At 42.3% G+C, this 235,461-nt stretch overlaps 2 protein-coding genes across 5 annotated transcripts; one reads left to right on the plus strand and one right to left on the minus strand.

Moving 5' to 3' along the window:
* Positions 1-2,033: 2,033 nt before the first annotated feature.
* Positions 2,034-4,041, plus strand: LOC122407673 (secretory phospholipase A2 receptor-like). Its single transcript, XM_043414030.1, has 3 exons — positions 2,034-2,267; positions 2,888-3,106; positions 3,256-4,041. The coding sequence occupies exons 1-3, from the start codon at positions 2,078-2,080 to the stop codon at positions 3,546-3,548; spliced, it is 702 nt and encodes a 233-aa protein (XP_043269965.1). The 5' UTR covers positions 2,034-2,077; the 3' UTR covers positions 3,549-4,041.
* Positions 4,042-66,385: 62,344 nt separating this feature from the next.
* tio (tiptop) lies at positions 66,386-230,729 on the minus strand. 4 transcript variants are annotated; one of them, XM_043414166.1, is made up of 5 exons: positions 230,518-230,729; positions 171,524-171,565; positions 113,625-113,761; positions 74,206-74,449; positions 66,386-72,042 (listed from the first exon to the last, which is right to left on the minus strand). In XM_043414166.1, the coding sequence occupies exons 3-5, from the start codon at positions 113,689-113,691 to the stop codon at positions 68,280-68,282; spliced, it is 4,074 nt and encodes a 1,357-aa protein (XP_043270101.1). In that variant the 5' UTR covers positions 113,692-113,761; positions 171,524-171,565; positions 230,518-230,729; the 3' UTR covers positions 66,386-68,279. The 4 variants fall into 4 exon arrangements, with proteins under 4 accessions (XP_043270101.1, XP_043270100.1, XP_043270102.1 ...); XM_043414165.1 differs by lacking the exons at positions 171,524-171,565; positions 230,518-230,729 and adding an exon at positions 154,011-155,067; XM_043414167.1 differs by lacking the exons at positions 171,524-171,565; positions 230,518-230,729 and adding an exon at positions 96,371-96,423 and having other exon boundaries at positions 113,625-113,658.
* Positions 230,730-235,461: the final 4,732 nt, after the last annotated feature.

Here is a 235,461-nt window from a genome sequence, read left to right on the forward strand (position 1 = left end):
ATACTTTGAACTGTCAACATGACTAAAAGTAAGCAGTAGTTGGAGCTTGCAACTTACGGCGAAGAATGTACTTACGGTCACTTCACCTATCTTTATAATTATTTTCTGAAATAGCGGTATTTATCAATGTGGATGGTACGCTGGTCTTGTGCACCGTGAATACCTTACTGTTGCATAAAAAATACGCAAGTCAGCTGGAGTCAAACTCAACGTGGCTTTACCTACTTCCTTCATCAGATGGCGTTTGCAACTGGCATGCAACATCAGTATCAACAGTCTTTCTTGGAATCCCAAGGTGAGTTCTCTCGTGTGTTGCAAACTTATGTACGTATGAGTAAGAGGATATGAAATAAATCGAAGGAGGGAAATCTCACGTGATATAAAGCGATTATTTTACGTTATTTACTTTATGATTTGGGTGCGTTGGAAGTTCTGGAAGAGAGCAGGGATTGAGAGTGGATGGGCAATGGAAAAGAGGAGGTAAAGGAGGAAGGCGGGGTTAGGGCCAAGTGTGGCCAGGCTCGCGGCCGTATTGATCTTATCCCTGACATGAGAAATGCCCGCAGGTTTAATAAACTCCCGGGACTTATGAAGCACGTCAGGGTGATTCACGGTCGCCTCATTGAGTCGTATTTATACAACCGCGGCTGATAGATTTATGGAGGACAGCACAGCGTGCTGTCCCCTGTTCGTATACCAGGCTCGCCCTTAGCGGGAGTAGTCCGATGTTTTTCACCTCTTCTCTCCTTCTACCTCTTTGCACATCCCTCCAGCAACTCCTTCAGCCCGCCTTTTTCCTATTCTTCTCGTCCTCACATGTCTATACAGTCATCACAAGGCTGTATCTCAACATTTTTGTCTCTTCCTCCCTCCTCCCGATTTAGCCCTTGTACGTTCCCGATTCGTTATTTCTTATACTCTTTCTTTATGGCCTTTGATTTTCTTTTTAGCAATCATACCGATGCATCCCATTCCCCTCTGCGCCGCCTCGGATGCAAACGGGTATGCGGACCTGCAGTATTTTACATGCGGCTTTGTTTGAAGGTTACTTTTGTGTCAACTGTGGACACCGGTCTCTTGGAAGACGAAGGCTGAAACTGAAGAACCAAGATCTTTAAAGTTGATTGGGTTTCAATAAACGGTTATGATTTTTATCAACTTTTTTATTTTTTATTTTTTATTTTTGTCAAGTTTTGTTCCTCGTGAGCATTTACCCTCATTTTTTGGTTAAAGAATCTTTGGATTTGTATGCGTTGACGATACGTTTGTGTCAAATGATGTGTAACATAATTTTGTAATCAAGAAGAGCTGCGAATTTTTCGATCCGATAATAAATGAGATCCATTGTTCCCTCAAAATGAAAAATGCAGAGAATGTGGGTCGTGTATTAACACGATAAATTGACAGATCATTGTAAGAGCTACGAACTTTCCATGGAGTGTTCCATTTCAAGTTGATTAGTAAGTGTTTTCTTAGTGACTTTCCTTTTTCATCATTCTTTTTGACAATTTCTTTCTCTCGTTGTCCATAATCATTTGATATTTTTGAATCATCGTCGTGAAGATTTTTTCATTTTCTGGTCTCGTCAATTTTTGATTAAACGATGTCGTACGGATGTCAAAAAATTATGAAGTTTCTTTCGGCTAATGAGATTCGAATCGATCCTGTATCTTGATGTCAATTCAATCTCGTTCCCATAACTATCTCATCAAAATTCTACGACAAATTTAGTTTGACTGGGAATATTGGACCGAAATATCATAAATTTTAAAATCTGTTCATGAAGAATCAAATGCAAATGAACGTTTTTTAATTCATTGGAATTTAAGTTGATCGTTCATCCATTAGAACAAACTGGATTTGAGATACAAATGCATTTCAGTATAAACCGCCCCATGTGCGTTGTCTCTAAATATACAAGTAGCCAAGCGTGTTATATTTATCATTATAACAATGATTTCATTGTATTCCGTAATGTCGAGATCATATATAAATGCATGGAAATTTCTCACACGCTCATTCGAACGTAGAATTCTCTGTTGAAATTAACATTATTGACATTGATAACTAAGAATAAATGCACGTTTCGTTTTGCATTCAAAGTATTGCCTTATCGAACATGTTCAATATTTTTATTGCCTTTGTACTTTTGGGGATAAAAATTCACGTCGTTTCGTGCAAACCCGCAGGGAATGATTTGATTGATAAATCCGTGTCGTGTTTACCGTTGATGCCAGCATTGGAAAGCAATGATACCAAAACGCAGAGTGAGTAAAAATTGTCGAGTACCTCGATTTTTGAATGAATTTTTAATTTCAAGGCGACGAGTGCTGAATTTTATTTATTTGATCGCCGTTACAATTGTATTATTTATCAATATGAGATCGTACGTTTTTGGGAATTTTCTCCATCCGTCTCACTCATCGAGTGCATGCGGAACGATTCTTGAAACTCTAATTTTGTGAAGTAAACTTTTTCCGTTTATTCTTTCTATCCAACTATTCAACTATCACTTCAGGCTACATTTTTTTCTAATGTATTACAATACACAAATAAAGTGTTTTTTCCTAAAAAATAAAACATAGCGGGGTGAGTCAGTCATCATTGGTAGGAAGCTAATAATTATTAAAATTGTCAACTATAATTCTGATTGCGTGAGGATGAGGAAAATAACCATGAAAATTTAGTCTCACCGATGATCGTGGGAGAAAGTAATTTGCTGAAGTTTGATAAAATCGAAGCCTTGCAATGATCATTGAGTACATATTGATACTTTGCTCAATAAAATTTTTAATTCGAGTGTCAGAAACTGGGTGATTTTGGAAATAAACATTTGGCCGATTTGAATTGAATTCATGTCTTCAAAATGGTCGATTTTTCACTTTAGACATGCATATGGGTGGTGACAATCACTTCCACGCTGCGCATCAGACATTCTATTTGATCGGACATTCGGTGTGTAAGAACTCGATGGAGTTAAACAGTCCGGAAGGATCCTGTGCCTGTGGAGAGGGGCGATCTATGCGGCCGCACGTTGTGTCGTTAAAACTTCATCTTCAGACGGTAACGTGGAATCAGGCAAGAAAAATTTGCATCGAGGAAGGAGGTGGGTTTTAGCAGAAATTCCATTATGTTAGTGGTCGTGAAAGTCGTTGAAAAAACATCTAAGAAATTCAGAAATTCTTAAAAATTTATGGCTCAAAGTTTGAACAAAAAGATCATCGATTGTGATTTTAATCGAATTTCCATTCTAAGGACACCTGGCGATAATCAGAACGGACGAAGAGGAGAAAATAGTACTGCAGATGATGACCGATAAATCGGTCGATACTGCGTGGCTAGGACTGCACGATGTATTTGAAAATGGCGTTTGGATTTCCATCTTCGATGAGCCTGTCGACCATATCGGTTGGTCCAAGTGGTCCACCAGATTTTCTCCCAACCCATCGTCTGACCATTGCGCAACCATCTTGAGAACTGATGGTGCCATGACCGATCATGATTGTGCATCGAGAATCCCCTTCGTCTGCAAAGCTTCAATTACGTAGAAGATCCCAGCTAATTTATAGTGGAAGTTATAAAAATCGCAGTTAAAACGTAACTTTTACTTTTTATATGATTTTATCCTGGTTAATTATGGGTGCCAATTGTATTAATTTTTATTCATACTTCACTGAGAATTATCGATCATAAATGAATATGGATCTGACGATCAAACGAATGGTAGTATCGGTAAGGAATCAGTAAGAGAGAATCAGAGGGGGGTGATGTCGGGGGCTAGGAAGAAGCTTGAAAGGTCGCAATAAAAATAGACTAACCCAAAACGTTCAGAATCTTCACCCGAGTTAATTCGTGATAAATATCAGATCAAAATTGCTCAATAAAAATGGACGTAGCGATGTGCCACGTCGTAACAAAAATTCTGGGGTAAAGTTGACCCCATGATGGAAATGTTTGAGGACTATACGCAATATGAAAAAACTGCACAAAATAAGATACAGAAAAATAATCATATTTGTGAGTTCGGGGAAAGATGTGACCGAGATCTCTTCGTGACAGAGACACGAGGCAAATAAAATAGAGATACAGAGCAATGGAGGTTGATAGCGCTTAGGAGATTGCGAAAAATAGGGAGGGCAGGAGCGAAAGGGGCGTCACATTGAGCAGCAACTCACCTCGAATGTCCAGAAATGCTGCAGCATATCGAAGGGAAACGGATACGGAAAAGAGCGAGAGGAAAGAACACAGCAGCCTTATAAAGTAGCCCGACTACGATTTAATCCGAAATTTATTTCCTCCATTAGTAAGGGCTTGTCTCGACGGCCAAGCGTGAGTGAGAGGCTGACGGCGACAGTCTTCTCTCGTGGGAGCGTCGGAATGCAAGCCGCCACGTTACCATCACCAATGCTGGAGAGTCCGCGAGCTGCGCGTTGCTGACTCGGTTGGATCGGTGCATCTCTCTGCACACTCCGCAACGACAACCGGAGAGAAAGAGATGCGAGAGATCGAGTCATGGAGGACGACAAAGATCCCGCACACCAGTAGATTATGACTCCTATATCGCCATCTTTATTATATCCGAACGGGCCTGGGTATCTGGGCTCGCGTGGTCGCCTTTGACAGGCGCATCTGTTCCTTTTTTTTATCTCGAATGTCCTCTTACTCTTCTCGCTCCCCTCCTTCCCCTCTCCGATGCCCCGCTCTATACGATATATAGCGATCCATAGTTGTCTCTCTTTCTGCACTCTCTGCCTTACGCGATCTTCTCAACTTATTTTTCTCTCGATACTCATACTTATTCCACCTTATTTCCTTGCCCGCTAAATTTTTTTCATATCAGCCTATAATGCCAGGATTTCAGAATTTTTTCGCACAAGATACTCCCCGACTAAAAAAAAAGAACCACGTTCTTCGTAAACACTGTAATAATTCATAATTATGTGATGACAAGTGCTTTAGATGTGCTTGTTAATTATTTCGGAGAATACGAGAGCACGGAATTCAACAACTTTTCGGTAACCACGACGATTCGAGTCTCGGAAAGTACCCGACATCGATGCCACGACGACGAAGAAATCTGTTCGTTGACAAAAGTGTTCTGTAACCACGGACATTTTTTTTATTTCCTGAATTCTGAGGTCTGTAGCTGGTGCTAATCAATTGGGGGAGACAAAAAACCAGGGTAAACTAGGTCCGTAGTAGGTTCATAGTAGGAAAAATTATGCTCATTACATCGATAGAAAGCGATGCTCAACCATGATCACTTCGCACACGGATTAGATTGATACGCGTTACTAGATAAAGGAGTGATAATGAAAAAAGGAAAAAAGGTACGTTGACTCTTACGAAAGGAGCAGTGCAAAAGGTAAGGAGAAGAGCAGCAGCACGCACTGTGGTCCGTCGTGTAAGGATGAGAGATGAGAGCGCATTACGTAGGTCGTAGACTGAGGCGCTGCGTAAGATACGCATCGCATCGCCTCGTTCACGGACAAATTGGTCTCTTCTCCTCGTCCTTTTTCCTCCTTGCTTTTCTTGCTTCCTCCTCCGCTTGTTCGGGCTCGGTAGTTTCGTTCGAACGCCTTCCTCCGAAGGGAGAAGAGCTCCACGAGAAGTTTACGTGGCACGTTACACTCGAGAGTAGGGGTTTGATGTCTTAGTCACTCGAAAGCAGATCTTCCTCACTGAGTCAAGCATGCATTCTTCCCAGTCTAAACTTTTGTCCTTACGTTTCGGTTGGAACCTTTGAGGAAGCGGAATAAAGCGGAATTGGGTCACTGAGACCAAAACTCACTGCAGAAATATCCATTGTTCGAGATCAAACACCCTCTGCTTGCTTCATGACGCCTTTGCTCTGTATTTGATGATCGAATGGCTGCATCCACCGGGGGGGGAATGAACCAGTAAAATCCGAAGTCACCGTGGCAGATAAACGCAAAATGGAATAAGGTTTGATACACTCGAATGCTTATTCTGATCGGATACGTCTTTTGCTAAGGTTTCGAATCAACGAAACGATTTATTGCTAACGAGATTTCTCTAAGCATCGGAAACGTGGTGCTCCTATTGGAAAAGCAAGCTAACAGCTGCTCTTCGTTTCACTGCGATGCGCACTCATTCATTCCCTTGAGCAACCCTGTCATTTGAAACGATACAGAAGCGTTACCGCTCGAGTCAAGTGACAGTTCGATATCCCAAGTTGCAGCGTAGAAGTTTCAGGAGAGTGCATTACGACGACTTAACGATCCACAGTTCGTTAACTGCAGGTACAGTGATACGTTGTTTCTGTTGAAGCTCTCATCCAAAGAAGCATGCACATTCGTTTTCACCTGCACGCGTTACGTATCAATGTATGTGCACAAATGTACACACGTAACTCTGTAACACATACAGGTATTAGCACACTAGCCATAAATCAGATTCTCGTGAGATAGCCGGTGCTAGCTGTTTCTCTCCGTTGAATTTTATCGGGCGTACCACTACCACGTGCTAATTAAACTGACGTGAAATAATCGCGCTCGTTTCACGATTGATCGTTGATCGGCTACGTTCCCCGAGTTCCTCTTTTCCCTTTTCACATCCTCTACCTCCTTCTTTTTTCTTTCCAATTCCTACGCCACCTTCAGTTATGCAATTCTCTATTCATGATGGAAATTTCTCCTCCCTTCATTCCTGGTCACGCCTTCTGGATTTATAATTCTTTTTGTGATTTCAAGATCGCAATGGAGTCTCGTGATCCAATCATGAATTTCAACACTTTCGGAACGAGTTTCAGATGTCATTTGAGCAACTTTACCGGAGTTCTGTCGTTACGTTCGTTGACCTCTTGTCATCGACGGCACGATTAAAAGAATTCTTATTTCATTGTTTGCAGTTCCTCCCAAGCACATCCTGAGCTATACGAATGTGCAAGAATGGAAATTACTGATAATTCGATGCATTCATAACCTATCATTCAAAGTGTCAATCTGGCATGATGATCGTCCAAATGTGAACTCACTCACTCAGCCCCTTTGGAGAACACTTTCATAAACAAACTTTTTTATCGGCGAAGATTTTTTTATCAACGACTTTTAAAATATATGGACACTTCCATCTTCGTACTATATTACATTCTTGAGGATGGAGATAATTGCATACACCTGGTAGGATGGATGTATGTCGGGCGGAACCACGCTATCTCACGTCCCTTCGCAGTTGTTTCACGCCTACCAGGATCCAAAGACCCTCAACTTATACTCTATTGTCTATGGGTCGTATGGTTATCGACCGGACTGGCCTGAGAGTCACTATAGATCTTCGAGGGATGGCCTGAAGTGCAAAGCTCGATCATAAGGAGCGATTCGATAACAGTTTTTTAACCCGTATGTATACGAGAGTGCCTTTTCTACTTGATTTGTAATGACAGTTTAATGATAACTATTCTCTGACTGTTTTATCCTTATATAATTACCAGATCAAACGCGTCTGGTATAGCATTAAGGTTCTTGTTGAAAAATGTTTGAGGTGGATAAAAATTTTTTTTATATTTGTTGATGAATATCTCCTGAATGTACTGTTTCAAGGAAAACCGAGATTACCGAAATCATTTTGGAGAAATTAAATGTCGAAGTTGAGTAAAAATTTCATACCATTGCATCGGTTGAATGGGACGAAGTCGTTACCTTCACACTTTTTTGTTTACATCAATCTTATTAATGAAGAAATTCATTTGAAAAACGACTGTTCGGACGAGGACGATATATAGAATAATTTTACTGAAAAGAACAGATAGTTTATTGATTTAAAAGACAAGAAATCTGCATCGAATCCAACAGCTGAGTACGAGGAAATCACGCAACGTTTTATTTCAACGAAATTTTCAATTACCGAGAATAAATTTTCCATAAACCGTAAACGATTAAAATGAACGTATTTCTGAATAATAAGTAATATTATCATTCACACACTTGAAAATTTTCGTTCATCTGAACGAATAGTAATCATTCAGTATCTATAAGGTGGCATTGCTAAAGTCACTCAATGTATTAGCATAGGAGCTTCACCTCTGACCCCACCCTCTAAAAAGATTCAGCAACATCCTTAAATGTGTATCGAAGTTCAGCATTGTTGATTCTTCACAGGAAATGAATTGACTAATTTCTTGTTGTTCTGACCGTCGGTACCTGGAAAGTACTTTCGTGGTTGGTCTTCCAATCGGTATATTTATTTGAAAAACTAAGCATCAACACTCTTGCTGTTAACCGAACTTCCGATATGACCCGTGACAGTTTAAGCAGTTACGAGTACCGTGTCATCAAGTTATCAGCATAACATCGAGTGGTCGAGAAGCGAGAAGCCGGGAACGAAAATTCGGGTGAAATAGAAAAAAAACCACAAAGACCATCTCATTCTGCTCTTCTACCATCGAGGAGCTAGTATTTATAGCTCCATTAAGGTCGAGCTAAATCATCGGCCAACCGCTGCAACTTTGTGTTGTATATCTACCGTAAGCCGGCCGAAAAGGGAGCAAGGGGGGGGGTGCCTAGAAACTGAATAAGTGGGAAGAGTACTGACCGATCCAATACTTTCATAAGGATCGCTCGAACCTTTGGGGTAATATTTTGTACCTACATCGAACGACCAGGGAAGCACACCATCCCTCTGACCACTTTGACGTTGCTGTATTTCAAGTTACTTTGATAGCGGATTGAATAAAAAACAATGGAAAACGTTACCCTACTGCGAGGCTCAAAACAAAAGAGAATAAAGTGATAAGACCTTGAATATTTCATTTACCGTGCATTATAGATGTTTTGATCAACTGGATATTTTTGATCACTCGAATAGAATTTCATCACTGATACGAAGCGTCCTATAAAAGTATTTTCCCTCATGATTTACAGTTATCGGAGTAACAAAACAAAAAACATGCCACCACGCATGCTTGGGTCACTCAACAATTTTTTGTTCATTATCAACTTAATCATTAATATTTCAAAAAAATCAATGCTCTGGTAAGAAGAAGAAATTGAAATGAAAGTATGGAAAAATATGTGACTTTAAAATGCTAACATGAGTCTGTAATTTTCTTGCAGTCAAAGAAATCTCGAGTGGTATAATATCAACAGGAATGAATCATGAAAAAGGAAAATGCAGATAAAGCAGGATATTCTTGACGTACATTCGAAAAAAAGAATGAGAACCATTAAGGAAATAGTTACCATCGAAGCTTTCAGCGTCGTCGAGAGTTCTAGAGATAAGAGAAAGGCTAATGAACGCTGACGCCCTGACACGATGCTGTCCGCTGACTGCCATCACCTCTATCGCGCGTCCACACAGGTCCAGTCACGAGTTTCGAAAAATCGTTGACGTGTATACACGTCGACTCGTAGCTGCTGCTCCGCAGTCGTCTCAGTTCGTGAATTTTACACATGCTGGTTCCTCGCTGCGATGACAGTCCACGAGTTGGTGACTGCACACGGAGATCCTATTTCATCCACTTGCGTCTGTGAATGAATGCAGCATCGTGGTCCATCACCAGCAGTTTGTGTGTATCTGTTTATTCGCGTATGTCCTTAAGATCCATGCAGGATCCACGTATAGGGTGTCTTGGGACAAATACTCATCAACGTTAACAGAAATTTGGGATTTGCTGGGACAGCAAGTCGTCCAATGTCCAAACCACTGACAAAGTCGTTCCTTCATTTTTCTTGCCTGGTCATTGATGGCTACATTAATGTTCTCAGTGTTTTTCGTAACATCAAAATTCAGTATTTGACTCATTGAAATCCCAATTCAATACAATGCTCATTTTGCTTTTGAAATACATTCGTGCCTTCCCTGCCATCCTATAACAGTGTCCCTCGCTCCCTCTAACTTGTTCTTTTCACTATCAAGAGACGCGGTAGCAGCTCGACGCAAGTATCAAAAGCCAGAACCGAGTATGCCGGTTTTATGACGTCACATCAATTCCAAATTGCTCCAACGAAAATTTTTTTTATTACATCTCTACATTCGTGATGATGTTTGACGGGTCACCCTATACATCCACAGTGGTTAGATAGTAGAAACAGGTATATATGTAACACGCGAACATGTGTTGATCGGCAGAGAGGTCCGGGTATGCGCGTCGCAGAGGAGACGCGCGTCGAGTGAGTTTAGCCGATGTACCTTGGAGTAAATGTAGGTCGTAATGTATGCCGCTGACACGGCCGCCCTGCTCGATGCCATCGCCAACACTAAACAACCTGATGGACCGCGATATCCTGCCACCGGCGTGTCACCGGGACGAATCCTCATCCTTTCGTTTCCACATCCACCAGCTCCCAATCCTCGCGCTCACCCCACATCTTCCTTTTCTCGTTTCGTTCTTCTCTCACCAATACGTGCACCTAATGGACCAAAATGGCATTTTTGCGTTTTCAATTCTTACAATCCAAGGCCCATGTATACTCTGGACTGTTATCCTATATCATTGAAATTTATGAAGCTTGTTGCTGCTCCGAGAGTCCAATTACTGGAAGACGTATTAATTTCATGAGGCATTAGAGAATCATCTGCTCTTGATAGCTTGCATTATACCCTTAAGATACTCGATCTTCGTCGTTAATCTTTCCTGTTATGTCATGGGAAACGTCTGATTATTTTGTGGTTTAATTCGAATTGCACTGTGACAACTGAAAGTGTTTTTTCAACTTCTATTTAATCCAAAATAACAGTGGCACTACTACAAACTAGAAGTTTTTGGCTATTTCAGAATCGTTCCAAAGCATCATTCACGAAAACTTAATTAAAATTCTTTTAGTGTTTTGTCGAAAAAGCAACGAGTTTGAAAATTTGCTTTCCCTCGTTTTACACACTTCCGTGTCACTGCAATTGAGTGCGATGTTTTCTTCTGGCTAATAACCCTGGATTACTTGTTCTATTATGACAGGGCGAACCAAATATTTTAATTTTATCGTTCGAAGATAATTTGCACTCAAATTTCTAACAATAATCCGAAATTTTGTTCGAAGACACAAACCTTGATAGCAAACAATGCGTTTTTCATGTTTCCACGATTGAAAAGCCATGAATGTGATTTTGTCTGATATAGTTATGAAAACTTTAAGTATGTTTGAAACCCATTGTGCGAGGAATTAAATTGCTATGCTTTGTTGCTGGGAATAATTTTTTCATCACAGAGAATTTTTTTTGGACTGCTAGTATGATGTCCCTGTAGATTAGGACTACTTTGTATATGACCCATAACTTATAAGGTACACATAGTCCTATCAAGCATGTTTATGATTGTCCGTGAATATCCACAGTTCGATTTCGCAGGTCTCGAAACCAGTTATACGAAAAATATGGAAAAATAACACGATCACTGGCAATCCGGTACTTAATAATCGTGATATCGAAACATTTTTTATTCGCTTATATATATTTTATTTCTTGGAACTTTTTACAGGAGTCCGTTTGACGTAGTCCACTTTGTGTATATTTATAAACGCATATTTATCGTAGAGCATATCGAGCACTTACAAAAGCAAAGGAATATAGGCTACGATATTGAAAGAATCCCTTTTCTCTCCTGCTTATGCGCACAGCCTTTAGCCGCAACGTGTCTCTTCGATCCAAGAATCCCAACATTTACAAATGTTCAGTGTATGCGCATCCAGAGATCGTAACATAAAAATCTTATTTTATTCAAGCACGTTGACTCGTCCACGAGTATTTATCGTTGGGCATTCCCCGCCGGACGTAAGTATGTTGGTTTGTCCGCCATGTCTCTCGCCCCGTTAATAATGTCCTTAATCCCAAGGCTCGGGGATTTCTTCGGAGAGCGTGCGAGCGAGCTTTTTTGCATACCATGGACGCGCACATTCTCAACAACTGTCTCGGACACGTTGAACCGTACTCTCAATCGAACTGTATTTATATCACTGATTTTCGCACCACTATCCAAACTTCAATATTATTGGAACCTTTCGCCTTTATTTTTAATTCACTCAAGCTAATTTTCCCCCATACTTTCGCATGAATCATCGTATTATTTGTATTGAAATAATCAGTCCACAGTATCTTCATTTTTATTTTAACATTATCGGTAACACTGAAGCATCAAATTTATTTAGAAATCGAACATTGTTTGAATGAATAATCATACGATTGAAGAACATTCCAGTACACGTTTCAAACATTTCGAGATATTTTAAGGCTCTTGTCAATTCCGCAGAATTGAATTTAATTCGAAAAAGTCGATGAGATTATCGAGAATATTCATAAAGTAAAAAGTTCAAAGGTCGAATGTTTTTTCGTTGTTATGACACTCTCTCCTCTCCGTATTTGCATTCAATGAGAAATGAAGGTGAGGAACTTGAATCGTAATGGAGTTCGCGGCTGAAAGAAAGGATCGAAAGAACCAAGGAGGCATTGGAGGACAAAGGTATCCAAAGGTTTCGAGTGGTTTTATGCGTGAAGGGGGTGTAGTAATGAGTGTTGCTACACGCTACGGGGCTACATGCCTAAATTTATACAAATTAATTAAAAGCGAGTGTAACGATGCTGGACGCTCTAATTACCCGATTCTCCAGTATGACAAGAGTACCCTCATCGGCATCTACAAAGGGGCACCAGAGGTTGGAAATCTGAGCGGCGGCGAAGGTGTCGGAGTTATGCCCCTTGTCCCTTCCTCCCACTTTTGTCCGTATTCCCATCGCCTTTCTCCGATTCTCGGAGGCCGAACGACCCCTATAGCTATCTAGTAACCCGAAGGATCTTCACCCTTCCGCGTATTAGCGTTCAAACCCTGCGTGTTCTTTGTCGGTGGTTCTTCTCAGCTCTGCTTTTCTCAGTTTCCTTGTACCAAAGTCTTTCTGTTACGTGGATGCTGTACTTTCGTTGCCGGCTGCATAGAGCAGCGCTCAATACAGTTTCTCGAGATTCTGCTGCTGCCAGCGTTGTCGAAAGAAGAGAGAGGGAGAGAGAGAAGGAGGGTCGTCGAAAAAAACGAGAACACCAGAGAGTCAGAGACAGAGAGAGAGGCAAAGGGCGGGGGGGGGGGGGAGATACAAAGAGATTGAGGAACGAAGATAGACGGCTACAGAAAACACGGGAACGACTAGAAGGGGCTTACCATGAGTGAATGAGAGAAGGAAAGAGTGAGAACGTCGAAGAATAGGTGCCGGAGGGAGACGCAGACAGAAAGATAGGCAGACAAACAGAGAAGGAGGACTTTCAGGTTACCACCAAGACAACCTGAGCTAAACAGCCATCTAAATGCATCCGAGGTGGCGCTCACTGCCATTACCGCTGATGGACGCTTATTGACGCACGCCCTGCCAGCGAAGCCCGAGCGCCAAAGCTGTGGAAGAGCCAAAGCTAGATTTTCTCCCTCTGTCCTCTGGCCTTCTATGTGTAACCCTCCTCAGACGATTCGAGACCCCCGACTCCCCCCTTTCGCCCCGTCTTAACCCCACACCGAGCTTCAACATTTTATCAGTCTGCGTCAACCCCTCTCGTACTCCCCCACCTACCGCCCTCGAACCCTCTAGAGCCACTGAGAAACAACGTCGACGCGCGCGAAAAGCGAATCGAGGAAACGTCCTTGTTTCGTCCTTATCCTCGAGCTTCTACAATTCCCCTACCAACTTGAACAAACGCTTCTCCTAAAAATGAATCAGACGTACTTTCTCAACAACTTGATGCTGCAACTTGCTTAACTTGACACTTTGTGCTTTCGAATTATGAAAATTTCATTAAATCCTACTATATTCCCATAAACATTTGTAGTTGTGATGGCAAATTTTTTTACAATTGCAAGCTGCTTGATCATCATTTAGATTATGACATTGCTCCGGAAATAAATCAAACCAGGTGGGTTTCAAAGTTTTAGCCCAGCTTTTTGAAGCCCTTTGGAATTTTGTTTCTTCGAAATACTGCAAAATACTTGAGCGCGAACAATGAAATATTGTTTTCAGGATCCGAAACCTGTTCGCTCGCTACCGTTTTATCAAACCATTTTCACATGTGTTTCGTTACCGATAATTTGCTACGACGACTGCAGCAGTCCAATAATGTGATTATACCGCCAAAGCTTTTCTATCTCAGGGAACAGTCGAATCAGGAGTTGATTGCTAGTACTGCCATTTCACGTGGCAGAGGACAAGTATGAGTTCCCATTTTCGAATGACCAAAGCCGTTATCCGGGGGCGGGGACGCGAGGGGTTCCTTCCAGCTTGCTTTTTCTAGCCCCCATTTTCTCGTTTTTTCTCCGTCTCCGTTACTCCTTGCTTCTCTAATTCTCCCGTTCCGTTATCCATCTCTTTCCGTCTTTTCTCTTTTGATTTTCTATCCTTGACTCCGTTGGAGCGCCTTCAACGCGCCAGGATTATCACGTTATTTATGCGGCAATAATAACGAGTTAGTGTATGCGCGGGATGTGCTTTATATCCTTGCAAGCCATTAGGGTTAATATAGCAGGGGTGTCTCGTCTTCGTCGCTCTTCAATGTTTTATCATATCTTTTTCTCTCTCTATCATTCTCTCCCCTCGCCTATCACGTTTTCCCTCGTTTTCTCCTGTCTCTTCCAACCTCTCACATCCGTTCAGTATCATTCTCTCTCTCTCTCTCTCTCTCTCTCTCTCTCTCTCTCTCTCTCTTGCCTCTAACTACACTCCCTCTATTTTCCGTCTCCTGTTTTAGATACCGTGGTGTTCAGGGACTGAAAATTCACCGAGTACGACTATCCAACTGCACAATGTATTAAGACAAATGGCTAGTACCGGCCGGTCATCTCGAAATAGCATCAACTATTTCTCTAGCTGGTGTCAACTATCCAAGCAAGGATTAGCAAAGGGGCATATCACGATGAAAGGCGGCTCAGAAATCATTAGAATCTCGAGGCAATGACCAGTCTCCGAGTCATTCACTCTCCAAGTACGTACTTCAAGCTTCTAATGTCTTTTGAGTGAGTCCGACTGTGTTCCTCGGTGCTGGAATGTTGTCTATGAAATGGGTAAAAATTAACAGCGTCGCATATTTGAGAATTTTTTCCTCAATTGGAATGATATGGAGCATCAATGGGTAACGAAAGAAACAATATTTTAGTTCAGTGTCACGGGATGCCAAAGAGATAAAGGAATCTTCAATGTGTCACATTCCGGAAAGATTTCAAGTGAATTAAGTTAATATCGATGTGAATCTGCGGGAAAAATAAAACGAAAAAGGGAAAGTATAAACAAGTAGAAATAATTCACAGCATCCGGATATGTTGCGATTCCAATAAAACTTTGTTAAAAAGTGACGGTATCAGCGATTGCGATAGACGAAAATAATTAACGTGTGAGGTTAGAATAATAAGAAAGCGGGGAAACAACGAACGAGAATGACAAATGACAAAGATGGCAACGCAGAGATAGAGAATAATAGAAAAGACGATTTTTCGTGCTATATGCACACGGAGGGGAAACGATTCTATACAAACGTGTTCCATACGTGGTTGATTTTGTACGTAAGCCCGGGTGAGTAAACGAGGACGGGTAAAACGAGTGGCAGGGAAAAGAGAGATGGGAAAATGAGAGTAAGAAAGAAAAAGTACAAGATTTCCGTCTCTGTTTCTCGTGGGGATGGAATAACGTTGGAAAACGAGAACGCCGCGGAGCATTCTGCTCGAGAGCTATGCCCGCTTGCGAGCTCTGCTGTTGTTCGATTCGGGCCGCGCGGCCGACGAGAATACGAACGGCCGAATTATGAAAATGACTGTGTGACGCGGCACCCACCCTTACCTAGAAGAGATAGCTTCGAGCAATAAACATACCCCCTTTCCCCTTTCCGAGCACAAGCGCCCTCATTCCGCCCCCGCCGCCGCCTCCTTCCTCGATCTCTCACTCTTTCTCCCTTCATTCTGGATGCTGTGCGTCCCCGCTGCCGCTCTTTCATCCTTCTTCTCCTCTCCTTCTCCCGCCTCCTTTTTCCACTTCTCCTCGTTCCTTCTCCTCTTTGCCATCAACCCGGGGATAAGGACTGGGCAAATCGTGATGTGCGCGACCATTCGAGAATACGGCAAGGTTGGATACATTCTGTCGCGTACTTCTTTCTTCTCGTGTCAGCTTCCACTTGGATCTCTCCACCTTTTATTTTTCCCGGCTACCGCGCATCGCAGCCTCTCGATTCGGTAACCCGATTTTTTCTTTCTGTATATACTTTTGTCCACACTATTTTTATTTGAGCGTGCGTTATCAGTCTCCGATTTATTGCTGAAATATTTTCGTTTCGTTGAAAATTTTTAAGCCGGCATGTTTTCATGGGCGTTGATCTATATTCATGAAGCTTGTGACTTGCCATTTACAATTTACGCTTTTGAATCTCTTTTCTCAATCATTCGCGTTTTTCCAACGGTGAATTCGCTTTCATCATTGGAATCGCGCGCTTGATCGTCACTGAAAACTCGGTCTTTGTTGACTTTTTAAAAGACCGTTGATGAGGTGCCTGGCATAAGCGCCTCTCGCGGCTGCACTTAAGTTTATTCCCATTACCAGCGGAGAACTTGGGTAGATTCCGATTGCATCAACTGCGGGTCTCCGGTCTTGCTCCGTCCTCCCGCCAAGACGATGCGATGAGACCAAAGCCACGGATTGCACATTGCAAACGTTTCGAAATTTCGATTTTGCAAAGCGCACAACTGATCGCTTCAAAGCATTTCGGTTGTGCCAAAAATGGAATAAATAAACTCAAATTTCTTGATTCAGACTCGTGGTATTTTGACTAAGGTGGATTCGGGTTGTTGCGAAATTTAGAACTTCTGAGATCTCGTTATCAGGGTTGCCCATCAGAATCATCAAATCAGATCACATTATCGCATTGACAATTAAAATCGACAAGAATTTTCGATCACAAAATGGAGTGAAAGCACAAATGACAAAGTTTGTCAAACATTATAAGCTTCCGGAAGAGGAAACTTCATAAATACGTCGAATCGGGGATGCAGCTTAAAAATGGACCAATTTTTTTGACTATTCGTTATCACTTAACAATAATTAACACATAATTTGCATGGGATATCATTTCGTATGATAAAAAATGTGAAAAAAAATTAGTGCAGTTTTGAGCTGCAGCCACGATTCAACATACTTACCGAAAACTTCAATGTTAGCAATTTCCTTTTCGGAAACTCGGAATAATATTGTACATTGTTCCACAAACGTGTGTTTTTACATGCTCGGAAGACGAAGCAATTGTTGTTATTGGATTATTCCAGAAGTTATTGAAGTAATTTCTGTAAACCGCAGAGTTAACTTGTGAGCACGAACGTGCTGTAAAGGTAATAGAGTGAATCAGCCAGCCCCGAATTAACCAGCATTTGTATTCATAAAAAATGTCCACTCTGAACTGGCCAGCTTCATTATAAAACGAAAAAAAGAAAATAAACATATTTATGAATGCGTATATTTGGAAAAATGTTTGTACGTAAAGATTTGAATTGGGAACGTTGTGCATTCGCATCGTAAAATCTCTCTCTATAGATCGATGCTGTTATATATAAATGTATGCATTTGCATAGATATATTCAGTATCTGGCTATAGAATGACGTGCACCTGACGCGATCATGACGTATTTCCTGTGGATTACAAGGGACAAGCTATTCTCGTTCGGTGATGCGTGTGAGAATGTGAGTGAGAGCGAGTAACCACGGAGGGCCATTCGTCAACCCTTTGGGTCGCGTCTGTCCGTCAGTCAATCGTGTCACGCATCAATCGGTATTGACTGGCCTCGCTGCAGCCCATTTTCGTCGTGTCTCAGTCGTTCAATGTCCATCGCTCCATCCATCGATCTCTCTCGTTTGTCAACCAGTCGGTTTCTCTCGCGCTTTCCCTGCTCGAAAGCATAATCAGTCTGTAGTATTGCTCGCGCAAACACCAGCAATCATCGATCCTCACGTTATTACGCTCAGCTTGCTGAATTTCCACCCACCACGCGATAAATGGGCATGGACCGCTGCGTATTTTTTCACTGGAAAATGCTAAAGACCTCATGGATGTGACCCATGAAAAAAACGACTGCAGCGATATTTCAATTCCATTTTCTATCTACCAAACATATCTGAAAATGGTAGACACTTGGATTCCGAAGAGTTATCGAAAGTATGAAAATCAGAAAAAATCGAAAAGTACAATTAGCACGTTCTTTGGCTCCGAATTATGATATAAAATATCGTTTTCAAGCATTTTAATAATTCACCAGTCGCGAAAGCGGCTCGATACCAACAATCATATGTGGCTCACTTCTATCGCTTGTTATAATTAATTGACTGAGCTTATACAAAGCAAATTATTGAAACATCAAAATTTCATGAAAATATGAAAATAACCGAAAAATCATAGCACGAGATTTTTCCTTTTTTCACGATAATTTGTTCATCCACGGTTGAAGCGATTCTCTCCGAATTCTTCGTGCGAACGTAGATGAAAGGACAATTGTGCTCAAACATATGAAGTAGATTTTCATAATATATATTAGCGATTGTTTCTCTCAATTGAATTATCAAGTGAACATTATTATTATTGTTGTTATGATAACTGATTATAACAAAGGACATCGGTGAATTGGGCAGAATAAAATAGTTGAATATGGAAAACGCTTTTGGGTATTAATTACCCATGTATCGAGTGTATATGGGGAGTGGAAAGTGGTGGGAGGAAAATGTGCGATAGAGGGCAAACGCATTTGAGTAGAATCGGTTTTGATACGGTTGGAAGTCGATTGTAGAGAAATTTCCGGTCGGACGAAACCTCGATGGCGCCGTACGTATACGTATATTTGAACTAATGCCTATATGCATACGTATGGAGCACAAAAGTGGTCGAAACTCTCGAGGCACCGTAGCTATAATTACAATCGATACGTCGACCCATCGAATCGTACGTAGCCGTCGCTACAAATGAATGATCATGCTGCGGTTAACTGGCATCTGTTCCCAACGTGCTCCGTACTCTATCCGCGCGGTGTACGAAAATCCCCTACACGGATCGGATCCTTCAGCCTCCCCCTGGGTCCCTTTTCCCCGGTTCATACGTGATCCAGTGGTCCCGGGGTTGCTCACGCCTAGCCCAGCTCGCGAGCGATGCAGAAAACGTAAATCTTTTTTCCAGCCAAAACTTGATGGACAGCGTTCATACGCTAATTGCTGATTTTTCCTTTTTTCATTTTTTACTCTTTTCACTTTGTTTTTTTGTTTTTTGTTTTTTTTTTACTTTTCGAGAACGATAGAACGAGCAACGAATTCAACAGGTGTCGCGGTGGGTCGAGGCAAACTTTTATTTGTGCTCGAGAGAAAGTGGAGCCGGTTGGAGTGAGGATAAAACAGACAAGGGAGGAAATACAGTGTAGTGGAGGAAAAAAAACGCAAGCGCGAAGGAGAGAGGGTGGAAAAATTGTTGAGTGAGGGGAAGAGGCGCAGAATAGCCGAGAGAGGAAACTCGCGGAGTTGAGCAACAGCGACTAGCGGTGGAGCGGGTCTATTAGTTTGCCCCGAAAAAACACGACCCCACGACCGTCCACTTTCAACCCTCTCTCTCCCCCTCTATTTACCTGTATATCTATGTGTGTATGTACACACCCGTGTATTGCCCTCGGTATACACGATCGCGTCCCGTTCGTTTGTATGGTCGATTTTTTTCTACACGCTGTTTCTCTTTCTTTTTTACATTGGCTTTTTTCGTTTGCTTGTTCGACTGGCTCATCTGGACACGCCGACGGACGTAATTGCTGCGCCGAAGCGTTTAATCGGAGTTGCTCGATTTCGGTCTCTGTACATAGCTTTTTTGTTTTTTAGCTTTACCGTTGCAACCACACGTTTCTACTGATATGATGGCGTTTAATATCGGACGAGCAGGGAAATATGAATTCTCGACTGTAAAGATATCATATTGTTGGCGTTCGATGACGATGTAATTGATCTATCGCAAATTATTGCCACGGCTATCATCTTTTTTATTTCTTTTTCGTTCGATCAAGTGCGGTTACCATCGATAATGGATTATGAGAAACGTCAAAAATTTGTATCGATTGCAAAAAATAAAAGGAAATTTGTAAAATACTTACCAGATATTCAGATGTTCCCGAGATATCAACGTGCTTCCGAAAGCCCACATTATTTTTCGAATGTGTCTGACAGAGCGAGACAATGCTTTGCTCTCCTCGTTTATTTATGACGCTGAAATTTTACTGATTAGTATCGCGTGAACTGCACTAATGCCTTGTATCGTAATTTATCGATTTAAGCGGGAGCTTTTACTCTGTCTCATGCTTTCCCGCTCGGTGCGTGCCGCTCGATTGAACCAACCGGCAGTGCCATGACTATTCCAGTACACCTCCGAATATATGCCATAAAATCCGAGTGAAAAATACCTGAAAGATATATTTAACGAGAGTAGTTCCGATTAATCAACCCTCGAAATCAAGGCAATTTGGTACTGTAGTACTCGTGTAATTTAACTTTGCTGAATGGAACAATAAAAACGTCAGTTTCATGTTTCAAGCCGTCAGGCGTTTCTACGGTACAGCTCAACGTTTCGAGTTAATATCCTTTGAATCGTTGATTGAGAAGCTTAACGGGTAAAAATGACTTTGATTTCAATAATAATTTGTTTACTGGAGGAAAACTTTATCGCAATTTTGATGGAATACAATGGGTTCACTAAATTATGACGAAACAAGCACCGAAGAAACTTGTACATTGCGCTGTCATGTTTGAATTTTTTATTCCGTTCACCTTTCTGAGAAGTAATTTTCCCAAGACTGAACTCCTCCGTTGTGGAAATTCCTGTAACGAATAGCGAGTAACGAGGAGGCGAGAGAGGAAATAATGAAGAGTGTACAGTTTTCTAAATTGTACACGTCCCAATAAATTTATTTTTATAAAAAATTTCAATTCTACTTCGTGCAATTGAAAAGCTAATTTGTTGTACTTATAGTAACAGGAATGATTTAAAGGCACTTGGTTCTTTTCCATCCCCTCGTGTTTTTATTCTCATCGAAATTCCCATGCAGGGAGAACTCACGAGATCTCATAGATTTAGATGAGGATAAAAAGAAAGGGTTGTGTAAACGTTCCTGGAGCTGGGAGCGTCTTCAGGGGGCGGGATGAAAATGATCAAAGTTTTGCACGATCCTCGACAGTTTCTCTTACGACCGTTCGGCTGAGTTGGAATTCTGACTGAACTTGAGTCAAGTGAATCTACCGGCGGACCAGTGGGCTGAGGCTAAAATCCTGCCTTACAGCCGCTGGGATAGCGAAGACTCAAGTTCACGACTGACTCGTATAAACTCACCACGATACATTCGGTGTTCGTTCCTAAAACGCATGAGAACGCAGCAGCGTCGTTGGAAGCCCCGAGATAAAGTTAACTTCGTGCCTTTGGGTTAGGCTTCGAGCCAGTAATGGACCAAGTGGAATAAGGGAAGGAGCAGCACACGCAGCGAATGGGTATGTGTCGTTTATATAGGTTATACCTGTATTTGGTGTAAGTAGCGAACATAGTACGGATGTTGGGTTAGCACGTCGCTCGTCTCGCGCATGAAGCAGTAGAGAAGAGACAACGTTGGTGCGGTGGGCTGTAGTAGTGGAATAGTAAAGTGCCGGTGGGCGAGTATCGTGCACACGGTTGTACCAGTGCTTCTTCTGCTTCTTCTTCTTCTTCTTCTGCTTCTTCACAGTCAGGTTTAGTATAGGATCATAGAAGTTGCGAGGGTGAATACCGTATTAGAGGATAGTATAGATGTGGGTAGCTTTGTAGCGGAGGAGTAGTGTAAGGGTGAAACGAGAGAAGAGGACCGGGTCGTCGAGCCACCAGCGAGCCGAGAGATTGGATCCCGGAAATGAGACAAACTGATGGAACCCCGAGCTGATACGAATGGGGATGAAAATGCGTGCAACGGAGGAGGATCGCGCGTTCGGCTAGTCTCATCTCTTCAGGATAGCCAACGTTATCTCATGGCGTATCTCTGCTCGTACCTACTCTTCCATACTTCGCGTTCTTCTTTTATTCTTCTTCCAGCTTCTCCTCTCCTCTGTATCCCTCCTACTGTAACGATCCCTCTACATATCCTCCTTGTCTATGGTGCACCACGTCAAGTCGTTCAGACTATCGTCCGTTCCTCTTTGTCTCCTCTTCGTATCCGGACTGCCAACTTCCTCCGCCCCCTCCTTCCGCGCTTCTTCTCATCCGGAAATTCTTTCCGAGAAATTATGACTTTGACCTGAGAGCCCTGATGTTACATGAGTCTGAACTAATTTCGATTGCTCCAGCAGCGGAGAAAAAAAAACTGATGATATGCTATTACGAGCACGCTTCGTAATTTCAACGGCACATTGTCAAATTGGATAATATAACTATACACGAAATGTAATCTTATTTGCATAAGATATTCCCTTGCTCCCGGATAATTCAGAATGTCACATATTTTCTCTTTTTCCTAAACGTATATGTTGATCTCTTGTTAAACGCCCACAACCCTCATCGTAAAACACTTTAGATTCTCCACTGTACCTAGAGGGATTTCATTAAGATCTTGTATCTTGTATATACCTGACATACCGCGCCCCATAACACTACAACAGTCAGGAGTTATTCCTTGGAAACTGGACAGGGTTTTACTTGAGTAGTATTGTACCAGTGTTACACGAGGAACGAGCAAAGTTGTAGCCTTGTATGTGTACGCGAACATTTTCCTTAATAGGTGTGACCATAGCCTGGAAGCATCGGAAACTTATTGCCTTGGCCTGTACCGAATTTGGAAAGCTTCCAATTCAGAAAATGATTGTTCTAGAAACCAGGTGGAAGCAAAGACATAGGAAGCATGGGAAGAGAGGGATGATAGCGTTACCAATTTGATGCAGCAAACTTCCTTAATATTTTGCTACTAAAAGTGATAAAACCGCTTCCTTGTAACATTTATGTTCGAAATTTCGTGAGATTTTCACACTTTTACATCGTTCTCTCGAAAAATGTACAATTATTTAATTCCACATGATGCGTTAAATTTTATTTATTTTTTTTTCGAAGAATCACTGAAGCGTGCGATGGGTCCTCGAATATAAAAGAAGCTTCCAAAACACCGTGAACTCGACTCTGCAAATATGGTGAAGTCATAAAACAAATGATCACTGCTGAAAAAATCGATGAGCTATGAAATTTACTTGAAAAATAAAAGAAAGTCACATACGAGGCTTGCCTCTGCCGAAAAGTAAAATTCAACTAGTGACACGAAGGTCCAAGGGTTCCAAAGGACACCGAGGTCAGACAATGAAGTGCATGAGTCTACGAGAGTACGTATGATGGATTTGGCCTCGTCTTTTCGTCCCGGGGCGACGATCCGTCAACCCTTTCAGAGTTGACGGGTCAGCCGCGTGCAGTTTCCTCATCGGTATGAGAAGCGAGTTCGTTTATACTTGGATACACAGGAGCCACGACTCCTTCGTATGCAATCTCTATGGGACGTGAGCTTCATGCGAGGAAAAGTACATGGCCACAAAACTGGCCACGCAGCGATGGATTAGTATCATTGTATACGTGGGGTTACGGGCCACCCACGGTAATTCGGAGTCTTCCATATCCGTCAAAGCGGAGCTTGATATTAGCAAACTTATGATTTAGCAGAAAATATATGATGAGAGTTCATAAACGTAGCTGAGTGTACTTTGATGAGTTAAAACGACCGAATGACTTCAGGTGTGGAACGAAGTAATGAAAACTTTATGATAGCTCATTCATTGATTTTGTGCTGATAGGAAGATACATTTTTCATGCAGTAGAGTTGCTAGCACGAATGTAATTTTGGGACGCGCGTATGAGATTTCTGCTTTCTACTCGAGAGCTCCTGGCAGAACATCAAATCTATCACTGGACTCGACACGGGTGGAGCTTAGGGCCCACATCGCACACAACCAGCAGGCAGCATCCCCTAGAGACGGATAAATACTTATTTAACCCGCTTATGCATAGAGCATCCGCCATGCTAGCGATATGAACCGTAAATCTGTCGGAGAAAGCAATGCTGCTAATTATATACACGGCGGCGATGGGAGAGCGTGGGTAGGGGTGGAACGAAAGCTCGGCGATCATCAGATCCGAAAGTGGAATTGAGGATGTTATTTAAAACGAGGCTACACTAAAAGAAAAAACGTGTAGAATGTAATTTGTTGCAGTCAATTAATAGGATAACAGCTTTGCAGCGAGTCGTCAGTCGGAGAACGAGTAAAACTTCCGTGCCTTATTTTCTGCCTCTTCCTTTGCTCCTACTGTTTTTGCCACGCTCGTTGGCTCAAAAGACTCACAGATTTATCGCCAACGAGAGGAGGGAAAATGTCGACCTAAGCTCATACGTACGTTGGCATTTTGCATAGCCCCTAGCCATTTGCTCCTGTTACTAGCACCATTGTATTCGCAACGTCTCGAGTGAGAGAAACCGAGTCACATCACAAGGTAGTATGCACGAGACAGAACGATCTTTCCTCTCTTAGAAGTGAGCGTCAGAGTAAGTCGTTGCGGGGGATGAAGAAATTGTATCGGTATGTGTGAAAAAGCGCGTGTATCAAGTGTTGAGTGGTGTGAACGCTCGTGTGTGTGTGTGTGCGTGTGCGCGTATGTATACAGGAGGAAGGAAGAGAGTGAAAGAAACAAGTGAGCAGGAGGGTGGAAACTAAGGGGTATATCGGAAGAGGTGGTACAGTGCTGATGCACGATGGCCGAGACCGAGTGAAGCTCCGTTCGTTGTAAGGGTGGGGATACAGCTATAAGCAGCGACAGTACTTCCACAGTTGCACCGCGAATACTCTCACACGAGAGTAGAAGCAGAAGTAGCAGTACCAGCAGCAACATAGGAAAGAGAACGAAGCTATAAATTCCATCCCTCTCCGTCCACGCTCCTCTCGTCGTGCTATATTGCTGATTTATAAATATGACTGTAGCGAAGTATAATAATACGTACGAACCCACCGAGCCACGACGAGGCTGCTGCCCCTTCTTCCTTCTCGCCCCACCATGTTCTCAGTTATACTGCTTTACCTTCTCTCCTTCCTCACAATCTTCTTCTCTCTCTCTCTCTCTCTCTCGCTCTCTTCCTTCTTCTGCAGCTCGCACTCACTGATGGTGGAAGTAGTAGTCTAAGTCGTAGTAATAATCGTTGTAGTAGTATTAGTGATAGCCGTTAGTAGTACCTAGTCATACAGTCCTTCTCGAGTACCCCCCAGTCACACTATTGCTCCAAGTAGCATTCTAAGTCCCACCACTAGTACCAGTGCTAGTGATAGCCGTTAGTAGTCCCTAGTCATATCGTCCTCATCCACATGCACCTATGTTCCATTGCATCGATCTTAGTCTCTATCTCGAACCACTGGAATTCCCACTCCTGTATTAAATATCCACATATGTGATATTACATTTCCTTGTACAGAGGTCCTAGCTTTTCCCTGGACTGAAAGCTTCCACGTCCACGTTACGATTTGACAGAATCCTGTGCGGATTTCGTCTCCGTTGTGAATATCTACTACCTCGAACTCCGTAATAATCTGGAATAAGATCTTCTCGATATTGGAATAGCTTTCTGCACGTATAAAATGGCCTGGATGTGGTACTTCAATGTAAAATGCACGAATTTTAATTATGAACGATGCCATCCAATGTTGGGGATGCACGCTGCTCGCATGTGACTCTACATGCACACGCTTCGGTTGTTAGAAACTCAAAATGATTGGGGCATGGACTGGTTGGAATAACAGTTAAGGTAGGTAAATTCCCTCACAGGCTGCCTTTGTCATTAGCATTGTTCTATGATTCAGATGATCATTCCAAAATTATTTGTACGAGAGGACGTGCAGGAACTGATTTTGTAGCTATATACTAGAAATATGACGCAATGAATGTCATCACGGTGGATAAAATGCTGTTTCTCGAAATTTTGAAAACAATTGGAATTCGTAAGCTTATTTCATACCTTTGGCTTCGAATACGGGGTGGAATGGGAGAATTTTGGAATTTAACTGTGGCGTCCATGTTCCGTATGAATCGTTTCTCAAAAGGGATGCTACTATGCTGAAAAATAACCGTTCTCAACGATGGTGAAAGACGTGCGGGGGTGAAAAGCAGGGGATCTTTCGTTGGTATCGTCGGTGTCACCATAGACGCTGTAGAAAGGATGCAGACATGGAAAGGAAGCAAAAACTAGACTAGCAGCCGGCAACTTGCACTCATTCCCTTTCCAACAGTACCCCCCCGACTACGGGAACGGGCATAACGTCACTTGCAGAGCATAATCAGGATTTAACGCGAGCGACCGAGAGTATTCTAGAGTCTCAGTTGTCGTAGCGCGTAGTCGTCGGAGTCGTTTCAGGGACGAGAGCTCAGCCCCCTTCCAGCATTGTAGGGTGGTTCGAAACGGGCAGGAAAGAGAGGGTGGTTGCTTCGCCGGAAGTAGAAACTGTACCTCCCTCTCCACCAGAAGTATAATGCTCGTGCTCGACTGCATACGCGACCGGGTGCGACGCCAGGCGTTATTAAGGCGCGACAAGAACTCTTGCGTGATGAGTGCGACGCCACCCCAGAAGATACTCCCCAACCTTACCTCCCTCCCTCCTCACCCAAGCCGCCATCTCAACCAATTCCTCGAGCTCTCTGCCACCTCGCACGAAACTCCTCTCATCCCGCTATCCAGCCTCACGGACTTTCCGTGATTTATGCACCAACAACATCTACCAAGCTAGCAGCATCCCTGAAGTCGAGCCGCTGAATGATTTCGGGTCGACAATCCACCCTCGCTTGCGTTCTTCTCATCTCAACGATTTTCTCGTTTCCTCCGAGCAATCCAACCAACGTGATATCCGCGTCCGTTTAAATTCACCCAAGTTTATGGGCAGTTCATGATACTTTGCAGATCAAAAACTCGTGATAGTGCAGAATATTTTGGTCCCGTGATCCATGACTGTGCTGAAGAGTATACAGAAAGTTCCGGTTCAGAATCTTATGAGGGTTAAATCAACTAAAGCAGAATTTCAACTCTTGAAATCGCTCATTTGTTGCATCGTATCAAGTTGCGCGATTGAGACCTTTTTCAGATATGCAACTCGTAATATTGAGTCGTTAAATCCTCAAAAGAACGAATCGTTACCAGTTGTTACGCACAATATTTTTTTATCCGCGTCCAAAACCAGATTTCTCCATCTACTCATCCCCCCAAGACCAGTCCATGCTGTTGTCAAGCTTCGAATAGATTTTATGATTTATACTTCTTTTCCCCGCGGTTCCACAATCGTGTATTTGAATGGCCGTTGATAGTGGAAAGAAAGTTCGAACACCGAAGGAACCAGGGTGGTGGTGGTCGGTTGTAGTAACGCGTGAAAATTACGGTTGATTTGTCCACACGATGGATCACCAGTAACAAGGCGTAAATCAAGCGTACGACATTATTTATTAGCAGCAGCTGACAAGTAGACGTTGCTGCACACGTATATACGTCTACAGTTGTACTTATAAATTAATCCTGTACGAAACGAAGGCAGGGTGTGAGAGCACAGCTACCCCCTGGACTCTAGGACATTTACCAAGCGCGCCCTACTACCTCGCGAATTTGCTCTTTCACGCTTCAGCATCCGTCGCATTCAGCCACGCTTTTCTTCACCATTCCCGTCACCCTGACTCTATCTCTATCTTTCTTTTTTTTTTTTTTTATTTGAGCCTTCGATTCCTCTTCTTATTTCTTCGTTGTCGAGCCTTTCCCCCGTTTTGGCACGAATAGAAGATCCATCTATTGTCAGCTGTGTGGTGCGTGCTGTAGGTGTACCGTGTCGCACTGTGTGTACATAAAACACACAACTCGAACCCCTCGATCCTTTTCTTGTGTAACAAGACACATGCAAAGACAAGGAAGTCCATGGACACGCGTTATACTCGACACACCTATAAGACCAGCTCGTAACATGAGTTCGTCCTTCTACGCCCGTGTACTTCCCTCAGCATGCACTGGTATTCATCTCTCTCCATCTTTTTTTATCTCGCTCTCTCTCTCTCTCTTTCTCTCCCTCTTTCTCCCGCTGTCGCCAATAAGTCAAAGTTATACCCGGCAGAGAAAAATGCCAGGCGTTTCCTAGAGCAGAGAAAGGCCGGCTTTCTCGGCGTGATTTGTGGCGACCGCTTGCTCAACTCTCCACGGCAATGAGTTGGTCAGTCGTAAATATCGAGCGACAGAGTTGATCGTCTGACGGACCAACGGATGCGACCCAGGTATACAGCGAACCAACCAGCGCGTACTGACACAAAAAATATATAAGCTTCAATGGATGAGGGCAAAACTAAATTCTCGATCAACATTTTTATGAGCCTTGATTATCTTATCTGAAATATTTTAAAACCCGTTCCATTTGCAGGTACATCAAGTCTCAAAGTTTCAAAACTCTCCGATTACAATTTATTCTACACACTTTATTGTTGTTGTTACCATCCATTTCAGAATGGATTACCATTTTTGTCGTTCTGCTAGCCGCATGGAGATTTGAGATACAATCAAATTCTTAGGTTTCAATGACCCAATTCTCCAAACAAAGGCAGATAACATTTTCCGTCTCTCTGACTGTGAGTTACCGAATGATAGGAAGTTCATTATTTGGTTGTTATTCTGGAAAAAAATCGGATTCTAGAGATTTTCCAACGATCATTTCGTCACTGATGAGATTGTCAATTCGTTTAACAATACAAAATATTTTTTTCGTTTGTTGAGTCAAGAATATTGTTATCGACACACACGAACTTAAAAACAACTTTTTCAAGTTCATTTTATGTTTGTGCATGAGACAAACGGCAGTTAGAGACCCATTAATGAGTTAATGGGGCGGCAAGTCGTAAATATTTTACTGGACGCGAAGACGTGGTCTCACGTGAGTGAGAGCAGTGAGGTATTGAAAGGCAGATAGAGAAAAGCGAGGGAGAGAGGACAGTAAAGGGAAAGAAGGAGGGAAGAAGAGAGCGCAAGTTGAGAAGGACGGCAAAGAAGGTTCAACATGAATAGACCGAGTGCGTACCTTGACGAATTGTCTTCTGGTGGATTATGGCTAACCGAATATTATGACGACGTCTACAACTTGGCCTATTACTGCTAATTGTTAGGTGGCATCTAAAGGGCGACTTCCTCGTCAAGAAGTTTGATTTGGAGCTGCCATTAGCTCGTAAATAAACTCAAGAATTCTCTCGATTCTCAGGGAGATGAAACTGACTGCCTACTTGATTTACGAACAAAAGATGGAGAGCATGCCAACCTTGCTAATCATGTTTCTATGACTAGAATTTCTGGGAGCATTCTCTGGTCCTTTAGATGTAAAAAAGACCATTGATTCTCATATTCCACCCTACAGTAAGCAGAAAAAACGATGATTAAGTATTCTGACCTATTTGTCAATCCTCACGATGAGAACTGCAACCGACAACCTTGTGCGTTTCAATGTACAAGCAAATCTTGAGATTTTCTCAAGATATATGTTTATCGACATTTGTGTAAGCAGTGCTTTATCAATATCAAAGTTATTGTAGAGTGTTCGTTTTGAGCTTGTGCACAAAATATGTCTCTCGACATCAATGCCTCATGGAAGGTACTGAATTGCTCAAACTTGCTGAGCTGTCACATACTCATCGACTATGAGTCTACACGGATATTTACCGAATGTTCGATAATAAAGTTTGACGAGTTTATAGCAAAGGTTAGATGGAAAAAAGAAGGAAATTTCATCGAGCTAGAGAGAGAGTGAAGGGAGTAGAGGGTGGAAGGGAAAAAGAGAGGGTTGAAGCCCGATCAAATCCACGTTTCTCAACGTGCATTCACCACATTCAACAATGGAAGAGAGTGAGGAAGACAGAAGTCGTTGCCATAATATAGAAAGGAAGAGAGGGGAAGAGAACGCTGCGCCAAAGAGTACGAGAAGAGAGCTCCACCCCTCCCTAAATCACTCACTCTTTAATAATAGACAGATCCCATTATAATGCCCAAGATTTATACCAGCAGCACCCTCCCTTTCTTTTTAACGATGAATTTCGTGTGCTTCTCTTTTTCCTCTGACCTTCCCTTCCCTCCCACCGGCGTTCCATCATCGTATCCACGTGCACTCGTCGTCTCTTCAAACGTCGTTCGTGCCGTACCTAAATTAACAGACTCACTAACGAGTTCTCTAAAAACAAGACTGGTAAAGAGTTTTGCAGTCGATGAGACTAGACTTGATGAAACATTTAGACGTTTGGCCGTCGATGATGATAGTCGCGCATAAGTTTTAAGAGTAACTTCAAGTTGGAGTAAGTAAACGCGCGTTCCTGTCGGCACATCGGCACATTATGTCCATTTTCGGTTTCTTTTTTTCTATCCAAAAAGTGCAGCACCCAAACTCATCGGGCAACGTCGCGATTGTCCATTTCTCAGCCAATATTGTACTCTTACCGACTTTGAAACGACAGTTTTATTACGTTACGAATTACGTCACGATAAATTTGCCGGCAGTTGCATACTTTTGAGATTCTTTATACACCCGTGAACTCTTTCTCAAGCTCTTACAATCGAACATTCCCACACAGATGCGTGTGCATGTGCAATAATACATGGAGCCTCGAGGGGACCTGACCTATAAATATTGTCGAAATGTCTCAAATGAATCTGAAGCTTTCTCAGGTAAAGCACAAAAAGGAGAGCGGTGAGTGATGGCCTGATAGCCGCCAGAAAGGTGACCCTCTATTTATTGCCGAATTAAACCGTGTCACCATTAATTTGCATACCGTTGTTGGGCCACTAGCGTAACGTACCGAACGCGTTCCCCGATGCTTCGGCGCTTGAGGCACGCACCGCAAGAACATTCGTGGACGCAGGATCCTCTCATACATACACGCACCAACAGAAGCCTCTTGTCGCTGCATCGCGTCATATACGAGTTCGCGGATGGAACGGGAGAGTCCAGAGTTTGCGCACGCTCTGAGCAAACGCTTAAACGTTTCGTGTCAACCGAGGGCCGACGAAATCTCATGGCTTTTTGGCTCTCCCAACTGATTCTGACACTCCATAGATCTTTCGTCTGAACAATTTGCGAATAAGAACCTTAACGTATCGTTCGAGTAACTGGAATCGTTTAAAATTGTTCCCAAACAGTATTTTTTAAATAATTTAGATCAGAATAATAATATGGAAAAGAATACACGAAATGTTCATATCAAGATTGGAAAATCAAGGTCCGAAAAGTTTTAATTAAAAGAATATAAAACACAGAGTCGCTCAAAACGTTTAAACGTCATCCAAATAACTGTGCCGCTCATAAATCTTATTCATTCGCGACTTGATAGAATCTCCAACAGCTCGAATGAAAATGAAATGCATATAGTGACAGGTTAATTTGCTATTACGAGCTTCCTTTCCAATGAGAAGTCGAGTTCAGAGAAGGGGGTAGAGCTTCAACTATGCAGAAGATTTTAAAAAATGTTACCTTTTGTCCATGTTGTCCTGTCCCTAACGACGCGGATTCGAGATTTAATCTGAAATCTTTTGTTGTCTGACATATCCGGAGGACCGTTGTACTGTATGGTAAACAGTATGCCTCGGTGCGATACATACGTCATTCCATATCTCTGAGCACATTATCCACTAACTCCCTGTCTCAAGAGTGCAGTGCATTCTAATATTATTAACGGTGCCTTACAATGTTAACAAACTCCAGCGAATCACTATACATATTTATTTATAACTGTTATTTCCACACAGCAAATCAGTAAAATCAAATTTTTCGTCATCCCTAGCTAACGATGATTCATTTTTTGCTACTGGAAGGGGGAAAAAAGAGGCAAATATAAAAGATAAACATCTCAGAATCTACTCATTACTCTTGTCTTATTCATCGCGGAAAGAAAATATTCCCAAGCTATGCTCCTTGCATAGTTATAATTCATTCTGTACACAAGTATAATTCACATAGATATAATTCATATGGTATAATCGGTTCATCTTACCTGTCTGGAGATCCCCAACGCCGCGTAACTCACGCATACATTAAATCTGCGCTCTTTCAACTTCTGGCCCCTCCCCCTATGCCATTGATTTTCGCCACATTTCACATGAAGAAATAGTATTAAGAATTTTGAGGTGACACGAGGCCGAGAATCGTTGACTTTACGATGCTCCACAAACTTTTTCCGAGTCCATAAAAAGCCTACGAATGTATACACTTGTTATTGTCACATTCAGCAACTTTCGTCTCGAGACGATCTCGAAAAGTTTTAAAAGCAGGTTCAACAGCTTTGAGAATAAACTAAACCGTCCGGCAGTGCGTTACGAAACTTAATATCTTTTGCAATAGCAAAAATGAGAGTTTTAGTTTCCTGATAATTAACATATCGCACTTTACATTTTTCTCAGCGCCCAGCGTCTCGAAGTGCGTAGCAGAAGGAATATTTGACTCGAAAGAATGCAACTCCTCCTCCGACGAAAATCGCATGATAAACTTGTAAATATGAAAAGAAGCCTTCGAAGATTAGAGTTGAAAAAGCTGGCTCGAGCAAGCAGCGAGTGAACGGTTGTTATTTCTGTCACTTGAGAGTGCATGAACGAGCTTGGAGCGAGCGTAAAGATGAATTCGAATGATCGAAAAGCAGGCAGCGTTGTGTGTGCGTAAATCACTCAGTTCGTTGTGAGCGAGCGTGCGAGGCGCAAGAACGCGTTATCTCTCGCTCGCGTACACAGGCCCCGGGGGTGCGCCAAGAGCGAAGAGGGGGGTGCACGGGGTAGAGCGGACCAAGGAGGGTGTGTTGCGAACATGAAACGATTTCCTACGGAGCCAGCAGCAAGAAGTAGAAGCAGAAGCACCGAGTAGCACGTCGTCCGGGCTCCATCGAGCGACGACGATCCACGCCATAAATTAGCAATTATTTAATTTTCGTTGGGCCACGGTCCTTAGACGGCTCTAAATCAGTCTCCGTGCAAAAAGCATAGATAACTATGACGCATGGCGCTTGGGAAAAGAGACAGGGGTGCGCGCTCGCTGGATTGGGTGGCCCCGCGATGAAACGGATGGCGGAGGGCAAGGGCTCCAGCAACGAAGTCGGTTTGAAGTGTCGGAAATAGAGGGGCGGGAGTTGGACAAAAAGGTAAGAGTGAGAAACAGAAAGCTGAAGAAATTCTTCCTGCTGGAGAGGGGCTCCATGAACAAACCGGCATATACTGCACACGTTATTCATCCTATCATGCCATCAGAAATCCTTCGCAGTATACATTTCAGCAGATTCTTGTGGACGAAGTCATTTATTATTCTCAAATCGTTCGTTATCTTCGGTTATACGCTTAAAATGTACGTTAGTCGTTTTCCATTTGGAAAATATCGATTGCTTGAATCCTCTGTATTCGAATTCACCTGAAAATTGCACTCGCTCTAAATATCTTTAACTTTCGAACAACTACCAACGATCTTTCAATGTGAGAGATTGATTTCGTGGACGTTTTACACTTTCTTTGGATCATGAGAAATTTTGTTGGTTCCAATGAATCAAATGCTGTGACCAAGTGGCCTCTAATTGATCATCAACGTTCCTTCCGCACCAGACGTTCACCTTTCGTTTGCGTAGTTCTCCAAACCAAGCAATGTTCCCAACTAATCCATCCTTCGGTCTAATTATTTCAAATCTTTCTCCGAGCGTGTGTGTGTGTGTGTGTGTGTTCGATAACGTATCACCATAGAGTAACATTACATCTGGAAGAGCTTAATAACCGTGCTATAGTTATAAACGATGGAAATATAGGTGCAAGGGAAAATATGTGTACGCGTCATGTATTTTCATGCATGAGGGATGTGCACGTGTATAGAAATGTGGAGGACGTGGACACGGGACGAGAGAAACGAGAGTGGAGCAGCGGGTCTGAGCTGGCAGCAACAGCAGAAGCAGCACAGGCAGTTCAGCTCTCGGGGAACGAACGAAGCAACGAACGAACGAACGAGCACACGAAGAGCGAGCCGGGCACAATGGCAACTAGTTTTAATTACAAAGTAAGGTGAAGCGATCAATCATAATGATGTACGTGAGGCAGGCGCGGCCCCTGCGGTGTGGGTAGTCAGGAACGGTGGAGTGAGCGCCCGGGAAAGGGGTGCAGCGGCAAGAGGGGGTACTGACGGCGGCCACGGTGGCGGCAGAGACCGTAGGGGTAGCGGGGCATTCTCGTACACTTTGCGTATAATTTACTGGCACTGGATATACCTGAAGTTATGCTATACCGAATTACACCGTGCCTCGCACTCTTCTCCTCTATCTCACTTCCTTGCCATCCGTATACCCGTCTTCCTCTCTCTATCCTTTCCTCCACATCCCGCATTCTCAGGCAGCTACTGTGTGTCTCGTACTTGCGTAACCTTCTCCCTCGTACCATACACATTATATGCAGGCTGTAAATTGTTTAGGCTGTCCTATTCGCAAATTGCAAAGTTCGAATCCTCGTTACCGTTTCCCTTATTCTATTATGCTTGAATCGTGTATTCCTCTTAGTCCATTGATCATCTTCAAACATCCGAGGTTGCAGCTGAAGCCACAAACCAATCAAATATTTTCAATTCAACTGTATTTTATGGGGATTTGAGAATCGGAATAATCGGCATAGATAATCCGCGCGCATGCATCGTTCGCTTTGCTGGGTGTACGGTCAAAAGGTCCTGGGACAAAATATCACGTACCAAAATATCCTGAAGAAAAACATCCTCCAAGAAAATATTCTTGGGTCAAAATTTCCTAAAGGCATAATATTCTCGATTTGAAAATATCCTACACTAGTAAGGCTGAATGTCTTGGATATTTTTATCTTCATTGATCAAGAAAATCATTATTATCATTATCAACAAAATTTTTTGGAACCTGCTGTTTGAATGTGGATGTGTATTTTTGTTTTTTTACGTGCTTGCCTAGCATAAATTATTGAAAACAATAAAAAAAGAAATAATCATTAAACAAAATTATAAAGAATATTGTGTCTCAGGATATTTTGACCGGGATATTTTAACCGGAATATTTTGTCCCGAAAACTATTGTCGAGTAACCGCCTTGTCGATATCATCGTATAAAGCGGAACGAATGCGAAAGAAACTTGAAGCAAAGAACGATGGACAGTGGATTGAAACCTTGCATAACAAAAGTTGTAATTTTTTTAACCTTTTTCAACTTCCACGGACGTTTCAACGCCCCACAAGATACAGTTCTGAAGGAAAAAGCAGTGCGTCTAGCATTAACATAGATAACATCCCAATGCGAAGGGGAGGAAAAAGATACAGCGAGGAGTTGAGTCTCGAGCACCGAAGAAGAGAAGTAAAAAATAACACGATAAAAACAAGGTAGCGGTCCAGTGTGAGCTTCAAAGCTGCGCGAAAATTGCTCCTCGCGTCCACTAATCATGCGAAATAATTACGTTTTGTTTTAGCGGGACGGCCTGCGAGACCGCGCGGTTGCTGTGTAGTGGATATGAGGCCTCTGACGGACACCGGCTCGGCACGCGAGCTATTGGCGAGATGACTGCTACCTCCATCTCATCGAAATCTTCTCATGGTGCGCCTGCTCGCGTATGAAGCTCTCAATGATCATTCTTAATTCGTTTACGCGTTGCATGCGTGCCGCTGCTTCCAACAACGTATGCACGACAGGCGTGCATGCCCGGCGCTGCTGCAGAACGAAGGAACAAGCATTGAGAGAACTAAATTCAGAGAAGGCCCGAGTGACGAATAAAAAGTGAAAGAGAAAATGAGGAGATGCGGGACTGTCACGAGTTTATTTAACAAATTTTTATGAAAATTTAACTTTTTTAATGTAAAAATGGAATCACTTTGTATGAATTAAATATTCAATGCTAATTTGCAACGGAATTTTTGTTTTATACAAAATGCATGCTTATAAATCATTGGGGAAAATTGAGGGGAATTATTGGTTATTGAAAGATAATTTGGAAAGGAAAAAAACATGTTTTTCTTCAGTAAAAGCATCGTAGAAAGATCTCTTCAATATTTCACTCGAATAATTAAAACTGTCAAAAACGTTTAGAGAACAACCAGTAACAATGAATTAACGAAAGACAAATTCAATTTGCTCGAAATTTTAATTAATGTTTGATAGGTACACCTTTTAAGTGCCTCTACACACGCAGAAGCAGAAATGACGTTGACGGAGAAAAGCGATAGTGGAATATTCACCGGTGTAAGCTTGAGTAATTCGCGAAGATAAAGCGTAAAGGGAGGAGCCAAGGCGAGACAAGTTTAAAAAGAGAATCGCTCGAGTTCTTACAGAGCAGGAACCGCATCAGGAGCAACCGAGCGTGCTTTTTTCTGTGCCGAGCTCCATCAACGCCCGTCACGCCGACTCAAAATACCGGACCTCCTTCGCAATATTCATGACGTAAAACGGAACCCCGTGCAGCTCGTACACCTGAGAATTCATCATTTTCTTTCTTTCTCTGTCTCTCTCTCTCCCTCTCGCTCGCATATGCACACGCATACGAACGCAGATGCCTCATTTCTAAGCCCTCGCTCGCTTTTTTGTAACTCGATTACTGCTTCTGCTCTGCTTCTCTTTTCCACTGCCGACTTCTTACACTTCTTTTGTCTCATTCTTTCATTTTTCCCGCTCTTCTTATGACAAGGATACTTTTATCACGGTACCGTCAAGTAACATCCACAATTGCTCATTTACCGCCACAATTGTTCATTCTTGACAGCGAAGAAATTCACAAATTTCCTACATCCATAAACCAAATCAGTCCACATAATACGTCAAATTTCTGTTTAGTATTATCGCGGGTAAAATATTTTTTCCTCAAAAACCTCGTTTCGAGTCATTGAAATACTTTGAATTTAAAAAATTTCCCAGTAATCTGAACGTTTCTGGATTTTTGTTGTACGATATGGAATTATCTGAGGCATTCTTTAATGCCATTAAGCATAGCCTTTTAGGATTGGTTTCAAATTCGAGGCGGAACTTGTGATTTACCAAGTTCGTTAACTGGTTTAAATAAACGCAGACACGATCATATAAGCTTTTAGATAAAGTTTATAGACGCCAATAAAGAAATATGTAACTCAGAGATAAATTTTCGTTGCAGCATCCGAACTACAGCACAAAATTTGACGGAGTCAGATCAGAGCCAGAGCTCATGCGTCTAATAGAATCAGCCGCGTTATTATTTCGTTGAGCATGCAGCACGCAAGCCGAATTTGTTTCTCGCTACGCTTTCTCAACGATCGAATGGATGGCGCCGTACAGCGGATTGTACTGCGAGAATTTTCCAATTTCCTTTGCCTTTTCTCATTATTCCTCCTCGTTTTCTGTACTCTCATACCGATCTTTGTGCATAGGCAAATTTTCGCTAAGAAATCACTTTTTTCAGTTCGTTCGTGCAGATTCATATGTACGATCATCCGATATTAAATAATGATATTCCGTATCATTATTTTTCCATCGCCATTTCATCGATTCTGTGAACTTGTGAGAAAAAAAATATGATTAAGAACGACGACGAATGATGATGGAAAAAATTAAATCATTAGACTCGATACAATTGTGTATTAAAATCGTCGATTGAGTGTTATAAAAAAAAGACTCATTCTCGATTGCATCACATACAAATAAATATCAATACGAAGAAGCCTCTTAAAATCAAACGTTGCAGAAGGACAACGTTTTCGAGGCGATGCAAATAAAAGTATCGATGCTGGCGAAGCTCGATGCAAATACACACCCACTCCCCAATATTTCCTATTTCAGTACATTTCCTCCATTCATTGGAAAAGTTGATTCGCTTATTATATTATCGATAAGAACGTTGGAATGGACAATGGTAAATCTTGGACGGTGAAAAAAGAGTGTTCACGAGGATGAAACTGTAATTTAGTTGTCTTGGTGAATCGATGTGAACTGGAATAGAATGTTAAGGATATAGCTCATCCGGGGCGTATAATTATGCAAGGTGGATGAAGTGACCGTAAGTTTCTCGTCAGGGAAGAAATTCTTCGTTCGCTAATTAATCTCTCGTTAACGAAATCAAGTGGAAACAATTCGAGTGCACTCTCATACCGAGTGTGAACTAAAGAAAAACGTGCGACGTTTTTAAACGAAAAAGGTTATTTAGAGACGTAATACAAATTCGCGACTTATCGCGGTACCCTCTTCGGTGTCCAGGGATGATTCTAGCATTTCGCTTGTCGTGGCGCACACGGTACGAGCCACCTCGAGCAGCGCAAGCAGACCTTTTATATCCTGCTCGAGGGTGAGGCCTTCCGAAGCGATTAATTAAATTCACCAGTAATCAAATATGTCACTCAGCCGTCCACTTTTAATTAAAGTTCGGAAATTATCAATTTGCTTCATCATATTCTAGAGCTTTAGTTCAGTGTTGACTAGCCTTGGTGGAATACGGCCAAACGGATTTCGACGTATTTACAGTGGTACTCTTGGTCTTACGTGGCTCAGATACCAGTACAGAAATATCTCGTTACAATTACTCTCGCTCACTCGTGTCGCTCGGTGTGCCCTCTTATGGTAACTAATTTCTCACCTTAAATGAAATCTCTTCGTTCATCTCACAGAGAATCTACCAAAAATTCAATATTTCCCTCCAAACCAAAAAATTTAAGTTTCGAACTATACTTTCGACCTTCAATGACCCCAAAATCTCAGTACAAAATCAAACGCGTACAGAACATCTCATAAGAAGCCTTTTCAAATTATGAATTGTTGATATTTCCAGTTACAAGGTCGTTCACACCCCCACAAGAAATATTTTTCCTAGCTCTTTCCAGGATGTATCCTGTAGCAATTCCTACCTCCAGCATTTGACGTATCTCACCTCCAATACACATCCATCCAATTTGTACAGTACGTAGGTTTATCGAAGCAATAACTGAAAAAGGCAAACTGGCTTTTATCATAGCGAACGATCAGTGGAGATTCGCTTTCCATAGTATTTCCCTAAAACGTGAAAATCCTCAAAATCTTCGACAGATCAGATGCAAAGGCATATAGATCAATATAGTGAAAGATATTTGAGCTTTGCGAAGACATCCGAGTTGGTCCAGCGGATGGACATGCACCGCTCAAGCCCGATATCCACCAATCCACGTATTTTCCTTCCCGTTCTCGATTTCTGTTCGTCTCCAAAGCTCACTATCCCGCTTCCTTTTCTCTTTCAGCAAAGCTTGTATCGTCCTTTCACATTCCTGAGGGGGCAGTAGGCACGTAGCTAGGTGTATTATATACGAGGGTGAAACAGTAGATCCGACTACCTGGGCGAGCCATGACTCCCACGGGGCAGATCAACTACCCCGTTCTTCCCTCACTCCTTATCTCCTCCTGCCTCTTCTCTACTCTTTCTCTGACTTGATCCCATGCAGCAAAGGGTAGACTCCTATCTTACATAGAACCTCACTCTCAACGCCAATACTAATAATCCATTTTTCGCCGATTCCTTTATCCCTCGCCATATTTTTCTCACTCGCCAGATTTCGAGTGTGATGTAGGTAACGGTCACGTATCGGCATCGTCCTACGGAACTCATAAATTCCCCGTTCCCGTTTCCACCTTGAAGAAGACCATCGCCAGTCGACCGAATTGGCCGCCCAGTCTGGCCAACGGGTGCACGCCCATACCATCATTTTTTCTTATTAATATCGCACTGCGACTATTAAAAGAGGCAAATCACGAAAAATCTTCGATCGCCTTATCTTCGGTGGAATGTAGCGAGATTGCAACTATCTCGAGAGTTCATCGTCAGAACTGGGCCCAACCTTGGCCACGTTTCATCAACCTTCGGGAAAAAAATCCAATCGAATGATCGAGTGAAATACGAAAACTATCGAGATTCTGACTTAATCTAATGGACGAATGATCAATCATTCGCGGTTATATTGGCCCATGAATAAACTCTCTTGCCAATCGATCCATTGGTTTTTCAACTGATTCCAAAAAAGTGAGTACAAACATTTTTAAAATCGCGATGTCTTTAAAGTAACCCTGCAACATGATTACTCTTTTGCATTATTTTCATGGAAGTTGAAGATTATTAATTCAAAATGATTATTTTCGTTTTTCTTGTATGAAATAAAATCATCAACTCAAATGGAATGTGGTAAACATAAAAATAGTTTTTACTCCACAAGTTTCTCCAAAAACTTTCATCATTTCTTACCTCTCACAATAGTGTACAGAATGCCCGATGAACAATTGTAATAACGCACAATGAATTGACAAGTCTATCGAGGTTTCGGCGTCGATTTTCATCGATAGTAAGAAGCATGTCAAATTTTTCTGGGCACGAAAATCCATCGGTCGACTGTTCGTAGACTTTTGTCTCCGTCGTCCTTATCAAAGTTCTTTCCATAGTTTTTCTCACTCTCCATATTTGGGAGGTTTCTCTGCTCGATTATATCTTACGAAAACCTCGCTCCATGCGCATCCGGGTGTGTTATGGTTCGAGGCATCGCGTATCGTCGATGGTAGTCGTTGCCGTTGTGGAGTGCGAACGGACTGGTATAGGAATAAGGCAAAAAGAGGTCGGGAAGGGGGTCAAAAGGAGGATGGCGGGTGGCTGGTAACGTACCTTATGAGTTCCCAACTGTGCGGGCACCTCTTCTATTTCTCGCAATGATTTTGTCGCAATCGGCAACGTCTCACGTCCCGCCCCGCCTATCTAGTAGGGTTCTGGTAATATTGGGTGAACGGCGGGGCTACACACAGCGCGTGCGACTTCAACTGCAAAAGTCGGAGCACAGTGATTGTTAGGAAAGTGGAGGCGTACGGCTCCAAGAGACGACGGAACGACCGACACTTTTGTCAATACAGAAGGAACGTCAGTCGTTGAAGGAGCGAGGGAGAAGGGGCGCGCGAGAAACGGAGAATGAGAATCCAAAGTGTGTGTGTATGTGTGTGTGTGTAAGAGAAAGGGAGTGAAAGAGTGAGAGGGAGATAAACGCAACGAATGCCTGCCCTGAAGAAAACCAGTGAGAAGGAGATAGAAATAAAAAGAGATAAAGGGAATCGACGCGCCGGAACGCCGCCGTCGGGGAGCGCCGTACTATAAAGACCACTCGTGTCATTTCGCAATGACGAAACTTTGTCCTGAATTCTCTATTTCTCTTGCTTCTCCGGTCCGTTCTGCTCTGGTGTTTTCTGAAACGAAGAGACGCTGAAAACGTGGCTGCTTTCTTCTCGGCTACATATACAAACATGTATATATGTACCTTAATATATGTGTACATACACGAAAGTGTATATATGTTTACATGGAAGCATACGGAATCCCAGTTCTGACGAGGTAGCATAGGGAGTTTGTTAGTTGAAACAGCGGGATAGCTCCAATGCCACGACTACACCATGCTACGACGACGAAGCTCACGAAATTCCGTCCACTTGCCATACTATCATTCCTACCAGGAGGGAAGCCTGTCCTGTACCCCTCTTGCCTATTTTCATCCGTCCATGCTTCTCATTCGTTCCACGCTTTTATTTTGCCTTTATTTCTTTCATCCCTTCACTTCTAGCTCTGCTTCTCTTTATTACTTGTTCTCCTGCAGATGTCTCGTAGTATTCTTACCGTTTTTTTCTTTCCTAGGGTACATTGCATATATTAGTCTGACATATGAAATCGTCATGAGCTTAGCCGTGTCAAATGGTGCCCGATGCAGCATAAACGATCGCAGCCAAGAATGCATTCGCAAAGTGTTTGGCGAAAAAACTCTCGAAAGTTATTACAAAATAAAAACACTGAGTTGTTCATTGTAATTGGAATTGAGCTTCGCACTCGAACTCGACAAAACGAACGTTGTTGCAGCGATTGCTACAGCAACAGAAAGTGGGTCGTTCGATTGATCTCTTCAAATACGTTGCAGTAAGCTACTTCCTTAATTAATCAATTGAAGTAATCAAGGTCGCAGAAAAGTAATCCCCAATCAATCAGCATCTCGGATGCATACTTCGGAGGGTTTTTATCTCAGTTTTCATTCGGATACCTTCATCGACGTTCCGACGCGATCTCGCCAAGGTAACTTCGGTCGTCAATATCAAAGGTTGCAGGTGTGTTCATAGTCGTATCTTGATTTACTTACGCATTTCAGCAACATGATTCTCACAAAGTCTTATCGAGTGTCAGATCGCAGATCAACAAACTTGGCTATTCGAAGCGGAATCATCTCGATACAACGGTTCACTTGACAAGGTCTGCAGGAGAATTTCACCAGAAGGAACTTTGAGTATTCCACCAGTTAAAAGCATGCAATACAATGCGAAAGCTAAAACTCTCTCGTCAGATCTCAGATGGATCCATCGGAAAGCGAACTACCAATACATCGACCGACGAGCGTCATCTACTGGTCCTCCAATCTCTGGCTTCGTAATACACCTTTCAACATCAGGCCACTTGTTCCGTTGGTTCGCAGCCGAGCGACGATTAGCTCCATGACGATTGATAATAACTCTGTCTCTGCCTTTTTCTTTGCTCTCGTCCGACTTCTTTCATGCTCACACTCCTACTATTTATATCGTGCCTTTGCGTTCTCCATCTCTCTCCAATTATATTGTTCTCGGGGGTGGTGTTTTCTGGTGGAATTCCGAATCCATCATGTGACGATTGGCTTCATTATTCTTTACTGATTCCTGCACTCCTCCATTTTTCCTTCGTCTCTTGAAGAAGTCAACGATCTAATTGCTCAACTCTGATACGACGTAATCTCCATACATCGCGGAATTAAATTAGCGCCGCTGTAATTATATAGTGCGAAAATACATAAATCGTGCGTAGCTTTTGCAAATGTTAACAGAAATGAAAGAGACTCAAGACTTCGTTGGATCTTCGCAAGCTGTTGCATCAAACGAGAAGTTTATTCCCCTACAAGTAAACTTAGCGAACGTGAGAATTCCTGGAATGTCACAGCTCATCTCCGGAATCACACAGACAAAACTTTTCGAGAGTCGAGGGTAAGAGAGCGCAGAAGATGCATTGCAATGCGCTGTGTCGTACGTGGTGTAACAGTGAGATCATACCGAAAAGGCTTTGCGACGAGTATGAAGACAGAAGGATACCGGACATTTCCGGCATTTCAAGACGAAGATATAATCCCGCTGGTACGCCCACGTGTGAGATCAGATGAAGATCTTTGCGCATTCGGTTGCTCCTTGGACACGAGTGACGTATAATTTCTGACGCGACTACAAAGTTCTTGGCTGCGATGTACCCTCGCGAAAGAGAGATAGAGAGAGAGAAAGAATTAAACGAAAGAGGATGACGACGGTTACCACGAACGACCTCTTCATACTTGCTGGCCTGTTTTCTTTTACGCAATGTGTTGGCACAACTCTCTGCAAGTTGTTCGTCCGCATACTGATTACATTACGGCATAAGCAGACCAGTATGCATAAGTGCGTACAATGGACGCATAAACGACAAACTGATGGGCCACCCTGTCGGACCATCATTTTTTAGCCATCACATTTGAAGCAACTACGTTGGGAGAATTGTATACAATTAATGCCATTCAATGACGATGCTGATTATTGTGATACACAATTTTCAATTTGACACTGAAATTGATGAATTTTTGTCACAATTCTTTGATGATTTGAAAAATGAATAATTCATCTCGAACTGTAGTTTGAAATTTACGTCGAATCTACAGAAGTTTGAACAGATGGCTTGCTCGAAAAAATCGCAAAGTACTTGTGCAAACGTCAAGTTAAGGCATTTCGTTTTTACTGAAATTGAACTGTGTGCCCTCGATTTTTTTGTCATTAGGATCTGAATGAATTGGTACCCAAGCGGACTCTTCTCGCGGACAAGAATTTCCCGTAGTGTCCTCGCGGAAGACGTTCCTCCATGCAGTGTCCTCGGTGCATCATGAGAACGAACGTAGCCCGGTAGTTGCGTGAAAGGAGTATAGATTTTAAAGTCGCGACGAGTTTGCGATAGTTTGGTACATCGACGGTAGCAGAGGGAGATTGAAACGGCAGAGAGTATAGAAAGAAGAGAGCAAGACGGGAGACTGGCAAACGCAATGACGGCGAAGAAAGATGGGTAAGCGATCGGTACGGTCAGCCTGCACAAGATGGGAGAAAAAAAATAAAATCGAAAATTCAAAAGGGAAAATAAAGGAGGCAACTCCAGCGTAGTATGTTGGCCTTTCGCACGGTCGTTCGGACGAAGTTGGAGGATAAATGTACGAAGGCAAGGAATAAACGGCGCTGAAGGAGAGGAACCATTGCGATATGCGGCAGTATCGAAGGAAAGAGAAAGGAGTTCAGGGAGCGAGAAGGAGGGACGTACGTGTACTACAAAAAGAGAAATAACAATTGGAAAGTACGGGGGGCGGGATGGGGGGGGGGGGGGGAGGAGGTATATGCAGAAGGACCCATGCGCGGTCGCATTTGATATGGACCGAAGATAGCTGGTAACGTACGCGCGCGCGGATTCCCTGTCATCCAGCTATAGGCCGTAGTACCTGAATACTCAGCCACTTTAAGGGACTCCAGCATGAATACACGACCCTATATGCTTATACCTGTACACATAGTACAAGCCTATATAGGCCCACTTACACCACTCTGAAGTTTAAGACGGGCACGCGGGTTAAGAGGCTCGAGGGCTGATGTATATACGGTCGGTTGGATAAACTATGGTATATTCCTGGGAGTACGCTATGCACGCGTCTCTTTTGCACCGGTACGGTCCCGCTCCGGTGGCTGCTGGCCGATTCTTCCTCGTACACGTTTGCCTCTTTTACGTCGGATATCTGGAGAGAAAGAGAGAAGGAAGGGGACTTGTCTAATCCCTGAATAAGAGGGAGCCAGATATTCACCGAAAGATGGGAGCATGGAAAAGGAGAAAAAAATAAAAAGTAAAACATATTGAGAGGCGAAAAAGTAACTGAGGAAGGAAAAGGAGCAGGAGAAGAGGAAGAAGACAAGGATCCACGCACGGGATATCATTTATATGGGCGCAGGACCGAGTTATACCAAAGCAACGTACAGACCCCGATGAAAATGGAAGTTGCAAGAAGGTGCTGAAGAGGAAGAGGCATGCAGGGATCCGACGAAGGATGAGGCACGCAGGGCGCGGTGGCATCAACAGGAGCGATATTCCAAGCGGGTGGTGTGCTTGCCGCTGCTCATCGGACTCGTACCGATGCACCGGTGCTGGAACCATCAGGTTCCAGCAGCTCTTACTTTTACCATATCTCTCCCTCTCTCTCTCTTTTTATTTCTTTCTTTGTCTCTCTTTCTACGCTCCCGGTCACGACTCCTGAGCTCCTGTATTTGAATACAATGCATTATATTGTCCGCGTCATATCATATATCTCCTCGCTAAATAAACGCCGTCTCAATATTTAGACTCCGGAGACGGCCGGTAACAGCACTAGCAACAGCACAACCAACAGGAGCAATGGATGCGAGAACTGCGATACTGAGAATCCTCCCGTCCATTCGCAATAAATGTGTGACAATACGAATTTCAGCATACAAGATAGATAAAACTCCGAAAAAATAAAGAAACAACTAAGTAGAGGGAGACCAAGCTTCACTATGATCACCCATAAATTTACTGTATGCGACTTTGGAATTCTAGATGCTCTTGTTGATCCAGTAAGTACAAATATGAAATAAATCCGCTAATAGAGTAGGGAAACAAGTACTGCTAATATTTAAGAGCCATCGGGCTTACGTGACCAACTTAACATCAATTGTGGCGCCTCCCATGGTAAAGTATATCTGTATGTAGTAAATACGATCGTTGTCACATGTCAGACGCCTCGCATGTATTCTACCGCATTTCTCCGTGAGTTTTCATTCAAATCGCGACAAATAAATTTCGTAATGGATAGTAAATTGGCGTGAATCCGGCTCTGGTCTCTTCAGTTGTGACGATCGCGTATACAATTTGTGATGAAATAATCTTTGTTACCGGCGTAAAAGGTATCGCGGAGTACGCAGACTACTTCGTATTTTCATTTATTCATTGCGCTGGTGAGAAAAATCTGGTGTCCGAAAATGGACCAATGCCGGGGATTCGGCTAATAAAATCACGTTTTTCTATATTTTTTATATTCGCCTAATCGTCATATTTGCGAATGATATATTTTTTTTTTAATTCAAAATAAGACACGTACAGACAATTCTCAAGGTCCAACCGATTAACGAGAAAGTCCATAACTTCCTGTAAAACAGTTGGATAATGCAGAATAACGAATGCTCACATTTGTTTTCTGACAATTGCTTTTTTTCGTCACGTACCATGGTTCACGTATGACGTTAAACCCTAATATATGTTGATGAAATCACGTGATTTGAGTAACGTGATACATCGAAAGGGACAAGAGAAGGGAGCCTGATCAAAATTCAACGGTCACTAGCGTTCTGAGCATCACACAGGTGATCAAACAGTTGGTGTTATACGCAGGATACTACGCTATATTACGGCTGCTGATGCAGAGTGTATCGCTATGAGTTTATGATCTCATCGATCGATTGATTTATGACGGCAATTATAGCATACTTGTTAGAGATGGAGCGAAAGAGACAGAAGACGAGAGAGAGAGAACTGAAGACACACGGCTTTACTCGTGGAATGAATTATCGATGTTAATCTGGGGAAAACCAATGAGATGAGTGGTGGCGGATGAATCAGAAATAGTAGGCGAAAAGCAACATTGTGAGTCGGTACTTTCCATAATCATAAAAATTCGTAGTATTTTTAAAAAGAGCATCGACAGTCCTCAGCTTTCTACTCACAATTATTGTGCCTATTTTTATGTTATCATAAATTATTTCATCGTGTTCGTTGACATCCGGGAATCGAAATGTCAAACTTTCAGATAAGCAATCGTTGTTAACATCTTCCGTTCGTAACTTTTTCTCACAGATTTTTTAACCAGATCGTTCTAGTTCAGAATTTTGGATGTCTCATTTTTATATTTTCATGTCAATAAGTACAAAATTTGTGGCAAAAACAATTTGAGGAAAGTTTCACGCAATAGACTTGAAAATTAATTTCTTTTTAAATGAAAAAAAAAAAAATCATTTCGTATCAAACCATCATCGAGCATTATTATATGTTATCTTAATTAAGAGTGAATTCGTGAACCATCATTCGAATTCATGAGAAATACTTCGACCCATACCTTTTCCATGTACCAGGCATTCTGCATGTTCTGACCTAGGCACGCCCTAAACTATGTGCTTTGAATAAAGACAAGAACCAGTTTAGGCTGTCACGTTTCGGACACGGAAATCTGTTTAGCATAATTGAACTTCGTGGCGCGACCCGGCGTGACACTCGCCGTCATAACACGCAACATTACGGTCCATGGGTTCTTAAATCATAGGCGTTTCTGGAAACGTCTTTCTCCTGCGCACATGTCTAATCGGGTAATGCTAGTCTTGATATAACTTTCCGAGCAGGGTGTTACTCTAATCTCCACCGTCTCGTTGCATTAATTCTAATTAACGTTAGCTCTCGTAAGTGAGTTAAGCGAAATGAAGAAGACATACCTGCACTTAAACTATCATTCTAATCATCTAACATTTCCGCATGTTTGCCAAATTTTCTCAGTCGGATGATTATTTTTTCCAACATCAATGGAGCTGGGTGCTGCTGCTTGGAGAAGCTTCTGCATCTCGGTGAGAATCGAATTATTTTACTAGTCAATCATTGATCGCAAAGTGAATTTTTTTTGGCCAGAAGTCCGCTGAATTATATGATGCAATATTTGTTCGGTTTTTTCTTCGAAAAATATGAAAATGATGGATTTTTCCATCTTTTTTGTGCACTTGTCCATCGGGAATCAATGCTTTTATCGATATTACGATTCCAGTGGAAAATGTGTACGTTCTATTATTTCACAATGACAAGATATAACCAAAATTTAAATTCTTTGATTACGAATTCTTCTTTGAATGAAAAACGGAGGTAAAAAATTCAGGTTCTCGTTTTTTTTTCATATTTTAGATTCACTTTACAGCTAACAGATTTTTGGAACGCAAATTTTCTTTTCACAGATATTTCGCTGCAAAATGATAGCGATGCTTCGATTTTATTTGACGAGGTGCACAGACGTGGAATGGACAGAGTATACACGAAATGGAATTCAATCGAGCTTCTTAAACTTTTATCGATGACGCAGTTTTGGAAGAAGTTTTGATATTTCAAAAATAATATTGTCTTTTCTCGTATTTGACTGTTTATTTTTGCTTCATAAGCTTCTGGATTTTTTGATTCCACTGATACTGCTCCAGCTCGTCCAGAAATCGACAATGTCTGTGACCATAAGAGTTCCCTTCCACAAACATACGTCGAGTGCAAAGTACGTTTTACCTCGAGCACGAGACACGAACTTTCCCGGTGCACACAAGTAACTGCGCGAAAGTATTGGTTTCCGAGCTGGCTCCGCTCCAATAGACGTTCTCTCCGCCGTCACCGGCCATTTCTTCTCCCACACTCTTACGAGCTTCCTCCAGTCCCGGAACGCTTTGTTACCCTTTTCCCCTGGAATTTCTGTTGCACTTTTGTCTCATCTTCACCCTCCGATGGACTCACCTGACTACTCAATTACATTGATCAATTGTTTACCATTCACCGACGTCCTGCCGTGCATTCACTTCTTCGAGCTCAAATTCATAAGCGATAAATAATATCTTCACCTTTCACATTTTTTTTTTGGCAATAATCTCAAACTACTCGGAAAATATACGCAAAACGCTGAAACATTTCGATCTCTATTTTATCATTTCTATTCAAGTATGGCATTCATTTTTAACCCTGTTTCTATGTACCATTCATGAAAGTCAATCCGCTGTATATAGTTGTGGTTACTAATCAAGTTTAAAAAGAGTTCTATTTGGAACAAAAGAGAAACTAAAAATTGGGGAAAGCCAGATATTTCTATGACCCATTTTCCATGTCAAAATTGACAAGAATCGATTTATTTCTGAAGTTAAAATCGACACGCGGTTCTCAGGAACTCAGAATTAAAATGTAAAATATCGAGCCTGGATAACGAGAGAACAAAAGTTTGAGTTTTAGCGCTTGGACTTTTTCCACTATACGGCAATTTATGCAGCACATCTTTGATAAAGTGTACCAACGAAAGCAACTCTAGCCGAGTAAGCCAAAGGCTGCGGGCTCGTGAAAAGCGCTGAAAAGTGTGAGATCAAGTACCATCGTGGCAATCTCCAAGGACAATTTCGAATCTGTATTAAACTGAGAAATATACATTCCAATTACTATGTCATCCATTGACTCATCCACAAAGGAAATTAAGAGGTATTCTGTGGCGGAAGAAAACAAACAAAAAACGGAGGATAATCCCGATGTCGGTGGCGTTAAGGCCGAGAAGTATCCACCGGGTGTTGAGAAGTGGTCCGACAATCAGCGCAATGAAATCCTCTAGGTTTGAGCTTCCGATTGGTATATTTAAGATGGAGGATCAACAAAGAGCGTCAGGCAGGTCTCGTTTCAAAATATACTGGCCGAGAAGTACCCAAGTACGTATCTGCAAGTCATCAGAGCCGGGAGTTTCTGGTAGAGAGTATTCCGGTACTTCGGAAGTGTTTGTGAGGGTGGAAAGCGTTGAATGCCCAAAGGGAGACGAGTGATATGACGAAATGAGAAGAAGAAAGAGATGAAGAGCGAGAGAGAGAGAGAGAGAGAGGGAGTGAGAAGGCGAAAAACAAAGCGAGAAGAATTCCCGCGCCGAAAGGAGCGAAATATTTACATTGCTAATGCACCGCTACAGTCTAACTTCTAATTAAACAAATTCGCGCAACTTAACCAACATTGACAAGAGATCTCTCGGTATGCGTGCACGTGCTACTTATACTTCTCGTTGAATCGGTATTAGTGTGCAGCTTCATTTGTACTGACGATCATGGCGCGTTTGTGATTGTATTGAGACATGAGTTTACTAACATCGTCGACGGTGTTAGTAGAGTTACTGCACCGGTAAGGTTGTCTCTGGCAATAACGACTGTTCTCTGTAGTAGTGTTACTCAATGTGGCGATCTTCGCGAATTTTAAGGTGCCGATGATGGTAGTGGTGTCCAGTCTCTCCGTCTCTCTCCCTCTCGTCCTCTTAGTGTGGCACGAGGAGACGGTTTGCCGTTCAACGGGAAGAAGAGGAAAAGAAGTAGGAAGCAAAGTTTTCTCGACTTGCCTGGATGGGATGGGTTTCCCTTTGCGGAGGGGTCGCTCGTTAGCGCTCTTACCACGAGTTGCCGCCTAAAGCGCAGGAGCCTCTGGCTCCCTGTTTCATCGGAAAGAGAGGCAATGAATATTTATAAGTGCGAAATAGTAGCCGAGACGCTACTCTCGCAGCACTCGACTCATAGGCGCGTGGGAGTGAGAAATTTCGTTCAATCGTTTCTTCTCACTTGCCTTAAATCCCTACTCTTAGTACGCTTGATAGGTCACCGATGTCAATTCTCGGGGTTTTTTAACGCTTCGTATAAATGCTAGTTATGCTTCCTCATGGATGCTGCGGGAACCTCCGTATTTTAGTAATTTCATCTCGCCTGTCAGCCACGGACTTGTCGCTAACAGTTTTCAAGATCTTCGGAGCCGAAAACAGAGGAAAATTTTACGGTGACCCTTGGAAAATATCACACAAATCTTCGTCATTTTTTTCTCACCCTTTTGTTTTCGTCTCGCATAGAACAAACCTGTGTCACGAAAACATGAGAAAATTCCACAACGACCCTTTTCAACGTTCATTCACCCCTTTGTTTTTTCTCGGGTGAAAAATCTCTTGTGGGTAGGAAAATTTCGCAGAATTTTCCGATACACGAATTATCACTTCACCCAATTCGACCCTGTTTTCCTCGATAAACCAGTGTGTAAACCCCACCTCAGGATTCTTCAAAGATGGCCTTACTTACGATGTATCATTTGATGGTTGAACGAGTGTGCAGCCTTGGCACGCGAATAGTAATAAACGCACGTGGACTGGTGTAGTGTCAGAATAGAAATTCCCCGTGTTCGGTGTTCCGTCACTACAAGAAAATTCGCGGAAAATGGCAAGCGCGTGGTATACACTCGGAGCTACTTTGGACACCATTGTATGCGCATTGCTAGAGTCATGTTGGCATTTTAATGTTCCATTGCGAATTTCACACCGATCTAAAATTCTATTTGTAGCACTTTCGTCGAAGCTTTCTGCTTTATGATGTCGTCGTAACGTGTAGCTTAATCGTTAAAAACGGGTTGCATCATTTCAGTGGATTGACACGAACATTTCGATACATCCAATAATAGTATGAAGCAGACACACGAAAAAATTACTTTTCACAACTGTCATGCGTTGTAACAGTAAATATGGCGCGATGAAGAAACAGTATTTTTGTCGCCAAGTAACCTCCATTCCCGTAAGTAAATGTAGGCGCGACGTAGATTATGTCGGAGAAATTTTCGTGTATAAGAAGCGAGAATGCACGAAATGTGTCTCTTGTTGTTCGCGCCCTTTCTTGACTATCTCCAGGACCAGGTTTCCGGTACCCTAATCTTGTCGAGGTTATACAACGATAAAAATCCTCGAGATTTCATGTTACACCTGCGCAAAGAACGTGACGAGCTCGGTCTTTCGATAAGAGTGTCAACTTGTCTCTCGCTGCTTTGGGAAGAATTCATTCCTTTGTACGCTAGAGATTAAATATGAATCAGCGACTGATGAGCAACCAGGAATAATACTGAAATCCCGGTTTTTTGCTACGTCGTATTCCCCACATGGAACTTGTATTTTGTTATTTCAACTTGCATGCTATTAAGAAGTCTCTTCAATTCTTATTTCACGAATGCTTTTTCATTGGTCTTTTGTTAGAGACTATTCGAGTGAAATAAATTTCTATGCTTTCATGGGGGATTGAAGGCTTGTGATGAGCGATCATGATCGACGCAATTTGAAATTTGTTCGAAACTTAAATACTGTAGAATAACACAATGGATTTCTCATTGAAAGAGAATCTTTTGTGATAGGAAATTTGAATAGAGTAAGGAAGTTGCAAAACAGGCGAAAGATTCATGCACACAAAATCTACAAGATCTTTCATTCGGTGGAAAATTTGAATCGCAATTACGAATGTGCTGCTGAGATATCACTGGGATGTGTAAATTTGCGAAAAAAACCGAGCTGTTTTGCCAGGTTGGAGTGATGTGTTTATAAGCGGCTTGAAAGCGCTAAAGTTTCGCAGCTCGTGGTGTAAGTGAGCGTATGGATTCGGGCAGCGCATCGCGCTCCACCAGGCAAGCGGCACTTTGTGAGCTCGTAAAACAGCACAAGGCCCTGTAAATCTGAGGACGAGTGTGGCCTTCTTGACAGATTCTCTTGCCTCTTTGCGCTCCTCGCCGTCTCCTTTTCGCGCTTTGCCACCCTCTCACTCACACCTTTTTCTCAGCTTTACCATCTCTGCTCCCTCTCTCGTGTACACGAGTACCTGCTCGAGTACATGCCCGGGATCTCGTCCAAACCTTGTAGAACCTTAATCCCGACTACATCCGTTGTTATGCCCGTAAGTGACTAGCATAATCAAGCGAAAGCTTCGAGCGTTTGGCACTTGCTTGCCTTCTTAAAATTTAACTCTTCAACTTGACTGTCATAACTACACGGTCTTAAACTAGTTCTGGTGGTACTCGAAATTAAAATCGATTAACTAATGTGATTTTTCTACCTAATTTTAACAAGAAGATATTTCATCAATTTTCGTTTCTTGCTCAAACTGTAGCAGCAACGTCTTCATTCATGTTTGGAGGCTCATTTATCATCTACGTAAGTGTTCATTGAAAAGTTCGAAAAACGCATAACATAAAATCGATTACCGGAATGGAAGGTCCAATGAAAAACAATTTGTATCTGAATTTCAGCGATGGTCATTTGATCATGCAAGCTCAATCGACAAACTGAAGACTGTCTCTTTTCGCAGCTACTAATAAAATGAAGCATTATAGGGATAAGTGGATCCGCAGTGCCTAAATTAGGAGTATCGATGAATCAGACATCGACCTAGCTCAAAATCACGGGTCTTAAGATTATGCTTGGAAGAAGTACTTCTTCCGTAATCAGAATCTAATCTGGCAGCAAAGTTACCAAACTAGTTCAGTAAGAGTTAACGACGGACCTACGTATGCGCAAGCCAAATAAAGTCTAAGTAGAATTTCATGTGATCGGCTGATAGTTTAAGTAGAGAAAAGATAAACGTGCATCAGATAAATATATATACATATAACTGAGTAGGGTTTGCAGGTGATAGTATATTTAAGTATCCAGTGGATGGAGGGGCGGGAGAGAGGAAAAACGAGGGAGAAAGAGAGAAAGAAGAGAGCAGCGCTTTACCGGTCCCTTGGCTATGGTGAGAGCAGTTTGTGTATGCGGATTGGTAGAAATAAAGCAATGCGGATTGAAAACACGAAAGGGTTCGGCGGGCGCTATAGAGCATGCTGGCTCGGATGCATGCGTCGGTGCGCCATAACTTATTCTTCATCCTTCCTAGCCAATATATTTCTTATTTCGCATCTCTTATTCGTTCTTTCCTTCTCCTCTTACCTTCGTCTATCTGTCTCCTCCACCTCTTCCTCTTCCCTTCTATATCCTCCTATCGGCCGTTTCTCGAAGGACCTAATTCAATGGAAACACACGGAATAAGTAATGAAGAGGGAGAGAGTGTACCAGAATAAGGGATTCCAGAGTGTAGTACGTGCACTGCAACGTCTCTCGAAATGCTGTCCTCCCATAAACATTGGTATTTTATTTCCACGTGGATCCACTCGTCCTCTTTTCCCTCTACTACTTCGTCGCTTCTCTCTCACTTCCTCCTCTTTCTCTCCTCTTATTCGCAACCTTCTTCTCTCTCTCTCTGTCTCTCTTTCTTCAGATGCCTCTTTATTTTCCTGTTCAACCCAAAGAGCGCTGGAGCAATATCTCATAGTTGGATGAAGTTCGATGATTTAGTCCCGTCGTTTCGCTATATCTGCTTTCGCTCCTCGTCACGGTTCTCCCAAATCGCTCTGCGCTTCAGCTCTGTGTTCGCTTTAATGTTGTTTTCCTCTCATTTTAATGATTCCAGATATCCTTTTATTAATTTCATATAAAAATGCTCGCATTCCATCTTACTAAAATATTATATGACGAATTCTTTTGTTTCAAGCTTTCACAACTCTGATATCGATCAGACATCTGACAACGACGCAAGTTTCATTCCAGAAACGATGCACTTCTCTCAAGCAATCTCATGTTGTTTATTAAAAACGGTTAAAAACCACTCGAAATCGTCGAAAAACAATTTGTACCACTTGAATGGAGGTTTATAATGGCGGCAAGATTCGAGATCAAGCATCAATGCGGTACGTAATATCAAGGTAATGTGCTCATTCGTACGATCGCAAAACAAATCGTGCACACCGCGACAAGAAGACGACGACGACAACGACGACGACGACGACAGAAGAGAGCGAGTCTCTAAGGTCTGAGGACCGTGGACTTTGTAAAACGCGAAGATGGGTCAAGGGTTAAATGGGCACGTATATAGAGACTCGATTTTTCTTTTATTCGTTTTAGTGTCTTTCTTGAACACGATCGGTCCTAGGTATAAGATGGTAGTACAGAGTAGTTACATGTAATTGAAGACAACCTCGATACGCTTGGTAGGACCACTGGAGTTTCCTCACGAAGTGCAGACACGCTCGCGAGCCAGCTGCATACGTTACCAAACCGATATATGTTTCATAATATGTTGCTAATAAATTATTACTTAAATATGAACAGATCTACGGGCGCGCATTCAAATACGGAATGATATACTCGAGCACAGCTCGATTATAACGGTACGCCCCGATAACAGGAATATCAAGCATATAGACAATTAATGTTGTATTATATTTCGCAACGGTAGCTCCACGGAACAATGCTCGATTACTTGGTGAATGTGAAAGGATTTATTAACCAGCGTCTAGCCTTCCGAAAAATCAGAGCGAAGAAATCATTCTTGTGATTGTAATTCACAAACGGTTCTGGAATTCGAAATTTCATCGATACACGGATTAAGATATTTGAGTTGTGAGTACAATTTTACATGAATAATGACATGTTTTGCAGCTCCTCGAAAACTGCAGTCGAAGAAATTAGAATATTTTGATATCTCGTTAGATTTGTTAATTCGAACGTTTTCATTTCCTGAAACAAACTGCCGGTTGGAGATTTTAACAAAAATTTGAAAAAAGTGTTTCCTGTCCACACGTTCGATCGATGTGTGGCAATCTTGTATCCACACGCACGAAAGAGATGAACACAAATATTTGACGAGCTACTGGCGGATGTTCGTGGGCTCTTTTTTCTCAATAAATTTATCGCTTCCGCTGACAGCTTCTTTTTTCAAAATGCAAAAAACATTTCGTCTCGAGTCTTTCCAAACTTTGATTTCACATTCCCGTTGTGATTGATACGTTACTATTACGCCTCGAGTTATTCGGAACTGGAAGTCTCTCACGTTTGCTTCCTCTCTCACTCTCACACTCGCTCTTTCTTTTTTCTTTTTTCCTTCTAAAAATCCAGCAGCATTCATTGCTACACCCATGAATATCTTCGTGTTTCTTTCTATCATCACCGCACCGAGAGTTGCTTACGTTAACGTGCTTTATGATGTTATGCTAACCCCGGACGTGTTTCTTTTGACTGGTAAAGAAATCTCGACAGCAGCAGCAGCAGTTGAAACTTTCCGCTTGCTACGGTGAGCGACCCGTTCTGTGCCTCTGTCATCACAAACATTAATTTGTGCTTTTTACTAAATTCTCGAAGTTCTTCTGAAAAAATTGTCAACAATGGAGCAACATTTCTGTTTCTATCTTTTTATATAATAAATTTATATAACTCGTTGGATGTGGCAATTTGAATTTAATCAACCCGATGGTATGCGATCCGAAAAGAATCGATGTCCGTACAATTAGGCCTTAAATTCGTGCGACTCCCCTGCTCGTAGTACTCACCAAATCGATCGGATTAATTTCATAAAAAAGGCAGTCATTTTATCTTGACCGAACAGTTTTGAAAGCATGTTTTTGTACTGCAGTGTCAAGTAAAAAACAAACATCACTTCCCAGGTGTTTCTGTTACGAGGAAGATCATAGTGTCCAGTTTATAATAATCCACGATCAGAAGAGACATCAATGATTATAATTTCCTACAGACGCAACAGTGACGACAGCTTCATAATGATTCTGAATATCGAAGCTCTTACATGGTGTCGATTATCTTGTGCATTACCTGCACAAGATTTCCCAATTATTTTGGATCGTACATTCTTCATGTGATACTTTCGATAAATTTTGAAGAATAAAATTAACTTCAGATTGCTCGCATTTTCATCAGTTTATCTCTCCGAAATATTTATTTCCATGTTTTCCTGAAGTTTCATTTATTTTTTCTTTTTCGCTTTGTATCTGAAGAATGAAATGGTATATCGGAAGCGATGATTTATACTCGTAATTTTATGCATTCTGCATCATATCGATTTGTATTTGTGATTAGCTACTATTCTCTCTGGTACATGCCTCCTCGATAGAGATCTGAAAGAAGACGTGGCACGTAGGTATAAAAAGAAAAAAGTATGTATATGTGAACACAGGACGAAGGAATCTATGTAGAGACGACACATATCTCACTCACTTTACGGATAATCATCTGCAGTTTCTTTCTCGGTTGTGTATTTTTTAGCCAGTTCTCAAGAACATTGCTCGATATCAGTGTAGGGATATCGGATTCAATGGTGTGCGCTAATCTCAAGCTTACGAACACTTGCGAATGTACGTCTGAGCATAACGTGTGTTCGTATTATAGTTGGAGTACGACGTACGTATTTATGTGTATTTTCCGGGGGCGGGAGCAATTCTCGATACTTTACGCGGCCTGCCAACGCGTGTGTATATACGGGTTACGAGATTAAACTGGAACTGGAAAGAAGAAAATATTCCTCGGGAAGATCTTCATTTATCGTGTTGTAGAAACGCTCGTTACAGATGCAGGATCACGCTTCTCGAATGGAAGGACGAGAGATGTCACAGGATCAACAACGCGACCGACTCAGTCTGGTATGAACACCCACCATTCTCCTCCACGGATATTCGTATTTCTCGCTCTTCATTATGTTGCATATACAGCAACAACTTTTCAGTGTTGTACGTTTGTATTATATCGGACTACATCTCCCACGCGTTCGCAATGACCAACCGATATCTTTATCATCGCCATATATTTATTCCTTTTTTACCCCTACGCTTCGCGCGATCTACTCCCATCAAAATATTGTCTTACCCAATTAAGCTCCCAGACTTGTCTACCACTTTGCTTCATTTTTATACGCAATCGACCTAAGATCTTATACCCCCTTGCTGAGATAAGGAAAAACAATAGCTGCATTGGAATAATTAATTTTTGACATTACGAAGAACATTTATCTCCATTCGGTATCTTTCTATCTTTTCATTTTATTAGTTCGAGAAAAAAAAATTATTCGGAATAGATGATATTTATAAAATAAAATGAAATTGTTATAATTTGATATAAATTATATTCCGATTTTTTTATTTTTTATAACAACATTAAATTTATCGAAAAATTTTAAATTTACGGATTGTGGTAACAACCAGACCGAAGATAATCGATTTCTAGCTCTCGCTGTTGCCACTTTCAAACAGAATGGTCCCCATGTTTTTATGTGATTTGATTTGATTGCTATGAGAAATTCATTTTTTTAATGATCATTGGAAGAAAGTTGAGAAAGTCATGAAAAATTGAAATATCGAAACAACCATTTGCATTCGATATCGTGGTCACTGTGTTTCACAATCATAATTTTGCCACCGTGTATTCTGTCGATCAGCGTCGGTAGCCCAACGCGTGATTTTCTGCTAGTCTCTACTCTCATTTCTCGTCATAATCGTTGATCAAGCTTCGATGTCATCAAGGGACCGAGATATTTTTTTTCTACCGAGTTTTGCGCATGATCCTCGTTCACCGCAGATTGGATAAAGTACGATCACACGTTCCAAACAAGCAAAGTAGCAGCAAGCAAGGAGTTGGTTATCGGTAGCCATGACTGCCACAAATCTTGTCCTATCTGGTTGGATCTTCAGGTTTTTGGTGACTCTCTAATACCTTTCGAGAGTCTCGGAGACATTTTCTCAGCCGCTCTCTACCTTCCTGATCTTAGGATGGTGGAGAACCGAGCAGAGCTCTGGATTTCACGTGGCCTGTGAGTCGCATTGTCCGACGTACCCTCGGAAACGTAACTCACGTAGCCGAAGAAGAAGAAGAAGAAGAAGAAGAAGAAGAAGAAGAAGGCACCGGATCTCGTTGTGTCCAAGGGAGTAGGCGAACGAGGCTCCCAGGTCGTTTAGTGTTGAGCCACCCCGCAGAAGCAAAGGGATATCTGTATGTTAGTGTGCGTAAGACAGAGAGAAAGAGGCGGCGGCCAGCATCCCTCGGATAGATAGTAACTATGGATCCCATAGCTCTTTCCTGGCGCACATAAAGAACACAAACTCTCGAGCGTATCCAAGATGGACTACGCTTACGCGAACGCGGATTGTGCGATCTAGTCCGGTCCGAATGAACGAGAAAAGCACACAGGAGAAAAGCAATGTTCGAGCGCTGTAGCAACTGCACACGGTGTGGAAGGAACCCCTCGGAAGAAGACTAAAAGGACATTCTGTACTTCGTATAGTACGAGGAAATGAAAAGAGCGAGGTAGGGGGATGAAGCAGAAAGACAAACAAAAAAGAGTTCAACTTCACGTTCACGCGGCTTTCAGTAGAAAGAGTAAAAAACTGTCGAATTAGAGAAGGGGAAGAGATTTGTGTCTGGGTGGGTTCATCGAGGGTCCGAGGTCCTCGAAGAAATGCGTTTTTCGACGGCTCTCCGATCGGTGACGTCAATGCTAACTTTCAATAAGTACTCCAGCACGTCCTCTGCATTCAAACCGTTAGTTCGAATCTTCACGACCGAATTGATTCCATCGTTATAAGATGAATAGCCCAATTTTGTGATCTCTTTGCAAATGCGGATTTGACGTCTCTGTAAATTATTACTCAACGACTGGTATTCGATCTGATGTTTTAAGATTCGTTGACGTCCTCGAATTTTGTTACATCCAATTATTACGGTACTTTAGGCATTTTTAGAAAACGAGCAAAGGAAAAAATGGCCCGAAGACTGGTGAAGTTTTCGCGTTTATAAACCTACTCACTATTCAAGCGACTCGAGATTTTGCTCACGATTATATGATCCCGGCTATTTTTCGCTCCTTTTTTACTTCTCCCATGCCCACTTTAAATATCCAAGATGTCAAGAGAAATAACGATACTCCATCTGGCTGAGAAAAGAATTTATCGTCCACCGCAAGGAACGGGGGCTTGAATAGGCTGATTCCGTAACAACTAACTCGTTCCACGGAGGTGGTCGAAGAATCTTCCCCCAGTGCCCTTTCTCAACTTTTTCTCACTTTCTCGTTTCGAGTCAGTGCACCGCGAGGGTATCAACGAGTTTAAATATCGGAATTAGAGGTGCGCTTCGAGAGATAAGAGGAAAAAGGACAGACCGCTTCTTCCTCTTCTTGTTCTTCTTATTCTCAGGTCCATCTGAGAATCGGTATCTCCCCTGGTCTTCTCTCCTCTCTTCGCCCGCCCTCCTGTTTCCGTCTCATTCGTATTTTATTTTGTCCGCTTCGCTCCATAAGATCGCATTCTTTACGACCCATTAGACGAATTCATTACCAGCCCCCAGGCAATAGGTATAGGTGAGGTTCTGCCAAGATCCTGTCCACCTCTCTTTCACTCTCCCTCGTAATCGAATCTCCAATTTATCTCTCTCTCACTCTTTCTCGGGTCCTTTACCATTCCATGCTGCTCGATCTCTTCTCCGGTCGTCCTCCAACCAGTACACTCAACTTATCTCTCATTTGCCTCACATCCTCTTAAATATCATATCCTTGATTTGTACTTCTATCGAATTTCAGTACCAATGTTTATTTATTCCTTCACAACTCAACATGCACCTGTTTCTGGTCTAGAGTGGCTCTTTGTCCAAGTATTGAATTCTACACAACCGTTCTAGACGGACTATATAATATCAAACAGAATCAATGAATTGATAAATTCAGAAACTCTTTAAATGTCTCGAAAATAGAGAGGAGACTGAAGCACTTTCGAAAGGTTTTATGCTTTTTTCAAGTTCAGGAAAGTTATTTAACTTGTTGATGTCATAAAATTTGCTCATTCGACGTCAATAACGTTTATGTTAAATCAGGTTTCGGGCAACAAGAAAAAAGTTTCAACTGCCTAAGAGAAATTCACTTTACGAAAAACGTAGTAGCTAATCGAATGCCAAGGCTTTACTCATTATTGTGATCAGGTTTTATTTTCGATGATGAAACTTCTTGTGGTTGAGAAACGTAGCTTGTAATACTGCATCGGATACAAATGTAACGTTCCATGTTTTTTAGGGTGGCTGTAGCGAGCTTATCAAAATAATTAAAATGGTTCTTGAGTACTCGAATTTAGTGAGAGATATAGTAGGAGATAATGAAAAGGTCGATTCGTATTTGCTATCTTACGGACCGAGGCTTCGTAATCTGCGTCTATCCTAGGAGGCAGCTTCTCTTTCAGCCCGTATCCATCCCTTTTCTGCCCTTCACCCTCTTTCCACGCCATTCTTTTTTCTTTATCCGCAGCATCCAACGGATATCCATAGCCTCCGCGACGACATAAATTCGCTCTACAGCCATTTTCTTAGAGGAATGATTCTTCTGGACCGTTCGCCTCATTCTTTGCCTCTTTCTTCTGGACTGATCTGTAATACCGAACGTAATCGCGATTACTTCCACTTCGAATTACAGAGATCAGAAACTGCCAAGAATTTTGTTGAGATTTTTTTCTTTATTTTTGAGATGGCACATTGATTGGTTGATTGCCATTTGCCACGAGCAATCTGATTATCACAGACAGGTGGGAAATTCCGAAACAAAGAAAAATCAAATGAACCATGTCGTAAAGCAAAAGTGAAATACGATGATCGTGAAAGGAGGGAAAGGCAAAAGGTAAAATAATGTTCTGCCAGCTTTCGAAGCTCGAGTTTCTATCAATTCATTAGTGCATTAGGGTAAAATAAGAGAATTATATTTAAAAATCGAGCCTTATACATGATGCAAGTGCTGGCTGTCTTCTGTAAAGAGAAAGAGCAGCGACCGGTTTTCCCTGCTACGAATATCCTATGCCATGTTCTTATTACTTCTCTCTTGACTACCACTCTTACTTTTTCTTCCTCTTCTTCTTTTGCAATTGCCCTTTACCCCATACGCTACTGCATCAAGCTCTGCACTACCAGTTCTTGAGATTTCTGCTGCATATTTCTTATGCAGACTCAGTAATGTGGATATTCAGACAAGAAAAAGCATTACTTGTGATCATTATCAATTGGTATAGTAGATTTTCGAAATTTTACAAATTTGAAAACAGCATTTAGTGAAAATTTTCGATACTTGTGTATCAAGCTAAACAAATTATGAAAAAAAAAAATTCAACGGTTAATGAAACTCGAATGTAATTTGCACTAAGTCATAAAAAAATCAAACAATAATAAATAATAGAATTTGCTGAGCCATATATTGAAGATAATCGGAATTTGAAAAGAGTGAGACGCTTCGCGAATTTTTAACACACTAGCAACAATACGGGTGCTACGCGCCCATTTTAATTCTGACAACTCAATGATCCATGGCAACGAATATAGGCTTCACATTTCGATACATTGAAATGTCTTTTTTAGAGAAGGAAAATAGAAATGTTTGAATATCAATTATCTGCATTTAGGTACGCATGCGTTTTTATAGAACTCGAGTTAAAGTAGATCATGCCCGAAGGATCGTATTTTATGGGTGTCTAAATTCGCTCGATTTTTATTTCCTAGTTAAAGATATTATCACTCAAAATTAATGTTAGAGTTATTAAGGAGTTTCGGTACAAAAGTCTAAATATTAAGAAATTGATCAAATTTGGTGATAATATTCTTCAACATCAAGTGCGAAAACACAAATTTTTTCAAAATTTTCTTCTACTTATTTATCGAGTAATTATGCATTAAAGCAGATTTCTTATGCCCGGAATGTATACCTATATATATGGAAACGCTATGCTTATACACGTCAACTTTAGTGATCAATTACTCGATAACTGTGTAGAAGAAAAATCTTAAAAAATTTGTATTGTCAAATTTGGCACTAAAGCATATGTTCACCAAATTTTATAAAATTCTGAATTTTTTGAAATTTTTTATGCTTTTAGCATGGTTTAGCATGGCAACATTGTATCGCCTGTACCGAAACTCCTTAATTCGAAATTTTAAATAAATTTTTTCAACTTATCTCTTGGCGAATGAAATTACAAGCCATTAATTAATCGGAGATCCAACACTGACCGAACCCGAAATTTCATTCGTCCCTGGCAAAAATACTATAGTTTTTTATGAAAAAAATCGCATTAGAGAGCGCAAAGGGAAAAAATGAAGGAGAATAGATAACGAAAAAAGTATTGATTAAAAGACAAAAGGCTATGACAGGAATGGCCCAAGCCATGAAGAAACAAAATGCTGAAATAAGCAAATTTGAGGTTATGAGAGTGCTCACCACCAATTTCATTCAATCTTCAACGTAATATATCTGTATTACTGGAAAGGCAATAATTTCGAATTGCTTCCCAGACCTTCACTATAGACGTCATTGTTATTGTATACTTTTTCATGAACTTTGTAAGAAGCGTTCATTCGTTATACGAAAAGATAAACGATTTTTTACGCATAGTTTCTATAACCCTGTGTATTTTTCTTCATATTTAAACACGTTTATGTAAATAATCAATAAGACAAACCATTTAAAATTTGATATGTGTGTCAATAAACTACCCATTTAAACTCTGAGTAAATTTCAAGACTTTCTTAAGAAAATCGTTTCGTTTCGTGCGTGAACTAGCTTAAAAACACTGAATTGGTCATTTATTCTTGGATATCATCAAATTTACACAAATACATCCACGTATCTCTACTTCTAAGCTCACTTTAAGTTTGGAACTACATTATTTACGGAACTTCTTGTAAAGTGGATTCAAAATAATTCGATGGACCTGCAACTTATTTGAGTTTTGTGCTATTATCACTTTTCTAAGTAGATCGAGCGAATCGTTCTTAAATCAAAGGTTACACATGTTTTATAACACTCTTTCCGTCGGCGAATCTCTCGAATAAGACTAGGCCATTTTGTCTGATACAAAAAAGTGACAACATTGCCGCGACCCGAATGGAAAACAAATTACTTTGAAATGATAGCAATAAAAATTTGTTCATCCTTCAGCCGTAACTATAACTACAATGTCGTTGAACGTTGACGTTCAGACGAGCGACGGATCGAAACTATCAATCCTCTTATAACGGCTGAGCCTTTATGGGGAATTAAGAAATTCTCGCAATTAAAATTATCAAGAGAATCATCGTCTCGCGTTGAATTATAGGCATGTTGAAAACTAAATATTTGAACAGTGTGGCTTGAAGGGTAAACCGACAGATAGGCCCGTAAAATAAGCCGCATAACGATCGTGTTATACGCGTTATTTACGAAATGTTGTCTTCAGCGAGTCAACCTTATCTCCTTATTACTACGGCCTTCATTAAAATTTATTATTCTTTCTGTAATCAATTTGGCAAATGATAATCATCGAATTTTAGAGAAAGCTCAGTCGCAGATTCGTAGTAAGCGTAAGAATTTGATTTTTCATGTTCGTGAAGGCAGAATTGAGCTATTTTTGTACCTCCTTAACACTCGTCATTTATAACTTTTTTGTCTTTTGGTACTAGCAAAGATCCAAAGAATTGAGCATATTACCGATTCGGGTCAACGTATCATCGTTTTTTTCCTACATTTTTATTGAAAAATATAAAAAATTCATAACCTCATGAGCTTCCATGTGTTATCTATTGATGAAAATAAGAAAAAAAATAGAGTATTTATAACCCTGAATTAAATTGAAGATTGAAGTCTTTTTTGACCCTTTATAATTACGTTACTACTTGAAAAACTACGAGAATCGTTGCTTCACAAGAACGGACATATATGCACGAAAAAAATTTCGAAGTTACGTCTTATTGACACGAAGCTTCGAATGATTTTTTTTCCAATTGTCGATAATTTTATGTGACTAATTGGTTGGTGCGATCTCGAGAAGGATCTTCTTGAGAGGGTTTTTATTTTTCATATGAATTGAAGCGCGATTAAGAACTGCAATTCCAACTCACCGTGCGCATGATTATGACATGTGACATATCCCACGATGCATATTCGATCGGATTAATGTCTACCAGTTAGCGAATTGACGTCCGCGTTCTTCTAATCCTGCAGGAGTTCGAATAAACGAGAAAAAAAATGCAAAGAGAGAAACTCGAGAGTGTGAAAAGGTGAAAAAAGACAGGCCAGAGGATACAGGATCGATCGGGGAAACAGTTGAGAGTAAAAGTATTAAAAACAAATCATTTTCAGCATAGTTTATAACATATATATTTATTTGAGCTTTAATTGCATTTTAAAATACAACCGAAATAATTAAATAATGACAATTCTGGTAAAATGGTTTCAAGAGTTTCGCGTATACATGATGCATATCTTTGTGGTTGCTTTTCCCGCGTACACGTGTACTATGTATTTCACCCCAACTTCATACTTTTTTCTTTTTGTTTGTTTGTTTTGTTTCTCGTAATTGCTCCAACACGCTAGTTTATATTTTGAAATATCCGTCTCGCATTTTTAGTGTTTCAATGATCGTGTGGAATAGATGGTTTCTTTGTTCTCTTTATAAGTATAGATTTTAATTCAGCCGTTCACCTCGTTTGTGCTCGGATAATGAGTAGAGACTCTATCGAGTCTCTCTTGATAGCTTCCACATAGATTCACACTCGTTCATCACCCTCTCAGCAGTCGTATATAATTACAATAATAATATTAATATTATTATTATTATATTGATAAATATTTTTTAAAGTCCGCGATGGAAGAATTAGAGTTTACAAGAAATACGTATACAAGTGTGTGTCGTGTTTTTTTTTTTATTCATTATTATTATTATTTTTTTTTCCATTTTTCTTTTCATTTTTTTCCTTTTCAATCTTTTGTTTTATTATAATTAATTTTATTTTTGTTTTTCTTTAATTATTTTAATTCTTCATCTATCATCCCCCTCGTTCACATTTTTGGGGGCTGTACGTTGCCGCTACCCCATCAGTCGGCCTTGATCATCCAGTCTATCACACATACGTTATTCCAACGCTCCATCACATTCATGCATTAACTCTCCTGCGTGCGCTCTCTCACTCTTTCATAGTCAATTATACGATCAATATCATGCACTTGCGCCCATTTTCGCACAATATCACTGTACCTTTCTTCCTGCCATTCGTATTTAATAATAATCGTCATCATCATCATCATCATCATCGTCATCATCATCATCATCATCGTCGTCATCATCATCATCATCATCATCATCATCATCATCATCATCATCATCATCATCATCATCATCATCATCATCATCATCATCATCATCATCATCTTCATCATAATCGTCATCATTGTCATAATCATAATAATAGCAATAATAATATTAATAATAATAATCATTATTATTATACTTGTAATAATATTTTCAATTAATATACACAATTATTCGCGACATTCCGAATGATAATGACAATATTTTACACGTTAATGACGCGTGCGGCTCGCTCGAATACGAGCGAGTATAATAAATATGTTTGAACAAATAAAAATGTACAATGGTCTATCCACGCCCGATGACATTATGCCGTCTCTGTCTGTGTTGCCAAATGTACGTGTCTTGTATAAGTGTGTGCGTGAGTGTGGGTGGGTGCGTGCGCGCGTGTATTTTGTGTGTTTGTGTGTGTGTGTGTGTGTGTGTGTGTGTGTGTGTGTGTGTGTGTGTGTACGTGCAAGGATTTAATTTGTGTGTAGCAAAGGGCAAATGATTGCCCGCGTTAACGCCGTTTCATCAAAATATACATCGAACGGCGATGGCCATGAGCGCTTACGAATTTTAGTATTTTCTCTCGCTCTCTCTCTCTCTCTCTTTTTCTCGTCTTGTTGCATCTGGACTATGGGCTGATTTTGCGCTCTTGTGTCGCTGAAAACACGGTAATGAACCTCGTGGCATTTTGCACACGATGCGACTATTATCTTTTCAATTTTTAGCTTTTTTGTTCGCCACGTGATAAAAACTTCATTGCTCTCTACTCTTTACTCTCTTTCACATTATAGTTTTCTTTTTTTCTTAATTTTATGTTTTTGTTTTCACCGGGTTATGTTTTTTTTCTTCTTCTTCTTTCATCGCTAATAGTTCACTCTTTCCGCGTAAGTATTAACAACGAGAGATGCCTATACAATTTTCACCCTTCTAGAATAGCTTACATTCTGAGCCCTATTAATGAGACCTAGTCCTTAAAATCTAAAGGCATACATACCGAGGGTCGAAATTTCACAACAGGTTTTCTTTCTTGTGTCTTATGGTAGTGTGTGTACGTGTATGTGTGTTTGTGTTTTGTTCGCTCGTTCATTTAAATTTTGTATCTTCTTTCTTTCTTTTCTTTCCTTTTTTTTCTGCTTCATTTTCTTTTCGTTTTTACATCTTTCTCTTTCACCAGTTTGCCCAGTCCTTTCTACTTCGCGCTCTGTCTCTGCAGACATCCTGTCGACGTTAAATCCTTAAGTATTTATAATAACATCACAAACTTGGCCGCTTGCCGAGCCAACATGTGACTCAGCATTATCGGCGAGATATGGTGGCATCACAATTAATCAACACTTGTGTTTCTTTTTTTGTTTCTTCGTATTTTTGTTTTGTTTTGTTTTGTTTTTGCTTTTCTTTTCTTTTACCAGCTTGACGCACCCACCTATACGCACACGAGCGCACATACATTTGCGCACATATTCCCTGAATCGCGGGAATGCGTGCGTTTCTCATCTGTTCAAGTCGACCTCGCCCTAAATTTTGATTATTATACAGAGCTACTGTATACGTTAAGTATCGCGGATGTCGTTTCTGTGTGGGGTTGGTAGTAAAAAAATGGATGGAAAAAAGAGAAAAAAGTCATCTGCTACAATCCGTTCTCCCGCAGTAGTCTGACATTGAAAATGTCCCTCTCGAGTAGAAGAACAGAGTAGGTACGCATTAGGCGCGAGGAACTTGGACACGTGCTCGCTTAATCTGCTACAGTTTGTAAAGAAAGTTTATTCATTTATTTAATAGTATCAGTTCTATTACCAGCGAGCGGATTTTTCGGATAATGACAACACCGTTTGATCCATCCTTTATTGCACGGGTATCAGATTTAAAAAATCTCAAACTTTTCATCTCCAAAGTTAGTTGAAATAGCGTTAAGCTTGCTGGTAAAAAAAAAATTTTACAGAATAGATAACACTATCCGAAATAATTGTCTGTTTGTCACGCAATCCACGTTCGAACAACAAAAAACAATAATGATTTTTTGCATTGAAATTTAAGCGATATTTTTCAACAAGCTTTGTTAAAAATCAAGCATTCACTTGACAGTGAGATACGAGGACTATTTTTCACCATCGATACCAAGTTCCTCGTGTAGTAATGAAAATCTACGAAGTGTCCTGGAGCCAGAGGTAACGCAACAAAATAGGATATATACAAGCAAGGAATGACGGTCCGAAGAGAGAATTAATTTCCACTTAGATTACAAAATCATCGTTAAATAATGATGGGGTCGGTTCATAATGAAAGATTATTCATTCGGAAGAGATTTGCGCTGATACGAAAAAAACAATTCAGGCTCCTTTTTTTCCTAGAATCTCTTGGGAAAACCAAAGTATTTTATTAACGTAATATTCGGCGCTTCTAAATGCCAAAAATGTTTGAATTTATTTACGAAACGTCGACGCAAACATTATGGAGAATGAGTTGTTTACGAAGGATGATACTTCTGAAATTGCCGAATGACGAGATCATCGTTGTCGTCCATACCCCTCGACTTTTTAAGACTGTCGTTAAAGTTATCTGTAGTAGTAATCATAATAGCAATAATAACCTAACTAATGACCGCGTCATTGTTCTTGTTTATTTGTTTGTCGCATTAACAGTCGCGTCGTAGTATAGATACACTTATGTACAAATGGCACCGCTACTTACGGGGCTCGGACTATACGTACTTGCTAGACAATTGCTTGGCCAGCTCCGTATACTTGAGAAATTTTGAATGAGGACTCTCTTCGAGCGGTGAGGCGGACGGCTGCGATGGACTTCCGTTAGCCTGGGGCACGGGTGGGGATTTGTTGCGTTGTGAGCTTGGTGGCGATGTCGAACTACGGCTTGGCCCACCACCGGATGATTGTTGAGATACTGTTGAAGTAGCCGCGGCGGCCGCTGCCGTTCTACTGATCGTCACAGGGTCCGGAATAACACCGTCTTTTACGAAATGCATTTTAGACAAATGATGCCTATACGCACCTTTCGATATGAAAGGCGTGTCACAAAAAGCACACTTCATTATCGAATCCGCCGTAACGACTGCGTCGTTACAAGCCCAACTGAAGGCTAATATCGCACCGGGCGTTGGCCCAGGTCCTGGACCCGAAGTTCCGGATCCACTACTACTCCCAGTGCCGATGTTTGGTGCATTAGCAGAAGCGGATCTGGAGCCGCCACTGGAGTTGCCCGAACTACCGCGAGTCTCTGTTTTGTCACAAAGCTTTTGGAGGGCAGCCAATGGGTGACTACTCGTTTTGCGACCGTGAGAATCGGTTACTCCACCGGAGCCACCTCCGCCACCCGATAAACTGTCAAACATGGAAGACAGGGCCCCGAGACTACTGGACGCTTTCGTGTCCGGTGTACCCCTCGGCGTCACCGAACGATCACTGCTAGCTGGACTGCTCGTACTGTTTCTGCACGGACTTCGAGCAATTTGTTCAACTTGACTTGCTGGCCTAGGTGTAGGTGGATTCACATGAGGCGATAAAACTTCCCGACCTTCTTCTGTACTTTCGTGCAGACTGCTCCGACGATGATTCGTAGCTCCGTAATTTATTGGCTCCTCGTCGTCTCTGGATTCGTCTACAACTTCGTTCTTTACAAGCACTTCCCTAGGTGATGTGGCTTGTGGTGCAGGTTCTTCTTCGTTCGCCGGTGGAGCCTCGGAATCTTCATCTCGTGGTTCTTTCTTTACAATTACGGATTCCTCGTCACCGGAATCTGGATCGCAGGGAGTCTGCTGTCGACTGGGTGGTGCCACGATCTGTTTATCCGGAGTAGCTCGATGCCGATGTGAGTGGGATCCCGACAACCTGTCATGACTCATAGAAAGATCCATCCGCCTCTCAGGTGTCATTGCATCCGTTCGGTTGCTCCCTCGTTCCGATATAGAACTGGACTCACTACCACTCCTTTCTCGCCTCGCTGCCGCACTCGTAGAATTATAATGTTGTTGTTGGTGTTGTTGATACGATCTCAAGAGATTCATTGTTTGTGCGTCGACAAGTGGTTTCGTATAATCAACGCTCTCGTCGATGCCTAATCGTTTGAGGATGCTCGAGCCCATCGGCGCTCCCGGCTGAGAGTGATGGAGACCCGGTGTTCCATGACGAACTCTAGAGTCGAAGCTTTTTTCGATGAGTTTCTCGATAGCATTTAGTACGGATGGCGATGAAGTACCGCCCGTTCCCTCGTTGGCACTAGGTGTAGGAGTCTCCTTCCCAGGGGTTGTCGCGTCACTCGCCGAGGATGGAGATCGATGGTGTCTCGATGAAACCGAAGACGTATCCTCGTTCACACTCTTACGACCGCTTTCACTGGGTGGTAGCACTTGCGGCATGTGATTCGACATTAGAGCGCTCTTCAAAAAATTTCTTTGATTAACACCGATAGTCCCAGCTCCGATACATTGCCGAATATGTTCAACGAAAATGGTCGTTTCGATTTTCTCACCGCACTTCTCGCAGGTTATCCTACCAGCGTGTTTGCCCAAACTGTACGATAAACCCGAATTGGCATCACCGTTCTTGAACTCATTTTGAGCGCGTTCAAGTTCCAATAACTTTCTAACAGGCAGTGACTTTTTTCTCTTTTCACGCGTTTGTCTACGACGTCCTCCACTTTCTGAGATCGATCGTATGATGTGCTCTTTGTAGTGCGAATTTTTCACCATATGATTACTCAGCTCTTTAAGGGAACTGAAAGCTTGATCGCAAACCTTGCATGTCAGTACGGCGCTGACATGACTACTCGTGGCTCCGCCACCTAGACCAGGGCCACCCGTGCTTCCGCCATGTTGTCCACCGCCACTTCCTGGTGGTAAGCTCCCGGCTCCTCCTCCGCTTCCTCCACCACTCCCTCCTCCCCCACCTCCACCGCCGCCACCACCACCTCCACCTCCAACACCTGCTCCGCCGCCACTTCCACCCGATCCACCTTTGCTTTCGTCTGACGATTTCCATGAAATTATTTGCTCTTGTGATATAATATTTGTGTAATGCTGAGTCTGCTGCATATGTGACGTCATTTCAGCAAGGGATCGGAAGCTCTGACCGCACCACATGCATTTCAGGATTTGTCTCGTTTGTTCGGCCCCTTTGCCTAACCAAACGTCCTGACCACGTACTAATTTTCTCGGTAACGGCATGGTCTCTTTGATCAAAAGATTCAACTCTGATGGACTCTGCTTGCTACTCGGTGTTGCATTATTATTGCTGGCTCCAGCTAAGCTCTGCGATTGATGTTGATGTTGATGCTGATGTTGATGTTGGTGTTGATTTTGAGATTGTGGTATCGTTGGCATCGATGCTTGCTGGGAATGTAGACCCGACGAGGGTGGCGGAACGGGCATGTTAACACCGCAATGTTTTGCTTCTTTCATGTGCGTCGTCATTGCTGCCAATGTCGGGAAACTTTGCTTGCACCAGACGCACTTTAGGACATCTTTGGCCTGATCAGCACCTTTGTTCAGCCAATGCGATTGCCAAGCACTGTGCCTGCTTCCTGATGTTCCAGTTGGATTGCTACCGATCGAACTGTTACCAGATCCTCCGGATGATGATCTGTACATTTCTTCACCACCCAGTTTACTCAGTTCACTCATTTTTTCTAAAGCCTTTGTGGCTTCACTCGGCTGATATGGCTTATCGAGTGCAGCGGGAGGTTTCATCTTACCGTTCCATAACTGATGCGTATCCACTACAGCGGACGTACTCTTAGGCGAGAGTTGTTGCTGACTAGTAGCTGCCGCTACTGCGGCAGCGAAGTACGGAAAGTGGGAGGCCACAACTGGTGACGTCCACGGCGAAACAACTGGTCGTCCAAAAGAAGTTGGAGTAGATGGAGACTCGTGGTGAGCCGTAGGCGTTGACGCAGCCAGCCTCGAAGATTTTCGCGGTGGCGGAGGCGGTGAATCTTCAACACTCGGACGCTTTCTACTGGAAACCGACAAATCGAGAGGGCCGTTGTTTGTTTCCGTTGACGACGATGGGGTTGGTGGCTTGGTCAGATTCAATATGTGCTGATCATCTTCCTCTTCGACTGGGGACGATTTTCTCGTGCTAAAATCTAAAACAGCTGGAAGCGGTGTAGCTGCAGGAGAAATCTCGCCGCCACTCGCTGGCGATACTAAAAGTCCTGCCGTTGCAGCGGGTGGCGAACACGAAGATGATACCAGTGGTGATGCCGAACCGTGCGATAATGGTGAGTGACCGAGGAGCAGGCGCTGATGAGTCTGCTGTATGTATGCCGCCATTACAGCTGCAGAGTGTGGCGGCAAAAGTGGATGCGGTCCAAGGGGTAAGGGCACGATGCTGTTTGGACTAACAGGACTCGTACTGCGCCGATTAATAACAGGAGGTGGCGGACTTCCAACAGCTGGACCGGACGATTCTCGCGAATCGCGAGATGGACATCGAGGGCTCATTGGATCCCTGTAACATAAATTTCAACATTTTTTCTATACGTTTCCTAAAAACTCACAATATTATATTCAATATTTCGACAACACACATTTCGTATAATATTCAGTCAATAGTACAGGGAGCTATCCAAACTGTGCCTTAACATCGCTGAGTTATTAGTCTATAAAAACAGATCCTTCTCTCAGAACTACCTGTCTTCAGAGCTGTCATTCGAACTAGGAATACTTGATAATATCAATCAATCATCCTTTCGTTCAAAATATTTTCATGGATTATAATACCCACATGGAAATTTCTACCTGATCGATATTTCGGGTATCTTTGTTGCTCAAAACATGGGTGCTTCTTCATTATCTATTAATCAGATAACTTCCGTTACAATAATCCATAAGACTTAAGGACATTTCTTTATCATTCGATGTGAATCAGACTCTATTTTCAGTTAAAGAAGTCACTTGATCATTTGCACGGACAGATGTTAACCTAGGTTGTCTGAACATGTTTGTCATCCCGAAACTTCCAAACTAAATACATTTTGCAATAATATTATAAATGTAAAATTAATTTGAAAAAAAACGTAATTTTAGCATAGATTTAACAATGATAGATTCCAGAAGATTTCACGGTTACCAATCAACCAGGGATGGAAAACAATGAAATACGTGAAAAAGGGTATTCCAGTGAAAATAGATTTCATCTTAATTCACAGTAATTTATGGAATGAGTGAATGTCCGTGTCAGGTAACTTCCAGTTTGCGAAAATCGCCACTGTCAGAGTCAACACACACTTCCCCTAGGGTCACGTGTACGATAACATGGTAGCAGTCTGTACTCCATACATTGATTTCTCGTAATGTAATTGTGAAATGAATTCACTAACATCGTTTCTCATAATCCATTGCGATGCACATTAATTATCATGCAAATGTGTATTTAAATATGTACCTTTGAAAGTTCGATTGACATGGGAGCCGATCAGATGATACGAACAAGTATTAACCATGTACTGAGAAACCACGTGGTTTCTCACCGTGTGAGAGCAGCCCGAAACGCCTCGCGGTTCGAATGAAAAGTTCGAAGTAAACAAAAATACATGTGTTGATAGGTAAGCAAATGACGAAGTGCACACGCGCGGTATTAGGAGTTCGTAATGCACAGAGGGAGCGTAGAAAGTCCCAAGCCTGTCGACGGCCGACTGGTAACTGACTCTTCTGACTGAATGCCGAATGCGTCGAGCGAGATGAAAGGGGACCACCGCTACGCATGCAGGGGAAATTTTTGGAGATGCGGAAGTGGGGCGGGAGAGAGGGTGTACAGACGCAGAGAAGGGTGGGGAGGCCCGAGGACCAGAAGGAAATACAGCACGCGCCTATCTCTATTAGTCGAGCATGACGCCAGCAGTGGTCGGGCAAAAGGTAGAATAGAGCTCGAACGACTGCATACAGTGAAGTAGCGTGAAGAACTATCACCGAATCCTTGTTGGTGTATCTGATCTATGTGTCTGGATCGTTGGATATAACAAAGCTACACGTTTTAATATCGGTCGGTTATCGTTATAATTCTTGGTTATATGTTTCTGTGTGTTGAAGCCGCGGCAAAAAGTACCGCGCACCAATGCGGATGATAAAAGACCAGATTGCGCACACACCTTGGTGTACTCGGGGAGAAAATCATGCTGAGCCAAGATTTGTTGATTATCAAACAACGGAAGAGTTATCTACCCTGATAGCTCATTTCTCTCTCTTTCTCTCTCTCTCTCTCTCTCTCTCTCTCTCTCTGTGTGTGTGCTCACGAAATAGACGTCGGCAAGTTCAAAAGTATGAGAAAAAATATTGCACGGAAAGCTCAAGCCATACGCTCAAGATTGGGTGCTCAGATTATTTAGTGACGACCGTAATATGACTTCGGAGCAAATCTTACGGTAGCTGGATTGGGCTATTAATTTATGGTATCGCGTCATGGAAAATGTTTGAAACGTACTACGCATTAGCGATTTTTTTATCTGCAATAAATTAATTGTGTTGTTCGACAGCGATAATATAGTCTAATAGTCTAATCGGATAGCTTGCACCTGTCAGGCGAAAATTACGAGCATTTTATAAAATTATTTCAATGGATTATCCCGAGCAAAGATTTACTGAATGAGGTACACATGGCGGCTGCTATTTTTACCTGTCAGGAGGTCCTGTATCTCTGAGAGTTGCAGGATTTAAGGTTGACGTTGCTGATGGTGGTGGTGTGACTGGGGAAGCATCCTCATCCTCATCGTCGATACAGTCAATTTCCTCTTCATCTTCTTTGACCGTTCGTGGACAACCTCTTTCACTCGGGCTGATTGGGCCATCCTCATCTACACAATCTTCTTCATCGGCTTGCAATTCTGTACCAGGACCCGTACCCTCCACACCGTCTTCTCCTGTAACACAATGAGCAGAGAAAAATTTCATCAGTTGCACGTTAGTGTTTGACGGTGAATTTTTCAACTGCGATGATTCTAAAGTATCGACAATGTCACTTTTGTTCATGCAAATTTCGTCGATAACTCTTAAATCGGTTTCTATTCGAATTCTAATAACGAAGGAGGAAATTTAAGGCTCCTCTACAAGAACCCTTTCTCCTCTTTTCTATCTCGCTCTTTCACTCAATCGGCCATTCTCTTGCAATCAGAAATGACGGGAGAAACAGCTGCTCGTGAGAGGATGGGTTTGCAACTTGGATATAGGCATTGGTATATTACGCAGCAGAATGAGAAGTACCACCGACGATATAAAGGTACAGATGGGCTACAATAACAATGCTCCTATCGGTTCATTTATCAGCCTTTCGTGGCGTCGTCGACCTCGTGCCATCGTCGTACACACTGATGACAGCATCTTCGCGATGCAGCTATAACGCGTTCGTACTACACCACGCCAAGACACTAGATGCTCCGTCTTTTATGGGCTAAAGAAGGACAAGAGTGTCCGGGTAGAGCCCTATTGTCAACCCGTAGCAAGCTCTTCCGTCATCGACATCATGAGTTTTAATCGAAATGTTTGTATTTCACCGAACGGAAAACTAGAAATGTAAGCTCGTGTGAGCACGAGCCGATGTTGTGATATTTTTGGCTACCTGTCACATTAACTAAAGGACTAAAGGATATTGCCAAAATTTGTACTTTCATGAAACATTCAAGATGAATTAATATTTGAAAAAACTTGAAAAAATGTTTGGATTGAAAAATTATTGTTCATTGAAATTTTACAGGCAGTGATCATGATTATGGTGATGTCATGTTTTTTTAAATTGAAATTACAGAAATTAAAAGCAATTTTGCCAAAAAAGATGCATTTTAATTGTATCATTACTTCTAAGAGAAGAAAACAGTGTGGCGAAACTGGCACATAACAGTCTCAAATTTTCAAGAAGTTTCCAAAGTTTATTCTATGAGGAAGGAAGATGGAAGAGAACGAAGTTTAGAGGAACTTGGTACACTCGGTGAAATTTAGAGGAAGCAATTCGCAACATTCTACACGAAAGCCCATCCCACGGTTGACTGTGCGCAATCTAATATATTTCATACCGTTGACATTTTTTTCATAGTCCAATTCGTGTAAGACAGTTCTACTCCGTTTTACAATTGTGATGTAAAAGAATATCATCAACGGTTTTTATTAACGTTCTACGTACGTTTTTTTTCTACTTCTCCTTCTTCCCCTCTTTCTTTCTCTCCCTCTGAAAAAAATTGAGCAGACAAAACACTTTTCAAGTTAAAAAATTCATGAGTTTTATGAGTTTAACTTTGTTCAGATTTGAGAATCCCTACTCACTGATAGGTATTGAATTTATAATTTCAAGGATTTGTCGATCGGGCAAAATTGAATGCGTGAATATTTCAGGATACATCCAAAAAAGTCCCTCATCCACAGACGGAATCTGATCGTGGCGTTGAGCATGGAGGCCTTTGGGATCGTGGATTTGAGGCAAGATAATGTCGAGAGCTCCCTCGTATTTCTCCCCCCTCCCTTTCTCTATTTCCGTCTCTGTCCGTCTTCTTCTCACTCTTGTAAAACAGATCACTAAATCTTCTAGTGGTTTTTCTTCTGCTAGTCGCAGGCTTGACGTGGGTCCGTGAGAGGACTTATTTACGAGTGACTGTCGAAATCGACGCCACGCACGATGGAGGAGCAGGACATGTGCTGAATTCGAATAAGGGTCTTGGCGCGTGGGGACTCTGGCGAATACGAATGCACGCACAAGCAGAGTTATTTTGAAAGTGCAACGTAAAGACAAAACTCGGCATGGTTCAGAGAAATAAATAGGATAAAAGAATAAATATCCACGATAAGAAATCTTTTCTTCGTGTAATAAATATTGAAATGTGAAAATCGCGTTCAGCCATGATCAAGTAAATCATTAGAAAATATGAAATCTAACGCATAAATGAGATGTTGCAGGCTTTGCCAGATTCACGTGGCACGTTCATCTTCTTTGCACATTTGCATACAGAATTCTTGAAATGCTTACTGACTCCTATAACCACCATGTTAGTAGCACATTGAATCTTGCCTCGAGCCATAAAAGAAATATCATTCACTAGCATTGTGAAAGATATACGAAAGTTGGGGAGTTACCAGTGGGGTCTTGAAAGAGGGTTTGGTCAATCCTGGTGGTTGGTGGAAGGTGAACATGATACATTCACAAGGGCACTGAGCATCAGGGGGCGGAAGGCACCCACCCAAGGTGGGGATATCGATGAACCGTCCTACCTACCTTTGCAAACTGACCAACCAAACGGTCGTTTGTTTGCGATCTCGGAAGCTTATGTAGAAGCACCAGGGAGAGGCAAGAACAAAAGTAGAAGGAGCAAGAGCAGAAGGTGAGGGAGCGCGAGCACGATCAAGTAGAAACAGAAGGAAGAGAAAGGAGATCGCACATTGATCCGTTGGAGCATCGGCAACTAATTACGCAGATTTATGTCCCCATTGTCCATTGTCTCAGAGCGCGCGAGGAGCAGCAGCAGGACCCAAAAAAACAGTCGACGGGGGGCAGCGAGCTCCCTGCACCAAAGAGACATGGGCTGAGAAAGATGCAGAGAAACTGAAAACGACAACGACGAGATCCTCCTCGACGCATGGGGGGGAAGAAACAAAAAGTGAGGCTGTATGGGTTCATGGTGGTATCCACGTGCTAGAGGCTGAAGGAGGGAAACAGGATGGCAGATAAGTGCGAAGGAGGATGGAGAGGAAGGACATCGTATGAGAAGTACGAGTGCTGGTCAACGTTTGATATTTGATGGCGCAACAAAAAAACAAGAAAATTTAGGAAAAAAACGTTAGAAAAATTGAAAGCGATTCGAAAGGAAGTCGTGATCAAAAGTAGAAGATTTGATCAAAGTTCGAACATTTTCTTTGAAAAGTCACTGAACTTTATGACAGAAAAAAAACATAAGAACGAGGCCTCAGGGAATCGCACAGGCAGAAGTGGCCCCGCCTCTTTTGGATATAAAGTACATATTTGATCTTTTATTCCTTCATCTCAATCTCGTGATACGATCATATTTGGAGGAAAAATTTACTACCATTCACATTGTTTTTTTTTCTTCTTATTTCCTCGCTGTTTGACTGATAGACACTTCTTCGGTTCAACTTTTCAGTTTTATAAGAATGTTAAGGAAAAATGATGAACGTCGTCATAATCAACGGATGAACATCCGTGAACTGCTCATTGACGGCATGAACTTGACGAAGAGTTTTTTTTTTTTTACAAGTAATCCAACACGACCAAACAGCCAGTTCCGATTAATTCTGATGAAAATCCACGCTTTTACGAGGATCTCGTTCCCCGGAGCTCATAGCCAAGGTCAACCAGAGTTCGACGTTCTTCGCATAAAAGCTCGACTTGCGGTAGCAGGTAGAGGCGCACCGTATCTTGTACCACGGAGAGCTCCAGCATCTTACAAGGAGCAGCGAACGATGCAAAATACTCGCACGACCTGCGCGAACGACGTCGTGGCCCTATTGGCAGACCGCTAACAAGGCAAATACGGGTCGAGCCTGCTTCTCAGCAAGCGATGAGCGGTACCCTCTGCTAGAGATACGCGCGCCAGGTACGCGACGTGAGCAAAAAAGTGTGGTGTATCCGACTCTCTGCGAGAGTGGGACGCCGATGGAACGGGCGTCGAGAATCCTCTCTCTGACACTCGAGGAGATCCTGCCGCGCGATATCCGTTCTCATGCTCTCCATGTCCTCAGGCTTACTCTGCTTTTGTACTGATCCACCGAAAAAGAGGGGAATGGCTAACACGACATATTTGTTGGAAAATACGTTGGAAGGGCGTACGCGGTCAGAGCATTGAAGATTCTTGTTTAATAACAATTATCATATTGAACAATTTGTACTGTGCAATGAAAAGGTCACGGAATTTGCTCAGATCATAGTGGGCGACATGTGATTTTGAAAAATTTGCATGATCCCGAATGAGCTCAGTCGTCTGTGTAACTGTGGACGTCTTCTTTCGAACGCGTAAAGCAAGTCGCGATCACGAGTATTAAAGCGAAAGGAGCGTGGCACTTCTCAGGAAACTGATAATATCGAGTTGATAAGGGCTCTGAGGGAGAAAGAATATATGAAGAAACAACTGATTGTAAAGGATGAAAAATTTGTCAGATAACGGTGTGTATTGGAAAAGTTGTTAAGTCATTCTGTCAAAGAAGATAAAGGAGGAAAATGTAATGGTTAAGAGCGTCAAAACTCTTGGGACTTGCTTCGAGATATCAACTACAGAAAGTTATTGTTGCAGCAATGAAAGCGTATACGTTATAACAAACCGGATGGTGGAGAAACCGAAAGAATGGTGAGGTGAGGGTTGAACGGATCAAAAGATGAAACATAAAAAGAGAAAAGACGCAGGCAGATGAGAGATGAGATGAATTTCTTGAATTTCTGATACGAATAGAGGGAACTCTGCTGGAAAGTCGGAGTATGGGTATGCTGGTCGAGGATGCGATATGTATAAGCATCGCCTCTGCCTATCGAGTAGCGAAAAGCGAGAAGAAAGCAGCTTAAGCTAGAAAGCTCGAGAGGGACAGAAAGAGAAAGAGAAAGAGGTACGAATGAAATCCAGGATGAGACAGTAGACGAGAAGAAGAGACGGACGGATGGACGGGCAGCCCAGACAGACAGCCGCAGTGGCGGCAGCAGTGGGCACGGACGGACGTATACCGCAGTAGAAGCAGCGGGTAGAAGGAGTGAAGAATGAGGAGAAAGGCTGAGGGAAGAGACTTCGCATTGTGATTCTCTCGCGGTCTGCCAGAGAGTGACTGACGGGTGAATCCGTTCATCTCTTCAGCGGTGGAGCTGCTTCAGCCTCTCGTCTCTTGCAGGAGACGTGGACGTGGACGCGGATGTAGATGCGGACGGGAAACCGACGAGCGAAACGTTGAGGAGTGAGTAACATCAAAGGAACGTGTGTTCTCGATGTTGATTAAGTTGAATTGACTTGTTCTCTTCCATGTTTATTTATTCAATTATCCTGCCGTGGAATGGCCGTGTCATGTGATCGCGCAAAGTGTAAGAAACATTAAAAGAAAGCGATAATAAATGCAATATGTTATTCCAATGTCTCAAGAAACTACGGGTTCCCCGAATGGGTTGATCTCGATGATTCGGTGTTGCACAGTACAGTGGCCTTTTGGGGTAGGCAGTCACAATCTTCTGGTCAGTTTTTCTCCTTCACATCGGTTTCTCCAAGGAATTCAAACTTGTGACTCCATTAACAAACTTTAGTGGAAGTAACTTAAAGGCAAAGAAAAAAAACGATGCGGCAAGGGTCTTGACAAACGAAGACCGAGTAGTGGCGAACATTCACAAAGACGTGTCTCGGCCAATCGTATCTATATAATATGCTACCACTGAGTGATTGACTGATGAAGTGATCCTAAGTCAACACTTACTCCGTCTGTCGGCTAAGTCTGGTGTCTCTCTCCATCATTCCATTTCGATCTCCTTTCACATCACTTCTACTTACTAAAATCATCAACTGTGCCACGAAACCATGGTATTCGAAGTCATTACTTTTTCAATTAACGTTAATTGTCTGCATGGATAGAATTGCTGAAAAAATAATATCCAACAATAATGAATCGACGAAACAGCAGCAGAATGCACCTGTATTATAATTTGTATTCCAGTTCTTATCCGATGGAACGAAAGAAAATAAATGAACTGCAGTTTCACGGCTCTAACAATTCACTGCTTTCGACATATTTCCATGTGTCGTTCATCATTTGTTTCAGTGTTTTAAAAACACCGAGTCTCCTTTCGTGCTTTGAGTTTCGACATGATCGACTTGCCTTGAAAAAAGGTCGTCAATTAGTCTCGGGTTAAGTGAATGTCAAAGTTGCAAAGTATCATACGTTAGTCGAAGACAAAAAATACCCTCTGAAAGTATAGTCACGAACAGGAGTCTTCTTCTGTGTAAAGGTAATTCAGTGACACGCGAAAGAGATCCAAGTCTGGAGGAGGTTGGCGCATGAGTTTCGCTATAGTCACTGGAAGCCCTGCGAAAAGTGTAGTCGTGGGACGATGCAGCTGGCGCGAGGATATACTAGAGTAGTCGACCGGACTTCAGGCCGGAGGAGCTTCGTCGAGGTGTGCAGCAGCAGCAGCAGCAGCAGGAAAGGATAAAAGGGAAGGATGGAACGAAGTGAATAGTGGGAGCGGACTGACGTGGTAGTAGACGCGCGATGGAACGTCAGGGCTCGACGGGATGAGTGATGGACGAGAGACCGGTGCTGAGACAAAGAGCGAAGAAGTGAGAAACGCGCTAGAGTGATTGAAACACCAAAGAGTGGTATTAACAGTTAAGGAATGGAAGACACGAGGAATGACATTTGAAACGCGAGTTCGTCATCATTAGACACATTTTACCTGAATTTTTTCATTTTGGCATTTTTCATTTATCTTAGTCGTTACCACACCGTCCTTTTTTTGACTTGTTAATTAATTCAAGAAAACTGGAGTATTCAAGTTTTCTCCATTTCCGTTCCGTACACTCGGATTGATGCGGATTTATTCGAAAAGTTGTTTCCGAAGTTTCGATGAAGCCTGAAAGCTTTGCATATTATCCCCAAAAGACTGAGCCCGCTTTATTGAAAACCGCGAAGTACAAAATCTCGGATTATTTTACGGATCTGTCTCTTGAGTATATGAAGAAGAGTTCTGAACCGGTCGTGGTGGAGTACATTGATATATCTGGTGGATATGTTGTACAGAGTCACGAGGGATAATATGCGAAGAAGTAGAAGTAAGTCCAGTGACGGGATGATGGATGAACGGAATGTCCATCCATCCGTCCGTCCTGTTGACTGTTGGCCAAGGCACGCAGCAAGGGACAGTGATGATCGATGCATGGTCCTTAGGAAGGCAAAATCTGCGAACTCGTTTTCGTCATGGCCGGTGTAGCCCCAAGGTACTTGATAAGTTCGCTACGACTGCCACCGGACGAACTCCTACCTCAATCATCGCGGTTAAACGTTGTCGCGGAGCCTCGAAAGTAGTATAACCGTAGGTTACAAAAATTGCAGCACAAGGAACGAAAGAGAAATGCGATCGATGTTCATAACTCCGAGATAACGTTGAGCCCCCGTGATCTTCCAACATTTAAAAGTTTTTGAAAAAACTCATCAAATTCATCAAGTTTCCTCATGAAAGCCGATTCGGTGCGAGGGAGGTTTGCCTTAAAAACTTGATCACTCCCGAGTTCGAGCAAGTTTCGATTTCCGACCAAGATCGTCGGTCTGCCCTGGTCACTGTTGCTTCAACGGCCACCAGCTTCTTTCTCTCAACGGTCAATTCCGTTTGTATTTCACATCTCTCAGATGAGCAACAAGAAAGAGAATAAGAAAGAGAAAGGGTGTGAAAGACAAGGAGGGAGGGGGTGGGTTTGAAGAGGTGACGGGGAGAACGCCTTCATCGCGATGTCCGTCACTCCTCTACGTTCTTTTTCACTTGTGTCTTCACTCTCAGAGGTTCGCTCTTTCTTCTACACCACCCGACAGCGTTACAGCCGAGCGTGAGAGCGAGCACGAAAGAGGGATCTCTTCTGCGTTTCTCTCCTTCTTGCACTTTCCGTCATGCTGTCTTTCCGTGTGTCAGTCGCGCTACCGACTGTCGTAGTTGGTGCCGTGACAACAATAATTGTCAGCGAAGTAACGTCTCTCCACGTCGCGAACGTCTGAGTGAAACGATCGAAAAATATATATATATATATATATATATTTAATCGTATATTGTTTATGTACAAATATATCTGTATAGATGAGGTATGCAGAGGTGAGAGAGTTGGAAGTTTGCGGGAACCAATGTGCACACTACGCCACTAGAGCAAAAAGATAGAGAGCGAGAGAGAGAGAGGACGTAAAAGAGAACGAAGGCTGGGTGAAGAGAAAGAGCGAGAGTGAGAAATCTATTTATAGTACGGCAACAAATACGAAGCAGCTGGCGGTGATCCGCGGCAGGTTATCGTCAAGTTTACATGAGCCACCGACACTTCGAGTTGAAGGCTTGGAAGCGTGAAACCGAACGAGGGACGAGCGAGGAGAGGACGAGCGCGCGATAGTGGGATGAAAACAGGCGATGAGACACTGCGAGGGACAAAAAGATGTGGAGAAACTCAATTCTTCGCCTCACAAGGGAGCTTTTATCCGATCGGTCTTTCATTTCTAGTAAGTTTCGATTGGCGCGAGCGTAGCCAAACTCGATTCGATGTTGTAGACACTTGGAGGAGGTCCACTCGCCTCGCACAGTTTACCATCCGATACCATGGTCGATTGGAAGATAACGCATACAGGAACTACGTGAGAAAAGGATGTTGAGAATGATATGGTGATTACAATTGCAACAGTAATAGTGAAAAATAGTGACAGCAAGTTCTAGAGACTTCTTCATCCAGGCTCAAATGAAGATTCCAGTTTGATTGAGCATATATTTGATTCCTGGATTTTCGCATCCGTATACATTGATGCCCCTACTCGAATGCAGATTCCCACTGACAGTTATACTGGCAGATTCAAATAATCTCACTATGATTTTTACTATCTGATCGAATACTCATAAATAACATGGATGTAGGACATCTAAATCGATAGGTCGATGATATGGATAAGGCTCAACTGGCAGTAAAACGTTTCATATCAGAGCCAGAGATGAGTTATTAAAATTGTCAAAATCTGCATATTCTTGACGGGATTACAAGAAGCTCGGATAACGTATGACGCGAGAGATTGCTAAATTTGACTGTCTACAGGACGTTCGCGGCAATATTAATCTAGTCCCATCGTCAAATATGCAAGATCGTTAAATCACTCTGGATGTGGCTATGGCTATTTATGTGTCACATCATTCTGCCCCAGCTTCCAGGACGGCTGGTCCTTTAATGGAGGATTTCAAGTGTTATACAGGATTCTTCATCATAATTCAAGCATCGATATAGCATTTTAATACCAATAATTTCTCTTCGAGATAAAACCTTCTGTGAATTCGAGGAAATAAATATTTCAGGTTAAAACAGCCTGAGGTATTTTTGTCACTTTCATGGACCTTTAAACTTTAGTCGGAGACAAAATATTGGAATAGTCATCGATGACTTGCAAAATTCAAATGACGCGACGAGATCGATTTAACTTTGGTTCGAATACGAAAAGTAATATCACACTTTTCATTGCATTATGTTTCGATTGGTAAATGACTGCACAGCGTTAAGTAGCGACCGAGCCATCTCAAAGATCACGCTGATTTCTTGCCGAGGAGTGCGTTTATAAAAGCGACTCACTCCGTGGTTGCCACCGAAAATAGTATGTGCTGATGCCGATGAAGAGCAAGAAACGAATAGAGAGCCCCCGCGCGAATGAGCGAGTGAGGACCGACTCACCGATCCGTTCTAATAAATATTGTGTCAACATAAATAAGCACAGAGTGGCACGCAGCTACACATCGGAGCATATATGTATATCGCGGCAGTAGTTGGGGCAAAGGGGTGCGGGAAGAGGCGAAGTGGCCCGTCGTCCGGATGATGGACGGTTGATGTACAGAAGGACAGGTGCTGCGTTCGTTTAGTTCTTCCCTTACTTTGCTCACTCCTATATACTCTCGTCTCATCTCTCAAGCTCGGCGTCACTCTCCACTCGACTCAACGACGCCGATGGCGTCGCTGAACGACTGTTCTGTACGACTCATCCTTCCTTAACGTCCATTACGTACACATTCATTCATTTCATACTCGACTCATTTCGATTTCAATTCCCATACGTATTATTTTATTGATTCGAGTACAGAAAACCAATAAACTTGTACTTGCACAAATATTCGTTATATCGACGTTGCGATAATGACTTGAGCGATTGGGTAACTTACTCAAATTTCATATCTCGTCAATCGATTAAACAACCTTTCAAACTTTTCTCATTTTTCCTCCGTTTAATCTTCACTTTGTGAAAGGTTTCTCCGGACCCATATAATTTTTAATCAACTTATGTATTGTTAGCTTTTCACACATGAACGAAAAAATGGAAACTTGGCTGATTACTTTCATAATTGAATTTCTTCCCTGTTTACTCTTCAATAATTTACAATGATCTTTAAATGGTTCGTCGAATGAATGCTGGGCAATGTGTATCGTGCAAGAAAATCCTTGAGGCTTGCTGCAAGGCGATGTTTATGATACTAGTCACTAAAAATGACTTGGTTATTATCCATATGTAATATACGATCTTCCTTTATCGAAAGATCTCTAAATCTTCAGGTAGTTAGTTAGTTGTGTCTGTCGGCACAACTAACAGTTTTTTTTCATTGATCTTCTTTGCTCCGGTCTTGAATGATCTGGTTAGAAAATAGCGATGACTGGATCGACGCATCATTAAATTTGACTTGAGTCGGACGATATTTATTATTCTTCAATAATTATCTCAATCGTCGTTACTCAACAGTGATGAATATTCAGTCACGAATTTGCCAGTGAAAAACTCTTCTATATTTATCTTTAATTTCCTTGCTCATTTTTATCACATAATCGTTTCGGCTGATTTACTTTTCCTTTTATTTTCCAATCATCGCACAGTGAGCAGTAGATAAGGAAAAGAGAAGTTGGGCGGGTGATGAGACTCGAGAGGATGTCGTTCCAACCCGGAAGCACGATGCGGCTGCCGTGCCTGAGCGGTGACGGGCAATTACCACGCTTGATTAATATCGCTGCCAATTTGATAAATATTGCAACGGGCGTACCCGGTCTAACCCCACGTAGACGTGTCGTGGCTGTTCGCTCTCTGCCACATCATCCTTCGCTTCGGTGCATCGGGATAATTACTTGAAATACTCATCAGTCGAGGACTTACATGACGAGTAGAGCTCTACAATATTATTAATTGAAGGTGCATTCTTCGACTTCTGCAGTTTATTATTTTCTTTCTTTCTTTATTTCTTCTTTTTTGTCGATATGTGTGCGGTCGTCGGAGTAAAAGTTCACAATGGAGGGAACGAGTCGACAAAAAATCACAGAGTGTATTTGCAAATTAACAAGCAGAAACCCAACAAACACATTCGAAGGAAACAAATTATTTTCTAAAGTATCAGGATCATGGTCGTATGAAAACAGCCCATTATTTTCACATCAAAATTTCTCGAATGGTTTCCCCGAAAGACAGATTCCCAGATCCCTGATCTTCATATAAGCAAGTAGCATTCATACGAGTATAGTGGTCCAAATACCAGCGAGCTGCTGGCATGTCCAAATAGACGTACCACAGCAAAATCCGATGGCGCGTAAAAACAGAGCAATATCCATGAACGGGAACAACAGCGCGGATCTTTTTCGCCGTGAAGATTGGAAGTGGATCGGCGTAGGTCGGTAAATTGTAGCGAAAAAATTGAAGCGATGAAGAATCTGGTCGAAAGCATTCGAAGCTGAGTTGATGGAACGTGGAAGAGTGGTGGACGAATCGAATGAGAGAGTCAAAGCAAGGAGATGAGAGCGATACGGAGGCTGTAAGGGAGTAAGTGGGAAGGAGAAGGAGATTGGAGGGAGGGAGAGTCCGGTAGTCAGTCAGTCCACAGTTGCTCGAAGCAGGAGAAGGCGAGCGTTCTCGAGGAAGTGAGACAGAGAAAGCAGAGTTCCGTACGAACGAAGGTGGCAGAGGGGAATCAGGCTAAGGGAGCGAGAGAAAGAGAGAGCGAGAGAGTCGGAGGGGGGGGGGGGGGGGTGAAAGAGGAGAGAGGGATCCGACACCGACGTTCGAACAGATTTATGCGACACACATGCGGCAAGGCGTATAACTCACTCACTCGCCCATAATATCCTCCCCTTGGAGTCGCCCGTTCCTATATCTTTTCTCTCGCTCAAGCTTTCGCTCTTTTACTATCTCCCTCACCCTTGGTCTCTCGGGCGTCCCCCCGCGTCCTTCCCCTCGTAGCCATTGCCTCCTGTGAGTGCGAGTCTGGCAGCAACGAGAGTCGCTACGGGATGAGAGACAGAGCCCCCAATACCACGTCGCCGATCCGACAGCGGTCCTGCTTCGAGGTATACACTCTATGATACATATATTTATGTTTATCTGTGTTTGTCCGTGTAAATTTATGTGTGTGTGTGTGTGTGCGTACACACACACGGTCATGATATTTATTACGTATCGGGATTATGTTCCAGCAGAAGCAGCACACAGTGCATGATAGTACCCTTGCACATTGACTCAGACTACAGTTCCCACTGGACCCAACCACTGTACCAAGACATATCAGACTTGCGAGTATAATCGAGGTTATATATGAGTATATAGCTTTATAGACGCGTGACGAGATTCATCAATATTATGCAGCATATCGAGGACACGGATTACTAACGACAAAGAGAGAGGTGTTTTCACAATTTACTGCACCGAGGCGCTATTTCTTCTGGTTTTTCATTCGTTTCTGTATTAAGAGCATTATAGCTCGGCACAAATTGATGATTTAGATTATGTATGGCAACGTACGAAAGTCCATTTTCGGCCTACGATATTGGAAATTTAATCGAAGGGGATTATAAATGAACGCAGAATCGTGTACTTCTTTTTGGAAGCATGTGGTAGCTGTTCGTGTTTGTATAAAACGACCTCGAGTCCCAAAAAAGGGCTTCGTCGGTATAAATCAGTGGGTGACTTTGACCGGGGAAAAACAGGAAAGAGATGAAGATAAATATGAATTTTTGGAAATGTTGTCGTTACGAATAATTTTTTCATCAATTTTTCAAACGAATGTGCTTATAAATAGACGTTAAAAAAATAGTGATTCGAGCTACGAATTCGTTTGGCAAATATTTTTGATGAATAGTTAAAACGACCACAAATCAAGTAACTACGTCGTTCCGATGATCGATGCGACCTAAAAATATAGCAGGTCGAGCACACGCCGAAAAAGATTTTCTGTACATATCGCTTGCTCGAAAATAGTTGAGTGAAAATTCGCTCCACGGGGCACCACCACCACTTCAATGTCGCACTGGCACATGAGCTTTCTCTCGTTAAAAGTACAAAGAGGGCAAAGACAGAGGAGAGTCAAGCGAAGCTCGCGATCGAAGTATGATGGCGTTGGCAATCTTCAACCCTCATAAGTATGGAAGCACACGTACGAGTGAGCATTGTTGCGGTATTTGGTTGCACACGAATGAAATAAGTGAAGGGGATAGAAAATACTCGCGTTGCCCCTACAGGGCAAACACCCCACCCGGAGCCCCGGTAGTCGTACGGGGCATTATATCGTGAGCACAAAAGTAATTTATAGTTACAATAATTTATTGGGTACCATGGGGTTTATATACTTGCCTGACGTGTGGCCATCCGTCACCGTCCATGACGTCACCTCCCTCCACATAATGACTGGCTACGTCTCTGCCTTCCCGCGTATACACGCTTCCACCCCCTTCTTTCTCTGTTCCCAACTCGTCTCATTCTTCCGTTTCAGCTCTGTTCGTAAAACGGGCCTCGTTCCTTTACTTGCCATCTCGTGCGCCATTTACAAAATATACTTTACAAGAGTACCCCCTCCCTCCGCCCTCTCCTTCCCTCACCCTTAGTTCCTTTAGTTCCCTCTTTATTACAAACATATTTATACCGAACCTAATGCACTTTCTCGCTCGTAGTCTCGCACGCTTTAAAATACGAGCAGCTCTTCGAGACCGTGACGATATAATACGAGACATGAAAACCAAGAGAGTCCGCGAAAGAGGAAAAATTTCATTGAACCTCAGCATTGATTTTGGAAGATATACGCCAATGTTCGTACATTATTCCAGCCTACATTTGTGTCGTTTCTTCTCGAGGACGAGGTTCATTCCTTCGTGTCGAAATTGATGAACTAGTCGGTTGCGCCAAGCAATCACAGCCGTTCGTACTTCTTTTTAACGAGGAAACACAAGTGAAAGTAAAAGTTTATGCTCGCAGGAGGTGGATGCGAATATTACGAAAAGGTAGGCAATGGAAGAATGGGTGACCGAAATGTCTATATCACACTGCGTAGCAGGAGGAAAGTAGTGAATCAGTTGTGGGACGCCGTGAGGGGTAGATTGTGGGAAAGTAGTGTTTGTCAAATGGACACTGAGTCGAACGATACGAGGGAGTCGGTCTGTGTGCGACACATCGACTACCTTTTCGACTGTTGGGATGTGTTTCACTGTGGATACGTATCGCCCGGTAGAATTCTCCGGTAGAAACATAGAGATTCGAACGCGAACGTTGGACCGCGCGCTACCCCTTCAGACACTTTTAGCTCCCTCACATTTGTTCTCTATCTCGAGTTCTATGGCTCCTGCTTCTGCCACCCCATTCCACGGGTCGTCAACGTCAGAACGCCAACGACGACTGTCGAGAGCGCAGAGGCTTGTCTGATGGCCAGGGTAGAGATGACGAATAGAAGAAGAAAGCTACAGCCGTCAGTCACACTCCTTTGGCTTATCCGGTCCACTTCTCCGTCCCCGCGAAAGACGCTGAAGAAGCGAGAAGGTGAAAGGAACGCGCTGGCTGGCGGGCTTTCAGGATGAGTGAAGGAGAATAAAAAATGAAAATAGAATGGCGAAGCTTGAATGTAGGGAAGTGAACGAATCTTGATACGTGAAAGAGACTATTAAGTTTCATTTTTGAACACGTTATTACTGAAACAGAACGTGAACGGTTAATTTGAATTGACACTGTCGGACAAAATCCATACTGTGATTAGCTTTATTAATGGGATTTAAAAATATCATTTTCGAGCGAAAGCCTGCCAGGAGTTCTGATTCCTTGGATGAAAATAAGTCTTGCGAACGACTTCATCGAAAAGAAAGTCAATTAATTTCCTGCTTCTGTGAGAAGAAAAAATTCGCAGCTCTTTTTACGTCTCTTATCCATGAAGATTGTTTTTTAAAATCCCGGAAAAAGCATGCTTTTTTTAGCCACTGCTAAGTGAGCAGAAATGTTCTACCTGTAACTACAGAAGCAAGTTCACCCCGTCCAGGTCCATGCTCTCTTCCCGTTGGCCGCTCGGCCAACTCAAACTGAATTCGCTTTGGCTGGGATCGCTGAACACCGGAGGAGACCGTACAGAAAAGGGTGTGCGCGCAATGGTTGCACGGGTGATAGAAAAGGGAGGAGAAGGAGCAAGAGGAAGCAGGTTATGGCACTGCTGCTTCAACGGGGGTGAACAGAAGAGCAAGAGCGGAGGTCTTGGCGACAGCCGTCAATCGATTGTCAACCGGGTCAGCCGACCAACCTAACCCGAAGCAACATGTCTCCCGCCCTCTTCGCAATCCCCGCAGCACCTTGGTCCATCGCTAGCGTCTCGGCCACGATTCAGTTTTCTTCATCGATCGGGGCATATCTGCGCTCTCTCTTCTCCCCTCTCTCCGAATCGTTCACCAATTTCATATTTCTCATTATTTTCATACGAAATTATCACGTCGCATGGTAATTAACGTGAGGACTGATTTTCTCATTATCTTTATTGTAATGAATCTTCGTGCACATGACACAAAAACGACCTTTGGATTTGGAGCACTTGATGTACAGCAGTCGTCAAATAAAAGAATTTCTAGTGCTGTTATGAGAAGACACGTGAATTCGGAACTGCTGAGTGGAGAAAGCGACATCGAAGATATACGAAACTTGATTAAAGCAGCTTGATACGGATTTGCGAGTAAAACAACTTTTCACATTGAAGCGAAACTCTCTTTATCTGCCGGCTATTAGGGTCACCATCCGGGACATCCACCATATTTTATCTCTTATTCAGCTGGGTTATTGTCGCTGAAATTCGAATTCTTGTGCTACGAATTCGCATTCGTTTGTTCTCTTCGTCCTGGACACTTGACATCAGCAATTCTAACAACCGTAGGATTAAAGTCCTATTAACATTATGAGTTCTTTCCAACTTGGGATTTTGGCTTATTTTATTTTGTGTTGTTAAAGCATCGTCAATCTTTATTCAATTTTAAATTTCATTGCATTTACCAATCGATCAAATCTCTGCTTAGGTTTATTTATTTATATTTATAGGTCATGGTTACTGCTTGTTCTTGTGAATGGCTCCTGCCTCATTTTAACCAACCTCGAAAATTTGATAACGAAGTTAATGATTAGGGCAAATCACTCTGACGAAAACTGGCTACGCTTCGGTATACTAAGAAATACAAGCTCCGATTATCGACATACAGGGCATGAATCGAAATTTGTTTACAAATAAAATGAAATTTGAAAAAATTAGAAGAGAAAATGATTTTTCAAGGAATAAAGTGTATTTGACAATCCCAAAAAAGCTGGTTCAAGCTGAAAGATAGTGAAATTATAAAACTACAATCCTATGTAAAGACACGATAGAGGCAGAAAGTACTTTTTCAATTATAACAGTGGAAGTGAATGTTTTTGATTGAGATGATCGATCAAACGTTGCAAGTGCTTGATTGAAATTTCTTCTCCAAGGCTTAGAAGGAGGCTTGACGAGGAGCCAGTTCGAGCAGGACCCTCTTCACCCTTTTACAATTTTGCTTACTCCGATTGAAAATGGGAAAGCGGAAAATCGGAATCGAAGTATCGGTTGAGAAGGACTGAATGACAGGGGTGTAGAAAGTAGTAAAGTTAGATCGTGGCTTCTAATGAGTACCGGACGTTGGGTGACGAGGCATCTCCTGGAGTGACAGCTCCACTCGAACCACCATGACCTTTTGCCCGACCTTATTCTCGCCGTTCTTATATACACGTATATTAAATCCCTTTCCACATCTTTTCCATCCCTGCCACAGCAAAGTTGGGATAGAAGTGGACTTTGTCGTTTCTACCGAAGCTTGAATTTGCCGGAAAGGAAGAGAATGACGAAAGCACGGACATTGGTATTGGCAGCGGTATACACAAGCGGTACGTATGTAGTTCTACGTGTACTGACTACGCTGCGTGCTATATTTATGTGTACACTCGAATCGGGAGAGATTCCGAAAAGGGGAAGTAGCTCGGACGTGAACGAAAGCAAGGAAAACAAGAAAGCGGAGAAAGAGAAAGAGAAAGAGAGAGAGAGAGAGAGAGAGAGAGAGAGAGAGAGAGAGAGAGAGAGCGAGGAAGAACAGTGGTGTAGTATTGGTGGCCTATTCCACCGTCCGTACTTCCACCGTACCGAAGCTTTTCTCTCCACCCGCTGTCCTCCTCCTCTTTACCGCGTGGAGCCCAGCATGCCTGCCGATATCAAGACTGCCGTCCGACAGATCAATGCCGTGAGCAGTGACGACGTCTGGGCGTCCACCGCCAACGTCTACTCGGACAGACGCGTAGATATCGTAGGGCGCACCGACTGTGCGCGAGCGCCCAACTTTTCACCCTTCTTCCTCACTCTGCCGCAAAAGCTCGGTCATTTCGACGGAGGACTACCCTCCGTCTCCCTGCCCATATCCCTGTCTACCTCTGATCAGTTCCTCCGGGTATTTTCTCGGAGAAAAAATCGAGCAAGTTCTTTTCTTTAAATTTTCGTTGTTTCACGGAGCTTTCTCAGGGAATTTTCCATTCTATTATTTGCCTCTTTTTTTATGGCTATTGATTTTTCGCGGAATTCATAAAGTTTTGGGACAAGGAATGAAAACTATTGAGCCTCACTTCTGTCTTTGGTAATTTCGTATAAAAATTAATATTTATAAAAATGAGGACAGTAATAACGTCAGCTTTGAATGCAGTTAGTAATAAATTGAACGTTTTAATTGAGTTACCCGATCGATACTCTCGGGGGATAACGTAGCGTAGAGATAATTTGGAAAACAGTTAGATTCGAATAACGTTTGTAAGCAGACTCGAGTTGAGCGCGACGTACGAAATAAACACGGAGATGGCACGTGTGTACGAAAAGGTGTGTTGACGAAAAACAGGGATCGAAATTCAGAAAGTGCGAGATTATGGACTCAATGTTTAAGCAGCGCATTTGAAACTTTGTGTAAATTTGTTGGGTGGCTAGCTGACACGGAGGCATTGGCATGACCGCGTACGGGAGAGACGGAAATATGAACGCGACCGAAGAAAAGTCACCCCTAACTCCTCATTGCATATTCAGCGATCCATGCCAAGATTGTGTTTCGAAGTACGAAGAGAAAACGGTTCGGTTCACAAGAAGCGTTTCCATACGTCGCGCAGAAACGTCCGATACAAAGGTTGTTTCCGTTGGTGTGCCGGACTGTTGGCATTCACTTGTCAAACCGAACTGCCTCAATACTCGGTCCTGCGTCGTCCCATTTTTTTTTCCTTTTGCCTGTGTATTCTTGGAGAAAAGAAAGCCCGCGAGACAAGGGGAACAGTTGCTCGTCTCCTCGCACACTAGGCGAAGCTTTTGCATAGACTCGTCTTATACAGCGAGAGGATATCGCGTCTCGTGTGTTTTATTGGTTTCCCCGTTGAACTGGTGTAGCACGCAAATCCGTAGCAGGCCGACGAGGTGGCTAACATCGGCAAGAGAGAACGAGAGGGAAAGCTTTGTGTCAGGGGGTTGTCCTGGCGTGCAAATACTCTCCTGGCTACAGTTTAAGTATAGAGGCTCTACACGGAGGACAAGACTCGTCTTTCCCAATGGCGAACAGAGGAATACTGGTTGGCGTGTGATGTCGTGACGTCGAGTTATTCGCACTCAGATCCTCTGCGAGAAACCGAGAATTCGTCCACAACCTCTCCGACCCTCTTTCACCCTGCTTTTGCATTCATCCAGGTTCCCTTCTGTTCTATGCCATCCCGCTCGAGAGAACGAGAACATATAGGTAACTCGCCACATCCAGTGCGCGCATTCCAAGCGTTTTCCACGCTCTGCTGTCCACTGACGGCTGCTTCAAATGATAGTGGACCCCGATAAAACTAACCCTCGCTTTCCCTCGCCTCTCACTCTCAAGCGTTTTACTTCGTAGCTCGCCTTCAAGTGACACTCGTTATTTCTTCGGCTGAGCCGTATTTCATCAACGCATTTCGTCTTGCCGATAGTTTCCAACTCTCGACGGAATTTATTCACGCGATATACGCGCGAGGATACGAGTTGCACTGCTAACCAAAAATCCAGGCCGCACGTTACAGCCTCGTAAATTTTCAATCGAACTTACAATTCATAAGAACGCCGTTTGGTTACCCTGAGCTACAGACTATCGATTCAAATTTACTCAGTTTATCAGATAACTCGCTGTCGTCCGTAGCTCGATTTTCAATTTCGCCTTAACAAGAGAAACGACTGGTATAATGTGACAAAAGAAGTTTCGATTCAAAGTAAAATCACACAATACTCTTCAAATTAATTTGATGACAGGCGTCAGATAAGAGAAAAAGAATCGGGGAAAAGCAAAGCAGAAATTGCTGACTTTGTTTTCGACATCTTTCACTGGCATTTTGTCGCGTGTGATCTCTGTATTAAGCTTTCCCAAGGCTATGCGTCCAGCATGATCGATACAAACTCAGTGAAGCATATCCAAAGGAGTTACAATCTTTGGCAATCCCAAGGTGCTTATTGCGGTTAATTTGTCCACATGCATCAGCCTGAATACAAAGTAGTCGAGCCCGTGCAGGATATGCGCTGAGGGATGAAGGAAGTAAGGGGCCGGGAAGGTTGACTGAGGATTGGAAGACCGGCGATACGAAACTGAACGAAGGGTGGGGCCGAACGGAAGGGTGCTTTAGCTGCATCTGTGGTTGCTGGACGTTGTGCTGTGTGACGAGGAGATCGAGTGAACGAGCTCATTCGTTCGCGAACGATAGACGAAGACATAGTACGAGAGGTAAAGAACGAGAGAGGAAAAGCGAGAGAGAGAGAGAGAGTCAGTAGAGAGCGAGATGTGAGCTGTTTCATCTGTCACCTGCAGACGCCGCCTTCCTTTCCGTCATCGTCCCTCTCACCCGGGTCTCCCTACCTCTGGCCATGTCCCACCAGCGTCTCTCGAATCCCCTCAACCACCGTGGCTGCAGTCACAGCCACCCTCTCCTTTAATAATAACAACAATAGAGAGCGAGGACTAGCGCTGGGCGAACGGTCTAGTCGCTCATCGTCGTAGCAGCGGCATGTGCTCGGTGGGAGGGGGCCCCGGGCGAGCGGTGAAAAGGGGACAGCATTGCGGGCTAAGTTCGAGGTATCTCGGGTTGTTGCGAGGAAAGGGGTCGTTCTCGAGGAGAAACGGACGACGGCGACGACGACAACGAAGCAGGAGGACACAGAAGGAGGTGAGGAGGTAAACGGTGTATGGGTCACAAGACGGCCGTGTCACGTCCGCTGCTTCCAAGCCTCAACCCACCCCCGACAGGTCCACCCCGCGTGTCAAGGCTCCCTCCGCACCCTTCATTTTCTTCTCTACGTTTTCCTCTACCTCCTTCCGTACGTCCTCTCCACTACCGTCCCTGGATCTCCCCAAGCTTCAAGTCCATCCACACCTCGCTCCACTCTCTGCCTCTTTCTCGGGTGCTCGCCTTTTACTCTGGACTCTTACTCGTGACGCCCGTTGTTCGTTCCTACGGACGCATATACGTGTATAGAAACATGCAGGACGGACCGTCCGTCGACTGTCCTGTCGCTCTCGAGCGCTTCACCCAGCCTTTATTACACGTCATCCGGCTCAACTTCATCAGCGAGATGTCACGCTACATCTACAACCAGCAGCATTAACATACCCGTGGCTAACATAGCTCACGTATTGTTGTACCGCGCTGAGATACCTCGAGGAAGGCTCGCGAGTATAGCCCATCCCGTGAACCGTAACTATGCTAATGCTTTCCAAAGAATCTGGACACGACCCTGACCCTCCTTCCGAGTTCGTTCTCCCACGATAATAACACTTTCTTCAACGTCAGACTCCGTCACGATAAACACACCGTAATCAATAAGTGCCGAAGCTCCCCAGGCAAATAATAATGTCGAATAAACTTGTTTTTCATGAAATTTTTCCAATAGGTTTCCTGCCCGGCAAACAAGACTTTTTCGTCACAGATAAAACACACGAGGGGTGTTTGACGCATTTGCCAAAGCGATCTCTCGTATTAATGGTCACCAGCGTACTTCTTCGCCCGGAGCGTGCGTGGATTTAATGTATGTTTGAATTATTATTTTCCTTTTTTTTTCAATAATTTACGTGCTCCGACCAGTGCTCTCCCTGTTTCTGCCACCGGTCATCGACAATGCAAAGTGAATTATTTTTTGTTCATCGTGATTCTCATAATTTCAACAAGGCCTCTCCCTCTCTCTCTTTTTCCCACACCCCACGCCCCTCCACTCCTCATCAGCGTATTTTATACACATCACTTCTACCCTCCCCACCGCTCAATACAATACACACACACGGCGCTACAACGAGACGAACACACGTAGCCACTGCCGCCGCCGTCGCCGCCGCCGCCGCTGGGAAACGCTCGCGCGTAATTAGATTTGATTTCATAACTTCGCCGTGACCCGGCGCGCGAGAACAAACCGAACGAGAGATGCATTAACCGCCCCGAGCGAACGGTTATGTTTGCATTTTCATATACGCACACATAACATAACGGTTGACCGGAGTACCGAGAGCTCCTGTGAGACTCGATGTACATATATACTCAAGCCCCGTGTGTGACGAGCGGGGTGCTGATGCTCAGAGGATACAGTTTTATCGTGTAGCTAATAATCAACGTTAACGAGTGTACGTCATCAATTATCAACGCGTCTCCATAATGAACCGTGACATACGTGTGTAATGCTGCTGCTACCGATGAGAAGAAAAATATTGTCACGCGACGAATTATCATCGATTCAATACTTTCTTTCTCATTCATCCATTAATGCATTATCGTACGCGTCAATGATTTTTGTTCATTTTTACGATGGGATGCTCACTCACCCGCAGCAGTTATTATTCTAAATCCTCGAAAATTCACTTGCATCGATGCTTACCTGGAACAGATAAAAAAAAACGAATTTGTTAATATGATTTTTCAACGTTAGGTCAATTCTTATTATTCACATTGTACTTATAATTAATGAGGCACTATAGCTAATGTTTATGTGGCACAAACTTTGTACTGCATCCGTACAATGTCGACGAATTCATTGGCTCATTATCGCTTGGCCTGGCGAACTGCTCTTTCTATGGCAATGGAAAGGGCGGTCATGCTAATAAATAGTAATGAATATCGCATCTCGTTCGTAAACGTGGATGCGACCAGGAGAATTAGAAATGAAGCAACGACGGAGTAGCAAAAAGGAATGGAATTTCGAATGGAGTAGAATTCGTCTATCAACAGCACTGCACCAAATCATCATTGATTATTCAGACTTGACTGAGCTTTTCATCAGTTCTCAGTTCACGATTAAATCCTAGAATACAAGGAGAGTAAAGCTCAGTACGTATTAATGACCAAGCGTTTATCTTCGATCGCTGAAACACAACTTTGGAGAATAATTCTGTCACCTGGTAATGTTCAAATGCTTTGAGCAATGTGGAATCAAAAAGGGATTCCCATCGCCTTTAGTCAAATTCTCCCATTAGTCGTGATACGACAGTTTCATCAAACCAGCAAACACAGTTGGAATGATTTTCACTATTTCATAGTAAGAGTTACGAATTTGTGGTAAATTTAGATAGAAATCAAGGAAATGGGTCTGTTTGCTAGAAATTGAAAATTCCATCGAATATTATCCTGAAAAAAAAACTCTGAAAAGTTTATTTGAAAAAGAATAAAAACATCGAATTTTATCGATGAGGCAGTAAAGAGGGATTACTCGGTGCTTGGATGATTGATGAATTGTCTATGAGTATTTTATGTATCGACGCATAAAATGACAGAAAAACCGAGAGATTAAAGTAATTCCAATATGCGCTTTGCATATCACAGAAACGAGAAGCAGCCTTTGTTACGAAACTTCATGTATATTCATATGTATTTGGGGACACTTTCATTATATCGTGATGTTCATCTCACTGGATCTAGCCAACCTCCCGAAGCATTATTTTTTAATTCCAAACGTAATCCAATTGAATACAATAATTGCATTATTAATTGATTGACGATTGAGCTCGAACATGGCATTGCCCAGGGTCACGCGCTCGCCGATGTGTTCACCAGTGCGTTTGTATGTGACAAATTTATTTCCACTTTTATTAGAATTCAACTTTGATCGTGTATTGAATATAGGACGATTTTTAAAACGAATTTTCTCTATGCACGTTTGAGGACACAGGCTTTTGACTACTTTTGATGAACAGATGAAAATGCTAATTTTATTTAGTCGTTAGTGTTCTTACACGTCCATTAATCGCAGCACAGCTCAAGTGGATGAACGTTTTGACTGCAAAGGGCGTTTGAAAATCTTGTGTGGTGCTTTTTTTCACATTAAATAACCACCGAAAGAAAAACTCTTCATTTTTCTTTGACTCTGCTGTCGAAGCACACTTGATCGTTAGCAAAAGCAGCGTTCGCTTTGGCTCTACCTTCCTATCCGTCACTTTACGTCGACGGTGCTAGTGACATCAAACGTCTCGTCGCCCCGAAACTCAAAGACGCCACCGACTATGCGCGAAAATTGTGCTACGCAGTTGTACAAGGGTTCGGAGTGAGTGGGCTCAACGCAACGCTCCCGTTAGTTAACTAATCAGTTTTCTCCCTTGGAACACCATGGAATTAGTCTCGAGACCTTTACCCAACTTGTAGGAATGAGACGAACACACGCCGAGGGGAAGAGACGAAGAGGAAGAGAAATGGGGGAACTCTGAGCGAAGGGGGTGAGACTGTAAGTGTGATCCTAATTCGGTGACGAATCGAAAACCATGTTTCAACTCACGGTTATTATTCATTTTCAGTAAACGACTGTAAAAATATTTTTTGTTATAAAAAATCGTTTGGGATGAACGAAATCACACGAATATGAAATATCCGAGTTTAATCATGTTCGGCATGCAATCGTCCTTTTAAAAGTTCGTATATGAAATTTCGAGTTTTATCAAAAAATTGTTTATTCCCGGCTTCCGATAAAATCACATTAGATTCACCGAGCCATGAAGGAAAAAGAAATAAAATAAATTGATTAATGAATGCTTGAAATAACATACATCAGTGAATTATTAATGTTAGGCGGAACGACGAAAAAAGTTCAATGAGGAGGACGAAATAAGCGAAGGATAAAACCGGAAATTTCGTTTCAACTTTTTACTCTTGTTCACCTTGAATCTTGCTACTGGAGAATATCGTTCGTATACGTCGTTACCTGGACGGTACTCCCGTCAAGATAGCAGTCTCATCGAAACTTGTAAGGTTGATCAACACTGACTAAACGAGTCGCATGGTTTCGTGTCGTGAACACATCACAATTTAAGTAGCACCGCAACGAAGCTGGAAAGTGGTTGAATTCGAAGCATAGTGCGATTGGGCCGTGGGCTCTTTGATCAAGTTCGTTTGTGTGTGTGTCATTTGTTCGTTTCTCGGTGCTGGACGAAAAGCCATCTAAAAAAGCGGAAATTGCATGATAGAAAGGAGTATGGACGAAGACAGGTTTGTCACGAGAACACGCAGCACTTTTTTGCTCCGGTAAGAAGTGTGCAGCAAAAGACTTGAAAATCTACCACGACTGATGACGCGCCGTCGTTGTCGTCATCGTCGCAAAGAGTTCCGTAGAGAAGTAAACGGACAAGAGAAAATACGAGAGCAAGAGAGAGAGAGAGAGAGGAAGCGAGCCAGAGACGAGGAGAGCGAAGGAGAGCGAGAAGAGGGCGTTGGCGGTATACCGGCCAGAGTAACTCGGAAAGTGTCAGAACGATAATCTGACGCCGGCAATGTGATGGACAGGACAGACAGTCCACTCAAGCTTTGCCTGTTCACGACGTCTTCTCCCGGCTCCACATTCGTTCTTCGTCTTTCGCTACTCTTTCGCGCGCTTATACACGTCTGTTAAGTTATTGGTCTTCGAAATAATAGCCAAAAACGAAGTCTTCGCTTGCGAGTGGAAAAAAGGTGAGACAAGAAATCAGCTCGACTTTGAACGCCTTATTTCTAATTTAAATCGAAATGGCTGTTTTTTTATAGCTACGGAAATTCATGCACGATCGGAACATCGATAAAACGAGATTCGCAGCTTTGAATCAGCGCCCTATCGATTCGATAACGAATGTAACGAAGTAAGAAATGCCATTGAAAAAGGAATAAAATCACTAATTACGTCGAGCCTCGTAGCACTCGTACGTTTTATAACAGAATCTTTATTACAACGATGCATCAAAAAGGTAAAAAAATGTGCTTAATCCGCTCAGAGTTTGTAAGTGACAAATTAATTGATGGCTCAAGCCATTGCCGCAACGTGCACACAGGCTTACGGAGCCTCGGGGAATAGTAAGCCACACGCAGTAATAATAAGATAGAGCCAGGTAATTCCAACTGATCGTAGGGATCGTTGCCAGTCCTCGAGTGATGTTAGCACGAATGCGATCTCGCACATTCGCAGACAAATATTCCTGCCGGGTAGAACGATGCAGCCGATGCTCGCTTTGAGGAAATAGGCTCGAGCGTCCGTATAAATGCTGCAGCCTTGCTCACGTGAAGATGGAACATTGGACGAATGCAGCCAAGTTGCACGAGTCGTATTAGTGCGAGGAGAACTGCATCTCGTTTGAGAGCGTGCGCGCGAATATAAGGCGGCGGATTTGCCCGACGCCACAAGATCCCCGCGCTCTGTCTCGTCAGGATGATCGTTCAACACATTTGCACCGATGCTCGCTCGCGCTCGGCCACTGTGTGCACTACAAACCCGACCTTGCAGTTTGTACGTTTCCCACTTTGCGAGCTTCGTCGTCATTCCTTTTGCCTTCGGTGCATCGACCATTACGCCTCTTCATTTCGTTACACCACCTTAAGCTTCTTTAACACGTGAGTGCGTTCTCAACCGAAAACTTTATTCCATCCAGAGCTCGAATACTTAGCAAGTGAACAATACTCTTGATATTGCAGTCATCGAGAAGATGCCGAATTAAGGAGGTTCGATCACGAAATAAAAATAGTTAGAATTGGCTGAAAAAAATTGTTATGTTCACGAATAATCACTAAAGACTTGTGCAAAATTTCAGATGTTTTGACCTCGTGGTTTTTCAGTAATAAATTGTCGATATTTCACTGTTACGCGCTTACGTCAATCGCAATACGATCACTCATATTTCACGAAAATGGAATGAAAAAGTAATAAGATCTTCGTGCAAAATTTAGCATAGGAAGAATGCACTTTTAAAAATGATTTGATGCTAGATTTATCTCCCCTCACCTCACAATTATTAGGGAATTAATTAAAACTCTCGACCAAATTCGAAACGATTCTTACATTTTCATATCGCAAGAAATGTGGCAACGCCGCACGAGCATTTGAATTAGCGGTGTGTCCATGTGCGAGCACGAAACTCGGTTGAAGCCGACGTGAACCGAGTTAACCCGAATATGACCAAAATCCCTCAATTTCTCGCACATTACTCAAGATGTGGAGGATATACGCGGCTGATACAGACAGTGCTGGCAACATCAGAATTAACCCCTTAACATCAATTTGTAATAATAATTGTGCTGACACATTATTAATCATCGAGCGAAAAATAATCATGCACGTATTCTACGAATGCAGCTTTCAGTGACAAAAAATTTATGACCGAAAAGTACTAAAAAATAAAACTTGAAGAATTTGTAAATATTAATATTGTGTCCACTTTTATTTCGTCGAAATAACAATATTCATTAGATTCAATTTTTGTTATACTCTGCGCTCACTTATTTTCGGATGCTTTTGGACTCGGTTTGGTTTGACAAACGTTTTTTATCGAGGATCCAATTCATTCGGGGTTCCACGATTTCAACGGTTATCGAGGATTCTTGACACGCATTTATTTGGCCGTAAACACGAAAACGAGGAGTTGCCCGTTGCGTTTGGTGGAAGTGAAAAAATGTAGGGCCTTTTCCCTTCTAGCTCTTTATCCTCTCTCGTTGTACAGACAGCAACTAATATCTCGTTCTTTTGTTGCGTTTCGCGGCAATCCAGTGCCTCGCGGAGCGTCGAGCAAGCTCGCAACAAATTTCGGGCTGATTATTCGGGGCGGCTGGAGCGACGAAGCCAGCGGTGGAGTGACGCGTTGCTCTTGCAGGATTAAAATTCTGGGCTGTTGCGACTCGAGTCGGAGAGTGAAAAACCCGGCCGAGGAAAATACGAACGAGCGACGGGGTTGTGATGGGGTAGAGAACAACCCGAATCGGGCGCACGCGACACGGCAGCAAAAGACGCGTCACCCCGAGGGCCGGTTAGGGATGTCTCGGCACAAATCCTTTCGCATGCTTCTCTCTCCCTCTTTCTCGCTTTTTTCCCTACCGTTTCAACTCCTTCGCCGCTACGACCACGCTATCACGTTGCTCCTATTAGTCTCTTTTTAGCTTGACTGCGACAATGCGTGAGTCGACGAGTTTCTCGATTGTTTTGTTTAGAAAAATATCCACGCGTTGGCCCACAGACGAATATACAAAAGAAAATGTTCTCTGCCAACCGGAGTTTGCTTACAATATGCTATTTCGACCCTATGGTTTCCTAAAGCTGTGCGTTCACTCGGCGCAAATATCATACAATTTTAGTTTGGAAGTAAATATTTTAGTGGACGTTAGTTGCATTATTTATCGAGGTTGGGAATTGATAATTTCTTCGACTTCTTGGAACCGATTACCTCTACGGATTCGAACGTTTAAATACAATATTAAAATAATTGCTCCGGGTATTTAGTGATACAAAATTGAATTCGTGACGCTTTATTGAAAAAGAGTGCACTGTGAAAGCTGAAGAAATCATTACTAAATCTTACGGAGCATTAACAATTTTAAACCGAGAGCATTTAATGGAATTTTCTCATTGGCAGATGCGCGTACATTCAATCGGCCATATAAATATTTAATGCCATCGAACGGTTCGCCATGCTCGCGCAGACGTAATTAATCCATATGTTCTAATAAATCTGATCAGCATGACGTTAAATAAGCACGCAGATAGAACGTGTGGGTTTACAGGAATATCATCAGACGAAAAGGATTGTTGCCCTCGACGTGGTAATAACGATAAAAATTCATGCCCTCGGTTTATGGAGCCCCATAAAAATGCGAAAGGCTGAGAACTCGACGACATCGCTGAACAGCGGACCAAATCGAGCTGGGTGGTGATACTTCTGTACCTCGCTCGGGCCCTGAATGGGTAAGCAAACGTTATCCAGAGCGAAAATCCTGACTGGTGTAGGGATCTTTGAAAAATTGCCAATTCAGATCAAATTTCAGTCGGTGGAGTAAAAAAAAAAAAAAAAAGAAAACAAACAAATAAATAAATAAACAGAAATACCAAACTTGCTCCATTAGGTTGATCGTTATTACGAGAATAAATACCACGTTGGACACTCGCCACGACCGACCGGGTGCACATGATTGTGCCTCGCTGCCGCAGCATCTTTTTCTCCCTCTTTCTTTCTCCCTTATTACGAAGTTTACGAATCCATATAAATTCCTGTAATTACCCTTCTTCACGAATTCCATTCTCTTACCATTTGCTGGTGGTTAATTAAGCATTCCATGCCAACTCAACGATCGGCTGACCCACGGTCCATTTGATTTCACCGATTATTTTTTATTTCACGAACCACCATTTCACTTCCTCTTTTCTTGGCAAACGTCAGAGTTATTGCACGTCGCTGATAATTTATGAACAAACGATTCATTGATTTCGATGAAAAATTCATCAGTTACGGACTCTTTGATTTTTCCTTTTCTACCACATTTTAGATAAATCCAACTGATAAGAAATAATTTATATTCACATGGCCTTTTTCTCCAATCTTTCAAAGTTGCCCAAGCGATTGAAGAAAAAAGTATGAAAATCCGCGAGGATGAGGATAAGACGTTGATCGAGTTGACATGGCATATACTTGACATATAAAGTTGTCACATTGGCCAAAGACCAAAGGGTTCTCTCGGCTGTTACTACCGTTTAGGAAGTGTATCGTGAGCTCACAGAAGCATAAAAATTCAAAAGCCGTCCAAAAGAATGCGAGAAAGACAGCGAATAAGAAGCAGAGAAATGATAAGAGAGAGTGGAAAAGCTGCACACGGGCTCCATTGGGAATTGCTTGCGTCGGATGAGAGGAGGAGAGAAGCGACGAGAGTCGGCTGTTAGCGCGTTTTACGGCAACATTAAGTTCCTCTTAAATGACGCAGGCAAAGTGCTCACCGGGATGCTAGCCGCACAGTATACCAGAGCTGTTGCATCTACTCCGAGTCCACGACTTCCCTTACCTGTGGACTTATACCATCAACCATAAAACTGCTCAGCAATAGCTATATTCACTCTTCACATCATCAGAAAAGGCTTCTTTCCAACTCCCTTTCCGTGTCCTCTTTCATCACCTTCTTTACCTTTCCTCGCTAATTCAAAATTATCGCAGTTCCTCGATGTTTCAACGCACTTCCTTTCGAAGTTCTAAGAGCCTGAGATACATCGTTCCGATATGATTGACTCGAAGAAGTCTTGACGAAATATAATCTTTGGAGCACAAAAGTCATTGAATGAGCGTAACAAAACGCGTTGCTCCTCCACCTTATCATCCTGGAACAAATGACGTGTCTATCGATAAAGAAAAGGCTAACAATCCCAACTCTATTCAACTCGACGATGGACTTATCCAATCTCGTTTCAAAAGACAAAGTGATTTTAAAACGTAGAGCAAAGATACCCCGCAAATAGTCCGAGTGAAAAATTGATACTCGATTTGTCTGTACGGAGCTCTCGACTCTGCTCACTTTGTTTTTCTCGATTCAATCGAAGTTGTGTTTCCAATTTTTCTGGATCGTCATGGTCACTGCACCTTGCTATATAACAATAGCATCCTACAGCACGAAAATGAGGTTAACTTCCGCACTTACACGTCCGGAGCGTCAGCACTCTTGACAGAAACGCCAGATCAATTTTGGGACGTATTTAAAGAAAGGACGTGTGTCTTTGAATAATTAAGATGAAAGTAAAACGATCCCTCGTTGACTAACGTAGAAGAAGCTTGCATGAAATCGAAGAGAGCTGAATTATTTGCGCAGAGTTGGTCGAACAAATTGAAATATCTTGAGCACAGACTAACCTGATTTGCAATGCACACCGATTGTTAAAAAAATTGTAGAACGTCTCGTCGCAGGATCATATGAAAAAAATGAGTCTGGAAGTCGTGTGAAAATGGAAATTTCCATTGACCGAAATTTTGCAGAAATATGATGTCATTGATGATACATATCGTCGATTTCAAAATTTTGATTAGCAGATTGACGTGATGATAATGAAGACACGATTCGGTGAAAATACGCCAGCGCACCAGTGTAGCTAACGCAATGACAAAAAAGAAAGAGAAACGCCAGAGGAGAGATAAATATAGATAACCGGAGGATTTGTATACGAAGAAAAAGTGTGGACTAGGAAAGCATGGCTGAAGATAAAAAGAAAGGAGGAGAAGAAAGGGAGATGGACAGAGAGATAGAAAAGTAAGTCCACATGCACATGGAGCGAGTTTAAAGCTTACCGCGGCCACAGCGACCGCCGCCAGCAGAGATCGTGTGCCATCGGATTTTTCGTATTGACAGATATTTAAATGAATATTCCTCGGGCCGTTAGGAATCCTCTTTGAAATCAAAGCTACGGTAGGCAAAAAGCCGGAATGGAGGAGACGATTGAGAGGGTGGAAAAAAAGAAAAGGTCGAGCGGGGGAACGAGCGTCCGAGTGAAGGAACAGAGGGGGCGGTGAAGGCGATGAACGTACGGAACGGTAAAGTAGATGAAAAAAGACGGAGAGAGATGAGATAGGAAAAAAGTAAAGGAGGGGAGGCGAATTAATTTAAGCTGAGTCGAATAGAAGAGGCACAAGAGTTTCACCGATATTCCATGTGGCAGCAGTATCAGATCCGGATTGTGGAAGAGCACGCGAATACATATTTCACTTGTCATGTCAGTTCGGGAGCACGTGGATTTGACTCATCGGACAACCGGTGAGACACTTACACACACTCATCCAAACAGAATGTACGTGCGGGGATGAGCGGTTTCAGAAATTCTCGTCGTAGTCTTTCGACGACCTTGTTGTCATAGACCCTTGGATATGCCGAGTGCCCCTTTCACATTTACGAGTTTTATTCGTGTGCGAAAAGACATTGTCAGATTAATGGTTACGTATCAAGGCTCGCCCACGCGCCAATTTACAGTTCGTTGGAAAAGGTAAAAATAGGATCTTCGTTGGGAATTGATGGACCAGAGCTGCCCAATAACTTTCAAGTTCAAACGTGCTGGAGCAACCTCTGCTATGTAACGAACAACGATCATCACCGAAAATCAGTTGCACACATTTTATCAGACATTTTTTCTGATCTAACTCGACGTCTCACAATTACCACCACGAATCTGAGCATTATTTTATCTTAATTGCCCGTAACGTTGCTATACATTTTGATAAATTCATTCATTTCATTGCTGTACTGAGATTTTCCAAATATCAGGCTCCTCTTACAAATCTAGATAAATAAGTGGTGGAGTATTATTGGAACACGGAGAAAACGGACTCGTTTTTTATAGTATATTATTTTTCAAGAATTTTCAAAGTATTTAGACACCGATTACATTTTTTGAATTTTCCAATTTTTCGTCCCTTGATTTCTAAGCAGCTCTATGACGATAGCAAAAAGTGATGCACGTGAGAACTATATTTCGTTTCGTTTTCGAGTGTTATTCATCATGCCAGACTAGCACTTACTGATAAGTGGAAATGTATTGTAAATCACAAATTTTGACTGTCAGCATAGTAAATTCTATGATAAATATACGAATATACATCGAATATACGTGTGACATTTTACCATACATATAATTTTTTTTCAGGGTTGCCTGAGCAATATAAACATTTGAAGTGACTGAAAACATTTTTTACGATGCTTATATAGAACAAGACTCTTGAGTCTTTTGAATAAAAAGTGTGGATATTGATCGTTTTACTATGGTGGATAGAACAATTGTTGTTACTGCTCTTCGAATTAATGCTGCAATCATCCAGTACATATATGCAGTCCCCGAGATACTATGTTCCTAGTACTTTCCCCTAGGAATATTCGGCCTCGTTTTCTCCGTGTATTTTGTTAAAACTCGATTTTTACGAATGCCTGATCCCATCGAATTGTCCGGGATGCGAGTGCAGACGATAGATAAATCTGCTTAATTACTCGATCTAATAAATTAATGATTCCGTCAACATGAGTCTCCCTTTGAAGTTTTATTGCCATAAAACGATTGCGAATGTTTATGAAACAGGAACACTTGAATATTTTTTTCTTTCTTTCTGGCGTTTTTTATTTTGCCCCAACTTTTCAACGCGTTTTTCGTTCTCTTTACGGCACCTCTATATAACAGTATCTAATGTCTCGATCAGCAGCGAGCCCGCTATAATTTCCACAGTATCGCGCGCGCGTAGCAGTATTGTATATTGTTAGTACCGACTATGAGCGATTCAACTCAGCGAAACGTTCGTATAATACAATCTCAGAATTCTAGCTTATACCTCACGATTCAACTATAAATAGTAGCTTTCGCGCGGAGTTTAAAACCCATATACATATACAGTTCTTGACGTGGTTCTCGGTTGAGCTCCGTCGCTCGAACGCTGCTAAGTCGCGTATATAGTTTCCATGACAGCTGCACCTGCTGCGTGACACGACCTGAGCGAACGCAGCAGAGAAACTCGTCGTCGTCGTCGTCGTCGTCGTCGTTACAGTGCTCAGGGACTACGGGCACTGCAATGACGCTTTTTTCCTTATTGTTAGTTACGAGTGGCAGGAGACTCATAAGCTTAACGTCTTTCGATTTATACAACAGTGAGGAGAAACAGAGGGGGAGAAAAAGCCAGGAGACCAAGTGAAACGGATGAAAAAATGGTATGCAGAATCTCAAAGCCTGCGCTCTCTTTCATTTTATAAAATACAACGAGAACATATTTCATTTCGAAAAAGTAAACGTGTATATCTGAATTATCGACTTGATTGGGAACGCTGATTCGTCATCGAGTGAAAAAAATGTTGACAAAACTATACATCGATTCAGGTACGAAATTCTTATCCGATTTCTGTCAACATAAATTCTGAATGACTAATGCACGAGGCAGTTTCGAATTCTGTAAGATTTTTAATATAAATATCAAAATCATACATTCGCTAATTCCTGTTCAGGCGGTTAAACCAATGAATAAAAGTTTTTCTCAAGGCCCTCGCTCGAGCTGAAAATCGTTGGAATGTTTATAGTCAGTAATGAACATGTGCGTATGTGATATGTATAAATCAAAGATATTGTTAATTTGATGAATTGGAAATGGAGTCAGGAGGTTTCGAAACCAGTGGAACGTTTCCCTCTGGGTTTAGTTGGGTATATAACACTCGATCCTCCGTCGTCGTGTACGTTGGCCAATCTATTCCGCCCGCGTCCATTAATGTTTCCTGCACTCCACGCACAGCGCGGTGAGACGCGTGCAGTATGCTTGCATTTGCAGGTTTGACATACGCAACCTGTTGGATAGTGTGTATTTATAGTTGCTTTCATAGATGTGTAGTAAGCATCTATGTGTCGCAACGTCATATTCGATTCTACATACAAGCTTATGTATGCTCTATTATTGTATCGCTCGACAGATTCGCGTAGTTATACGTGCTATCAGATAAGTCGAGTGATCGCTTGTAATTTCATAGTTCGTGAATTGCAGCGTGAATATTAACAGCTATGACGGATGGAAAAGCTTAATTGTGATTAGCACATTTTTATTTGCTTTTATCCAATAACTTTTTCTCGCTCGAATATTAACGAGTTATTGGAAAATTTATCGTTTTTTTTTGTTCGATTTACCATTTACCGTAAGCTATCCAGGAATTAATATTCAATCGATAAATATTAAGGGATCGTAAAATTGAATATCTCACAAGAGCGAAGTGAGTTTGAGAGTCCGTAAGTCGCGAGAGTCGGAGATTACTGTAAGCATAAGTAGACGAAATATTATGCATGTTGATATTCCGAGAACTTGAACGCGCACCTTTTTCTCAACGGATTCAGCGAAATTCACCTGATTTAAACGACTCGAGGGAACGAAGTGTCGTGTTAATTTAAAAATTGGAAAAATCACAGAATTTCGAAGAAAATAATCGTTCATAGAGGATTTAATCAAACGAGCCAGAGTCCAAGAAATTTTACAACGCAGCAATGAGATCCGGGCACAAACGCTTGGTGGAAACTTAGTGAGACGAGAATGCGGGTGGCACATTTAGAGATATTAGCGTGGTCCACTTCTTAGACGGTGGACTCTGTGGGCCGAGCAGTAATTTATCCTGCGCAATAATATACCAGCGGCAACAGAGTAGGAATGATTGATTTAGAGTGAGCCAGTATTCGTTGGAATGTACCACATTTTAGAAGTGATTTGTTCGTGTTGTTAGAGACCTGGCAGGAAAGGGTGAACGATCATAGCGTTTCGTAGCGTCCTGTACTCGTTTAATTAATATAAGAATGAAAAAGGGCTAAGTTTCGCCGACGTTTCTGGTAGCCAAAGTGTAATAAAGTGTGGATCAAAATGCAGTCGCATTTGAGTGATATTTTATGACATTGCTTACCGAAAATGGATACTTGCTCACGTGCTCCGGAGCCGTAACGCAAATATACGCGTAATTCGTCAATCGAGAGCCCTGGAGAATGCGGAAAAACAGATGCGAAAGGCCTAGAGAGCGAGCAGAGCCACATGTCCGCGTGATTGATGGAAGTTGGCGAAAAGTACGAAAAACGAAGAGAAAAAGGAGGCATCGGTGTGGATGCAGGGAGAGAAAATGAAGCTGGATGCCACGAGGCGAGTCGCGCGACTGATTAGTCGATTCTTAGGGGCACTGCCAGGTACATAGATACGTATAACCGTTCGTGTTTAACCATGAACACGTAGGAGACTGCGGGACTGCGGCCTGGCGTTAAATCACTTTGAAAGAGCCCCACGCGGTTTCGCCAATGGTAACTGGTGTACCAAAGCTAAACCTCCGACAACGAGGATTGCAAAGAGCGAAACACGAACCACCACTGTAGCGCTCCATGACTGGACAGCTTTCCAGAGCTCGTGTGTGCCCAACGTGACCCACCTTTTTATTCTCTTTCCCTTTCTTTATCGGTCTCCGGAGAGTGTGCTCCGAACTCTATGTGTGAGATTGCATCGATTGCACCGATTCCTGCCTAGTTATATCGCTCTAGATGCACACACATTCAATGGAAACAAATATTTTTTATCTTTACGTGCGTATAATGCCGCTGCATAACATCATCGTAGATTATACTTAAATACTCTGTGTCGCGTTAGGTCGGGAGAGAGATACCGTTAAATCGACGACACCCCGCAGCGACGCAACTTCCCAAATCACCCATTAATTGCGTTACATTTGGTTGTTACAGTTGTGCAAAAACTCCTTGCGATTTTGGTGCAGCAGTCATCGCATTTCACGCGAGCTCTCTTCCTCAATATATCACACACTGTTAATGATCTCAACGCCACCATTTGGCAGCATCAATTATTTTATTTCATCGTCCGTGTGAAGAGGCTTCGGATAGGGCCAATACAGGGATGGGCGACCACTTGACCGGTTCGCACATCAGTCGCTCACCAGAAAGCAGTTTTTCTGAGTTCCTGGAGGCTCCGAACTCCGGAAAATTTGGTCGTCCGCACTAACTGAGCCTCCACAGGTTCCCGAGGCCCTTGCACAAATGCCACGCAAGAAAAGATCACGGAACGAGGAAGTGAACGAAAAGCGAGCTTAGGGCGATGGGAAGATGATATGAAAGCCCAAAAATGTATCCATGTGTTAAAATGAACTCCTTTCGGTTCAAGAAAATGTATGATCTCTGAAAAGCAATAGGAATTTCATTAGGATTCAGTGATTAGGAGGAAAAATATTATGATAATTGATACGGAGCAAGACTAATCTCACACGAGAAGACAATTTTCATGAGACTCGCGTGTGAGGCGATGATGTACAGTGTCTTGCTCCAGTTTGAGAATTTGAGATTTGATTGATTGATGAGCCATAACTTATAGAATTAAGATAATCGATATGATCGTTTTCGAGGATGAACTTCATTGAATTAGAGAAGAAACATGAGTGAGAAATCGAACCGAGCGTAGAGATTATCACACATAAATGCAATATGATTATTCCAATAAAAGTGTAAATTATAAAGAAACGTTAAGTTTTAGTAGATTACCAGACGAAATCTCGATTAATTGTCATTCAAGTGCAGGAAAAAATGTACTCGACTAATTCATCTCCATCACTCGTTCTTTTGATCACACAAATGTAAATTTCGCCACGTTAAGAAATCTTCTTGTTCTTTGGCAATTCAAGTACAATTTTAACCCTAATAACTCACACTTCTTTAGGAATATTTTTCAGCAAGCGTCACAGAGCAACACAATGCGTTCCAACAACAGGAAAATAGCACGGGCACCATACGACATTGTGTTGTACAGTGTTGCACAATATTCTGCAGTGTCGCTTGCTGGAAAACGTTAAAACTACACAAAACAAATGGGGTCGTCCAGACCCCAAGTGAGTGATTAGGGTTAAGGGTGAACGATGTAATTATAACACAAAATATCGATATTTGATTGAATATTGCCATGACATAAAATTTACATCTTTTTTTCACCGTTCGTCGGAGAAAAACTGTCTCCAAGTAAACAAACGTCTTTTTTTCGTTTTTTCATTTTTTCTCTTTTATATCTATATTCATCTGTATACCCAAACTAGTCAAAGACAGTGTGATCATTTTTACTGTCAAACACCAATCGACAATATTAATACTCGATTCAAAAAATGAACAATTTATCAAATAACCGTGAAAAAATGTCTTTTCCAATCCTTCTAAGAAATAGACAGCCGCGATAATCTTCTGAAACATCGATATTCCTTACACACGTGTTCATCATTACGAAAGTACAAATTGCCTAGACGAGGCGATAGCGAGGTTGGAAAAATCTTGATATTAAGTTACAGGGTTTATTATTCTAGCGTGCTTGTATAGTGGAAGCGAGCGATGATCGTCACCCTGAGTGCGTTACCGAGATCGCTTCGTTCTTCTTCTATACATACTGCAATGTCGTAAATTACCGATTTACGACTCGTCGCTTGGGCGAGCGCACGCTTGTGCTCCTAAAGCATAGCCAAAGCGTTGTATTCCGGTGTTGACGATAATAGGCGAATGAGTTGCCGTTTGCGGACGTGACGATATCGCACCGCTATCGACTCGAGGCTCCACTTTTCTCTGGCTTTGGATAAATTAAACAATTCAAAGCGTGAAAGGGGAGAATCATGATGATCGAGAAACGAATGATTGAACATGAGCGAACGAGGACAAAGCGAGGAAGGACAACAAAAATTGGCCGTTTTCATCTCCTGGAAAAATACGTTCATAAAACTTCCCATACTTTTTGGTGTATTCGACGATAAAAATATTTTTTATTCAGCTTAGTTCAACGACTGTATATCGAATGGTCGACGAATCATTTGAAGCCAAAGCATTTCACCAGAATCATCATTCCAGATGTTTTTAATCATAAATTGTCAAACGCGCGTATCTTACGAATTTTAACACACACGCGAAGAGAAAAAGTGACATGAGAGTGTGTGCGTCGTACTGACGCCTCGTCAACGTCACCTTACTCGTTATGGTTTCTTAGTTTTGTCAGAATCGATACGGAACGGTCGGTACTGGGAGCCGTACAGTGGAGCAGTCACAGAGTGGAATAGTACGTGCAAATCGGCATGCGGAGAACTGTCGGAACGGGGAATGACACGCGAGACGTAAACGTCGCGCGGTTCGCGAGCCGTCACTCAGTCACCCTCGACCCAGTCCAGCTGTGGAGCTGCATATAACTACCCACTCACACATCCACCCGCTTTTTCTCCCTTTCCTCCAATCTGACGTGCAAATACACATATACACAAATGGCCACAGTCGCATTACAGGTGAGTTTCAACGAGGCTGCATTACTCATCTCCAACTACGACGTACACGGTTTGTTAGTATTACACTATTATTGTCCCCGTGGATGCTAGTTTCTCAGAGTATATTCATTGTCCCGGGTGCCGTTCTGAGCACTATAGGAAAATGTGAACACGTCCAAAGTGTCTCCGATAAAATATCAGATGACATTCAATCACCATTACTATTTCGCATACAAAAAGTATTTGTTTTCACACAGGTGTGTTGTTAGATTCATTTTTTACGAGAATCGAGCCAGAATCGTATGTTGGAATTTGTGAAGGAATAAACAGATGCGTCTGGAGCTTTAACAGTGAGAACAAAAATTTTCGAAAACAATTGGAAACGCTATCGCTCCTGTAAAGACTCTCTGGCAGGGACTCGTCATAACATAAATGTACTTGTCTCAGAGTCGCTGCCGCGACTCTAGACCAACGAAAGATTGTTTCCCTACACTTTTCGAAAGGCAACCCCAAATGTTGATTTACAACCATATTGTAATCGATGCCGATGATCGTCATCCAGGTTCGGATCAGTTCCGAAGGAGCTACCGTAACGTACGTTTCGGTTGTCATCTATTTGGATTTCCCGAAGATCTTTTGTTTGTTTGGGTTTGGCCTGAAAGGGTTCAATGCACAGACGTTTGTTTTCTAGCCGTTCAGGTAGTTTGCCACAGTCTGCTCGGTCTGCTAGCTGTGTAAGGTTCTAAAATCTGAGCATGAGCGCATGAGCATTTCCGTTGAAAACCTCTACTCGTATACTAGACGCAAATGTGTGTCATATACGGGAGGGAAACGCCAGTACACACATGTGCAAAATGAATGACAGCCATCAACAGGCGAGGGTGCAGAGACTCGTAAACTCGTGGACGCGTGGTGACGTCGGTCAAACCGAAATGAAATTTGTCCAGCTCTCCTCTGGTCACTGTATTTCTAACAATGGCGTTTGGCATTGCTGTTGTAACATTGACGCGAACACTGCGAAATTCGAAGAGTCCGTGCGCAGGGCTTGATATTATTTAAATGCATATTTACCGGTAACGTTATCACCGCGTTGCTGGGGCCAACGAAACGACGGCCTTGGCTGCTGCTTACTTCGCATATCTTCTTCTATCCCGGTGCAGCTTCTCAGCCGCTTCTTCCGTTTCGAACGATTGGAGACCACTACTCACCTGGAAGCATACACAAAGAGATTCACATTTTAGTTCAAGACGAGCTACTGCAGTCGTTGATCAGAATGACACGAGAATCTTTCGGATCCAGTTCGATCCGAGTAACGCTGACGCGAGAAGATATGCGAGAACGTCAAAATTTGCGGGTTCGTAAAAAATTTCGGAGATTTCGAATTCTTCGTCTTTCCTACGATAAAATTAAAACCTCCCATGTCATGAATGTCGATGATGTCGCTGGGAGCACGTCGCATACGAAAAAAATGTGAAAAAATCCCAATCCTGTGTCATTTTCATATTGCTTCGATGGCCAATCCTCGAGCTGCTGCCGAATCTGATGAAATTTTTTAAAATTAAAACGAATCACCCATGAAGCGGGATGAAGGAGAAGAGCGTCGGGATAAAACTGTCATTTCCATCATGAGCCGGTGATACAGCAAACGGTAAACCCCGCGGCCTCGTATTTTCAACGTCACTCCCATTTTTGTCGAAGCATGGTTGCATTTTCGCTCTTTCTACGCCGCCCTCTACCCTTGGCGTTCGCTTGCGAGCACCGACTCGACTCTCTTTTCTCTCTATACATGTATACTGGAGCTGAACTGCTCACTCAGCTTCTGCGGAGAGAAATACTGCTAGAGAAAACGAGAAATTTTCAGCAAAGAGCGAGCGAGTGAGAGGCAGGGAGAGGTAGAGTTGAACGAAAGAGTGAGAAACGAAGTGGAGAACCGTACGCGGACCATCGTAACCAGCCGTATATCTTTCGGGCGTACGCCCTCGAAAGCGGCCGCCTTTGTTTCAGATATTTATGAGGCGTTTTAATTCGCGCGCTGCGTCACCCGTGGGGGTGCCGAAGAGGCGACACTAGAGGAAGGGGTCGCGCAGAGCTTCGTGGTCGGTTACGGTAGTGCGCGGAGGGCTCGCGGGAGGAAATAATAGGCATAAGGGTGCCCCGATAAAATGTTACCCCCGCTTCCAGACGCGGCCCATAAGTGCAAACAAACTCGCGGTCGTATATTTCGTCTCAATGGCTTTGCGCAAAGGGCACGGCGTATATATATGGGCTATTTCGTCTCGACTCGCGCGTATTTTCCCTCCGAGCTGTCCGATATTTTTTTCCCAAGTTCTTCATAAACCGTTCATGAGAATTTTCGCAAATGATCGATCCTGTGGGTAAATCAGTCGAGGAAAAGCGATTCAACGATGATCTTCTATGCACTGGTTATGAGATCGAGGAATATTTTCTTAGACTTTTCGCCATGCGAGACGTCGAAAACGGTTTCCCAATATTTGGCCTCTTCAGCTGAATCATATCAAAACGTTGATTTACTGACGTACACCTATGAGTGTCTTACCAAAATAGGCAGAGAGTTCATGCATATTATAACACAGTCTTAGACAAAGTTAAACTGGTTGTAGAGTTAGCTAGGAGGTGAGTAAACGAAACAGGGTCAGAAGGTCATACGTGTTTCGTGAGCCCCCAATAAGGAGAGCTAAGGCAGTTGAATAGTTAATCCACACGATAATTTCTGTGAGGAGAGAACTGTCGCAGAAGATCAACTGCCAGCACTCTAATGGTCCAAAAGCGTTACAGCATGCTTTGGAAAATCTTATAATATAAGCCAAAAGCTGCAAAGCCCTTATCTAATGGGTAACTATTCCGAAATCTCGAATTGTAATATTTTTGAAAAAAGCGTGTCTATCACTGGTACTTTTTCTTCGAATTTTTTTATCAACGTGAGCACGAGGTTCACACATAGTCACGCCACCGAGGACTCAGGGTGGACGCGCCGCCTTTGTCACCATAAATTTGTCAAGCTATGGTGCTCGGGGGGGAACCCTCTTTTTGCCTGAACCTGGAAAGCCCAGCATTGCCCCTCGGTTCCCTTACACCATTTGCCTCGAACGTATATACAATAGCACCACAAATATGTAGCAGCCGTAACGCCGTATGGGATGTGCTGCTCCGCACACATTTTGTACACCATTGGTCGCTTCTTTACGTGTACGTACGCGAGGTCTTGGCGGGTAGGGAGTTTTAACAGTAACAGTACGTCAACCTGACAGCTCTTCTACTCCCCGGAGCTTCAGTGCGTCATCTTTTCCAACTCCCACGCCTCCTTCTCAGTAGAGTTTTGCTTTCTTATGGCTACCACCGTCTTGCTTCCTTTCTCTCTTAACACACATGCATTATACAGGCTAACTTATACGAGCACACGCATGGTAACGTACACACGTGCATTCATACGAGTTCGCAATGGCTAGCTCTCTTTCGCTTTCTCTTCATTGTTCTTCTTCGTCCGTCTTTCTCTCGACGAGGCATACCTCCCGCGCTCTTGGCGCCGCGTCTCTTTCCTCTTCCTCCTACTCCTCATCCTCTCATCCTCCCCCGCCTCGTCGCTCCATCCTGAGTATATCGCTATACTGCATCTTCGTCTCACCGCTCTCGACTCCCCTTCTCCGGCATCGCTGCTTCCCCTTTCGCCCCGTGTTCAACTTCGTCCATCTTTCTCGCACTCTCCTTAACAGCCTTCACTCTCTAAAAGCCTTGGTGTGATCTATGGCGGGACGTTGCATCACTCGAGGAACAGATGCAGGGCTCGTATATTACCCGGAGCATATCTATAGCAAGGAGACAGGGATGGAAGGGCGACGGAGCAACGGTAAGGGAACTGAGACGAGCACAGGATCGCGCCGACGTTGTGCCCCGGGTACATGCGGCAAGTGCTTACTGCGACGCGGTCGAGTATTGGTGCGAGGCTTTGGTGGTGAACGTTTGCGTCATTCTCGCTAACTCGTCTCCACTCCCTCCTTTGCCTCTTCTCGTTTTCTCTTGCTGCTTTCTCGTCGCATCGAATGCGAGGGAGCGAGAACGAAAGAACCCCCGAAGCAAAGAGCACCGAGAGTCCGGTCAAAAGAATGGCGAACGACACAAATCACTCGGGCCCTTTGTGATCCAACCGGGTCCTCCGATTCCTCCCCTTCCGTCAGAAAGGAAAATTCACTTTTCTTTTTTATCCTTTTCTCTTCTTCTCCATCTCCTACATCGATATACTCCGCTGTGAGCTGATTCAGGATTCTATACTTTGAAGAAATTGCGTGTACCGGACATCCAGCTTATTTATAGGGTTGCATGGTACTCGAACCTGGTAGTCAATCACTATTTCTATGCCTGACAACCCTCAACACAGACTCGCTCGATCGGGAGTGTGCTCGCAACGAATCTGATTCACGAACTTACTCACCTTGTCAAATATTACCCCTTCATGTAACTGCGAGCAAGAAAATGAACATTCTAATCGAAAAATGTAGCTCCGGTTGCTCAGTTACAAAAGAATCTTCTCGTGTCGTTGATTGAGGATTGAAAAATATCAGAATATTCTCCGTGGACACATTCAACAGCTCGTTAATCAGCGACGATATTTATAATTGAATATTCACCACTGAAGCAACTAATTTATTACGATTATTCTTTCCCGCTACTCCTAGGGACTTGATCCAACGTGTCAAATTTGTTTCATTAATCATTGCCTTCGAACTCCATCGCAGGTCATGAAAAATTATCAGATTCGGTATAATTACCGTACGAATTAATTTGAAGCAACGAAACTTGGCGTTGCTCAAAATTCGGGAGTGGCGAAGCTGAAAATCAACCTGCGATGTAAACTTTCGCTTATCGAGACTAGTGTGCACGATGCAATTGAGAAAATAGGGTAGAATGAAGCGTTTACTCGCAGGAAACACTAACCAGCTGTCTCGACAACGTAACCGACTCTACGGTGCATTGAAGCAGGATAGAGGTTGGGCCAAGAGAAGGGCATAGAATTAGAAGAAGAGAGACAGAGGAGGTAGGCAGGACAGGATATAGAACGGGGAAGGGAGGAGAGAGAAAGCAGAGCTCTTGGAACAAGCTCGACCGTCGGGTAGACGCTTCCAGAATCCCATAAATCAGGTCAGGGTTGGCGACGGGGGTGGCGTTGGTGGTTCTACGGCAGCGCTTGCTTCGCTCGTAGAGAAAGCAAGAGAAAGCGAGAACGGAGGGCGATGTTGGGGGCTGCGGATGCCAGGACTGCTGCTATAGGTAAAGGTCGACACAAAACAATTCTACGGCGACGATCATGGTGAGTCTGCAGATACGCAATACAATATCTACGTGCAGGAGAGCAATAACTTCTGATTTCTCCTTTCACGTTTAATGCAACATTCACTATAATTATCTTTTTAGAATGATGAATAAATCAATGCCACTGGTATTCAATCAACACTGCTCATTCATCAGCATTCTCATACCTGCTTTCTAACGACGCTCCGATGTTTTTAGGCCTCATACATGAAGCACTCACTGTTCTATAGAACCTGTTTTACAGTAAATAATGCTGGATTTAGCGATAAAAAAAATTGGGAATATAAAAATATGTAAACTCGATGTCACACTGCGTTTCGAACGAGAACGACAAAAATAAAACCATCGAAACGAGTTTATTCGTGATACACGCAGTGCGTTATTTAGCTGATAAATGTATCATCGAGCCCCACATTCTCTTAATCCAACGGAAAGATTTGCGTATATATTCATCGATACAGCATCGAAAGACCAACTTTAAAAAAATAAAAAAATATCGTCCCACAGCTGGCAAGCTGATTGATGGATGCGGCTCATGAAAATCACGAAGGACTGGCTCTTGGATATGAGTAAGGGCTATTGGAGTCTATTTCGAGGCTGTGAGGCGATCCGGTCGAGCGGAGATGGCTTGACGGATCAATGACGAGTCGCCGGAAAAGAAAACGGGAGATTCGAGTATAAGGAGACAAAAAAGAAACACGATCGAAATGAACCTATACTTCAGGAGACAGACTGGCAAAGGGAAAAAGAAAGAGCGAGCGAGAGAGGCAAAAAATAAAGAAGACGCTTGCGGAGAGTGTGAAAAAGCGACAGAGTAAAACCTGGATGCGAGGAGTGGATGGCACTCGATTGATTCATTGGACGCGCGTGCCCGGCTTCAAATCACCAGAATAGATACGCGGCGCGTCGGTATGCCGGCTCTCCATGGCTAATCCATCGTGCGTCTTTATTGCTGAGGGACATTTATAAAACGGTGAGACGAAATAGGTGCACGCCATCACCACCACCACCGCCACACTACACCACAACGTTAGTCTCCGATTATAAATCGCGTGGAGATATACGTATACGGTCTGGCGACTTCAGCGCGAAGGCAGACAAGAAATCAACGCTTTCATAGCATCAGGCATCATAAGCAACAGCAGAAGTAGTGACGAGCATGGCATCTGGGACAGAAGAAAAAAAGAGATAACAACCACAAGATTTTTAACACCTCAGGAGAATCTTTGTTTCGCTGGTTTTACTGTTATACTATAGAAATGTATTTAGGGATTTCTCAAATGTCTAGAAATAATATGGAGGGAATATATTCGAAAGTGGATACCTGCGCAAGTCCGTACGATGCTACAAGTTTCATATTTTGTCGTATTTGAAATTAGATCACAAAATCTTGTTCATGATACATTATAAAATGTATCACTTTCGATTGAGCAGCAATCGCGGTGGCATATTTTTTCGTCTCATCTTTTCGAAACTTATTTAAAGGGACATTAACCTGCCATGGAATTACTAAATCACAGATCTCGAATGTTCAATGGTGACACTACTAACGACGAAGAGCTGGCGCACTATAGTGAACTTTTGATGCACTTACATAGACAGTACTTCTGCAACAGAAGCTAGAAAACAACATGGATGTTATTCAACAGTAATTACATTCTTTCGTTTCTACTAGGTGATAGGATAACGACCCTACCATTCCTTTCGTTCACTCTTATTACAAATTTTCTCAGCCTTTTTCATCTCAAAGTAGTCTTTTGCCTCTCGTTCGCTCACCCTTTATTCGAAACGGTAGAAGAGTAAGTGAGAGAGAGAAAGAGAGGGGCCAGACAACGTAGTTTATTTTGCTACGGTTATACGGCAAGTGTATGTAGTCTTTGTAGTCCATGTACGGATAAACGAGACAGAGAGGAAGAGAAAGAGGGACAGGAATAGCGAGGAAGGAGAATAGTGGTATATACGAGAATTGGTGGGTCGCAAAGGGGTAGATTAGTGTACGTATGTCTGTATGTACATATATGTAAGAGAAAGGGAGTAACGCTCGATAGGTCGTGCCATTTCGCAGGCGAAGGTGTAGCGAAGATAAGGTGCTCGTTGCGTTGAAGCGTCCCTCGGCGGCCGTCCTGACGCCTCTGCCCTTCGCTCCGTTCATCTCCACTTTCGCTCGTCCAACTCCCCTCGTAACAACCAACGAGTTTTCCACCTTCTCTTCTCCATCCTTTACCCCATCGCGCCCTCCCCGTATACCATATCCCATACAACACTCGCTACGTACATGGCTACCATCGTCCACTGCCTCATCCCTGCTAAGAGAAACTCCTATCTTTCTCCCAACTGTGCACACGCTCCAACAGCAAACCCATAGCAACCTCTCACTCTACCAGTGGGAATCATCTACTCTTTACTATTTCGTCTTTTCTCTTCCATCGCTCTTTCTCACTTCACTCGTGTGTAATATCACGCTTGGACTTCTTCCATTCGTCGTTATAGAGACTTCGCTGTAGTTCTCGGCGCTCGCATAGGCTTTTCCATTTTTTTCTCTTAATGGCTCGCACACCGTATTCATACAGTGTGTCTCTGAATTGCGATCGACTGTCTCTGGAACGCCGTATCAAAATCTGAGTCCGGAAATACTCGGCTAATTCTTCCTTCAGGAATTTACGATAACAAAATTTACAAAATGTATGAATAGAGTATGAACAATATTTCTGATATTTCAAATAATAATTTAATATAACTCGTGTTCAGATTTATTTACTATTGAATATTTTATATAACGTATCAACCAAAGGGCTGTGAGAGCAGACGAAAAAAGTGTGTGGAGGGAGACAGAGAAAGCAGCGGGTTTAGATTCAGCTAGGGGTGGCCTAGCAAATCTGTTTCCTTTATTCGTACTCTTTCCCTCCCTTCACTGAAATTCTCCCTTCTGTGTGGATTTAACGTACACTTAGCCCTGAGGGAAACTCTTAGAATACCACTATCTCAAGTAATTGGGAAGTACAACAACCCTATGACATTCTGAGGTTAATATATTCTGTCTCGATCCCTAATCACTGAATAAGGATGCTCATAGTCGTTGAGCTTTTGTCAAACTGTGGATATAAACGACTATCATTGCCAAATGACACTGTTTAGTTCTTCGCAAAAAGGCGAGTCATTTTCTTCCTCGCAATATTCACGAACAACCAAATAATCCATTGATGTTGCTTCTAAAAAAAACTACAAAATCCAATCTTGGTTAACCTTCTTTGTGGAGAATGTTTTTTCTTTACGGTTGAAGTGACTGGTGCGTCTTTACAAATAGAACAAACTGTAAGTGGTTCGCTCTCTAAATACTTTGTTGTTGGATGCTGTAATGGCAGATCATTATCAATAAATATTTTCTCGTTCGACGGCTTACCTTAATAAACGATCGATCGTTGAAGGATCACGAGATTGCCTCGAATACTTTGAAAATGATTGTGCTTCCGTGAGATTGTATAGACAACTGTCTCCCTTTCTCCTTCCTTCTCATATTACAGTGGCGAGTGTAAAAAAACTGTGAGAGCAGCCGTTATCCTCGGACGATCGATCTATACCTGCCAATAAAGTCGCCAATAATAACACGCCGATCTATATATCATACTCATGTTAATTCGACCTCGTTTTTTTCCTACTTTTCCAGCGACTAAACTATCGCTTTTCTTCTTCATCAATCGAAAATTCTCCGTTGCTTATCACGAGAAGGCAACTAAGATGTTCTGGATGTTGTGGACATGCGGTCGCTCAGTTCTCACTCCATCTTCTCCCTTCTTCTGGATCGCCCTAATCATCGTAGATGCCTGGGGATAAGCTAGTTGTATAGGTCGTTTTATTAAACCTTAAATCGCCTTCTGCTCATGCATTTCCAGTTTCTTAACGGCTCTAGCGAAGATGAGAAGAGAAGTGGACTTTGCCATAGGTAAGGGCTATCCCGCGTAAAAACTAATCGTTTTCGATTTCGACGAGATTCAATCAATTTTATGATATTTCCTATTTTCGTTCGCATCGTTTTCTCAGCAGATTGTAAGTGGGCATTAGTTGTACGATTCCGCAATTATGAATATTGGGAACCATAATTCCTGCATGTGCTTGCTTCTACAATCGCGTCCGAGGGAGAGAAGGCTTCTGTTGGAACCCAGGCTGCTATACTCCGGCGTTTTTTGCAACGCCCCAATATCCATTGGAATCAAACAAAAAAAGTATTCAGAAATGCGATCACAGTCGCAATATGGACGAAATGGACTAGCTGTGCGACTCCAAAGTCCTCCATATACGAGACTCCGTGTCCACCGCGCTTCCATTTGTGTAAGGTATCCTATTACACGACGATTATTCGGCTGACTACATCGTCCAGCGAATCTGAGGGTAGGAAAGAAAGAGAGAGAGAGAAGTGGCAAAGGAATATAGCAAATGGAGAATCGAGTCAAAGGTATGACCCAAGATCCGCTCGCCATGTGATGGAAAAAAGATGAAAAAGTGGAAAGGATGAAGAGATTGTGAGAGAGAAAAGAGTGAGATGGTCCGAGACGCAAGACGACGTGTACTTTTATCGGGAATGGAAAATAGAACGAGTCGGGAGAAAATATAAGAGGAAGTTGAGAGATAGAGAATGCGATGGGGAGGAGAGGACAGTGAGAGGAGGGGAAAGAAAGGGTGCAAAGAAGGAAGAGTCGAGAATGGTGATGGCGAAGGCGGGTGGACAGGACGACTGAGGCGTACTAGACGAGGCGAAGCATGAGTGAGGAGAGAGAGATAGAGAGACGGGCATAAAGAGAGAGTAGAAAAGAAGACGAGAGAGAAGGACTGTGTTCGAGAGAGGTAAGTAGGTATAAAGGAGCGTGACTGGACGTGAGTTCAATACGCGGCGCGGTCCTCGAGACCAGCTGTCACTAACATCGCCGCAATTCGAAACTGACCACGACAGGGAACCTCGCTGGCCACCAATGCCTGGTTATACACCTAGAGGGAAAGAAGAGGGAAGCTAGGGTGGACCTGAAGGACTGTCCTATCCTTTGCCTTCCTTCCTCCGCAACTCACTTTGCTTGACTGCGTGCCTGTGGACCACAACGGCGGAAACTTATACCCACCTTCCGATTGATCCGTCTTGGCCACTTACCATACGCCAAGAGCGACGAATTACTTGGGATGCTGCCGTTTTCAATGCTTCTGGACACCAGCTTTCCCTCTATTTTGCTCTCACTCATGCTCCTCTTATCAACTCTCCGTGCCATACCTAACCCCCTTTTTCCACCTACGTTTCACCAGAATATTCCACCTTTCCTCCCGGCGGATTTCGCTCCGCTCTTTCTCCTCTCTCCCTAGTACTGTGAACAGCTTCGTTCCATCAAAATCGCTCTTCACGAGCAACTTAACGCTGGTCCGCTCACTTTTTCCGACTCGCTCGATCATGTTTATAAACATTAGTCAAAATTTGGTGTATCGACATGTGTTTTCTCGAACAACGATGATGTGTGCCTTTTAACCGTAACGAAATGTAACGTCCCATCCGCAACGGACGTTTATTATGGACGGATCGTCCAACAGTCATTTCAAGTCCTGGCAATGGAGAGACAGCGGTCTCGGATGAGTCGCAAGGACAGTGCATCATCGAACCGATGAGCGGCATGATCGCCCGGAACGTGAGCGATTTAATAAGTTTCGAAAAGGAGCGAGTGAGATAAACAGAGGAATAGAGGAAGAGAAAAAAATGAAGAGAGTGGAAGCAAAGAGAAATCAGAAGGGCAACGTCATCGCCGGATCATCAATGTCCAGCCGAAAGGAATGCACCACCATCAAACGCGTCGGCAGATTCGGTATGAGATCATTGCTATACATGAATGTTGTACGGCACAAGAGCGAAGCTCAAAATTGCGGTGTAGTTAAGAGACGTTCGAGTCCTAATAGCATTAGTCCGGTTTGGCTCTGTTCCATATTTTCTTTACAAACTCATTTTCGCTTTATACTCGTAGCTAAAGAACAATGATCATATTTTATCGAGAATCCATGCGACATTATTCACTTGCGAAATAAACCAATAGTTGAAAGCTCTGAGAGGGACTCGAAATATCGTTGCGTCTAGAAGCCTTATGGATAATGAACAATGAAAAACGAAGAACGATGATGGCTGCGCCCGAGTCTAGAGAGGAACGAGTGAAACAGGGAAAAGAAGGAAGCATCGAGGCTGTAGAGACGACGGAAAAAGAAAGGCATAAAGGAAACATACACACAATGAGGAAAAATTGTGGAACCAAGAAACCAAACAGAAAAATGCCCCTGTGAGAGTTGAAGCTGCGGGCAAAGAGCATTGCAGTCTGGTCACTCCTTTCCTACGTGGAGAAAAGAGCAAGGGAGTGTATAGCAGTTGTGAAGAGAAGAAGCCCCGCGCTGGTGCGCAGGTGATTGATGGAACGTCAGTCATGGTACAGCCATCAATCTACCCCCCTGTTCGGCTACGCCATACCTTTATTATTTATTATTCCTGTCGCACCCCCTCCCAGCTTCTTCCTCATCGCTGCTGCACTTTCGCTCTTCCGTTTGTCTTTCTCTTTTCCGATCCTGTACTACGTTAACGTTGATGACGTCGACGCCGGAATAGCCGGAGTGACAGACGGCGGGTTGGCGATATTTTTTTAATGCTCTTAGCCGTTTCGAGGCGTCCGAGAAACATAAGCGCTGGAATTGAGAAACAGCGATCCGGTGACGAGGCAACGGAATCTACGTCTCGAAGTAATACGTGCCGATGTTTTTTTTCGTCGTAGCCGCCTCGAGAGTCAATAAAATCGATGATTATATTTCAAGACTTCCGGCTCGTAATCAGAAAATCGATGATTTATTATTTAACGGAAGAGAACGAGTGGATCTGGATACACTCGTTTCCATCGGACTTATTTCACCGAAAACAGCTTCTCGTCTGGACAATTTTCTTCTACGCATCGCGATTGCTAACCGTGGAACTTTTTCTGCTCATCTACTCATGCTACGACACAAACTTTGAGCAGAATTTTTGTATCTTCAGTTTCTCTCCGAATATCGACGATGAGCCAGGTCCAGAAAAGAGTTTTCTTAGGTTTGTGGGTGCTCTAGAAGCGTCGCTTATACGAATCGCGGAAATGCTCATGCAGAAATGCTCGCCGGGTCGACGTGATTTCTACACGCACTAATAGGCGTTTCACTTTTGTTGTGAGCCATGAAGCACAATGCTTAGTATATAAGAACGCACACAAGCATGAACATTTCTATTGGCCGTATGAGATGGGAGTCCGCGAAGTCAAAGGGAACGCGGCATCGCCACGCTGCGCCGTCTGCTGTTCTGGTCTCCTCTCTCTTGCTGCGTCACGAAACAAATACGGTCAGCCAATCATCGGAAGGACGGATGAACGGACGAGAGAATGACGGGGACGAGATCTGACTGGCGCGACCGCCAGCAGGATGACTCGCCTCGATCTGTCAATCTTATTCGACTCTCACCACCCGGACCTGAACCCCAACACACATAATACACTATAAAAACTTCGCTAAGGCTTCAAACTCAGCTCTCCGAGATCATCGTGAGTCGAAGGTCTGGGACCCTATTTCTCATTATTACCGATAAGGCATTTTGCCGCCTTAAAAAAAAATGAAGAAGAAAACAAATTGTATTTTTATTGTATTCATCATAAAACGTAACAATGAAACGAATTACCGTTCCGATCGATAATCGATACGAAACCAATTGTTGTTTCCGTACAATAATACTATTTCGACATTCATCGTTCTAGTATCCGCTGATAATTAATTATGCCTATGGCATGTATAGGATTCATCATATTTGCATAACTTCTCATTTGTGGGATTCATATTTTAGCCTTATCATCATTCCTGGTAAGAAACATGGAGAATAATGTTACGTTAAAAATAAAACTTAAGGCTCAAAGCGCTCGAATTCTGCTTTCTTGTGATTGACTTTAAGAGCATGGATCAGTCGACTAACCTCACTTGGAATTTTCGAAATCGAAATATTTTGATACTCATTAAAAAAAGATTCGATCAAACTGTGTCAAAGGATTTCGATTTCGAAATTTGCTGCTATCTCTCGCACTCACGGTTGGACATAACGGCTGATCCATCCTCTTAATACCAACGTCAACTGAATTAGTATAATTTATAAAATAGGAAGTAACCTAATACGATGAAATAAAATTTCACGGTCGTCAATGTTTCTATCAGAAAAATGCGAATTTTTCAATATTCAATATGAAAGGAACTCACACATCGTTCAAGAGGCGCGTGGAAGATGGTGAAAAGAGAACGGTCAAGAGAGATTGCGCGAGGAATAAGAGGTGCACATCAGGCAAGAAGGTCGGAAAAGTCGGTGGCTTAGGCGTTTTAAGTTTCAGCATGTGGGTATTCGAGAAGACACCGTGGAACTCGATCTCTCGAGCCGGACGCAGCAAATACCTCCACAGCACCTGAGCCTCTTAGACACTTTTTTATGAAAGATAAACAGGTCGAATGCCCGCGTGCTGTGAAGATCACAGCTATGGGTAACGAAAAATTGAGAGGCGGGATTGGTCGACGGTGCCCGACCGATCGGGCGTCTTTCAGACCGCTTTACAGAATCGCTCTTTGCGGTAGATCATTCGATATCTTTATGAAGTTAATTTCTTTTTATAGTTAATAACATCGTTTTATAGGAACCAATATAACATTTTAACTCAATATTTACCGCTCGAAGTGGCTGCCCCTTAATCAGCTGTGACAAAAGGAATGTAATTCTACGCTAATCCCAGGACTTTCGAACACAATTGTTGAATAAATTTCTTAAAGTTTCGAAAGCTCGTCAATTTTTTGTCCCAATGACAACGTAGCTACAACGAAGAAATTATTCCATAGTTTCTAACAGACTCCAAGTTATCAAAGCTTCTCCAATTTAATTCAATCACTGGTAAAAAGGGAAAAGAAAAAGTACGGTGTACCTGCGAAGAAATCATCACAAGTATCTGTGCACTGAATGCTTCACTTTCAATGTCAAACGCTAGGAGAGATTCGAGTTTACTTGAGGTAGGTCTGGCGGGGCTCGAGTCTTAATGGGCATATATATCTATACCTTATAAGAGCCGAGAGGGCGTGGAACAGCGTGCCGGAACTACGGAGACTCTGTTCATTCACATGCTGGTAAACTGTGGGTCCGGTGACTGCAACTTGTAGGAGTGGGAGAAGCGTACATAGTAAAAGTATAATGTGAACGTCAGTGAGGCTTGCGTGGAGAGAAAGGGTTGAGTAGAAGGTGGTCGAATTGTGATAAACTTAAATAAAATGAATCTGAAAGATTCATGAATTGTTTAAAATTAATAGAAACGTAAAATAAAAGTAAAAATTTTGACCTTTCGAGATGTAAAAAGTGACTGGCTCGTAGCCGCTACTTTTCAGTGAGAGGCTAAAACGGGATAGGATGATAACATTCATTTTGTCAGAAACTCGAAAAACCTCACTCGTGTGACGAGAATCGAACATTCCATCGACAGGTCATTCAAGTGACGAATGCTAAACTGACAGTGAGAGAATTTTTTCGAAAGACTCCAATCTCCTCATCAAGCCAGTTTTTATCTCGTGATTTGGAGGTAAAAACCCATCGAAAATTCGACACCTGTTGGATGCAGGATTGACGAATAGTCGAATTCGCCGTTCGGAAATCCAACTTTGAAAAGTTTCATAATTTCATCAGGTGATGAAAGAACAGAAATTTGGAAATAGAAACTTTGCCATGCAAAAAGTTCGAAAAACAATACGAAAGATAATAAGAAAGGGACACGACTTGTGAGTCCAATACCCAAAGAAAATCTTTCGTCACAAGTGTCCTGCAAAAAAATTAGACGAAGTATTCGAATTTTCTCAGAGCAAAGATCTCCTCGGGGTTTAGTTATTTTTTTATCATTCTTAAAAAATCGTATTTCCTTATTTTCCGGCTGTGCTGTGAAATATTTTTATTATCAAACATTTTATCTTTGATGGGAGATGGTTTTCTGAAATTAAAAATTTTCTCACAATATTTCCGGCTGTCCGAATGGAGATGAATATATCCGTTCGTTTTCGAATTTAATTACATCACTGTTTATTTATCCTAATAAATATTGAGAAAAACGTGTGTTGTTGTAACCTTGGAGAGAAGAGAGAGGAAAAAGATGTTTTATGTGACGATTTTGAGATTCGAAAGTCGAATTAGAAATAGAAATCTGACGGTTGTAATGCCTCTGTATTGAATAAAAGGTCAGATTAAATTCAATGAATTTGCGTCAATCTCGAAAAACACTGAATCACAGTTGGCAATATTTCTATCCGAATATAAATAGCCACGTAATAGAGATGACAGATAACAAATCATTTTGATAGATGATTTCATTTATCACTATTTTATAGTGGCCAGAAAAAATGGCCCACTGAAAAACGAACATTCCGTATCTATAACGAATTTCATGGACTTGAAGAGGCATCGATATTTTTTCGTTCTATTTTCTAATTATTTGAAAAATAAATGGTTTCAATATGTGAACCCGTGAATTTGACATTTGAGTGAAGGCCGTTATCGTTATCACCTCTTGTTAATTCGTTCCCGTAATCTCATTGCTTATCGCTCATGTCTCGTCATCGTCAGAGCCTAAAGCGTCACTATCAATCTCTATAGTTTGACAGTTCACAAATAAATATTCCCGCAATTATTGCTGTCGTAGTCCGATCAGTCATTCTCCAAATCGATATAAATTCAAATCACCTGTAGTTATCCTCCGAATTATATTATTTTTTGCTGTCGTCCATCTCCTCTGATCTTTGTTAATCAATAACTGTTATTGGATACCAAACACTCGTTAATCTATTGAATATGAACCTTTCAGTCGTTCCAGTTTGAACGAAGCAAAGAAATTTGTAAACGCAAAAAGAGAAACTGCACGAAGTGCAATTTACTTTAGTTCTTTAAACATTCTTATTTTTTAATCAATCAAAAATCGGTGCTTCGTTTGCGTAGTTTAAACAAGAGCTAAAATCGATGACACAATCCCAAAAAAAAAGAAATAAAATTGAAAAATTCAAGAAAATAATAATAGCCGAAGAAAGACATGGAACTCTGCCCTCTTTCCAAAACAAAAATCATTTAGCAACTATTATCGTGTCCTCGACTTTACAAACTATCAAAATATGAGATACGAGAGCGTATAGCATTGAAAATCAATTTGTTTTATCAAACCCCACACCTCGATCAAACAGAAGTCTTATCAGTGCGGAGAGAAAGAAGATTTTGAGTGAGCACCACAACCGCAGTGGAGAGACTCTATCGACTTTAAGTTATTGTTAATTCGCCCGTTCGATGAAAAAGTAAGCACTGATTTCTGTTTATTTATTGACATCGCGAGAATTCTCCGGGCAGTTATGCGTGCATTCAACATCGAGGGGCACACGTTACGTCAAACTTTGATGGTCAAACCTTCGGTAAAACGATCACGTGCAAAATGAATGTGCGAAAATGATAGAAGTGGAGCAACCAATTAGTGAATATATTATTGAACATTGTGCAACTCCAAACTTACGATTTATATTCGTAATTTGTGTAAATTGTGATAATTTTCTGTCCATTTATTAACGACTCTCTGAATTATTGTTTCCCTATAATTTTCCACTGATTTTTTTCATCGTTCATGCGCTCTCTTCCCAACAGTTTTATGTGATTCGATGGCATAAAGTATGAGACGGAACATTACTGTCAATCGGGTGAGAAAAGTTAGTAAATGCAATCTCGAAAGCACCCGCTCCGGTATCACGTATCAATGTGACTGGCTCGACAACTGCGGTCATTAAGTGCACTTTAAGCGTAGCCATTAACGACACACGAGTCGAGGAAATAGTCTGCGAGGAGCGAGCACAAGTCTCGTTCATTGAAAATTGTGGCTCTTGGAGAGTCTTGATATTAATAATAATAAATACTGCTCGCGCGCTTTCGGATTGACTCGGTAGGTCGATTGCATCGTTGCAATCTGTAATCAGGATGCTGCACGAAGGTACAGCGATATAGGAGAATGCCTACGTGTGTCCTACCTTTTTTGTAATCATCGATAAACGGAAGAACTGCGTCGACATGTCACACGAAGACGTACATTGCCGTCAGAAAGTTTGCAAACGCGGCGTTAACAAAAATTTGATCTCTTATTTCGACAACTCTTGACTCGTGTTGTTTCGGTCATGATCTGGTCGGTTAAATGAATCGCGAAATCTGATAATAAAAATAAGTCGGGCTCTAATATTCGAGGAAGCAATAAAGCAGTTTTCACGAGAGTTCGTTCCACCGAATATCTGCGATTTTCAAAACTGTAGTAACTAGACTTGTTAATTGAAGGAGTAAATCGATTCGATTCGTAAAAGTGGTTTCTTAATGAAAAGTTGGTTAGTTAATTTTGTAATCAATAAATTATACTCATATTACGTCTTAATGCAAAGTAGAATTGAATGGAATTCCGTGTTATTTATGAGGAAAAATGAAAATGTTTCTAAACTTTCTGACGTTACTGTATATAGAGAGCTTGGCTTTTCATCGTTCTCTCTACGTATAATATACGATGACGTTTTTATTAACGAGAAATATGCCTCCGGGAAAGACACATCGTTGACCTGCCAACATGTAAGTCTCGACGGTCCGCTCCTCACTCGCAATGAACGCCGATTTCTCGATGCCTCCTCGGATTTACATGATTTTTTAATTGTCATTATCGAAAGCATTGTTATTATCATTTTTATCGAGCTGCAGTTGGAGACGTTATAGAAACCTGTTTTGCTTTGCTCTCTCGCTCTCTTCCACTTCCTCTCTTATCACTGACACTATTAATTTTTTCCGAACTCCATTCAATTGTGATTCGTGATTGTGCAACTCGCATGCAGAGAGAACAATTCTAACGCAAATAATTTTTTCATCGCCCATTAATTTTTTCAACAAAAATCAATAAAATTGTTGTGAAAATACAAAGAAAAATTCATTCGATCGAGCATCAACGAGCAAAAAATTGAAACGTCAATCGTGAGAGGGTAAAAACATCGGCTGAAATAAATTGGAACGTGATTCGTTCATATTCAAAACGCATATAGCATGGAAAGAGAGCTCGAAATCATGAGATTTGATAAAAAAAAAACGGACAATAAGAGATTGAAGACAACGAGTAACCCTAATAATACACGTGCAAGTGGACGTCACAGATAGAAGATATCAAAACTCGGATCGCGAATCGAATCTGGTCCTGAGAGTTTCTATCGCCGTCTGAGCATCAATTGCAGGTATAGAGAGAGGGGCTATATGATTCAGGAGCTCGAGAGAATTCACCGCGTAAACGATCCGCGAGACACGCTGCGAATAGATTGCATACCGCAGTTGTGCATCCGTTCGGAAAGATTGAAAAATCAGATAATCTCGTACGACATAACCCGGAAGCCGATGATTAAAGCGAGATGCGATTTGAATATTACCTTTTATTTTGTTTGTTTATTCGTTTTATAAGGATACTCGTACCTGTGAATCGCGGATAAACAAACAAAAAGTAATAATAAATTATCGAGAATTCTAAGGTCAGAAACGTCCCGTTGTTGTTGATTAGCAACAGAGTTTATAAGTGCACACAGCAGAGACTGCGCTTAGCAGGGAGATAGTGCTCGAGAGTGATGCCGGTGCGTTCAGTGACCGTGAAAAAGGGAAATGCCTTGCCGAATAAATATAATCGATGTCAAGCAGATACGCGTAACGGTACATCTTTCTTTCCTCACCCCATTTATGTATCTATGCAAATATATAAAATTTATAAATAGACGGATTAATATATATCTTCAAATCATACGGAATATGTTCTCCGTCGAAGGTGATATTCTGCTCATGAACGCGTTCGCAGCTCGATTCGCTACTGTGAATTTACTGAGCCTTTCGGATACGGTTAAATTACAAGGTCTCGTACGTATCTAATCATCACTCCGCGATTATATACAGTACGCGGAAGCCTCGCAATTGGAATACCACGTGTGCCCTCTATCCTCGCCTCCGTAACCTTTTTCCATCTCTATCACTCCCAATCAATGCGCGCACCTCGAAACAAAATGGGGGCAAAAAGCGATTTACGTTTATTACACATAATGCATAAACATGCGATAAAAACCTTCAGCTCTTAATAGTCTGCTGCAATGACAGTTATTAGTCACTGTATACTAAAAAAATTACTGTAGAAGTGTTCGTGATTCATGGTGTTTGGTGGGAAACTCAATGTGGTTCCAGCAAACTGTGAGCAAAACGATAGTCATGCGGTAGGATCCATTGGTTATAAACTATAAAATTGGATATCAGAAAACTTGGTCAGAAGGTACTGAAACTTTTGGCATAGACTGACAATGAAGCGATCCGAAATGTGAGTCGAGCCCACCGGGTGGATAATTTCTACGCTAAAGATCGTTGGTTGAAGCGAAACCACTCGAATTGACAGTGCTCAATACGGAGGTCGATGATTGGCGAATAATTATTGCTCTGCGTTAAGTCTTGAGAGACTCGGCGACGGAGGCAATCACACGACGGTCATCGGAATCGACTCACTCTCCAGTAATGGCCCGCAATATTTTTCCGGACTCTTCTCCCAAGCCTTGAAAACTCGAGTGAATTACTTGAAAGAATTTTCTCGATGCGCGCCAGTAGCTGTTTGGAGTGGTGTAGAAAAAATGAGATCATGCGAATCGATCTAAGAAACAAGAAAGAACTGAGAAGCTCAAATGGATAGGAAGAGTTGAGAGGCGAAAGAAGAGAGAAGAAATATCGAGCGAGATGGCGAACTCGCGAGAGCCGTGAGAGACGTCATCCGATCGATCGTCGTCCACGCTGCCATCAATCAACGCGATGTCAAGAATAATCGATGGACGTGACAATTCGAGTTGAGTCCAGCGCGCTCCTCAGAACAAGTTAGCGTGTAGACACCCGCACACTCCTTCATGAACGTATACAAACATGTTACGTGCCGAGAGAAAGAGAGAACGAGAGAGAGAGAGAGGACGGCATAGCATTATAGTAGACGGGCAAACCGGAGCAAATGCCCGAGTTACCGATCAATCAAGTTTCTCTCGATCTCTGTCCCTCTTTCTGGCGAACATTGCGAACCGCGCGTCTTCGAACGAGCGCGTAATAGACTGGACAACGGATAGATGATATACGATGATATACAGTCTGATACAGTTTCTATAGGCAAGCTTTAAACTTCAAAAATACATACACACGTAGACTCTCAACGGTAACATTCTGTGTCAAGAATATCTGGCAACGACACCTCTTATTATTACTACCCGTCGAATGTACATTTTCCATCATCTTCACGTGTATATCAAGTAATCATTCATTTTACGATATTTTCCTCTGAGAGTCGGAAGTTTTTCTCACCGCGTCGAACTAAGTAAATGGTTTCTACGAATAATATTCGTTATTCCATTACGTGAATTCCTTTCAAAATGATAATGAAGCAGTGGGGTGATGAATCGAACAATAAATTATAAAACGACTCCGCGTTTACAGCATTTTTTAAAAGTTTCAGAAATTAATCGTAAAATTATAATTTTACAATTTTTTGACTATTTTCCTCCTACAGATACTTGCTCTGGAATTTCAAATCACGATAAAGATTAGTAAACGTCGAGCCAGATGTTTTTCACAAAAAATACATCGATAAAACTTTTCATTCATGGAAGCAACTGGACGCGAAGAAACTACGCATGAAATCGTTTGGGGTTCCAAATCTAATCTGATGCTTTGAAATTTCGAAAGATTCCAATCGGTGAGATATTATTCCGTAATTTCTATCAAATATTTTCCTTCGTTTTTCCTGGGCTCATTAGCTCAGTTCTCGGAATCAAAGATACCAGTTGACAGCTGCGGTTATCAACGGGACATCAATCACTAACGGCTTTTCTATCGAGTTTAAATAAACAAAAGTGTGTACAAGACGGGGGAAAAATAGCAGGTAAAGAGCCGGATTTCCGGTGTGACGATTGAAAAATCTGACATTCGAAATGGGCTTAGGAAAGGACTGTTAAGCGTATGGGTCCGTGTGTGTACTTAATATCCGATCGTTCCGCGGCCTCGTAACCACCGAAGGCGCGTACACGTCCCACGTGCCCCAGCGGTATTTAAGCCGTGATTCACCCGCTTACACACCGGGTAACTCAGGCTAAAGCGCTGGTGCGGGAGCACGCGCGTAGCAATTCTCGGCCCAACGCACGTGTGTGGGCGGTACACCGAGCCCGTCGCGGCTATAGCCGCGCGGAAAGTACCCAGAGTTGCTCCGTTTTCACCGGTTCGCATTAATGCATCGCAAAACTTACTCCGAAGTACTTTTGCATACACGGAAACGGTTGCGAGCTTCGAGTATGCATGTACCCACGTGGACTCTGCACATTAGACAAGCTCTGCAGCCTTTCAACTCTCTTTCCCGGAGTCTTCATCCGCGATCCTTTTCATCACAAAGTCTTATTCGGATTCGTCACTTTCTATAGTGGAAACAACTAATCATTCGTTTCTGCGAATTTTTATGACGCATTTCGTTGGCTTTATTTATCGAAATTGAATGAAAAAAGTACTGCGATTCGTTGGAGAAACCCAATTTTTTCGAATCTCCGTTGATGAGACGATTCTAAAAAAAAAAATTTTGTCGTTCCTAAAGTATATTTCATGATTTTCTGGTTAATTGTGCATAAAAGCGAAGAAAAAAAACTCTTATTTAATATAAAGTTTGCTTTTGTGATGGTTATACTAATAATCCTGATTTTCATGTTTTCATTTAATTCATTTTAATACGTTTAAAAATACCCCCCGATAAAAATGGGGTTCTGTGAGCTTCGAACAACGTTATCAAATTAAAGGCCAATACAATGAAAATAAAAGACTACAATTTTGGGGTTCATTGAGAGAAAGTATTTATATATGAACATGAAAGAAAAAGTATGTGCATTTTAAAATCATTTTCCACGTTTCGTAATTAATTTGATAGTTTAAATGACAAAATAATATACATTTATCTTTGTATAGTTTCATTGTAAAATAAAAATTGAAATCACTGATTTTCAACAAAATATCGTTCAAACGTTCTCCTGGATAAAAACTTTTTCATGCCACGTAATTTTTTTTCGTTCAAATATATGATCCAATCTACCAAAATCTCATGCTTAAATAAAGTCAATATTAAATTTTGTCTTGACCCGTGTTAATGCTTGCAGGAAATTCGGCTCGTAGCAAAAACTCCTCTTCGAAGCTGCTTCCAGCGCGAAGGGACTGCTCCATTCATTAAAAGCAAGCCCAAACAAATGAATTTCTTTGGTAACACGCTCCGTGAAGTTAGCGACGTTAGTGTCCAAATATTCGCTGCTCGGATATGCGCCACGTGAGAAGGGTCTGTAGTTTCAGTCGCAAAGCAGCAGCGACATTAGGTATGGTAGTTCTGACTTGATCTTAGTCCTCCGAGCTTCTCCTTAGAATGTGGTACGTCACCGTGTGAGTGATCTATGAGAGCGGTTGCATTCATGGTCTGGTTGTATCTGCAATAGCTATACATGCCCGGCTTTGGAGACTGTATGTGCGCGGAGATATACATACAAATGTACAGATGTACAGCGCCACGCCTACGTATACATGTATGTCGGAAAACGTGTTCATGCTGACGTAATGCGCACGATTATTACTCACTGTTATCGCCCGGCTCGTATACAATCCGTAGGTGCACTGTACCCGACGCTTTCTGAGTAACCGATCCGCGACGACGAATCGTCCCCTGTTTTCCCAACAACCTCGTGGGTACAGAAACCACGAGAATTGAGAGGGGCTAGTCGTTGCTCGGCGACCCGGCGGCTTACGTCGCCACGAATGGATCAAAAGCTTACTCGGTCAGAGCATAAAAATTGAGTGGCATTCGGTCGATCGAATATGTTTAAATAACGTTTGAATGACTGCTGGTTTTCTTGATTCCATGCTATTGGCCCCCCCCCCCCCCCCCCCCACCCAGACGCGACATTCGATCCAGACGTTTTCGGGTCAGAGGCGAAAAGACAATTCCGAAATATTTTATATTAATCCCTCTTGATATAGTTATTTCGAGAACCAGGACGAGTTCACGTATAATCCGCTGCTGGAGCTATATCGGAACACAGTCGACTGCGGTACTACGTTTAAACACGTTCCGTGCCGATTGGAAGTCACGGACTCTCGGAGTGATTCACACCTGCTGCCCAGCGCGCGTAGACCGCACACTTTGTCTTGTGAATCGACGCTTGACCGCGGATATTTACGCGTGAACAGGAGCCGGCGATGATGCGATGACGTTCGTAGATATCGATCTGTCAGTTCTCCACATGCCTGAACACTCTTTCGAAACGAAAAATCCTAACAGACCTAAATACAAATGAAAACTTCTATCTTTCGCTAGAGGCCTTTTATCGCGATGGAGAACCTGATTCGGATCACCCTTTCGGAAGAATCCGATGAAATTCGTCGCATTCGATTATCCATTTAGCAACTTTTCGAGTTACTCGACAACTCTAATGGAAAAGGCTCATATTATTTTTTGTTTTTCTTGTAAACCTCTCGTCGTAGGGACACTCGGGAAAAACTGTAAATAATATTACCACTCAGCGACTCGAACGTGTTTGAATTGAAATAATAATAATAATAATAATTCAAAGACGATGTCTGATTGTACCGATCAACTTCGAGCGTCACGAGCCGGTTAGAAGTTGACGAATGACAGAGAGACAACGGAATGAAATTAATGGTTTTGAGATATCACGTTGACTTTTATATATGAAACGTCAATCCGTACAAATGCAATGTTTTTCGGTGATGAGATTCTTCGAAAATACGTCACTGACAGGAAGATCAATCTCTTGAGGATGCCCAGGCTATTACAAAAAAAATGTTATAGAAAATATCGAACGAAGGACTCGAGAATTCTTGAACATTCGACGTGAGAATAAAAACAGAGAAATGTAAAAAAAAATTCTCCAATTTCATTTCCAGCCTGAAATTATATTTTCATTGTATGAACTTTATTTGCTAAAACCGATTATGAACACACTGTTGAAAATGATTCGAGTGAATAGCCGCTCCAACTCCATTCTCAATTGGAGCATGACGAAACAACGATTTGAAATGTAACGAAATAAACGTGTCTCAATCGATCTTAATCTCGATCTTTATTTGCAGATTTCTCTAATAGATTGCAGACAAACTGATAATTTTACTATTAACCGTTACTAAAACGACCATAAAGCAACCGTTAATCCTAACACATTTATATTTTATCCAACATCTGCGCGGTGAAAGAACATTTTAAGTTTGCAAAGTTTCAAAATTTACTCAGTGTCTGTTTTAAATATTTATCACAAATAATTGTTTATACTACATCTATTGTCATTGCCGAAAGATTTTGTGCTTCTGATAGCTAACGAGATTTTCCGTTTTCGTATCTTCCCGATCCTCGTGCACTTCGAATCGTGTTTTATAAAAAGCGATAAGCATGCCCGAAGCTTTCGAGTCTTAAGGGTAAACGTTGTCCATAAATCGTAATAAATCACTCGCTGAAAATATACTGATATGAAGCGAGTGTACTGAAGATGAAAAATGTTCAGTTTGTTAAAAATTTCAAACACATTCGTGTGTTCCTATGGATAAAATAAAACAGCAGTTTGCTTTGGAAAAACAGAAAAACTAATTATCGGTTAACGATGTACCAGTGCAAATTGCAATCCTTTCGCATAACACACCCATGGATACGCGATCTTTATGATAGCACGATAGCTGCAGTTCAAACGAATATGAAAAGCTCCGATGCTAACGAAGTATTCGTGATACCCGAGCACGAGGCATTTCATTTAAAATCGGCCTAACCGGCGAGCTTTTAAAAATTCATTTGTTAGCTGGTCACACTTTTGTGAAGCATCAATTCCCATATTTCGTTTTAGAGTGCAGATTAAATAGTTTTCAGAATATTTTTTCTCAATGAGTGTCGAAGATAGTAAATGCTGCAGTCGAAATGCGATACACCAAAATTCTTCAACGATCCTTTTAACAACGAGACTCAAAGCATTCGATAATCCCCATACGTGCATTGAACAAAACGTACTCAAATATTCCATAAATATTAAGAATAAATTCGATTTTCATAAAAAAATTAGTATAAAGTTAAGTTTTGTTGCTCCTGAGCGAACCAAAGTGAATCAAATCAGATAAGTCAATTTGCAGTGAAAATCCCCATACGTATAAAAGTATATGTAGCCTCATAGGAAGATAAGGCAATGAGGTCCAACAGCAGCAGCAGCATCAACAGCAGAAAATTACCGGATGGCCAGAGAACTCAACTGCTCCGGGTCATAACTCACCGTTAATTAATTAATAAGTCCTGTTCGTTAACTCGGTTTCTCTCAGAGCACACATGTGCTCGTATATATGCGGGCTGATATCTCTTGGAAGCAAGCACCACTCACACGATCATCTCATTGGGAGATGTAAGTCGGGAGGAACGGGATGCATCGAGCATGAGAAGAGGTAGCGCAAACGCGTAATCTCGTATTGCTAATCTCGTTTCGTGGCTAGTGATGTGCCAAGTTGTGGATGAAAATCTCCTAGGACTCTCAGTCCCCTGCTGCCGCTGTACGATCTCAAGCACTCCCAATCAGAAGGGCGTATCATAGGCGACGTGGGCAAGAAAATTGCAGGGGTCAGCTCCTTTTATTCGATAGGGGTGAACGTGTGTGGAGGGGTGTGCCTTCGGGAACGAGGTGTGCATCGTTGTTCATCTTCAGGTGAGATCTCCTGAAATACCTTACACACTTAAGGCTGCCATTGAATCGATACCTTTCCACTTTACCATGTCTGTTTACTTTTTTCTCTCTCGTGTGGTGAAGATTATAAATAATGGTAATAAACATTGACGGAAATCGTACTCTTGCAGGAAATCTCGATATTTTCGATTGAAGGAAAATCGACATCGTCGTTTTTTTTATGCGAGGAGGAAAATTTACCGAACAAGAATTCGCGGTTCGCAAACTCGTTGGATTTCATTGGCAATGCACTTTTTTATGGAACATTGTTTTCGAAATAGCGTTTTAGAACATCGAATATAAGGAAGGCGACCATTCGAATCAACGATGATTCGAATAACGTCGTACTTTCCATCTATTCTTATTCTTCTTATTAGTGTTTCACGGTCATGTATTTTATCTATTATTTTGTCATATGACTTTCCTCAAAGTCGCATATTCTCTCTGGCACGACGGTGTTTTTGTTACTCTGAACCTGTCTGGTCCGAAGCGGCTTAACTCCGGGTGAGAAAAAAGGTTGAAACTTCGCAATGAACTTTACAAGCATCGGAGCCTGACTCACGCAGCTACTTCGCCGTGAGATTGGACAGCAGAGAGAATTATGAAGTGGATTTGCGGTAATTCAAGCTCACGTGTACTCAGGACGGGGACATTTGCTTATGAATTCATAGATTATAAAGTATACGTTAACTTGCGCGTTTGCACTCGGGCTCATTGACCGCAACTTCCCGTGCTCGTTTGTTCCGACAGAACATGAGCGACTGTTTGGTCACAAAGCTGCGACTGGTTTTCCTCTCACCTAGTCATTCTCTCCTTTTTTTCGGTCTTTTCGTTTTTTTTTAAATTCATATTTATTTATTTTTTTTTTTTTTTCAATTCGTTTACTATCCGAATGGTGTCGTGTGACGTTAACGATCAAACGCACATTCAATTTGAGTGAGTCAAACTGAGAAGTTTAGAGGTTGAAACTCCAGGAAAATTTTCAACGTCTCATGCGGAGTCGCGAGGATACTCACGCTTCGACACCTTCAACTTCCTTCATTCCCTTTATTTAAAAGCCGTTGATTAATGTAGTACGCGAATCCCAAGTGAAGGAAACCCGTAGACGTTGGAATTTTTATTACGAATTTTACGGCCGCAGCCTTCTCGTAAATTACAAACGACTTTTAGCACCAATTTGTAAATATACACGTTAAAACTCTTCGCATTCTTAGATTGCAGATGAAATAACTTGAGCGATCTATTACCATTATTTGCAGGAAAAAAGAATCGACGTCAATTCGACCAATTAACGATAATAATGTGACTCGAATGACACAGAACAATCATATGTTTTTTCGACTTTTTATATCGAGATGTTTTTTCGCATGAAACCATCGCAAGTGCTTTTCACTGTTGCAGTGAATAACGAGCGGGTATTTCACTCGCACTTGCTTAATAATGCCGCAGAAATTTCGCGGGCTATTTTTTATTAATTCAATAATTTCGACAATTTTCTATCAATTATTTCGAATGCGTTTTTTTTTCCACTCAATAGCAAATACGGAGAGATAAGAATTGACGCTGAACAGACGGCATGCAGTTTGGAAGAGGAAAAATCGTGTTCCCCGTCATCGCACAAAAATTTTGATTAGCGAGCTCCTTTCCCATCGCACTCTACGCGCTAAACAAACTTTTTTCCAATTTTTTTTTTATCTGCAAATAAGAATGTCAGATTGCTTACCGTACGAACGATTTTCATTCGATTTTTGTTCTCCTTGCACAAAACGATCGGGAACCGAATTGATTTGATTTGATAAAATGTTTCCGATTCGAATACGTTTCGCACACGTTTCCCAGCCGACACCAAGGGCCAATAAAAAGACAGAAAACCTACCACGATTATAAGTATTTCAAGAGAATTTTGGTTTGATTCGAACTCGTAAATTTGTTGACAAGCAAAAAATAATCGTCAAATTTCCTAGTAGCGTGCATCGACGCTCATTAAAAAATGATCGGCTGAAAAAGTTGCGTCGAATATTTTCTCAAGGTTAAGAATATTTCGGTTGCATTTTGTGTCACCTCGCGAATTATATTCGTGACGATCCGGTATATGCGTGTAGGACATTATTATCGCGTTCGAATTTTTTTGCGCAAAGCCCCCGAAGCGTGACACGCAAAGCCAATGATTCACCGCGGTCTATACACACACGAGATAGCCGCGTACATGCAGGGCTCTTGTCATGTACACGCATTTAATTGGTGGAGTGTGCTGCTCGTCAGATCAAAACCAAATGTCACATCATTTCATCGGTGTATACATATAGGAGGCGCAAAAAGATACGAAATTACGTGTGTGTGTGTGTGTGTGCCTGTGGGGACACGGATGCGATCTAATATTGTATTGTGCGTGAATAAATGTGAGCGTGAGTCTGTCCCTCACTGTGGAATGATTCCTCCCCGGTTGGTATTAAAAGAACGCTGTGCGATGTGCAAGGCACGCGCGACAGTCGAATTGTCAGCTATGATCGATGTGGCGCCTCGCGCGTCGAGGCCTCAATCGTCCGCGCGGAATAATAACGACCGAGAGGAGCAGAGAGCGATGACGCTTTGCCTGAAATTAATCGAGTGCTTCGGCCATCAGTTCGTTTGCTAGCTATAACGGGGAATAAGCAGTCGCCACTCGGCCCCGAATCGACAATTATTATATTTCCAGCGTAGCGAGCCACCCTTTTTCCTCTTTTTACTTCCTCCATCGATTTATTGTTTCAATACGAATCTGATGAAGCATATTGCTGCGTACCTGACACACCCCCTCGAAGCCTTGTTCGTTCGATTCGCGGGATTCGCTCGACGCAACACCCTCGAATTTGACATTTTCACTACGACGCTCAGAATCTATTACTAGTTTCGCAATTTTCAACGCAGATCGACGGATTGATCGTTTGCAATTGATTCTCCATTCGCGTTTCATCAATTTTTTTCACTTTTGGTTAAAAGCCTGTGATGCAGCTCTCTCGTTCCATTGTTCTGTGCTGTGATTAACACGGAATTCTTCGAGTTTCGAGCAACCTCGTAATCACCAGACATAGTTTCATGCCGAAAGTCAGCTAAGGATGAATTTTCAAAGCGATTATCAACACCTAAAAAACCCAAAACTCAGCTCAGTGAAATAAATACATGCCCGAGGAAAAGTAAAGAACGAAAGGTTTGTTCGTGACACCAAAAACCTAACAAAACAATGATTTTTCCGAATGAGAGAAAGGGCGATCAGTATATTTGCAAAATGATATGAGCCCCAATGAAATTAAAGCTAATTTCGACCGCGTTTTTGCCTTTTTCAAATGAATAAAGAATGTTTGTGATCGGTGAAAATCCTCAAAGCGTTGCACCGGGTTTGAAACGAAGAAAAAAAAAAAAAAAAAAATACACGATAAAAGAGAAAGTAAAACAGGGTAATGGACATCGAATTAGATTTGGTTATGACGTCGAGGGTGCGAAGATAAATTATCAGCATCATAGTCTCTTGTTTCCCTCGTTATCGATAATTAAAAAATTGTCAAAAGCACTTTGCAAGGCCAGTTATATCGTCCCATCCCTCGTTGGTTTGTGGGAATCGAATCCGGTATGCCGCTTACCCTCGGGGCTTATTTTCGGTGTGCAGTATGCAATCGACCGCGAGCGGGGTGCAGTCAGGTCGCATCGCTGCCCCGTGGGGACGATGCAAGAGCAAGGAACCTACAGGAAGGAGGCAACGTTGGCATTGCCTGCAAATTGTGGTGCGAAGGGACAAAGTCCTCGAAATACATTACAGTTTGAAAGAGCGACGGAATTCCTGAAGCTTACATTATTCTCCGTTACAATCATTTAAGCAAATATTATTTCACGGTCAATACACTCAACACTAACATTCTTTCGATTCATAAGAAATTCATATTTGATGCGCTTTTTTTATGCTCATTACACGACGGCACCGATTATCATTGAGCACAATAAATATGAAATTTTCCTTCCGGTTTGATACAATTTCAAAAGTTCATGTAACATCGAATACCATAAAATTGCACGAAATTCTTCAACATGGCGATTTACCGTCATCATAAATCTTTGATTACGAGTAACGTGAACTTTGAAAAAAAAAACGATGTTCCCAGTATCCATATTATTTTTCAGATATCCTTCAAATGTCGTTAAAAACGTTCACGACACCAAGAGAAATTGGAGAGGGCGGGGGGGGGGGGGGGGGGTCGAGGGCTCACGAACGATCATTATACACCCAGTGAATTATTACTTTGTGAATATTAATTGATTTTGAGAATACAATTTTCTGTTTGAACGATCAAAAACCATTTGATGCCCCTTTCAGGTGTGCGGTGAACAAAAGCCCGAGGTCCTGTGCGAGCGAACGATGATCCTCCACGACTGTCGTACCCCTCGAATCATTAATATATGTATATTTTCCTATTTGCGTTTGCTTTCTCGCTCGGTGGTATCGGCCTCTCTGACCACAAGGAAAAAGCAGCAGGCTACGTGCTCGAACGTACTACACCGGAGGGTATCGACTGAACATGTATCCAGGCAGAACCACAAGCAGCGCGGCGGGCACGCTAACGCGTCTATGTTGCATTTGCATCGATGATTCTCCTGTTTTCGAATCACTGACTCGACATTAGGTCATCCTCGGACCAATGATGCCTGTATATATAAATTTATCCACGTATTTACGTACATATCCCGTGGATATTCGGAGATCCGTACACGCGCGTATCCACCTGACACTCACCACCAAAATGGATTACGCGAAATACTCTTGCCACCGATGTACTTTCCAATTAACGCATCGCTGATTATAATATACTTGCTTATAAGCGAAGCACACCTTCAATTTTCAAACGAGAAATATATACAACGCACCAATTATTAATCAACGGTGTAGAAATTCCAAGTGCACACTTAATGAAACGATTTCGATTTAAGCAATCCGGAGAAAAAACACGGCTTGGGGGCAACTTGAAGTTCCGGAGTGGACGCCCATTTTCCCCATATTGGGTGGGGATAAAATGTTACGATGACTAAAATTTCTAACAGCTAAAATCTTGAGTTTATAAACTTCGAATTATAACTTCGAATGCTGATTTACATCGAAAATAAAATGTAACAATCGCCCATAAAACGACGACTAAAATATCGGTCTCGAAAATTCGATTATTATCACTCTTTCGATTCATAAATTACTACAGTCAACAATACCGTGAATATTCACGATTTCGAAAATATAATAGCGAAAGATCAAATATTGCTGAGGTTGAAATACTGAAACACCAAAAAGTCGACCGATCAAAATAAAGAATTGGAGCGGAGCTCCAAATACACGCGTCTCACTCACTCGCTTACTCAGACTGGTGATGTCCAATTTCAAAAATCACCATTTTCACTTTCGTCTTTTGGAGATATCGCTATATTCTGTTTATTCGAGTTTTATAGGTTCGAAAAATTCGCTTTCCACTTTTTGCTACTCCACATTTTGGTCTATTTATAAAACAACTACTCTCCATTTTGAATTCGAAAATATGAACTTTTGACGTTCCTATATGGTCTGTTAAAATAGCATTCGAAATGCAAATTCGAAATATATATTTTCGAGTAAATACGAACTCCAAGAAGGAGTATTCGGTTAAACAGATAATCGATCTGTTAATAATAATACTATACATATACGATAATAAACAGAGAATAATAGTCGATCAGAAATAAGAATTTCGGACTACCCATTTTTCTCCAATCTGATATTCCAACTTATAAAATTTCGAAATACCGAGCGTTCTCCAATTCGGTTATTTGACATATTGAATCCTACCCAAATTTATCAAATTCTCTCCACCGACCGCCCCCCCCCCCTCGAATAATGCAACGGTCAGCGACTCTCGTTTCGAGTGCGTTAAACTATTTCTCCAGCCAAAGCAACGAATTTGATTGGATACTTGAAGATAACTGTCATTGAATTCCGGTTATAAAGAAATTGACGAAATGAACACATCGAGCGGCACAGTTTAATGTCAGCCCGCAGTAGAGTGTCGAGGGTAGAACGGATATATCTGTCGATGGTCCTTTGTGCAATATTATATTTAAAATCTATTACAGGCGTATGTGTTTAAGCGCCAGCACACGGAGGAGGCTGGGAGCGAAGGTGCGCGTGTGCGTGTGTGTTCGTTTGTGCGTGCGAGTACGAATACTTTGATTCCGAAACGTTATAAATCGATATCGGTGCGGTGCAGAGCGAGTGGTTGAATAATAAAATAGTGAAACACACGCCCATTGATAATTCAAAGCGCACGATAACTTTTCCTGCTCATCCGTCGAGTGGCGGGTGCTCTATCGGTGCGTGAAATGGAAATCGAGCGAAATGAATTCGAGTTCATCCATACGCGAGTACAAGTATATCTATAATGTTTGAGAGGAAGAGGTAAACGCGCGAGAGGGTGGCGATGTTGAAACGGTGAATTCGAAGGGGGTAAGCGGCTTGCACGGTGCGGACGCGAAGGGGATAAAAAGAGAGAATCACTGCAGGCGGGAGCAGGCTCGCGGAGCGAGGCCCAGAAAAACGCCGGAGGCCCGCAAATTAGCGCTCTACCAAACTGTTAATACTTTCTTTTTTTCATCACAAATAGGCGTTTATGATTCAATTTTTTTCCTCCTACATTTGCGGCGTTTTATCGCACCGGCACTTCTGCTTAAAACACATTTACGGATGTTTGCGCACGTGCGTTTATGCCTACGCTCTATTGCGCTGTTTCTGCTGTGTATCGAATAATGTTTTAATGAACTCTTTAACGAGAAAACCGGGCGAGTAACATGCCATCGGGACGCTCCTATAATCAAACCGAGGAGCACCCTCGATTCTGTTTCACACGATTCTCACTCATTTTTATTCACAATTGATATTTCGATCCACTATTCGAATAATGAGCCCTGAATTTTATAGACGTTTCGATGGAAAGTAGGGAAATTGGGGTAACTCCGACCGCTCAAGGGAAATTGATTAATAACCAACCACATAATGAAACTAAAGAATAAATTTTCTATCTATTTTATTTCTTGATGTATTGTTTACGATTTCCGAAGTAAATTTTAACAAATGGATGAAAAAATTGCTAGACTGCATTAAAAATTGCTACATATATCGCAAACATATTTTCGACTCGTTTTTTCGCTTGTGCAATTTTGTGAGTCCACATTTCACACACGATTCACATAATCCAGTCTTCGGATGGTGAATTTTCATATTTTTCTAAACGAAAATAACTTTTTTGTTTTCACATTACTGAAATTTGGAAAAAATCAATCGACATGAGCAGAACGTCGGGAATTCCCCCAAACAAGCCCTTCAAAATTACTCCAAACTGCGAAATTTCATAAATTAATTAATGATTAAAAAACAGTAGGGAAACTCCAAATTTGAACTGCGTCAATGATTCTTATACGGAATAAGAATATTAAATTAATTTTTTTCATAATATTGAAAGCGTTTATCCCGTATAGTCGCATCAATTTAATGTATAGGCAAAAATTAGATCAAAATGTACGAAATTTTATGATCGGCCTTACCTCAAAGAAAATAAATCGCTTCACGCCTCGAACGATGTTCAAGAGCGTAAAGTGTGGGTTACGGAATATAAAAATATTGCGGCACCCGCGTATTTATCCTGCGTCCGGAATTACCCCAGGACGAAAAATTTTTCAACGAATTGGAAAAATTTTAAACTACTTCAGAATAGCTCCGTAAAATTTTTTCAATATATATCTTGCTCATTATTCTTTATAATTTCTCAACGTATTCAAAAGTTTTTTGAAAAATACTCAACCCGTTGTTTTTTCAAACGGCGAGTGAACAATGCTCTGCTAACGCGAATGATCTCTTATCTTGTGCAGACGCGCGTGAAACGAGAATGATATTAACGAAATAGAGAAAATGAAAAATTGATAAATGGAGCTGCCAATGGGGCTCCGTGAATTGGAAAAAATGAAAAATCTGTCTGACGTGTGAATGAGAAGACGCGTGATGAAACACATGTCGTCGTATTATCATGATTAATTTAGTGATAAATAGATACGCATCGTAGCAGAGTTAATATCCATCGATCGCTGTGTACACACGAATGTATGAATTTGCACGAGTGTTTGCCGTATTTGCTGGTTTGGTGTAGTTGCGTAAGTGAAAAAACATGTGACGGTGGTTTGGATCGATCGGGTTCAGGCAACAGCTGTGATTGTCACATTATGACAATTGGATGGAGTTCCCCCGAAGACATTCGAGCAGCCAGATACTCGATAACCGGGAACAAGGAGCGGACAAAATTTGCGAGCACAAAGTGTTCCCAATTGGAGGGCGAATGAAAAATTGTGAAAAAAGGAGAACGTAATTGTAGAAATCGAGATAAACAAAAGGGATGAGCTGGACCACACGAATTCCGATGAACACTTTTCCGCCTATTTTGGCCCGCGCTGTACTTATTGGAACAACAAGCCTTTGAAGGGGATTCTGACGCGTCGAAATTTCATTTTCCATCGTCTGTTTATACTGGCCAGTATAAAAAAGCCCTCGGAGCGGTTGGAAAAATAATTCGCGTAATTCGTTCTACCGTATAATGACACGCGACAACACGGACCAAGAGGCTTATTGAGGAGCTGCTGGGGAAGGAGGCGGCTGGGAGAAAAGGGTGGACACGAAACGAAATGAGAGGGAGGAAGGTTCGAAGGAATGAGGGCTGATGACGGGTACAGCGTTCCTATGTACCTTGCCTCAAGGCACCGATATCGATTTTCATACATAATTAAATACCAGGAGGCACATGCAAAGCATCACAAAGAGAGCTTACTTCAGCTTTGATCTGCTGACAGACGGTAACCGTCAACGGGGAAACTTCAATAGATTGGTGCCTGCTGTACACACACGATCAAGCAAAAGAACGAGTAGTTAGCTCGCGTAGTTTTTTATTCCTCTCTCTCTTTCTCCCCACCTTTTCCCTGTGTTCATCTTTCTCTTCAGTTTTCCCTCTTCCAATGCTCTCGAAGAGAAGATTATGCGCACTTTTCGACGCCGTGCCATTTAGCGGTTCTGTTGAGCAACATATTCCGCGTTTGAATTCGAATCGATACACACGAGCCAGACCCAAATATCGTATAGTTGGAACTCGGCGATTAAGACTCGCTCCACTTCAACGGGAGCGCGACTTCAAACTTAGTTTTCGACACAACTCTAAATGTATAAACGCTTTGACAAATTGGAGTTCGACCTTGATACTGCTACGTTGAAACTCCGCTCCCCCAATCAACTTTGCATCAAACTTTTTTCCGCTGGAATTTTAAGGATCAAATGGCATCGATCCCACTCGGAATGTGCGTTTGAAGTGAAAAAAAAATATGAGAAAGCAGATGGCGGATCAATCTCACACGAAAATCGATAGAGCGAATATACACTCACATGTGCGCGCACAATGGGGCGCACACATTCGAATACTCGGATGAAAATAATTTCTCTAATCGGCAATATATTCCACAGCGACGTTCGCCTACGTCAAGCCATTTATCAATCACCCACTCGAAATGGTACGTTACCGGGACGCGCGTCAACGTGAGCATTTCGAACCCTACATTTTTATGGAGTACCCGCCACGATGAGAAACGCGGTATGCCCAACTCGTGCGAATCTTGCTTCTTCGAAAGGCCAAAAGAACGTGGAAACATAAAAAGCCAATGAATAAAGGAACAGCCACGATGTAACTGCGCTAACCCTCCCATCGGAACGATGCTCACTCGAAAAGTGTATTCTTCTCTTCGATAAAAGCGTCAAATTTACTTTGTCACCCTTTTTTTCTGGATTTTTCGTCTCCATATATTTATTATCACAATAATGGTACATTGAGAAAAAAAATTGTTGATTCAATAGCAATTGAGATTATTGGAAGAACTTTCTTCGTTTAACTACAACGTTTTTGGAAAGAATGAATTTGCAGATTGATCTAAAACTATTTTATTCGTTTAATCATTTTCAACCTTGTGATGATCATACATTGACACCCCGTAATGCCACATTTCGTTGTTGCAATAACACTTTTTTTCTCAGTCGTAACGATAGATTTTTCGGGCTCCTACTCATCGAATTGAGTACTTGAAACTGTGCTTGTGGATAAATCTCTGACAGAGTGACCACAATCTTCAAAGCTTAATAAACATGATTGCGGTAATGGCGTGAGGGACCATGAATAAAGGACGCCTGCGGAGTATGAATTCGAATTTTAATAAAAACAAATAGAAAATTGAATTTGGAGGGAATTTAACTGACGGATTAAAAAATATCGGCTCGCATGATTCTGATGGAGAGTGAAAAATGATTTTATCGCATCGCCAAACGTAAGACACTTGAGTTCGCTTAAAAATGATATTCAAGTTTATTCATGATTTTAACAAACGTCGAGTTTTGTGGGAAAAGCGCTTTCAATCTTACTACATAAAATTGTGTGATCACACTCGGTTGAATCGTTCCCACGTTTCGAACCGCAAGGACATTTAACTATTGTAAAAATGAAAAGCTTCGCCGATGCTTTGATAAGTTTTATTGCCCTTCGAGTCAATGATTAAGCCGCGTGACTTCAAAAGTGTCACCGTGTAGACATACGTGTAAAAATATTTTTAAAAAACGTGGAAAGAAATGAGTACGACCGAAGCAATACTTATTTATCGAGCTCGAAGGGAATTAAACGGAACAGAACGTACCGAGGGCGTAATACCAAGACTGAACTAGATTGAGAGCATAAAGACGCCTTTTGTACGTCACCGAGCATCGTCATTCACTCTCGTGTGTCTGGTACTTTATATTGACAGAGTGTGGACTCCGCGAGTATAAAACTCATCTGTATTTGCGAGTGTGTCAATTCGGCCCGATCTCGCCAGGAACTAAATTTAGAAAGCCAAGATTGAGTCGTGACAAAACATAATTCAACGTTTTCTTCTAACTTTTATCGTAACCGTGAATTATTTAGATTACGTGAAAGCAACTTTTTTCTTTCCGTTATCGCTTATTGCCATCGATGACGATCGATAGATTTTGGCCCTCTTTATTTAAATTACGATAAGGGAGATCCGTTCACGTCAAATTTATTTTTTGATAAGCAACCACAAAATTCGTCGAGCCCAAAAAAAACCATCGAATGAAGAACGTTTTGAAAAATTTTGAAAGATCGTTGACCCTGAATAAGGAAAAAAAATTCCCACGTTTTTTTTCTGAATCCAGAATGAAAACTGAAGACGAATATCGAATTTACAAAAGCATGTTAACGTGAAAACGAGCTTGGGAACATTGGTTAATGGAAATATTCACAGAAATTTCGATGTACTTTCGTACATTATGGGAATCAAATGTGTGCATTTTATTGCTCCATAATTTTAACGATGGGGAAATAATCAGATATTATTTCGCGAATATAATACTTAATGGATTATTACAGATGTATATATTAGTTCGAGAACCGCCAACGCTTTGAATTCATTCCCCGTAATCAAGATGCGGGTATCAAACGAATCGTGACTCATTAAAACGAACACTGCGGAAAGAGAGAGTGATGCTGTCTCATCTTTGATCACGGAAGAGAAGGACCAAGCAAGCTCTTTCTCATTTTCTCTCTTACTATGCGAGCCTTTTGCGCGTTCCCTGAGGTTTCTTCTATCAAAAGTCCTTGGAATACTTGTCAAGAATTTTGGACGTTGATTATATGAATAGTGGAAAAAACTGCAGCTCTAAAATTTCTCATTAATAAATGAAACGAGCGTAAAATGTCATTTATGAGGAAAGGACGACGCTGTGAAAAATCTGAGTCGATTAAAATTTTTACTTCGTGGTGATCGAAATGAATGGTGCCAAAACTGGAAGAAACGAATCAAGTCGTAAAAGACTTGAGATATTTACTGTTCGAAGAAAGTTCGAAGAATCTCGTGGATTTCGTTTGTTATACTTTCCATAGAAATGTCGAACAAAATATAAAAAGAAAATGCTTTCCCCGTAGAATCGTTTGTCATACACAAACGAAAGAATGACGAAATGATTGCTCGCATAATTTTATGAAGGCTTCGAGCAGGTTATCAAGCATTTTACGGGAATGATTGTCGTAAACGTTTATCATTCAACTCGCTTAATCGTTTTTCCATGTTTGTTCGCTCTATTTACGCCCGTGGTCTTGAGAAAGAACTGTCAATATCCTGTCGCCGTCTAATAGATCGTTCGTAACTCACTTGCTTTGTCTGAGTTGATGTCATCCATCGTAATATAGCTGTGATTTATATAGTACGTTTGTGAATATATTAATGTAGAAAAACCTTTTTCTCCTCTCATCGACGTCGGGAGTGGAACGTAAATAAATTTCAAGCTACTTTTTTCGGACGAGAGCACATTTTTATGAAAAAATAAAAGAAAAATAATAAATAAGTCAATTAAAAACAGTCGCCCGAATATTTGGGCGATTCATCAATGTTTCCCGGTTATTCGTATTTTAGGGTTTGTCCTCGGAAGATATAATTTGGAATAAACGTTATTTATGAAGCCATAAGTTAGTGAGAATATCTTTTTGATTCGACTGCCCAAAACCTCATGGATTCTGTGCACAGGTATGATTAATAAGGCGATGGAATCACACCCAGGTTTATGGATTCCATCGATTCTATTTCCGTGCGAGAATATTTTTCTCGTAAGAACAAAGTATCATCTTCAACGTTCGAGGGGGGGGGGGGGAATTAATTGAGATGATTTTTCAAACCACTTTTTCGTCGTTGACGTCTCATCGTCGCAGATTTCTGGAAATTCGTTATATTCGTCACTATTTCGCCCCGTCAATTGATGAAGAAAAAACTAAGTTCGTTTTATTTATGATGATGATCAAAGAATAATTTTGTTGTTTCGGACGATTCTTATTTTCAATTATACAAAAATAGCGTCGTTCTGGGTAAAAATGCATGTCAGTGCAGTAGAATCCACGTGAATAGAAAATGACTTATTATTTATTTCGAATACTCCATTAATTCTTGCACTTTTTCTGACGCGACAGAGTTTTGTCATATTTACGATTCATCAAAATCGTTTCCTCGTACGAATATAGATACATTGCACAACGTATTTCTCACCAAATAACAGGTGCAGTATGCGCATATACGGTGCGTGTGTCTGAGGTTATATATAGCATAACGAACCCACCGAGATGAATGGAGAACACGACGCGTTTAATCGGTATTGACATTTCAACTTGTTGTACACGCTCGAAACCTGATCCGGTTATGTTTTCACGGAAAAAAAGAGTCGCCAATGTTTTCTAATCAATTTTTGTCCACACTCATTAGTCAATTTGTCAAAGAAAGTCCTGCTGCTTTGTGAAATTGAATCTCCAAAACATTCCGAACTTTTACTCCAAATCTGTTCGCACTCCTTAATTTGCACATGACTACGAATAATTGTGTTTTTTTTTTTTTTTTTAATTTTATTTTTGTGACATTTTTGGGCTCAAAATCCAAACGGTAGTTTCCCTACAATTTCTTCCCTCCAAATATCTTTATCGTTGACTCAAATATTCCTTTTTCGTATCCAACATTCATTTCCGAGGTGAAACTTTAGGTTTTTTTTTCTGATTCAACGTTCGGTTCAAACTCCCTCGAAGCAACGCGAACAGTTGCATTTCTTCGCTTTTTTTTTCGTTCGACTAAAAACGTGGACACTTTGCGTGTGAAGTTTTTCTCAGCAGATATTATTTTTCGTTAATTCGAATATAACTTATTTTTATTCAACACTCGTTTTAGAATATAAACGCGTAGATGATCCTGTAGGTACTGCAGCACGTGCCCTATTCAGGAATCCACCACCTGCTGTGTACACAGGCACTTCTGTTTACATAAGCCACGCGCGTCTTACGATCCGTTCGTCAGTCACGTCAATAAAAAAAAAACGCAGCAAATATACGAAAAAACTATTCGATAAAAATGACTAATGCAGTTGCTTACACGCAATAATTTCGGGTCTTTTGGAGAAAGTTGACGTTGTGGGTAAACAAATGAAATGGAAACGCTCGTCTACGAATAGCCGGTGGTGAATAATTGTTCACGGGTTTTTCGTTTTAATGCGTGATTCGTCTGCGGTTCAATGCCATTTTCAGCGTTTTATTATTTATTTTCGTCGTGCTCGCGTTGATTTGATGTAAAAAAACGATTTTTATCCTAATTCGTCACTGACACTTGTGCGCGGATGAAAAAGAAAAATGGCCAAGCATTTTGATAAATTTATATCTGTTGAAATGAGTTTCACTTCCTCCTCAAATCTGAAGGCACAAACGTATTCGCGATGACGAAAATGAATTTGTAAAATGGCAAACGTAATTCGAAAAATTTTCGTGCGAGGTTTCTTTCGACGAAAAATCGACGTTGTTGAATTGAAGTCTGAGTGAAACGGCGTTGACGCGACAGCCCGAAAAAAAATTCACTTCCCAGCGGATTTCATATTTCGGAATGATTTTTCAGGGGTCGTTGTTTCGAAAATAAATCTTTGCCACGGAATTATTTCAGTAGCAAATGGTGAATCGGCTTTTCTAGAAACCACATTTCGAAGTTTGTTTCTCCGGTTAGTCCATCAGTCAAAATAAATCCACGCGCGAATGCCACATTGTATAAAATACTCATAATTTTCCCGGAATTTCATGATTACGAGAGGCTCATAAATTTTCTTAAAAATCTTGTTTTTTTTTCACGAGCGGCACAAGCGTCGTTTAGATCGAATTTTCGAAATTTCCAGAAAATCGTCAGACTTCATACAAATCTGCGTTCCTAATCCTAACTCCGAGATCCCAGAACCGAAAAAAAATGACTCGCGCAGCTTGTTTCGTAAGTGAAAAAACTTTTGGTCACACCGCGAAACAAGGAACGCCTGGCAATTCATTCATCACGCGCGGCGAGGCGCTCGGTCTAGGTATTCTACGCGTTAGTACGCTCGTACACCGCGCGCACAGTCCGTATTCATTCACCCTTTTCGCAGGCTCGATTCGAGCCCGTGATACGACATAATCCGGATTATTCCATTCCGCGTAGCGCTCGATCTCGAGCGAGGAAAAATATGATCCGGTAAAATTGGAAGGTACTACGACCACAAATTTTGTTCACTCGTGGATATATATTTTCCTTCGCAGTATTTAGCCAGCTCTGATATTCGACGAGAGCGCATCAAGGGGCTGCAGAGATGGGAGGAGGCGTGAAAAAAAAATCACTCACCACGACGGTAGTGGTTCCAAAACAGCTTTATCCGTCAAACGTGAGTCGAAGAAAAGCCTCGTTCGTCGATCATACAAGAAGAAAGTTGTTTGCTCCGTAGCGTTGTTATTAAGTAGTGCGTCCGGATATTGAAAGCAGATTCGATTAAAAAGTGGTTTAAATCGAGGAAGAAAAACGCGTTCCCTCCTTGCCCGAATCATATCATCACAACTCACAGGGCACGAATATAAAAGCGGCCCGAAACGTCACGAACATACGAGCGTTTTCACGGTCGTAAACAAGCGAGGGTAAAAACCGGTATGTCGAAATGATTCTGTAAACGGAGCACAAAATGATAAAACGAAAACCAGGCTCGATGTTCACTCGAGTCTGCACACTTTTCGTAGTCGACGTAAACGAAAAACCAGAAAACAGAGATAATAAAAACCTCGAGGATTTAGCACCGAATCACCGAGAACGTCAATCTCCGGGATTTCATCGTTCTCGTAGCACACGAATAATTATCAACATCCCATTATTCGGAGGTCATTTAAATTTCATCATCGGTGGGGTATGACACTTTTAAAAGCAGCATCCGATCCCCGATAATCAGCGTTCAATTCGGCAAATCAATACGCCGACTATCGAACCAAACGAATTATCTCCAGCACAAGGAGGAGCCTAGAACCATGGGATTTTCACAGATCTTCACGGAGGCATGAAAAACCATAACTTTGCGTCGAGCACATAAGACGGGGGGACGCTTGATCGGGACAAATAACACACGACCGGGAGGCTTACGATTCTCTTCAGGAGCAATAAAGTTTCCGGAGTTTCACAGCTTCGAAGACGTGTTCACATTAATTAAAAATCGGTAAGTTGATTATAATTAGCAAAAGAGCTCGCGCGATCGAGGGTTAAAACACCATTTTTCAACAATATCAAACCATTTGTTTATTCGTTTATTCCGATCGTATGTAGCGATCGAAGGTGGGGGAGAACGGTGGGGAAACGAAGAATGGAAAAAAATCGGGCGTACGTGTAGCGTTTATTGGGAGTCGCGAGAACAGAGACCGAAACGTACACCCTACCACATCGGCAGCACGTGGCGCACTGACGGCTCCGCGCTCTCTCTTATCCCCACCACCGTCGACTACTTCTCCCTCCCAAGTTTCCCCTCCGCTGAGCGGCGACGGCGGCAACGGCGGCGGCGATACATCGCTGCTGACCATCGCTACCCCTCATCCCCCTTCGGCTTTGCTGGCCCTGACCTATCCCCACTCCGACAAGGGGCGCTCTCCGATCTCCCACCATTTTCCCATTCCACCCACGCCCCCATCCCACCATCATCTACCTCCCTCTATTGCTGCTTCTGCTTTTGCTGCTGCTGCTGCTGCTGCTGCTGCTGCTGCTCGAGTTCCAAACGACTCTTCTCCCTCTTCTTCCTCTTTCCCTTTACCTTCCTCGTCTTCTTCTTCTTCGGCTTGTCTCCTCGTCCTCCCTCGCTCAGTCGCTCGCTCACTCGTGCGATAAAGAACGAGAGCGAAAGAGGTATAATATACAGACGGAGATGGTTGAAAAGACAGAGGGTCAGGGAGGGAAAGAGAAAGAGAGAGTGATTCGGGCCACGCCGAAAAGAGAGATGAAAAGCAGAAGAGAAGCTCTTTCCGTGTATTTATCGCTCACCCGCGCGACTACCCTGGATACAGATACAGCTATACGGAGCTTCCACGTTATTTTTCCTCTCACTCTCTCTCTCTCTCTCTCTCTCTCTTCCTCTCCCACATCCTCCTCCCCTTGAATCCCCGCACTGCCGAATCTTTCATTCTTTTTTATTTCGCTTCGTTTTTCATTTGTTTATGTGTGTTTCGCTAAGTTTGACGGACGAATCACAACGTCCGGTTTGCTCCGAACGCGTTAATTGCCAGTCGGTATATCATATTCAAACTCGGAGATTAATGTCTTCGGTGCATAATCTACGCTACGTGGTGAACACGCATATTTATCGTCGAACGTAATGTAATCAAATTTACAGACGAGTGTATACGTATTCCCATTTCCACCGATCTTTCATTACGCCAACGTTTTTTTTTCTCCCTCATTCTCGATCCTGCCTCAAATTCTTTACGCGTCGTTTATTTTCTCTCCGAGTTCTGAACGACTCTCCACGCCTCATGCTCCATGAGAAAAAAATACTCCAAAATCAATGATTCTCTCTCGGCTAACTGTCTCGCTGTTCAAACTTGTTCAGAAAACTTTCAATCGTTTAAACGTCTCCGTTGTATCTGGCCGTGAGAACGCTCTCAATAAACACTGATTCACTTTCATTCTTGCCATAAAATAATTTTCAAAATTCCTCGCAGTTCCAATCATTATCGGAAATTTTTAAACCCTCCAGTCCTCCAGTCTCACGAGCAGTTTTTCTCGGCAACAACATTGTGGAAGAGAAAAAACTCATTGAAGTTCACTGCCCGATTTGGCATTTTTAAATCGAGAGCCCAAAGTTCTGATGCTCAGTGAACGCGTAACCGAATATTTTCCCAGCAGTACTCGTGCTTCCTGGAGCCGCTTAGTTCGGATCGATTGCCCTCAACCTTGGTCGAGTCTCCTTGATAAGACGCGCTCGTGATTTTGATCGAATCACGAGCGCACCAACACGCATAAATTCGAAGCAAAAAAGGGAGCCAGCCGATATTGCAACATCTTTTGGTACGCGGGTTGGTGCAGCGGAATGCACAGGTGCGTGCGTTGCGTGCCGTGATCGAGGCGAGGAGAACGAGTATAGGCGCGGACCCGGTGAACTCGGCGGGGGGCAGGCCGCGGCCCGGGGGAGGGGGTAGCACAGCAAGAGCGCCCGTAAAAAGGGGCGAGTGAGAGGGGTGTAAGGAGTAGAGAAAAGTAGTAAAGCACGAAGTAGTAAAGCCCGCGGTTCAGTCAGTAGCCGGCGCCCGAGGAGCCACGTTGGAAAAGCACTCGTGAGCTGCACGTGCATTATCACTGCTTCTCGTGCTTCTATACACACGGTTACGTGCCTTTGTGTGTATATGTATGTATACACTTGACAACTTTTTCATCGGCTCTCGGGATTCTGGTTTCCTCGGCGTAACGTGTGGGACAACAGTGGATAAAACGACAAGGATGGGAAAAGCTCTCGTCGGTCTTCCACGATTTACGATGTGGGAGCAGCTTCGATTCTCGATTTTTCTGGTTCTTGCACAACCTCCGGACGAGCGGGATCAACTGTTACTTGATTCGAACATCATTTGATGCATCTCTCGAGATTTTTTGCATTCGATTTTGTTTTCAAGCTCACCCAACAGGCCGTCGAGGTGTTTCAGTGCGGCTTTGGTAAGTTTAAACGTTACCGGAGTCTTCATGGAGGCGTTCCTATGCTTTTTCCTCGCGTATTAGCGATCGTAGGAACCGCTGTGCGGAGTCAACGCACGCGGAAGCACTGTTAATCGTCGACGAAAGCAACACGTAAGATTTCCTTCAGCACCAGAGCGAAAATGGTCACGTTATTTCGACGAATTTTTCCAATTTGTTATTAGTATTTGTTCAGAGGTGATAGTGAGATCGGATAATCAAAAAATCGTACAAAAAGTTAAGACGCGAGGCTCCCAGAGAAGTGTAAGCCCGGCACTTCCCGACTTCCAAAGCCCAAAGATATATAGTATTTGTACGACGGCTCGAAAGTCCGTGAGAGTTCGTGCCCTCGAGTTGAGTCGAGGGCGAAAAGTGAGGGTCCTTCGTGAATATAATCGATGACGCAACTAAACACACACACATACATAAAAGAGGGATCAGAAGGGCGATCGGGCATGAGGATGTGAAAACTCGTCGAGGCGCAGACGACGACGACGGGGGGGGGGGGGGGGGGACGGTGCAAAGATGGGAAGACCGAATGAGAAACAAAGACAAATAACGACCAAGAACCCGGGGGATGTTACTACTTACCCCTTCTGTGTTTCTCTCTCTCTCTTTCTCTTAACTCGAGCTTCGAGAGCATTAAGAGTTTGGTAATAAATCTCGTTGAAAAAACACAGACACACGGAGGAGCTTGCTTGCGCTTTTACTGAAGCTCCTCGTTCTGGGCGCGCTGTGCTTCTTGCTGTATGGCTCGTTATGCGACTCTGACAGTCTCTACAGTCGCCGCGCCTCTAATATATACATTTGTATGTGTACCTATATGTGGCCATATACATTTTTTTAATGCGCGCGTCTTCACGTCTATCTCCCGCTTCAGAGGTTCGTACATCTGGGATCACGCACTCCGGGTCATTCGTCCCTGTGTGCTTTACTTCACTGCATGTCTCATGGCGCGTAGTCGGTATATCTAACTCTGAGCTTGCTCTCTCGCTCGGTGGTGATATGCCACTTTTATTTCTTCTATCGGCAAGTTTCTGTGTTCTTTTATGCGGATATTTCTCTGCACCAGTTTTGATCTGCTCGATTTTCGCTAGGTTCTGAATGACCTTAAGCTTCTTCTTGGTACGAGGTCCCAATTGAACGCAAACCCTTGGAGGTGTTCGCTGGAATAATGATTTTCGAGCGGCATGCAATATTGAATGAATGAGAATTGACTCGGGCGAGTTAATTCTTCACATATTCTTAGCTGTTAAGTTGGAAGGGGGAGTTGGAAGGTGAATCCGAATGGGGATCCTCGGCCAGCCCATTCCTTGCAACATCATCGGAGGTTGAACATTCGGCTCGACTTGATTTAGGTTTAATTAAAACTTGAGTTCCAATTAAGTTTGAATTCGAATGTGATCCGTGAAACAGAGATTTATTTGGAACGGTTGATTCTTGGCGGGCAGTGGGACGATCGTTGATTCGAATGAAAATTGACCGGTTAGCTTCTCGAGCAAGAGAAACATGGCGCTCGCTGGTACTCAATGCCATTACGAATCTCTCTTGACAAATATATGTATACATATTCTCACGTAAGAACGATAGAAGCGAAGAAGCGACGAGCAAAGTATATGGCCTTTCCGTCTCCCATGCCCTGCTGACGAGAGGAAGAGAAGTAGACACACAACGAGAGAGGAAGGAGGAGGGCCGAGGGGGGAGGGCGAAGAGCCGTGGTAACGGCAGCACCAAGGATCTCGAGGATCGAAATTTATCGGCCGTTACACGGGTAGAGAAGTTGGAGGGAGAGAGAGAGAGAGAGAGAGGGAGAGAATCGAGAGCCAGCAAAACTGGCTCTGGGGTGGCAAGAGGGCGGAGAGGCGAGAGAGTCTTCAATCTCGCGGATCGAAATTTATCGAGCGTTCATGGGACGAGCGCAATTTTCGGCGTGACGACGTTCATCCCGGTTCCTGCAAGATCGGCGCGCCCAACGGAGAAGAGGGAGAACATTCGGCGAGATACCTCCGTGAGTTTCCGTCGAAAAAATACGAGAGAAGAGAAAAGAGTGAGGGAGGGAGAAGAAAGAGGATGAGGTGGAAGGCGAGGGCGAGGAAGGAAGAAGGAGAGAGAGTGGTCGCTTCTCGGAGGTTGAACGAAGCGAGGGTTACACATTGAAGTTGGTACTGCGTTTTCCCAGGACGAACGAGCTCGCGGGCGGCTGCGAGGAAAAAGGTCTGTAGATGTATACACAGGGCTCGTACGTCCTTCCTCGGCCCTCGATCCCGTGTGGTTTTCTACGGAACAGCCACGTTTTCGATCCTCCACGTGATGGTGATGGTGGTGGGGCGGTGGTGCTCGTGGTGGCAGCGGAAAAGCTTATATACGTGTACCGACTATGTGTATACTTTAATGCTCGTAACGCTGGAGGGGAAGTCGGCGCGAATGGCGAGCTGAGAGAGAGAAAGAGAGAGAGAGAGAGAGTGAGAGTGAACGGCGCGAGAAGGTTTTCGAGCAACGACGATGGTTACGTTCCACGGATCAGGGAGCTCGATAGCGTGCCGAAGTCGTGGCGTACGGCAATAAATCCATTTTTCGTGAAGGGTCGGTGAGGGGTGAGAGCGAGCAGGGTCTGATTAGCAGCCTGACTCGGCCATACAGGATGACAGCTCGGTGAGTTATAATATTGCCCATCCATCTATTTATCTACTCTCTACTCCCTTCTCCCATATAAGTCTATGTAGATGTGTGGAAATTTCTATGTGTTCAAATGTGTCCGCGCATGTGTGTGTGTGTGTGTGTGTGTGTGTGTGTGTGTGTCTTTCTCTCGTCTCGCCCATTCGCTCGTCTTTTCGGCAGCACTCTCATACGCCCTATATATCTCTTTCCCAGGGAGTCGTTCCCATCTCTCTCGCCTCGAATATCGGTAACGGACGCCAGGCAAAGAAGAAACGGAGAAAGGAAAACGCGACTTTCCTCGTAAAAACAGCCGATAAATATAAATTAGTTCATCCGATATCCTCAAGCGTTGTTATTGCCCTCTATGTTTATATATATATATATATATATATATAAACTGTATGATGACATTATACGACGACGAAACGACGCCTAACTATATAATGCACGAAATGAAAACGATGAATCACGCTACAATGACACTCGTGCGCCTGTATTAATATAAAAAATTTTTATATCCATGTACAAATCAACCAGATATATGTACGCGACCGTAAAATCATCTCACGTTTTATACGAGAAATAATACAAAAATGTTACAATTACGGGAGAATGTCCGCTCGCCAGACACCCCGGATCAATAATATGTCCGACTTGATGACAGATTTTGTTGCCACGATTCTGACTTTGGACCTTTCCGATGAAAGTGACACCGAAGCTCTCGTTATAACGAGGATATATTTATTCTGCAATTGTTAAATAAAAAACGAAAATTTCGTTGCTGAAACAGTTTCCTCCTACAGGCCATCGGTAGAATGATGAATCCAAAATTCTTTATGCCCTTAAACTTATTCCAAAAGTCGGAAGCAAAGACATTCGAATTGCCTGGTTTTTGCAACGTAAATATAATGGTGAAGCACGTAGCGAACGTTTGATTCGGACAGATATACGGAATCCTATGGCTGGCAGCCAGCGATGAACTATGCGTATAAGCACGCGTTACTATGTCAAAACAGGAACCCCGGTTTTGGTGCTTGAAAAACTGAAGGAATTATTCGAGTCTTCATATTTCGCGATAAATGTAATCGATATAAAAACCGTGAATAACGCGCAGATCGAGTCGCAGATAAGGAGGCTTCGTCGAAGTGTATGTTTTACAGAAAATAAAAATATATAAATAACCGTCAGGAAATATCATTCGTATACCGGATTCCCCTAATTGTCTGTCCTCTTATCGAGCCCGTAGATCTCCTGTCTAGGAACCCGATGGCACAGCCTCGTAACGAACCGATCTGATATAATCTTCTAAAAATAACATGACAATATAACGTGCAAACGATGTGGGAAATGGTCTTTTGGGTTGCAGCTGTCCATGCATAAAAGAGGGTGTGCGAGGAGAGGCTTAATTGTCAATCGAGCAGGAGCAACATACGTTCAAATCACTCGTCCATTCATTTCGTCACTCACTGACTCATTAGCTCACCCCGGTATTTACCCGATTGTCCTTAACGTGCTCGCGCACTCAGCGTTTTCGACTTTTGGCTATCGCACTGTAACGAGACACGAGGGTGGGGGCGACTCGATCTTTTATCGAGATAAGCTAACGTCCGGATTTGTATCACTCACTAATTCATTGGTACGACATTTACTCAAGGTCCATTTATACTTATTGTATTCTTACACTCGTCCACGAACATGTTATCACAGAGTCATTAACCTGTTCCTTTTTAGCACGTTCATTTATGTTCTCATTTGGGCGATTAACCAAGCGACTGTCGCAATGAATTTATTCCGAAACGGCACCGCGGCGGTTACATTTTTTCCATAACGCTTAGACAAATATACGCTCGGGTTCCAAGAGTAATCCCATTAACAAGCCAACGGAATACTCACTATTGCAGCAGGCAGCCTGGCACTCTGATGCATGGATCATAAAACTTGATTTTGAAAAAGAAACGGTTCGATGCGAATGCAAGGAACTCACAAACGGTCCAAAGCCTCGTAAGTTAAGCCACGGTAACGATCGCGTCTGAGCAATAAATCGAGAAAATAATAATGAGAATGGTAGTTTCTAACGAAGCATATCGACGCGAATATCTAATGCGCTTGACGTATCCGAGTGGCGTATGTCCGGAGGGTTGTCGATCATCGCCGGGATCTGATGGTGCGGAGCGCCTCGCCGTTTGAACTGTACGTTGGTAGGTGGAAATGATTTGCACCGGTTCAACGATGTACCCGGAAGCGTCCTACATTTAGGTTAGGTATGAGAAGTGCAGTATGTGTTCTCGCATGGCTAGTTTATTTCATCGTCTCGTTTCATGTGAAGAGAAACGCGCAAACGGAGCGTAATAATACACGAGTTGTGTACGTACACTGAGCACACACGTGTACGGGCGCGACTTAAATTATATTACTACGATATAAACATAGAGATCGACACGTACATGCGCTACGTATATACGCGTGTGTGTATATGTTAGGATGAGTTAAGAGAAACGGAGGGAGGAAAGACATATAGAAGAGAAACACGAGACAAATAAAAAAGTGCAAACGAAGAAAAGAGCGAGAGGGTGTGAGGCCAGGAGAGGATCGGATGAAATAAATGAAGCTCATTCAATATTACATTAAGGTGACCCCTCGCAAATCTTCGCTTGAAAGCCGAGCGAGAAAGACGGCGCGGGACACCTCTCTATACATTTTGAACTGCGGGGAAAGATGCATCCCGAACTTTCGACGGGAACCAGTTCATATATCTGAAGTATAGTCGCCATAAATAAGCGAGCTGTCCGTTCGCTCTGTTCGCCGTCGGGCTGCTGCAATCCCTCCCTTTGCCCCCTCCCGCCCCCTGTCCCCTTTTCCTTTGCGATTCCCTTCTATCCTTTCCTCCACCTTCCTCCTCCGCCCTGAATTTCCTATACCCATAATATCGGACCCGTGCGAAACTCCCGCCGCCGCCGCCGTCGCGACTCGCGCGGCCATTTTTACCTATACAGCTCCATATTTATATCTCTATATTCATTTTTACTCGCGGTTACGCGTGCGCTTATAGAGCACATGCGAATATGAGAAAGAAGAACGGAATCGAGAAATTTCGTGTTTTTCACGCCGCCCCAACGAGCAACGACGATTCCTGCGCTTTGTCGTTTCGTCAATGAGATTGCGATGGAAAACGCGCAAAACCAATAAGACGACGCGGACACTGAGAGAAAAATCGACGAGCGGAAGTCAGCTACGTTCGAAGATCTTTCTTTCCTCGGATTTTGTCGTCCGTAATAAAACTTTTGTATTGCACCTCGAATCGCGCGATGGTACATCGGAAGCAATCGATTCTGATTTCTTTCAGAGTTTGTTAAACACGCCGTTGCGATCGCTCTAATTACTTCCTCCGTGTATCCGAATCTTCGGCTCGTTCGATTCAGCCTTGGAACGAAATGATCTCTTGCCTATATAAAAAGACAGTTTTCACGTAAAGAATCAATTGATTTATCGAAAAGTAGCGTTCTCTCAGTGCGAATATCATGGGAAATCTCTTTGGTTACCGAGTAATCTCATATCTAAGAGCGAGTGAAATAATAAAAAGTTAACAAGTTTTGTCACAGATCCGAGGGAAAATGGGAGACTGCATACGAGAAAGAGTCAGTATCGATCGGCAGTATCTGTTTGATATACTGCGTCCTTAATGCATATTTCAAGACGTACTCATACAGTTTTTATCATAATCATTATTATTATATTTATCCCTCCCCCCTTCCTCCCCCCCTCGCCCATCGTACATGCATGCAAGAGATACACGATGAAGGCTGTAAATTGTAAATAGTATGGAAAAGTGTGTGATAGTTGTGAAATACAGAGCAGCCATAAAATATCGAGGATCTTGCAGGTTAATCCGACCAACCGGAAATGATTGAGTATTAACGGCGTGCCGGTGAAGCAAAGAGAAGGTAAGAGAGGCTGCGCGCAAGAGAGCGTAGATCAAGCGAGCCAATCAGTGATTTATTGTCAAAAAATCAGGCTCGTCAGACACAAACACTCGCTTTCTCGACAACTATATAGATCTATGCACGCCGGAATGAACGAAAGATGCGAGAAAGAATACGAGGCAGAAGGAACTGGAGAAGAAGAAGAATGAGAGAGGAGTAGTAATGCTCGTTTGACGTTATCGAAAATTCTGAATCGACGGAAGACGCCCCTCGACGAGAGGCGAGAAAAGATGCTGCTTGTATGTCGAATGCGGTAAGAGAATAAGTGCATGTGCAACATTGCTAAGGGAACTCTCAAAGCCACGCCTAGACATCGCCTTTCGTCTCAATATCAGATCCAGACCGGACGGAAGAGACGAAAAATATGAATAATAAGCTTACACTCACACGCTCTACCTACGCGCATTTATTAATATATTGTATCGATTCTCGTATATATAAACCGCTTCATATACCAAACCAATCTCGCTGTGATCCTTATCCTTTTTAAGCTCGTTTTATTCATTTATTGTATTGATAAGTGACACGAAAAATCACCGAAGCCGGATAGCGTGAATTACTTCGCAATAAATCGAACTATCGCGCCAAATGACGGCCTCCGACATAAAAATTAATGAATCAACGTTTTTTTTCGCTTTCAAGACCGAGCGTAGCGAACTCAATCGCGAATGAAGCACATTGAAATTTTGAGATATTCGATTTCAATGAGATTCGTTCAAACTTTTCGTCGAACTTGTCTCACAAATATCAAAAAAGCTAATTTTCTCAGAGTTTTTTTATTTATTTGTTTTTTTCAATGAATCCTGAAGTGGAAAAAAGATTAGTTGTGTGACCCGAGGCTCCGAGCCACTTTCTTTACAGTTTCAAAATTCATAAAATTTACAATAACGATTCCGTCGATTTCTTATCCTTGATCGAATATTAAGCGCATTGTTCAACGAGCAAGTTGCCATGTTCCAGAAATTCCCAATATCGAGTTATCATTTCGCCTGAAATTTCGTTCGTCCGAGTACGAAAAGTCCCATGCATTGTTCCACATTGAGAATCAACAGAGAGTGAGAAACGGTACAAATCTAATCTCGGCGCACGCAGGCAATCCAAGGTGTCAGACTTCGAGACCAACTTCATGCAGGATTCCCTGTAATCCTATTATTAAGTCGACGAGAGAATCGATCCTTTGTTGATATGCATGCAGCGCGGTAAATAACGTTTCCACAAATAATCCAGAAGGAGGTTTCCAGTGATGAGATTAACACTTGGCTCTTATCTGCCTTCGCACTTTGCCTCAAGAGAGAAAGCTTCATCAATTTTCTTACGAAAAAAAAAAAAAAATTTCAAAGAAAAGCAGTCCACTGTAAATTTCACAGTTATCATTGGCAAAAAAGACCCCCAAATCGATCAATTTCAACTGAAACGATTAAAGACCTCTGGGCTATCCTAGCACAGAGACGCACAGACGACAAGAGCGTTTATTGTGACGAGACTGTGCAGACGCATTTGCATTACCAGGTTTATCTTAGAATGGATGGAATCCAGGAAAGTTGTCGACGAAATGTCAATTGTTGGACCGTATATGCAGCAACAACCCTACCTCGCCTGCCCAATGCAATATCTCTCAGAGATTTCATTTCACCTTTGTTATTGTCAGTCTTTGTTCTCGCGGTATTCTGCCGTGGCGACGATGATTGCCATGTCAGGTCCGTTGCCTCGATTACAACAATGATCCCTGAGACTCATCGTCGATTCTCGCGCTCTTCCCGACAACAGAGTACGCAATAACAATTTAAAAAAAAACGACAAAGAATGGAAAAAAAAAAATATCGATCCTCTGCGACTGTGATCGATATGAAGGAAGAGAAAGAGTCATTGAAGCAGGGGAACTTCATAATGTATACGTATATAATATGCACGTATATAAAAGATCGAGGAGAGCAGTCTCGATTCGATCACTCGAATAACGATTTATAGAGAAGCATCGTGACGAAGCATTCCCCCTTTATTCTGCATTATGTTGCGCCGGGAAATCACCTTCTCGCTCAATCGACACCTTGTTCTATGTCTCATCAACGTAAAAACATTCAAACGATTACAAAAAGAAAAGAGAAAAAAATCACGTCATCGCAGTGTACGTGAGAAATAGAACGGAGATCTTATTACCCAACGCACAATCCTATTCAGCGCTATAATTACTTCGGTAACTAAATTTATCAAGAAAAATCAGAGTTTCATTTTCCAATTTACACCGCGATGAAATTTTTTCGTTCGATTTTATTGCAAACGATGTTTTCATCTGTTTCCCAAATTTTTACGGTTGTCACAGCAGAACGTCGAATCTGTGAGTATACAAGCGAAATATCGGTAAAGAAAAATAAAATGCTGCCCAACCGTTTTTGAGTCAACGATTATAAATGGAGACTGAGGAACAATTCAATTTACACTTGGAATTGATGAAGAGAATATAGTTTTTGAAATAAAAGATCGACGCATCGATGGAGCATCTAAATCGATCACTTATTTCTCACGCAATAATCCGAGTTAGCAATGAAATTTTCGCAATCCCGTCACTTCTCATTGTTCCAACAGAGGAGATAATATAATAAATCGGACGATAGCAATAGCCTGGAAGGATGGTGTATAGATGTGTGAGGACCTTATCCGAGCGAGCGCCACGGAGATTTTATACGCGTCTACTCGTCATAACTTGTTACACTATCTTCTCCGGAGGTAAGGAAGATGAGAAAGAGACAGAGAGGAGGAGAGGAGAAGCTGGGAGAGAGATGAAGAGAGAAAAGAAGTCTCACTCCGCTCGATCTACGCGGTCCTACACTACTCGCCCACGCGAACTCCTGGTGCTCGTGCAGCGCCAAGAGTGTCTCTCGTCTTATCGCACCAAGCGAAACTTCGTAAATCGATGTGAGAATTCGATTTCACGGCCAGCTGGGCTCAGCTCGCTGAGCAAAGCGCTCAATATACACTTCCAATACTGCATATATGCTGCTGTTAAATCTATATACCCCTTGTAAATATGTTCCCTCGATCTCCCGATCCGAGATTGAGATCGTGCAAGAAGTGGGGTACTTGACTCCTCTATAGGTCGCAGTCCCCGGCCCATTCCTCGTTATATATAACGCCACATACGACCTTAATATTATTTGACGAACCAGATCGCGCTCATTCATTTCGCTTCGAAGATCGAATCCTGGGGATCCTGTCAGAGTTCTCTGGGCTGAAGTTAAGTTGTCAAGTCCCCTGAGTCGAGAGTCGCATACATTATTTTCTTTGAGTCTACTCTTTCAACGATCTTAAATCCTGCTGAATCTGGGAGAAATTTCACCGGTGAGAAGTTCGATTTCAGACAAAATTATTAAGGGCTAACAACAGTGCAAACGTTGGAATTTTAGGTGTTTTTTGTTTCTTTCATAAATAAAAATTGGTTGGATGGATTTATATGAAACCTTGTACAGAAGTTTTACATACTCAGAGGTAGTGGAAAATTTTTTTTTTAATTTCTTTAGTGGTATATTTTCGTACAATGGTGTGTTGAAAATGGCACGCTTTGAGTCGGCGTTGACGGCAAAACGGAAAGAGTTTTTTTATCCCAGTGACTTAATTCAAATTATATTTTGTAGGGAAAACGTATGTTTTCAGCATGACGAAGCCATTTTTTGATTACTTTTTTTTCTATAAACAATTTTCTACTGAGATATCCACAAAAATTGTGATTTTTTTCTTCAAATAGACGCCATTTCTTTTCTAAACAATATTTTGAAAATCCCCTACACGTCATGCGACAGCTAATAGCATATACTTTAAGAATCTTTTTGCTTTTTTGTTCTGAGGTATACGATTTTTGAGATTTGCTGTCAAAACGCCGATTCGAGGGGTGCCATATTCAACACACTATTGTACGAATAAAAACCGTGAAAAAAATTTTTCAAAAATTTTCTCCAGTACTTTTAAGTATGCAAAAGATGTGTACAAGATTTTATTTAAATCCATCCGCAACCGATTTTCATTTGTAAAATAAACAAAAAACACCTAAAATTCCAACGTTTAAACTGTTCATAGCCCTTAAGCACAAACATAATCAGGACACGTGTCACGTTGCACATTTTATTTCAGAAGCCTACAATCCATCAGTTCTCGACGAACTTCAATATGCTTGAAAATATAAAAATTTAACCATAAAAATCGATAAAAAAAGGACTCGATAATCTACACAGCAAAAAATGAAGATTTAAATTATTTAACATTATTCGAAAAATAATAATTTAAATTCATCCTCATCGGATGAGAGAAAGAAGGAAAAAGCTGCAAATTTTGTCTCAGTAATACAGAACCGTCAGGCTGTAAGAAAGTTTTTAAAAAATCAAACTTTTTCGTGCCATGGCAATCGGATTGGCGCAAGTGATAGTTCGACTTCCTCGAAAAGCTACCTGCACGTGCCGTAACTAAACGCCATAACTATACTAGTCACGCTCAGACGATGCGCGATGTTTCCTCCCGGTGCGCTCGTTCGTCTTGGGGAGCTATTGAATAAGCGACAATTTGTATGACGTTTGAAGGTATGGGTTCAAGCGCATTGTGCCGCGGAGGCCTGAGCACACCGAAGCAGGGATGCTGGCGCTCGAGAGATCCATCCCTCTCGTTTCTCCTCATACCCTTAACGCAAGAAAGATTTCCACAAGCACGCTCGAAGTCCCGTACTAATACCGAGCTGGGCAGAGGTCAAAATGCGGTGGGAGGAGGGCGCAAGAGAGAGAGAGAGAGAAAGAGTAAAAAGCAAAGGAAATATAAGCACTCGCGGAGGATCACGGATCGCGAGTCGTAACGTAGGGCTGAAGCAAAGGTCGCTCCGTGCAGTTGCTATTGCACTGTGTATGTACAGATTCCGTGTAACTCACGACTGCGAGTACCAACGACGTGCGGAAAGCAAGCAAGATCAAAAGGGCGGAAAGCATCGGATTCGTAATTTGGTCTTTTAAGGTCTCGAGTCCTTCTGTTTTCTAGCAACCGTGAACGCGTCTATGTGAATAGTGTAGCGACACACAGAAGTTTCCGAACGTTATTAAGAGTAGGAAGCGCCCCTGTGACAAATGGCGTGACTTCATTGTACTCGGAGAGACCCCCGGGCCGACACAGTCCTGCCGTAAATCTGCGAGAACCTCTCGCGCCCGCTGCCCACCGATGACCGACAGGAATCTCAGCGACTTGTCTTGGTGCACTCAAACTCTCGCTGAGAATCACGCCTGGACCGTTCGAGTGTGGAAGAAAAAAGCGGATAATAAAAAAAGCAGGAACGTTCAAGCGGGACGAAACTGCGAATAAAATCAACGCGAACGACACACCGAGCCGAAATACACACATATATTTACACATGTAGATACGAAACCCGAGAACGTGATGAGACCCAGAACTCTCGATTGTGTACCCGCATTTGTTCCGCATGATTTTGTTTTCCTCTTTAACAGCCCACAAAACAAAACGTGTTTCAGACACCAGGTATGGCAACTCAATCCACCCCCGTCCTTGTTTTTGCACAACGATAAATAATCGAGATAATCAATTCAATTTGAATGTTCGCATCAATTGCAAAAGGAGAGAATATAGGAAAACGATCCTCTGCAGAATGCCAATGAAGTGAAATTTTTGAACAGTATTTAATGGAGTCTTTATTTCATTCGCTGTTACCATTTTTTTACTTGCCTTCCCATTTCTAAGAAATTTTTCGATTCAAGTTGAGAAATCGTAGAATTTTGAAATTTCTCCAAGCGCGTGAAAAATATTGTTTCGATCTCACGACCGATCGACGTTTAGTTCGACGATAATAAAAAATTTCAATCGATTCTGAAAGTTTTCAAATAAAATGAATTTCGTAAATGGACGACCGCATGCAGTTTACGGTAATTATTATCGCAATTTTGAGTCGGAAGAAAACTGGTCGCTTTTTTTCGACTTTATTCTCATATTTGGGTTAAACACGCAGTTAAATGTCATCATCCGTCATGACTACGAAAGCAGCGACATATGCGTTATCATTAGGGGAAACGATGGTAATACTAAAGTCTATCATAAGAAATTTACGAGCGTTTTGGTCAACGGGAAGCATCGATTGGTTGAGCATTTCTTACTCATTAATTCTTCGTCATGTTTCCGAAAGAATCTGTCATCGTTCGATCAGCCCGAATAACCGATGATTGCAAATCTTCGAGTAACAAAAAGCAGTGAGACTAATAAAAGATCGACGGTTTTGAGCCCAAGGAAAAGTGTCATCGAGGAAGGAAAAGTAGCGCACAGTATTGACGTGAAAAAAAGAATAAAGTGAGATCGTGATATGGAGAAACGAAGAGAAATACGAACACACGCTCACAATACACAGCGAGGTCCGGGTACAGCGATCAACGGCGAGCGGTACGTCAATCTGGTTTGAGGCCCGAGCCATGGATCGAGGGGGCCCCCAAGATGGCCGCCTGGGATCGTATACGGGCCCCCGGTTCGCCTGCATCAGCGACATTTAGCATAAATCACTCCCGCTTCGCTCCGCTCCATTCCACTCCCGAGAACTCTCCTTTCGTCTTTCGCCCGTTTGGCTCGCTCTGAGCTCGCGCGCGAATCCCTCCACACTGCAGAACGCGATCGAGACTGACCCAACAAATATACCAGTGCACTTGATTTTTTTCGCCTCTTTGCTCGCCTTTCAACCAGCAATGCACTCTGTGACCATAGCTTACTCGTCTCTGTTTTCTTCTCTATCTATCCCTACCCTCGACTCTCTTTTCTCATTCCTCGCCTGCTCCTCTCACTCCATCTCCCTTTCCTTACGGCGACTCAAATGTCTGCAAAGCTGAAAGTCCACCTTTCATTGGTTACACCGATGATCCTTCGATGATAGACCAGTCAAACTTTATTGCATGCCATTCGTCTTTACAACCGTACTCCAAGCTTTTAATACTCTTCAACTTTTTGCACCAACATTTTTATCTCACTTTTATGCAAATTCATTCGGAGCAGCCGAAAAGTGGGGAAGATCCAGCACAAACTGGTCGATAGATTGTTTCGGATCGATAACGATTGAGCATAAATATCATACCGTTGCGTTTACCACTGAACCCTTCTCTTCAGAATTTCATCCAACAGCTCAAACTTTTCAGATTTCGGAAGAAATTTCTTATGGATTAAAATATTTCGAATATTCGCCAAACGTAAGAAGCGCTCTGGTACTTGAAACGAACACGAATATGGAGTCGTTGTTGCACTGAGAAAAAAAAAGTCATTGGAACAACGAAATGTGGTATTACCAATGAAATATACGATCAACACAAGGTTAAACACATGATTAAACGAATAAAACAGTTTAAATCAAACTGCAGATTCATTCTCTCCGAAAATATTGCAATTAAATGAAGAAAATTCTTCCGCAATAACATCAATTACTATAGAACCAACAATTTTTTTCTCAGCGTGTCGAGTCAGCTCTTGTCCTCGGTACCATGAGTGCAAAGCATGTTTAAGTTATTTAATAATACTTACGACACGTGGATTCGTAACGATGTTTTCTCGGTAGTCCTATTCCTGTAACACATCAATTTTTAAATATCATTTGTAAAGTTTGATAATTATATTGATGTTAATAAAGCTATAATTAAAATTTTATCGTTATTTCCAATTGTAAGGAAATGAGGTAAATATTACAAGTCTGTTCTCTAAATGCTTACATATGTTTAGAACGTATTCGCTGTACGTAGGATTAGTATTCAACTTGGAGGTCATTTAAAAAATGTATAAAAATAAATTTCGACAGTATTTTTGATTCCATGGCATTGTTTGGTCGTTAATTTATTCAAATGACAAAGATTGATAGTTGGTATCATTGAGAAATAAAATTTAACGGGATTTTGGATTCCGGTGTCATGGGAACAGCAAAAAAAGATGGAAAATACGTAAACGTATTCGAGGTTTGTCAAAGGAGAATAACAACATCGGGGGGGCTTTTCGTCTCTTCAGTTTCAGGTCCAGTATGGTGCTTCTCCAGAGAGGGGAGGGGAATTTACACACATATACACAGAGATGAGAGGAAGAAGTGTAGGGACGCTATAAGCGCACACGGTCGTCGTTTATGGTTCTCCGAGCGAGTTTCTTTTTTTCTTTCATTATTCCCTCCTTCTCTCCCTCGAAACGTCACCGTCGATATTTATGGCGAGCCTCAGGAACCGAGGGGTTCGACGCGTTTCACAGAGACTCACAAGCTGCTGTGTTGCTGTGACTCCGTTCTCGGTGTGGACCGCGAATGTAACTCTGTCAGCGTCATGCTCGTTCCTCGAACGGGAACTGAGAAGCTGAGAGAGAAGAGTCGCTCAAAAAAATGTTGCAACGAGAGATGTCAAGAGGATTGCTCCTTGGCCAGCCGCTCTCAGGCAGACGATGAAGAAAGCGTGGAAAATGCTGATGGACGAATGACACTTCGCGTTATATCCCGCGCAAAATTCATACGCCAAAATTTATTTTATTTCAGAGCGAGACGATCCGAGTGATGCGAGTTACGTGCAGCCTGTTATTAAAACTAAATTTATATCCACTTCTTGAGAAAGTCATCAAGTTCTAAAACTGTTTGAAGTTGGCTGTAACACAATTTCATCACGTATCCCAGAGTTTGTCTGACTAAACCCAGCTCGACGAGTAATCCGAATAATTCGATCCTTCATTTATGCGAGAAATATTTTCATCCCCCCTCATCACCTACGAACGAATATCGTTAAAACCTCGACTTTCGAGTCATCATTGAGGAACAGCTGATCGCAATATCGACAACATATAAAAAATCTGAAAGCCAGTGAATTTTTAACTCGGAAAATATGACGATACCATTAGATTTTTATTCCCAAAATAACTCGATCTCACGGGAATGATTTTCTCATTGAAAATCCCAAAAATAGAAAATCGGATAATCTTTGGCATCGACTGTACCTCGGGGACGTGGTTTAATTGCGAAAAATGAGGAGCGATCGTTAAGAGATTGCTGGAAGAAGTGTCGCCTCTCGCACGAAGCAGGAACACATCGGGCTATGACGACAGAAAGACCCAGTAAGAAGAAGAGGCGAAAACGAGAAAGGAAAACGAAGCAAAAGAGCAAGAAGACTCAACAGTGAGCCAATGCATGTATGTAAACCGCCCACGCGATACGTCGACCTCACTACCGGTTCCTATGCAGCTGCGTTCACACCAATGATCTCGAGGCGGCGCGTTATATCTGATACGCAATTACACCGGTGGTTAGCAACGTCACGAGACACCTGGCCCTTGAGGAGCATCGCTCAGTAACGGAAGAACGTACCGCAGCAATATCAAAACTATCTCAGAAGTAACGTGACGTCAAAACGTGCGAGCAGTGTCCACCTTGCTGCACGGTGAAGGACGCTACACGCTGCGATACTTTGTGCCCTTCGTTCTTCGGTTCTGCGGTGTTTACTGTACGACTCGAATGTGCAAACGTTGCCCGCATTTTGTTACACAAAAGATTATCGATCGACGCTTTATTCCGAACCACGCACAAGAGCTGCTGCTACTGCTGTTGCATTTAATTTTTAACTCCCAAATTGGCAAGCTGATACCTTCGGCTGTCCGAATCGAAGGACTCAAAACGATCGGCGATCGAAACGTATTCATTAATTACTTCGACGTCCCTCGAGACAAAAGACACGAATGATCAGCCTGCGCCCGCCAATTATTTCATGTTAATTTTTTTTAACAAGCTATACGTCGAAATGTAATCTTATCTTCGGGTACATGAATTTCATGAAGTTGATTAAACTAATTGGATTCGTGCGGAGCTGACGGGATTAGCTGATAAATATTTTCTCCCACAACCGGTTCATTTCTTGACGAAATAATGCACTGTCGAAATATTTGACGTCACGATTCTACGAGCTTTCAAAAGCACGCAACGTTTTTTTGATGAAATCGATGGAAAACTTTGTGGTTTTTTTCGAAACCGGGTCATCGGACTCGGGAATATATTCTCATGTCCAAGAATATATTGCGGTTGGAAAGTCGAGATGAAAACTTAAAACAACGACCTTGCACCACCAGCATTCCCACTGGCACGAAGGGACCGCGGAGAAAGAAACGAAAAAAATCATTCGAGAATTTAATTTAATTGTCTATAAAAAAGAGAAGTCGCGTGGCGAAGTAACACCGCGACAAGGAAGCGAAGGGTTCGGAACGCTCGTAAAAAACCACCCAACGAGAGTTCGTCCGCTCGTTCTCGATTCTCTTTCGGTCTATATATCCCGCAACAGTTATGCTCCGCTTGGCCGCGACTGGCGTGGCACCTCACGGTGAAAATACCTTTCGAACCCGTAACCTGAAAATTCATAATCAATGAGGAACAAGTGCTACCGTCGCCTGCGAGAATGGCCCGTTCCCCCCTGAAGTTTAATTGCTTCATTAGAAGCACCATATTTCAGCTATTAGTCCAAGAATTCGCTAAGAAGGTATGAATGGAATTAATCAAATCGGAAAAGAAAATTATGAGAAAAAAATGAAAAACCCGGCACGTGATGAATCCCGTCATTTTTCAGGTACGTTTGTTTTTCAAATTCATCGAATTCCCTCGAATTCAACATGAAAAAATTAGCAGATTAATTCTCAATTGTTCGCGAAAATGAAAATTCATGAATCGAGTAAATTTGAAGAAAAATTCAACAATCGTCCAATGATCGAATTAATATTTTAGTCTCGAACTCTCGTAGTCCAATCATCTGGAATAGTACAATTTTGAAATGAGCCAGTTACCACATGCTTTCGGCAGGTTTTTACTTCGTGGAAGCTTCTGATGGAAAAACATTTGAGCAAACTATTCGACCGAGCAAGATTTCCAACGATCGATTGCAGTTTAAACGAGTGAAGATTTTGAGACGAAAGAAAACTCTTGCTCTCTCTCTCTCTCTCTCTCTCTCTCTCTCTCTCTCTCTCTCTCTCTCTCTCTCTCTCTCTCTCTCTCTCTCTCTCTCTCTCTCTCTCTCTCTCTCTCTCTCTCTCTCTCTCTCTCACCAAGCATAATCCAATAAAAATAATGCATTTATTAATGAATGTGAGAGTAAAATATGGACGTCAGACTTAATTGGATTACGATCGAAATTTCAAATCTTCAATCGTACAAAAGTACATGTTACTATTTTCGTGATTCTTTATCGAATGTAGGTGATTACTGGAGTGAAGAAAATTGAAGATTTTCTGCTGAATTATCGTGATTGAATTTTATCGACGGTTTTTAGGTCACAAAAATATTTCAAAAAGTATAATAAGTGATTGTAAATGATACGGGTGAGAGGTGAAGAAGCGAGATTCGCGATAGTTTAATACATTTGGTATGGATCGAGAGCGTGAGCCAAGGCTGCACTCCGAGGAGGTCCAAGACCGAGAGAGATTTATCGTTGCCCTCTCATAATAGGGCACGATAGTCTGGCGATGTTGTTTCGTTGCTCGTCGTTTGGTGGCGGCGTCGTCACGTCGTGGGAGGGTTGCATACTTCGAGGGTTAATATTTTGCAAGAAATTTTATTTCGCATCGTAACACACTCGACGACAAAACCGAGAATGGGGAAAGGGTACTTGAAAGCTTTCGACGTTGAGCGAGAAAATTCTCACGTTTTTTCGTCAGAAACAGACGAGAAGATTTTCGGTGGTGATTAAATATATGGATCACGCAAAATCGTGACAAAACGAAATTGGTTTGACCCAGCAACGATCGAGGGGAATAAAATAAAATGAGAATGAGCATATCGCCCGGATACCTCGAGTTACGGAGAAAGTGTCGTAAAGCTTTGGCCACGGAAAACGGTGCGGCGTATTACACGCAGTGGGGAAAATGTCATAAATGATTTTACGACGCGAATAAACCGTGTCGAAAGTGAGAGCCCATTATTCGCGTTTTGTTCTGTGACCTCAGACTTTTTATTCGCGTCCATCCTCCGCATTTACCACCATTAAAAATACTTTTTTTTACCTCATGAACAAAACAATATAGTTTACTGCCTTGTAAAGACTTGTCAACGCCATGAATAACTGTCAGAGATCACCAAATGTAACTCAACTTGTATCTATCGTTGTTCTTACTCAGGCCAAAGAATACATACGCTGTATAAAGTCGAACGAATTATTTCATAATTGGGTCAAGGCGAACGACGTCGAATGACCTACAAAAAGCGATTCGTACTTATTTCACTTGTCATAATTGTACAATCATTTCTCGTGTTCGTTGATGCCTGTTGGCTTTTATGTTATTGGAGATAAAAAGCAGGTATTATTATTCAATGTAACGATGAAATATTCGTCATTCGTTGTACCAGAATTGTTAAAAAATTTCCAAAATTTTCCAATCACTTTAATAATTATAAATAATGTAATAATCGAAATTATGGTGGAATGAAAATCGAACTATTGGGATTGACTTATCGTTGGTACACTACTTTGTCAAAAAAGACGCGACTTTGTCGTAAGGAAACGGAGGAGAATCACCTCCACTCGAAGCTTCATCACGAGTGAGTGCTTAGCAATATTTTAAGAGGAATGAAGGAGAAAGGAAAAAAGAAGCTGAGCAATTGGTGTTGCGTGCACTTTGGTAAGGAGCAACTGATCAGACGAGTCTCATAAAGTTGCGGATGCGGAGAGTCGGTGCGTCGGCGTGGAGGGCATCCGTGGAGTTTTTGATCTCCTCGAGTTTTGCTGGTTATATGATATCATAAAGGGAATAACGTGAGAGCAAAAGAGAGCTGGGAGAGCGTTGCCTCGTGAAACGAAAGGACGAACGGACCGATCAGGTTTGGGCAGCTGTCTGCAACCACGTCACTCAGGTTCACCGTCGGGTTTCGCGAGAGAGGAATGAATGCCTTTCATTATGAGTCTTATCTCGAGCCCGATCTCTCCAACCCTTTTATTTTTCCCTCTATTTTTCTCTCGGGCGATCTCTCCCACTCTGCACCTTAATTCTTCCTCTTTTTCTTCGTCTTCACCCCTCTCCTCTTCTTCTTCTCGATCTTTACCGAGTCTGTCTTTCTTAGTAAGGCAACCCCTCACTTCTGGAAATCTCTTTCCCTTTCGTCTCCTGTCCGCAGTGCCTCATCATCGTCATCATCATTACCCTCCTCGTCTCTGATCCCTTTGCGCCTCACGATATCTTACTTCCTCTACGAAATAGCCTGCAGTTCCTCCATTTTTCCATTTCCCATTCACCAGACTCGACGTTCCATAAAAATAAGAACAAAGAAAACCTCCCATAAAAGCAGCATGCTCCCAAATTTAGTCGCCTGGCACATTGAGCGGCCAATATGACCATGAGAACCGCCACCTGAAGCGATACACTTTATTGCGAACATGCAGTAGCCCCATGGACCAACAGAACTTTAAGACGCCGAGCAGTATTTCAACGAGTCTTAGGCTTTTGGCAGTTAAGCCGTAACACCAGCACGAGAATGAGCCGACCGCGGTACATGGATGAAGCGACCATCGATAGCGGCAATTTAAACATCGGGGGGCGGAACGCAAACCCAAACTCCGATAATCCTGCAGCACGTGTACTATACTATACTGTTATACGCCAGTGGAGCTCGCGAAGACGGTAACAAATTTCCATCTCCGTGTCGTCCGTTCCACTCAAACGCGATATATTTCAGGTATTAAGTAAAACTTTGTTGACATCGTACAAAATGTATCTTCATATTTGGGCAGCTTTGTCCCATTTCAGTGGCCTACCAACAGTTCAACTGATTCTGAACTCTGGATAAAAAGTCAATGTGCTAGCGTTAACATCCTTGAGCCATAGCAAGAAGAGAATCAGACAAAAGAACCCTCACTATTGACGACTACAGAAAATAACTTGACAGGCCAGCATTCTCCGCGGTCACAGCTCATCAAAGCAATCGACTGCTCTCGCCGTAATTAGGAAATCTCTGTCCCACACTCCAACCACCACTCCGTAATTCTTAACTGGAAAAACTCACCTCCAAATTGGGGGTGATAGCCTCGCGCGAAGCAACCTCTGGCAGCTTGTTAATGTTGGTTAATGGCAAAACGATGAGCATGTCTGCAAAGTGACATCTCTAGCGACACTCCGAAATATATTGTATGCACCTATGGGTGGGATAAAAGCGGCGACGGGGTTGGCGACCTCGATCGAATCGAGTGAATCTACCACGCTCGATCCAAGAGAGAGATTACGCTTGTACCGGTACGTGTTAACGCCGCGTATCCTATACACCGCGCTGCCCCCTTCTCTTCGTCAATTCTGTATACACCGGCTCCGAGTGCGTAATATATACCACGTTTGTGCGTCTCTCTATATGTATATTCGATGCGGAGGTAAATATATGTATGCATTCGAGGTATAATGCGGTCTGTATACATATGAACGGATTTATGTGAAAAGGACCCCATCGTGTGCGATGTACGCGAATGCATTCCTCGAGTTGTCCGAAGGAGAAAATGAGAGAATGAAGGAAGAGGAGGGAGACAAGTGATCTGTGAAAGAGGAGTTTTCGCTCACTGTATCACTGATTATAATCAATTTCACATTAACTCGCCGATAAATAAATATAAATTTTCATTTGTTTTTTTTCCCGTCATTTCGCAGTGTCAGTATATCGGAATAAAGAAAGTTCCTTATCGCGTTTGAGATAATATAGCGTGACGGAAACGAAATATATTATTATGCGTACTCTATGTTAAATAAGTACGCAGATGTTTCAACATTTTCTATCTTACTGCATTTGATTATCAACGTTTCAGGCTCTAATCTCATCCGAAACCATAAACGCTCCATTCTCGTGTGCGTTATTTCAAAGTTAATTGAATTTCTCGAATCATTATCGTGTTTTTTCATTGTTGATGGTTATTGCGACAGTTTCTTCGCGACAATCGACCACGATGTTCCATTATTCAGATTCAAATAAACGATTCCTATTGGAAACTCACGACGAAGCATTCGCACTTGAAGCTCGTGCATGCGCGAGTCTTGCCAGTCGAATCTGACGAGTATCAACATCGAGTTAAGCACCAAGAACTGAACTAATAGTTTCGGCGAAAAATAGGTTGCAACACGATCGGAGAATCGGATCTCCCCTACTTCGAAGACGATCCTCGAATGAAATCTTCTCTCGGTTTCTACATCGACATTGAGAGACAAATGAGCATACATAATATTAACATTAGAGCCGCCGTCATTATTGGGAAAATAAATCTCACTCGTACAAGAAGATCAATAAATAAGAGAACGGTATAATTTTGTTGTTTGTTCGCGAGCATGAAGCGAGTCAGTGAATTTTTTTTATGCCGGGCAAAAAGTACCGGTTAAAAGTTGAAATACTTAATCAGCGTGGACGTTTATATTTCGCAGGCGATACAGCTTAATCTGTATCGTTCTCTCATATATGATTGTGCGTGTGTACAGATGTGTCGGGAATTGCATACTATACGTAATGACGCTCGTACTCTACAATATACAGCAACTGGGCGTACCTGTGTATAGCTCCCAGCAGCATTGTACCAGCATGATACGCGAGGCGAGAGTTCGCTTACTGGATATAATGGCAGCCTATCGGTTGTTCCCGACAAAATTGATAGCGCAACCGACGAAAGGGTAATTCGTGATGTTACCATGGCTATATCAGCTCTCGGGTGTAACAGAAATACACAGCCCTATTATCCAGCTCCCTTAGCCCAGATTGCATCCTGCCTCAAATCGCGGTGATAACGAAAGACAAATTTTATGCTACTTGGATGTTTTTCTTCGGGCTTAAAAAGTACGAATTTTCAGATATTTACTCAGGAAGCATTTGTAGTACGTGAGCAAATGGAATATCGATGGGAATAATGTGCTTTCGTTGACAAAGTAGGGAGCACGTTCGAAGCGTACAACCATGACAATGAACGGTATTCGAAGGACCGAAAATGATGGTGAATTTGACCTGTTTCCTGTGGAATAATGCTACGGATGGGGAACATTCGAAAATGTCTATGTTCCCGGATTGAACGTGCGAGTACAAATGGGAATTATCTTTGTGCAGATTATACCGGAGATGTTCATGAGGCTCTTCTTTTTATTTTCGTTAATTCTACGGAATTTTCAAGAGCAGCGAAAAATACTAAAGATTCGATCTACTTGCTGGTCCCCCATCAAAATGTTCCTACTTTGATTCGATGATTCTGAAAGCCTTAACGAAACAGTATTTACGAGCGACATCGCGATCGAGCTCAATCATAATTCGCTATCGAATGATCTAGTTGCATTATATTCGTGACAGAGAATACATATCTGGGTCGTGGTAGTATGCAATACGACAGCACACTCCAAGACATTGGGAGCAATTGCTTTTGATCCATCCGTCAAGCTGAACATTGAGGGAATTACGGCCAATTCACCGCTAGGCCATTCGATTCACATCGAACGCACGTAGGACCTGGAACTACACTGCTAACTATACCTCAGCATGGTAAATAGTGTAAACGTATACTTGTTACTGTTTCAAACCTCGTTTATATACGTGTCCGATGCGTCTGTCGCTAAATAATTGACGCGTCGATGTTCAACGTCCAACGTGCTTAGATGCAGCGCGAGATCGTTATAAATATAAGCTGCCAACAGCTTCGGTCGTACGTCATTCAATGTGGATTCATGGGCTCATTAATGCTCCTCAGTAACTTTTACTGATTCGTTGAAAGCATAAGAATCCTTTAAAAAACTTGATTGAACTCCGAGCAGAATCTAATTTTTTTAGCGGTTCCAATGTTCGAGCACTTCTAACTGGAGAACTAGTGTCAAAAATCCTGAGTTTTTTGTAAAGCTCCAAAAAAGTAGGGTTCGAATATTTTTTAGGGTGAAAAATTGAAACGAATCGAACGAGCACTCGGTGCAACTGGAATCGTTGATAGGCAAATTGCCTCGCAAATTGCTGCAGTCGTATTGGTGAAGTGTCGGAATGCTAGAACAATGTCCGATTTTCAAACTGTTCTATTTTGAGAATATTTTCACCCAAGAATATCCTGAAGAACGAAATTTTTTCGTTTCTCAATTTCTGTAAAAATACATCAAGAAAGTACTTTACTACGAACATTTTTTTGACGACAAACAGAAAATTCGAAATTTTTTTATTTGTGAGAAAAAATGATTAGTGGCCGAAGGGCGAGGGAAGTTTTAACTGAAAACAACATCTGGGCTGCTTACTCATTAATTCTCATTGCTCGAGTCCATAGCAACAAATTGATAGCACTGTAATTTACCTCTTGTACATTATAAAAGCGCAAGAGAGAGGGAGAGCGAGTGAGAGAGAAGCGAGTCTATGAGTTGAATGGCTCGAGTGTGTAAACGAGTATCGAGATATCGCATGGACGAGTGATCCTTCATCCTCCGGGAAACTCGAGATCGTCTCGAATCCTTGTTCTCTTTCCCTCGTTTTCTCCCTCGCCCCTCTCTCTCTCTCTCTCTCTCAACCCCTTTCTCAGGTTAGCTGTATCCCGCGGGATTCCGCGCGATCACATAGGTCGTGCCTGTGCTCTCTGTTATGTGTGCTTGCGACGCCTCTCCGCGATGCTTTAACGTCTGCCTGCTGGCGCCTCGTGACTCTCGTCCTCCATTGGCAAGGTTTTCCATATCGATGCTGTAAATATTTCTCTGGAGAGCTTTAGTCTCTATTCCTCCTCTCTATACCCGAGGGATTTTAAAAGCCGGATAACACAACTCTTCCCACTCCGCTGTATGTACGTCCTATGCAATATACATGTACGTAGTTTTGCTGTTGTATAACGCTAAGGTGTAACAAGTATCGAATGCTTACACTTTACCCTCGTACCTGCATTATACTGTACGGTTTGTAGTATCCTCGCTACCGAGGATTTGAAGAATAGCTAATATAAAACGGGAAGATTTTCCACGTACCGTGAAGAAAATCACAAAATGTCGAAGCACTTGTTTTGAATTTCGATTGATGTTCGAACGATAAAGGTTCAAATCGAAGTCGTAACAGGCCAGAAGGAAAAAATGTTATTTCGAAAAGGCGACGATCGCACCGAGCACCCCATCAAAGCGGTTATCAAGTTCCTTTGTGGCTCAATGATCGAAAAAAATAAATAAATTAGTTTGATGTCTAGTTTTTGCACCACCCGGACCACCGTATCGAAGCTGTACAGTTTACAAAATACTGAACGATTAAGCACGTGGACGTTATACACTTTTTCTCCCTGCAGGGACCAACGTGTCCAAAAACTTAATGAGTACAAAGAGGAACAGAGAATTCGTGGTTTAGTACAAAGATTGAGTGTAAGGTTTCCCATAGAGACGATGGTAGACGAATGGTGTTGGTACATTATTCGGCCTCTTAGTGGTGGTTGATAGAGAAAAAAGTCAGTTGAGCCAAGAGTCTCGAGAGTAAGATAGATGAGAAGGTGGAGGCGAAAGAGGGAGAGAGAGGGAAGGAGAAAGCAACGCCGAGTGACGGCCGTGTGGCACGCATCTTGAGGAACTGCCCCTTCCGTTTATCGTCGGCTGTCGCGTTTTATCCGGCAGTTATTTCATGCCTAATAGGATGTAATATTATACAAAGAGTCACGTCCACTTGAATTCGCGGGCTTTAACGGTGACTGAGCACGATATCGCGAGCCAGACCGATCAGCTACGAAACCACCCCGGTATACAACGCGCACTTTCCTCCTTCTACCTCCATTGGCTCTCCTCACTTCGCGAGGCTGTTATAACGCTCGTGGGTATCGAAACTAGAAGGAGAGAAAGAGAGAGTAGCGTCAAGGATTCTCCGTAAACGCTAATGTAACGACGAACGAAGTTAATCTTTTCAGGGGAACGATTTCATTATATGTTCTGTTATCAAAATTTACCAAAACCCCGAAATAATTCATTTTTGGATGCCACCGGCAAGGGCGGAGGAGAATTGAACAACGCAATTTTTGAATATTTTTACAAATATCAATAATAACAATGATTGCTGTCAATCAACCCCTTTCCACGGGTTCAAGTAATCATTATTCGCCCAACGAAAGTGTTTCCAAACAGTCTCATGGTAATAAATATCTTCTTCCCTCATACTGTTAGTCTCGGATACGCTGCAGCCTCAGCTCTTTGTGTTGATCTACGGAATCAGTTGTACGGAAGGCGATACCCTAAGGCAAACTTGTGTTCCCGCTTGTGTACAGGAGTATAAGTACAGATACCAGATACTCAAACATCCGATTAGTAGGTTGGGAGTGTACCTGATGCCACGTGCGGTATGGAACACCCAGTCGTTCTTGCGTGGAATCTTTGTCCTCCTCGATAAGATACCCAGCGGAAGGGAGAAACGTAATTCGTGTAGGTTATCACGACAAACACCGTATGCCAATGTATAGACAGTTCGAAAAGATTGGAAACTGGAAACCGTTTCAATTCCGTTGCTTCGTTTCAATGTGTGGAGTCGATTCGATTATGGAGTTTTTCCATTCCAAGAATTTTTAGGCACGCATAGAAATCAAGATATCTTGACAGATGGAATAAATGGAAAATCTTGTTTTTACTGCTTTGAAATAGCTCAAGAAATTAGAGCGTATGGAAGTATCATTTCAATTACCAAAAAATTGCTTTTCTACGTAACAGGGACTTGACATCGAGCTAAACATTTTGAGTATTTTTCAAATAACCAGAATACCACGCTCGTGTAATTTCATTTTATTGGAACCTTTGAAATGTCACGAAAAAAAAAAAAAAAAAAAAAAAAAAAAACACGACACTTTAAACGTTTTTCTCCAGTCCCAAAGCTTTTTCCTTGGCTAGAAGAAGGAGGGTGGCTTCATCAATTGTACGATGATTATAGCGTACGAATTCGCAAGGTGTTATGTGATACAGCGATACATGTATCAGACAATGAAATCCCTTTTGTCAAGGTAGAATCGTAGCTAGCTGTAATACGAGACGAGTGATCGAGAAGAGGGAAGAAAGAGACTCTCGGTGATAGAGGACATGGAAGAAGCAGGAGGGAGCAAAGTGTGCGAAAAAGAGAATACATATAGAGAATTTTTAATATAGATATACGAGGGGGAAATAAGGGGTGGGTGTGGGTCGATGGTTTTCTACCCTGTGCCGAGACGAGGATCGTTCCGAAGGAAAATTTCGACTATAAATAGCAGTGTATTTCTAAACGAGGTACAGAGGAGAGCGCATTGGAACTAAATTATGAATTTCATCAGCAGCAGTCTGCCGTTTCATTCCGCAGCCTGCTCATTCCTTCCCCCTTGCTTCTTTCCTCTCATTCACCTTTTTCTCGCTTTTCCTCGTCTTGTTTCCTCTCGCTCTCTCTGCTTCAGCCTGTACTCAACGCCGTTCGCGTACCGCCTAGGACTGGGCTTGCATGAGCTTTTCCCTTCCTACCTCTTTGCCCCTCCGTCCCGTGCGGGGGACTACCGGAAACTATACCCTTTCATTCTTCTTCTCCTCCTTTTTTCCCACCTCTTCTTTTCCAACTCCCCCCCCCCCCGCCCTACCGTTGCTGCACCTTCTTGTTTTTTCCCTCATTCTCTGCCTCCTGACTTCCCGCTTGCCAGCAACCACGCGCCGCTAAACCTCACCGCTGCGTTCTTCGACCCCCCGGCTGAGAGGGGGGCGCGGGAGAGATGAAAAGTTCTGGCGAAGACATAAAAATGCGGCGCTGCATTTCCCTTTTAAAATAACGTCTTTTGCTCCCTTTTCAGTTTATTATTATCAAGTTGTGCAAGATATTCCTTCTCCCGGCTCCTTCGAACTTCTCTTCGACCACCCCCTCGCCGCCTCGCTCTTTCGCTCCCCGCAAACAGACAAGAGAGCAACCAGAAAGTACAGACTGCAGGCAGACGTTAGCAGAGCGAGAGAACGACAACCGTCTCCTTCACTTCTTTATCTCATTCATTCTTTCCGTTGTTCCAGCTCGTTTCGTCCGCTGTACACCTTCCCCCTTGGCCCTCCGCCGCCCCCTCCAACCCAAACAGCCTCCGCATCTTTTCTCCACTGTTCAAACGTCCCGCAGGATTCAAAACGTGCTACCAGGTATAAAAAGTACTTCCTCGCTGCGGGCGAACCCCGAGTCATCTCATCTAGTCTCGCATAACCTCCCTCTATTCTGCCACTAAACTATCTTTCAACTTAACCCTGCAAATTCTGTTGCGCTAACGCTCTCCCCTTCCCGTAACTTCACGTTTACAAAGTTCCCTGCTACGTTATCAGAATTAACGCTCCCGAGTCTTTGCTTGACCGCCAAATCATCCGATCATTATGTGCCCAGTCTTTTGTTAACACCCCCCACACTTTCCTCAACAACTGACTTTTTGTTGAACTCGTGAAACTTTAGATACACGTGACCCAGGAAATAATGAGCTCGCGAGTCGTGGGCTCATTTATGCGACTTCTTCAAAACGCCACGATTACGACACATTTTTTTATGGGAATTCGTTTACCCGACAAATATAAACGATCAAGTTTAAGGAACCTCGGTACATGTTAATAAATGTTAAGAAATTTCGAAAATTTGGTGATAACGTTCTTCAACATAAAGTACAAAAGCACTATTTTTTTCAAAATTTTCTTCTACGTAGTTATAGTTAAAAGCAGAGTTCTTTTACTCAGAATGTATACTTATAAATGTTGAAACGCTATACACGTGATCTTCCGGGTTTAATCACTCGATAGCTGTGTAGAAGAAAAATCTTAAAAAAATATGTATCGTTGAGTTTGATATTAAAGAATGTCATCACTAAATTTTATAGAATTCTGAACCATTTGAAATTTTTCGTTCTCAACATGGCTTAGCCTGACAGCATTGTATCGACCGTATCGAAACTCCTTAACATTGGTACTTTCCATTGTCGAAAAACCAAAATGACGAAACATCTTCGATTGAAGCAAAGGTTTATTGATAATTGTACTCATAAAACCTAGCGCCTGATGGTTTTTCATGTTTTTCAAACCGCAAGACCGTGTTACATCGTACGGACACGAAAGATTTATTGTGCAGACCTGAATCATGGTATGAACTTTTGAATAAATTTAATAACTTGCACCGGAGCATCCGAACATATTCTGCATAGTAAAAATTAAGGTCGTGGTAACTTACGAATATATCTCATGCTGTTGTACCAGTTGATTTTTCAAAGTGTAGATAAGGCACGCCATAAATTAATCAACTATCAGAGTCTTCTCGCCGTCTCCTCAATATCACGAGCACAATTCTCTAAAAGCTCACCCCTCCTCAAAGTTTAAGAGACTATTTCGGAGCGCCGATATTAAAACCAGGACGACGGAGCTCGAACGAACCGAATGTCAGAGATCTTGAGAAAATTACTAAGCAATAACATAACTCTTAACTGACGTAGCCATAATATTCATTCATATACACGAGAGTGCATATACATCTTGGGAGCACGCTAGTAAAGAATCGGTCCCATGTTCGTTCGGACTCAGTTGGACGGAGGTACAGGTACGGTATCACAAACGTCCCAGTAGGTCGTCTCTTCTTAGCTCGATAGTGTAACACACACACACACACACACACGTACACAAACGCGGATATAAATATATGTATATATGCATAATTATCTTGAGGAGGACATCGATTCTCGGTGGGGTTTGAAGTAGTGGAATTACCAGTACTAACAACGTCCCAAAAACGGGATTGGTATCGCGGTATGCTATATAAACGTGCATGGATTCACGAATGTGTCTCTATGTGTTTTCATAATGTATGTGCGTATAAGTATATGGATTTGTTTGTAGCAATATATACTGTGGAGTAGAGGTACCCACGTTTTTCGGGCAGGCGAAGACATCGTATCCGGCTTTCCAATAAATAACGAGATAATCTCCGGAGAAATCAAGCGAAGTTATATGCCCCGCGCGCCATAAAGGTTTGACCCAAGATCTGTGGGTCGCCTGTGTTCGCAGGTACCCGCAGGTGAGGCTGCTCCTTTCTCGATCCTCTTCATTCTCGTCTTCGTCGTCGATGCTCTTGCTGCTGTTGCTGCTGCTGTTGCTGCTGGTTACGTCGCTCGCAGTCGCGCATTCGAAAGACACGTCTCGATGGTGGAATGATTTACCGATGATTATCGAGCATTCCTGATTTCCGTCGAGAGCGTCACCGATTTTATACACACACACACACACACACACACATGCAGATCACCCCCCCGGTAGCAACAGCAAAAGCAGGATCATCGATAGAAAAGTAAAAAGAGGAAAGAGAGACACACACCCATCGACTGCGTGCATGTATACGGATATGGATATAGGCGAAAGGATTTCGATGAATCGCCATTCACGTCCGTGGACACCCGACGGCGATTCACGACCCAAAGACTCGTGATCTATAGCTCGTAAATATGTCTTACGTCCCTCTTTTCTGTCTCCGCTCCATCTCTCTTTCTCTCTCTCTCTCTCTCCCTCCCTCTTTCTTCTTTTCCTCTCTTCGCTCGATTTCACACGATTCGGCATTTTCATGCGTGGACCATACATCTGTTACAATAAATTTGCAAAAGAATTGTTTGAATAATGGTCCTTGACTCCCAGCACGTAGGGAAAGAAAGTGAAGTTTCCTGAGAGCTGCTCGATCGAAGAAAAAATAGGACGGTAATCGAAAGTGCTTAAAAATTATTTTACGTTCGAATACTTCGAAACATTTCAATTTTTTATCGTCCTGTTTTCGAGTACTAGCGAGCTACAGTGGAAAATTGAAAAGTCCTTTTCAGTGTCATCTTGCTCAGAGAAATATTTTTTTATCTCGACAAAATTCAAAATAAAGTGAAGTACCAATAATGATGTAAGTACAACGAATTTAGGAATCGCTCGAAGCGAGCGAAATATATTTGTCGCAGTATAATCGATGCGGATCATTTGTCCATGGAGATTGATTGGGGCAAGATATTTCAGTAAAGGGATCCGTGTCCTGTGGCTCGTGACAGAATTCTAGCGATTCTGGTCCCGATGATGCATATAACGAAAAGTGTGTAGGAGGGTTGGTGTACAAGGGATCGAAGCAGAAGCAGCACAACGCGTTGCGTTAAAAGTGACAAGGAGAGGATGAATCGCGAGGCGGAGGTCTTCAATGTCCAACGAAGGACTGGTCCATCCGTCGTCGATGGTACTTTTCGCATGATCGACTTTCCTCTTCATCTCATATCTTGGTGTAGATACCCGTCGACGGTGAAAAGGGAGGAGAGCCCTGGCAACCGTCACGGGGCCTTCCGTACGCCCATCATTATTTGTCTCGGGTTACTGGTCTTCGCGCACCTTTGCTCCAACTTCGTTTCTCACTCTATCACTCTCCATCTTCACGTCCCCGGAGAACATCGTCGGTCTTTCTCTCTCACACGCGTTGTAAAACCTTTCCTTCTTTATTTCGCGTTCACCTGTCTTTCCCATTGTCCGACTCAACTCTTTCGATATTATTAAAAAGTAACTCGACGCGAGAGATTCTTAGTTGCCCTTTTTCTTCGACTCTCCTCTTTTACTGAAGGCTCCTAACCTTTATTTTTCTTCCTCGCAATCAAACAAAAAAGTCTCTCTTCCACCTTACGGCTGAGGCACATCCACATTTCTCCTCAATTTAATCCGACACTGTCTATCAAACTCCTTTGAGGAGCGATCGAGTGTTATGCAGCAATCTATTCCTCGTAAATAACATTAATTTCGCGACCCAAGACCTCTGGTACCGCGAAATATTGATCTTCGTGTGCTCCAAAATTGATAAACTCTTGGACAATAATTAAACCCTGCTCGAGCACAAGTTCAAACGTTTCTCGAGGACTTATTCGAAACATGCGATGTTCGTGTGTTCACTAGCTATTAAAAATTAAATCGAATTGCACCATCAACGATGGCACAATGGACGATGAATGAACCAATGGATCAGGGCCAAGTGTGAAAAGTGGTTCGGTGCCTTAATATAAAAATCTAACAAAAATGATTTTCATTCAATGGATATTCGAAACTTTCTGAGATTCAATATCCAGATGTATATAAAACCAATGTTATTTGAATCGTCCGCGACCTTGCACCGAATGATTTCGGAATGTCTGGTCGTCTGAGTCGGGAGAATGACTTCTGAATGACGCTTGCAAAACATTTGTGCTCGAAGCGTCGGAATTGAAGCCTGCCTTTCGTGAATGCCTCGCCTCACCGTGCATGTGTGTGTGTGTGTGTGCGTGTGTGCGTGTGTATGTGTATCGTCGACATCCCGACTATTTATAGTATGCCAAGGCAAAAACGCGAATGACGGAGGCGACGACGACGACGAGAACGACGACAGGGAGCGAAGCAGTGAACGGGTGTGAAGTAAGTGGCTCCTTCACCGGATCAGTCTCTGCTCTTTCTCTCATCTGTTGCTCAGATATGCTTCGGGAGCGACAGACGCTTCTGCGTGGGGATGGATGACGCGACGATCCGCGAATCCGCGATAAACCAGCAAGCGAGAGAGACAGAAGAAGAGAAAAAGAGAGAGGAACATAGAAGAGGACGAGCATACATAAATGGTAAAAACGCAACAAAGCTTATCACAAACGTCGATTTCGATCTAACTTTACAGCTTTATTAAGGTAGTTCATGCACGAAACGATTTTATTAAGAAAGTCTTGAAAATTATACAGGGTTTAAATGGGTAGTCGACTGACACGCGTATCACATTTTTAAGGGTTCGTCTTATTGGTTATTGAGATAAACGTGTTTAAGTACGAAGAAAAATACACAGGGTTATAGGGACTGCGCGTAAAAAATCGTTTATCTTTCCATGCAACGAATGAACGCTTCTTACGAAGTTTATGAAAAACGTACACAATAACAATGGAGTATAAGTTTGGGAAAAAATTCGAGACGATTTTCTTACTAGTAATAAAGATATATTACGTTGAAGATTGAACGAAATTAGTAATGAGCCCTCGTATAATCCTCACATTTGCTTATTTCGGCATTTTGTTTCTTCTTGGCTTGGCCCATTCCTGTCATAGCCTTCTGTCTTTTTATTAACACTTTTTTCTTGATCCATTTCCCTTTGTGTTTTCCCTTTGCGCTCTGTAATGCGATTTTTAATATAAAAAACTGCAGTGTTTTCGCCAGGGACGAATGAAATTTGGGGTTCAGTCAGTGTTGGATCCCCGATTGATTGATGGCTAGTAATTTCATTCGCGAAAAGATAAGTTGAAAAATTTGTTTACAATTTCGAATTAGTAATTCGGACATTAATTTAAAGTGATTATATCTTTAATTAGAAAATAAAAATCGATCCAATTCAGACTCCCATAAAATACGATCCCTCGGACATGATCTACCTTAAAGCCGATCGAGTTCAATAAGTTATAAAATTTTTCTTTTCCATTTCCCACCTTTTATTACGTACGATTATTTCATGGTTAGTTTTCTCACGCAATTGCGGAGTAAATCTTTAATTAAAATACAAAACGCATCGAAGTGGCTCTCGGCGTTTCATTACTGTATTGATTATTGAATAATAGGCATGAAATTCTTCATCACCTTGGCTCACATTTCAGAGATCAAAGCGACTGCGACCCAAGGAAAAACAAAAGAATTACGAAAATGAAGTGGACAAAGACAGGGCGAGAGCTGTCGATCAAAAATGTCACGAGATTATTTTTTGAGATGACATTTCTGGTCTCGCAAAACCACAGGACGACGAGAACCACCGCTTCTATAACTACGACGACTCGAACGGCTGCGACGACGGCGACGACGACGACGACGACATTTCCATCACCCGTCGGTTCTCTTGTCAGACACGGTGTTCTCGTTACTTCATTTTTATTGCTTACTCGACGAGCCGGACGTTAAGCGGATTAAAAAACTGTTGGTCGCGCTCTGCACGTGTGTATATGTGATAATTGGCGCAAAGACGACGATCGATAAAACATTCCAGTATTTACATATACTCCTTATTCAGCAAACAAAAAATCATGCGTTCGTTTGTCGTTATATATGCTCATTTTTTAATTACTTTTTGTCCTAATACAAAAACCGGAAGTAAAAACTCGTCACGCTCTTATGATTTGTGTTGTCATTTGGAAATCTTGCCCCGCGAGCTATTCCGATTTAACATGCGTCATAAAATAAGTGTCTCCCCTGTAACTGGCCAGAATCCAATATCCACGTTTCCCTTCACACTTTTTGCCTCGGTTTCTCTTTTCTTATGTAATATCCATTCGATATTTGAGCCCGTTCGACTGTGTAAATCCGTTAAGGAATATTGTTATCACACGAGACACGGCGACCCAACCAAAGCAACGAATAATAATTATCTCCGTATCATCTAATTGATCTAAATACTGTAATAAACACGAAAATTGGTCGTAAGGCTCAACCGTAAAGGTCGTTTCGTTCACCTTTTCATTCGTCTTAACCCAAAGCTCGAAGCTCCAAATTCTTGGAAGTCTAATTCGATCGGAACGTCTCGTAATGCAAATAAATCCAAGCAAATGTAGCGGATTTGTGGAATGAAACGACGCCGGAAAGTTTAGCTGGTACTATCAGTCGAGGGCCTGAGGAATGAGCGGATAGAAGCGGGGGAGCAACACATTCTCACGTATTCCTAACATTCATAAATGGGATAAACATAATAATACTGTGAAATATATGAGACTGGAAGAGAAGAGGATGGAGGATGAAAGAGATGATCCGCGCGAGAGCTGGAGTTTTAACTCGTGTGTGACCGTTCTGTAAATGCAATAGACGTCAGGGCACAGAACAGACGAGGCTCAACACACCACGTACTACGATCATATCCGAGAGACTCACGAGTGTCCCACGAGAGCCTCTACTACTCTCCTCGATCCTCGTACACTATCTTATATTGCGACGTATGTATATATCGACGTAAATGTATATGTATTTATAAGTACGAATGGAACATTGAACCAAAATACGAAGCTCACGAACGGTTATTAGTCGCAGGTTGTTTTTATCTTCGCCCTCAATTAGCGAATATCATTCCGTAATAAAACCTGACGTGAGCAAACTCTCCTCCTCCTCTCTTCTCGTCTCATCTCTCACCCTCCATTTCCATAACGCGACTCTGTGAAAAAGTATTCGGGATCTGGCGATCCGAGCCGTGAGCAATAAAAAAGGAAAATTAAAAAAGAACTCCGCAGAACGGCGCAGGGGCAAGAGTTCGCAGGGGCGAAGGCTTGTTAAAGGAAGGACAGAGACTGAAAAAATAAAACGAGAGAAGCGAAAAGCGAGGAGAGATTCGAGAGGAGAAGTACGATGCGAAGAAAAAGAGAACCGAGAGACACACAGAATTCGTTGCCCGTTGGGTGTTCAAATTGGCTTTTCCAAAGAAGCCGTATAATGCGATACGACGCGGACGTAATAATTATCACCGGCAGTCTACACTCCCTGATAATTTTCCAATGCCCCATAGGTACATCTATACTTGTCTTCGTCTCACGACCTTTTATACCGACGTTATTATCTCTGTACACGTTGAGATGACGAATAAATTCGTTCCGCTGAAAATCCCACGATTAATGCCACTTATAAAGAACGAATGTCGTTTATAATCGTGCTCACATTATTTTTTAATTGCTCTCGTGTAATCGGGTAAACAAACGAATAGTTTATTCTATAACCTCGGGAAAGAGCGATTCAAAGGATTTCATGCATGACGAAAAGCGGTAGAAAAGAGTCGAAAATATTTCATTTCAGCTGTAAATGTGTCCCTGGAGATTTTAATTCCCAGAGTGGTAAAGCTTGTTTACAAAAATCCCGAAATAATTAGGTATTTTAAAAAGTAGGGTGAATAGGCGCGGTCCCGATTGGAAGGGCCAGAACTAGAAATTCGACACGTGAAAGTAAAAAGTCTGTATCATCATTGACGATTTGATCGCATCTCTGGAATGAGAATTGATGAACCCGTTCAATGTAACTCTCGAAACAGTGGAATCACAAATTTCATTAGAATATTCCTTCGAGTCGGTGCTGGGGGGACGCAGGAGGCAATTCTGCGAGTGTTAATTTCAACGAGAGGTCAGTTTCTATTCTCCCTGACTGTCCAAATGACCAAATCGGTAATTGAAACAAATGTTGGGGCGTACAAGAGTCGCAGCAGTGTCTCGCAATGTCTGCTAACCTTACCTCGTCGTTTTTGCACCATTTGCAAGAAAACACTTAGAGTGAAACGGTGATATTTCATTGCCGAGTGCGTGGAAAAGCTGGCCTCAATAATTCGAGACTTGTCATCCGTTGGATGTAAAGTAACAAACGAGAACAAGTGTGATTTGAATTATATACGAGTAGTGAACCAATTATTATTATTAGTCGCATCATGAACTGGCAGAAAGAAGAGAAGAATGAAGAAATCAAGAGGAAAAGAGAATATGGAGAGATGAAAGGGGGGGGGGGGGGGTCGTTAATATTCATAAAGCATCGCCTCTGCCGGTCGTGCAAGCGAGCGAGTCCACGAGCGATCGCAAAGAGTCATCAAGCCATCAAGACGAGCATTGCAAAGCAAATCCGAGCGAGCAGGACAAAAAGCAGGCAAACCGAGTCCAATATGCCAGAGCAAATGATTGGCCGGTTGAACCGAGAGTCACCGTGGCTCTCAAGATTCTACAACGTCCGTTATGTATCCGCATAATTGTCGTTAATTATACCAAGCATATAGCTGTCCACCTTTCTAAGAGAAACTATAGCTCTGCCGTACGAACCACGATCCAGGAACGATCGAATACACGAACCAATAGCTTCAGGCTTCGTTTGATCATTCGATCATCACCTTTGCCGCGCGCTTTATAGTGGTGAAACTCATATTGAATACTTATTTCGTCGATTAGCGGGCGCTTTGGCACAACAACTTCCAGCTAACACGAGCCACAGTTATTTCAATAATTTAACTCAATTTATGAATACATCGATCATTGAACATTTTTCGACTACGTCTGAGATTAAATGAGATTAGAATGCATTTTTACGCCAAAGTTGTAGGGGAAACGGAAGCAAAAAAAAACTACCTGCTGCTGGTGAAATTCTTGTTTTTACAATAATTCTGATCCAACGCACCGCGATTACATTTCCTAATGAACAGTTGAGGCGCATTGTATAAAAGTATATGAAAAGGGAGAGAAATTTTGAAAAAAAAAAATTGTTTAAATAAAACAAAAAAGGAAGTATTTTAGGAATAATTACATTTTTTTGTCCCATCAGTCGGAAGCGTGTCATCGAAGCTTTCGATTGATCGTTCAAAATCCGATTTTTCGAACAGATCCGATGGCAATTCTAGACCCGTAAAGAATTTAACTTGTTCAGTAAGTGTTTCGTTTTTCCTGTACAGAAGTAAAGTTGCGATGATGATTTGAACACTGATTATCGAGCTTAGACTTCATGCGTTCGAGTTCTTTCAAACACACTAAAACAATTGAATCCAAAAGTATTTAATCGCCAGGCAATCTCAGTTAACCATTTTTCTCTTACCTCCATACGCGGTGGTTGCGATAAATCAAACGTTCTCTAATTAGACACGGCCATATCGTAGGAATAAGTAACAAGCGAGAAAAGTGTAAAAGATTTTTAGGTTCGGTATATTCCGAATCGTCTTAGCCAGAATGTCGAGAGATGCTGGATGAGATATTGACACGAGGAGGGGCAAAATAAAAGTAAGAAAAAAACGTATGCTCGAAGATCGTGGGCGAGTGGGTAAACTCGGAAACATGTCGATGAAGAAGAAGAAGAAGCAGAAGAAGTGGAAGCGTGGTTAAACCAAAGAAAAAGAAGAGGATGAGGAGGGAGGTGAAGCGTACTCTGGCGGTTGGAGCCCAGTAGGAGCACCGGCGCGCGGTGGTCAGTCAGCTCGATGTCAGGCTGCTAATTGGCAGCCGTGTCGCGTGGAGGTAGCATGAGCCGGTTTCTGTAGTTAGCTGCTTGTCGCGTAATTCGTAAGCCCTTCTTGCCTCTTTTTTTCCGTAGTCCACCTCGCTTTTTCCTTCTTTTTTATATTTCCTTTATATCCTTAAAGCTTCTGTCGATTCCGTCCGCTGTCACTTCTATCATTTTATTCTTCGTGACAGCTCGCGCTCTTCGGATCTCGGGATCTCGAGAATCCTCGGACGATCATATCCAGCGTTAATCGTTTGACTTGAAATTCCATTGCAGTTAAAAAGTTGATGAAGTGGCGAACAAGTGTTTTCAACAAAAAAACAATGTTTTTTTCTCCCACTCACAACTTTTCTCACGGTTCGCTAACTTTCCGCATTTCTCCCCCCCCCCCCCCCCGCAAGAAGATTCCCCCGCAGCTCGTTAAGATTCATCTTACGACCGTCTTCCCAGGGAGCATTGGTCCTCATCAATTAGCCATTCGCATCGTCTTTACGCTATGTTTATCTAATGCCAAAGCGTAATTTATTGCCAGTTGACAGAATTAATATCGCAGCTGGATATCAATAGATAAATGTTTTCATATAGCTTCCGAGTCGCTTATTGCGTTATCGCGTCATGTGTCAAGCGTGGGACGATGTTAAAGAAAGTTGAAATTATATGCGTAGGAAAAGTTGTTTCAGTTGCCGCATAGAAGTTGATGACGAGCGCATCGCGCATGTATGCTCACTCGCGCTCATGGCACAGTCACAGTTATATGCATAAGCTTACTTACGAGCTCACACCGGACCGGGCCGTCGTCTCGTCGTTGTTGGCGTCTTCCTCTTCCAGGTCACAGTTAGTTTGTGTACAGGAAGCTTATGGATCTGTATATATATATGTATACACACACCCGGCGATATAACATACCGTACTTACAACCCCGTACATACGGTAGTAAGTCCTACTGGGTGGTCTCGGACGGTTATACACACGACTGCACACACTCCGCAAGGAAAACAGTAACGTATACGGTAGACCTGTCGTTTGGGTTCTTAAGCGTTGAAATAATCGAATGACAAGCTATTAGAGTCATGGCGTTACTATACGATGGACTCGCGAGTGTGTAGAGTCAATAACCATTTTGTCAAAATCGGTTAATTTGATGGCCGAGTATAATCGAGAAGCTCATACTCAGATTTAATGCTGGTCTAAGTTTTCATGTGCTGTGAGTTTTCGAACGTTCAAGTGTTGCAGGAGATTTGATCAAATCAGGCCTTGCAAGACTCCGATTACTGGCTCATTTGAATAGATAGCAACATATCTACAGTGACGATTCGTTGACGGATACACTATTTCGTGGACTGCCTATTCAGAGATTTGACAACGTCCGGCGTCCCTGGCGAAGGGGCTCGCACAGGAAGATCTCACGTCGAGGTCACCGCAGCTCCTACCCAATGAAGATGCGAGGGTGAAGCCGCTGGAACTGCTGCTATCTGCACCAAAGTTGACACCTGACGGATGGCCCAGCGTCGGCAACGCGGGATATTAATTTGGTAATTTATGGGCTCCGATTAGACAACGCTATCTGTCCAGCTAATGCGAGAGCCGTTGGCAGGTGGTCGCCGGGAGCTACCCGCTCTTGATCATTTCCATTCACCCACGTTATATTACGCACATACGGGGGCGATACTCCCGAGAGGCTCTCAACCTTCCCTACCAATAAGACGGAACGTGCATCGGCATCTCGACGTACGAATGAAACACAAAAACCAAAAAATGATCGAACCGTCGCGATATTCATCTTGAAAGTTTCGTCATCCTCTTGCTCTCTTCCCAAGAACTGCCCCCAAAATTTTCGGCCTTATCGTATGAGTGAGTTAAATATTTGGCTTTTGATTCTAATTTAATGATTTTCAACATCAGTCCCATTTCACAAGCTCCTCAAGAATGTTTTAATCATTTCGTTTCCTCGAGGATATGGAATTTTCGAATTTTTTCAAATCCTCCATGGCACGGTTACTGAGATCTTTCGGGTTGCATACGAAAGAAAAAACGACGAAATTGCTTTGCCGAATGATTGGATTCCGAGATTCCAATGGCAAGGGATTCTTTACTCGGTAGCTCTCGCGTGAACCGCCACAATGGAATGAAATAAATTAACCGAAATTAACGGTTCGTGTACTCCAGAAATCTTGGAAGGAGGCTCTCGCAATTGATTGATAAGTTTCATGTATTTGACAAGAGTTCTACTGATTGTTGGATGACACAACAGTATCGAGGTTCAATATAGTCATAGAGAGGCAAAGTTGGCTCATCAGTAGGGTGCGAGCGACCGGCGCGTTTACTTTTGACGCATGACGGATGGGCCCGAGTAACTGAGGAACACGTGCGTGAGTGGTGGACGTAAGTATCAACGTAGGTGGATGAGGATGAATGGCTCTCGTCAAACGGAAGGGACCGCCCGCCGCTTCGCGCCATAATACCATCGCTACCAGCTCTCGCGCACCTAAAGGGCTCTCGCGCTCTCTTACTATATCCAAGCATACGATGCCAAGTATACTTATACACGCCCGTAAGCTTTCTGGGTTTATTAATGACCATGCGGCTACTTACTTATGACGGAACAAGCTATTTACTTCTCTGTGTAAAAAAGAACGTTTCTTTGACACGTATATTCACTTCTCCGGCTCGATATACTGTGAGAGACAAGATTTTTGACTTCTTGGCACACGAGGCGTAAGTTCGAAGAATCGGAACAAAATTTTCCACGAAAGTGATGATCCGGTGATTCATATTATTTACTTCTCGGGATAATCTTTCAAACGTTTTTATATAAATTTGTTCACGGGACCGCGACCAACACCGTTGCGAGGTGACGTTTAAGTGAATTTGTATTAAGCACTGCTCTTATTTTATTTCCCGAAAAACCATTCATCTACTTTTTACGAAGTTTGCTTGTTTTTTTTTTTTTTTTTTTTTTTTTTTCATTCCGATAACCTGAAAAGAGCCATTTATTTTCATTTGGTCCCATTCGTCGTTCGGTTACAGTGCCCCCCTCCTGTAACGTTAAATTGAATAGAGCGTTGTCGCAGCATGAGACACACGATAGAAAATGGCAGACTATGATTTCACATCAGATACGTTGGAAATCCTAATATATTGACGGCTATCAAACAAAAGAGGGTATGGAACGTTGCTTTTCCCCTCAAATCGTGTAAGATACGCCCTTCTCTTGGTAAGCAATCGGTGTGCACTCGATCGGTATACCTGTAGACGACGCAACGTCGCATGAGCAATTGATCACGTGAACCTGCTTCACGAGAATTTACATACGGTCACCCAGGGAGGGTGAGCGAGAGAGAGAGAGAGAGAGAGAGAGAGAGAATCAGCAGCGGTGGCTGCAACTTCATCCCCCATTTTTAATCCGCGCCTCCGATTCGACTCGATAAGTGAGAGGCTCGCCACGGTACGATAACGCTCGGAAAATAATTGAAAAAAATAAAAAAAAAATACTATAAAGAGGGAGGAAAAACAACTGGGCTCGGAAAACAGAAATAAAAAAGGGGGTTATGGTGAGAAAGGGATGGAGAGAAGTGAAAAAAGGGACGAAAAAAGCGATGGAGAGACTATCGGTTCCTCCGCTCAGCTCTGCTGTCGTCGAAATGGAGCGCGCGGACAATGGCGCAGCCACAAATCAACCGGATTATGTTACTATTTCACGCATGGGTATCGAGGCTAGAGAGAGATCGCTGCTCAGTGAAAAGCTGGTGGGGGTAGTTTGGCGTTTCAAATGATAAATCAAGCTGCCGTTGGGCCACAATAAACAATAACATTCGGACGCCCGGCTGAGTCTCTTCTCCTACACTTCTATTACAGATTTTCTCCCCGCGGTTCTTCTTATACTCTCCGCCATTTCTCTATACCACGAAACTCCTCTGAGCACTCTTACCCTGCCCGACTCACGTTCGCCTCTCGCTGTCTATCATCTACTCTCTTCCCATACTTCTTTATCATCATCGTTGCTTTTTTTCCTTCGTCGATCTATAAACTATTCTTATCCAAACACGTCGAGCACTCCCGACGAAGGAGCTACAAATTTCACACATTTCACAAATCAGTCGGATGTATTTGTGCCTGGAAATTGGAACATTACAAACCTGTCTTCGAGTCTCATCTAAAATCATCTCTAATATTTCAGCCTCGTCGGAATTTTTGGAGTTACTTTTTTAGAAACATCCGAAATAGAATGAATCATTCGGTGATTCTTTTTCTTAGGGAATAAATTTGATCCTTGTTTTTGGTGATGCGAATTTTCAATTTTTTGAATTTGTAGTCATGGCATTGATTTTATTGAAATACAAGAGCGTGAAAACTTGAAATATCAATAGAAATCGTTGAACGAACATGAATTTTCGACTTTGTATTCTTTTCAAAAAGCGATTATTTTGGCCACAGACTTCCGATAAGGCATTCGATTCGATTTGTTTTCCCCTGTTAGTGAAATCCACAATTAGAACAAAATTTATCCGTGTTCCTTCGTGTTTACGTTCGGGTGCCTGATTTGTCTGTTTCCGCAGTGAAGACGGTCGCGCCTGACGATTCGTTGAGCTTCGGGATCACGAAAGTGGTGCTACGAAAATAGATTTTCCGCGGCTAAGATGAGTCCCGACACTTTGAGACTGAGAAATCGACGCATTCTCAGAGATTGACCCAGTCCACTGGCAGTCATGATTCAAAATACGGAGTGATATACGACGGCAATAAGCTCTTTCGATTTACATTTAGAATATCCGACGGCCGTCACCAATCGCGAAAATTAAAAAGAGAAAATGATCCGATTTTTTCTTTCTTCCGTTGATTGATTTAGAAAAAATAAAAAAAAAATAAAAAATCATTCATCGCAGAACGAATAGAATATAATAATCCCTGAATCAGTGATTTCACTCAACTGTTGGAACTTCCAATAAAAATTTACTAATCACGTGACACCAAACGTGACGCAAATTTGTAAAAACTTCAAACTTGCTCTAATTGAAAAAAAAAGTTTCTTGATCGACTCAAAACCAGCTTGCGCCACTAAATTCTGATCCGAATGCCAAACTTTAATATCGAAGTTGAAAATGTTCAAGTTTCCGAAAGATCGGGCGTTTGAGGAATTCCGTTTCGAAAATATCGTGTCCGTGACTCACCAAATTTTATTACCCTCCCAAAGTGCAATTTATTTCCTCAACAATGTAGAGACAGATCGCAGTATTCGAAGTCTTCGAAAACCTTTTCACGAGATATTCATCAAACCCACAAAAATATGCGCCTTCATTTTCTCGTGCAAGGAAAAAATGGCTGTCCAACGAAATTCCCTGCTTCTCCCAGAAGAGTTTCTCATATAACTTAACTCATATAGGTATTATATTAGCAGTAGACTACTCTGAAACTCGAAGTCATGAAGGCAATCGAGAGCAGGGAATCCTCGCTCGCAGTCCCGCACAGACTAATTATAGCCTCTTATTTATTTTATTTACGCGAGCGCGCGAGACACGAACGAGGGAGCTCTCATCTCCGGGGCATTCACGCATCATTTATACATAAATATATGTAGTTGGATGCACATATGCACACACGTGAATGGCTGAGAGTTTGTATCGGTGTAAAATAAGAATACGATAGTGAGCGTGTTTGGCAGAAGTATTATCGGTATTAGAGTTTTGTATATAGCCACATAGATCGGTGTGTTAGTAAATATATTTCGATGCATACATATATAGAAAAGCTAGTGAATGGTATTCTGTATAGTATAAGAAACAGGGCCGCGGCAGTTATAAATCAAAATTCCATTTCAACGTTCTAACGAAGGATCAAATAAAACACTTTAATTGACGTTTTTACGGCGGCCGGCAGCCGAAGCCGTAGCCGAACTTCTGGTCGTTCTCCGTGTGTGACGCCTCCTCCCGACTGACCCTTCTCTCCCTTCTCTCTTTTACACGTTTATACGCATACGCACATAAAACACACACACACACACACACATATCTATGGAGTAAAAGCTCACGAGCCGAACGAACCGACGAGATGGAGTCTCTCCCCCTGGAGTTTGCTTTTACGCGGTGCGGACTTTCCTGTTCCTGTGTATATACGCAAAGTACTCACACGCCCATATACCGCTGAGTTTTCTGACTCGCTACGTACAATCGTCGTGTGTAATCGACCGCCGCTTTTATTCCACATGCTCTTCACCGATTTCTCGTTCACCCCTGTGAGCCATCTTTATCGCCCTCTCGTGCTCGGTGTTGAACCGCTTTTTTTGTTTTACCTTCCACCTCTTCAGCTTGTGCCTACTATGAATAATTTACTTTGTGACGGATACTACGCAATGCCTCCCTTCTGGCCGCCATTTCGGGACGAAATTTCTATCGATTCGTTAATCGCCCGATGATGCTCGTAATCGGCACAGGCTAGATTGAATCTTGATATTTTAGAGATTTACAATCATGGGTTTGATTGATGATTTTTACAGGATTTTTCACGTGCAGAAATTTGAATTTTTCCTCATCTTTCGGTAATTTAAAAAACTACTGAAATCCACAGTCTCATTTAAATTCAGACAGAATTGAAAAAATTGAGTAACCAATGAACGTAATATCCATTTAAGACCCAAAATTCGTTTGTTTTCTAAAATTTCCACGCCCGCCCCTGAAAATAGAGACTTCGTTTAAATTCATTGATTATTGTTAATTAATTAAATAAAAAAAAAGTTATTGAAAAACCGTGAGGTTTTTTCACAAGCAGGTTGAATCTGAAAAGGGTTCGACTGTGCAACCATCGCTGCCAGTATAACATTCCAGACAAGTACAGAGCGCATTCTGCTCGTGCGTACCTACAACCGTGTGCATGTGCAGCGACCTGAGTGCAAGTTCACGAGCGAAAAGCCACGACTATAGCAACAGGTATTTGCCACGTGCGTGCAGCCACGGCGGGCATCGTTGATTCGTAGATAAAGAAGGAACGATCGTGGCACACTCCGAGCGTTGTTATCGGCCGTTCTGAATGTCATTAAAAGCAAGCCTACTGAAAACTCTTGCGGCGACGACAAACCATTCGATTATTGTGCAGACCCGACGCACTTACTTGAAACGAAATTGCGCTCTGAACTCTGCGAAAATGACTTTGAAACAAGATTCGAACCGCCGCCCCGCAACGTCGCTCGATACGCTTTAGATTTGGATGCGACAATACAGAAGCAGGCTCACGAAAGTTAATCAAAAGTCTTCGTCTTAGTATCCATTTTCGTGAGAATTCATGCTTCGGAACCACGAAATGTGGCATTACGGGGTGCCAATGAAATATATGATCATCGAAAGGTTGAGCACGATTGAACGAATAAAATAGTTTTGGATCAAACCGCAGATCCGTTATCTCCGAAAACATTGCAGTTAAATGAAGAAAACTCTTCCAATAACATCAATTTTTTTCTCATCCGTTCCGAGAATGAGTTTTTATTCTTCCGAAAGTGACAAGTTTTTGTCAGCTCCTCTCGGCAAGCGAGTCCTAAAATGCCGGTCCGGAGAGCGGTTGAAAAATAAACGAAATTCTTTCGATCCCTCAACTCAGACGGGAAGCGATCGAATTTTTCAGAAGCAATTACATCTAGACGGACAGGCGTGCGCCTATCAAGAACCAACTACGAATTAGGAGTATCCCTCTTGATTCTGTTCCCGCTGTAACTCCCTATTTCCCAGTCACGTCGCGTCGTCTTTTCGTCGGAGCTAGGAATCCGAGTAATTCTTCCTTTTATTGGGCAAAATTTCATCTCGTCTTCTCGGAAGGGTTGATTCCTAGGACTTTCATCATCATCAACTTCTTGAAGAGAGGTGCCAGAAAGGGCATAGCTGAAATGGAAAGAGAGAGAGAGAGAGAGAGAGCGAGCGTGCGGCGTATGATTGTGTTGCGGAGTGACGGAGACGAAGAGAGACGCAAATTCGAGCACTAAAAAAGAGGCCCCGAAAAAGGTCCCGACGACGCGCATAATGTGCTGGCGCCAATCACCACGAAGGTCCAACCTAAACAAAGCAAAAAAGGACGAAAAAATAGTAATAAAAGAAAAAATAGCCCTCAGTTATTATAGCGCCGGGTTATCGTTGCGAAAGACCCGAGCACATCGTGCACACGGAAAAGAGACGCAATTCCGTAACCGAATTTGGACTCTCGGATGCACGCTCGCAGCTCTTGCCAATCGCACGGGGCTTCTTTCTCTTCTTTTCTCATCGCCACAGGGATGATTATCAGTAATTTCATGCTTTTTCGGGATATCTCGCGTAAACATAGAGAACTCTGCCCTCGCCAATTTAATATCGCCGCCTCGTTTCTACCCCCCTCCTTCTTCCCTCCCTCTTCCATTTTTTCCTACTTCTTTCAGGCCCCGATCAATAATAATCGAGAAGAAATATGCAGCTTACGTCCCGCCGCCATGGCGCTCCATCTACCCCGATCACCCTCACCAAACGGGGTGTATTATAGTAATTTCGCTTTCGCGAGATATTAGGCCGACTCTCCCTCCTTCTACCACTTTTGCTCTTTCGATTTATCGAGATGGAAAAGGCCACCGGTCATCATGCTCTCCCCGGTAGTTGAGCTCTTCGACCTATAACCACTCTCGAGTCCAAACGTATTTTGCCCCGGTGCATATTCCTACTCCATCCGCTCTTTATATTCACGCCTATTTATTATTTCATACCGGCTATAAAATCTTGGCATCGCATTACTTTTTTTCGTATATGTTACACTTCGGCCAAACGAGTCTTCGAAGAATTATCGCAAAGTTTTGAGCTCGGAACTTTAAATTCACGAACAAACTCCGAAAAACACTTAATATCAAATTTAGGCCTTTCGCGATATTTCAAAATCCTTAATAAACAATACATATTTCCGGTGAGTTTGGAAAGACGGAAAGCTTGAAGTAGAGCGAATATTTTTAATGAGGAAATGAATGAAAATTGAAAAAATGAATTGAGAATGAAAGCATTGCGCTGGGATCGCCTCCGGACGTTTCAAGTCTATATCTATATTTAGAGTTTGGATCGGTTTCATGGAGCAACAGAACCAGGGAGAAGGCCGCCGGTTTACGATTGGCGGCGCCAACCGGTCACGTTTGATGGGGATTGAACGGGCACAATGACTGTATGGGGCGGCCAAATCAGAAGACCCCGTTGTGGTCGTGGCTGACTTGAATGCAGTTGGGGAGAAGTGGTAGAGGAGAAAAAGGGATCGAAATGGCGGGAGCTCAACGGAAGTTTCCAAACAACGATTGCATGATTTGATTTTCTTTTTTTTTATTGTTTTCTGTATTTAATATTTTCAATATGTATTTTACGGAATAAAATGTTTTTTATTGAGATCGATTGTCATTATTAACTTGAAAAACTGAAAAATCTGGGAAAGTCTCAAAACTCGTGTTTTATAGCGTAAAAATCTTTGCAAGAGAACAATTATATTGGAACGAGAACCATAAAAAATTTGGAGTTGAAGAAAAATTCGGTGTCTCCAAAAATATGATCTTCATAAATTAAAGTTCCATCGATATTTCGGCCCTGTGCAAAATCTCAAAGCGCAGCTCCTGAAAAGTCGTTCTGAGTTAAGCTCGGTGGATCACTTTTAAAATGGTCGGAAACGATGTTATTTTATTTCGGCTTACACGCGGTGTCATTGAACAGAGGCATATATTTAAATGCACAATCAAATAAATCCTCAATCTCAATAACTTTAAACGCAGGTCTTATTAAAAAAGTTCTCTCGCGGAGGTTGCCCGAAAAGTGAAAGAAAGCATGTGATTGAAGCAAAGATTCGACAGGTCGTAAAAAACACTCGCGACTGTTTTAATACCAGGAAATATGTGTTTCTGACATGGAGCACTTTACTTTTCTTCCTTCCTTCCTTCCATGTTTCTCCTTTTTTTTTCGTCATTCTCGTACGTCGCACCTCATCGTTTTTTAATCTTTTTTCACGTTGGCTCGTCATTCTCGTGAGCAAGCAGGCTTGGTGCCCCTCATCACATCAAGCCCGATTCTCGTTGTTTTGCGGTTTACGACGTGGTTCGCGTTACAACTGATTATTAGTCCTTCTTCTCTCTTTCTCTCCTTTTTCTTTGTGCTCCGTGTGGGTGTACGTGTCGGTGTGTCGATCCTTCTCGCCCCCTCGCTCTCTCCTCGATTCTCCCGCAACGTCCCGACCCTCTGGTCGCTATAACCCCTCCATCCGCCCTCCATTATTATACGCGGACGCAAGCAAACGCTCGGCCATATACGGCTATTATGCCCTGGCAAATGCAGCCTATATCTATACATATTTTCATTCATATCTATATACGTATACACAACTCAAACCCTCCCTTCGTAATACCGGCCATAAAATTAAATTAGGGTTATAACACGATTTTTCACAAAGGTTCCGAGACCGCTCTTCTCTGCTTCTCTCCCATTCTATGCCTCAGCGGCACGATCTTCTTTCCGTTCTTGTTCCTCTATGTCTTCGCGCGTCTTTCAACAACCCGTGAGCTCTTCTTCCTCTCTCGTGTCTCGTCTTCATCTTCCTTCACTTCTCACGTCTCCTCGTAGCGTGCTCGCTTCCCCGTCGTATTTCTCAATTCCTTTTCAACCGAAATATTTTTTGCATCTCAGTCTTCGCCCCCCGCACAAACTCGCGACTTCTTTCGAAATGCGCCCGAAAGATCGATGCGAAAAATTCAATACTGCCTTACACTTCTCGGACACTCCCAACATAAATGCGTTCGTTCTTGCGTGCAACCTCAAGGAAGTGCTTCCAACGGTGCAATCTATTTACGAAACTACGGACAATGGTTTTATTGAATTTCTACTTAGACCTGCGGCTGCCTACTGTTTTATTTGACGATGTTTCGCAGATATGAGATCATTTCTTGAATTATGCTCTCGCAGAATTTTCATTCTTAGTGATTTAACAAAATTTTATCATCAAGGAAGTAACTCGGGTGAAATAATCTATTTAAACGCTTTCGTTCGATCATTTTGACGAATATTTTCTCGATATTCGTTATAATGTTTCAATTGAAGATATTTTACAAATGTGAAGTTCTCTTTAAAATTTACATTTGATCCAAATTTTGGTGCATAATAATTCAATTAAAATTTACGACTTGACGGAAGCAGGTGAACGAAGACTTTCTATTAAAACTCATCTGGTTAAGGGTTTTCGTGAACTTCCAAGGGACCGAGTAGCGGTTAATCTTTTATTCAAGGATTCTTCATATGCATATCTCTCTTTCAAAAATTTTATCTCCAATCTGAATTCGGGTGCTCAGTAACTCGATGAAGATTTTTAAAAATTAAAGCATCATTGTAATTCCGTGAATACTGGTTCTTCGTGAATAGCCAAACTTTTTTTTTCATCCGACATTTTTCAGGTTCCGCAAGGATTTTTAAGACTCAGAATAGGGGATGAGAGTAGCTTCGACTTATTCAGTGATTCATTCCAAGCTTCTGAGCTTTAGCTGATTCCAATCGAAGGTAGTCATTTCATGAATTGCGGTTGTTTTTCCCATGTACATTGGACCTTAAAATAAATGTTTAACCCTAGAACGCATGACTGGGGTGTGAGCACACCCCACGCGAACTTCAAACTACGCTCCTGTCCCAACAAGCGACATTATCGAATGATTATCGACGGATTTTTTTATATATAAATTCAATTGAAATTAGTTTTATCGTACATCATTCTTTTCGTTATAAAAAAACGAAGAAAATGGTGTAGGATAAAGTCAGTTTAGCATCGTAGGACCGGATTTATAAGCAGAAAAAAAGTGGGGTGCGTTCGAACCCCGGTCATGAGGTTGAGGGTATGAAAAAAGGCACATGAGGTGTAGGGTTAACATTCAATATGCTGTGTACTTAAATCGAAGCTCTAAGATAATTATATATTTGGGCAACGATTCACGGATCGTTTACTTATTGAATGGCCATCAAGATTGACGACATGAAAGTTGAATGATACGACGAATGAGTTACAACGGTCTACCAACCGTGGTTCTAACAAAATATTCAAAGAAAAAGGATCTAAATATTTGATTGAATTCTTGAATATATAATATTTCAACAATGATAAGAGTAGCGAAAAATATGGTGATATAAGCCAAGCACTCGACTTTTGAATCACGATTGGCATTGGAATGGAGTGTCACCGTTATTATTTCTGCTAGAAAACTTGCTTCGTTGGTACTGGGTTAATAAATGGTTTCCATTAACTGATGTTATGTTTTATGAACGAGACGAATCGTAGATGATTTTCAACTCTTGAATAATCTATTGGTTCGTTTCTATGTCAGTTTATTTTAGTCAATGAATGGCGAAGAGTCTGACCGATTAAAGTGACCGGTCATAGACCGGCTTTGGATGCGCCACTTGATTTGGCGGGATTATAATTAGTGCTGGTAACATTAAAACCTTTACTAAACTTTGAGTTTTTGAAACGTTTCGTGCCAGACCGACGTTCCAATAATTAACATGTGACACATTGGACAAGAACCAACTCGCGATGCTGATATCGTCATAGCCAGAGACCTCGACAGGCTCTTTTCGATCGATCATCATAATATATGAGAAAATTTCATCCAAATATATATTATTAGGAGCTCCTGATAAATGTATAATTGCTCATTCATTGGTAATGTATCCGTATACCATACATCAGAGTATGCTACATCAGGCAACGTGCTATATGATACGAAGATCGATTAAGCCTTTTTCGATCATATTTATTTGCGCTGCTGCGCCCAAGGAAAGCTTATAACCGCTCGCGTATACACAACTGTCAAACTGACAGCAGGGTTCCGAATTTGGAAGCCCCAGCGACTTCGGGCGTTACTCATCAACTTTTTAGAAGGCAATGTACATCCTGAAAAATACGAAACCCTCAAATCGTCACTTTGGCTTTTTCAAGTCAACATATATTTTGCATTATTTTCAATCACATGTTTTCCTGCTATAAATACCTGCTTCCAGAACTCGTTGAGGTGTTTCAGAATATTACTAGGCAGTGGCAACGTCGCGTCGTTTATTATTCTTCAACGTTTTAAAAACTTGACCGATCCAAAAGCATTGTGTAGACTGAAAAATCGAAAGTCCATCCAAATGTCGTTAACAGACAAATTTTTCTATACGCACTACTTGAGAGATGAAGAAGAACGTCGATGGCACTTCGACCCCGAAATGACAAGCGATAGTAAATTGCTTCAGGAATTGAGATTGAGAAGAAAATTAGTGAGATCAAGCATCTGATGTAGATGGTAGAGTGAGTAAGAAGTTGGTGTCCTTAATGTTGTGCACCGTAGAGAGAATAAGGAGAGTAGTACAGAGCCAAGAGGTCTTCGAAGCGGTCGTAGTGGTAGTTGTACGGCGTGGAAAGCTGAGTGAAAGGGAGTGGGAAGTTGGGTGGTTGTGATAACGGGTGTGGAAGGTTGAGGAGTCAGCGTTGAAGAGGCGAGCCGATGGCGAAGAGGGAGCTCGGGGGAGTGGGGGCGGGCGAAGACGAGGGGGTAACACGGTGAAGTTGGTCGAGCAGGGTGGCTGGAAGGGTGGGCTGGAGGGGCTAATGGAGGCGGTGGTGTAAGCTGCAGACGTGGAGTGCGACATGCTTTATGACGTCTGTTCATCACATCGCCCCAACGTCATAAATTAGAAGCCTCCCTCTTGCGCGACCCCATGGATAGTCTCCCATCTATGCGCGATGGCGTCAGAGCCGCCGCATCGCCCGCAACTTATCGTACCTTCGCGCATCTCTTCATATCTATATACATTTAAAACTAGGAGAAATTGCACATATTGGTATTGCGACGGATGCCAGTAGATACAGGAACGCTCCGCTCTTGAACTTTCGGAGTTTAACGTTTCGTCGTAAAAAGCTTTGGAAGCTGGATCGATCTGAGAATTCCCCAGGGTTTTTGTTTCGGACGCACTATCGGGGAGTTGAAAAATCAGTGATTCTACCGATTGAAAATGCCTATTGTCATATGTGAGTTTATAATCTGCCAGTTGGAACTTCCCAGTGGCGAATTAACAGGATTCATCGCGTCCTCGATTGTCCTCATGAAGACGAAAATAAAAATTCTCGAAGAAAAATCGGATTAACCGTGATGCCCGGGTTTCGGGGCATCCGGCAGGACGGAATTGACGCGATCGGAAAGGGCAAGCTTGTACGTACGATTGACGCCGCGTAATAAGCTGATTGATTGGCATTGCCGGCAGCGTATAATCATTACACAGCTCGGACACGTGTGTCCAGGCAACCAGAAGTACGAAAGCTGCAGCATCGAGCAAATACGTGCGTCACCTGTCTGTCAAATGAACGATCGGGACAAGGGAACTTCTACGTTGGAAATCACCCACGTCAACCTGTCATTCTGACACATCACCCACACCAATACCTTCCCTGCTCGATCGTCGCTACTATCTAAGCGTTTCCAGTACAAAAGCTGCCTTTACGTTCAACTTCCATTCCTGTGTTGGATACATTCTCGACCGCACTAATGATACTGTCATGACTGATATCATACCGTTGATAAATCTTACCACTGTGTTCTCCTCGGTCATATTATCGAAAGTCTATACTGCGACGATTGAACTCGAAAGAAAAAAAATACGAAAAAAATCGACGTTATGTCATCTGCAGAACTTGGAATTTCTTCGGTCCAACGAATGTTCCAAGTCCTTTGCAATCGTCCCTTTATTCTTTTGTCTTCACTGTCCTGGAGTACGGACCACGTTCGTAGCGTAAATGCGGATTGATGGTGATCTCGAGCTTATTAATTTTAATCTACGGTATCGATGCTGCGAATATAAATCACTGCAATTACTCGTCAAACGTTCATATTTGGCGTCATTTCAAACCTGGTCATTTCTGCACATAACTTTTCATATTTTCCAGGTCAACTTATTTATTCAACGACTTTTTATACCCAAATGTATTCCTTCGGTGTGCAAACATGTGTTACATTTCCCGAGGAGGAGAGGAAAAAAATATTTGGAGAGTACGCAAGTGTGGGACGGATGGGATGCTAGACGGGTCAGAAAATATCGATTCGAAGTCTCCCTCGTCTCGTCAATGGGTCACTTAGAAACACCCTCGACATCGTAGCAGAAATTTGTAAGATTATGAGGGAGGATGACACGGGTTTGCCTCTATGGGAAAGTCCCATAAAAATATACAAGCATTTTAAGCACATGGACATCTCATGTGCACCCGGCGTATCATTATGACCAGTATGACAATCTGAAGAAGGGTTTAACGTTCTTGCGACTCTTATTTCAATACTTCTTGATTCTTTCACTTTCTCAAATTTTATCCTCTTTAATGCGATTTATATTCAAAGAATTCGTGTCAGGGGAAGTTACTCGTTTAGGTAATTCGCTCAAAATATTATATTATTCGGAACATAATCACTCATCTGTTTTTCGAAGGAGGTCCCAGCAAATCTGTCCTTTGCTTCACAGAGGAATCGAATCAGGTTATTTATGAATTTTAAATAAGTGAATATTGGATATTTCAAATAATTGTATAATTCAAAAATAAATTTCAAGACAAAAATAAAATGAATTCAAAAATAAAAAAAAACTATAACGAATATTATTTCAAATAAATTTCCGTAATTTAGTCGTATGTAGATTGGAAGTAATCGTAGGGAACGAGTGATGAATATTTCCTGAATTTCGATTCCTCTGCAACACTCAGAAGAAAAAATTGCGTCGAAAAACCCTGCCTAACTCCATATCTTTGCTGCGGAAGATTTTAAAAAGATCGATTTCGACCTTCGCCTGGCTAGGGTGTGTCGAAAAACATATGACAACGAATACGTCAGAGCGAAGTGCCAGTTACCCCCCCGAAGGTCGTCGAAACCAGAATTTCTTGTATCACATCTCCATCTTCCAACCGAAATTCGTGTCAAACGTTAGCACTTCGGTGAATGTTACTGTCCACGAGAAATATGAATTTAGCATAGTTTGTCACTTGTTTCCACGTCCAAAGTTTCACCTTCGATTGATCGATGGCTTACATGCTCGACTATAAACAACAACTTCATCGTCCGTTACTCCTGCAGAAAATGAACCGATTTTTGGAATTCACTCATCAGGATCGAGCCAACTTGATATTTACAAACTGTCTCGAGCGAATCGTATTCCAGAGGTTTGAAGGCATACAACGAGCATTAATTTCAGCAACAGCAAGTAAACTCTATAGTGTAATAAAAGAATTTAGAAACGAGGAGGAATGTTATTACAGAAGTGCACCAGCAATTTGATCGATTATTAAGCAAGAAATGAAGTGATTTACGTGACAATGACGACTCACTTTACGAAAGCACTGAATCGTAAGCAAGCAGATTTTCTCTAGCTCGTTGATGAGGATGGGCCGGTGGGTCAATAGGTTAAACGTTGTGATTACTCGAGTGCGTACAGACTGTATACTTTGACAAGTGGGTACCGCATTCGAGCACTCATACGATAAACTGTGTGTATGGAAGTAAGTAAAAGTGACACGAGGATCTCTACAAATACGATTACACGACACAGTTACACCGAAAGCGCGCTCGACTCTGCGTCGTCTCACCCCTGTTCCATATTCCAACGTTCGCTTCCCCTTAACGCAACACCCTCGCCTCACCAACAACGGCCAAATTCAAGAGTGTATTCAGGGCTTGTTTTGTTCTCTGTTGTGCTGCTTTTTATACAGTGAAAAATCAAGTAACGCGGTTGTGACGAAGCTTGTTTATACCGAACTTGACCTCGCGGATGAAATCGACTCCCTCGTTTTTTTCCTTCCAATTTTCCTCCCAGTTCATAGCAAAGTGTAAAGGCTGCTGAACTTTTTTTAAATTGGGAACGTTCGAGTATAGGACATTACTTCGTATATTCTATGTGCAACACATTTTAATCGATTTCCATCGTTGTGTGAGCTGATGATGAGAAATCGAGAGATATAGAAAGGTAATTTATTCAGGAGGGAATACGATAAAAACGTCAGGGAAGTAATAAGAAAAATAATTCTGAGTAAAAGTTATGAATAACGATAACTCATATATAATTTAACTCGTAATTTTTTGTTCACCATTTGAAAAAGCCAATCTAGTAAAACTGTCCACGAGAGGGTTCGATTCGATTCCCGGAGCACCGATACAAAAGCACGTTCTACGTTTTCTGCGTTTTCTCCATCTTTCCGCGTCCCTCTCCCTTTCTCTTTCCATCTATTTGTTTCTCTCTTGTTCCCTCATACCGTTCCTCCCACGCGCTCGGTCTCGCTTATCACATCAACAGAGATTGCTATGGAATTCGCTGGTGTTGAGAGTACGTGAAATGCCAGGACTCTTTCCCCTCCGATACTTTGGCTACCCTTCTGTGTACTTCTGTGTGTATATAAAGATGCAACCCCTTTTACTCTCATGCCTCTTATAGAGGCTAACGCGCTGCTGTGCTTGTTTGGAAAGGTCTCGGTGTGCGAGGGCCTGCTCGCATGTGTGAATACGTGGCTAGGAGTGGGCGATCCACATGTTCAGAGGTCGCTCGTTCACCGACACGTTCTCACGTTCAATGTACATTTTGATAGTGAGGCTGTCCATCTCGGTGGGCACCACGTACGTCGTGGTATAGTTAGAATGGAGTCGTGCCGAGACGACATAGTCGTTGCGGGGGTGCAAGCCGTTTAGGGGGACGAGCGGCTGGAGCGAGACTTCGAGGGGAAGAGACGGAGAAAACACGATTCACTGCAGAGAGACCGCCGAACGGAAGACGGCTAAGGAAAACGGTAGTAGTGTGAGAGAGTGAAATAAGTGTCGGGTGGGGATAGCTGTCGCTCGCCCGGGCAGCACCGCGCGCGGCACCAGACGTCTTCTGACCCGGCCAACAGCAGCAGTGAGCAACACCAAGCCGAACAACGAGTGCCTCCAATGTACTCGAGTACTTTGTATGTGTCCGAATAGCTATGAACTCTCGTGGTCTCTTCAAGCGTGCATTCTCGCAAGCGAGGCTTCAGTTTTCTCAGCGAAATATCGAGAGAGCTGTGCGTATTATGGGCCTGAAACAAGAGCGCTCCGGGTAAGAACTCTAAAAGGGCAGGACGCAATCGTATCTTGGAGGATGTCAAATTAGGGAGAAGATGGAGAGGACTGTAAGGGCGAGTGTGAACCAACCGAGTTTTTGCTACAACCGCTTCGTTTCCTTTCTCGATTCAAATCGTGCTGTTCGTACTCGAATGATCAATGGGTCGACTCAAACTAGGAAGACGGTGGATAAACGAGAGAATTAGAGTCATTGAATCAAGCACTCTGAAAAAGCATTTTCCACTGTAGCTCTTGAGTAAATCAGGCGCTTCGAGGATTATCATAATTTCATCTCCGTTGCACCAGTCCTGGCAAATAAGTTGATCGAATAAATCTTTTATCATAATTTCCCTGGCGGTACGCTATTGGGAACGGGAAAAGGGGGATGGTTTTCGTAAATACATCCGCTAAGACGGACGCTGGCCTCAAAACGTCGAAAATTGTATAATTATATGAATTCAAAGGAAATATGACGATGTGAATGGGATTACTGAAGAATAAAATGCGGTAGGGCGGGGACCGAGAAAAGTCCATTTATTCTCAAGAAGGAAGCGCATCATTCATGTTCCATTTGCAAAGAACGAGAGGGACGAAAATAAGCTACAAAGAAGTAGAAAGAAAGGGTAGAAGAGTAAACGCGAGAGAAGAATCGAAAGATGATGTTGCGGGTTAGATATGAAACGAAGAGAGGGAGTCGAGAGAGAGAGAGCGGGACGGGGCTGAGGGGCGATATAGAAGAAGGGAGTCGTGGCTGCTACAAGGACGAGGCGAAGGGTGGCAAGCGTATCGATCCGGGCGCGAAGCTTGGCTGACGGCTGACGAAGCCGTCACGCGAGACGAGTCGAGACGAGACGCCGTGCGGACGCGGAGAAGCTCCCCTCTTTCCATCACCTCTTCAAGGGGAGGCAAGGTGGAGGACAGCTCGCGGCGCCTCCGCTGCGATATACGTATGTGTGTCCCGCGTGTACGTGTATGTGTGCGGCGCTGCTGTTGCCATTACTCGACTAGGGGTGGTAGCGAACGCCGCCGATGCCGCTCACGACGTCGCGGTGAATGCTGGTCAGACCAACGGAGAGGGCAACGACGACTGCTCTGTCCCGAGGGATTCCTCCAGCGAAAAGGGGTGGAAATACGTTTGGCTATCACTGTAATCTGCTCCGTGGTCGTCCTCCCCGCTGCGATGTTCGATGAATTCTTCTGTCCTGCTCGTTGACCTCTTCTCTTTCAATTTCTTAATTCTACCGAGGCACACTGGACACTGCTAGATCAGAGAGACGAGCCTTGAGGGATCTGATCATACATTCAGATAATAACGAATATCTTGGCAGATTCAACTTCGGATGAGCTTGGCTCAAATTTCATGATATCGAGGTCCAGGCGATTGAAAAGATTCCCAGTGGATCGAGGTCCAGTTTGAGGTACTCAAAAGTCTTTTGACAGCTCCAAGCTAAATGTACAATTACGCTTATGCCAGAGAACGATTTCTACTCGGATTGTCTTCCATCTTGCATAAGTTACGCAGCAATGAATCTCTGGGGACAAACGACCGCTGCCAGCGTCGGAACAATGTTCGTCATTGCACAATTTACAATCCTGCTCACTGCCATTAACTCTAATTCGACTTTTTTTACTGATCCAAAGTAAGCAACATGAATTGAGAGTCGTTCGGGGTAAGTTACACTCATAATTCTCAGGGAACGAAGTAGGCACCTTTCTCTAGGACTTCCGAGAACGTGCAGCTGCTTTGCCACTGCTTTTACCACGGAGAGATTGTAAATCCGCGCGATACTTTTCCCCTTATGTACTCGGTCCCTTTGGCGCGACTGACACGTCGCTCGGCGTTTACCGATAGCGTACCAACCGCATTTGCTTTCTTCTCTCTTTCTCTCTCGCTGCTTCCACCTCCTACGCTACACCCGGTGACTCTCATTTCGCGCATTACGGGCGGTTTGTCGTTGTGATTTAGCTATCTGGTGGAAAGCGCGCATTGAATTATAGCACCTCCTGGTGGCGGCCCCACTCCGGGCAACCGACACCAACGCGCCAACACGCCGCGCGCATATATACACACCGTTTATACTTGCCTTGTCGGGCACTTGCGATCCTCACCTCTCGCGTCTCGTGCTCGCCCAACACCAAACATCGAAAGTCACTTAAGTTGCGTGCGGGCCGGACACACTTCGCCCTGTTCAGCCGCAATCCATACGTCGATGCCTCCTCGACTTTGAGACACCGCGCGCTATATACTCCACTCTCCTCCTCTTCTTCTTCTTCTTCTTCTTCTTCTTCTTCTTCTTCTTCCCGATTCCGCTCTCACCTTCGATCCTGCCCTCTGGTGCACGCATCTATGTACTGCCTACCCGGTGGCAGGGACACGAAACTTTATCGCTAGCTTTCTTCATCCATTTCCATTTTACCAGAGCCCCCCCTCCCCATTTTAGACCCTGAAAAACCACGATTTGCTTAAAAGATTTTATCGCTCGTACCGATGAATCAAATTAAGGTGGATCATGCCCGTAGGATCGTATTTTATGGGTGTATAAATTGGGCTGATTTGTACTTACTAATTAAAGATATTATCACTCTAAATTAATGTTAGAGTTATTAATTCAAAATTGTATACAGATTTTTTCAACTTATTTTTTGGCGAATGAAACTACAAGCCGTTCATTGAGCGGGGATCCGTCACTGACTGAACCCAAAATTTCATTCATCCCTGGCTAAAATACGATAGTTTTTTTTGTCAAAAATAGAAGTACAAATAAAAGCAAGAAGAAACGAAATGCCGAAATAAGCAAATGGGAGGTTACGACTGCTCATTTTACCAATTTCGTTCAATCTTTAACGTAATGTATCTTTACTACCGGCAAGACAATCGTCTCGAATTTTTTCCCGGACCTTTCCTCGTAAGAAGCGTTCATTCGTTATACGAAAAGATAAGCGATTTTTTACGCATAGTCCCTACACCCCTGTGTGTTTTTCTTAATATTTAAACACGTTTATCTAAATAACTAATAAAAGGAACCTTTAAAAATTTCATATGCTTGTCAGTTGACTGCCTATTTGTGTAAATTTCAAGACTTTTTTATGAAAATCGTTTCGTGCATGAACTACCTTAACGAAACTTGTGCTATTGCCCTCTGTAACCGAATCGATAGTGGCGAGGACATGAGGAATCCAATGATTTTTGTGGCTCCATCACCGTTCACGGCGCTGGGAATTTAATGCAATCTTACTAATAATCGGGAAGCTCCAACATCAGTTACTTCGAAACACCGTAGATATGCCAACCATGCAATGATCAAGGAAAGAGAGAAACTCCATGGGAATATTCGAGAAATGAACAAATTTTTTCCAGCTGATAAAAGGATAGAGGCACGAGTGAAAAGTCCATCGGGAGTTAACTCGTCTATACTTGTGATTTTTAAACGACAGAATCGCAGCATCCACGTTTCCTCAATTTATGCATCGCCACGTCTGCACTTCGTACACCACCAGCAGGAAACGTTTTTTTCGTAGATCTTTCTCATCCCCACCTTTCCTAGTCTCTGACTCGAGGCGAACGCTGACTCTCGGAATACTTCTCACAGAAAGTCGCAATGTGAACCGTGACCTGGGTCAACTCCTGTGCAATTCCTATGCCGGTTCCACCACCGTCGCCATCGACGCCTCCTTTCGAAGAATCCGTTCTCCGCTGGCTGGCCCGCTCTTTCTATCGAGTTCCAACGATGATGGCTGCTCTTGACCGCGATGACCATACCTCGTTTGGCTATCTCAGCGGTCGATATAAAGGCCTTAAGACTCATGCCCGATGCAAATTAAGGAAAGCTGTAAACTTAACGAGCTACTGCTTTACGCTCTAAATTTATGCACGATACGCAAACTCATTTTAACGATGGATAAATTTGTCCTTGATGCAAATACTGTTTATTTCAATTCATCGACATTTTATGCACGTCATTCCTAAATTCAATTTATTTTTCTTCTCCCTACTTCTCTGGAATCCGGTAAATTCGTACTCTCCGTCTCCTGCCTAGAAGAATTCGCCGTTGTCTTTCGTTTTATTATTGAAAAATGTTCGTCCTGGGAATGCACATGCAATTATGGCAACAGTCGATAATTCCCGTTTCGGCAAAATTCAAAGATTCCAAACACTGAAATTCGTTTCCTACAATACGCGAAGAGAATTAAATTTGAAAAATTATCGTCCGGTTACGATAGTGCGGCGACCAGCTGCAATTCATGATATTATTATGGGAGAGAAATTGAATTTTCCTATTAAAAAATAATATTCATTGTTCACAGTAGCAACTTTTACCGCAGTATTTAGTAAATTTTGACTTCACGGCGAATTTTATCGCGCTGTACTGTAAAAATTTCAATACGAATGTTCATGCTAGGATGCGGTTATACTGGGAACATGCTAGGGGTATTTTGTCGCTTTATCGGTCTATTTCCCCATTCTTTTTATATGTTCAGCCCTTTGTTGAAGTGTGTCAATCACCGTTTCAGTGTGCTACGAAATTCGGAATGGAGTGATCGAGTAATTTTCCCGTAATGCATCGTTAAATTCACTAAGCGTTTTGTAAATTCAAGTATACGTACAGTAAATTTCGCTATCTGCAATATTAACTATTATAAATCTGAGAATTCGATAAAATATTGAAAATATTACAGTGCGTTGCTGGGATAAATATTTTTCGTTAACTTGTCCCCGCAGTTCAATATATCCGGTCAATTTTACAGTGAATTTCACACTAAATAATACCGTTTAATTCTCGCCGTGTACCAACGCGAATATAAAAAACGAAATCAAAGGGAAATTGCAGCGGCCATGCACAACTGCGTTCAATTTCAATATTTTTGAAAATCAAGTGGGTCTTTCAATGAAATTTCTAAAACCGTGCGTCATTAAAAGTTCAGCTCTTTTCAAGAGTGCCCTTTTCAAAAAATCTGACCCATTTCGCTCGTTCTGGCCCGTAAATCTGGGCATTTTGATTCAGAAAATTTAACTTATTTTGTTTTCGTGCCAATTAATATAAAAACGAGAAAAAATGTGTTTTCATTTTTCAGTGTTCAGTATATTTTAATTAAGCATGAATTCGTACGATTAAGGCGCGTCATCGAGGCGATGGGATATACGATTTTGTTAACGACTCGATTATCCCCTAAGAGTTAGTCAGTGTCACGAATCTTTCTACGCACATGTATGCGTCTTTATATACACACGGACCTCTACGTATCCATATAACTGGAAAAAATAACTAAATCTCTTCACGAGGACAATTCACGTCTCAATGCCACTAAATCAGCGTCTCGATGTATAAACCATGAAGAAGTAAAAAAAAGAACTGAATATGGCTCTCGGCAGTCTCAGCGTCTTACGCCATCTTCGTCTCTCGTTCTTTTCTCTTTTTCATCGTGCTCGCACACACGTTTACTTGTCCCTCTCGTGGGGCCTCGGAGCTTCGTTGCAATGGGTACTGGCCAGTCCCAGCTTCGAATCCATGCAGGCAAAGGCCTCGGCTCACGCAGCCACCAGGCATCACAGGCATTCGTCATCCGGCCATCTTTTTCTTACAGCTTTAATTTATTGGACCCGCGAGGTTGGGAACGGAGCTCTGGTGTGCTCGGCACCGTTGAACACCCACCATATATACATTGGGATCCGTGTGTGCTCTCTCACTCTCCCATCTTATTTCTTACGGAACACGTGATGGAAAAGTCTTCCCTCGCTTTTTTCTTCTTCATCTTTTTTTCTTTTTCTCCAACTCCCACAGTCTTGACTCGCTCTATACAAGATGGCATTGAATTTTTCTATTATTTGGAAATCTAATTTACCGCTCAAATACTTGGCTTGGAATCTGTTTCAGGTTCATTCTCCTCAAACCCAATTTTAATAAATCACCACCATTTTTTCGAGCGACTACCCCATTTTTGATTTATCTAAAAAGCCACAGTTGTTTTCCCTGATTTCTTGTTCAACGCAACTTACAAAAAAGCTTACATTTTTTGGAGTACATAAATACTGGAGATCCGAGGAAATGATTGTGTTTAGAGACGATGCAGCGTCCTGAGGTCTCGTATACTAAAAAGACAGTTCTCAAACGAGACGGAGCGAGACGTGCATCGTGTACTCGAGATTGAGCGATTTCCTCTAACTTTTCAATTCCAAGTCGTCGACATCGGAAGAACCTTCGAATCGTCGGAAAAGTGAAATTTCCCCTTAGTGATCAGTGTCAGTCTGCGAGTACAGATTTCTTCGCAGTGACCCGCAGAAAAACCTAAATTCGGGGATCAAATCGCACGGTCAGACACGAATTTATTTTGAAAAGTTTCCAATCAACGATAAACTTGGATGTGAAAATTATTATCAAATCATTCGCATTGTTCGGGGCTCACTCGATCCGTTTTGAATTCACCTGGAAGTCGCTCGTGTGGAAATAAAACATGAGCAGCATGCAACCTAAGCCCACACGCAGCTGTCCTCGGATCTAACAAGTCCGTTACACCAAGACGGAAGGAAACGTCAAAAAAAAGTGGTGCCGCTGAAAGAAGATGACGAGAGAATAAATCTCGAGAAAGAAAAGATCGGCGCTCCGGTCAAAGACACACAGAATAGTTGGACATTGAATAAAATGGAAAGCAGCAGAAGGCATAACACTACGAAAGCCGAGCATTGCGCAAACTTTCACTCCAAACAATGCCCCCGGGTTTTCGTTCACGCCAACTGGGGCTGCTGCGACTGGTGCTAGCTTGGCTTTCGTGGAATTTCAAGGACGAGACCTCGCACGACGAGGCCATAAATCCTTCGCTCGGGCCAGGACGAGTCGAGAGAAGCAGCACACACCGGCAAAGAGGAAAAACCTTCTTGTTCGGTGACACGGCCTTGGATAACGCACATTTTCCCCGTGACGATGCTCCTGGAATCTCATCCTATATAACTACCGCACTCGACTTTATAAAGACAATAAAGAAACGGAAGGAAAAAAACGGAGGCAACAAAAAACGAACGTCGACGCTTGAGAAAACTACATGAATAAGAGAAGAAAGCTGCGACAAGAAAATCGGAACTTCACGTTGGCGTGCCGTGTCGCCATTTTGTTGAAATTTCAACGGGCTCCAGGACAGTGAACGAAGAAGCGGCCAGCTTATAGCTTCAGCTCCGATGAACCGATTCATCCATTTTCAATCATCTGTACTTTCACCAATCCCTCAAATAATAACCAGCAAACAATTATAATAATTCGTCCCTCTTCGTATTCCCATGAAATTTATTTTCACCGTTTTCTACTTTTTTTTTTGTATCGTGGAACATGCGAAATAAATATATAAAGTAAATATGGAATCATTGTCTGCTTAAGTTCACTTTGTAATATGAAGTCTAACGCAACAGTGGCAGACGATTTTACAAAATGGCCATTGTCGATCGTTCTTGATCCTATTTTTGGTCGCAGCCTGCTCACATTTTCAGACCATGGCTGACGCGAAGCAACAATTTTATTCTTGTTTAAAAGTTTCTGAAAAATACATCGTGACGTGGATTTAACTGTCAAAGAAAAACGTCAGTTGCTTTTTCCACATCTTTTATTTATATGCGGAATTCTTTAGACATTCACGTTAAATTTGGGATACTTATCAGTTATTGAATCGATATATCAAGCCATAAGATTGAGCGTCATATTTTTGAGATCCTTCTCGCTATGCGTATTATTGAAGAGCTTTATTATTCGCGATTATGTGATTAACTCTTCAACGACTGCAGATATTCGATGATTAAGTAACGAAGGCGAAATATCGTAAGAGGGTATTTAAAAATATATGGCCTTTGATCGACTCTTCATAATTTTGCTAAAATTTACTTATTGAAATTTCACGTGGCACAGTCTGCTCACTCTCGTGTGTGCGATGCTCTCGAGTAAAAGGCCATTTTCACGAATGTATGGAAAGGAGGAAACGTATCGATTGATGAATTTCCGTATTTTAAGAATGAAAAAGAATTTTATGAAAAAGCTAATACCTATAGCGTTGGCCGAATGGAGTTATTGGCGGAATGAGCGCGACGTGAATTTCTAGACGGAACAGATGGAGTTGTGCAGCTTCATTGATCAAGTGCTGCGGTAACCAGCGTAATATTTCGGTCACTGTCAGCAATGACAAAAATCAAGATAGGAATAAAACAAAACGGTTATGCGTCGCGGAGATTCGGTTGGAGCGCGTCCGTCTGGGCGAAATTGTTCTGATGATTTGTCGTTGAGGATTTGACAGTCGTCAGACTGTGATGGAGCTTTTCCTGGAAGTTTCATGCAGCGGAATGTCATTCGTATCTGAAATCGATCATGAAGAGAGAAGGAGAAAGAGAGAAGCAAGTGGAAGGAAAGAGGGAAGCGCGACAGCCTAAATATACCTCGAACCACTTCGTGGACGACGATCTCTTCGATTAATTCTCCACACTCGGTCACTCGCCGATAGCCAGCACCAGCGTCACATTGAAGACGCGGGAGGACTTTATCATTCAAATAAACCCGGTAGTTCCATGGCCGCGTATCAACTATTTTCTTGCCTCTACAAGCGTGTGTGTGCGTCTGCCACACAGCAGAAGCACACAACTTGTCAAGTTTTGTGGTGTTGAATTTTGGCTCACGGATCGTAATGTATCTATCTCATATCTCTGTCAAATAGCAGGAACTCGAAAGAGAGACGAGATCGCCCGGTGATGCATGCCATACAGTGCAATCTGGGTCTTTTCATTTGCCACCGACGATCCAAAAATAACGTCCAAGTGCACTGCTCCCAGCTCTCATTTTCTAGCGCGATCGTGATGCACGGCGGACCTCCGATTAAATATGCAAATTCACATGGACGAAGAAAGAACGAATGTTAGAATTTATTTTCATCCCCATCGATGCATTCTATTTTGCTTGTCTGAGTTTCCTCACAACAAAAAAACCCATTGCACTCGTGCACTTATGAATGTCCTGGCACAAATGGCGACGTTTTTTTTTCTCGCCACGAGTCTAGAACGGTATGAATAAAATAATTGGGAACGAAGAGCTGTCGCACGTGGCGATCATGTATTCTGCCACTTTTCACACTTTCTCCGCAAATCTATTTTTTTCCCAACTCGATTCGACTTCACATCTCTTCTATGAATGGCTGTAGAAGCTTGCTATTATGTGTGACATTCGTGCTGAATTAATTGAGAAAGATTCATGAATGAATGGATTTAACTGAAAGTGCTCAATGGCGCTTATAAACCGATTAACTTCTTATCGCAGTAGTGAATTCTTTTAGACGTTTTCTCCCCACTTTATGCAGATTTTAGATACGAAAATTGGTCGAACGTTTTTTTCAACTCATGCTGCCAACCGACAGATGGGGCACACGCGAAAATATTCGCATTGAAGAAAAATCAATGTTTTATAAAATCACTTTTTGTCAGTGATGATTTTCATTAGTCAGAAACCCAAAATACAAGGCCATTGAAAATCCTTAGATTCAGCGCTTTTATTTGGTAGATCATTTCTCTACTGACGGTGAATTTTCAACCGAGTTCAGAGAAAACGAATCACTATTTCAGTCGTGTCTTAATTTTGAAGAAGCGATATCGTTTAGCGCATTGATTTATACACGACTTTTCGCAACCACGTGGATACTCAACGTGAGATCAAGAGCTGACAATTTTGACAGGAATATTCTACGATCGATTCACGAACGCATTATTCAATAACGAAGCACTATTTTTTACTACTCCACGAGCTTGAAGTTTTCGGGTTTATTTTCACTGCTCTGTCTCGCATCGATATTCGAAGCAATGTACTTCATTATGACGCGCAAATCATAATTCGATTCCCTAAGATTTTAACGCAGACGTAAACTTCGTGTCGCTTCCTCGTCGACCTGAGGTTGAAAAGAGTTTCTCGCCTTCATCGTGGCCGCAGTCAAGATACCTTAATTGTGAGATTCCACAAAATTGGACGCCACTCGATGAAAAAGTTCGTCAGTCGAAATTCAATTCGAAGTATCGACTCCTTCTTATCGCCGGGACTAAAGGCTTCTGTCATTTTTTCGGAGGTTCCCAATACCTCAGAGTGTCTCGTGCACTAAAATCTCGAGAATATTATTTCTAAGGTATCTTCGTTTCTGGGAAAGCAGAAATTTCGAAGATACTGTTAGAACGTTAAGTTTATACTGGGATCGAGAGAGTCCCCCGTCAAATGGACGAATGTCCATCATCCCGTTGATGAATATCTATCGTTCAGGAGGCGACATACTAAAAGCCTAATGTGATATCGGCTGAGTATTTTTTTCTGTGCGGCGGTATTTTCACATAAAGCTTCAATAAATATGAGCGTAAGCAGGTACAGGCGCACCAACTCACATGTAAAAACTCACGTGGAAAGCGATCCGTTGGCTCTCGGCATTAAAATTCGAAAATTAATCGACCGAGCGGTGACGTAAATTAAAATAAAAATAAATGTGCAAGCACCCGCGTCTGTCTCCGTAGAAATTTATCGTGTTCGGTATATTTCTCTTCGGCATGGTCACCGGAACGCCTACGTCTTTATACATCGCTTCGTGACAGAGAAGAAAGCATCGAAACGAGTGAATTTATAATCGTTAATTATTTATTCGTCGAAACGTCTCTTAAGCCCAGGCACTTTCGATCCTGAGCTATACAGCTACTAATACATTTGCATTTACCTTATTCAAGTCTGTATATTCATCATGCACTGTATTCGTGTCGTCGTTTCTATAGATCGTACCGACTTTTCACTCTAATCAGCTTCCTCGTTGCTACTGCCAGTTGCTTTATTCACTAATACATTCTAACACCACAAATCTACTAAGTTTTTTCTGCGCATGAATCAAGAATTCGTCGAATACTGAACTGTCCTTCGAGCTGTTGATCGTTGGAATTCACACGACTTTCGACCGGTCGTTCTCCAGTCACCTTCCTCGAGTGACGAATCCGATGATTGGTGGAGCTCTTGCTTATTTTTTGCTCCCTCAAAACTAAAGCTAAAATCATTGCTGGAAGATTATCTGCGAAATGTGACTTCTGTTTATAGCACTCTCCCTGCCGAAATAATGCTGCATTCGTTCCTAATTTTTTTCATACTCGCACTCTAATTGGCACTTGTAATCCACACGCCTGTGCTTTTATCATGAGGAAATGTAAATCTCAGCCACGCTTTAATTGGCCGAAACAGAGTTCGGTGAATGGAGAAGTTTCGAAAAGAAATTTCATGATTAAGCTTTTGCTGACTCAACGAATCCGTCATGGAAGTAAATGAATAATCTGGGAAATACATCAATGAACTTTGCCGAGGTTGGGCGCGCGCATACCACCGTCACAAAGTTTCGAAACATTCTTATTTTATTTTTATATTTCATTAATAATCCCATCATCGTTTTCGAAGAAACACTTTACGTGGAAAGTTACTGAGGAATCAATTTACAAACGTTTGAAAAAGCGGCATAACTCGAGACACCAACAAGCAATTAATCACTCGAGTTTTCTGTCAAGAATTGTTGAAGAGACTCGGCAGAGTCTTCAAGTGAATTTGCAGCTCTGCCGTTTTCTATTTTGAAGAATTGGGATACCTTAAGCGACTGCGAATGAATGTTTTTTTTATTCGATTCATTCAAGAAGCTACGAAAAGTTCTCCAGTTCGTGTCAGTAGTAAAGACACCGCACGGAAAAGGTGTTCAGCGCACCGGTTTCGAGAATAATTAACGAAATATTTATTCGAACAGCAACAGTGTTTGAAAACTCGTTGTCGGTAACGTATGCTCAACTTGGATTGCGCACACAGTTGCTCAGCAAACGCTATCAGTTGACAGGACGGTGGAAAAAGAGTGATTCGCAAAAGAGACAACGAGTTTGCGCGTCGCTCAAATCCTTTTACCCTTTCACTAAAACACCATAAATTAAACGGAGAAATTAAACGCCTCTTTTGAGCGTGCTGGCTCGCTCGCCCGGCCACGGCCCGGCAGGACGTATTTTATTTCTTTTGCGCATATATACGAGCGGGCCCGCTTGACTCTCCCACGGCTCGAGCCGCACGAGAGCAACTACATGACAACTTTCGCTGATGTGCTGATGGCTTCATCGCCCTTTCTATGCACATACGCTTCTCGCAGCTCCACATTTTCATGAAATTTCCGGTTTCTGTTTATGGAAACCTGGCTACGTGTACGAACGCGCGGCGAACACCCTTTTCAGTGGGATCAAAGCGTTACAGTTATCTTGAAGTATTTCAAGTAAATCATTAGCGAATTTGGGAACACTCCAATTTTGAAAAAAAAAAAAAAAAAAAAAAAAAAACAAAAAAACAAAAAAAAACAAAAACAACAACATTCTTTTAGTGAAATAAATACGCGAAGAGATTTCAATTGTTTCGTATTTACTCAATCATTTCTTCCGTTAAATTATTACAAATTGGGAAAAATTTTAACGGAAGTTGCGGCACAAACGCATCGTTTCCACCCGCGAGTTACGAGCCACCGTACGAAAATTCTCAATCCACCAATTACTTTGGATTTTATTAAACTTTTTTTTTCGGAGCAGGCCGCCTTTCCAATGCTCGGTACGAGGCGATGCCTATTTTTGAAAACGTTTTTTCCTGATCCTCCATTTCCAAGAGTCGAGCTTTCATCTGTCCCATCTCTCGCGTGTCACTCGCACGAAAGAAGCCTCATCCCCCATCTCGAATGGCGGATGCTGTCCTCGTATATCTTTCCGAGTGCAGATAGACGTGCGTACGTCAGACGTGAAAGAAAACTAGCGTCGAAGAGCGGCTGAGAGAGAGAGAGAGGGGAAAAAAGGTGAGGGAGAGAGAGGGCGAGGAAAGAATTCTCGTTTCACTCGTTTTGCTCAACTCGTCCTCTCGTCTCTCGAAGCTCTCTGTGCTGTCAGGTGAGTTCAATTTATGTATAGGCCGATCTCGCGACGAGTGATTCACTGAGGGGCGGGAGGGAGATAGGAATAAAGGAGGGAGGAGGGGGAGGCGCGAAGGGGGATTCCCGCCGCGAGTATCTCAGCCGCCATAACGCCCGCTCTCGTCCGCGAGGAAAGTTACTGCGTGTTAGCGCCAGCATAAGAGTACACACGAAAGTGCTGGCACCACGCAAAAATACGTGCACACGGACGTTCACACATTGATACCGCGCTGAGAAAACGTTAACAGCGCGTCTATATGGCTGCGGCAGCAGGCCACGAATTTTAAAGACGTCATAAACCACGCCATGAGCAACGATAAATTATCCTAAGTCGAGCGCAGGGCGCGAGCCCGCGTATTTTCGAACAATTCATTGCGCGCACTCGCTATTCGATCGGCCGACTAAGAAAATAAACGTTTCGACAGATTAAAAATGAAGAGAGGCCGAAACCTCCATTTGGTTCGGCGACGACCCAATCAATCGTTGCAACTTCGATTAGTCTTATCGTCTCGTAACCAAGCGTGAAATAAATCTTGTGCCATGCACACTTGAGTTCACAATTATTCATCATTTCAACATTTATTCAAATTTTATAATCAACTTAAGGAAGTTGAGGCCGTACAGTCATTTTTTTACCCAAAAGTTACGACCTGTACCTCTCAAAAGTTATTAGACCACCTTCCAGTTTGGCAATGTTGCATATACACTTTGAAGAAGAGGCGGGGAAAAAACGACGAAAGACTGGTTAAAGCTCAGTCGAAAACACGAACGGTATGACGATCCTAGCCTCAAAAAACTGCACGGGAAACAGATTATTATTAATATAATCTCAGCAAATCTCCTAATAAATCTGAAAAAATTGACATTATTCAGCCGGCCTTGCTCATGTTGCCCCAAAAATTTCATGTTTTTAGCATCATTGTCTCGACTTCCATAACGTTATATGTTATTTGGCCCAAATTGTTATTGATTTTTCTCAGCGCAAGGACGCTCCTAAACTGTCTGAAAATTTAACTGATTTTTTTTCTACACTTCACTTTATAAGATGCAATCGGTTTAAAAGCGATGACATAATTTTCTTTCTAATGCCTCAACTTCCTTAACGAGTTACCGATCGTCGAACGCTTTGCCCGTGATCGCGTTACGTTACGAGAAAGTTGAACCGTGCTCCGATACTTGTGCCCAACCGATCGTAATGTGCTTGATATTCTATTTTATTTGAATTCCTTTGGACGAAGTTGAACTGCCTTTTTTACCGCGTGCTTAATCTACTCCTCAATCACAAGCTGTCCAATTAAACGAGGAATTATCGAATTTTTCTTCGATAACTCCGCGAAAGAATGATTTTTTTCCGAAACAAAAAACTCTTATTACCTTTAAATATTTTTTCACTATTATTTCGACCTATCAAAAAGATTGTTTCACCAATGAGATTACGATAGAAATAAAAAATGTCATTTAACGTCAGATGAATCTGAGGAGAAGAGTTTCGAAGCAATATATTCGTGGAGTGTAACCTACATTCTTAAATAATCCTCGATGTATTTTCTTTTTTCAGTCAGAGTGGTGATTTCGTTACGTTCAACGACAGGATTGTATCAAGCGAGTGGAAGATATTTCCTGTCTTGCGACCAATGCCTAATCTTCCATCAGGCTGTCAATATATCACGAATAATAGTTGATGCTAATCGAATTCATCCACATTTTATTTTGGGGTCGCTGTCCATCGAATAAATTATTGAGTAACCATCACTTTTCGTTTTACCAAAACATCAGATAATTTGTGATTTTATACATTCGAATATTCGTATCATTCCGCTGGAAAGGAGAAGCTCCAGATTTTTCGAACTTGTCAAATAAGCACACGATCACACGATCTTTCAACAGATAAACATTATCATTTGGTGAAATAACACTCCGGAGATCTTCTCGTTCGAAAAGGTTAAGTTAACGCAAATACTTTCACTACTTTTAGCTTCACTCCAATGCTGGATGTTTCTGTACAAGGGTGGATCCGATATTCCTCTCTTTTCTGTCCCCCTATCGAGAGTACAGTAACAATAGCGAGGACATGTTTTTGGAAGAAATTTGGTTAGCATTTGTTACACATACTCCAACCTGTTACTGTACTCGACATTCGGATGGCTATCGTTTTCAGCAGACTACACTTCCGACTACTTTTACCACGTGATTTATGCGCAACCTCCGCCCGCCAGGAATACGATTTATCGTAGTTTATGCGGTGCCCGCGACTTTGCTACTACGTACAGTTGTAAGTTTGCGTATAGATCGTCGTGCACCAGAGAGACAAACCGGTCTCTGTATGTACGCAGAATAGAAAGAAGAAAACGCTTTCGAAGATCCCAAATGTTTTCCGGGAGGGGAAACTTGGCTTCAAAATGGCGTGTGCAGGGTGGCGAGCAGCGCAAGGGTGTCGAATAGTCTGAAGTCAGAGGGAGAGCAAGAGAGAGAAAGTGTTGGGCACCCCTCGTCGAGGACGAGCCGAGATTGTTTACGCCTCAAGGCCTCCCACGTGGGAAAAGCCAGCATGGCGCTCATCACAGCCCTCGAACGAGGGCGACTCTTCTGACGCAATCTCTTTCGCTTTATACCTGGTGTCTGTTAAAACGTTTTCGACGTTGCTTAGGCCTTTTTTTTCATCTTCTCTATGTGACCATGATTAAATTGTGGATCTGGACAGGCCCTTAAAACCGCCAGGTATCTCCCATTTCTATAGCCTTTTATCCACTGGCGCAACCAATTTCTTCACAGTTACTTCGTTACAAAAACACTTGCCAGTTCCCTTTTAATATCGTCGGAGAAAAATGAACTATGGAACGTGAAGTTCCTGCATTATTTTTGCGAGTGCATCGAGCAAGCGGATGACTGCTTGATAGCGGACGCCATGTACGCTCTGCCCGCCATTGCCAAGCAGGGCTAATCATGAGTCGCGCCTAGTTTTGCTGTATGTGAACGTGCAACAGCGTTCAAGAAATCTTTTACAGCGAGAACCTCTCGCTGTGGAGGACAATTAGAAAAGTCTGCAGTCATTTTTTGATAAGTTTCATGGGAAACTTTACTAGATTGATGCTAAAAACGGTGAAGATGTGAAACGATTGTAATTACGATTTTTTTATTTTGCTCTTTTTTTATTTTGTTATTAATTCATACGTTAATGCAATAGCTTAAAAAATATTATCATACATAATACGTTTGATCAAAATAGAAACTGCACGCAGAAACTGTCCAGCAGATATGCACGGAGTTAATACTATTTTTCACAATGTTTTCATGATTTTTTATTACCAGCTTTCAATTTACTATGTTCTTGTTGATAAATTGATGATTTTCACAAATGTTGCATCAATTATTTTCAGGGTCTTATAAAAAAATGGCATGCTGCTATAAAATATAACCCTGGAAATGTGGTTTTAATTTTTATATGTTTTATTTTCATTTAAATTTTGCTTCGTAGATAAAAATAAATTGATCAAAACAGGCATCCTTTGCATGTGTTTGATAAATTCTGGAATTAACGCTTATAGATAATTTTGGACAGTGCACGCGATCGAGGAAGAAAATATAAATGTAAAAAAATGGTGTTTTTTTGTTCAATTCAACTTTGGATGATTTTCGTTGAGGTTCTGAACATTTATTGTTTTTGGATTTTTCATGAGTTGAAATTGGCTTGCATTTCTTTAGTATAATGATGTAGAAAATTGCGAAATAATGTTGCATTGAATTTTTGACATGAAAATCTTCGGAATCTCTTCCAATGAAGAAACTTTTCAATTTTTAAAAATGCATTAATATCGTAGCGCAGTAATAATTAGCGTTAAAAAAATATATAGAAAGAGATCGCAACGCTTAGAAATTTGTCTCACATTCCAACAGAATGAAATACACTCATTGTCAGTTTATTAAAAGCCATCGCTGGCACATTAAAATTCATGAGTGACAAGCTTTAGTATAATCAAGATTTCACTCACTCGCATGACATCAAAATACGTGCCGACACTTTCGTTTTTTATTGCACGCACCCGAGCCCAAGCCGGAAACGGTATTGCAGATGTTTTTCCCACGTGATTTGACAAACACTTTACCCTCGTAACGAGAATTACATTTAATCTTGAATTATAAGCATTTTTATAAACTTGTGACTATTCGTTGCCCAATTAATGTGCAAATGAGATCATTATTATATTTTTTTCCTGAGGCAAAGCGTATACGTGTCCACATTATTATGAAAATGTAGAATATTATGCTACCTTAAGTCACTATCCACAAACGCCGAATTAAAAATGCAAGATTGGGATTTCTGGTCTGCCAGAAGCTTTCACACAAATCTTACAATCGTTCATCAACGAAAAATTAATGAATTAATTTTGTTTTTAGAATTATAATGAAAAAAAAATTGTTGTGGAAGACTTCAGCATGCGTCGGACAAAAGAATTTCGTAAGAGTTTGTTATTTTTTCCCAAACTCAAACGAATAATAATGAAACACGAATGATTTCAATAATTAAGGAACAATAACCGTTAAAACTCTTTCGAAATTGCAGTTTATTTATAAACATCTGAGAGGAATTACGAAATGAGTACAATAAAGTGAAGAGCGAACTTACATTTCATGGGTTGAGGGCCCAAAATATATCGTGGAGATCCGAAAAATTTCACTTCGTCGGGACGACGATGGTCGAACGATTTTTTTCTTTCAATTTACGATTCACTCAAACAGATAGGAAAACTCACGATTCGTAAATGCACGAAAAACACGCGGATGAATATTTTCAACCAGCACGATTATCTCTACGTTTATGTTTCCAAACACAAATTAATTGATCGTAAATCACTCGCGTTGATGGCCCGAAATATTTACTGACAAAGTGGCGGTTGACGAGCGTTGATTGTTAAATCATTTTTCTTTATAGTTCGATTGAAAATGCGAGGCTCAACTAAGCAACGAATTGCTCGTTGGATCCGATGCTTTCGTTTTTTTAAACTTCCAGATATAAAATCCTTCCTCGAAATGCGTCCAAATATTATTCGGAATTCACTGATTTATTAAAAAATCGCAATTTCTGTTGATAAAAAAACAAATTTGTTGAAATTTCCGTACAGAATTGAAGGATTGAGCGACGAGGGAAGAGAACGTGTTGACAATTTTCCTGAGAGGAATTCTAGTTCACAAAGAAATTGGCACAAGCACGTATTAATCACGACACAGCCGACTCAATAATCCGTAATCATTCGATTGGCCTCTTCTTATTCCACATTGAGAATCATCACAGAATGAGTATCATAATAATCCAATCACAATATCAATAAAATTGCACAGCAATTATTCTTCATCGAGCGAATGCACCACGAACCAAGAAAATTCCTTTCACTCGGAGCAGCACACGGTTAAAAAATGATAAACAAGTTTTGCTATCCACAAGAACACGCTTCACATAAATCATTCGGCCATTGGAGTCGAAGTTCGTATTTATTCGAAACTGTCAGTCGTCATGCCACCGCGAAAAAGTTGTTTTCCAAAGGAGAGTCACTGGGCGCGAGTACCGCGTAGCAAATTCCCGTGCCGCCAATGAAGTTTTGGTAGCGTCACATAACCTCAAAACAAACATTTCTTCGAGAGGCGAGCAAGCGGCGTCATGGATGAAGGATGAGAAGCGTCAAAATAAATGTTGGCCGTCTTGGAGCCGGAAAAACGAGGCAGGCTGAGATAAGCTTCCGGGCGAAGCGGAGAGAGGGGTAAGAGATTTTCCGTGGGAGCCCGAAAGGGTTGAGATTCGGAGGATTCGGGTGGCCGTTATCGCGCGAACGGTTGAGGTTGTAAACGCGCGAGAGACACAGGACGGGGTAGAAGGTCGAGCGCGATCTCGGCTTGCAGCACAGGAAGGCCGCGCGAAACGAGAAAGTGTGGGCGTGCAAAGCTGGTTTGCGCGCGATGCAGGCAAAAAGAAGGGGGCGGGGCAGAGGGGCGTTGGGTCGGGCAGGGGGGCGGCTGACGAGGGGGGCGAAGGGAGGGCCGGGGAGGGAGAGAGGCGAAGGCTGCGAGGCACCCCGGAGAATAAAGGGGCAGAGAAGATAGGGAGACGGGAGGGAACGTTAATTGTAAGGAGCGTTGATGCAGTGCGGTGCAAAAAGTGAATAAAAGCCCAGAATTCACGAGCGTCGGGCAACCTTTTGACGGGGGATGCTTGGTGTAGAGTGGGGGACGCTGAGCGTCACGAAGCAGCGTGTATAGGCAGAGGGGAGATTGTAGGGAGCGCGCGGTTAATTGTCGCAGGGAACGCAGATGCGGTGTGCTCGCTAGAGACGAAAAAGGCTCCTAAATATGACACCCGCCAGACAACGTTTTGACACACGCTTCATTCAGCGGTATAAACGCTGTTACCGCTCCGCCGGATTTGAATTTCCCGCCCTCCCTCATCCCCGCCCGTTGAGAGCACGACCGCGAACTCTAGCGACGAAGAATTGTACGAATCTTGACGCAAGACGACCACTTGCGCTTTGGGTGCCTTCATTAACGTCGAACGATGCCTCCCCTGGAGGCTTTTGCTTTGCGATTCAGGACCGTTACCCACTCGGGTACCAATATTGCCAACCATCAAAATTTCGCGTTCGAAGCATGAGATGTTTATTGTGCTCATGCGCACTGCGTCAGGAACTCAACTCATGATTTTGACGTTATCGCGTTAACGTTCCTCTACCCTCTTGGTTTTGTGACGCTTCCAAAGAATTTTTCAATGTTCCTTTTTACGGATGCTCGGCTACTTGTTCTACTTCTTTATTCTCTTTGGCAGTGTGCGAGTGTTTTTAAAGGAATGAAAAATCCTCAACGTCGATTCGAAATTGAGCGGGCGGCGGTCCAGCGCTGACTGACTGCAGAGTAGCGACGCGGCTAGAGGGCGCCTGGTGGGGAGACCTCTTTCCTCTCGTACACGTTTCACACACTTGTTCTCCTCCCGCCTCTTTCTCTCTATCTCTCTCTCTCTCTCTTGCTCGCTCTTTCACTTTTGCCATCTTTCTCCCTTTTACCCTTTCTGTATCGTCCTCACCCTCTCACCCAACCAATGCCGCGACTCTCCCGCTCTGCAACCTCGCCACACTCCATACCACAGAGATATATATTATTGCTCACATGCTCACACGCTCTGCATTTCCTCTGTACTCGAGTAGCCCACCTTTTTTCCCTCTCTCTCTCTCTCTCTCTCCCCCATGTTTTCGTTTGTCATCTTTCTGCACGTTCACGTCACTACACTGCGACATTTTCTGACTGATTTCACGCCCGTTTACTTTCGAAAAATTCTCGTCACGATTTTCGGACCGGTTCACCTCCTAACCGATAAATCAAGCGTGTTACTGATTAGCTGAATCGCTCGTCTTGCCTCGTGAGATTTATCGACGTCGTACCCTTCTGGGACTCAGGTTTTGGGCTTTAAATCATATACGATTACACAGCATGGGATTTCTGAAATTAAAATTTTTCACAAAATTTTATATCCTTTCATAGATGCTCCTTCCCGATGGAATTTTCTCAGCCGATTACGTTCAAAATGGTCTCATTATTATCTTCCTTCAAAGGTCAATATTGTCATAAGCTATTGGCGCTGCTCTCGAAATTCAAATTGAATGGAGGACATGCCCTTCGCCTGTTTTTTCATTTTCTTCTCTCTAGATTTTCCGTAAAAGCTACACAATTAATTTTGCAATCCTGGTTTTTCTTTTATGCACATGCTTTCCGAACTATTGCTATGCACATTCTAAAAGATGCTCACTCAATAGATTTTTTGATTCGCTATGTTTCGCGTGCTATAGATTCGATAAATAAAAAATTCTGTGACACTGATTATTTTTTTTATTCACCATTTGGATTGTTTGAAAATCGTGGATACAACGAATCCGAAGACAAGTAAATATAACGATTAACAAATTTGAACATGGTTCGAAAATTTTTTGCATCTTTTATTCAAGAGAAAAAGAAATTTTGTAACGATAAAGAAACCGTTTTGAAAAGCCCATACCATTTCGTTGCTCGAGCAATCACCGCTTCAATAAAAAAAAAATTTCATGGAGCTCTCACGCGGTGCAGAAGTACGACTATTTTCCCATGGACAAGAAGAAACTCGAACAAAAACTTCCTCCAGCTTTTCAGATTAACGTCGAACACTCATATTTTTCGTTATAAGGATTTTTAATATGCGACAATCCTTGTAAAAAATGACTGAAAACTGCAGCGTTAGAGTCTTAACGATTGGGGAGTCAAAGATAGGGAAATGCTTAAAAATTCTTTTAAGCATAGTTCAATCATCTCTGATCCTCTAAATTCCCATTCTTCGATGAGCAGTCGAATGTAAGAGTAGTAAAACTGTAATTCATGGTCAATTTTTTCCATAACGCGTCATGCTTCATCAATTGAAGGTACGAACGAGTGATCTATGACGCACTCCGAATTTTCGAATTCGAAATTATTCTACACGGTTTCGACGATTATTAATAAAGTTCCAGTTACTTTGAGCTGGAACATTTTATGTCGCGATCAGACGAAGAGTGTGAAAAATATTTATTTTCAAAATTTTCAGTTCTCTCTCGCACTCCCGGTGACGAAGGGATACCGACTGAAGCATACTCGCGTAAAAACAACCACGATCTCGATTTTATTAAAGCCATTCGATGCCACGAAGCACTTTCCCAAAGTTCAAAATCATTCCGAAAAACTTGGACGAAGAGTGAGAAATATCTTGCAGTTTTTATTGTCCGCAAGTAGATATTTTTGATAATTTTTTTTTATAATTTTTGGTAAAAACGGTACACGCATAGCTCATCGATTGCGACCTTTTCAACTTTCAAGAATATTACACTAATCGCGTCCCCAAATGAGATTGAATTTTCGGTGTATTTTTATTTGTCGATATCGCGAAGGTTCCTAAGTCTTGGAGCTGAGACAACAATTTAATTCCGTCCTTAAGAACAATATTGAGCTTATTGCACGGCAAGAAAAAATTGAAACTGCAAATAATAGTTCCTTTTTTGGTTCTGTAAAGATGCGTGCTTTGTTTCTTTATCATAATACATTTTTAAGTAATTAAACAACCTTATCGAACTTATTTTTTACACGATGCGTCTTGCCGAATAACAGTGTTTATAAATAAATATTTACTATTGCATTTTGTTCAATGTGGGGATAGATTAAAATATTAATTTATCATAATATTCATAATATTTTTTCATCGGTTCTTTCATCTGGAAATATTTAAATTCAAGTGAGTCGTATATTAAGATTAAAACCAGAATTCACAATAAATAGTGGTTTATTTCGAATAAATCATAGATGCATGACAACGAGTAAACATTATAGAATTATACATCCAACAAGGTCTTACAAAATCGACATATATGAACTATAACTAGAATTTTGCGAGACGACTAACAGGAGCAAACGTAATAATCGTGGTTCGCTCTTCTTGCATGGGTATATCGCTAATTAATAAACTAAGTAATTAAATCAGGTACATTTACCTTATATGTGATAAAATTTAATAAGTGAAATTGTTTCACCGTGC

This window comes from Venturia canescens, chromosome 3, assembly GCF_019457755.1.
Source record: "Venturia canescens isolate UGA chromosome 3, ASM1945775v1, whole genome shotgun sequence".
Taxonomy (NCBI): Eukaryota; Metazoa; Arthropoda; class Insecta; order Hymenoptera; family Ichneumonidae; genus Venturia; species Venturia canescens.

Bases quoted from the DNA above. Each gene is read 5' to 3' on its own strand.
- LOC122407673 (XM_043414030.1), top strand. From the start codon at position 2,078: ATGCACGTTTCGTTTTGCATTCAAAGTATTGCCTTATCGAACATGTTC. The intron at 2,268-2,887 runs GTGAGTAAAAAT...TTTTCACTTTAG, and splicing joins CAATGATACCAAAACGCAGA to ACATGCATATGGGTGGTGAC. The intron at 3,107-3,255 runs GTGGGTTTTAGC...TTCCATTCTAAG, and splicing joins AATTTGCATCGAGGAAGGAG to GACACCTGGCGATAATCAGA.
- tio (XM_043414166.1), bottom strand. From the start codon at position 113,691: ATGCGAAGTAAGCAGCAGCCAAGGCCGTCGTTTCGTTGGCCCCAGCAA. The intron at 74,450-113,624 runs GTAAATATGCAT...ATTGTGTTACAG, and splicing joins ACGCGGTGATAACGTTACCG to GAGAAGACGGTGTGGAGGGT. The intron at 72,043-74,205 runs GTAAAAATAGCA...TTTATGTTACAG, and splicing joins GATACAGGACCTCCTGACAG to GGATCCAATGAGCCCTCGAT.